The sequence below is a fragment of the Ambystoma mexicanum genome, chromosome 5q (genome assembly GCF_040938575.1).
Source record: "Ambystoma mexicanum isolate Mex_15411 chromosome 5q, UKY_AmexF1_1, whole genome shotgun sequence".
Classification (NCBI taxonomy): Eukaryota; Metazoa; Chordata; class Amphibia; order Caudata; family Ambystomatidae; genus Ambystoma; species Ambystoma mexicanum.
In genome coordinates this window covers 312,361,240-312,649,597 of record NC_090933.1, presented here as the reverse complement: position 1 = coordinate 312,649,597, position 288,358 = coordinate 312,361,240, and positions in this window count along the sequence as shown.

Sequence of the window (288,358 nt, the reverse complement as noted above, 5' to 3'; positions counted from 1 at the left end):
TGCTCATTCCTTTTTTGACATTGGAATCAAACCTGGCAGTAGCGTTACTTTATTGTGGTAACCTATCCCTTCCACCTGAGTACAGCAGCTACGCTGGGATAGTCTGTGAAGGAAGTGAGATAGATGTATATGTGCTTGTGGAAGCTGTGCTTGAAGTACATAGCATATCTATGCTGGGATACAATTCTTCGCCCCTGGAGCACAGTCTTCTCTCCATGCCCTACAGCTACTCTAAAGATCAAGTGACTTGGGCACGTTGAAGAGTAGTTCTAACTTTATTGCACATTTGCCACCTGCAGTAAACAACAGTGCTTGCTATTGGTCAGTAAGTGGAATTTGGAAAGCCAACTTGATATTTCCCAAAATGTATGGATTTATTTATGAGTAGATTTTAAACTCTTTTTACCAATCAGATGGGTTATTAACAAGTGTGTAACTCCAGTGGTGTGCAGGTATGAGTAGGTATGCATAATATTGCATTCTGCTGCCTACCTGAACGCAGAAGGGATAGATAAAAAGGCTCTCATTATTCTTTGAAATTAGCACCAAAATAATGTCCCATTACTGCCACTTGGTTAAGGGAAGTTACTGCCAGATTACACAAGTGGAATGAATCCCCATGGGGATCTTTTGTTTGAATGTACTGTTAGTGGTAATTCCATATGATAAATCCACAGGTTTTTGGTCGTAAGGTGGAGGATTTTGCTGGAGGTAAATTCTTCACTTCAAGATCAAAGTTGGAATTCGGATGTGCAGTAAAAGTGGTGGGGATTTCACTCAAATTTACAAAAAAGGTAGCAGGCGCCCCTCTCTAAAAAGAAAACGGCATGATAACCTGTTCAGTGGTTATTACCCACATTGAGAGTTCACAGCCATCTGCTTTTTGCTCAATGTACCTTTCACAGATGGTAAATAACCATTTGCATATCAGTCTTTGTCCCACCCACAAGTGCAGTCCAGCACCGAAATGCTATGGTGATTCTCTTCTGAACAAGAGTACCAACAGCAACCCCATACACGTGTTTCAGCCTTGTTGGGCATCATCAGTGAGGTGAAGCTGTTCCTCTCTGAGCACAGTGAGCAGGGAGTCCACTTCTGGCTGCCCCCAGGTAATTTAGAGTGACCAACCCCAAGTTCCTTCCAAAATTACGAAAAAGGCAGCAGGCGCCCCTCTCTCGAAAGAACACGGCATGATAACCTGTTCAGTGGTCATTAACCACATTGAGAGTTCGTAGCCATCTGCTTTTTGCTCACTGTACCTTTCACAGATGGGAAACACCCATTTGCATATCAGTCTTTGTCCCACCCACAAGGCAGTCCAGCACCGAAAGGCTATGGCAATTCTGTTCTGAAAAAGAGTACCAACAGCAACCCCATACACATGTTTCAGCCTTGTTGGGCCTCATCAGTGAGGTGAAGCTGTGCCTCTCTGAGCACAGTGAGCAGAGGGACACCAGCTTGTGTGCTTTAATTACAGCTACTGAAACTGAAGTTACTCCATCTTGTCAGCATTTTCCAACGATCCTGTGCAGTTCAGGAGTCATCTGATGTCCTCCCTCTCATCCCCACGACTGAGGCTCAGGAACAGTGAGATCTGCAGGACCTGCCAGGAACTAAACTCTTCAGCTGCATTTTGTTCTTCATATTAAGGTACTCTGCCAACCCGATTGAGAGAACGGCACTCTCGCGGTGAATGTTCGGGTAACTTTCCCAACTTGCATGCCTAATCAGCTTGTGACTTGATATATGATTCTTTGTCACCTAAACTACTTCTGAGAACTTTTGCAAAGACTTTACCGTTTACTACTAGAACTGCTCTTTCCTATCCAAAGACACTGGCCCATTGACTTTGGCCTATGCCTATCAAACTGAATTGTATCCTCTTGTGAACTGAAACTATTTGCACTGCCTAAGAAAGTATTTATGATCTTTTCTACTTAACTTGTGGCTTTTACTACCATTTAAAGTAACTGAAGTGCCATTTTGATCCTACTTCAGGGGAGCCTAACTTGTTCAGAAACTTATTGGATCAGTACTGAAGTGTGTTTGAGTATGATATTAAGTTTCCTCTTTCTAATGAATGTTTTCTAAATGATTGTGTAATAAATTAATAAGTGTTTTACCAAGAAACTTGAGTATAGGTTTCTACTAGAACCACTGTGATTGAAAAAGCTCTGTGTAACCTCTTGTACGGCTCACATTCACTCTTGAGATAAGCCTGGCTGCTCAGCTCACTACCAAAACCTGTGTGATACAGACTTATACCAAAGGTTGGTTTGGCTTACACCTGTAGTCCTAATTGTATGTGGTTGTCCCAGAGGGTACTGCATGCAATTCTGCCTAACAACATTTTCCAGTGCATGATATCCCGTGCCCCGGGTTATCAGGTGCCGCAAAAGTGTTACGAGTCGGCAGCAACCTGCCGGTAGCAACGGTGGGTTACCGCTGGACTCGTAATGAGACCGGAACTTTATTTGGTTTCCATCTTCATGCTCACCAGCATTGTGGAATGCTTTTTTGCAACTGTTGGCAGTTAATTTAACCACATGTGAGGTGGGGGTTATTCTCAGTCTCTCTGTCTATATGATTATACTGGGGGACAATTCACTCCATCACATTTTACATAAGACTGTTAAAAACCTTAGCTCTAAATGATTCTTCCGTGCCCAGGATCTCCTCAGACCAGATTCTAATGTGTTGTCAGTCATTTGATTTGATTTATTGGTCATTTGCAATGCGCTCTTTACAGCACACATTTTATTTCTAGGTGCATCAAGACAAGGGGGTGGAAAAGGGAAGAGGAGAAGGTATAAAACAAAACATTCTGGAAAGGTCTTGAAATAATCGGAATGCGCAAATGCTGTAGTATGTGAGCAGGGGAGACGGGGAGGAGGGGAAGTGCAAGAAGGGGAGGAAGGGATGAAAATAAAAAGCATTCCAACTAGGCTGTGAGACAGTTTGGATCGTGCAAGTGCTGAACATGAAAATAGGTGGAGAGGGGGAGTAAGGAAAGGACAGGAGGGGGAAAAGGAGAGAGGGACATTAATGCAAGCAAAGGTTATAAATGTGCAGGTACATAGTAGGTCAAATGCAACATGGAAAAGCCTCACCCTGTGGTGAGAGAAGGGCTATATCAAAATGCAGGTACAGGTAAAGTCATATGCAACATGGAAAAGTCCCACCCTGTGGTGAGGGGGGCTACATCACTATGCAGGTCCAGGATAGGTCATAGGACATATGTAACATTAGAAAAGCCTTGCTCTATGGTGAGGGGGGCTACATCACAGATGCAGGTATAATGTAGGTCTAAAACTGCAACACAAGTAAACACAGACCAAGTTAAACCATATTATGTGGCAGGTAATATGCAACCCAGCGTAGACTGTAAAAAGTTAGGCCAGTTGATGCAGGCAGATATAATGCAACACAGCATAAACTGTGCAAAGTCAAGTCAGTTGATGCAGGCAGATAAAATGCAACACAGCGTAGGCTGCAAAAAATCAGGCCAGTTGATGCAGGCAGGCCAAATGTGGTACATAGCAAAGGGGTTGACATATCAACCCGGAGGTTAAAGCAGAACTGCCAGGCAGCCCACTATTTAGTGGGTAGAGAGGAGCGAAGAGGTAAGGACAGGAAAAATGGCCAGAGAAGGGAGTGCAAGATCCCCATATGAAACTGCAGGGCAATGCGGGGAAGGAGGGTAACTGGGAGGGGGAACACGGAGCACCAACCTCAACATGAAGGAGCAACAGGCAGAGAAGGGGACACAGCAGAAGTGTTCGAGGCCATAGCAGGATGAAAAAAAGTGTGTCAGAGAGGAATGAAACAGCGGGAAGTAAGTGAAGTGCAACAGTGAGAGTCGTAATGTAAGAGGAAGGAATGAAAGAAAGGGTTAGGTGGAGCAAACAAAGGAAAATGAGGGTGAGGTAATGATGCAAGAACAGTGCAGCACAAATCAGGAACAGGTGAAGAAGTAGGGTAGAGCAGGAAAAACATACAGCAATGGGGAGGCATAACAGCTGGCACCGCAGCCCTGTACATCCCCGGACAGGCCCAGACAGGCTAGCAGGGCCTTCGATGTGGGGCTGCAACCGCTTTGCCTCCAGCTTGAACAACAATGCCCATATAATGCGCTTCCCAGCCAGTGGCCGAGTTATACACGAGCAGGCCGGGGAAGCAAGGTAGGGCTTCAGAGGAAGTGCAGGGGAGGCAGCCATGATGGAATGGAGCTCTGGGTCACACAAACTATTTGTTGTAATTGAGAGCAGTGCCACAGAGAAGGAAAGTATCTACCTGCACTGCTCGATCTGGGTGAGGAAAGAGGGCCTAGATTAGAAAGGCTTTTTATTTGGGGTTCGATGTGGGGCCGCAACGACTTCGCCTCCAGCTCGAACAATGATGCCCATATGATATACTTCCCAGCCAATGTCAGAGCTCTACGGGAGCAGACACGGGAAAGGGGGTAGCACTTCAGATGAGGTGCAGGGGAGGCTTCCATAATGAAATGGAGCTCTGTCTCCCACAAACCGATTGTTGTAATTGCGAGCAGTGCCACAGGAAAGGAAAGTGCCTGCCTGCACTGCTCGATCTGGGTGAGGAATAAAGAAAGAGGGTTCGGACAGGCTAGCAGGACCTATTGTGTGGGCCTTCTATGTGGAACACCTCTAGGACTGTGTATTGGTACACAGTAAGCCCAAATTCACTCCTTGGGGGACCTAGGTCCCAATCAATAATAACTCCTATTTATATACAATTTGGCTATAGAGGCAAGCATGTGAGTAACAAGATTCATTTCACCTTCATTAATTTAAACAAATGTGTTTTTCCGCACCTAATGTCCGAAAAAAGACAATTACTTCAATCAAAGTTCATATGGCACGTATTCATATGTAAATATTTGATTTGTAAAGACCAGCATTGAATTTACATTCTACTAATCAAATTTGAATTCACAAAAATTGCAAAAAACAAGCAAAGTACAGTTTCCAATGTGACTGATGTCTTTAAGTGTAATGTATAACACGCAATTACAAACACTAGAGATCCTTAGTCAGGTAGTGTGGAAAAAGCTGCTATAGTGTTAACAGAATTTCACATCATCAGTCTCTTGAAATTATCATTAGCCTCCAGAGAAGCACTTTCAGGGTTTTAGGACGTAACCAACGCGTTTCGGATCATCGATCCATCTTTAGGGTTGGGGCTTCAGTGTTCCTATTCGGGGTTAAAGCTTCTGAATTTCTATTGCAAATAACATTCTTAATATGACCCTGTGGGGAATGGAAATAAAACTCTATTTTAGAGATTGCCGTTTATTAAATGAAAAAGAAGGGGATGGAATAGAAAGTGGTAAGTGCTACTAACCTCTCCCGGGTTGTAGAAGGGCCCCACAAATAGACCCATTCTTCTGTCAGCAATCTTGCGAGACTGGGCACTGGCAGAGGATGGTCAGAAAGAGTCCTGCAAAGGGCAAGATAACTAGATTGTTGCATAGGTAAGAAGATCACGGGAATTTCCCTAAAAGACTACGTTTAGTCACTATTCAGTAATCACAAGCTCACCAGCAGTGAGACAGATATTGACTGTTGCGAAGTCAGGTCAACCATCCTGACCACAACTAATAGTCAGCATTACGATCACCACTGAACTGCTACTAATGAGCAGTAAGTGAGTTTAGACCAACTATCAAATGCTTGTAATGAACCCGAACGGCTCCAAACTTCGCAATCCACATAATAGAACTTATGTGCTACCAGCGGGCCGAGAGCCCTGCATGGAGCAGTATAAGTGACTCACCCGCTAACTAGAGCTGTATGTTCACTCTGACTGCTGTGAAACGCGTGGTACGAGCGAAAGAAGCATTTAGATGTCACCCGGGCAACCCAGCGCATGCGCACGGGGCACCAGGACGGTGGCCACCTTTGTGTGGGTACGGCGTGGAGCGTCGTCGTCTAGACAACCAGTCCCAGAAACAACAACACGTGTCGCCTGTGATGCACCGCAGCAGATCTGTACATAGATATATACAATAAAGTACAATATCTGGAAGGAGCACTTGACTGCATAAAAGCCGCTGGTGGCTATGGGGATTCTTACAACTATGGGCCTCATTACAATGAAGGCGGTGAGCCATGGCGCTATTAGCGCCATGGCTCATGCCGGTAAAATACCGGCAACGCCTTGGCGGAAAGGGGATTTACCGCCCCATTCCAAGGTTGGTGGGGCGGTAAATCCCCCTTCCGCCATTGCCCTTCCCCATTCCCATTTCTGCCCCATAGGGCTCTATGGGAATGGGGAAGGCACTAATTACGGCACCGCAATTTTGCGGTGCCGTAATTAGCTCCGAGGTCCCTTAGCGGGTTGGTTTTTAACGCCTGCAAAAAGCAGGCGTTAAAGCACCAACCCGCTAAGGGACCTCGTAGTAAGGCGGTAATGGTTAACGGTCACCGTTACCATTAACGGTGGCCGTTAACCATTACCGCCTTCTGTGTAATATCTATGTATTCAACATATTTCGGGAGATATTACTCAAAGATTTCAAGTGGTCATGGCTGAAGGGAAACAGCTAAGGATGCGCATGGGGGTTCAACCGCAGTTCAAACGAATCCGCGGGGTGCCCCCATAGCGGATCATATTATAAGTAGCAAAGTAGTCAGAGGGAGAAATTACCTAAGTGAATCTAGGGTCATAGGTAGAACGACCGCCACTGTGGTGGCAAATAATACAAGCAATGTTCTAGTTGCTGTGCAACGCAGTGATCAATAAGTGCAGCAATACCCTTTTTTGAGACAAGTATAACACTCTACTAAGATACTCGAAGCTTGAATGAAAGAGTGTATGTACACAAGCGGAGCTCAAAGTGCAGTGCCTCTATACCGCCCTCTGACAGTAACCTTCCGGCCTATCCGAGACAAACATCCCCCCTTCCCAATTTTTTGCCACAAGGCATCACAGTACCTTTCCCATGCGGAAAGAGAGGACACAATCCATGGGATGACACAGAGTATAAAATCACATTGTATAACATCACATTAGATACAACCAAAGTGGTCCTGATGCATCAAGACCCACATCCTTATTCTGTCAGTAATATTCTAGGCATGTGCATTTATTAATTTTAACATGCGGACAGTGGGGAAACAATCGACTGGGTGACACAGAGTACAACATCACATAGTCTAGCTTCACCTTAGATATAGACTAAGTGGTCACAATTTATCTGGGCCCCATCATCGTTTGATCAGCAATATTCACACATATGCCCTCCAATGTACAACAGAAATCATTTGTGGTTCGTAAGCCTTCAAGATATAGGTTGAACATGTTACACAAAGCACATCAGGTCAAATTCAGTGTTCATGCCTCGAGGGCTCAATGAGTCCAAAAGTTCAATCCATAGGATCTCTCATTGTAATAATTTACGTTGAACATCCCCCCCTCTGCTGCCCGCCGTGACCTGCTCTAAGACAAAACATTTCAGCTGAGCAATGGTGTGTCGTGCTTCTTCAAAATGGGCTGCAACCGGGGATTTCTTGTTCTTCGTGCGAATATTGGACTTATGTTCAGTCCATCTTGTTTTCACTTTTTCTAGTAGTCATCCCTACATAGTAAAGTCTGCACGACATTTAAGTGCATATACTACATTCTGTGCATCACAAGTGCAGGAGAGCCTTAGCCTGATAGGATTCCCAGAGTGAGGGTGTGCTATGTTGTTGCCTTTGATAATGTTGTCGCAGTGCAGGCAATTATGGCACGGGGTCATGCCCTTGAACTGATCCAGTGTTCTGGGGGATGGAATCTCTGCTTTGACTAGGCTTTTACGTAGAGACCTACTATTTCTATATGCGAATGTGGGGAGTTTATGAAATAGTTGTTGTAGCTGCGGGTCCATTCCTAACACTGTCCAGTTTTTCTGTATTGCTCTTTTAATTTTCATGCTCTGCATCGAATAGGTTGTCACGTATACCAGTGGTTCTCCCGATTTTGGTTGGTTTAGGTACTAGCAGTGTTTCTCGATCAATACTTCTAACCTTCCCAGCGACATTGGTGATCATTGCAGGATTGTAGCCTCTTGATGTAAACTTAGTCTCGAGAAACGAGGATTGACGTTCATATTCTGTGTTTTCTGAAATGTTCCTCCTGTAGCGCAAGAATTGGCTAAGTGGTACGCTATCCACAGTTCGCTATGAATGAAAGCTTGTGGCCAATAATAGACTGTTTCTGTCGGTCTGTTTGGTGTCGACCCTGGTCCCCAGTGTGGCATCACCGACATACACCTCCACATCCAAAATGTGGTTAGTGGTGCTGCTTGTCTCCGTTGTGAACTTAATGCGGGGATGCATCCCACTCATCATCTTGAAGAAATTCTCTAATTCGTCCTGGGGGCCTGTCCATATCCCAAAGATGTCGTCAATGTACCTGACGTAGAGTGAGAGGTGCCTCATCCATCTTGGCGATGTTAGGATGTGCTCATGCTCTAGGTAGTACATATGTGCATTTGCATAGCATGGTGCCATGGCTGCAATAGTAAAAAGATTAATTTCACCTTCATTAATTTAAACAAATGTGTTTTTCCGCACCTAACATCCGAAAAAAGACAATTACTTCAATTTAAAGATCACAGGGCAAGTATTCATACGTAAATATTTGATTTGTAAAGACCAGCATTGAATTTACATTCTAACAATCAAATTTTAATTCACAAAAATCGCAAAAAAACAAGCAAAGTACAGTTTCCAATGTGACTGATGTCTTTAAGTGTAATGTATAACAAGCTATTACAAACAAAAGTGATCCTTAATAGTCAGGTAGTGTGGAAAAAGCTGCTTTAGTGTTAACAGACTTTCACATCATCAGTCTCTTGAAATGATCATTAGCCTCCAGTGAAGCCCTTTCAGGATTTTAGGACGTAACCAACGCGTTTCAGATCATAGATCCATCTTCAGGGTTGTGGCTTCAGTGTTCCTATTCGGGGATGAACCCGGTACGCTGTGTAACATTGGGATCCAAAAAATTAGAGCCTGTCAACAACTTTGAAACCCATAATCCCATTTGGGCATCCTACTAAGAGGCAATCGCCTGACTTCAACATGGCCACCAAGTTAAAACCATTGTGATTTGTCTTTATTGCATGGAACCACTTTTCAGTACAATCTTGTGTGCACTGAAAGAGTTACTGGTACTTACTGAAGAAACTCATCCTCAAAGCTAGGAATATGGCAATGCGCCCAATCGTCACCAGAAGTCGCCATAGGTCTGTCAGTCCTTTTCTATGACTACATTAATACTTCAGAACAGCAGCCTCAATCACTTTGTTACCAGAAGTCTATGGAAAGTCCTATGGATATTAGTACATTGATCCAATCAGCCTATCAAACCAATGGCTTGAGATCTCGCAGCATTCCTGAGGGCAGATAACATCCATCTACCCAGTGCATTGATATGCTGCAATATGGTATTTGTTTTATATGATGATTTGCACTCCTTGGGTCATACTGAATAAATGTTGCAGATATTCACATTTGATTTTGCACAGAATTACCCAAGAGCACAAAACCCATGTTCAGATAATTTTTGCATCAGATCAATGTTTGTCCTAGTTCTAAGAATAATCTGTATTACCAGTAAGTAAACGTTTCCTTGGTGCAAACATTCATTTAAAGAGCAGAGTTGTTACCCTGTGAAGAAACCATTACCCTATTGCTAAGACTGTGCAACATTCTGCTTCCACCAGTACAAAAGCATGAAATATGTGTCCTGTGTCCTGTGATCTGCATCAATCTGTATTAACACTGTAGACAAAATTATCAAAAACAAATGCAAATAAACGATGTGCAGAGAGTGAGCCTGCTTTATTTCCATTACTTTGAGAAAGAGGTGTCCTGTGCATTTAAGGTGGTCTGACCACCCCTCGTGTGGAAAACTGTTTCAAAGGTCCAGGCTCAATGCTGTCAACGCAATTCACAGTGACATTCCTTTGGGTATTTTATATTTCCCATATGCCCCTGAAGCCAGAATCAGAAAAGCACCACAGCTGTTACGGGGAGGTGACGTGGTGGAAGTTATGAACGTGTGTGACTGGCTGGCACACATTAAGAAGCCTGTATAGCTACATTGCTATGATGGTCATTATCTGTAAGGGGTGCTGACATGTCCAGTGACCATCAGACGTCAGCAAAGAAGGCAATGCTTACTTGTCTGAGAACTGGGTTACAAGGGTGCTGGCCTCCTTACTTTGACGTCTCCTGTGAATTTGTTGGGTTAAGAACGATTATGTAAATTGTGATGCACCATTTACTACACTCTGGATGGCATGGTTTGGGATATCACAAATTAAGACAAACATTAAGAAATGTTACATGCAGAGACAGATTAGGTTCGATTGGATTTGTTGTTATCTGGATTGTCCAATTATGGTCACAACTTAAAAATAAAGAGGGTCCTTTTATCAATGCTGTATCAATGCATATTCAGGTTGACACAATGAAGCTGTCTCCATAAAAACCCCAATATCTCGTGATGCCTTAAGCAGAAAAGAGCATATCTAATATTGTCAATGACACAGCAGAAGATTTCTTTTTCCTACCACTAGCATGTGCAAGAAACTGGGCATCAATACATATGTTTTTTGTTTGAAATCTGTGAATGGTGAATGCAGAGGTTTTGCCAACATTTCCTGTAGTCACAAATACAGCAAGAATATTGTGATGTATTCCACCCATAGCAACATTTTTCTGTTGTTGATTTTTCTTCTCTATCCCAATCCATCCAGATAGTTAGTTGTATACATGGACATGCCTACCACATGGGTATCCGAAAAAGTCTGACTTTTTAGTACAGTTAAGTGGCATGCGTGTTCACCTGGACATGTTTTGAATTTTTGTGGTGGTACATAAAACTAATATGGCAGTGATGAGATATTCAAGGGCTGAGACACTAAATGCTATAGTCATTGTTGTATAATGTGTCAGACGAGATTGTGGGCTTGCTCTAGTTTCATTCAAAATGTGGTTGACATACGCGTTGCTTCACTTTCGTTTGTGGCGTGTAAGGGAGACACGTTAGTTCTTTTAGAAGCACTAGCAAAGTGGTATGTAAAGGAAAGGTACACTGATTGGAGCAACACATTTTGGCTTATGCAAGGAGCCTGACAGATACAAGTGTTACAATGTTTTAAAGTAGCCAGAAGCAACAACAATTAGACAAATGACAGGTAAAGGCTACTAAACATGGATAGAGAGTATACATCTATGTTGGGTCCCATGCAAGAAAGGACACATTTACACACACACACACACGAATTTCTGAATTGGGTGGGAGCAGAAGAACATGGATTCATAGACGTGAAATAAGCCCTTCTTAGTGCACTAGCTCTTGGGTTGTGTGATTATAAAATGCACTTTTTTGTGAACTGTCACAAAAAATGGGTTCCCACAAGCAGTATTAAAACAGAAACACAATGTCAAACAGCAACCATGTGTTTATTACAACACTGTGTTGGATCCAGATGCAGCATATCTGACACCTGGCATATTGCCCATTGTAGAGGCTGCTTTAGGAGTGCATTCATCAGATAATGTGGCTTTAGAGTCATCCCTTGTTATTGCGGTGCATCATGGTGCTACTGCATTAAAGTACAAAACAAAGACACTTCATCTATCTGCCTCCCGACTTACGAAAATGTTGTCTAATATGGCTGAATTCAATCATTATAAGACTTACACAGCGCTGATTTCTGAATTCATCCTAGCTACTGCTGAATAATAGTGACAGTGAACCACAATGATTGCATACTAAGAACAACAGCACTTACCAAACCAATGCAAATATTTACCAGAAATGTCAGAGCATGTCCTCATGAACAGTTAGTTTCATGTTGTTGGTTTGTGTTTGAGAAATGATGAAGATGAATTGAAACCAGTGTACCAAACATGCCACATTCTCAGACCATGTTGCACAACTCCTATCATTAACACAAATGTGCATTTAAGCAAATAAATAATGAGTGACAATGTACACTGATTCTCACAATGTGTTTTGCATAGAGCATGATCATGAGATGTTGTGAAAGTAAAGGTTGTTTTTCTCAATTGCTGGTAAACCTATAAAGAAAGATTATTTTGTTAATATGATTCTTGGAAAATGATTGCTACCCAAAGAACTAGCCATAGTTAAATGTGATGCACACCAGGTCCTTAGAGATTAGGTCACCTAGGGAAATCCCTTGCAGACAGAGAGACTGGTAGGACAACCCACGCAATTTCCCTTGCAGAAAATGTGCTACCTCCATTACAAGAGCAAGAAGATAACCCACCCTACTCTACACTTGATTAACTGACAGACATTCATGAACTTGACCCAGATACTGAGATAAATTGGGGGAGCGATGCTGGATTTACTCTTCACACCAATGAGCTGTGGTTTTCACTTGATGGGTATTTAATAGTGCAATCCTAGCTTCTGCATTTGTTATCATGTGTGCTGCATGGAGTTGCACCCATTGGTAAAGGAGAGAGGGTGGCACAGTTGCAGAAGAGAATGTTCCCACTTTTTTGGGGGGTAAACACCCAGTCCTTTGGAAGCCATCTTGTAATAATTGATATGCTCACAACATGATTTGAAGCATACCTGAAATGCTGGGTTGATGATACACAAGCTGTAAACACGCTCTCAAATGACACTATATCCCATGCTTCAGAGTGCCAGTGAGTATCATTGTGACCATGTAATAAACTTGACAGGGAAACTAGGCAAGGAGCTCTGCAAAGTTTACTGAATATTGAGCAAAAGCTTTATCGTCCCTATTATTCACAATAGGTGGGGTAGGGGTGGGTGAAGAGACTGAATGGGGTCCTAAATAATAGGATAGTACACATGTGTGCAGACACTGGTTTGAACATGCCAGATGTGATACACAAGCCCTGATGTGAATGTGAGACTCTTTGAACAAGATAACATTTGGTATTATCAATGCAGACCAATGTGAATAATAGAAGATCCCCCACTAACATTGAGCTGTAGAAATGTGCAGCTTTTTCATGATGTAATTTTGAAATGTTATCATAAACTAGTAACAGTTGTAGGACATGTTTATTTTCAAATCTAGAAGCCTTTAGTTGGAGAACCTGAGGTGCCATGTCATCATTTCAAGCCTGGCCCTTGGGTCTTTATAATGAATCATCACCATAAAATATCCTTATCACTCAGATGATGGGTTCCATTTGAAATTCCTTTTAATTACCAACAGTGAATTAGGTTTCAGGAATGTTGCAGCCGCCGACACATTCCAGTCACTCCTGACAAATGATGGCAAGGGTGGAAACAGTAACTATAGATTATGTTTATGGGTAGTGGGATGAATCATCTACTGTTAAATTTGAACTTGAGTGGTGTAATTTCTTTGAGTATTCTTGCTAGCAAACATAAGTTGTTACCCCAAAGGGAAAGGAGATGAGTGCAGGAGATCACTACCGAGGATGTTAGAAACTGACCCAGTAAAGAAGACAATTGTGGCTGTATGGCAGTGAGACATTATGGGATTGTGTCCTAGGGGTAATGCATAGCCTACTACATGGTGATGTTTCCTGTGGTCAGGAAGTGCAAATGTGGCCAGGTGCTTTCAGACTAAAGGACACTATTAAACTGGGTCCAAAATGCTTTAAAAAAGCAGCCCTTCTGAAAGCAGTACCAACTAAGAGGGGCAAGGATAATGCATCTCCAAAGGTTGAGACAACTCCACTGAAAGAAATATAATTTAACAACCCAAGATGCCAAGACCTAAACAGGAAACTAATTTGACCTTGTATTGTTCCATCAATTTGTATTTTCTAGGGCAAGAAGTTCAATGGATGACTCATGGGAGGTGTATCAGAGAAACATGATTCAGTAATAGGTGAAACATTCTTCCAGGGTCAGTTGTTTTACCAAATTGCTCCATACTGTGTGCCACAGGCAATATGTTGAAGTGCCATAGGGCAGGTGTTGTATGTTCACGCATGAGATCCACACAGAACTTTCAACTGAACCGCAGTGCATGGATAATGAGACTTTCTGCTTAGACAAGTTGCATGTGTCTGACACTATTTGTAATCATAATCAGCACAGATTTATCACCCCCCCAAAGACTAAGTCACTAAAGGAATCAATCTTGATAAATCCACATATGCTTTTGTGTGAAATGCCGGACAGTGTTACTCTTCTGATTCTTGTACAACCATGCCACAACCTTCTAGCCTGGATGTATTACACCTTTGTTTCTTTTAGGTACGATTACCATATGCGATTACCTGGTTCTACTCTGATTCTACATCTAGTACAACCATATCGCAACATTGCCGTGCATCCTGGACCTTCCATCTGGGACCCGAGGTGCCGCCCCTTGGCGACACCCACAGCGCCAAGGCTGCTTTGTATTATTTGACTTAGCCTTGGTATAAGGCACTCTATAAATAAATCAATCAATCAATCAATCAATTACTCCATTGCACATTCATATATTTGAACTTTGATGAATTCATAGTATGTCTTTCATTTCCATTGTTAATGTTTTTTTTCGCGTTTAAATCATGACAATTAGTAACCTCTTCATACCAAGCCAGACAATTGTTTAATTTTATTTACTGAGCCCATTTACCCACAAACAGTGAAGTTTTATGACCGCGCGCCTCATTTAGAGGTGAGGCGGTCACGTGTCTTTAAAAGACACTGTTACCCAGGCAACATTTGTATACGGAGACGGAGACTTCACTCGCCTTTACAGGAGAGATGCCTTTCCACCCGTGAGGTACTCGGTACATTGACTGCCCTTCTGTGGCCATTTAGATGCACTATGCAGATACTCCTAGTCATCACGTTTTTACTCTATTTTATTTTACACTTAGCAGCAGAAGTAACGGTATCTGCCTGTCCTGATTCACATTGGGTACATGTCAAAAACGCCTTAATGGCTTCCCTGACCATTCCAATCTCGTACTACGTATGTTCAAAGCCTGCCACACCACAGGTAATGGACTCTTATATTATAAGTCATGAGTAACGCATTGTTAATTCACTTTTTATTTATCCATTTTTTCCATTTTTTCTTTTCTTTTCCACATATCACTCTCCATTGAAAACATCTACTGAATGGTATGTTTTTGCTTTGTTTTTACGATTTATGGCATCTTTGATATGTGTCTTTCTCTATGTGATGCTTATATTATTGAATTGTGGATTTGACTTAACTGTACATCAGACCAGCCCCGATGAAGGAAATTGCTTTCCGAAATGCATTAGCATATTGAGTCTGACTTTCTAACAAGCTGTGGCAATTGCTTCCTCACTAAGAATGTATTAGTGATCTCTTTATTTTGAGATTGTTTCTTCGATAAATCATTATTTTTGAAAAACAACAGAGGACTCTTTCATTAAAACAAGTATTTTATGTTTGATACATGATCTAACTCATATAACCTTTGAATAATTTCACACCCGTGTTGGGCTTAACGAGAGCGGCTGTGTGACTTGGTATTCTTACTCGGTCTCCTGCTTCATATGTATTTTGAGTCAGGGTGTCTCCAGACTCATCACACCCAGCTCCTGCACAATTTTAGGAAAAAGATTTATCATAATCATTTTGCATTACTTCATTCAGATTTTTACCAAGTGGTTCCCACTCATTCCTGTTTTGCTTTTTAAATGCTGGGCAGTGTGACAAGCCCAGAGAAGAGGAACGCTGTTAGACTGTGCTTGCTTCAATACTGTTGTTTTTACCAAACCTAACTTTCACTTGAAATCTCACTTTCAGTTTGTACTGCAGGATAGGCAATGTTGCTCCTTCAACAGGAGTAAAAGTTGATGATCAGTTGAAAAACACAGAGAGATCTGAAATATTGTATATGGAATTGTGTGAATTCTTACGCTTAAGGAGCAATTCAGGAGAGAAACTCTGTAGGGGTCACAGCTGACCAATATAGATGCAAGCTTGGGAGAGCTTCACGTGTTTGGAGACATGACCAGGACCACACAAACCATGCTAGCTAATGAGGTTTATATTGAATATAGCATTTGCAGGTTGGAGAATCAAATGGGGTATGTGGAGAAGTGCAAGACTACCTGATCAGCCATCTGAGATAAAGCTGATATGACATCAAACATCACTGCTGGCCAGAGGGACTGAGCAAGTCCTGGAATTCCAATCCTGTTCAGCCCCTGGTGGAATATGTGAAACTTTTACAGCTCTCAATGGGGCTAAGCAGTCCACCAAAATGTGTGGGAGATACAAGTTCCAATAGAACCATGTCTCCAAACATTCAATATCCCTGAAGTGAGAGAGTAAGCAGATCACAATTGGAAATTACTGGATGTTGTAGCTGGAAGAACACCCACAGATTCTGTGTATGGGCAGAGGAACATCTGGTTATGTACTGACTACTGTAGTCTGAATATGCTGCAAAGGGGTTTTGAAAGGCACAATGCTGAAAGGATCTCAAATGATTATTGCAAGTGGGAGTTGTGTACATACAAGAGAAAAGCTACTTACTGACAAGAACTTGTTATTGATTGTCAGAACTGAAAACACACATATTATTGTCCTACAGGTTTATAAATTCAAGTACATATACTTTCTTAAAATTTTTTATTTGTTTGGCTGAAGAACAACCTTTCAAATTTTCAATACAAAAACCATAAATGACATTAAAATATTTTTAAAAAAGCATTTCAAATATAAAAGTTTCAGCGAAACAAAGAATCATAATTTCGCATTACCGACAATTTCATTATGTGAAAATAATAGACAAAAATGTAACCAGGGCAATATACATTGAAGAGCGGTCACAGTTAATCAGATATCCCCAAATTTCCTCATCTGAGTGAGAGCAATAAAGCTGTAGTACATTTTTAAAAAACGTTTGTCGTAAACAGTTCAACTTTGGGCAGTTTACCACTAAGTGAGTTAAAGACTCGATTTTCTCATCATTTTTACAGATACGACAACCAATATGTTGCTTTTGTACCATACCATGTCTGATCAAAATTTCATTCATGGGGTAAAGTTTTAATCGTATTCCCAACATCTTTGATTTTACATAACTTGACGGACATTTCTGCCAATATTTTTCCATCTCCCCAATTTTTTTGGGACGGAATATTAAAGGAGAGTTCCGGGACTTTTTTTTTATTGTCCCTACGGGTCGGCCATGTGTTTGTAAGCATAAATCGGTAGATCGTAGGAAACTTTCCTATGGACCTTACCCGACTTTTCGCCCCTTATCGCACTCGAAATCAGCCTCCATTTTGTGATAATCCTATCATTCCGCCGCATCGACCTGGCTCACCTGCCTTTGCGGCACTAAATCAAATCCCCCGCCCCTGAGCCTGACATCAGCAGACGCGTACTGCCCATTTCAAGCACGTCTCGTGTCAACAATCGCTGCGCCTCAGCTATTGACGTGTTGCCATGGAAATGGCAGGACGCCTCTTTCCCCAATAAGTATAAACAGACCGTTTCACAACATACAGCAGCAGATTTTCGATTCCATTCCTCTCTCTGTGTTACTTTGAGTATTCTGTGACTCGTTTCAGTGCTCTGGTCAGCTACCTTCGCCGCTTCTAGGCCTTGTGAACACCTGTACCATCTCTGTAAATTATTTTACTATCTTTACCGCACAATGGCCACAATAATGCCGTATATGTACGAGCCCGAGTACACCGAGGAAGAACTACTGGAAAGGCAAGCACGCGAAAACGATGGGGATTCGGACGGCAGTTGGGAGGACCAGTCAACAGATGAAGAGCCTGGACCATGTCGCATGGACGGCGTCTCCACCTGGTGCACGTGCAATCGGTGCGAGCTAATGCCAACTGAGGAGGAGAACTGCTGCTGCCGTGAAAATTCCGGGTGCTTGGCCTACATTTCGGAAAGCGAGCAAAGTCAGCAGGAAGGCGAGCAAAGTCCGCAATGCATCACCGAGCTGCCAGAGTTCAGGGAAGCCTGCCTCTCACGGACAGTGTTGAGGATGATGATGGTGCTTATGCACGAACTTCGTGGCACTGTTCGTCCGCGTAATCCGAGTAACGAGTAAGTATACTCTGTTTGTGATGTCAGTGATGCCACCACTATTTCATGGTCGTCTCCCACATATAAAATTACATTTACATATCATTGGAACGCATGTAAATTGGTTCCATATAGTGCATTTTCTAGATATAATTTTTTTCTAAGAAAAATGACATGTGTTACCTGAATCGACATTGATAAGAAAGTTTGGTCAGTTTAATACAGTTTGCATCTTTTTTTTTCACAGGTGGTACAGGCTGGTGGCCTATCGTTGCTTCACTTGGTGGCTTCACGGGAGGCTCGGACACCGCGTTCGGAGAGTAATACCTGCCTGTGCGGTACTTGCCATTAGACAACATTTCCCCAGTGACAGTGGACAATACCGCGGATTTTCCCTCGATGTGCTGCAACCTCAACTTTACAATGTGTAATGTTTATTTATGTTTAATTAAAATCTAAAATAAAGCCCAACATATATTTTAACAATGGTTGTTTTGATTTTTTAAATGAATCTAGTGTATATTCTCCTGGGAGGGTGAGGTATTTATAAACTCACCCCCCTGCCTTCCATGTAGTAGATCCTGCAGCCATCCTCTTACATTCAGTTAGATGGCCTCTCCTTGGTGAGGCCCTGCGGCAAACGGGTCTTGTCTGCACGACCACCGCCCCGATCCACCCCCCGCCTTATCAAAGGCAGTTCGCACCGGGGTACTTGAGCTGCTGGCAAGTGGAGCTGTCAGGGAGCGATAAAGGCCAAGAGGTGCCAAAGACCATGTACACTTCAAAGTGGTCTATAGAGCATGGGTTTGTTGTTCCCATGTCTACCTCCAGACCCCGTGTCTCCTGCCAAGCATCCCCCTCACGCTGGACGGCCCCCTGCAATCCACATAAGTGTGTCTCCATTCACGAGTCTTCCTGTGTCTTGTCTGCACGACCACCGCCCCGATCCACCCCCCGCCCTATCAAAGGCAGTTCGCACCGGGGTACTTGAGCTGCTGGCAAGTGGAGCTGTCAGGGAGCGATAAAGGCCAAGAGGTGCCAAAGACCATGTACACTTCAAAGTGGTCTATAGAGCATGGGTTTGTTGTTCCCATGTCTACCTCCAGACCCCGTGTCTCCTGCCAAGCATCCCCCTCACGCTGGACGGCCCCCTGCAATCCACATAATGCCACGACATATACACGTCATTCATTCACAAACACACCCCTGGTTCGAATTCTTTATAACCCACCTCATATTTCTAATGAGAACTTCTTTGCGCTTTGCTAGTCAACCCGTGAAGGTGCTGGTTATCTGCTCTTCGTCTCTGTGAACTTCCGTGACCACTTTGAGCAAACTCGTCAGTTTGCAACCTGTGAACTGCTCCCTGTTCTACGACAAGAAACTACTCTGATCCCTGCATCTAACTGTTTGTTCGTCAAGGTAAGTCCATGTACCATAATCATTTTGCGTCCAATTTTTTAATTTATATCTATTTGCTAGTAGTCATCAAATTGCATCCATGTTTTCTTTTCGTTCACGACAGTACATGCAAGGAACTAGTCACATGTTCTGAGTTTAGTCAAATTACTTTTTCTATTTTTTGAAAGTTATTGAAATACTTATCCGCATGTGAATAACGTGTATAGTTCCAAGAACCAAAACGGACCTTGCATTGAACCTTTTATGTGTCATTTACTGTTTTAACACATTGGTATTCATAGAGAATTGTTGATCTTTACTTTTCAGAACTTTCCATAATGCCTGCCTGTTCCATTGGCGGTTGCCCTTCGAAGACCCATAACAAATCTGAAGGTACTATAATGCATGTTTTCCCTAAGACAATAGATCAGATAAGAGAATGGGTCCGATATTGCGGATATCCAGCCTCTGAGCTAGAAAGTAGAGTCCTAGAAGTCTTTGCGGACAAGAGGGGTGATCGATACCGCATCTGCAGCAGGCACTTTAGCCCAGACATGTACTCCACATCATTGCTAATAAAGAAGAAAACACCGCGAGCGAGGCGAAAATTGCTCTCAACCGCTATTCCCACTCTATTCGTCCACATCCCTCCACTGGTGAGTCAAGTTTACGTATTTATCTCTCGGCCTTGCGGTAGTGTGTAGCATTAGCTAACAATAATTTCCCCATTTATGTATCCACTCAATATGAAGGCTGAAGATTCTCCATCCGTGTCGTTATTGCAGTCATCAGCCACTTCAAGCGCCTATCGGGTAATCTTACTTAGCTATTCTGCCACTGACTTGTTTTAGGCATGTAAATCAATAGTTTTAATTGATCGTGTAATTATTTTACCTAATGGTACACCCTTGTACTCGTCCTCTAGTCTTTGTTTTCAGTTATAATTATTGTTATCCAAAATAATGCAAGTACTGTCTTTCAGGGAGATGCTGAGGAGTCCAACGCATTGACGACAACCGTAGATGTCACTCAGATGCTCGAGGTACGTTTCCGGACAGTTCCATCGATGGAGATCATCAGATCTTGCATTCTTGTAGCGTGATTGTTACACACAATGTTTCTTTCGTTTTTAGCCATTGATATGTCCTTCTGTCGTCGCCCTCCTATTTGTCTTCTTTTTTCAATATTGTGTTCATTACTAATGAAAGTCCTATGTTTCAGGGAGTCGATGGAGCATTAGTCCAAGTAGAAGGGGGAGCATGCAGTTACGGGTCGGCGCAACAGCTTGCAGAAGTGTGCACCGCAGTTACATCGTCCCTTGATGTTCTTATGCATTTCGAGGTATGGATACTGACAGTTCGATCAAGCGAAATCATATGACGTGATTACATCCGCTATACTTCCTTCTTTATTAACGCAAGTACTATGTTTCAGGGAGATGACGGAGCTTCTTCTACAAGAACATCACCCCTAGTAGTTGATGCAGATCTCTGGGTGGTGACACTTCCAACGATCGAGCAAATCGAATCATATTTACATATCCATTATTTATTTTAGACAACTGATCATTTGTGCAGGTCTATTTAGATGAGCCGTTGACGCCTGCTCAAAGTTTATGTTCTTTTTAACAAAATAGAAAAGCATACTAATGCAATTACTGTGTTTCAGGGAGTTGCTGAAGCGTCATCTTCAATAATATCATCAATGGAAGTCTATGCGGAGCCCGAGGTATGGATCTTGACAGTTCAATCTAACTAGATCAACAATGCGTGAACTATTGTCGTTTGAATGTTCTACACAATGCGTTCATTCGTGTTTTGCTATTGAGATGTACGTATGGGTATTGGTCCCCAAGTACATTTTGTGTTTTCAATATTATTATACATACTAATGAAAGTTCTATGTTTCAGGGAGTCGATGGAGCCTCAGTGAGTGATGGATGTGCTTATCATGAAAATATAGTCGTTGCAGCGCGAGAGGAAGTGGAGACATGCACACACGAGTCGGAGCAACAGCGTCCAGATGTTGAAGTTCGAGGCAAGAAAGTTTCAAAGAAAAGAAAGCAAAAGAAGGTTAGTGTCCTGTTCACTATATTATGTTGTCTTTCACTGTCAATAGTTCAATACTGTAAGTTGTGTTTAAACTGAACATCCCTTTTCTAATCTGTCCTCTAGTTGCGAGTGGGTGTAAGAACTAAATCTACACAGACAGTGAAGCGAACGAGAGATGTTGCTTGTCAAACCTTTTGGCAGGGACTTGAGACTGGAGATGCATCGTGCCAATGGGAAGAATATGAAGTGATTGACAACGGAGCTATACCACCACCAGCCATTGATAGTGAATGTCCTCCTGGTAGTTTGGATGCAGTCGGAGATCAATTCACAGAATCCACACCCGCAAAAAATAAGAGCGCGCGAAAGTTGAAGACATTGTTTTTTTCTCCCATCTCCGGACAAGGAACAGATGTTGCAATGGAAGAGAATGACGTGGACGACAATGAAACACCATCAATATCACTCAGCATAGCGGAAGACGATATCAGAGATTGTACCTTTCATGCGAGTGACATGTCCTCAACGTTACAGGCCGAACCAGCTGGGATGCAGAGTGAAAGTATAAGGAAAGAGGCCAAATTCATTGTATTCGATAGCTGTTTGATGGATATTATTATGATGATGAAATGTGGGCATTCGGTTGGTGGGGAAGTATGTGGGGAGCCATTGATTAATGTGACTCGTGCAATTCGAGGCACTAACCTTAAAATACATGCCACCTGTACACAATATCATCCGTTCGCATGGTCTGCACAACCCATGCTGGGGCAACTGCCAGCAGGCAATCTACTTTGTGCAGCGGCCGCACTTTTTAGTGGTTCAAGTTTTAAAAAGTTACAGTATTTCTTTCAGTTTGTGGGAATCCATTTCATTGCGAAAAGTCAGTTCTACAAATACCAAACCGATTATCTATTTCCAGCCATCAGCGAAGCTTGGAGAATGGAAAAAATGTCAATGGAAAGTACATTCGCGGGCAAACGCTTCAGGCTAGCCGGTGATGGACAGTGCGACAGCCCAGGATTTTCAGCCAAGTACTGCACCTACCACTTTCAGGACATGGAAAGTAAGAAAATTGTGAGTTCGGTGGTCGTGCAGGTGTCACAAAGTACATCCTCAGTGGCCATGGAGAAAGTTGGCTTTGTAGCATCATTGCAAGAACTACAATCGCGGGGAATGGTGATCGACCTGATAGCCACGGACAGACACGTTTCAATTGCCAAGACAATGAGAGAACAGTACAAAAATATAAATCACCAATTTGACGTTTGGCATCTTGCAAAATCAATCAATAAAAAATTGTCTGCTGCAGGTAAAAAAAAAGAATTGCAAGGTATTTCACAGTGGTCCAAGTCAATCAGCAACCATCTTTGGTGGAGCTCAAAAACATGTGAAGGGTCGTTGGAAATTCTACTGGAAAAATGGCGGTCAGTAATGTTGCACTGTAGCAACGTACATCGATGGTCGACAAATGAGCATTTCCACAAATGTGAACATGGCCATTTGTCCACAGAGGAGGCACGGAAGAAGAAGTGGTTGATTCCTTCATCACCCACTCACAAAGCCATTGAAAAGATTGTATTTGATAAAACTATAACAAAAGCTTTGAGGGGACTCACGGAATTCTGCCACACAGGAGATTTGGAGGTGTTCCACAATATGTGCCTCAAGTACAGGCCCAAAAGATTGCATTTTGGCATGGAAGGCATGATAAATCGGACTCTTTTAGCGGTCTTGGCACATAACCATAATGTTGGCCGTCAACAAAGTAGGACGACCGGAACTTTAGGGACGCTTCGCTACAATAAGGCCTTCACTAAAAGAAGTAAACAATGGGTGATCAAACCAGTGTTTGAGGATATGCAATATGAGTTTATTGAGAGACTTATCGTAGATGTCCTCGATAGGCACATACATGGAGTGGTGAACGAACCTATGCAGGGGACAACTGCATTGCCACCCAACATTGCCTCTGTTCCATGTCCACCTAAAGCAGAGCTCATTGAGAAATACACATCACGGTTTAAATGATTGTAATTTGATTGTCTGTTCTCTCGAGTCTCCTCATGTTGCAGGCCCATTGCAATTAAACCAAACAGTAATATAAATCATTTTTACAAAAATTATAGAATGTTTCCGTATTGCAAAAACATGGCCGACCCATAGGGACAATAAAAAAAAAGGCACGCAGACAAGATGTCCCTAAAACTAACTGCAGCTAACTAGAAATGTGTGCTCGCTCAAAGTGAAGGTCAGCTGCTTTGATGTTTTGCTCGGGTGGCGGAACGGCCCACGACCCAATATAAGGTTCTATTGTGATTTGACCTTGACAGGCCGGGACCATCCTGAAAGACTAAGAAAAGATAATGAATAAAATTTCAGAAACGAAACGATGAGCCACGTTCATTAGAAGAAGTAACGTCGGCAAAGAAGGAGTGGTGTTTCGGGTCTGCCCTACACAGAGACACAATGGAAAATGCAAATATAATGTAAGTAACTTTTGATGAGTTTATACCGCAATTTCATTACTATACAGTGGCTTTAAAGACGGGTTCAGTTGTACTTGTTCGTTCTATGTGGCATATTGTTTTCTACCGCGCACTATCTTGAGGAGAAACATCTGCTTTTACTGAAGCACCTCAAAACCTTCCTCTTTGCTTCTGCTTTCTCTCTCCCTCTCCCCTGCTACAACTGGTCCACTGTCTGCGACCTCAGTCCTGGGCCCTTCCACTCTCCACCTGCACTCCCCCCCCCCTCCATGCCTCGCCACGCCTTTAAACACTTGTGTACACCCAGTAGCGCTGTCCTCGCTATGAAATGAATAATTTTAATAAGGATCTGATGGTGAGACTAATTTCATTTTTTATGTTTTTAGGTACATCATTCACTACTGTCTGTGTCACGAGTACCAGACACCGGCGGACGGCTTCTACAGCCGCCAGTTGCTTCTCCGCGTGAACAACGTTACCACCCTGACCATTTTATGGGACGATCGCCAAGTACAAGTATGCCCTTACGCGGTACTAACGGTTAGATGCAACATACCTACCATTGTGGTGGCCTAGTGCCTCGTTGTTGGAACAGCCATGCGATTATCAGTGCGACAGAAGAGCTTATTTTTATCGTAAACCAACACCCTGTGTACTGCACACGAACATCGCTTCCCTCAAGACGAACTAATTTGGATCGAGAGCAAAGAAAAATGCAAATCGCTGAATATTCTCTAAACATTTGATGTCCAATAAACGTACTTTGCCAAATGTACAATCTTGCCGTTTGCTTTTAAACCACGGTTTCACATTCCGAATTGTGGTGCTGTATTGTGAGATGCTCTAAGACCCTGTGTACAGCAAAGGACCATCGCGTTCCTCAATACGAACTTTTTGGAACATGAGCAAATAAAAATGCAAATCGCTGAATATTCTCTAAACATTTGATGTCAAATAAATGTACTTTACCACATTTACAATCTTGCGGTTTGATTTCAAAGTACAGTTTCATATTCCGAATTGTGGTGCGCTGTATTGTGAGCTGATCTGTGTTGATTTCCGGGGTCTGTGTGGAGTCGCGTAGAAGACGCCTGGGCGCGTTTGCCTACGCAGCACAGTCACGTCACGGATAGAGGCGGGGAATATGAATGTTTTGATAAAGTCTGTTTCAGGGGCGGGGGATTTGATTTAGTGCCGCAAAGGCAGGTGAGCCAGGTCGATGCGGCGGAATGATAGGATTATCACAAAATGGAGGCTGATTTCGAGTGCGATAAGGGGCGAAAAGTCGGGTAAGGTCCATAGGAAAGTTTCCTACGATCTACCGATTTATGCTTACAAACACATGGCCGACCCGTAGGGACAATAAAAAAAAAGTCCCGGAACTCTCCTTTAATGATGAATAATCCACATATGTTTTACACATGTCTTGAGTGTCAATCCAGTCTTGATAATATAGTGTTGTCTTAGCTTTCATTGGATTAAGAATAAGAACTTGCAGGGAAATATTGGACTCATTTAAAGCCCTTAAGACACATTTGTACCACATATTAGGGAGTTTGTCCGTAGATTTTAGTAGGGAGTGAGCTATGGTATTCAGCACGTTTTTCTCTGAGGAGCCCACTTTGCATTTCCTAAAGAAACAGCACATTTTCCAGATGACGTGACAATATATTGAGGTAACCCCCAGTTCTAAATGCAGCAAGGCGATTGGAATACATTTTGGAAGTTTTAAAACTGATTTCCAAAAGTTACCTTCACATCGATCCCAATATTTTCTTAATTCTTGTTGTTGGGATTCTGCACCATATGTCACTATGGGTATCACCTTTAGTTTATAAAACAATATAGCATGATTAATCGTGAACTTTCCATATTTGCGCATATTTGCGCAATACCGACTCTGCCATGGAGAAAGGGGGAATTACCACCCCATTACAAGGTTGGTGGGGCGGTAATTCCCCCTTCCTCCAAGGCCCTTCCCCATTCCCATTTTTGCCCCATAGGGCTCAATGGGAATGGGGAAGGCGCTAAGTACGGTGCCGCAAATTGCGGCACTGTAATTAGCACCAAGATCCCTTTGCGGGTCCCTACTTTAACGGCTGGTCTACACCGGCCGTTAAGGTCGGGTCCCGCAAAGGGACCTCGTAATTAGGCGCTAATAGGTTAATGGCGCCTGAGCCTTTTACGGCGCCGTTAACCCATTAGCGCCTGGGTCGTAATGAGGCCCATTGTTTCGTTATCTGTCCCTGGGATGATAGGATTATTGGTTACATCAGTAGGTGCAGAGGATGATAGAAAGTTCTAATATCTGTGAGGTTACGTGCAGGGGTTGAGCAAGATGGCGTTGTATTGCTAACTGCATTATTTGTGTTTCCTGTAGTTTGCTCTATATTTTCAGTTGTGTGTGCTGTCCTCCATACATTAAGAAGCAGAGGCATATTAGTTCTCAGGGAATATATGTGGCGCATCTTTTTAGGTGTACCACATGGGCGCTAAGGAAAGAATAACTAGGCGAAGTACAAAAACAACCACTTTTAGAGAAGACTCAAGAAATAACGAGCTAACCTTAGAACCTTGAAACACACAACGCTAGCCTCAACAGTGTTACCTCAGACACCTATGCCCCCGCCGGCCCCGCGCTGCGCACCGCGAACAGCAAACAGTACTTTCGTGGTACTTCCGTGGTGCGTTCGCGAGTGCGCAGGTCTGGGGGTATTTGTAGTACACAACCCGAGGCTCAGGGGGCGGAGCAACAGGTCCAGGCAGCCTGAGGGTGAATAAGAATGTATTCAGATACACGAGCTACTGCTCACAGAAGGCAGAGCGAAAACACAGCAGGGTGGGGAGAGGGGGGAAAGGGAGGTAGTTCCAATAGCACACGGAGGGGAGGAAACGGGAGGGGGAAGGGGAGGGGAAAGGGGAAAAGGAAGGGGGAGAGGAGCGAGGAGGGTCCAATAACACACTGGACCAAAACTCTGAGTCCCAAACAAAGTCACTAATGGAGGTTCTCCTTACTGTCTCTTAAAGTAACAGCTGCCAAATGGTGTAGCTGATAATGAAGTCCTCCCAGCACTGTCACGCCACTCGCACAATAGAGCTGACTTGCAGGGACTTTACAGCAGACAATCCAGAAAGTTTCAGAGTTCCAGAAACAGCAAACAGTACTTTTGTGGTGCTTCCGCGGTGCGCGCGCGAGTGCGCAGGTCCGGAGGTATTTGTAGTACACAACCCAAGGCTCAGGGGGCAGAGCAATGGGTCGAGGCAGCCTGAGGGTGAAAAAGAATGTATTCAGATACACAGACTACTGCTCACAGAAGGCAGAGCGAAAACACAGCAGGGTGGGGAGAGGGGGGAAAGGGAAGTAGTTCCAATAGCACACGGAGTGGAGGGGAGGGGAGGAGAGGGGAGGGGCACGGGGAGGGGAAAGGGGAAAGGGAAGGGGGAGAGGAGCGATGAGGGTCCAATAACACACTGGACCAAAACTCTGATTCCCAAACAAAGTCACTAATGGAGTTTCTCCTTACTTTCTCTTAAAGTAACAGCTGCCAAATGGTGTAGCTGATAATTAAGTCCTCCCAGCACTGTCACACCACTCGCATAATAGGGCTGACTTGCAGGGACTTTACAGCACACAATCCACAAAGTTCCAGAGTTCCAGAAACAGCGAACAGTACTTTGTAGTACTTCCGTGGTAGGTTCGGGGGTATTTGTAGTATACAAACCTGAGGCTCAGGGGGCGGAACAACGGGTCCAGGCAGCCTTCACCTAATGCTGTTTGTTGACCATCTGACTAATTCGGGACGTTTTAGCATTCGGGATCCCAGTTTCCAGCTGGTGTTCCAGTGCTCCCTCAGGAGCCTGAACAATGTCTAGTGAGGCACCGGCTCAGAGCTCTGAACATACACAGCACGGCGGATCTGAGGCAGGCAGCTCAGAGGCAGGATGGCGCAGTCACGCTGACGCTCTGATACTGAGCTGGTGCGCAGGGCAGAGAGTGTCTGTTTCCTATACACATATACAATATGTGGTCAGTTTTGATTGTTTCACCGTAGTGCCATATCTATTTAAAAATCTGTTGGAACGGTTGCCTGAAATAAGATGTTAAACTTGAAAAACGAAGTATATGTTTGAAAGTAGCATATGAATGTGAGAATACTGCCTTTACATTAACACATGTCACCAACACTTTGCTCTACAATGGATGTACTGTCTCATGACACTGTGAGATCTATAAGACAACTATCTATGCACTGTTTTGATTTTACTTGCCTGTTGGTACTGCTGTTGGAAAAGCCTCAAAAGCACTTTCCATGCACATATTGAAAGGATTCTTCTGATACTTGTAAATAGTATAAACATGTTGTTAACAGATGCACCTGATGAAGAAGATGGAATAACAGAAGAGAAAATGCAATAATTAATGAAAAAGTTAATCAGGTCAATGAATTAGCAGCATGCTCACACTAATATGATGGCAATTTTTTGAAAAATAATAAACTAACAGGCAGGGATAGGAAATAAAGGTACACAAGAGAGCCAGGTATTCTCAGCCAGGTATCCTCAGTATGAACAGTGGTCAAATAAATAAAGGAAATCAAATATCCCTACGAGTTCTGCTGAGAGCACTACAGGGAGGCGTGAGGGGGGCAGTGGAAGCTTCTGTATTTTATTTTTCTCATAGGACCCAGGACCAACATGAGCCCTGGGTAGAGACGACCAACAGCCACAAAATGGGAAGACGACTTATTGGAACTGAAGAAAGGTTGTGATTGGGTGGCACACAATATGGGCCACATGATACTGTGTTGACATTGATGATTAGCTTCTGAAAAGGGCATTGACACGCGCAGCGAAACATGAAACATCACCAATGAAGGCAAGATTTCCTTGCATGAGAACTGGTCTGAGGTTCGCGTGGACGCTGACCACCAGAGAGGGTTCGCTTGCGCATGATGGAAAGATCCTCTGCAGGCACAGATTGTGTTGTGTTGGTAGGCAGTGTGGAATTGTACAGGCCTAACATAACGTGGTAAGGCCCTGTTCCTGAAGGTCAGTGGATGTTCTGACAGAAGTTGATTGCTAGTGTAGCTGACTGTATGCATCACACTGACTTTCTTTATGAACTCTATTAGGTGAAACAGAACATGGATACTCTGCCAGTTTCCTTGTCTATTTCTGCTCAGCTCTATACAAATAAATCCGACTCAGCCTTTGCTGCCTAGGTTCCTCATTGGATTTATTGGTAGAACATTCCCATGTTTAACTAGCCTGCCATTGGTAATTGCAAAAAGTGCAAGTGTGACAGCAGTGTTTCAAACCACTGCATATTCTTTTTACAAAAATGCATGAGAAGGTCAGCACATTTTAAAACCGATCCTGTTTGTGAATTTGGGGTGTGCTATACAATGTGGAAAAAGATTCCCTATCTGTGCAAATATACAGAGGGGGGGCTAGCAGATGCTCTGAATGAATGCATCCTTCTGATGCATGTTGTTGATATGCACACCTGTCATCTGATCTCATTTATAGCAAATACAAGGTTTTAGATGTGGTCTTCGTGTATCAACGTTGATTGGAGAGGGCATATTATATCCCATTGAAGGCAGCACTGCTGATGAGTAGCAGGTCACGCCCCTAAATACTATCAAACTTTAATCTGTGTCATGTGACAATGGAATTATTGAACTGACGGTTGCAAAGCATTGAAGTGAAGGCCTAGTTCAAGTGCACCAGCCAAATTAACAAGTTCCCATCCCCAAAACCAATAACGTGCTTGCAGTCTCCCCGCTACACAAATAACTACATATACAGCATGTGTGCGTCTGTAATTCTCATAATCACAGGTAAGTATGCCTGAACACATCTATAATGAAGTGACATGAATTAATGAGGTGAAAAGCTACAGCAAAACAGGAATAATAATTGTGGGTGTTGTAAAAATAGATGGCTTTTGTGCAAGCAGGTGAATAGTCAGTTGGCCAAATGATATTCGACCAACCTTGATGCAGGGAAAGAAAACTTGAAACCCTTTTGAAATGATAACATGGTGGAGAGCTTGGATCATAGAGTAGGTGTCACGAGTGATGGCTCAAAATCGGGCCTCTCAAGTTGCACAGTTAAATAAGAAAGACCTCCAGTCCTCCAGTCCTGTTTTTTTTTCCTTGAAATTCTGGGATGTGTAGACCTACATTTAACATGGAGAAAAAAAATACTAGTCACAGAATTCGAAAAAAAAAAACAGGACTGCAAGGCTTGCTTACTCATGGAACTGGGAACATTGTGAGCTATGTGAAAGCTCTCTTATATACACATCAGCTTTGAATGCATAATATGTGCGCTACAGAAACATGATCGGAGCAATAGTACAGGAAGTTGAAATACACCGTCTGCCTAGAACAGGTAATACAGCCAGTGATCCAAAAAAGGGGCTTCCGCTGAGGGATGCTGTGCGCTACTGTTCACTGCCATAAAGAAACCATAGGACACCTTTCGGATAATGACGGATCATACAGCCGTTGCACCCAATAGAATGATAGCGTTGAGGTACTCAAGGTGTAGAGCAGTCGCAGGAGCAAAGGTTGTTGCATCTGTTTTGGTGTCTTCCACCAGCACTAACACCTTATCCCAACATCGGTTTGTGTTGGATGTCCTACATATGTTCATCCTCATGTGGGTGCTGATCATGAAACATGATCTGCTTCTCTGCGCACGGTAGGGTATGTCGCCATGGCACCTGTTGCACCGGAAATCCTGGGACCTTCCAATGCAAGGGAAGCTCGGGCCCCACTATATCATTACAGGCAAGGCAAAATAGAAGTGCCACACTCAATCATGGGAAGGTTAAACTGTCTTTTGTCAAAAACAGTATTAAATTACCCATAGAAACCTCATGCCATGACAACAGGACACCAATACAATGTGCACCAGAACAAGCGAAAACAATCATTAAAGTACTTAACACAAACGAATCACATGTTGCAATCAAAACAGGGCGAGCAAAACGACCACTATTCTGTCAAGCATGGACATCAGAATGCATTAAATTGTCAGAAGTCAACTAGTTGCAACTAAGGCACGTGTTATGCAGTGATCGAAGTAAGTGGGAACGGTCGGGAGCGGTATTCCACTACTTTCATTTTTTTCTGTTTATCATTCCTCTAATTTTAACGACCATATTCACAATTCTGTACAGAGGATTTGTCCATGCCCCTGTGCAAGTGTGAATTTGTAATAGGAGCCTTAGTTACTAATCACTTTGACAATTGCAATTCCCCGGACGCAACACCATGTCACATGTTGCACTATGCTTCCGGCTACCTTCTTCCCAGCCAAGACCACAGTTCAACTACTTTTTGCGGTACACTTCCACCTCTGGTGTTATGTCCACCTTCCAGCAAGTCCCATTGCCAGAAACATACACAAGGAGGGAGTCTGGACAAATAAACACAGCCAGGTGTGTACGCATACACATATGCCATCTCTACCTCTTGTTTTTGCGGCAAGTAGGAGCCAAAGTCGGCACAGTCTGTCCATCATCACATGGACTATCGCGGGAGCTGCTGGTACCAAAGTCTGCGTTTCCTTTTGCTTCACTCTCTGCATCTCCTCGCCTCGTGCCTGGCACTGCAGATGTGTGCAGGGTTTAACACAAACTTGCTGTCTCAGGCAACGTCAGGTGATAAGGTAACACAAATAATGCAGGATGGGGCGGTTATCTCTTGACTTCCAACATCCTGGTACTCGTAATGCGTTTATGTAAAAGCAGCAGGCCATGATGGCTGTCTCTTCTTTAAAAATAAAAAAAAAAAGCTTGCTGGCGTTGTTCTAAATGTCAGGCACTAAACAAACTGCAGCCAGGTGTGGGATACAGATCCCACGCGTCTGTTAATTTATCTTGTGGAATGCAGCGTAGGAAAACTTGTGTCTGAAGCAACAACAACAAAAAAAGTCGTTCTAACAGCTGCCAGTGTATATAGATACGTGAAGAAAGCAGGGTGCGTGTCCACGTGGGCGAGTGGCATTCACAGGCGGCAGTCTCCCGGTGCAAGGCGTCCATACAGCGCGCACGGTTCACACAAGGGCGAGCAGCGGGTGACAATGCATGAAAGCAGCTGGAGCAATTGCTGACATTTGAGGGAAAAAACATGCATGTGATAAGGCAATCACGAGAATTCAGAGCAGCACATTACCCAAAAAACATCCAATCAAAGATATGGAGAAAATAACATGTTAGCACTGGAGTCTAGGTTCATCTTGGGTCCGGACCAAAAACAGAAATTGCCCTTTAGTCCTAGCTTGTGTTTAATTTTTATTGTATGTAAAATCCGTACACAATATTTGTTTGTAACTCAATAATCCGGACAGAGGCATAATCTAAACCACATCTTTAAAATGGCAGGAATTGTTTATACATTGGTATGTTACTTTGACAGGCAAATAAGCTGTTATGAACCCCAAATCCTCCTTGAGACTGAAATCAATCAATTGAATGCAGAACCAGGGGTCAAGTCCTAAAAATTAAAGTGGGGGGACTCATCAATAAACGCAATGGGATATGACATCGCCAGAAATTACCATAGCAAGGTGAAATATGCACATTTCATTAAATTGGCTTTCCATAACCGCCCGAATTGAACAGGACGAATGGCATTTGCCTTTCATGACATCAACACACTCACAAAACCAAGAGAGGATATTTCCTTCTAATAGTGCTTTTGAAAACTTTACAAGATGTGCATGTTTTAAACTCCAAGAACCAATACAAATATTTCCCTGGGACTTGCAGTACCGAAATAGGACATTTCACCTTTAGTTGTTTGTTATTTGTCATCAAGTTATATAGTTTAGTGGTGGAGTGTCCCGCCTACAAATCTGCCTACTGCAGTTTGACCCCGGAGGTCAGCTTTAATTCAGAAATTCAAAGAGGAAATGCAATGTTTCTCATTTTAGCTGGGGGGGACTGAGTTCCCTCTCTGAATAAAGTGGGTGGACTCGTCCCCCGCGTGTAGCCTCGACTTGAACCCATTCTGATTAAATTGATCAAAATGCAAAATCCTCACCATGCTGAGCCTGTTTCACATCCTGCTAAGGCAAGCCCTGTGATTGACAGTTACAGCAGCGTGGATCCCTCTTTTGGATTGTTCCAGAAAGGCATTTTACCAACAAATGTTGCTTTCATTCTGGTGTCAGTTTATCCCCAATACACGCCTGCCAAAGCCGTCTGAAATGTTGTCCTTCATTTAGCCACAGAGTGTCTCCTTGTCCATCGTAGGGATGAGCCTTCTCCTTGCATACCCTTTTACAACACAAACACAGATGTGACGGATGTGACGTCAACGTCCTTTCAGGCCGATAGGGATTCAGGCACTTGTTGTTCTGCTTAACAATCCGCTCACTTAATGCACCGACAGTGAAATGGAAACCAGCTTTAAAACATGGTGAAACAATCAATAACCCGGGCGCTAAGTTTCAAACCACTCCACCAGTGTTGTCTTGCCTCTGTATGCCATAGACACTACTGACTAAATGAGTACACAGTAATTTGTTTTTGTTTAAGACTTTTTTTTATCCTGTCAATTTAACTGTCATATACATATGAAGTGACGTTAAACCGCATTTCACTTTTTTATTTATTACGACCCAGGCGCTAATGGGTTAACGGCACCCTTAAAGGCTGCGGCGCCGTTACCTATTAGCGCCTAATTACGAGGTCCCTTTGCGGGACCCGACCTTAACGGCTGGTGTAGACCAGCCATTAAAGTAGGGACCTGCAAAGGGACCTTGGTGCTAATTACGGTGCCGCAATTTGCGGCACCGTACTTAGCGCCTTCCCCATTCCCAAAAATGGGAATGGGGAAGGGCCATGGACGAAGGGGGAATTACCGCTCCGCCAACCTTGTAATGGGGTGGTAATTCCCCCTTTCTCCATGGCGGAGTCGGTAACTTACCGGCATGGACCATGGTGCTAATAGCACCATGGTCTTCCGCCAGGGTCGTAATGAGGCCCAATGTCTGAATGTTTTTTTCGCTCATGCTTATATTACTGTGTACCCAACTCCTGCAACCTAAGGTGTCAGAGAATACTGTATAAGCACTGGTTCCTTTACATTAAAGTCGTTCAGTATACATCACCTTAATGATGTGCTTAACAGTTCAGATGTTTCCCTCAGTATGAGGTCAAATCATCCTCAGAATGGCTTATAGGGCAATAGGTTAATGTCTGAACCAAAAACACAAAATGTTAGTGTGGGGCAGTTGCTTTGGGTGAAAGTGGGCCAGTTTGATAATTACTTCACCACGTGGATAGTAGTTTTGACCAGTGTTACTGAATACATATTCTTTATCACATACACTTTGCATCACATTTGATTAACCCCCCCCCCTCCCCCTTGGGTACTACTCGAACAGTCTGTTGAAAAAGCAAAGAATTGCCATTTCAACTGTGGGCCACTGTTTCAGTATGCCAGAGACAATGGTATGCCCCAGTCTGACACAAAAATCTGGGGCAATTTCCAACTGTGGTATAAGTTGAGTGAAAGAAACCCAAAGCTAGTCTGTTTTTCAAAACCAGGTTGGTGGCCTGTTTTTTGGATAAAACCACCGTGGTTGAGGGCAGAGTTATTTTTCAACAAGATGAGATACTACTGTGGGTTATACCGCCCACAGTGACAAGGCTGTGTAGGAGGACAGAAAAGGATAGAATTGAATTCTAATGTATCCCTTGGGAGCTTGTTAATTTCGCATTCTCCTTGTTCATGGCCTGTAAGAATGTCATTGTATTTCCCCTTGTTCGCTCCCTTGCCGCGAAGCGCTTTGAAACACATTGTTTATAGGCGCTATATAAATAAACTATCATATTTTAGCTATCATATCAATATATTCTCTTTGTTGCCATGTAATGCACGTCTGAGCACTGGAAGCTATATTACAAACACACTCCACCCATGCAAGTACGAGAAGGACTAGGGCAAAAATTTCCCTAGTGCAAAAAAAACATAGGGCCTCATTACGACCCAGGCGGTAAGTTACCGCCTGGGCCGTGACTTTACCACCATGGCGTAAACTACGTTTACGCCATGGTGGTTGGCGGACTTACCGCCCCATTCCGAGGTCGGCGGGGCGGTAAGTCCCCAATCCCCATTTACCCTTCCCCATTCCCATTTTTGCCCCATAGGGCATAATGGGAGTGGGGAAGGCGTTAATTACGCCACCGTAAATTACGGTGGCGTAATTAACATCAAGTTCCCTTACCACCATGGTTTTTTACACCCGCTAGAAGCAGGTGTAAAATCCGCCATGGCGGAAAGGGAACTCGTGATTGGCGGTAAGGGGTCGGCGCAGCTAACGCTGGCGCTAACCCCTTACCGCCAGGGTCGTAATGAGGCCCATATTCTTTCCATGTGTGTATTTCTATACCAAAGCAGTCTTTTCCTTCATTCTACTCCCCTGCCCTGGATCAAAAATGCATTGAAAGAATATGTTTTTTTTAAAGAGGGCAATGTTTGCCCTAGAGCTAATTCCCCTTACACCAGTGCAAAGTTTCTGTAAGATTCCGTGAAGACTTACATGTTTGTTCCTGCCTGTGTGTGCTTATTGGGTCTTCATCACCCGTGACATATCCTACAACCTGCCATGGTATATGTCAACCACCCAGAAAGACTTCATAGAAAAGGAAACTGTTTACTATTACTTCAATGGATATAATTAATATACAATATTGTATTTGTTGATTTTGATTAGGCAGAATGGCCCGGGGCCATAATCTTGGAGCGTATATAGGGCCTCATTACAACCTTGGTGCTAAGTGCACCAACCTTACCACCATGGTGTAAACTCCGTTTACACCATGGTGGATGGCGGATTTACCGCCCCATTCCAAGGTGAGTGGGGCTTTAAATCCCCATTTCCCATTTTCCCTTCCCCATTCCCATTTTTGCCCCATAGGGCATAATGGGAGTGGGGAAGGCGCTAATTACGCCGCCGTAAATTACGGCGGCGTAATTAGCACCATGGCAGGTTAGCGCCATGGATTTTAACGCCTGCTAAAAGCAGGCGTTAAAATCAGAATCAGGCGTTAAGGGTTAACGGTGGCGTTAACCCTTAACGCCTGAGTTGTAATGAGGCCCATAGTCAGGTCATACATTATCAGAAGATGTATGTTATATGTGAAACTCAAAACAACTATAAACATATTTATGTTTATCCAAAACAAACACTTGCTATTAAAGTGGTTTAGAGACAAATATTGTGCACAATTGTACTCGATGTTGTCTCTTCTAATTTCTAAAGCATGCTTCTGAGGTTGGCTGACACGACTTACATTGAATATAGGATGGAAAGAAACAACACTTTTTGTTGAAACAACTTGCATTTCTAATGTTCCATTTGCATTTTAATACATGTTCTGGTTTCGGCACCTGAGACTGCCATAAGGTTAAACTCCAAATTGTCTAGCAATTAAGGAAAAGACAGATAATGGACAGTCTATTTGATTGTTTTAGCACACTCACTAATTCCAATCTACAACAAGGCTGAAGGTAAATTGCAATTCGACCATGGCATTGTCACATCTATGGGAATACAATCATTATAATTGCCGTTAATGATGGCAAACATGTCAAAGAAACGGTTACATTGCCATTCCTGCATAAACCATAAAAACAAAACAGATAACTTGAATTTCGGTTTCTAAAACAGTGAAACAAATAATGTTAGCATTTGAGTTGGAAACTCTAAAAAAAGTCTTGAGAAATCCATTTATTTAAAGGTGAATTGCAGCTCAAATTATTTCCCATGCATTTACAATTCCAATGAGCAGAAGGCAAAAACACGGTAAAACGATGATTTATGCTGGTGGTTATTTTTAGTGCTTAGACGTTACTGTACCTTTCTTTCTTGGTAGAATGCCCGGACAGCCTATTAGCATACTTACTTGTCCTATGCCCCCAACACCTGCAACACAATGTGTTTGCCTCTGCAGACCAGTTACCATCTGAAATATGTACCTAATGCGTCTGACATTAACATGTTTTGAAATAACTATTCACGGGCACTGTGGGCGATGTGTGATATAATATACATAAATTAGCATACACACAATTAGAACTGCTCAACAATTGTTTAGCTATCACAATTTCCTATGTGTGCATATCCCAATATTAAATAGCAATACTATTAATATTGTTATAATAATATTAACCTGCTCCCGACCAACGAGATAAGGGCCATCAGGGGCCAATTGCAAACAAATCAATGTCGCTTGTGTGAAACTGAACACGAGCCTGAATCGGTAAAGCACCTCCCGATGCACTGCACTAAAACGAAAAAATGGCGAAGAGTGTTTTTGAGACCACTGATTAACCCTAATCTCCTGTACGAAGAAGACGTCTGGTGGAACGGCCTCCTGAGTGGATCTAGGACTACATGGTCAATAGCAACAGCAAAACTTTTAAAGGCAGCCTTAGAGGCATGTTTCCTTAAACCCAACGAAGAAGAGAGACACGGTTCTGACCAATAAAAGTTGGAACCGGAATCTGAATCCGCTGTGAACATCAGAAGGGAACTTCTAAACTTTTAAACTGTGAGAAGGCTGGTAAGAAGAAGAAAACAAAACTTTGAAAGTCTAACTTCAAGACTTTCCTCTTCCTCTTCTTTGCAAAATCACTGATTTGATAAAAGCAAATAAAAAATAATGATGATAATAATAATAATAATAATAATAATAATAATAATAATAATAATAATAATAATAATAATGTAATCACAATAATAAATATAGCTCAATCAATAATCATCAAGCCATCAATGCATTAGATATTGCATGCCTTAATATGCAATACTAGTAAAGGAACATATTTCAAACATGTAAACAGTGATTTCAAGAAACCACAAGAAGTGTACATGTCATCTGAGTTCTCATTGTCCCAAAAGTCTGTTGTCTATGTTGTCATTCCCACTACTACATGGCACATACTTTTAAACTCATTGAAGTAACAGTATTTCTGTATAGATCATGCATATTGGAATGTGTACTTGCCAATGTTTTACCTAAATTAACATCACTTTGTAAATACGGAAAGAAGCAACTAACTTAACACGTAGAATGAATCTTGTAATACCAATCCCAATAATAACAAGTTATTATATTACTATGTAAAGTATTACGGTTATTACCTATGCACACTAAAGTCGACAGAAGTTGGGGATGCCAATGTCAACGTAGAAACACGAATTCCAAATGAATGCTTCCCTCATACTATCAAAGTTCATCACACCACAAATTTAACCTTAATTGGCACTACACAACCACTTCAGAAAGCTCAATATAACTCTAGTATTTCTTTAAAATCTTCTAATACTTTAAGTGATAGTTGTGAATTAGTTGTGCTGTGAATCGAGATTTAATTCGTAATGTCATATTGGAACTTAACATTGGCATTAACAATGTTTGTAGAATTCAACTATTTTTTATTTTTTATTTTATTGGTTTATACAAACCTTTAAAATCATTTTCGAACAAACAAACAACCATGCATCAAACTTCACAAGTTCCCGTCCCCATTCAGAAGTTCTCCGTCTCCACTCCCTTGTGTGTACAAGCGTGAGGTTTCCCCATGTCCCCTTTAAACACGTTCGGGTACCTGTGTACCAAAGTCCAAGCTCAGCCGGTTTTCAATTATGGCTAAAAATTGCGTCAGTGGGATTAAGAGTTTAAAATCAGTACCATTGAACATATCACCCCACCATTCGTCAGCGCACAAAGACGGGTGGGTTAGGCTCCAATGGCCCAAGTACACCGTTCTCTAATTTCGAAGATTAGTGCAGAAAAGTACTAGATGCTTCAATGATTCTGCTTCTTTTGTGCAGAATCTACACATGGGGTTTAGGTTCTTGTTGCAGCTCCAACTTCTTAGACGTTCCATTGGTTTTAAACAAGTTCAATCAAAATAACATGAAATGTCTACGAGCATTAGGGTCCGGGAATATAGAAATGTAGCATTGGACTTTATTAAAAGCGCAAGCTTCTGCAGGCGCATCTGTCATCAGCGTTGCTGTTGTTCGTTCTGTGCAGGTTTGATCCCAATCAAGGCACCAGATTTTCAGCTTTGTGGCATTAGGGTTTTCGTGAAGCAAGGTTGGTGTGATGTCGAATTCTACCAGCAAGCGTTTGCATCTCTGCATCCACAAAGATACCAATTTCTGCTCTGATACTGGTGTGTTGTAAAGAATTTCAAACTGAGGAAGGTTTTCTCGAGAGCGGGTTTTGTGATACAAGGATAGCAGGTTCCAGCTAATCCTTGCCTGGATAGATATTAGGGCTAGTTCGTATCTTAAGCAAGCGGTCTTTGTCCCTCTTGGCAAGCCCAGAACATTCATCCAAAATTTGTTCTCGAGGGAGGACCATACTTCATAGGAACAGCCCGGCACATTTTCAGCCCTATATATCAACACAGGAATGAATTTCTGTTTGTAGAACAGCCGCAGCGGTTCAAAAGAAAATTTACCAAATTTCCTTTTCATAATGAGGGTTTGACTTGCCAGCTGAACACATTTCCTTTTTGTGTCTGTGATCCATGGTCCGTCGGTGATACAGGCACTTATTCCCATTCCCAGGTATTTTACGCTTGTTGGTGTCGACATTACATCTCCATTTAGGAACCACCTCAGTTTTTTTCGCCTTTCGAGACTCACCCTCTCAAGTTCTTAAATATTAGTATCTCACATTTCCTGGTGTTGATCTGCAGCCGATTTTTTTTTACGGAGCGTAGTACGGTGTCGAATTTCCTTTGTAGACCGACAGCTGTTACGTCCATTACTACAAGGTCATCGGCGTCATGCAGCCAACTTACATGTGATTTGTTCACTTTAGGCGGAAAGGAGTTTACAGCCTCTATTGCAGTGCCTATATCTGATATGAATAGGCTAAATATGGCTGCTGCAAGTGGACATCCCTGTTTTACTCCGTTTTGAGTTTTGATTACAGTTGATAATAACCCAGGTGGATCTAGGCGGATCGTGATGGATGCATTTGTGTGAAGCTCCTTGATAGCTTCTGCCAGATCTTGGGGGCAGCCCCACTGTTGCAATTTGGCCCACAAAAGATCCCTATCAACAGTATCAAAGGCGCTTGAGAAATCGATGAACCCCACGTACACTGTAGTGTTTGATTTCAGGGCCTCCATTTTTATCAAGTTCAGTAACAAGAGGTTTAGAGAACAGCCTACTCGTTTAACGAAACCGGCCTGCCGGGGGTCTATGTGTGATGTTTTTACTGCCCACTCCACTAGTTTTTGCTGCAGGATACTGGCATACATTTTTCCCAATACGTCCAGCAGTGCTATTGGCTGATAGTTTTTGGGAATCGATCTGTCTCCTTTTTTGAAAATCGGCACTATTACTGCTGACTTCCAAGATCTAGGAGACTGACCCAGTTTGTTTATTCTTTGAAATAAGGTGACACAAATCTCAGCCCAGATCTCTGGATGCTGCTTGATGATGTAGTTTGTGAGGCCGTCCGGGCCCGGGGCTCTCGAGTTTTTGGCCTTCGTGATTATCTTCACAATGTCATCTTTACAGAAGGAGAGTGATTGTGGTGAGAATCTAGGTACGTAAGTTCATGCAATCCTCTGCCTTAGATCATTTGTATAACACACCAAAGTGAGAGATCCATTCTATTTCACTCACCAAACAGACTTGGAGGGATCCTTGCAGTGCCTGCATGTTCTTGATTAACCCACAGAACTTGTGTGTGTTTTTGTTTTTTAGTGCGGCTAACATTACCTCAGCGTCGTTTTGGATGGTCACTTGTAGGTGGGACTTTAGCCAGTTCTTATACTTCTGTTTTATGACTGTAGTATTAATCTTTCGAGGCTCTGGTTCAAGGGGTTTAACATGACGAATCTCACATCTCATCTTCCTTATGTGTTTTTGCATCTCCATGTCAAACCAGTGTTTGCGGGCGAAGTTCAGATTTTTCAGCCCTACGTTCTTAGGTTTGTATTGTAGCAGTAGCTGGTCATATTCCATTTGAGTACTTTGCTGCCAGTAAGCAGATGACAACTGAGCGACCTCATGCGTCTCAAGGCCTAATCTGACCCTGTTTGCTTCGGCTAGAAATTTGTGTTCCCACCCCGAGGCACCCTCTTTCAGTGACATTACAATTTCAGTCGTTAGCATGTTGTGGTCACTGCTAGCGCTCCTCGTAATTCTAAATGATTTCATTTGGGCATGTAAGTTGGAAGACACAAACACATAATCAATTGTGGATGTAGAATTATCGCGATGCCAGGTTGTTGATGGTGGTATATCTCCGAATGTGTTACCATTCAGCATCTGCATTTGTCTTGAGTCATCTCTCAGTTCATTCTTTGGCTAACAGTTTTTTTTTCCGCACCCGCATGTTTAAACAAATCAATGTTTAAATCTCCACAGATCATGATGTTCGCGGAATCTTTGGACTCATGCAGGTGATCCACTATTGATAAGATCTCCTCTAAGAATTTGGTTTTGCCAGTCATCCAATGGTTCCAATAGACTTTTAGGAGAGTAGTTTCCTGAGGATCTTCGTCGCCCTTGGATATCCTTCCTATCGTGATTTCCTGAATGAAAGAGGAGTGGTTAACAGACTTTACAATCCTTAGGCCAGAAGCCCTACTGACTAATGTCACCAGACTGGCCATCGGGCGGCCTTTCTCCAGTTTTATAACAGGGTTCAAGGCCACCTCGTAGTCACATGAGATTGGTGCTTCCGTTAACCAGGTTTCCTGCAAACAGACAATATTCAAGCCGCTCAGCCAATTCGAATTAAACAAATGCGTGAAATCACGCGTGTTCCAAGAGGTGACTGTACATACACATGAAGTCGTCCAATCCTGGCGTTATTGGTTGTCGTGCTTGTTGAGTGAGGCTGCTAACCATCCCCATTCTGCATTGTCCCATATTACATTAGTGCGTCGGTTGCTACCGTCCCACAGTGTATCGAGATGTGTCTCTCCACGTATAGTGATTCTAATAGGAAATTTGATGGCGTTGAATGCGCACCCCGCCTCATTTATTGATGGAGTGATGTTATTTCTAGTTACCTGTGTAGGTTCAGCTGAGGTTCTTGCAGACTACCCAGTCTCAACCATCCTTGTCTTGATGACTTGTGGGGGATGTTCCTCGTATTTCTTATGGACGTGTAACACTGTGCTCTGTTGCAGACAGCTTAGTGAGTTATGATTGTCACCATTATTCGTGGTAGGTTGGACCATTTGTGGTGTTTCCATCTTGTATACTTCGAACCTCAATGAGAATAGTGCGACATTGGCGTCAGTGATTATTGTAGCCATCAATGATGGTGACACGTGCAGAATTACTTTGTCGTTGCGCCTTTTGTTTGGAAATTCGACGATCCTTAGGTCATTAGATGTTATAGCACGTAGGCTGGGTATGAGGTGAAATAGTCGGATAATGTTTGCTCGATTCATGATAAGCTTGTCCTTGGGATCGAGACACTCAATCATCACCTTAGTTGCCTGGGTCTTGTCATGATCATTTCTTGTATGACTTCTTTTAGGTGCTTGGCGTTTCTCAAAGTAATCTCGTTGGTCACCCCTTCCAGTCATATTCAAGTTCCTCTAGCTGGAATTACTGTCGATCCTACAAGCATTGTGGGGGATAAGATAGTTGCCATCCCCGTTCCTGCTAGTGTGGATTACGGCAGAATCGCATCCTTCATGATTAGTGCATTTTTGAGGTAAACATTGTTTTGACCTTTTTTCATGCATTGTTATAAATGGTGGGCTAGTAGGGGCGTGTAGTCCGGTCTCCGGACTTGCTAACCCATTAACAACACGACAGATTCTCACACTTTTAGACCCGACAGCCTGATCATGGGCAGTCCTGTCCACTTGACGGGATGAGTTTACATCTGCCACCAAAGGATGTCCCTTAATGTCGTCGCAAGGCTCCGGTGTTAAATGAGCTTGTTCAGTCTTGTTTTTCGCAGGTGCCATTATTAAGGCGTTGTCTGCTACCTCGTCAAGCTCTCTGTCGTCGTATGTTGACATATTTAGTAATTCTGCCGGTATGTCATTGTTTAGCGCTTCAATGTCCACCACATCTTGAGGTGGGGTTGGTTCTTTTGTCAGATCCACTTTATGTAAGGTTCAGTTTGCAGGGTTTTAGCAACTTCCTTAGGTACTATTTGTACTAATTTTATGTTCCTCAGGAACTTTCTTGCTCTTGACTTTCTTTGTAGGCAGGTTTTTCGTTTTTTTGCTGAGGTTCTTAGGTTTGATTTTTGGTTCTGGTAATACCGCAGGGACCTGCATGCTACCTCCAAAGATTGGAATCACACCGGGCTTCTCTGTGCCTTGGTTCGAGCTTGACCCCTGTTTTTCTGCTGTTTCCCGGGGTACCGTGGTGGAGGTTGATGCTCTTTGGTTGTCGTTAATCATTTGCCTCTTGCATGCTCTAGCCTGCTCAAAGGCAGAGTTAAAAGAAATCTCAACAATTTTCTCATGTTCGAATGATATACTGGTGTCCGGACCTTGCATAGATGTAAGAAGAGTTTTAGGCGGTGATTGTACCGTTGAGATGCATTCATCACACTCAAGCACAGTCAAGTCAGAAACTTGGCATTGCGGGGTTATCTTGAACAACACAGCAGCCTGTGAGTCACTCACTGCAGTACTATGATCACCCTCAGGAGCTTTGCAGGAAGGTAATATCATCTCCCCAACCTGTTCAGTTAAGGGCGACTTTAGATCCCTTCTTAAAGGGCCCCTGGCGTTAAGAACATTACATGTAGGTTGTCCTGTGTGGCTGTGGCACTCATGCCGAAATAGAGAGATGGCTTCTCTTGCCACTTTCGCCAGTAGTTTTTTGCCCGCAGAGTCGTTGGTCCTCTGGTCACACAGAGATTTGTATGCGGCATCCAGACCTTTTAGCCCTTCCTCGAAATTAGTAACTGACTGACAGCATGTTTGTTCTACGTGCGACACTTTGGTACTCGTAAGAGCCGTCAGTGTGGTCAGGTCCTTCATTGAATCGTTCAGATTCTCATATAATTTCATAAACGGGGCTAAGGACATCTCCATAGAGGATATTATTGCAGCTTGTAGTGCAGGTAATAACCTAGCCTCGAGTTGCTCAGGGTTACCGGACTGTGTGTCCCTTTTCGGCCCATTCTATTTCCTGTGCGCTCTTCCCCGCCTTATTTTCGGGTAAGGTCTTTCTATAATAGAAGAGTCAGAGAGATCTTGAAAGTCTGAGGCAATTGAGTCCGATGAATGAGGATTGTGGCCCCTCATATTTGTTGGTACCGTCTCCACCTTTTTGGATGGTGGCAGTCTCTTTTGGGAATGCATCTGATTGAACAATAGCTCGGTCCCACCGGAGGGCCCCCCCAGAGGCTTTGTTGGCCGGCTTCCTGCGTTTGTAGTGAACATTATGCCATATGTCACCGTTAGGTTCGTTCAGATCAGCATTATGCCGTTTCAAGGCTATTTTCTGTGTTTGGTCACATTGCAGCGGTACATTCATCCCTATTTTGCTGGCACAAGCCTTGTTCATAGATATTAGACTGTGCAAGATGTTATCAGCCACCCGCAAGGAGTCATGACGCTCTTCATATCCGTGACGCCGTTTCTGATCATGAGGTTGATTTTGCCTATCCTCTTGCATTGTACATAGGATGTTTTCGTTGTGTATTTCAGTTGATTTCCATTCTGACAGCGTGTTGCTTTGGGGAGCAGGCAAGCTTGTGCTCGAAGGATAGCCCAAGTGGGAGTCCACGCCCACTAAATCAGAGAAGACGTTGTCGCCGGCCATACCTCTAACTGCCTCCAGAGGGAAGGGAAGGTGCGCAGGGAGTCCACAGCACCCGTTGCCATCTGATCAAAACTAGCCTCGAGGGAGGGGCTCGCAGCGGGCTGCGCTCCTCCAGCACACTCCTCGCTGCATGCCAACAGGCTGGCTCCCGTCCCAGGATCGGACCCAGCCATGGCCGCGCAGCCACAACAAGAAGTGCTGACACCAGTCCCCTGGAACGCCAGCGGCTGAACACCCCCCAACCCCGGAGGGTAAGTGAGTCGCTGCCCATACATCGGAGTCGACAACATTGAGTGGCTTGTTGGTAATCAAACACAGCTCACAGGTCTGCAGTTCGTGTACAAGTGGTGTAATTGTTTTAACACAGTTTGGGTGTGTGTCACTGAGGTTACTGCCTGTGATACAAGCGGCAGGGGAGCACAGTTTGGCGCGATGCGCCAGTTCCACACACGTCCTAATCAGACCTGTTAAGGGGTCACTGTTGATACAATCCTTACTTCCATGAGCCCTGGCCTCTTCACTCGTAGAATTGCATGAGAAGAAACGACTTACATTCATTATGGTTTGCTTCTTGATCGTGCTACATTCACCATTGTCTCCCTGATGCTCTCGTTTCTTCTGAGCTCGTGTTCAGAGAACAGGGGAGGCCTGACAGGCCTGTGAGAGCATCTTTCAAGAGTGTCTTACACAGCACGGCGCCACTCACCAAACAGCCCAACAGCAGAAGTCCAGCCCTTTCTCCACAGGGCTTACGCCACAAGGGCGCTAGAGGCGGCCTTTTAATGGTCAGCTGGTCTCAGACCTTAAAGGCACACGCACCTTACTCAGGAGCAGCACAGGGAACGGGAGAGTAATGGTGAAGTCAACTCGCCACAGCCCAACAGCAGAAGCCCAGCCCTTTCTCCACAGGGCTTACGTCACAAGGGCGCTAGAGGCGGCCTTTTAAAGGTCAGCTGGTCTCAGGCCTTAAAGGCACACGCACCTTACTCAGGAGCAGCACAGGGAACAGGAGAGTAATGGTGAAGTCCACTCACCACAGCCCAACAGCAGAAGTCCAGCCCTTTCTCCATTTCAACTATTTATATGTAACAAAGCTGAACTCTTTTTGGGAAATGGGTTATTGTCCACTTATTACCTCTTCTTTTATTTTTGTGTTGTTTGACTGTGCGTGGCTGTGCCTGTTGCTGAGTCTGTGTATGTGAGTGTGACTGTTTTTGGTGGGATGAATTACCAAATTCCCGCTCAGGGTATGGATATATGGAAGGAAGGGATGTAGTATCCGTTTCTGTGAGCATGCAACTCTCTTGGCCAATTTGCAGGTCAGAGACATAAGTTGAAGAGAATAACCCAGGGTATGTTCTGGGGATGATGAGTTCTACTCAATCTGAAAGTAGCAAGAGATGGGGTGAGGATACTGAGCAGGGAACTGTCAGGAACTCATGTTGGAGTGGCAGTGCCAGAGTCCTGACTGCAGGGGTTTTGCATTAAGAGACCGATAGGTTGCTATAGAAGCTGATGGACACCATTTTGCGTGGGATGTGAAGTCTGCCACTGAAGAGATCTGCAAATGGTGACCAAGCCAGAACCAGTAGTGAGATGAGCACAGGATTGTGAATGATCTCACAATGGAATCAAGTGCAGAGATGTTGGAGCTATTTGTGGCATGTGGCAGGATTACATCCAGATTCAAATGGCATTCCATGCTTGGAATGTGGACTACTAGGGATTGAGAGGACTTTGGGGGGTGAGAGTGAAGGGAGTGGATGGCCACTGCAGGCTCATGGTAGAGATTGTAATCGAATAAAGATTATTTTGACGTGACCTGCTATTCTCCAATCATTTCTCTGGAGAGAACACCACATACTGGCGATGAGCATGCCCACGGCAACAAACCTATGGATGTCCAAATAGAGACTGAAAAGGAGAGAGTGTTTGAAATCATCATGGGGCCGAGACCATTGGTACGGTTGCTTGCTGAAGGGAGGATGTGTAGCGTAGCAACAGGCACAACAGAAAGCCCATTATAACGGGTAAAACATAAAAATGAAATAAGTGTTACGCAAAGCTAAAGAGAGGACACAGCTGACTCAACTGAGACAAAAAATATACAGGGCCTCATCACGAGATTGGTGGTAGTCATGGAGCTATTTGCGCCATGACTGCTACCAATAACGTGTCCGGCGCCGGTCTCATTCAATGGGGATTTACCGGTGTAGACCGACCTTTGTGGGACCGGTAAGTCCCCATTGAAAAAGCCTAGGGCTCAATGGGAATGGGGAAGGTGCTAATAATGGTACCGCACATTGCGGTACCGTTATTGGCTCTGAATTCCCTTAACGGGGCCTGTCCATAATGCCTGGTCAGACCAGGCGTTAAAGGAGGGACCCGCTAAGGGAACTCGTAGTAGAGCGGTAAGGGATTACCGGCACCGGCCTCCTTAACGGTGCCCGGTAACCCTTACCGCCCCACTCGTAATGAGGACCACAGACTTGCTTATACATCACTTTGCAAAAAGAGAAACAGAAAAACTCAATGAATAAAATAAATGCAGATTCCAAAAAATAAGAAAGAAGTGCAATCCATTAAAGTGTATCCATCGCAAGTGTCCTAACTAATCCTGGACAACCACCCAGCCCGTGGTGTGAATGAAAAGAGTACTGGCAAATGTATATTAAAACAACTGAACATGAAGGCCCAAAAGAAAGGTTCACTTTTGCTACATGCTATAGGCCCTGAAGTGTAACTCAAGTACAGAGAACAAACAGAGCTAACACAGACTGAACTGGGGACATCGGTGACCATGAAAAGACAATCAGAGAACTTGACAAATGCGATATTTCGGACACAAATGTGCCAATAAATCGAACGAATGTCTGTAATCGAACAATATGTATCTGCCTTTAATCCTGTAGCCATAACGTGCAGATTCAGAACTAGAATCACAACGAAATAATTAATCAGAGAGCAAATCATAATTCACACGAATAAATCAATAGTACAAAGAAGACTATGGCTATGTGAGGACCCATCATTACAAGAAAACATTGCTACTCAGAAACAAAAATGAGCACACTCAATTGTGCAATAAGGAAATAAAATTAATAAATTGACACCATCCAAGGGAAAAATGAAACAAGCAAAAGTGACAATATGAAATCACAAGTCAATGTGATAAGGAAGGACAAAAATAACATCAAAGTGATTCCAAGAAAAAGCCATTCAGTAAAAGAGGAGTGGAAAATGACAGTGGCAAAAATAAGTGTTATAGGTGTAGCAGAGTGGGACATCATGCCTCAGTGGTCTTACAATCGCCATAGCTGTACCTTCCTGCTGCATAGGAAGATACACAGGAACTACTACTCTGTTTGGATTGACATAGTAAACAGTATGTATCATGAGTGAGAGACGAATAACAAAGAACATGTATATATATTATGTACCAATATGTACATTTTATACAGAAATAGTGTCTTGCACGTTGCAGTGCTCTCTCGTTGTTTGCGACATTGTTGTTACTATCAATGTTGACCATATTGCCTGTAACTACTTCTAAGGAGGAAACCCCAATTTTTTAATCAGACAATCTCATAAAATCTCCTGGCAACTGTTGAATCTGCTTCACAATCTCCACAAACAGCTGGCTGATTGCAGGAAGATTGACAGGATTCTGAATGAATACAAAAGTGTTATCTTTGTGCCAAACAAGAGAAGGATGAGTTCCAAACAAATAGTAAAAGATCAAAGCCAGCAGATTGAGAATGTCATCACTTGACAGCACCATCTGTACTTTCAACAAGATGTTCAGGCAGCAAGTGGATGTGCTCACACATTTCACTCTTCAGCCAATTTATCACAGACCGATTCCTGAGATCTCTCAGAAACATGCAAGTATTGTTTTGTCGTCCAACAAGATAATGATGCTCTTCAATCAAGAAATAAAAGACAATTTCAAGCATTATGTGCACATCTTTGTCGGATATGACCATTTGTACTTTCTGTAGTATACTCAGGTAACTGGAGAATTCGGTCAATTATAGCTGTGAGCAGCCTCCTTGTGATTGAACCATTTTTAGGATCTTGCAGGAACACGTGACTGTCAACATTTCTCCCAACCAGTGCAGAATATGCACGAAGAATGATGAGTTAAACAGCAGGAATGATCCGATGAATATTGCCATTGGGCATTACAATGGGTGCCTCCATAGAGAAACTCGGTAAGAAAGGAATAGGGGGACTGCTCTCTTTTCCAGTCATCAAAGATGAACTTGAGATTTGGAATTTTTTCTTCTTCTGGATCTCAATGCTTCACAGTCCAATGTTTAGTAAACTCCTGTGCCTCAAGAACAATAGCTTTTTCTCTCTCCTTGCTTAGCAGCTAAAAAGAGTGTCTCGAAAGAACCACCGTCCAATGTACTCTTTATCTGTCTACTGGACAGTCTCTGCATCCTTCTTCCTTGTCATTGATCTAGTCTGCACGTGCATAACTTCTTCTCTATGGCTTGATTCTGTATGGGGTTGGGGTCTCTCCAGCGTAGACTTTCACGTCTCCCAGGTACAACGAAGCCTGTCTCCCTAGGACCTTCACTGCCAATCAAGTTACATCCTCTACTACGAAAGGACCGTTAAATCCGGGTTGGTGCCATTTGCGGGTAAAGTTCCTGATCAAAACTTGATCTCTGGGAAATCATTTTGGCAATAATAGTTCTTTGGTTCCGGTTGCTGTATGATCTTCATCTGTGTTCTACGTAGGCACGTAACTCATCTCCTAAATATTCCACTGTTGTCTGGGCATCACTTCTAGTCCTCGATGGAGGAGTGAGAGGCGTTCTCATTTTCCGCCCCGTTACTAGTTCATGGGGCATGTGGTGATGGTCAGAGCCTGGTTGATTCCTCAGTGCATATAATGCAAGCGGCAGGCAATGCAGCCATCCTTTTTTCAAAGTTAATTTTAGCTTAGCTAACCTTTACTTGAGCAGACCGATCAGTCTCTCACATATCCAATTCGCTTGCAGGTGATAAGCAGAAGAAAACATATGTTTTATGCTGAAAAATAAGCTAATTTGATAGAACACTTAATTCATAAAATGTGGGCCATTATCTGATCTCAACACTTCACATATTCCCCATCTAGGAAATACTTCTCGAACAAAAAACTTTGCTGCTCAAGTGGCATCTGGGTGTGTGCATTTACCAGCCTCGATCCACCTAGAAAAAAGGCACACCACCACTATCATATACCTATATCCATTACAGAACTGCAGCATATCAACATAGTCGATATGTAAATGCTGAAAAGGACCATATGGTCAAGGAATAACTCCTCTGACTGTTTGCAGCATGAGACCATCAGTAACATTTTGATATACAATGCAATTTACTACATAAAAAGAAATGTCTTCTAATAAATTTGGTACAAACCTTTCCCCACAATAGTTGTTGCAAGTCTTTCCCTAGTGACATGTTGAGGGTAGTGTAGCTGCTCCAATGGCACCCTTTACAAGGCTACAGGCATCACTGGTTTATCAGTGCTTTCCTGTCACCATACTGCCATGGAAGGGGATAGAGAACACCCCCTCTATGTCCACAAGTCTTTCTCATCCTGTGGGGCTCCACCTTGAACTTCCATCAATTGTGTCTTCAATACATTATTGAAGCTTTCATTTAATATCATCATCATCATCATCACCATTCTTTCATTCACATCAGGCACATCATAATTCATTATGTCAATTGAATGTCTTTTTCCTTCTTTGTCTGCATCTTCGTTTCCGCGTCAAATAAAGTCTGCTCTCTTAGTGTGCGCTACACACATGACTAATGCAATGGCTACTGGGAGTTGAGTGCCATAACAAGTCTGTCCAATAATGCAGCGTGTTATACTGGAGTTCCATCCGCTCAGAAGTAGACCCTCCTTTTTCCAATGTGCTAGCCCTGTGTGCACTGTTGACGTAACATAGGCAGAGTCAATGTACATGGTTACTTCCTGGTCTGCGTGTTTCTCGAGCGTGACACTCAGCACCACTAATTCTGCAGCCTGTGCTGAAAAGTGAGACGGTAGTCTTGCACTCGTCATTACTTCAAATTCCCCAATTAGCTTTGCGCCTTACAACAGTAGTACCTGAATATCTTTGTCCATCAGTTTGATCGATCTTTGAAGAACTATCAATAAAGAGAATCTCCCCAGCTGCCAAATCATTTTCTTTTGCCCTCAGGATCTCATCATAGAATTCCTCATATTTGGAACAATCAAGTACATGCTCGTCTTCTTCCAGTGGTTCAGCTACAAATGTGGCAGGATTTACTGTTTTACATCTCACTATTTTAATTGCTGGATTCGATATAACTACCACATAAGCAGAAGCTCTTAGAGACACCAGTGTACCCTTAGGTTTTTCCAGAACAGCAAATAATACCTGCTCCACAAACAACGTCATGGAATTCCCCATTACTGTGCTAGCAGATTTCTCAATAGCGAACACGGTGGCTGCCAAAGATTGTTTACAAGGGAAGTGACCCCTCATTACTCGGTCCAGAATCCCACTGTGATATTCTAGAGGCTTGTACCCCAACGTAGTTCTCTACGTGAGTACTGCCATCATAACTGTTCCATTTGTGTGCGAGAATAAAAATAATTCCTCAGAATAATTAGGAATTGCTAAGACTGGAGCCATGCAAATTGCCTTTTTTAACTCATCAAATCCTTCTTCCATTTCCTGAGTCCATACAATCTTTTCCTGGCTTTGCTGTGCCTTTTTCAGGGTCTGCAGTAATGGTCTTGTGTATGAACTACAATCAAATACTGATGTTTGTTACATAATTGTACAGTCCCAGAAATTGCTGCATGTGCTTTATCGTGTGTGGTTTTGGAGTTTTCAAAATCGCTTCAGCCGTTTCAGGTGTGACTTTCTTTCCTTAATGCAAAATTAACTGACCTATGTATAACACCTCTTCTTGGCAATACTGCCATTTTTCATTGTCCACTTTGTAACCTTTCTCAGCTAAAATAATCATTAGCTGAACTTAGTCACATCTGCACACTTCCTCTGATATACTGCAGACCAAAATATATCTACATTTTGCAAATCAACACTCAGCAAATCAATATTGCAGAAGTCCATCTGCAGGACTCTATTGAAATTCGATGGAGACTCACAATACCCTTGAGGTTCTCTTGTGCGTTTCAACTTAGTCTGACGAAACGTAAATGACGTCTGATCCTGAGAATCTTTATGCAATGGTATTGAGAAAAACGCATTTTTCAAGTCAAGCACACTGAAATATCGTACCTCAACAGGGATACTACATAAATCGTCGCTGGATTAGGCACTAGAGGAAACTTGGCCTCTACAATCTGATTAATTGGGCGCATGTCTTGCACTAAACTCCATGACCCCCCTTAGATTCTTTGACCGGCTAAACTGCGGTATTGCATGGTGACTCTGATGTCACTAAAATACATTGATCCATCATGGCGAATATCGTCTTAAAAATGCCCTTGTCTGCCTCTCGAGACATGGGATACTGTCATACTCAAGGTAAAATTGCTCCTGGCTTCAGTTTAATCTCGACTTCTCCAACCCTTTTTAATAGGCCTATGTCATAATGCCCCACAGTCCATAACAAAACCGGTACTTTTGCCATGTCTCATCAAAAAATGTAGCACAGTGTCGCACTATCATCATCCTCTGTGGAATCTCATGTCTTTCTGCCCTAACCCAGTGTGTAATTCTCATCTCGAATACTACCTCGTTGTAACGCTCACCTGATTCTCGCAGAGGCGCCGGTCTTGACTGGGCGACTACCGTATCTCCAAAGGTGATGTGTAGCACCCGGTTGGCTCTTGGGCTGGACCTCTGTGCACTGTATGCCTGACGTGTAGAGTAAGATGTCTGCAGATAGAAAATATGGGGTTAATGAACTGGGGTTATTGGGGTGTCCCTATCTCTTTCCTCTTATCCTCTCCTGTAGACCCCCAAAGGTTAACGCTCTCACCTTAGGTAAGTGAATGCCGAGCTCTCCATCTGCCTCGGGGCAGGGTGCTGTAACCAGTTTCTTCACTGGATAGGTAGCGCAGGCCTCTTGACTTCAGAGGACTGCTGTCCGTCGTTTACTGCACGAACGGTAAGTTTCGAGTCATTCAAATGTCTTTAAAGTCTTTAGTAATGATGTCTCTTGTTTTGCAGGTTTCCGGCGATGGCGGATGATGGGCTGAAGTGAGTTGAAGATGGAGCCCGTGTGATGAATAGAAGCGCCTGGAAGCACGTAAGTAAGCGCTTGTTGCCTGCTTCACGATGCGCTCTAACTGTCTTTTTATTTTGCAGGTACGAGTTCGGAGCGGCTGCAGGGTGCCGGAATACCCACTGGATTAGATGTGGAAAGGAGTAATGGCACGTGAGTATTAAAGTTCCCCAATGTCTTTAAACGCACCTTGTTTTGTCTTTCAGATGCGGGATGCAGCGCCGAAGGCCTCCGGAGCGTGCGAAGAGTTGGTAAGCTTTTGTCTTTCAGATGCCGGAATGCAGTGTGAAGACCTCCGGAGCGCACGAAGAGTAGGTAAGCCTTTGCCTTTCAGATGCCGGAATGCTAACCTGTTCTTTCTTGTCTTTATAGGTGTTGCTGAAGACTGGATTCAGGATGGTAAGCCTTTGCCTTTCAGATGCCGGAATGCTAACCTGTTCTTTCTTGTCTTTATAGGTGTTGCTGAAGACTCGATTCAGGATGGTAAGCCTTTTTCCTTAGGCCCAGGACCGGATGCAGAAGCCACGATGAGCGTTCTGCTGCAGAGGTTGCAGAATAACGCAAAGCAAGATTCATCCACCGGGTGTGGTTTAAATAGCCTCCTGTAGTGCTTCGGTATCTCCTTCCACAGCCACGCCTAGGTAAGAAAAGAGTTCCTGCTTTCCAGAAGAGTTCCAGTGTTCTGAATCTAGGGAGTGGCTCCAGCCCCACCCAACAGGAAAAGTAGTTCCAAACAGAAGGGGATCAGAGGCTCAACTGGCAGGCAAGTAAGCAGCATGGTCTGCTGCAGGTAAGTCCACCCAAGCATTATGAGCCCGGCGCTTCCAGCGCTGGGACTGGGCATATTTATGAGCCTGGTGCCACTGGCGCCAGGACTGGGTCCAAAAGGTCCCAATTGGGACTGGTTGGCACTCGGAACCTGGGTTATGGATCTGCTTCCAAGGGAGTTGGGAAAACCCTGACCTTTTGGAAGCAGAGATCATGACAGTACCCCCCCCTCAAGGCCCCTCCCAAACCGGGCTTCTCCGGGGGTTTTGGCTTGTCAGGAAATGTTCGGTGAAATCTTTTGATTAGGCGAGGAGCGTGGACATATTCAGCAGGTTCCCAGGATCTCTCTTGGGGGCCGTAGCCTTTCCAGTCAATTAGGTAGAATAGTTTAGATTTGGAGATCTTGGAGTCCAGAATGCTTTTAACTTCAAACTCGAGTTCTCCATCAACTAGGATAGGTTTTGGAGATTTGGTTAGTCGGGTTTGAGGTTGCACGGGTTTTAATAGAGAGACGTGGAAGACCGGATGTATCTTCATGTGCGGGGGCAAGTCCAACTTGACCGCTACTGGGTTTACTATGGTAGTGATGGAATAGGGACCAAGGTATCTTGGGTTGAATGTGCGTGGCCCTTTTAGAGATAGATATTTGGTGGATAACCAGACTTGATCCCCTACTTGATAGTGAGGGGCTTCCTTCCGATGTTGATCTGCTCCTTTCTTGTATTGTTCTTTAGCCCTTTGAAGGTGAGAAACAGCTTCCTTAAAGGCTTGGGTGATTGTAGAATGCAGGTAGTCTACTGCTGGTGTTTCAAGATCTTGGAGGGGATCCAACTCCGAGGTTCGAGGGTGACTGCCGTACAAAAGAAAAAACGGGGTTTTCCCAGTTCCCGAATGGACAGAGTTATTGTAGGCATATTCGGCTATCCAAAGGATATCTTTCCAAGTTTTTTCAGTTTGTTGCAGCATGCAGCGTAAATACTGTTCCAGAGTTTGATTGGTCCTCTCGGTTTGTCCGTCGGTCTGATGGTGGTGACTGGTCGATAGTCTCACATCAATTTGAGCCGACCGACAGCAACTTCGCCAAAAATGAGAAATAAATTGACTACCTCGATCCGAAATTAGAACCGAAGGAAAACCGTGCATTCGGACGATGTTTTCGAGAAATTCTCGGGCCAGAGTTGCTGCTGTTGGCAAGCCTTTGAGCGGAATGAAATGCGCCATCTTGGAGAATAAGTCCACGATTACTAGAATCGTATTATATCCGGAGCATGGAGGTAGATCGGTGATGAAGTCCATAGAAAGCGTATGCCAAGGGCGAGGTGGGATGTCAATAGGGCGTAAGAGGCCTGCTGGTCTTTCCTTTTGACTCTTGTTTTGGGCGCATACTCCACAGGACATTATAAAGTCTCTGATATCTTTCTTCCAAGACGGCCACCAGAAGTAGCGCTTGATCTTTTCTGAGGTCTTGGCCATACCGGGATGACCTTCCATTAAAGAGTCGTGATAACAAGATATTACTTTTTTCTGTAAATCTGTGCTGGGTAGGTATAATCGTTCTTGGAAATACAATAAGTTGTCCTTTACTGCAAAGTCCTTTCCCTGCAGATGCCAATTCTGTATGTCTGCTGGAGTTACAAGTTGCCTGGCTTTATCCTTAACTTCCTCTATGGATTCGGTGGCGATAACACCCAGAATTCTTTGTTCGGGAATGATTGGTACAGGTTTGGGGTTGATCAAGTGTTCTTCCACTCCCATCCGAGAAAGGGCATCAGCTTTACCGTTCTTTGTACCAGGTCGATAGGTAATTATGAAGTCAAACTCGGCAAAGAATAATGCCCAACGGAGTTGTCTAGAGGATTGGGCTTTTGCGGTTTTCAAATATTGCAGGTTTCGGTGATCCGTAATCACAGTAACGGTGTGTCGGGCCCCCAGCAGGTAATGCCGCCAAGCCTTAAAGGCAGACTTGATAGCCAGAAGTTCCTTGTCAGTAATCGTGTAATTGATTTCAGGAGGCGAGAATTTGCGGGACCAAAATGCCACGGGATGCAACTGATTGGTTACCGGGTCCTTTTGTGATAGAACTGCCCCCATGGCAAGGCTTGAAGCATCAGTTTCCACGATGTAGGGGAGTTCGGGGCGAGGGTGTTTTAAGATTGGTGCAGAGATAAATTTAGTCTTCAAATCCTGGAAAGCTTGTTCCGCCTCGGTAGACCATTCAAAACGTTTGTTTTTCTTTAACAAGGCAGTGATGGGCTGGACTATTCGAGAGAAATCGGGGATAAACCTGCGGTAAAAGTTAGCGAAGCCTAACATGCTTTGCACACCTTTTACGGAGGATGGTGATGGCCATTTGAGAACTGCATCGACCTTCTTCGAATCCATACGCACTCCGCCAGGTGATAATATGAATCCCAAGAATTCAACTTCAGTCACGTTGAAAACACATTTTTCCAACTTAGCGAAAAGTTTGTGTTGACGCAATCTTTCGAGGACCATTTTCACGTGTTTCCGATGTTCAGATTCCGATGAAGAATAAACGAGGAAGTCGTCAATGTAAACAACAACACATACATCTATGAGCTCTCTGAGGACATCGTTCATAAAATATTGAAAGGCGGCCGGGGCATTGCAAAGTCCGAAGGGCATGACCTGATATTCAAATAGCCCATACTTGGTGCGGAAGGCCGTCTTCCATTCATCGCCCTCTTTTACTCGTACCAAGTGGTAAGCTCCTCTAAGATCCAGCTTTGTATATATGCATGCTTTTCTGACTTGGTCCAGGAGTTCAGGGATCAAAGGTAACGGATATCTATTCTTAACGGTGATCTGGTTCAGGGAGCGATAATCGATACAAGTTCTAAGGTCTCCTTCCTTTTTTGGAACGAAGAACAAAGCTGAAGAAGCAGGGGACTTGGAAGGACGAATAAACCCATTTGCCAGGTATTGATCCAGGTATTGTCGAAGGTGAAGGTTCTCAGGCTCGGTGAGGGCATAAATTCTACTACAAGGAGGAGTAGATCCAGGTATCAGGTCTATCTGGCAGTCATAAGACCTATGAGGAGGTAGAGAGTTAGCCTGATCCTTCCGGAAAACATCTTGGTATTCTAGGTATTCGGGAGGTAACTGGGGAGTCTCTGAAGAAATTGCGGCCAGTGCAACACCAGGTGGAGGGTGACAAGTAGAGACACATTCTGGAAACTGGACCGTTCTTGCTCGCCAATCGATCAGAGGATTGTGTTTCTCTAACCAAGGTATTCCTAGAATAATCTGAAACTGAGGGGCCTTGATCACATCGAACACGATCTTCTCATGGTGTCCATCTTGACTTACTAGCGTCACCTCTTGAGTGGTATGCGTTACTGGCCCGGAGGCTATCTCCGTACCATCCACCGTAGTAATGACGTCCTTTACAGCCTTGGGACAAAGAGTTAGATTCATCCTCAAAACCATTTCATGATCCACATAATTGCCGATGGCACCGCTGTCGACGTAAGCTTCAATTGCATGTAATCGATCCGGATTATCAGGGCTAATGAGGACCATAGGTATCACGAAATGCGAGGTCACGGAACTGGTTTTCACGCTCGGCAAGAGGACCTCTATTCTTGTCGGGCGAGGTCGTTTCCCTGCTCAGAGTTTGTAACTTTGGTAACTGCAGCTCCTACTGCCTTCTTGGCAGGTTTCACCGGACAGTCTCGAAGAAAGTGCCCTGAGTTTCCGCAATATAGGCATAATTGCAACTGTTTCCTCCTTTCCCGCTCCCTTTGTGTTAGAGGACCTTTCAGACCCCTTATTTGCATGGGTTCCCCGGAGTCTACTCCTTTGGAAGGAGTTGGCGGTTTGGAAAATACTCGAGCATCAAACTTGGAACGATCGGCCTTCCTGTTCTGCAGCCTGTGATCTATTTGAACGACCAAGTCTATATAATCCGAACAGTCTTGTGGGGGATTCACTACTTGGGCTAAAACGTCTTTGAGCTCTCCACGTAGACCTCTATAAAACAGCGTAATCCTTTTGTCCTCAGGCCATTGAGTTTCCACTATTAGTCTATTGAAAGATGCAATATAAGCCAAAAGGTCTTGATTACCCTGTCGCAACGAAAGAAGCTCATTGTCCAAGGCCTGCCCCTGTGAATGTCTTGCGAACAGTTTTTCCATACTAAGCTGAAAGGCTTGAAAATCATGGAGAACTGGATCATCTTGATTAACTAGAGGGATCGACCAGTCTGCCGCATTGCCACTAAGGTACGAAAGTACAAAAGCTACTTTTGCTTGATCAGTTGGAAAGGCTGCTGGCCGGCATAAGAAGTGCAACCGGCACTGATTGATAAATACTGCAAACCTCTTTGGGTCACCAGAAAATCGTTCGGGCGGAGCCAGAGGTACATTCCCAGGTAGGTTGATCTGCACTGGATTCATAGAGGATGTTGAAGGAAGATTTGCCCCTGATGCGGGTAACGGGGTCTGTCCGGCTTGTGACTGTAGCACTTGTCTAGCAAGATTGTCTGTTCTCTCCTTGGAAATAATTAGTTCCCTTCTTAGAGCATTCGTTTCCTGACGAGCTGCATGCACTTCTGCCCTTAGTTCCCCAAGTAACCGGGCTAGGGGGTCAGTATCCGAGGTTTCCATAGCGCCTGGGCGAGAGTTTTGCGGTAGGCTTTGCGTTCTGTAACGCTCACCTGATTCTCGCAGAGGCGCCGGTCTTGACTGGGCGACTACCGTATCTCCAAAGGTGATGTGTAGCACCCGGTTGGCTCTTGGGCTGGACCTCTGTGCACTGTATGCCTGACGTGTAGAGTAAGATGTCTGCAGATAGAAAATATGGGGTTAATGAACTGGGGTTATTGGGGTGTCCCTATCTCTTTCCTCTTATCCTCTCCTGTAGACCCCCAAAGGTTAACGCTCTCACCTTAGGTAAGTGAATGCCAAGCTCTCCATCTGCCTCGGGGCAGGGTGCTGTAACCAGTTTCTTCACTGGATAGGTAGCGCAGGCCTCTTGACTTCAGAGGACTGCTGTCCGTCGTTTACTGCACGAACGGTAAGTTTCGAGTCATTCAAATGTCTTTAAAGTCTTTAGTAATGATGTCTCTTGTTTTGCAGGGTTCCGGCGATGGCGGATGATGGGCTGAAGTGAGTTGAAGATGGAGCCCGTGTGATGAATAGAAGCGCCTGGAAGCACGTAAGTAAGCGCTTGTTGCCTGCTTCACGATGCGCTCTAACTGTCTTTTTATTTTGCAGGTACGAGTTCGGAGCGGCTGCAGGGTGCCGGAATACCCACTGGATTAGATGTGGAAAGGAGTAATGGCACGTGAGTATTAAAGTTCCCCAATGTCTTTAAACACACCTTGTTTTGTCTTTCAGATGCGGGATGCAGCGCCGAAGGCCTCCGGAGCGTGCGAAGAGTTGATAAGCTTTTGTCTTTCAGATGCCGGAATGCTAACCTGTTCTTTCTTGTCTTTATAGGTGTTGCTGAAGACTGGATTCAGGATGGTAAGCCTTTGCCTTTCAGATGCCGGAATGCTAACCTGTTCTTTCTTGTCTTTATAGGTGTTGCTGAAGACTGGATTCAGGATGGTAAGCCTTTTTCCTTAGGCCCAGGACCGGATGCAGAAGCCACGATGAGCGTTCTGCTGCAGAGGTTGCAGAATAACGCAAAGCAAGATTCATCCACCGGGTGTGGTTTAAATAGCCTCCTGTAGTGCTTCGGTATCTCCTTCCACAGCCACGCCTAGGTAAGAAAAGAGTTCCTGCTTTCCAGAAGAGTTCCAGTGTTCTGAATCTAGGGAGTGGCTCCAGCCCCACCCAACAGGAAAAGTAGTTCCAAACAGAAGGGGATCAGAGGCTCAACTGGCAGGCAAGTAAGCAGCATGGTCTGCTGCAGGTAAGTCCACCCAAGCATTATGAGCCCGGCGCTTCCAGCGCTGGGACTGGGCATATTTATGAGCCTGGTGACACTGGCGCCAGGACTGGGTCCAAAAGGTCCCAATTGGGACTGGTTGGCACTCGGAACCTGGGTTATGGATCTGCTTCCAAGGGAGTTGGGAAAACCCTGACCTTTTGGAAGCAGAGATCATGACACTCGTCATCAGATGGGTCATCCTTAAATATGTCATCATCAGTGACAACAGTTAGTCTGTAACCCTCTCCAATAGAAATTACTATGCTCCATGATCTGTCATTATCATCAAATCCTATGAGCATGGCCAATAACCCTGCACTACAGCTGCTTGTAACTCCAAGGGAAGAATCCATCCTCCCTCTTCGTCCATGGGAATTTCTTGCCTAAAGAGAAATTCATCAGGTATTCTCATAGCCTTACCCAATAAACCAGGCAGTCAAGTTAACAAAATGCGTACCTCATAATGAAATACTTCGGGTTCGAATGGTACTACTTGTATGGCTATTTGCCCTGTAAATGCCACAATAAATTCATTGATATTTAAATAATGTATTCCTGGCATTGAACACACTATGCTTTCATCAGTAAAAGAAATAATCATGTTTAATTTTGTCATTTAATCTCGTCCCAGTATATGAACTGGTGTCTGTCTTGAATACAAAATGGGACAGACATATCATATTATCCTATAGAGACTGGCAATTTTTCTGTAAAAGGACCTCTACTTGTAGCTTCTGTGAAACCTTGAGCATTCATGGCATTACCCGTTAATAAAAATGTCCCCTCCCGTATACATGAGCAAGTTGCACCTATGTCTAGCAAAAAAGAAAAAGATTTGCATCCTATCATGATGTCAACCCTTGGTTCCTCTTAAGGGTTTGGCATTACTGATAGTACTGAACACATCAAGTCACCCAGTGAGCTGTCCTATTGTGGATACATGCTTATTCTTGTGCCCGTGAAAGGATTCCCACACTCGATAGTGACACCCCCTATCCTAGGAGTTAATCAATGTCCTGTGTTAGCACTCTGTTGTATCTGCATGGGTGCAGGTTGCAACCGCCCTTGTGGCCGATTAAATGGTACTTGCTGTGGTTGCAAAGCCTGTTGTATTCTTGGTGCTTGTGTTTGATACACTGTTTGACCTTGGGCAAACCCGTCCTTACTTTGTGAGCTATATGCAGGCGGATAAGCAGTCCCCCCTCTTGAGAACTGGCCATTCTCCACATACCCTTGGCTCCCACATGTTTGTGCTATATGCCCTGTCATTCCACATGTCCAACAAACAGGAGGGAGTCTTCTGACTTCTCCTCCCCGCTAGCCCTGGTTATCGTTCTGTATAGGCTGAAACCCACCTTGGTTACTCTGTAAGTTTCCCTGTTATTCTGTAAGCGTCCACTCCCACGGAAGTTTCCCCTACCTCGTGGTATAAATCCATTCCCTCCTTTGTCAACCTGCCTTTGGTTATACACCTGCGGCATACCTGTTGCTTGCTGCAATCCTGACCCCTGTCCACTAGTTAACATTGCCCGTTGTATAGCATACTTCGATAACTTTTTCTGTACTAACTTAGCCTCCTCAGTCTTCCTATCATTGTCTCTTTTTGATTTTTCTCCTGCAACAATCGGCAATGATGCACTATGGTCAGCTGTATTTCTGGCCATGGTTTTTCTTCCATACCCACCAGTTTCTTGAGCTGTCTCTGCACCTTGTCTGGTAGCCCTTGATATAATATATGATAGAACACTGGTATAGATTTTCCCCACAGCTCACGCGTTTCCAAGCTCCATTGCTCTTGGAAATTATGAATCTAAACAAGCAAATCTCCCCTTTCTGCATCTTAGGTGCCATTATAGTGCCCATATCTGACGTGTCAGGATATTGTACTCATAGCTCTTTCCAGACTGGCACTCTAAAATTATTAAATGGTGCTCCGTCATGAGCTGTGTTCTGGGTAGTGGCACCTGGGTATCCTGCTCTTGACCAAATGTCATCAACTCTCTCCCCAAGAATAGCTGCTAGAAGACCCCTTATGTCCCCAATAGCTAGCGTATTGCCTCCTGTCATTTTCTCTAATTCAAATGTCTATTTTCTGGCACCTGACATCAGACTCAGGAGTTTACACCTTAGATTATCCTTATCCATTTGGGGCCATGGTATATACTGTGGTCTGGCTCCTCCTTTTTCTAACAACAGGAACTGTGAGATCCCAAAATCACACTTGTCTCCCAATGTCTGCCTATCCATAGCATGGACATTGGTTCCACACCGTCTTCTTCCTAGTAGTGACATTAGCCTGCTCACATAAGTTGGCAATCCCCCCCTTACACTATGGGATCGCCCATTAGGTCGGTCTGGCCATGTCAGAGGCTCTGGAGTCCTCAGTTTAGGTAGGTCCAGATTTGACCATCTAACTTCCCTGTCTATCAGAGAACATCCCTCAGGATCACATGCACTAGCTTTCTCCCCTTCTCAGAAGGTTTCTCTGTCTTCGTCTGACATATCTTGTTCCCAGCTAGTGTTGCTTCTCCCTTTCTCATTTCTATTTAACATTAGTTTGTACAATGACAAGGCTCTGTGCTCGAGGCTGAACAAACCACCCTCTTTACCAAGTGTCTGAGCACCTTCAAATAAATCATGTTTTCCTTTATTTTTTTATTCACTTTTGGTGCTCATTTTATGATAAACCTTATTGATTTTTTCTCCAATGCTTCTTAAATCAAAATTATCCTCTAGATGTGCTGTAGATGGCCCTGGCATTGGTTCATGTGTTGGGAAGAATTCTTCTATGTCCTCCCATGTTACTACTGGATTTGGTTCCATTAACTCTTTCTCAATGCAATCAATGTCGAGTGCCCTTTGCCTTCTCTTAAGTTCCATCTCTTTGTCAAACTCTCTTTGTTTTTTTGCTTCCTCCCTGACCATTTCCTCTTCTTGTCTTTTCATCCCTCTTCTCTCGTTTTCCTATGCACGTCTTCATCTATGCATCATTGCATTCTTTTAACTTTTCTTTTCTGTTCTTCTTCTTCTTCTCTTTTCTTTTCTAGCTTATCTCGTTCTTCGATTGCGCTTTCCTTGTTATCATATTTTCTATGATCTTCTGTTCTTTCCTCTTTTCCTAAATGTTCATCTTGATACAGTTGTTCGCATCTATGTCTACTCTTTCTTTTGGCCTTGTCTTCTTTCAATTGTTTCTCTATTTATCTTTTTTTATCTTGTTCGTCCTGATCTTCCTTTTGCCTTACTTCCTCAATGCTCTTCCCATCAAGTTTGAGCAATATTTGACCACCCATTAATTTGTTCTGTGTGAGCGCTACCTCGTCAGCTTTGTCTTTCTCTCCTGTCCATCTCTTTATTTCTCTCTCTATGTCGACAGACATACCTGGTCAATCATATCTCTTTCTGGAGTCTTTTCTGGACCCTCGTTGCTGCTACATTCAGGCGCTTTATATGTCGGGTTGCTATACCCTGCTGCTGCCTTAAGCTCTCTTAAAGGATATAATCCTTCATCCTTCGGACTATAGCCATTTACTTCAGGCGCAATAGGGGGAGCAGAAGGCTCAACTCCCCCCTCTTTACATTGGTTAAGCATCCAGTCTTCAGGAGGCAGGTCTTCCCATTCTTCCAAAGCAATAAGCTAGCTAACCTTTTTTCTAACTTTTTTCCTGTGTGTGCTGCATGCAAATATGTCATCATATGTTTAAAAACTGCTTTAGACAGTGAACCCCCTTGTGGCTATGGCATGAATATTTTATCTGCTGTGCCCTTAACCCATTCTGCACTGTACTGCTTAAGCTTGGGTATGTGTTTTGGAAACTGTCTGCAAGATAAAGTAATATCCTCCATCATCACTTAGTTACAATTGTCTTTCACTACTTAAAGTTAGTTTGCACTAACACACGCTTTCCAGAAAAACAATACAATATGAGCGTGCACCAATCATCGCAGCACCAAGCTTTTATGTCACGTTTCACTTCAATCTACCTTTTCAATGAACATCATTGGTCAACTAATAAACAAATAATACAATTTCAACTCTCAACATTCTCTACCTTAGTCTATTTCTGCCTTGTTTCTCAATATGTTATTTCTTCACCACATATATCATATACAATATATAAACAGACAGACAAACTGACAGACTGGCCGGCCCACATACATCTCGGTCAACGCTCCTCGTGAATTTATTCCTGCCCCTAATAATGACTCCGATCCTCTTTAATTATCCTTGATCGTTTGTAGCCTAGGTACTTCCACTTGGACTCTAGGACAAGTTCCTTCTAAACGTCCTTGACGTAAGATTTCGGGCTTACCATATAGATTGCTTCTCGTCTAGATACCATAAACTATGATGCTATTCATCTTAAAGCATGATGCTCTTTGTCTTAAACCAAAAACAAAATACCCCAACCAACCCTCCATTACGCTTTCTTCGTTATCACTCTTCCCCACTCAGTCCTCATTCAGTTTGCCATCTCTCTCAGCCTACTCACCATTCGCTTTTTCGACTTTCGACCCTCAGGATCGCCTCATCCTCAACCAGCCTCGTCAGCCTTCAGTCCGCTCAGCTTCCTGTAGAGGTCTGGAGGGGATTTCGCTTGAAAATGAGGGACCCGTTCCACCTTTAATTGCAAGATTTTTAACAAATGGCCGCTATCCACAGGGAGCTTCACATTCCTCCAGCTAAATGGCGGAGGACATCCAATATTTCCTTGACCCCGAAGCTTACTACATCGATGGATTTTTAACCATCATCTTTCTGCTACCACGTGAACTTGTGTAGCTACACAAGACCTTTAAGACGAGGTAACAATACTTTGAGATAGATGGGGATGCAGAATATACTCAAACATCAATAATCAAACTGACTCAGGAAGTTGGCAAAGTGCATCTGTTTTAATATCTATTATCTAAAACAGGGAGTATAACGAACATTAGTGATCTCGCTCGATCTTCTCACTCAATGCATTTCATAAAAATGATCATTCTTATACTAAAAAAACATCATCATTGACGTTAATCTATGTTGCAAACTGCAAAACCTACTTGGGGATGTGATAGGCTAAACAGGAACATCTAGGCATATGTTCCATACTTGCTGTGAAGGTGATTGGGTCTCTATCATCAGGTGGGGCAACTAAGACCTCCTCTGGTGCAGGTCACTACGAATGTCATCAAATACACAACGTCCCATCGGTTACATAAACTATAGGGCTCTCTACTGTGTGGCCCTCTATAATTGGTTTGCACCCTTGTACCCCTCTGTAATATTCCATCTACGCAAGCAGCACACAGACTAACATCCAGATGCTGGTGGGCTGGTCATAACCATAGATTCCCACCAATTAGCCTGTTGTCAATCATCACTCTTGCAGTCTGCCAGTCAATTACGGCTTTGAACTTGGCCTTGGAAATGCTTCCTGCACCTAAGAATAAGAGGGAATACAGGCATTCTCTGTCTCTTGGTTTTGGTACAGCTCAACTCAGTATCTATTTTCATCCATCCACGTGAATGCAGACCATGTTTTAGAGTCTTCCTGTATTTAAAATACTATTAAATGATGCACCTCTGACTTCTTGAATGTTCCCAATCATCATGCAAAGTAAGAGTTTGTTCTTTTCACACATTCTGTAACTACTACATGAACATTCAGGTTCACAGTGGCCTTGACTTCCTGGTGCTGGGCCAACAAAGCCTCTCTTGATTCACCTCTGAATGTCGATTGCTTTTCCAACTGCGACACACTGAAAGCCTTTCTTTTTCCTGGATCTAGCTCTGCTATAATGCATTGTGTTATAATCCATATTCCATACATTCCTATGCATATACGTTTGTGCATCGCCACAATCAATTTTCTACATAGCATACTTTTGTCTATTTGCGTTACTGCATCTGTACATTTGTAAAATGACTTTGTATCTTCTTCATTATTTCTGTAACATGAGCATCTTCATCTCGAGCCCAAAATGTTGCTCATCTTTAATAGTTCCTCCTTTGCTACTGTTGAATGTCTATATTCTTCAGCCTATGCTTCTGAGTGTGTCAGCCTTGCTCTGTATGACATCACCAGGCTTTTCTTCAGCTCAGTTTTCACACTTCTTCTGGGATTTCATTCAAAAGGTCATCACATTGCTATAAATGCTTGTATGGCTTCCTCAATGGGAATCTGACATCCAAGAGCCTTTTCGGTATCAGTATTTTCACTGGTACTGCACGTGTCTCACACTCTGCCTCCCAACATATAGGCAGCATGGGGGAGGAGCTTTGGGTGAGGGTAGTTGGCTCCACCTCTATGCGTCGCACATGCAGACTTTGTATATGATATTCGTGCCACTCATTCCCCTAATTTTATGTGCTTGCTCCCGTCCTTTTGCAAGCACTTCCACAATGCTATCAAATCATCCATCAGGACAGGAATGCGTCTTTATTTATTTTGCATTTTTAAAGCGCTCACACAGCCCGCGGGCATCAAGGCGCTGTTACAATAATTCTTTTTTTGTTGTTGCGTAATTGTTTTTTTTGTCTTAGTTGCATATCTATAACCCGCTTAAATACCCAGAGGTTTCCAAGTGAGCACCCGGAGATCGAAATTGTGTTGCTTCGTGTCGTCTTGCTTCCAATACGAACACGTTGCAGCTGAGCTATCCTCCCAGGATTCCCTGAGGATTCACTGCCCCCACAGGGTTGATATGAAATCCCTGCTTGTTGGGGTGAATGTCTCCCCCACTCTCACTCACATTTTCTGCTCAACTATAGACTTCCGGTTTCCCATGATGGTTTTCTCCAACCTTTTCTTGTACTTGTAGCTGAGCTTTACGTTAAATATCCTTTACTCATTATTTTTGGTGATTTTAATATTAAATTGAATGTTCCCTGTGCCCCAATTTTTAGTCAGTTCTTTTACTCTTTATCAGAACTGGGTCTTTGCCAATCTGTCACTGAGTCTACGCATTCCTTGGGAAATACTTTGGACTTGGTGTTTTTGACTGAATCCCATATTACCTCTTTTCCTGTGGAACCTCTCATTTGGTGTGATCAGTATCTGGTGCCATTCTTTTTCAAATCCCCTCCTTTCAGATTATGCGCTCTATGGATCAGACTGCTCTTTTGACGGTTGTGCTGGAAGAATGCCATAATTGTCGGGCCACTAATCTATAACTTCTGACCAATTGCTTGAAGTAGGCAGCAGATTTAGTCGCCACTCTCAAAACTTCCCAGCTTCATAATCGTCCATCCAACCTTTGGTTTACGGATGAACTTAGAGCAGCCCGCTTCAAGCTTAGATGGGCTGAACACAAATGGCGCCACTCCTATGGTGCTGCTGAGACGACCGTCTATAGACTTCTAGCTAATACCTATCACACATCTATCTTTGCTGCTAAACAGTCCTTTTTCACTCAGAGAGTTACTAATGTTCTTAATCGACCTAAGTAGCTGGTTGCTATTGTGAAATTCTTATCATCTGCTGAAAATCTTTCAATGACTGTGTTTCTTGTGCTGTTTCTTTGTGACTCTCTGGCTCAATTCTTAATTTCTAAAATGTACACCATACAAGCCTATATTCACGGGCGGCATTGATGCTCCACCATTAATAATGTACAGGAGGTTGGAGTTGGTGGCCCTCTGCAAGTATGATCCGAGTTCCTGATATTTTCTGAGGAAGTGGTAGGAAAGGCTGTTCCTCAACTTAAATCTCCCTCTCCTTCTGATCCCATACCCTTGGCATTTTTCAAGCACATTATCCCTGGGCTGACTATCTGGGTTTCCCAGGCAGTCAATCTGTTTTGCCAGTCTGGGCTTATTCCAGTGGAGTTAAAACATGCTACAAGTATCACCCTTCTTAAAAAGCCCTTCTGGATCCTACTACTCTTGCTAACCTCCATATATTTCACTTCTTCCTCTTTCGATGAAACTTTTGGAGTCTCTGGTTTCTCCTCTTCATTCATTTCTTTCTGGAGGACACTGTTTTTTCCCTTTCAGTCAGGTTTTTATTTAGGGTGTAGCACAAAGGGTGTCCTCGTGTCTGTTGTTGATGACCTGGCCAGACTGGTGGATGGCAGTGGAATGGCTGCATTGATATTGTTAGACCTGTCAGCGGCCTTTCACACTGTCGACCACCAGATCTTGCTTTCTTGCTTGGCCTCAGCTGACCAGTCCTGGTCTGTTTTAGCCCAGTTGCCCTACTTCCTGACTGATAGAGTCCAAATCCTCCCACTTTCTTCTTTTTCTTCTTCCTCCCTGTCCCATTTCCTTTTTAAGATCTATATACAGCCCTTGATCTGCCTCATCCGTTCCCTCAATTTCAAATGCTACTAATATGCTGATGACCCCCAGATCCTGGTTTGTTTAGATCTGAACCAGCAAGAGGTGTCGTTGTACCTGAGTCAGTGCTTGGTGTCCGTTAGAGACAGGATGTTTAGGAACTGGCTGAAATTGAATGGGGACAAAACCAAGGTTTTGGTGGTGGGTTACCCCTTAGCCTCCCTGGATTCCATCTTTTAAGTCTTCTGCACTGGGTGATTTCCCTCTCCCTGAGTGGACCGTTAAGAATCTTGGGGTTACTCTATCATCTACTTTGTGTATGGCTGGTCAGGTTGGAGCACTGTGTAAGGCTGTCCATTTTCATCTGAGGATACTGCACAAGGTTTTACCTTTCTTGCCATTCCATCTTAGACCTCTGGTTGTGGCCTCACTGGTGCGGAGCCGTAACACTATTGCAACTCCTTGTTATTGGCTCAGCCAGTGGGGCTTATCCATCGGTTGCAGTTGTTGGAGAATCTGGCAGCTAGGGTTGCCACTAACACTCCTTATGGCACACATATCACTCCATTCCTGCGTTCCCTCTACTTGCTTCCTGTCACCTGGTGCATAGACTTTAAGGCCCACTGCCTTGTTCACCGGGCCTTCTATCATCAGGAGGCCGACTATCTCTTTGATAAATTCCCTCCAAACCGCCTACCTGAACCCTTTGCTCAGGGAGTGCTGGTTTAATCTCTGTCCCTAGGACCTGTCTTTCTTGAGTGGGCAGTCGTGCCTTTTCTGTGACAGCCGCCAAACTCTTTAACACGCTCCCTCCGGCTCTGAGACCTACTCCTAACCATTTCCAATGTAGGTGCCTTTTGAAAATGATTCTCTTGTGAAACATCTCAGACCATATAGCTGTTAATGATTTCTTAGCACCAAGATGCCTTCAGGCCTATGAGCACTTTGTAAAACTATATAATATAACATAAAATTGTTGGAGGTACACCATTTCTGAATCGCGAATAGACAGTCAGGAATGATCAAGATATCAGAGGAGGCTGAGAGGAGCCTGAAGGAGAGCTGAGTTTCATCGCATGACACTGAAAGTCAGAACAGAAGGTAGAGATGAGGTGGGACAGAGGAGCCAAGTAATGGTTCAAGAGCCAGGTTGAGTGGTTAGAACCCTGGGGAACACTGCATGTAACCAGAAAGGTGAGAGAGAGAAAGGACCCAAGTTGGACCTGAGAGGGTCGATCGGATAGAAAGGAGGTCAACCATGCTAGGGCCTGAGCTGTGATGTCCAGGTTGTCACAGAGATGATTGATTAGGATGGCGTGATCAGTGGGTAGATCAAGAAGAATGAGGACAGAAGGAAGGTTAGAGTCAAGATTTGAGATAAGATCTTCACAGGTGTTCCGCTCCTATAAAGCCAGAATGGTGGTCATGGAGACAACCAACAAATTCAGTATGGAGATGGCCAGCTTTTCCAGAAGTCTCCCCAGGAAAGGAGTGATAGATTTCAGGCGGTAGTTTGCCATAGTGGAGGGATCGGCAGAAAGCTTCTTGAAGAGGGGGTGCACAAGGGAGTGCTTTTGGGGGGATGGGAAGGTTGCAGTGACAAAAGAGTGATTGCAGAAATCAGCCAAGGCTGGAGCGAGGTTGTTGATGTGGTCCTTGATGCTTCTGGAGGAGCAGGGGAGCACCTGCTTTGATGAGACCTTCATAGATCAAACTTGTCTAGAAACATAGTCAGGAGTGAACAAGAGGAAAGAGGAGAAGAAGGAGGAGAGACTGCTGAAGAGGGGCCGGAGTGGTAGAGGCAGAGGAAGAGGAGAGAGTGGACAGGATGTCCTGAGTTTAAGTGGTGAAGTGAGAAGCCAGTGCTGTGCAAAAGGCCTGGGAGGGAATACGAGAGGTAGATACTGCAGCAGGATTGGCCAACTCCTTGCAGATTTCAAAGAGTTCAGCTGAGTTGTTTGGGGCCACATAGACGTGGAACGAATGTAGGCTCTTTTCTTGGACAGGACTGAGATTCGATATTGCCTTTCGATCAGGCAGCAGACAAGTTTGTCAGAGGATGTGCCTGATGCCCACCACTTCCCATCACCTATGCAGCAGTCATTGCCAACCTTATCACTACACACAACCTTGACACCATCTTCATCACCAAGAGCTGGCTGACAGTCATCTCCACCCACATCCTAGACATCCTTGTTCCCGACAGTTACAGCATCCAACAAAGAGACCAGACTAACAAAACAGGTGGAGGCCTTGCAGTCATCCACAAAACCTTGTGGCCCTGAACCAAACTTGATGTCGGCAACATTGGCTCTTTCAAAGTCCTCTCCTGACACTTTCTGCTCTGCCCTATGGACACAGTCACCTTCCATTTCATCTACAGACCACTCATACCCAAAACTGCCTTCTTTGCAGACTTCACTGACCTGGTCACTGCGAAGTCCCTCACACATGTCAACAACATCTTCCTAGGTGACTTTAACTTTCCATGCAACAAGGCCACCAAACCAATGAAGGAAGCTCTCCTCTGTCTTCTGGAGACACTCAACACATGAGAAAGGTAACATCCTTGACCTAACCATTACTGCACTGACTTCCCTCCTCTACAGCTCTCCTCTCCCGCTTGACTGCTCTCAGCACTTGGCCGTGCCTTTCAAAATCCTGCACACCACTCCAGTCAAGAGCACCTAGGAGAAACCCATCAACAAACCTTCAGGTCTTTCTAGAACTTCTCTGGGGAAACCCTCACGGAATACTTCACCAACTTCTACCTCACATGGACCGAACACCCCCAACCAAACTATGACTCTCTACTGGAAGCACTCAACACCACCCCCCCCAGCCTCCATTGACCAGAACACACCTCTTAAACAACAGACCTGCAAACTGAAACCCTCAGCACACTGGTATAGGGAATAACTCAACCTCAGCAAAAGAGTCATCAAGAAACAAGAGAAAAGCTGGTGCCGCTCTAGGACCGCATCCAACTTCAGCAATCAGACAGATTTGTCAGCACATAGACACCAGCTCTGCATCTACAGAACCATCACATGTCCCTCCTCGCAAAATCTCCACACCCTGAACAACATTGAAGACACTCTGTACAAAGGACCTAACAGTAAGCCTGGCCACCCCCAAAGCACCATTGTATGCAGACAATATCCTTCCAGCATCCATCCCCAAGACCCTCTCCAGAGAAGCTCTCCTCCCCTAAATGAAGATCATTAACAGCTCCCTAACTCAAGGCACCTTCCGATCGACCCTAAAGAAAGGACAAATGGTCCCTGTACTAAAGAAACACACTCAGTATCATGACAACCTAGGTAACAACAATCTCCTCCACACCTATCAATCCAGGTTCAGACGCAGAGGTATTGGTCATTTTGACTGAATCTAATGGTTCGCATGAACCATTAGATCTAAAAATGCTACCACCAAAAGTTTGAACACCAAAAGTTCGATCCTTTGGTGGTAGCATTGCAAAGAAAAAAATGGGGGCTGTGGTGGTGTCTTCCGCATCGCCCTGCTCACTATAGTTTATAGTATAGTGAGCGGGTGTTGCGGGGGACACCCCCGCAGCCTTCCGTTAAAAAAAAGAAAAAGAAAAGGACCCTGCGGTGCTGGTTCCTGATCACAGAAGTGAAAGGGAACTGGTGCCACAGGGACCCAGCGTGAAGAAGAAGGTAAGTGGGGTTTGCTTATGTTGTGTGTGTGAGTGGGGGTGTGTTGAGGGTGTGGGTGGGGGGATTGTTATGGGTGTGTTGTGGGTGTGGGTGTGAGTATGTATGTGTGTTCGCATGAGAAGGGTGTAAACTTTTGGTAGTTCGCACCTTTCTCATGCAAATGTTCCGGCCGTGGCAAATTCAGCCACGGTCGGATCACTTAGAACCGACACAGATGCAGCATGGACACAGCAAAGATACAGGTGGTCAATGATGCCCTCAAAAACCTTGAAAATGGCCACCCTGCCTCCTGGTTCTGCTCAACCTCCTGGACGCTTTCGACACAGTAGACCACCAGGCGCTCACAAACACCCTACATTGGTGCATGGGCATCAGAAAACCTGTCCTACACTAGTTCACGTCCTACTTCACCAATGGCCACAGTTTGCTCAGTTGGACCACTCTAGATCGCCAATGCTACCCATCACCTGTGGAGTCCTCTCTCCCCAGTGATCTCCAATCTATACACGGAGCCACTGGGAGGCCTTCTAGCTAAGCACAACATCCACATCCACCAATGCGCCCACAACGCACAGCTATACCTCAGAATTAACTCTATCAAGGACATCCACAGGCTCCAAACCTGCCAATCGCTGATCCAGTCTTGAATGTCCAGTGCATACTTGAAGCTCAACCTTCCAAGACTGAATTTTCTACTCCTCACCAACAACACCAAACACCCAGCCATACAGACCTGTCTAACATCCATGAACCCTTAGGACTTAACACCCAAGCTCAACTCCTACACCAAGTCCCTCAGTTTCCACATCGATAAGCACCTCTCTTCAAGGCACCCATAGCTAAGAAATCTCAGACAGCTTGGTATCATCTCTCATGTGGAAAATCAAGCCCTTCCTCCCTCTGGACAGCTTTAAATCCACTGTTCAATCACTGGCTCTATCCCACCTGAATGGGAGCAATGACCTCCTCATAGGTCTCCTGTCATCCTCCCTTGCAACTCTGAGAAGTGTCCTATGAGCGGCTGCACGCCTCATCAGGGGTCTACGCAGATACTACATCACCCCAGCGCTCATCGACCTTCACTGGCTCCCACTGCATGCACAAATCACCTACAAGTCTTACTGCATCATCTATAGGGCAGTCACTCTCAAGTTAGCCAGCTACCTTGTGGAGAAATTCAGCATCTCCGGTGGACAGCACACCACCAGAAGTCAGGACACGTGCAGACTTGAAATCTGCCGCTGCAAAAAGGAAAGGCCCAGAAAACAAGCCTTTTCTCCCTACGCCCAAAGACAATGGAACCTCCTCTACATTAGCATCAGACTTTCCCCCAGAAAATAACTCAAGATCCACCTCCTCAAGGAGTCTTTACTCCTCAACACCTAGCCCATCACATTGCTCCCCATGCCACCTGGCTCGCTAGACGCTGTCTGCTCCTCTGCTCTCCACCACTCTAGTACAACTGAACCCCTACTTGGTGCCCTTCCGTATCTTACCCTCCGTTGTATATATCTGTTTGTTATTAACTCTGTAAAGTCCTCTGTTATGCCTCTGTACTGTTGTATACCTTTGTAAAGTGCACAGTTGTGTATCTGACATGTTGTATACCCCTGTAAAGCACTCTGTTGCATCTCGAAGGTAGGTCCACACATCATAATAATAATAATAATAATAATAATAATAATAATAATAATAATAATCAAAATAATAATAATAATAATACCAGCATATAGGGTTAAATCATTGCTGCACAGATTATTTGTTGAGTAAACAGAAACCCACTTTCCCCTGGGTAACAATGTTAGGTCTCTCTTTGACTTTGAGGTCCGCTCTGCTGACCTTTCTGTTTGGAATCTTACTAGCCGGCGACCTTTTTGATGTAAATGTATACTGAGGATCTGTTTGCTATAATTTTGTGAGGATCTGGACAACCACAATTGGTTGAAATCTGTACTTCCCATTAATACAAACTATTTAATTACAAAAGCTGCAACCAGAAGAGGCTCTGTTACAGTTCTTTTATATTCAGACTAACAATATTTTTGTATATGTCCAGGTGATTGATATAGCTGGGTAGCGCAGATAGTGAAGACCTTCAAGTCCTTTTAGTATCCATGTGTTAAAAATATATTTGGCCATGCACACTGACCATGGCTGAAGACTATGCTTAATGCCAGTTACTGTTGTTATGTAATTAGTTATGCTATCAATGATGTGGTATGTGATGTCATCATTGTGGTCAGAGGATGAGCAACAGGGGGCACAAAGTTAAGGTGGCTTTAATTGAATTTTGGAGGTTTTGTTTCTTAAAGTTCTCACCTTAATGTCCCTGCAACTAAAGTGTTTTCCTTGAATATATCCATAATCATATATCAAGCTTGTACTAATTTAATGTTGCTATATATGTCCTAAATCTAAGCCATTCATTTTCTGTTTTTTTTTTTTTTTTATAAACGAGGACGTTATTTGGGTTATTTCGCTTCAAGCAACGGTGTATGCAATTTCGATTGCCATTTGATCTCAGAGAGTTGTCTCTCACATAAGGTATCCTTAAGCTTGCATAGTCAATGTACAACAGTCACCGATCTGTGGCTATGCGTTATTACAATTAGTGAATGCTTGGTTGACTGATCACCAACAGCTGGGTGATGGGAGACACATTACTGTGAATAGCGGAGTACAGCAGCTGAGTTCTGCAGTCAGCAGTTCAGAAAGCACCAGAGAGCAGTTGGTCTGTTTTCACTGTTGTTCTCTGTTAGCAGTGTGTGGGAGGACTTTCCTTAAAAAGCTCTGCTCAGCCACAGGTTGGCCAGGGAATTCGGCAGCTGAGTTCTGTAGTCTGTGGTTCAGAAAGCACCAGAGAGCCATTGGTATGTTTTCACTGTTATAGCCTAACTGTAGAGACATCTTTATGGGAGGTTCAAAAGGGGCACTTGCCCAGGGCCCCCACCTTGGAGGGGGCCCACACAAGGCTGCCTGATCTAAAGTAAGATTCCATTGTTCACCAGATTTAAATAGCACACGTTAGGAGATTTTATGGCATGCTGCTGAGGCGCTAAACCTATTGTCTGCCTGTTTTGAAAAGTAAATTCTGCCTTGATCAATTAATCATGTAATGCTGTCTGTGTTCACTGTGGAAAACATAGTTTGTGTGTTCCGTACTGCACAACTTCTGTAGCATTCTTTCCTTCTTGTGGGAATTATGTTGTTCATGTGCAATAGCCAAAGTTGAAATCCATATTGATAAATTGAGTGCCACAATGGTTCAAGCAGAGATGTGTGTTCATATGAAAGATTAGAAAGATTAGAAGAGCACATTCCAGCAAGGCTGGCTGAACCTTTCCTATGTCTGAAGTTTATAAACCTACCTGCATAAGTACTTGGTTTTACAACATAAGAGGTGCTATTATCAAAAATGCTCCTGCACCAGATAGGGGTTGCTATAAAAACTAACATGTAATTCGTATGGTGAAGGTCTAGAAATTGGTTTGTTCAGATGGGGCGTTCTAAAACCTAGGCAATCCCCTCCGAAGATGAGCATAAACTATTAGTCCAAAAGGTGAATAAAAAACTGTGGGACCAAAGTGTTCATGCTTGTATCCTGGCTTTGCCAGCAGACGATACAGTTATCCTTGTCAAATCATATATCTCTTGCATTACGTTGCTGTCTTCTGTGAGGTTTGCCTTCTTGCATGCTGGTGGCATCGTTTAGCTCATTACTTGATCTTTCTTCTAATGTAAGCCATTTGAGTGGAAGGGTTGGTATACAGGAGAGAGCGGATCAAATGTTGTGGGCATTGGGCAAACATAATTTAAGGTCTGTTTGTTTCACACAAACAACGTTTTGCTTTTTGTATAAAAGTCAAATGTTTTTCTGCACGTTCATGAATGACAATTTCACAAGCCATTGTTTTGGAAGTATTTAAAGCTTAAATGTACAAAAGACATACCTAGATTAAATCTGTTATATCACATCGATTGGTGTGCTGGTACTTATATACTTTACTTGATGATGGAGAGAATGTAACTAGAATCATTCCCATTTTTGCGTAACACCCTTCCGTGATATTTTGCTTTTAAAAATGGTCAGGTTTGGAATAAAATGAGATTGTTTTAGTACATGGTAAGAGCTGGAAAAGAAGGTGTTCAAATGCAGAAATTGCAGAGTTGGCACAAATCCCAGCTTCACCCCGTAAAGCAATATGTGAGCCTATCCATCTCATTTAATCTTGTATTACCTAACCTCTCAGTGTTGCCAGTCCATAAACCTTTCAAAATTGTCAGCCCCTCAGTGTGATTTCCTTCTCAGGGTATGATCTTCATAAAAGCCTCACTCATGGTTTCACTGGCTATAGGGTTGCTTCCACTATAATAGTGAGCATTGATATACTGCACACCACAGGCACTTGTTCCCCTGATCTCTAATGGCAACACTATTTGAAAACCATGTCCCACTTCTACTCTCAGTCTTTCTGGATATAGGCACTTTCCTGGTAGCTTCTAATCTGCCTCCACTATCCATGCTATCGTATGTGTAGCGTTCTCCTTCCTTACAATTGGTCTACTCTATCCATGCTTGAGCACTTTTGCATTTTTTTCCGAGTCAGCTAATGTGTGTTCTCTGCCTATTCTGGATTACATGTACCTTTTACATACAGTACTGCATTAATACTACAGGCAGCATACCTTCCCAGATGATATTGATACAAAGTATCCTGTTTCTATACCAGAAGAGAAGTAATCTCTTCATAAATTGCTAATGTTGGCCTTCAAAGGCTCCTTGTTTATCAATCTGATTAGAGCAAGAATGAAGAATGAAGTGCGTAAGGGGACTTAAAGGGAGTAAACATGCTTATTTTGAATGCTGCGAGGCAGCATTTCTACTTATGGGTTTTGTTCACAGTGGGGGGAAGGGTTCCACCAGATAAACTTGATCACTAAATTCCTTTGGTTTGATTGAGGGGGGCACCAAAGATGCCCATGCCCAGGGCCCCAGCAAAGCATAAAATGGCCCTGGGTAACAGTGTGTGGGAGGACTTTACTTCAAAAGCTCCGCTCAGCTGTGGAGCAACCGCAGAGTTCGGCAGCTGAGTTCTGCAGTCAGCGCAGTCCGCGCGGGCTGTGGGGGTTTGAAGTGTCTGAAGCATGGATGAGGGTCGCTTCCATCTACGTCTCAGCTGGACTTCCGACTTGAAAGAGGTGCGACGGTGGCAGGTAAGAAAATCAAAAATGTCATAGCAGTGAACATTTCTTTGACTTTAACGCCACCAGCTGTTGCCTCAACACATACGTTGAAACCCTTGACCCTTTTTGGAATGTTGTATTCTCTGGATGACTCCAGTCCACCCCCCCAGCACTCTGAAGGCGTTGGGTTTACCACTGAAAAACTTTAAAAGAGAATTGCAACCTAGGTTGCAATCGGACTCTGCCTGGGAGCCTGTGCATAAGCCTGAGCCTGTGGTCCCACCTACTCTGGATGATGGAGGGTCGGTTGATCTATGTGCAGAGCCCGAGCCCGAGCTTGAGCTTTACTCCCCGGATGTTCCAATCCGGTGGGGTGAAACCATGGAAGTGGTTAGCCCTGACACAGCGGAACGTGCAACTAAACCACATACCGAAACCCAAACACTGCAAAAGTCCAATGAGGAATGTTGCAGTCAAACCACTGAAGAACAGGAGCTCTACTTACTCCCCGATAACAGCTGCGATCTTGGCAACAGCATATGTGTCCCCCCTGTCCCGTCCTCCTCGCCTACGGAAACAATCACCCGTTTCGGGGGTCTTGAGGAAGGTCAGGCAGCACAAATCTACATCAAAGCCCAAGTACACAACAGCAGCAAGCACTTTGAAACCTGCTATGAAGACATGAACCTATAAGATGCTAAGGATATGTTGCCAGCACCGTCAATAGAGGAATGACTGTGGGATAAGAATTGAGACCATCAAAAGTCTCTAACAGATAAAGACTTAAATGAAGAGGTTGATTAGAAATCCAACTGAGCATGCATGAAACAAACTCTTTAAAGCAAATACCAGAAATCACAACTACCGTACCCACAGACAGTCCAAACTCGACCAAGGAGAGAAAAGTATTTGCCTTTAAATCAGTTTGATGTCGATTAATTCTGAAGGATAGACCGAACACACCATATTAGAATGGGAATAAGCCAAACAAAGCACCAAGACCTATGGGGCCCAAATTGACGAAAGCCCCAAGAACTTACAGGAAACATGCGGCTTTCCCCATGAACAGATAAAAGTTCTTTGCTAAAAAGCTAGATATCCTTCATATGGACCAAACCTGCGATATCTCGGATGCAGAGCTTCTGGGAAGTGTTCTAAAGCAAAATGCCCATGCAGAGGACCCAGTGAGCCCTTTTGGAAAATTTAACAATAAAGCACAAAGTAGCAAAAGGCATTTTGGCCCCATCCAACATAAACCAATTGTAAACACTATCCAGAGTGTGGGTGAACCCCGAAAAGACTCAGAAATAGGAATTGACCAGCTAATGTCGAGGAAAGTTATTGACGAAAAGGAAAGATCTGGCAGTGTAGGGCCAGGTACACCTTCTTCGCTGGATGGTCAAAGTACACAGAGGAGCACCTTAAACCATCAAGCAGACAAAGAACAGGACCTTAGACAACTACAAACTGAAAGAAGAACGAGGGACATCTTACTTCCACCACAAGACATTACAGACTTCCTAGATCAGCAATGAAAATTATCGACATCCATCAATGAAGTCAAAAATGTCCAGCCCCGACAGGGGACTAAAGATCCCTAACAACAAATAAGGCAGGATCATGTTGAAGACGTGGAGAATCCAGGATGGGTGAACCATACGCAAAGTAACGACTCGCTATTGGAACCCCACTCACATTTTGTTTCTGTCTCAAAGCACGAAAAGTGATGAATCGAATGAAAAACAAATCCAAAATAAAAAATAAGACATATTGGCAAGCATGTCGACATTGACAATTGCCTCAGCCCCATTCACCAAACTCTATGAGGCTTTAAATGACTCAGTAAAAGATCATACAACATTGTTGGCTATGATTCACACTAAATTAATATTCCTAGAGTGATATGTCACAGCAACAAAGAAGCAGGATATTGGTGACAAATTAGCCTCACTTGACAACCAGAGTCCTCTGCCATCTGGACCCTGAGTAGCCTTGCACCAGTGATTAGAACTAAAACAAAACAACACAAACAGATTCCAAAAACAAAATCTTGGATAGGAGGTTGAAATCCCTCCCATTTACGGAGAAAACTCGGGTCAACAATGGATGAGTGATGAATAATGACAGCGCCTTTGACCAGGAATTGAGGAAAGACAAGCAGCAAAAAGCAAGACCTCTGGATCAAACCACGATCAACGTAGAAGTTCAAATTCCTTCTGAACGTGCGAAAGTGCGAACAGAATGGCGGTGTGTCTTATAAAAACACCCTTCTAAACTAGGAATTGAGGAAGGAAAAACTGCAAAAGGCAAAGCCTTTCACAAAGACACCGGAAGAAAAAAATCAAGATTTCTCAATCTTTTTGCCGTTAAATAAAAAGCTACAAGAGGGCTGAGAGATGCAGGCACACACTAAAGAGAAAATAAATACCTTGTGTGCCTCTCAATCTAAAGAACCTGAGAAAACAAGTGTAAAACCACCTCAGCCACCTGCCAGAAAGAGGACAAAAAACAACTACTCTCCAAGAGAAGGCCCCAGAGAATAAAAGTAAGAGCACTAGAAATATCAGAACAGTCCTTGCGATAACAAAGGACGACTCACCAAATTCCCAAGATTTGATGGACTTGACGATTTACCCAGTCAAACAATCAGAGTAAGAGTTGACAATGATACCTTGTGATCTATTGATCAATCAGAACCAATTCTGTGGAAAAAGTAAATTCAGAGAGCCTCTGGGGTCTGTCCCAGAAGAGGCATATTTTACAATATTTAAAACCTTGGCAGAGAAGAGATTAAGAGCAGAAGAGAAATTAAACCAGGACAAATGTTCAAATAACATGTCAACATCACCTGACTTAACTGCCACCAGTAAATGGAGAGCCCTTGACAATCAACAGAACGGAAGGAGAAGCGAAAGGAACAATCGGGCACATTCTCCGATGGTAGGGAGGCTAAGGCATAGAGTGCAAACTCCTCCAAATTGGCAATAGGATAAGAAAATCAAGTTTAAGTCCTTCAAACAAATGAGACTTCAACTAATCTAGAAACGGAGGAATGATGCAATGACATACAAGCAAACCATCTGTAAATGGAAAATGCAGTAGTGAGCGTTCACTTAAATTGGAAAGAATTTTGGATAAGGGTGATGACCTAATATTAAACAGATCAACGGTTGTATCACTACTAAACTGATTGCCAAATTCGAGACATATCCTTTCTAACAATCTAAGGATTATCGAATTTGAAGAATATTATCAAACAGATCTACCTTTATATACCATCACCAGTGGTGAAAGGCATGTTGTTGGAAGCATCCGAAAGTTTGCTGATGCTGGGTTTTGACCTAGCAACAGTGAGGCAAACGGGAGACCCTTCGGAACCTCGGGGGAGAAAAGATGATCTTAAAAATTATGTCTTGAACCCCTTGAAGGGAGGCAGCGAGGAGTCCCCATCTAAATTGGTGCAGATGATTAAAACAGCAGACACCAAATAATGTAGACACCCTTTGCACATTGGACACTTCCCAAAACGCCTGAGAGCAAACCTAAATGTAACATTTAAACCAAATAGCCATTTGGAAGACCCAAAGAAGCCAGGAACTACCGGATTCAGGCACAATGAAGACTCAGAATTGGAAAAATGGTCTTGGATACCGGAAGCCTTGGCTCGACGAGCGCGCACATAGCAATTGAAGAAGAACAAATTGGGTGTGCCCCCATTGGAGATCTCCACAAATGCATCCTCTGTGCAGACTTTGATCAAAATGTCCTCATGGAACATGAGGGGCTTTAAACATCTGTTAGCCCCAAGTGACGTAAACTTGGGGGATTTTGTTCTCCAAGAAACTTGACTACGGGAAAGCCCCTACCTTCCTGGATATGACATTATCCTAAGAAAGAAGTGAAAGGATACCCTACATCAGGACTGTTGTCCGCCGTAAGATCGAGTAGTGGACTAACTTTGACAACATCAAGTTTTTCATATCTGTTTGCACAAGAACTCTTTATGACCTGGAATCACCAACTTAATCTATCCAAACAATTAGAGGCCGCCTCCTTGGTGGTGATACATTTATACTGGAACCCACAGGTTGTCACAGGCAAGGTCTTTCTGAACATGACCTCCAATCTCATTCAAGATGCATATACCACCCAGAGAGCAAATTACATCATAGTGTGTGGAGACTTGAATTTGAGCTGCTCCCTAATACCCTACGGCACAACAAGCGAGAGAGGTACCCTATGGGAGTCTCTCATGAGCTCTTTGGATATGCACAATTTAACAGCTTTGGCCGAGGGGGTGGAAAAATTGGTGCCTACTTGGGAAAGGGGTGGCCAATGTGCAGACTTTGCATCAAGAGACCTCTTTCTTCTAATAACATCATTCAAGGTGATTTACACAGAAAACAGTGACCATAACCTGGTACGTGCAACTTGGCCAGTGGTGACAGTGGGAAACACACATCAAATGACACTGCCAGTTGAAGAATGCCATGGGGCACAAGATTAGGATTAAGGAAACTCGCTGTGGAACAATTTACGAAAGCGTATGACATTAATACAAGAACTAACAGTAAAGCATCTAAGTACCCCTCACTTGATTACATTCCCCTCTTGGAATGTCACTGAATACAAAAAAGGACCAAATAAGTACCAGGTTCAGAGAATTCAGACTTTTGATGCACTGTTGGTAAAAAAAGGAAGGTAAATGAGACTAAAACAAAGTCCTTTGAGGATGTGGGAAACGCAAAGATCGCAGCAAAGAAATATAAATCTTGGTTTACCAGTTATCGACTGAATTATATCAGAATGATTCTGGAGAAATACTGCGAGCTATGTGTGGTAAATAATCTACAGATTTTTAATCTTTGGTCAAAAAAACAGGATAAAATAAAAGTGACGCCGAAAAAAATTATGTCTCAGAAGAGAGCTGGATAGAGCATTTTTCATCTCGGTACCAAAAAATCTATTCCTTAAAATGCCAAACAACTGTGCTTATCAACACTCCATGGGATATACCCCACAAAATTGATTATATCTGCCAAAAACTACAAACATGGAGTACATCAAGAACTCTAGGCACTGATGGGCTAACTAGTGCAATCCTGAAGGAACACCAGGATGAATGGGCTCTCTTTATACACAAAGCGATTGAAAACATTACCAAACGTAATGAAATCCCAAGGTCTTGGAAAACAGCAACAGTCGTTACTATCTTTAAATAAGGTAGGAAGGAAAATCAGAGAAACCATAGACCGATCGCACTTCTCAATGTGATCGGGGAGGTCTGTGGCTCTTTACTTCTGCAACATCATGGTCCTTGTAGACCTTGTTCAAGTGTTTGACCAGATTGAATGAGAAAATCTATGGGAAAAGCTGTGTCATCAAGATTGCCCAAGGCCAATCCTGGACCCTGTAATCGCTCTTCACTCAGGAACATCGGTTCAAGTGCGTTTGAACCGTGCAGGAACAATGTCATCTGAAATACACACAGCAAGAGGTGTTAAGGAAGGATGCCGTCTTGCACCTGCTCTGTTTGACTTCTACCTTACAGATCTCAAGAAATCTGAGTCCCCAGTTAGATCTTTCCCTCCAAGTATAAGAGGAGTACGGTTGCCACATCTTTTGTACGCAGAAGAGGTAATCCTAATAGGACAAACTGTGGTGTATGTCCAGCATCAACTTGAAGCACTCCAGAGATGCATCCAAAAAAACGTGGAAATAAATAAGGAAAAAACTAAAATTCTGTGCCTCGAGAAAGTGAAAAAACAAAAAGAAGACTGGTGGACAGCTTTGTTGAATTGCGAAAGGATATCAATGTTTATAGCTGTGGTCTCTTTCTTACATAAGATTCCCCCACGTGAAGGGATACAATTTATATGATAAATGAGGACAAAACAAGAAAATCCAATGGAGTTCAGGTATTGGGAAACAGAATGAAAAACTATTCTTGGACTCCTAGATTCCATCCCATTCCAACAAACCCAGAACAATAATTGGAACATTAAATTGGAATTGGAAAATGTTTGTAAAATTGTAATTCAATTAAATAAAAATTTTTTAAAAAAAAGCAATCCCCTGTGGAGATATCACGTTTCTCTGACAGTTGGAGATGCATTATGAAGAAGCATTTGGACACCAGTATCACAGCGGCCCAGTGCCTCGGAGGATTGATGGGTGGGCGTAGGTCATGGACATCGCACCAGCCCCTACTGTGATACTATGGGACACCAGTATCATGGAGGCCCATCGCCTCTAGGGGTGGCAGGCATTGACCTACCACCTCATGCAGACCCCAGCTGCCTTCCTGGCTGGGGGGTCCCCATGGCAACCTGGGCTGCAGGCCCTGATTTCACAGAGAGGGCCTGCAGGCCATAATGAGAGGCAGACTCAGTTTCTTCCCGTTACAGAGTCTGCAGCCATTCTGTTTCACGTGCCTGCAGGGCTTCCTTTAATTAGCTTGGGCTATTTAGTCATGGCCCATCTTAAAAGGGCAATAAACTTGGGAGGGATACATCTCCTTAAAGGGGCAAAACACTCTGTACCATCCCTCCTTTTTCATAAGGAACAAACAAGTGTGATTACAACATAACTAATTCCCCCTGTTACAGAACGACATTACTTAAGAGTCGTGGGACCAACTTCAAACAGGAGGTGCTACTAACACACATATGGTCTCACATTCTTATATACATATCACCTACCGACCAATCACCCTCAGGTGACGGTCACAGAGGCACGCCCCCGGTGGATGGTTGGCAGTTGAACTGCAAGTTACAAACCCTTTATTAAATTGGGGTACGGACTTGCCACAATTGCATGCCGCTCACGTAGAGCCACTGGTACTATATAGAGCACCTCTAACAACTGCGGGAGCACAGCTTCACATCACTGTCCTTTACTGAGACCACTTTAAACATGTACATACTATTCAGGTTCACTGCATCAAAAAGCATGTTTACTGAGTCCTCTTAAAGCAATGGCAGGACAGCAGGAGACCAGGTCACCCTCCATTAGCGTCCGTTCAGGAGTCACTTCTCCGGGTCTAGGTCCATGGATAGTACAGTTCAAAATCAGCAAAGCCATACCTGGCAGGTGCCAAGGGCCACTTCGGCCTAGTCCCCCTTGTTAAGGGCAGCCCGTGCAGGAGTCACTTTCCAGGGTCCAAGTACATTGATGGTACAGTTCAAAACCAGCAAAGCCACACCTGGCAAGTGCCAGGGGTCACATCGGCATAGTCCCTTGATTTTGAGGGCAGTGCAGCGAGACACAGCCCGCTGGGTGTCGAGGATGCTCCATGGGCTGCTTACTGGTACAGGGTGACGGGACCTCACTCACCCCCTTTTTCCCTCATGTTCCTCCAGTCCAAAAAGTGATGCTCTCCAGTGGCACATGAGGACACACAAGCAATCCTGAGGAGCTGCAACCCTTACCTTGCCCAGTGTACTGCTTCCTCACGGTGGGTGTCAGGGCCACCTGTGTTCGTTGGTCATCCCTCAGCTGTTTGTTGAACTCAGGGAGCCAGTAGGTATCTCCGCCAAGCCCATGTTGCCCTGGTCTTTTCGACAGGATAGCATGCCGGGTGACTTTAGTGGCAGGCAGTTAGGACTCCCTGGTCCTCAGACAGTACAGTAGGGGACATTAGTTGCATGGTGTTGAGGCCACTTGTAGGACAGGCAAGGTGGCTTCTGTGGCAGGGTGACTTTCATGGCAGGGTGTCCTGTTTTCCTGATGGCACCGTGCCGGGAGATGATTGATTACAGTCTTGTTGGCCTTGCCTTTGGACTGCTGGTACACTGCACTGGTTCTTATCCGGATGGCAGTGCGGGACTGGAGTGGCATCCCAGGTGCATGGCGTGCCTCAGTCTCTCGGTCTTGTACGGTCCGTTGCGTGCAGCATCTTGGGCATGGCACTGTTAGTGAGGTATACAGTGCGCAGAGTGCAGTGTGCTCACATACCCTCAGCTTGGAGTTCTGATGGGTATAAAGGAGACAGCTGAAATTAGAAGCAGTGAGGCTACTGTTGATGCTGGTGCAGTAGCTCTGCACTGTGGCCTGTGTTGACATGGAATATTTTATTATTCACTTTCCCCTTGATGGATCGGGCTCATCACAATATGCTTTCCTTGTTGGTGCATGTGGAGCAAGCATGCCTCTTCATTTCTGCTCTGGTTTGAAGCACTTTATTACTCTAACAGGGTGGCTGCCATTGGAATGACAGCAGTTGCTCCTCTCCCTTCCACACCTTCTGGAGTGCAGGTGTAAGCTGTCCTTACTGCACTGCGCCAGACTGGAGCATGTCATCATTTCCTTTGCAAGGCCAGGATCTTGAAAGGACCCTTTCCTCTGAAAGAGCTCAGACGCCGGAACTTTTCTGACATTCATCGCCTCAGCGCCCGGGATCATGCTGGGGCTTTAGAGCACTTTGTTGTCGCTACAACCGCTAAGCGTCCGTGGCTTTCAGAAGGCCATCTGCTTTAATTTGTTTCAGCCCCGGCAGGAAGCATGCATTTGTTTCACCTACGGGAGCAGAGTGGGGCTCCCACTCCTGACTGGAGCTCTTCCACCATTTCACCACCTGGACCGAGGCACATGCTAGGGCTCTGGCGGTACGGCAACATGGGATAGTGTTGCCACCTGAATGCCACCTCTTGTTGTTTGCTGCAGGCTGAGGCACTCTACTAAATTCACAGCTGGCCCCAAATGCCAGTGGAGCCCCACCGGGTATTCTTTCTTCTGCTCCTGACTGGAGCACTTCACTTTTTACCGCCGGCGCCTGGATCAACGTAGGGCTCAGGCGGCGGCACAACACACGGCAGTGCTTCCGCCCCATGGGAGATCTTCCTCCTGTCCTTCGCTCTCGATTGCAGCGCTTCAATTCCCTCCCCGCTGGATTACTTCATTACTTTCACTGCCGGGCCCGGGATCATGATAAAGGCTGTGGCAAGTGTTCATTCTGCTTTTTCCTGAGAACCATCATAATGCTCTGTATCGGAGCATTTCATCTGGTTCACCGCCGGGCCCGGGATCACAGTGGTGCCCTGGCAGGTCTTCCCGACAACTCTGGGCAATGCTGCATCGGCATCCCACAAGTGAGGCAGGGTAACTGCTGTTACCATCGGCAGCTGGGAGAGGGGCAGACCCAAACTTCTCTGTGCCTGCTCCTCCCCTCCCCCCAGCTACGGAGACACAGAGTCTCGGCAGCACACAGCCACGTAAGGGTAGGTGCGAACAGTCATCTCGCCCTTCCTCCAAACAGCAAGGAAAACAACCGTCAGGCAGGGCCCAGGTTCAAAAGATCTGCCCCGACCAGGGGGTCAGAAAGTCGGCTATCCGGCCGGGGGCTGCGACAACAGCAGCCCCAACCACATACACAACAAAGACCCAGGGCCTCCCTGGGTCCTATAAATATGAGCAGCATGCTCAAAGTAAACACAATCTGTTTGTTAACCCTGAATGGGGATCCAAGCAAACAGGAGGTTCACTGTTTACTCAGTGTCTTCCAAATCTTCTTGCTTCTTTACCACAGAACCCGCCCACCCTACAAAAAGGGGAGAAGAACAAAAAGAAGTACCAGGCACTGTACGGTGCCCACACAAGAAGGCGGCACGGGTCAGAGGGGGTAACCTCAGCCTTTTATTGCCAAAACTTGACACAAGTTGTGAGCCTATCATTACGGGAGAGGGTTTGGGGTTCGGCCAATGCAAATGAATGCATATGGGTTCAGCAGTTATGGCGGATAACCTGGGGGCCGCAGGCACAACATGGGCGCTTCCCGCTGTTGGGGTGGATGCTGCCGGGGGATGTTGGCTGGATCTTCCCCCGGCCACACGAGCACCCTTTTCACAGAGGGCCATGGCCGGGGAGGAACCAAAGCAAAGGGTGCCTCTTTTCTTTCTCTGTCTCCTGCTTGCGGGTGGGGCAGCACCACTTTCCCCCCGCCGGGAGGTTGTTATATGCCGCAGCTGCGGCCATACCAATGTTGCTTCCTCCTACGACGGCGGATGCCTTAAGGTGTTTCAGGCTGTCTCCCGCCTCGCAGCATGGCGGGAGTGCTGCTGCCTCACCTCTACCTTCTCTGGTGGCCCATATTCCTCATTGGATTGAAGTCTGTCATCCCCGTGGCCCTTGGCTCATGTGCGTCAGTGGACATGGGGTTGGCAGAGTCCAGGGATTGGAAGAGATGAAGACCTCTGGTACTAGGGTTCTTGAGGTTATGCTCAGGTGTTTCCCTTTCCCAGCGGACCTCATCCCTCTCAGCCCCTGCTCCCTGTTGCCATGCAAGAACCTGAGCTTTCTGTTCCTCTATCAAGGCCTTGCTAGTTTCTATCAATTGCTCTTTTATAGATACCTGTCTGTGGAGCCTGTCATTTTTTCTCACAGAGAGCTTCATTGTCTCTCTGTGCTTCCTGTGTCGTTTTAGAGTACTGGACCAGTTTAGCTGCAGGAGGGTTACCTCCTGAGTCCTGTCCAGACTGGCCTGGTGCTTCCTTGCTAGAGTGTCTTCCACCCTCCTGGTGTGCTCTAACAATTTCCCATGGTCTTTTTGAAGGTCAACCAGTCCTTGAAGGGCCAGGTGATTTTCTTCTATCTTCTCTTTTAAATAACAGACTTCCTGGCCTAAAGTGTCCCTTTCCTGAACAAGAGACTGCCTCTGTGCAGCCAGGTCATCCATCTCTCTTTGGAGCGCACCAGCTTTCTGGTGCTCTTCATCAAATTCTGCCTGGGTGTCCAGGTCTTTGACAATTAGTTCATTATTCTCTTCCTTTTCTTGCCCTAAGCGGTTTGTCAGGTTGACTACCGACTCTGTGCATGCTTTGTTGAAATGTATTTGCTGTTCGAGTTTGTCTGGCTCTGCAGTAGAAAGTCCAAGCTTTCTTGGTACTCCTTCTGCAAGGCCAGCATTCTGGTATCCTGTTCTACCTTCTCCTGTTGCAGGATACCCACGTCTTCTTTTATTTTGGTCAGGTACTGCCTACTTTCATTTTCTGATTCATGGCTCCTCTGTAGCCTTTGCTCTACAGAGTCCCGATCAGTTTTGGCCTTTTCTAATGCCTGCAGTTGCTTGTTTGCCAGATCTTGGCCCTCGGCATATTTGACCCGTATTGCTCCAATATGGATGTACAAATATGCCACTATTTTGGCAATCTTGCTTTTCTCTTCCTTTGCCTTAGGGGCCATATACAGTTCAATCAGGGCCACATGTAATGGACCCTGATCTTGCCATGTGCCTAACCCTGTTGCAGTGGTCTGTATTGTGATTGCCTGCAACCGCACATTCTGATCCTGCTCTGTCCATTCACCCTTTACAAATAATTTATGCATTAGGTATTCTTTAGCCATATTGATCTCTACCAAGGTCGCCATTCTGGAAATATTAATTTCCTTTCTGACTTACAGGAGTTTATTTTATTTTTTGCAAAACAGACCAAGTTCCTTAGAGTGTTCCTATTGAGGGGTGCTTTTCACAGTGTAACACAGCCTGGGATCCCAACAGGGATTATGTACCCCGTTAGTTAGCACACTGTATTAGACTGTCACAAGTGGAATGTCTAATTCAGAAATCTGATGACGAGCCCCCAATCTTGTAAGTGATTTCAACCTAGCACTCCACCTAAGTCAATGCCTAGCGTGTGGTGCACAGCTGGAACCCTTAATTATTTATTTATGTCTATAAGTTATTTTATTTCTGAATGATATACCCTTATACCAAGCCCCTATCTTTGAATCCCCCCTGGTCACACTGAACCAGGAAGCAGGCTGTTTGGACTTATTTTATGTATTTCACAATATATATATCACACTATTTAATATTTGTACAATGATCACCAATGGGGTGATGTCACAATAAATCTCTTTAATCTCACAGAGTATTGGTAGGAAAAATAATGCAGCATAGAATTAATACTTTTGTGTGGGTTCAATCAAAATGCAGTGTGATCACTCTTTCCCTCTGCACACTACTCAATTCCCCCAATATGCAGTATAAAGAGATGGAAGGAGAGAAAACAAGTTTCAGGAATACACACTCAACAAATACAGTATCAATCCCAATTTCTTCCAGCAAACTTAGTGAAAAATAGGAATGATTGCAACTTGTCAAAATGGTTTTGAATGTGGCTTTGAATGGAACGGTAAAAACACTGAAAATGGATTTAATTCACTAAAATGGATTCAATAGTAGTGGGAGCAGCTTTGTATAGTTTCAGATAAACACTAGCAATGATTATTGAGTAACTAGCAGATTGAAAACTTAATCCTGAGGTCGGATGCAATGTACAGCTGTTTCCCACGTAATAGATTTGAGCCAAACGAAAAATGTGTGGCAAACCTTTCCGTGCACGTTAGGCGCGATTGCGTAAAATCTGCAAAGAGTTGGAATGCAGATTTGGATTTGTTGGAAATTTGAGGATGTTAGCTTCAAGTAGACACTTAATCTCGTTTTTAGCATTCACAGGGCCTCATCACGACTTTGGCGGTAACCCTTAAATCCGGCCGTAGCGCTATTACCACCGGATTTAAGGGTCCGCCGAAGCAGGACTTCGGCGGATTTCTCCCTAGCACTGAGCTGGGGGGAAATTAGCCGAAAATTCACGCTATTACCGCCGGTGGGAAATCCGCTGGCGGTATTAGCGTGAAATTTCCCCATCGAGTCCAATGGGGAATGGGGCATTCCCGAATGGGCTCAATGGGGAATGGGGATTGACATTACCGCCGAACTTGTGATCTGGCGCTATTAGCGCCGGGGAGTTCGGCGGTAGGGCTAATACCACCCACGCTAATAGCGTTACCGTTACCGCCCAAGTCGTGATGAGGCCCACAGTGAGGAAGTTATGAAGGTTTTTGTGGAGGCTGTATTTTTCAGAAAGAGTCAAAATTTTTAAAACAAGGTTGCGCTTTTTAAAATTACAAACAAGGTTTCTTATACTATGGAGACTATGAAGCCACAAACTACAAGACAGCACAGCCACCAGTCCAGCGACGCCCCTGGTTGTTTTTTGCCCGCCAAGACGCTTGTCTTTCTTCAGCAAATATATTAGTGCAAAGATGATTTTCACAATACTATTACCAAAGGACTATAGGGATGAGAGAATAATTCAGGTAAAACAAAACATGTTCTACAATGCAGTTCTGGAAATAATAAAATGGGTTTGGATAGGGATGACTTATGGATAATACATATGCTAGAGACAATCCTAGACTATGGATACTCACTGCCACTGTTTGGAATGGACCCATCAGAGATCTTGTCAGGGATACTCTCTGGACTGGAATTCAGCTAGCACACCGGACTGGACTTAAGGCGCTCTGGTTCTGAACTCAGCATGGCACTCTGGACACTGCACGGTAGAATTGGACTGGATCTGATGGGTTGATTCTGGTTTACAGCTATCTGGTCACAGCTCTGCTCTACTGGGTCGGATCTCTGGATTCTGGCAAGAATTCTTAGCAAGAACTCAGCACAGTTCTGGAGTCCGGAATATGGATTTCTCTTGCAAAGTGCTTCGCCAGCAATCGGATGTGAGTGGATGTGTGTCCTTCTAGGTCCTAAGCTGTCTATATTTATGTATTTTCTGAAAGGGTGAGTATGCTGACTTCTACTAGGCACACCTCTAGGGATTCTAATGGTTAGGGTCTTTCCTCTCCCCTGATTTAAGAAGAAAACCTGGTGTCATGATGATGCTGTATTTTGCAATCCAGGGAGTACCTCCCCTTTGTTTCTGCACATAAAATTCTATTTTTCATACAAGACATATATAAAATTTTACAACCTTAATACCAATAGAATATTTTATCAGATATTTGTTGGAGCAAGCATTCATCCGAGCCCAGTCTTGGTGAGAGCTTGGGTCTAGATTTGGCAATTTTTCGCACTTTTGTTCTGGTACCCAATGTCAGATTTGTCCACATTTTTACACATATGTGCGCATGACATCTGGGCATAATCATGTGAAGTTTCATGTTTCTGGCATCACCACAATTGCTACAAAACCACAAATTCTGTAGTCTTGTCCCAGGTCATAGCACAGAGTTCTGAGTAGTTTTACAATGTGACCAGAATTTTCATATTAACAATACTGTTATTTTTCAAATTTTTACAATTTTGCACAGAGCTCTGTCAGTCCTTTTGAAAAATATACTTTCTTGTACTTTAAGAATACACATAACTGTCTGACCCGCCTCCAAAGTTTAGGTAGGTCAAGAACAATCCCTGCCTCTTCCCTCCAGCAGGAGTGTCTGTTGATAGTTGCATCTGCATATCTTTTCAATCAAGGGAGTCTTTTGTCTCTCCCCAGAGCAGCAGAGCAAAATCTCCTCCCCTCTTCATTAACACCTGACTGGGAGTTCCTGTGGCAGAGAGCAGGAGGAAGGTTCCATTTGTTTGGGGCACGTTGTGGAATTTTACTTTGAATTTCTGTGACTGGCATCAGGCGTTGACTTTAAAAATCCACTTTGTTTAAATTTTTCTTTGATGAAAATAAACTTATATTTTAAAAACAGGAAAACATATCTCCAATTCCAGTCTTTTTAAACATAGAAATTAAATAGTGGCAACCTATATTGTTTTTGATATCAAGTCACTTAATTTTAACCATTTGATTTGAACTGCACAAGTTTAAGCTTCCAGTGTAATTAAATGACAGCTTTCATACAGGCGGCCAGCGGTACTGCGCCCATATCTGACAGATTTTCCCAGGAAAGCACCTTTTATAATGTGGATATTCTTGTGATGAAATCTGCTTCTCCTGATATTGTGTGCTTATGTGGATTCTTTAAATAAAGAGACGGGTAACACTCAGCAAGGATGTTGGATCTTTTCTGATGTCTGGGAACCATTATTTTGTGATTTCAGCAACCAAGGAAAAACGGATTTCAGAGCACTTCTGGGTTTCCTTGCAATGAAGCACTGCCTTTCATGTAGTTTCTATTTTCACTCTGTGGGCAGCCCAATGACAGATTTCAGTAGTGTGATCTCCTGTTCCACTACTGACACAGGCAAAGTAGATTGGCAGCCAACTTTGTGGTTTCACTGCACAGTTCTCAGAGGTTTAGTGCGCATAGGGCTTTTTGTGGCCATTTTGTTGTTTCTGGTGCCACCAGCACACAGTGATGTTGCAGGGTAGGGTCTAGTGGGTCAATGCATCCCACAAGCCCCCCTCGCGATTTGGCTTTGACCGCCAATCAATGGGAGGTCACGAGATTGGGATGATCAGTTTCTTTTCTTTCTGGTCCAAATGTCAAAATTAAATCAGATTCTCCCATCAGTGGTGGATGGACCGGTTCTCCTCGCCGATTCCTGATGAGAGTATTGAGCGATACCCCGGGCCCCTTGTATCTTTGATTCTGGTCCCTAGGTGGTCCTCCTTGGTTTCAATCTCCATGGTTTCCAATTCTAGGGTGACAAAGCAAAAGCATAGTTGTAGACATTTCCCCTCCACTATTTATGTAGTGGGGCGGACACATATATTTTGACAAATCAGGACAATTTTTTTCTATCAGCAAATTATTGATTATATAGATGGAATATTAATGGTTGGGATTCTAGGGAGCTGGAGTGACACCCCCTCTGAAGTCCCAGAGGAATCCGCTAGTTGCTGCAGAGTGTGCCTAGGATGGCAACACTTCAGTTGGTTGATATGGACCCACTTATCTTCCCCCTCTGCACACTGCCTTTGGGGATGAGGATTTTGTAGGCGACTGTTGAGATTTTGTCTACAATTTCAAAAGGAGCCCTCCAGCTAGGCAAAAATGTGCACTGTTTCACCTGGTTCCTCTGGAAATTGAATAAGTAGACCAGGTCTCCTACATGGTATTCTTTTCTAGTAGTCTTTAAGTCATAGTGGGTCTTCATGTTGTATGCAGATCTCTCTAGATTTCACTGGCATAGGAAACAGCATGTTGAAGGTGTTTTCTCAGATTTTCAACATACTCATGAGTTGTGGAGGCATTGATCAATGTCTGCTCTTGCGTTCTGTAGAGCAGATACTAGGGAAGCACCATCCTCGGTCCAGTCATCAGCTCAAATGGTGACATTTTAGTTGCAGATGAAGGGGTAGATCTGATGGCCATCAGGACAAGGGGTAATTGAATATCCCAACTTGGCCCAGAATCTGCCACAAACTTGTTTAATATGCTCACAATTGTCTTGTTGTATCTCTCTCACTACATCACTAGAGGCCAGCTGGTAGGCAATGTGTAATTTCCATTTGACCCCAAGTATCTCCCATATCTTTGTCATTACTTCGCTAGTGAAGTGCCTACATCGGTCTAACTCGGTCCATTGAGGTAGTTCAAAATTCGAGAAGATGTGGTTGATCTTCAGGGCAGCTGCTGTTTCTGCCTTGCAATTTGGGGCCGGGAGACATTCCACCCTTTTAGTAAACAAATATGTCACGGTCAACATGTACTTGTACCCCCTAGAGGAGTAAATCACGGGCCTAATAAAATCGACTTGCAAATCTGACTATGGCAGTGTCATCCCCCTCTTTTGGAGAGGCGCACGGTGTGTGAGGGATGTTGGCTGAAATTGTGCACACACAAGACACCCCTTCAAGTATTGGTCAAGGTCCTGCCCCATGTGTGGCCAGTATGCAACCTGTTTCAAGATTTCAAGTGAAACCCCCTATGACCGGCTGTGGCCGCATCATGGGCATGACTTAACATCAGGCTTCGGAATGAGGTAGGGACCACCGACTGATCAGGGACAGTTAGGGATCTCCTTACCAACAAACCGTCTTGGATTCAGAACGTTTTTGGACATTTCATCAAGACTCTGAGGTCCTCTTTCGCAATGTAATTGGTATCCGTAAGGGGAAAGTCTCAGTGTCTTCAATGTGTTGATAAAACTTACCAATTATTGGATCCCCTTTTTGAGCCGTAGTCAAATCAGCATATGGGGTCTGCTTACTCCATTGTGCAGTTGAGAGTTCATTGTGAGCATTTGTCGGGACCTAGTGATAGCAATGACCTGGATTCCCCCAACAGGGACTCGATCTCTAGTAGATCCCCTTGGATGGCTTTGGTTTTGGCCAGCTGATCAGCTAGGCCATTTCCAGTTTTGTCTGGTCTCTCTACTTTAGAATGACCCTTGATCTTTTTCCAGTAGATGGTCATCCCATTCGAGGTGACCAGATCATCAATATTTTGAATTAATATTCCATGTTTCAATGGTTTGTTGTTAGCACATAGCATGCCTCTGGTTTTCCAGTTAACCAGTTGCTCCATGAGCCCGTTCCATACATAATCCGAGTCTATGATTATGACCAGTTTGCGGAGTTGGTGCTGGACAGCAGTGAGGATGGCTTGATGCACAGCCATCAACTCTGCCACTTGACTACTTCGGGGACCAATCTTGTACCCAGCAGAGGGTTCTGGGGCATTGTTCACCCATGTATTCCCTACGCCGGCCACAAGTTCTTTTTCCCCGTTGTCAACATGGTAGGAGCATCCATCAACATAGACAGTGGGCATTCCCTCACACTGGTCTTCTTCATAGACTTTGTGTGGGGAATTAAGGTATGCCTCTATGTTGTCCTTGATTTTAAGACTTTCTTCCTTGTTAGGCAGAAAGCTGTGAAGTTCCCTCTGGGACCACTGCAAAATATTGAAGACTACAGGTGTTTGGCAGTAAACCCACTTGGTAGCAGTCTGTACTACACAGATTCACTTGGTAGCTGTGGCTGAGCAGTCAGACTTCCCTCACCAAGAGTTAGGCAGTATACAGAGTATTCACAATAGGTCAGAAGAACACAGTAGAACAAGTAAACACTGACCAGAGCTTGGTGTAAAAGAGATATAATTATTTATTTAAAACCACATCTAGAAAAACACACAGACACTAATAGTGTTTTTGAAGCAATTCAAAAACACGGTCACTAAAAGAGATACACTCCCTTAGAAGAATATTAGACACGTCTTAAGTAAAGCCCCACTTATTTTCAGACAGTGGTGAGCGCTTAACACAGATGGCACTCTAATAATTTGTTTTAAAAGGGAGAGAAAAGCAGGGAATAAATTGAAACTGGTACCAACACTTTTACAAGAACACAACAAGAGAGGAAGGCAAAGTAAAACCGTGAAGTTAGAGTTCAATAGGCTGGATCAACTTTAAGAGGATCAAACGGAAATGTGTCCAAGGTCACACGGTTGCAGTGCACAAGAGTCTTGAAAAGGTTCAAAAAGGATTTGTACCAAAGAAAGGAACCAGTTAGAAGGTCAGGGTGGCCAGCCCAGTCCAGAAGGTTAAGGGATTATTATTACCTTGTAGCAATCTTTAGAAAGGGAGGCCTGGCGGACACGGTACCTTAAAGTGGTGAGAATACTCCAGCGGGGGCAGTTATTCCTAGAAGCGGATGCAAGTCAGTGCTTTGTCCGGGGGAAGAGAGCATCTCATCGGGGAGGAAGACAGGAGTCTGTTGCACTACCAGGGAAGAAACCAGCCACAGAGTTTCTCAGGTAAAAGGAGCACTCCTTTGATTCGCGGTCCAGTGGTAAGTGGCTATCCGGTTGCCGGGGTGCTTGGCACAGGAAATTCGACCACAAGCTGGTCTGGGGTGCAAAGAGAAGGAGGTAAACTGGTTGTGCCCACCAGTCAGGGGAAGAAGCCTCTCCAGCCGGAGATCTTCTCTGTCGTTGGGAAGTGGTGAGTCGGTTCCGCAGGGCTCCACTGGTGGTGTTGTATTGGTAGGTCGGCTCAGCTTCTCCCTCGTTGGATTCTCAGGTCCTGTGGTGACTTCTGAAGATCCAGTCCCCAAAGCCCTGCTTTTATACAGCACACCCCCATTCACTCAGCCTAGCTGTCAATCAAACATGCTAAGTGGTGAGCCGGCCGGCTCACCACTTGGGCCAATCACATAAGAGTGCAATTTGAGTTACCAAGGTAACTCAGTCCAGGGTGCCTAAACCCCCTCCCACAACCCCTGTGGTACCCAGACAGAGTGGCACCACTTTTGGAGGCTTCTGTGGCGAAGCCCGCCAAAAAGTGGAACAAAGGGCTCGACTGGGGTTGGAGTCACAGAAGGGAACACAAACGCCATTTTAGAATCGAGTCCTGGCAAAAAATATCCACCGGTGAATTAATATTATTAAATAAACCGCCGGTATGTTCGAGGCTATGAGAATTAAATAATTAAAGTTGGTAGCCTCGAACAATGGGAAAATCCCATAGGGATATATTTGCGGTCGAATATAAAAAGTAGTATCCACTGCCACCAGCCAAAACTCGATCAGGGGGGATGGAGACATGCCCCCTCGACTAATAGACTCCGGGGCAATCGAATTGCCCCGACCAGTACGTCCACAATATGATGGTTTGTACTGGTTTCTGTTAATAATTTGGGACTAGTAAAGCCAATGGTGACTTTACATGCCCTGGGAGACAGTAGTCAGTCCCAGGGTATGGAGTCTATGGTGGGGTGTCACTATGACACCCCTGTGTCACTGCACGGAGGGTGCTGTGTAACACACATAGTAAAAACAGATGAGACCCTATGGAGTAAAGGACCCCATAGCCCATAAAACACATTAACAGTCAAAGGAACATCATAAATCATGTCCAAGAGTGGGAGAAAAAGAGTGTCACTCTTGGCAGGAGAAAAAAACAAACTCCAGAAATCCAGCAAAGCTGCTGGGGGACTCAGTAGGTTAGGAAATTCAGCCTAAAGAGAGAATTCTCCCTAACAGTCCTTGAGACAGTTTTCTCTGGCGCAATCATGCATGCCAGCCAGACCTTGCGCAAGGGGACTCTTCTTGTTTTGTCCATATCTGACCTCCACAGGAAAGCCTTGCATTGACAGAATCCATGAAGTAATTCGGGAATTACTCACATTTCCGGCCCGGATTGTGTCACTTTGGAGATATTGCAGAGGCTGGTGTGGAGCCCCCACTATGTGTTCCCCTTGGATAAACGGGTGGTAATTCTTCAATGCCCACACCGTTGCAAGAAGTGCCTTCTCACAATCGTTGAATTTTTCCTCCATAGAGGATAAAGTTTTACTCGCATAGGAGATTACTTTATTGACCTTGTCATGCTTTTGGTATAATACTGCAGTCAAGGAGAACTTCTTGTTTTTGACAGGGTAAGCTAGGCATGGTGCTTGTAAGAGGCTTCTTTTGAGTTGTCTTACTACCTCGGCTTATTCTGGACCCCACTCCCACTTGACCCCCCCTTCAACAGATGAATCAGGGGTCTTGTGATCTCTACATAGTCCTCAATGAACTTTCTACTGTAATTGGTTAGTCGAAGGAGGCTCCTTATTTACCACAGAGTTGTGGGTTATTTTAATTTCTGGAGTTCTTCCACTTTCTTTTTCTGGGGACAGAGACCCTGAGGACGAATCTCATGCCCCAAGAAATTGACACGGGTTCTGCACCACTGTGCCTTTTGAAGGGAGAGTTTTGCTCCGGCAGCCCTCAACTGTGTCAGAACATAACGGATCTCCGCTATGTGTTCCTCCACAGTTGAGCTTTTGACTAGAACATCATCTACAACATCATCTACATAAGCCAGGTTACCCCTTTCACCCAGGTCGGGAATGGCCTTATGTAGAAAAATGTTCAACAATTGCCGGAGTTGATGTATCCAAAGGGAGTCCTGGTCCATGTGTACTGCTGCCCCCCAACGGTGAAGGCCAGCTTGTATTCGTCCTCCCTACTGACAGGTACAGTCCAGTACCCATTGGTCAGGTCTATTGCAGTGAATACCTGTGACCCCTGGATCTGGGCCAACCCTTGGTCTATGTAGGGAAGAGGCCATCGGGAAGTATGGACCCGTGTGTTGAGCTCCCTAAGGTCAGCGCAGAGTCTCCACTGGCCGTTTGGCTTCAAAATCTCCAGCACTGGATTATTGAAGGTGCTGTGGATTGGACGGATTATCCCATGGGACTCAATGTTCTTAATTATTTCAGTAAGGGACTCCATTGAAGGGAGAGGCAAGCAATATTGCTTCACAGACACTGGAGTCATGCCATGGTCTGTGGGAATTGTTCTTGTGTGGATGTCGGTGCAACCACAGTCATATGAGTCCACCGCAAAGAGATCTTGAAAATGTAAGAAAACGTGTTTCAATTTCTGCTTCTGCTCCAGAGTCTCTCAGGAATCAGCTAGGTTGACTCTCTATTCAACCATCTCCATGAAGCCTGGAAAGACTTCTGGTTTTGCTATCTCAGCGGCCTCCTCCAGCTGGGTGGAGAAGTCCCTGGTCAGAGTGCTGATTTGGACTGGAGGCTTTAGGGCAGGGAGGCAGCCCTCATGGACCTGGAAAATCACCTCATCCCACCTGAAGTCACAGGTCACATCTTCCTTACCATAAGGGCAGGAAGTGTACACCAGGAAATTCCCCCCATGCCGGGTAAAGATCCTGTCTGGTGTTGTGTTGTCACTATCACTGTCAAAAGAGTCCTTGGGGATTGGTCCTAACAGTTCATTGACTAAATCTATGGAAAAATGTCGATCATCAACCGCCATTCCAATAATGGTGCCTGTGGCTAGAGTGATACTCTTTAAGTCGCTGTTATCCACCTCTACTGGAATGGTGTCATGTTCTATGTTAACTCGTGGTGTTGGGTTTACCCCCAACCCTTGCTGTTGGAAATAGGCATTAACATTAATATAGGTATCAGGGTTTTTCAATTTCTGTCCTCTTTTAACTTTCACTTCCACGGAGAATTGTCATGTCCTTTCTGGGATGGTGACTTCCTCTCGAATCTGAATTTTATCTGCATAAAACAGCAGTTGAGCTGACCCAAATGCTTTCTCTGGGTCATCAAAGCCCATGGGATTATCCGCTAATCGGGACCAAGCTTTGAAGTTTATTAGGTCCAAACTAATGGCAAAGCGATTTAGAATGTCACTGCCTAACTAAAAGGCAGCAGTGACGTCTTGCATAAACCAACAATTATGGACTATGCTCTTGTTGCCTATAGAGATTTTGAGCATACACCTGCTTGGCACAAGATGTTTGGAATTGGGTGTTTCCAGATCCATTTCCTTTTGTATATCAGTTTAAATGTGGGAATGGCTGGATCTTTTGGGGGTTTGCGGAACATGGCCTCGTTGATGAAGCTCTTACCATTGTTCACACACACTCAGGCGACAACAGAGTCCTTCCCTTCATTGAACTGAACAGGGATGAACAACTGCTCTCCAATTTGCTGAATATCAGCCAGGCTTTGAGCTGATTTTGCATCTTTCTGTACTATAGGAGTGGGAATTTCTGATTGTGAAGTTGTAAAGAATTTCAGAGTATTTCCTTCGAGTGTGGAATGCCACCTTAGACTAGAAGGAAGGTTGATTTTCAGAAATAGAGAGGACCCCCCCATCACCAGTTTGTTGTCCTACTGCTATTACTGTCACATCTGGGATTTGGTTGTTCTGGAAGTGAAATTCTACTTGGTCAGATTTTTGTTCAACCGTGTGCATGTGCCATTTAACTAACATGGTTGACACTATGTTTTAATTTTATTGGTCGCCAAGTCTGGGTCCAGAGGACCTTGTTTACACAGTCTATGAGGGTGGACAAGCTACGCAGGAGGTCATACCCTATTAAATAAGGGGTACCCTCTCGAGTTACAACTATGACCGGGTGCTTCACCTTGTGTCGCCCAATGTTAATGTCCAAATCCGCAGTCCCCTCAACGGGAATTTCCTTCCCGTTGAAGTTCTGAAGTTGTCCAGGTAGAGGGGTGAGAGGAATTTGGTATTCCTCCCCCCTTCCTGAATTCAGTTTATCAATGGCCCTTTTTGACAGAAGGGTAGCTTGGGAACCGGTGTCCACCAGTGCCAAAATTGTACACTGCCCCTGTATTTGGACCTGGGCGTAGAATCTTCCCCCCTTCTCCTCAAGGGGGAACAAATAATGTACATTTTTGGACAACTGGTGGGTTAGTTTTTTGGTTTTGTATACGGATAGAGAGGTGATTTAGGCAGAATCCTGTGTGGAGTCTTGGGAATCTGAAAAGAAAAGGTGACAGCTAGATATGGGAGAAGTTTTGGGTTCCCCTGGTTCTGGTTTTTGGCTGCCCTCCCACCCCCTTTTGGAGGCAGTTACCAGGATGGATTTGAACCAGGTTTCAACCAAGTCTCGCCTTGAAACACTTGTATATAGGCGCGTTACAAATGCCATATCATATCATATCATATAATTTTCATGCTGTTGTTTCTGGGGTTGGATGATGGGCGGCGCTAGCTCAGTCCCCACATCCACCCAGTTTGGATTTGGATCATTTGGGACCCACTTTTCTTTGGGAGGGGTTTCCCCATCTCTGAAGGAGAAGATCCTTTTCCCAGAATCCTCTGAGGACACCTCTCCTTCAAATTGGCAGATTTGTTCCTCCTCCTCAAAATTGGTCTTTTTGGGCTCTTTATTTCTCCTACCCCCCCTCTGCTCCTTGTTTTGTTGGGTTGCAGACTTTCAGGGGCAGGAGATTTTAGTTCCGGTTCCTGGGTTTCCAGGGGCTTTTGACAAGTGAGGAAGGAAGCTTCCTCCAAGTCTTTACAACCCCTTCCCCTTGTGCCTCCTCCCTGGGAACCTGTGGGTTGTCGGGGTTCTTCCCCCGTCGTTGCTCTGGAGCACCTGGTCCTGAGTTTGAGGCATTCTAGGCCACCATGCTCATCTGAGGGCCCAGTTTCTGTGCCATGTTTTGGACCTGGCACTCTAGTGACACCCGCTCAGGCTGATACGGGGTTCTCATTTCTCCCCTGGGCTGATTCCGGGAAGGGTAGCTTGCCCTTCTTTCCAAATAACCCGGGTTTGGAAAATGTGGGTACCCCTCCACCCTTGGCCTACCCTCTCCTGGATTGGGTTGTCTGGGCTCAGGAAGATGGGGAAAGAAGGATGGATAGTTCTGGGGTTGAAGGTTTTGTGGGTATCTGGGGAAGAAGTTCTGTCCAGGATTTGGAGAATTACTGCCCTCCTGGGGGAAGTGCAGTGGGAATGTTCCTGGGTTAGCTGCTCTTTGGTTGGAACCCCACCCTTGGGCTGGAGGAGTCCACACATAACCTAGGATGGGTCTATTCCCCTGGCAGCAAGGACTGATGTAGTCAGTGGAGTTAGGGGTCCCATTTGTGGGATTGCCTCCCTGGCTCCCTGTTTGTGACTGGCCCGAGGGCCTTCTGTGCTTGGGATTATTCTGATTATTTGCAGGCAGGTTTTTAGGCCCACCCATCTCTAAATCTAAAATGGGGGCAACATTCACATTTGCAACCATAGTAGCAGCAGGGTTGTTGGTTGGTTTGGGTTTTTTTGTTTTCTATGGGCTTTTGCACCTCATAAATTCGTGTGGCCTGTTCAATGACCCAGTATAGTGATCTTTTCTCGTGAAAGTCTTTCACTAGCTGGGTCATGATGTACTTGGGGAGAGCATGGAAAAAAGTATTCACAAACATTTTGCTGTCAGTGCGCACCCTTCTGGTGGTCTGCGCAAAGGCACGCTTTAATTCCTGAACAAATTCTTGTGGGGCCTGATCTTCCTCACATTGCAAATTGTAGGCTGCCTTGTGAGCCTCCTGATGATTTCTGTGCACAGAAAAATGTTTCAAGATTGCCGTCCTATAGGTGGACCATCTAGAAAGATTTTGGTCCTACAGCCCCGCAAAGAAGCCGGAGTATTCTGGAAAGAAGGTCCATTTCACATACTGAATACAGCTTTTGCTGTCCTTCAAATGGAAAGTTTCCATCATCTGTTCAAAGAGCTCTAGGTGCTCCCAAACAGAATATTTTGCGTTCTTATGATAGGGTGTTATGACGCTCCTTATCGCTTTGATTTGTTTTAGGGGATCCTTGAGCAAGGCCATTTTTACCTTATTGGCCTTTTTGGTTCGGGTAACCCTGGTCCACGCTCCTCTGATTCAGAGGCACTGCTCCCAGAGGTGCCCGTCTGGTCTTCTAGGCTCTGCCGGATTCTGCAAGCCTGGGAATGGCTGGCAGAATGTGGGGACCTAGTCTCCTGTGTCCTGGGGGGCTCAGAGGAGTCTTCTGATTCCTCCTTTCTCTCAGGATTTGATGAGTACCCCCCCACTGTCCTAGCTGGGCAGAGTTTTTCAGGATGCCCTTAGTGGGCCTTCTCTCATGGAGTTCCCCACTAAACTTGACAGTACTTGGGAACCCATAACCAGATGCCCGTCCATCAATTCCTGGGAGGTGCTGTTCTATGAGTCCCATATTCCTCATTGGATTGAAGTCTGCCATCCCCGTGGCCCTTGGCTCATGTGCGTCAGTGGACATGGGGTTGGCAGAGTCCAGGGATTAGAAGAGATGAAGACCTCTGGTACTAGGGTTCTTGAGGTTATGCTCAGGTGTTTCTCTTTCCCAGCGGACCTCATCCCTCTCAGCCCCTGCTCCCTGTTGCCATGCAAGAACCTGAGCTTTCTGTTCCTCTATCAAGGCCTTGCTAGTTTCTATCAATTGCTCTTTTATAGCTACCTGTCTGTGGAGCCTGGCATTTTTTCTCACAGAGAGCTTCATTGTCCCTCTGTGCTTCCTGTGTCGTTTTAGAGTACTGGACCAGTTTAGCTGCAGGAGGGTTACCTCCTGAGTCCTGTCCAGACTGGCCTGGTCCTTCCTTGCTAAAGCGTCTTCCACCCTCCTGGTGTGCTTTAACAATTTCCCATGGTCTTTTTGAAGGTCACCCAGTCCTTGAAGGGCCAGGTGATTTTCTTCTATCTTCTCTTTTAAATAACAGACTTCCTGGCCTAAAGTGTCCCTTTCCTGAACAAGAGACTGCCTCTGTGCAGCCAGGTCATCCATCTCTCTTTGGAGCGCACCAGCTTTCTGGTGCTCTTCATCAAATTCTGCCTGGGTGTCCAGGTCTTTGACAATTAGTTCATTATTCTCTTCCTTTTCTTGGCCTAAGCGGTTTGTCAGGTTGACTACCGACTCTGCGCATGCTTTGTTGAAATGTATTTGCTGTTCGAGTTTGTCTGGCTCTGCAGTAGAAAGTCCAAACTTTCTTGGTACTCCTTCTGCAAGGCCAGCATTCTGGTATCCTGTTCTACCTTCTCCTGCTGCAGGATACCCACGTCTTCTTTTATTTTGGTCAGGTACTGCCTACTTTCATTTTCTGATTCATGGCTCCTCTGTAGCCTTTGCTCTACAGAGTCCCGATCAGTTTTGGCCTTTTCTAATGCCTGCAGTTGCTTGTTTGCCAAATCTTGGCCCTCGGCATATTTGACCCGTATTGCTCCAATATGGATGTACAAATATGCCACTATTTTGGCAATCTTGCTTTTCTCGTCCTTTGCCTTAGGGGCCATATACAGTTCAATCAGGGCCACATGTAATGGACCCTGATCTTGCCATGTGTCTAACGCTGTTGCAGTGGTCTGTTCTGTGATTGCCTGCAACCACACATTCTGATCCTGCTCTGTCCATTCACCCTTTACAAATAAGTTATGCATTAGGTATTCTTTAGCCATATTGATCCCTACCAAGGTCGCCATTCTGGAAATATTAATTTCCTTTCTGACTTACAGGAGTTTATTTTATTTTTGCAAAACAGACCAAGTTCCTTAGAGCGTTCCTATTGAGGGGTGCTTTTCACAGTGTAACACAGCGTGGTATCCCAACAGGGATTATGTACCCCATTAGTTAGCACACTGTATTAGACTGTCACAAGTGGAATGTCTAATTCAGAAATCTGATGACGAGCCCCCAATCTTGTAAGTGATTTCAACCTAGCACTCCACCTAAGTCAATACCTAGCGTGTGGTGCACAGCTGGAGCCCTTAATTATTTATTTATGTCTATAAGTTATTTTATTTCTGAATGATATACCCTTATACCAAGCCCCTATCTTTGAATCCCCCCCGGTCACACTGAACCAGGAAGTAGGCTGTTTGGATTTATTTTATGTATTTCACAATATGTATATCACACTATTTAATATTTGTACAATGATCACCAATGGGGTGATGTCACAATAAATCTCTTTAATCACACAGAGTATTGGTAGGAAAAATAATGCAGCATAGAATTAATACTTTTGTGTGGGTTCAATCAAAATGCAGTGTGATCACTCTTTCCCTCTGCACACTACTCAATTCCCCCGATATGCAGTATAAAGAGATGGAAGGAGAGAAAACAGATTTCAGGAATACACACTCAACAAATACAGTATGAATCCCAGTTTCCCCAGCAAACTCAGAGAAAAAAAGGAATAATTGTAACTTGTCAAAATGGTTTTGAATGTGGCTTTGAATGGAACGGTAAAAACATTGAAAATGGATTTAATTCACTAAAATGGATTCAATACTAGTGGGAGCCGCTTTGTATAATTTCAAGTAAACACTAGCAATGATTATTGAGTAACTAGCAGATTGAAAACTTAATCCTGAGGTCGGATGCAATGTACAACGATTGCAGAAAAACTGCAAGGAGTTGAATTGCGATTTTGGATTCGATGGAAATTTGAGGATGTTAGCTTCAAGTAGACACTTAAATCTCGTTTCTAGCATACACTGTGAGGAAGTGATGAAGGTTTTTGTGGAGGTCGTTTTTTTCAGAAAGAGTCAAAATTTGTAAAACAAGGTTGCGCTTTTTAAAATTACAAACAAGGTTTCTTATACTATGGAGACTATGAAGCCACAAACTACATGACAGCACAGCCAACAGTCCAGCGACGCCTCAGGCTGGTTTTTGCCCGCCGAGACGCTTGTCTTTCTTCAGCAAATATATTAGCGCAAAGATGATTTTAACACTACTATTACCAAAGGACTATAGGGATGAGAGAAAAATTCAGGTAAAACAAAAGATTCTCTACAATGCAGTTCTGGAAATAATAGAATGGGTTTGGATAGGGATGACTTATGGATAATACTTATGCTAGAGACAATCCTAGACTATTTATACTCACTACCACTGTTTGGAATGGACCCATCAGAGATCTGGTCATGGATACTCTCTGGACTGGAATTTAGCTAGCACACCGGACTGGACTCAAGGCTCTCTGGTTCTGTACTCAGCACGGCACTCTGGACACTGCACGGTGGAATTGGACTGGATCTGACGGGTTGGTTCTGGTTTACAGCTATCTGAGCTCTGCTCTACTGGGTTAGATCTCTGGATTCTGGCAAGAATTCTTAGCAAGAAAGCAGCACAGCTCAGCCAGGCTGTTCTTTTTCTTGTTCGTCTTGGAGGTCTGGGGTAAAATCTGGTTTCAGTATTATAAAAGGCCAAGCTGAGAAGGGTTCAGCTTTGGAAATGGGCCTTTCTACTTTCAAAGTTCTGGAGTCTGGAATATGGATTTCTCTCGTAAAGTGCTTCACCAGCAATTGGATGGCGAGTGGATGTGTGTCCTTCTAGGACCTAAGCTGTCTTTATTTATGTATTTTCTGAAAGGGTGGGCATGCTGACTTCTACTAGGCACACCCCTTGGGTTTCTATTGGTTAGGGTCTTTCCTGTCCCCTGATTTGAGAAGAAAACCTGGTGTCATGATGACGCTGTATTTTGCAATCCAGGGGATACCTCCCCTTTGTTTCTGCACATAAAATCAATTTTTCATACAAGACATATTTACAATTTTACAAACTTAATATCAATAGCATATTTGTATCAGATATTTGTTGGAGAAAGTATTCATCAGAGCCCCGTCTTGGTGAGAGCTCAGGTCTAGATTTGGCAATTTTTCGCACTTTTGGTCCGGTACCCAATGTCGGATTTGTCCACATTTTTACACATATGTGCGCATGACATCTGGGCATAATCATGTGAAGTTTCATGTTTCTGGCATCATCACAATTGCTACAAAACCACAAATTCTGTAGTCTTGTCCCAGAACATAGCACAGAGTTCTGAGTAGTTTTACAACGTGACCCAAATTTTCATATTAACAATACTATTATTTTACACATTTTTACAATTTTGCACAACCCTCTGTCAGTGGTTTTCAAAAATATACTTTCTGCTGCTTTAAGAATACACATAACTGTCTGTCCCGCCTTCAAAGTTTTGGTAGGTCAAGAGAAATCCCCGTCTCTTCCCTCCAGCAGGAGTGTCTGTTGACATTTGCATCTGCATATCTTTTCAATCAAGGGAGTCTTTTGTCTCTCCCCAGAGCAGCAGAGAAAAATCTCCTCCCCTCTTCATTAACATCTAACTGGGAGTTCCTGTGGCAGAGAGCAGGAGGAAGGTGCCTTTTGTTAGGGGCACGCTGTGGAATTTGCTTTGAAGTTCTGTGACTGGCATCAGGGGTTGACTTTAAAAATCCACTTTGTTTAAATTTTTCTTTGATGAAAATAAACTTACATTTTCAAAACAGGCAAACATATCTCCAATTCTAGTCATTTTAAACATAGAAATTAAATAGTGGCAACCTATATTGTTTTTTATAGCAAGTCACTTAATTTCAACCATTTGATTTGAACTGCACAAGTTTAAGATTCCAGTGTAATTAAATGACAGCTTTCATTCAGGCGGCCGACGGTACTGCGCCCATATCTGACAGATTTTCCCAGAAAAGCACCTTTTTTAATGTGGATATTCTTATGATGAAATCTGTTTCTCCTGATATTGTGCGCTTATATGGATTATTTAAATAAAGTGATGGGTAACACCCAGCAAGGATGTTGTATCTTTTCTGATGTTTGGGGACCATTATTTTGTGATTTCAGCAACCAAGGAAAAATGGATTTCAGAGCACTCCTGGGTTTCGTTGCAAAGAAGGACTGCCTTTCATGTAGTTTCAATTTTCACTCTGTGGCCAGCCCAAAGACAGATTTCAGTAGTGTGGTCTCCTGTTCCGCTACTGACAGAGGCAAAGTAGATTGGCAGCTAACTTTCTGGTTTCACTGCGCAATTCTCAGAGGTTTAGCACGCATAGGGCTTTTTGCAGCCATTTTGTTGTTTCTGGTGCTACCAGCACACAGTGATGTCGCAGGGCAGGGCCTAGTGGGTCAACGCATCCCACATTGCAATACACTGGGCAGCAATTATGCCACAAGAATGCAGCTGGTAAAGGATTAACTAATGGTACTGTTCCTTGCACAGAACATTTTATAAGGCAGTGATCAGACCAAAGTACCTGCTTCACCAGGTAGACATGCATGCCAGAGTTAGCTGAGAGAATAAGGTTGAGAACACTGCCCAGCACATAAATTGGCTCAAGGACAGATTGAATCAGACCTAGATCCATCAGTGACTCAAAGAGCTGGGCCAACACAGGGCCTGCAGAGAATTGTACATAATATTAAAGTCCCCCAGAAGCGTCAAGTTTTAAAACTTCATTAGAAGGGATGCTACAAAGTCTAAAATGGATTCAGAAAGTCAGAATACGCACCATGGGGTGATATACAATCAAGAAGTGCCATAGAAATGAATCAGATACAGTGAGGCACACTAATAGTGCTTCCGTTTTCAAGCCATGTGTTAAGGGAATCACAAAAAAACAATGAATAGATTTAAACATAATTGCTACCCCCACCACCAGGGTTGAGGGATGCCTGATCAAGATGAATAATCCTATATTCATCTTGAAGTGCCTGTGACAGGGTAGGAGCATAAGTGTCTGCAAGCCATGTCTCTGTTAGGCAGACAACACCGGGTGAGTGCTCAACTAGAAACTCAAAGATGAATACTACATGCCCCCTGTGGGTGATGTATGAACATTGGTGCTGATGCTCTATTCCTACATGGCTGTTGGAATCTGCAGTGATACTCATGAATTCATTGCGTTATGCTGCCGGAACAAAATATCAATACAAACATGTAATTTCTCTCACAACTCAATGCTCCAGTTTCTCATAAGTGGACATGCGCCTCTTCTCTGTGAGTTACCTCTTCCTTGTATGCTGGTCTCTTTTTCCCTTTTTCCTTCCTTCATTTTTGCCTCAACAATTCCTTGTTTCTTCCTAACTGTATTCAACTTGCTGTCCTTTCCTTGTCCTGTTACAGTGTGCATTTTCACCGGGGAAGGGCACTCAGGTGGCTGGAACAGCATGTGAGAATACATTGTGTACCCCTTGCAGTTTCCAGCCACCCAAGGCCCTTCCCTGGGTGGAGCCAGCTAGATTGTGGGGAGGTAACAGGAAGACTCTCCCTGTTGACTCCCCACATCCCCACCCTTAATCCTACTCCACAAAAACAAACCTTACTCTTTCCCAACCCCCTTCCTCCCTCCCCACTTACCTTCTGGACCAGAGCTTTGTGCTCTGATCCCATCGCTCCTCCCACCGCAGACACTGCCATAGAAATGGAAAGGGACAAAGTCCCTTTTCCTATGGTGGTGGCCATCTTTTTTTTTTCCTTTGGGAGAATGGGCCAACACAATATGGGAAAGAATTCAACCTTTCCCACCCTGGCGACAAACTAATTTTTTCTTATTTCGAGAACGAGGTGGAGCTTGCTACAAGTGCAACCCTGCAAACTATATATATCTTCATTGTACGGAGTGGGAGACAAGTGTTCTTCTGTGGCAAGAGCGGCAAGAAAGTATTTTCTTCTTGTTTCTGGAAGGAGGTGGAGTATGCTACCAGTGCTACACTGCAAACCCTATATAACTTCATTGTATGCGTGGAGCATGGCGCAGTGGGCAGATGAGTGGTATTCTGTGGTGAGAGGGGAAAGAAAGTCTTTTTTCCCTTGTTTCTGAAAGGAGATGGCGATTGCTACCAGTGCTACCCTGCAAACTGTGTATATCTTTATTGTTCAGAGTGGGGATATGAGTGGTATTCTGTGATCCTCTGTGGAACTCATACCAACAAGAGGATACCCATAGAACGGCAAACAAGTCACTCACTACAAGTAAGCTACCACCATCTCTCCTCACTCCCTCTTTGATCTTTCTCATCCCCTATTGTAACTGTAATGTATGCGGTCTGCAGTATCTCAAAACACTCATGTCAAAACTGTCCACTAGCAAATTCTTGAAATGGCCCAGGACCCCACTCTGCCAGAATCCCCTTTCTCTGAATCACAGACAGAGGGAATAACTTTTTCCTTGAAATCCAAGGATTTGTCAATTTAATATCTGCTAAAATTCCCTGGGGCCTTGCAGGATCGGACAACACTCAGAGATCGGGCCCCTTAGTCAAATGTTGCTGAGGGGACAGTTCCTCTGACACAGCAAGCAGGAAATCATGGTGATCATGAGTCCTTGATGGACTCAATAATGGCTGGTGTACTCTTCCTCCTTTTATACAGATGAAGAGAGGGAACAAATGGACAATTCAATCACAGCTTGTGAAACAACTCCAATGCCTCAATCTAAGTTGCGGCGGCCCACTACTTCCATAGACATCAGTACATCCAATAATACTGCTCAAACTGCTTTACTCTCTTTAAATCAATTGATTACTACCTTTACATCCCTTTACCAGGATATCAAAATCGAGGTCAGGATGCACACATTAGCACTAACCTCGATACAAAAGGCATTCTTATGCTTTCAACTGTTGCCCCTGACTTACAGTCATTGAACTTACTGAAGAGGTGGGCGGTGGTCAGGAACTTAGTATGGAATTCAATCTGGTAACAACACATTTTTGTGGGGACACAGAAATAATACTTGTGTATATTATGTTTAAACCAGTTGGAAAAAATGCTCTTCAGAAAACAAAACAAAAAAACACATGAAATTAATTATCTCAAAAAATCAAAGAATATCAAAACAAAAGCCAAATCTGGGTCGTTCTCACAAAACTTCTTCACAAACCTTACTATACCTGAAATATTAGCAAGAAAGAAAGCATCCACAATGGAGGGGTGGCAGGATGTGTCAAACCACAAACATGTGTTTATTGACAACTTCTCCAAAAAGGATGAGGTTCATCAAGCAGATTTAGGCAATACAGCCAGCAGAGCAGAAAACATCAATGAACAGGCACAACAACCACAGGTTATGTCAAACCTTGTACAACCATCCACAGAGTGAGAACGTTCACTGCATCCTAAGACACACACCGCCCATATGCAATATGAAATGCCCAAAGGGACCACAGAGGTAATGCAGGCTGTTTTGTATGTAATCAACCCAGTGCAAAGGCAAAAGAAAAAGTCTTAAAAACAGTATTGTCGGAGAATGTAGAAGAAAGGCCTCCATTCTAACTTGTCCAGAGTAGCTGTTGCATACGGTTAACAATGGACGTGCTGGCGTACACTCAGAGATAATTTCATCACTCCAAATGGAAAACCAACTATACAAAACTCTGCCGACTACCTCGAGCAAAACACCCAATGGAAAACTACATATTTTCCAAAACAGGATTGAGTGCATTGAGCCTGGCCATGACCGTTTACCAAACAATCAGTTTGTGTTCAGGCCAATCAGAAACATCATCACATCAACCCGATAATGTTCCTAACAAAAGAAATCTTGTATGTAGTTTGGGTAAATTACTTGCGGGTTCAAGCAATTTTTCTAGGAGCATGGAGAAGCCAAAATGAAGTTATCAATGAATCATTTCCCTAAGGAATCAGTCGGGTACATGCCTGCATACACAACAGACATGAATTCTCTTGAGTACTTGTATGAAAAGCTGTGTCCCGTGGAAAAAATATCATGGGTACACTCTAATTTTGAAGACCATGAAAAAAAACCAGTCAACTATATAAACCAGAACTCATGCTTGTGCAAAAATAAAACTCTTGAATACATCAAATATTGTGGAGATAATAAATTCCATTGTTTGAAATTAACCCTCAAAACGAGGTCAGACAAAACAAAATCTAGAAACAATGGGAAAGTCTTAGAAAATCGCTGTGAGCAGAGGTTGTATTTGGATTACCCTGATTATAATATCTTGATTGAATGCACTTACTCCAGAATGGACAGAACACCACTGTTAAATAGATCCGATCTCGTGTGCTCATCCTATTCTCAGAGATGGTTAATCTTAATGCTTTTTCAATGAAGGACATTACTAGGGTGCCCTTTGCAGAGTGTGGGGGAACCGACAAGGTGATCATTTTCGTTAAAACCAGGGCATTGTATCAAATGATAATGAAGGTGGCTAACACTCATGCACAAGCAGGTTTCACTGTTACAGCTTATAAAGTTTCTGATAATGACCCGGTCATGCCTAATTTAAAGACAAATGCCTTGGTTAAGGAAGAGCTTAAATCACGAGTTAGACCAGAGTGTTCAAATACAGTTTATAGAGGTAAAATATTGGTGGTAAAAGACTCCTCAGCTAGTGACTGAGCATGGTTGGTGGCATGCTTAATAAGCCAGGTAACAGCAGAGAGGAGGAAAACTGTCTCTAACAAATTATTAGTTGAAACTTTTATCTTGGAATTCAAGAAGGAACACTCAACTATTCAATCATTTGGATATGGTGACCATGCTATGACTATACACTAGCGTGTGTCTCCAAGAAACATGGCATATTAATAAACCTACATGGGATGGGTGAAATATGATTAGTTTAAAATACATAACAATACTTGGAGTGATCACTACATGCTGGCAAGTATATTTAAAATGGAATACCACCAATGTAAAGAGAGATTACTTCCCAAATTAGACCCGATTTCAGGATCAAATGGGATAACCTTGAGTAATCAGAATTTTGAAGATCTAAATTGTGGGCTGGTAAGAGTCTGCTCTTAATCCTCATTTGAGAGGAAGCTAAATACATTTACCTATGACAACTTTGATGTGTTATTTGAGGAGGTAATTAATCATCCAGTTAAAGGGAAGAGAGCTTGAGGGTTTTCTGGGGGAATGAATACAAAACATCATAAGTACAACCAGAATCTCGTTGACCGGAAAAGACTGATGAGGTCAACCATTAGGCATATAAAACATTCTTATCTTGAAAGTATGGAACAAAACGCAAAAATCTGTAAAACAAAATTGCAATATAAAATTAGTTGAACAACCACAAAGCTAAACTTCTTCAGGCGGATGCTGTAGAAATTTTGATCTTTCTGGGGGCATACAATGTGCAATCCTTTTGGTCTCTGGTTAATGCGTCAACAAGGGGTCAAACTGAAAAAAGATAAAAAGCTGTTTCAGGGCCACAATGTGTCTCAGACATAACCAATCTCTGCACAACTGACCTGGATCAGAGCTTGAAACGTGTGCGTCCTCTCGACTCAAAACACAAGTGGGAAGTCTTACTGCATTTTGAACCTGAAGATATATACCTGTGTATTACGTCAGCCTTTACTTCTAGAGGCCCCGGCCCAAATCATCTGTTGAACAGATTGTTTAAGGGGAACCACACATTGTGGGTGGTTATTTTGAAGTAACCTTTTGACTCAATTTTACAGGCAAGTCATCTACCAGTTACATGGCACACGTCTTATATTTTTCCAATATTTAATGAAGGGCTCAGGTCGGATCATAAAAACTACCGCCCCATCGTCCTACTCAATGCAGATCGCAAAATGTTTGCATCTATGGCATTAAAGCAGCTTGAGGTATGGTCAATAGGGACCGGTATACTTAAGAAAATTGAAACAGGATTCCGAAGACTTCACAGAACTAACTTAAACGGGTTCACCATCTGGTGCTTCAAGGTTTAGTTTATTCTGGAACTTATGAACGCATTCACCTTGCAGCAATCAAATTAACATTAGCATTCTACTTGGTTATCCACAACAGACTCTGGCAAAAATTACACTTGTGGGGAATCCCAGATGTACTATTGGATGTACTTATCTGGTTGTATTCGGACACACATGTACAAATATTCTTGAACCAAGAAAGAGGGCTCTCTCGAAAAATTAACACAGTGAATGGCTTAAGACAGGGGTGCATTTTTGCTCCATGACTTTTCAATGTATATGTCTCAGACATAGATGGGAACCTCGAAGCAGAATCTTTTGTGTCCCCCAAACTTGGTGGTCTTGCTGTTACTTGGCTCGCTTACCCAGATGATTTTATCTTGGTTTACTGCATGCGAGTAGGCATATAGAGGCAACTTGACGTGTTTGCTAGATACGCAGATGAAAACTAAACATTAATTCCTGTAAATCTAAAACCCTCACAATTACAAAGGGCTGGGCGATTAAGAGGGTGGTACTGGAAGATGCCTCTTCCTAGAGGATCAACTCATTAATTTATATGGGTTTTCAGGTTACAAATCACTTGAATAAACTTGTAAAAAAAAAATTCTGAGAGAAAAAAAATGTAAAACGTATCTCACCAATGTCATACATAAAGACAAGATACTGAAAATGTTCCACTGTCAAGGTATTACTCCGGGAAAGTGGTCCCGAAACTTCTATGCAGAGCTAAACTACTGGGAGAATGAGCACTAGAATTTTTGAAACAGCTTGAGGGTTATATATGGCATAGAGTTTTGGATAGTCCAAATGCAGTCCCAACGGTAGCTATTAGGGTTAGCGCTACAAATTACATCCCTTAAACCAAGGCTGCTTGGCGGGTTCTCACACTGTGTTGCATATGTTTGATCCCCATAGAAAACACCCTTTATTAGGACATACAATATCAGATGAAGAAAGTGAACAACACTGTGAGGCAATTCTAAAATCTTGTGGCCACCCTCAATATGTTTTAGTGGAAATCCCTGAGCTTTAAAAAAAAATAATTGAATGGAAATGACTGCTGTAATACTACAAATCTACTGGCCAACTTATCCAGTACAAAACGACTTGTTAATGAGCATAAGTAACCGGGTACAGCAGCCAGTCATTTAAAGATCTTTCCCTGTCCAAGAGTAAGAAAGGACTTCCAAATATTCAGATGGAACATGTACCCCACAAGAGAGTCCTTGCATAGATGGAAGAAGCTCTCAGGAGATTGCTTACAATGGAGATTGTGTAATGTGAAAGGCACCATGGAAACCTTTGAACATCTTGCGGTACGTTGTCTAATTTTGAGAAGCAGGACAGCATTTCATTTTAAAAACGTTTTTTTAACACTATGGAATAATAGAGTGTGATAACATTTGGAATGCTTGTTTGCAAGGGAGCCCTACTTTTATTGCAATAGCAGGGGTCAGTTTTCTGAATACGCTGGACCTTGCTGGAATCAATCCAGTCGTGAGATGCTAAAATTATTAATGCTTTTATTAATATGAAACTGCATAACCTTTAACTAGTGAAATGTTTTTTTTTCATTTCTTTTTCTCAATTGATGGCATTTATTTTTGTCTTTTTTCTTTCTTATTTTATATTTTTTTGTTTTATCAAGGTTGAATACTTTTTAATCAATAAACCGGTCATGTTCACTGGACGGAAGAGGCTCAGTTCACCCTGTTTCAAAGAGGTTTGTCTGACAAAATGAACGATGAACTAGCAAGGGTTCAGTGGTCAGCCTCTTTCGCTGACCTAGTCAGAATGGTGTTGCAATTGGATTATAAGATCCATGAACACAGAACAGAGAACTGTTGAAGGAGATCATGACAGACCTCTTCTTCCATTCCCGGATCATAAGGGATGTAGCCCTGTGGTGTTATACATATGTCTAACATACCAGAACCCATGCAGATAAGAGTAGCATGACCCCCCACACTGTTAGAAGAAGAAACCAGTCATCTCACACAGTCAGGTTTGTGTGTGTATTGTGCTTTGAAACAACATCAGGTGCAGGGATCTGCAGTAGCCCCCTCTCGGAGATTGGAGAACACTTCCTATTGTTTCAGAGAACACCAGATAAGTAGGATCCCTTCAAAAGGCCTGCACAAACACCCTTAAACCTGATGGGGAAGAATTCTTAATGCTGCTTGCAGAACCAACCTCAAAGTTGGGGGAAAGCTGAAAGGTACCATCATTGGTGGACTACAGAGCAACTGGGTTCTTTTTGGATTCCAAGTGTGCTCACAAACACTAGATATTGAAAATGTGTAAAGACATGACTGTTCCCATAGAAGGAGTAGATGGATGACCCCTGTCATCAGGATGCATCATCAAGCAGTTTGCACCATTTTCTATGATAGTTGCCAACCAAAAGGAAATAGATACCTTTCAAAACTACCCATGTTTCAGTCATCTTGGTTATACCCTGGCTTTGACTCTACAACAACTGCATCAACTGGGCTGCTAACACAATGTTTCTGGACTCAGCGCACTGTACAATGAATTGCATGAAGGGCTCACATCTTAAAGAAAAACAGAGTCCCTTAAATGATTTTTCAATTCCTGCTGTAATGCCTTCCCCTCTTTTGCCCCCAAAGTACCAGTAAATTCATCACACATTTTCAGACTGAGCCGAGAAGACACAACTGTCTCATTGACCATAGGATTGCACTATAGACCATCAGTCAGATTTCTCAATACTGTGTGTGCCCACTCAGACCCTGAGAAGAAGGCCTTAAAAACCTTGTGGGTGTCAATTTGCATATTGGACTAATTACATAGATCAAGTCCCCAGGCGGGTCCTCCTTGATCTTTCATACAAAAATGATACTTCAGAGCTACACCCTTGTCTGGACTTTAGGGGGCTGAATATGATCACTAAGACAATTGTCATCTGCAACAGTGTTGAAGCCCTGGCTTTTTTTATTTTAATAAAATGATGTGGGAAATTCTATCTCTGAAAGGGTAATCTACAAGTCAGATTTCCCTGTCATAAGCTCCATGCCAAAATCATAGCATACAGCCATGACCTATTGCATCAGTAGCCTTATCTGCAGTTCCTGCTCATGTCACAGAGCAGGTTTAGAGGACACATGTGCTTGTTTGACAGCTGCAATGCCAGCCAATTCTGTGCAGCACTGGAGCTGCATTTATTTTGGTTAATTTCTTCTGTGTTGGTATGAACATAAAACCTTAACACAGAAACAAAAATATAAATCTACATTTACATTGTTAAAAAGAGAAATCATTCCATTAGCATTTCTACCATAATACATTGATACTTCGTTATAGAGGTCTAAAATATATACATAAAATACTCTTTCATTAGAGAAGATAAAATCCAGCAATTATGTAAACGCAATTGCCATAATAACATTATAATACAAACTTAAAATTCCTATTCCCCTATAAGGACCTCATCTAAAAATCTAAGTGCCAGATCTGTTTGAGAGCCATTTAAAAGCCACGGGTGTCTCCTTTTCTGAAATGCATAGGGTTCCCTGTTTTCCTTAGTGGCTTCAACACCCTAGGCCCAAATCTGTAGGTTGTCTCCCCAAACCCTTTGGGGGTTACCAGTGGTTTAGCTTTTTCCCTTTGCACCCAGGTAGGTGCACCAACACATGTGATGTACTGTTTTCGTGGGGACACCTGTGAGAACGCGGGATGGTAGGCCATGTGGTGTTGGCAGAATGTTTTGGTGGGTGAGCAGAGTGCAATGTGCGAAAATTGCGTTTTCTTTGCCACATTCTGGACTTTGCCAGGGGTTCTGGGTAATAAATTCTGGGCGGATTCGCGCAAGTCAGACCTCTGTGGATTCCCACAGGTGTCCTCTTTTTGGAAATGCATGGAGTTCCCTGTTTTCCTCGGTGGCTTTGACACCCTAGACCCAAATCTGTAGGTTGTCCACATGAGCAAAATTCCTGAAACTCTGCTGTGCCAAAAGGCTTGGTGTTACCCGTGTTTTTGGCTTTTCCCTTTGGGCCCAGGTAGGTACACCCACACATGTGAGGTACCGTTTTTGTCGGGACACCTGTGGAAACAAGGGAAGGTAGGCCATATGGTGCTGGCAGCGTGTTTCGGTGGGTGAGCAAAGTGCAATGTGTGAAAATTGGGGGTTTTCGCCACATTTCAGACTTTGCTGGGCATTCTGGGTAATACATTCTGGCCCGATTTGTGCAAGTCAGACCTCTGTGGATTCTCACGGGTCTGTCCTCTTTTCTGAATTGCATGAGGTTCCCTGTTTTCCTTGGTGGCTTCGACACCCTAGGCCCAAATCTGTAGGTTGTCCTCATGAGCAAAATTCCTGAAAATCTGCTCTATCGAAAGACTTGGGGTTACCCGTGTTTTAGGCTTTTCCCTTTGCGCCCAGATAGGTGCACCCACACATGTGAGGTACCGTTTTTGTCGGAACACCTGTGGGAACGCGGGAATGTAGGCCATGTGATGTTGGCAGCGTGTTTTGGTGGGTGAGCAGAGTGCAATATCCGAAAATGTGGGTTTTTTTGCCACATTTTGGATTTTGCCAGGGGTTCTAGGTAATACATTCTGGGTCAATTCACGCAAGTCAGACCTCTATGGATTCCCACGGGTGTCCTCTTTTCGGAAATGCATGGGGTTCCATGTTTTCCTTGGTGGCTCTGTCACCCTAGGCCCAAATCTGTTGGTTGAGCGCATGAGCAAAATTCCTGAAAATCTGCTGTGATCAAAGGCTTGGGGTTACCCGTGTTTTATGTTTTTCCCTTTGCGCCCAGGTAGGTTCAACCACACATGTGATTTACCGTTTCCGTCTGGACATCTGTGGAAACGCGAGAAGGTACAACATGTGTTGTGTTAGCGTGGTTTTCATATTGTTTCGACCCATTTGCTGCTGCACTTTGTCACACAACCCTTTCATTTTCCAAATGTGACCTACATTTAGTCACTGCTTTAGGCACCATACACTTTTGTAACCTGCACAAGTCACCTACCCTTCAAAAGGTCTGCCTGTGGTATTTCAAAAAATGTATGCTTGCCCTTCCTCACCAGATTTGTTTTCCTTATTTACACATGCTAAGTATGTCTGTTTAGGCCGTATGGATACACCTCCTGTCAACCATGGCTCTGTTTATTGGCTTGTGGTAATGCTTGATTTGTGAAACATTACAAAAAATGTATGATTTCCTAAGTGGAAGAGTAGGGGGAATGTAGCGGGGTATTTTTTTTCTCAAAATTCACAGAAGCCATTGCCATACTGGGCCAACCATATCCACCACATACCTTTTTTCAGTCATTTTTCTGATTTTTCCCTAAACTATGGACATTTTCCCTGCATAGTTGTTGCCTGACCTGTGCAAATCACCCCTTCCTAAACTTGTAATCTTGTCTACGTTTCAGAAATGTATGTCTTTCTGTCCTCTCATTCAGCTTTCCTACCCTTTTCTTCCATTCCGTCCATGCATGTCCTATTGGAAAAAAAGGCCAAAATCGCCTACCTCTCACAAAACGGTGATAAGCATATCAAAATAAGTTTTTTTCATTTCCACTCAACCTGTTCTTGAAAGCCAGGAAAATGGAGAATTCAGCACAGCAAACTGTTTGTTGCTAGTTCTTACAAGGTAAAAAAAAACACAGGCTTCATTATTCATCATTTTATTGGCATTTTCTGAAAAAACATTACATTTTCTCACTTTTTAGTCATTTTCTCTTACCCACCCTACAGCAAACTAGAATTCCTGAGTGGCTGGGTGGTGTTATGACCACCTACAATGGGGAAAAAGGGTCCAAATTTGGCAGAGATCTCTCATGCAACAAAAAATGCACAAGGCATTGAATGGCGATATGCCAAAATCACCAAAAAAAGGTCTTGGCACTGGGAGGGAATACCCAGGGCAGTTAAGGGGTTAACAGACCTGTAGATGGTCTCCCTCTATGATTTCTCATTGCAGGATTCCAAAGTAGTTGGGGACCATGAAGCAGAGGACATGCTGATAACCAAGTTTCTTTACAAACAAAAAATGTCAAATTGATCAAATTTAAAATTTAAGTTTCCTGTCTGAAAAAGATGAGAGAACCCATGCATGTTGCACAAGCCAATAACTAAGTTCCTGGAATCACATTTTATATTATCCTATTGTTTAGTTACATTCACGGTCCCACTAACCATGACCAGTTCAAAACTGAGTCTATCCGCATGAAAATGTGTTTATCTTCTTGGACCTGCCAATCGTTCTCCTAAACAGGTAGTTAATAGAGGAGGAAAGCAAGCCATAATGGTCATCTGTATAATTTTTGGTTGCAATTGATTCTGACATCTGTGCAGGAATTCATGATAGTCAACCTCAGTTAGGTCATAAACACATGAGAGTAAATGTGGAACTGCATCGAGAAGAACTTTTCTAACAAGTCTGGAATTAACATGTATAAACACATGATCTAATGACTGGTCATCAATAAATTCTATTATTTATATCTTTACGTAATATGGCTCTCAAACTTGGTATTGAATGTAATAAAGCTATAACAGTGGATATATTCAGAATTATGCACGCCTGCGATTCTACTAGAAACATCTAAAATGTTGGCACTCAAGCTCATCACCATCATTCCTCGCACTTTACCCATTACCAATTCTCTCAGACCAATTATATTATAGTTGTGCATGAAAATCAGTCTTATAAGATGACTCTCTCCTCACTGTAGTTTAGTTTTACACTTTTTTTATTGTTAGAGCTTGGCATTCAAAGTACTTAACAAAATACTTATTGAGCTTAGTCAGGCCAGATGGGGTACGGGAGATTGGTACTACAACATCTGCACACATTAATCAACAGAGCCTTTCATTCCTCAATAATTGGGCATCTGATGTTTGAGATGGTAATTCATCCAATACCCCATCAAAGCACAAATTAAAAAGGGTAGGGGCCAGGGTGCATCCCTTTTTGTGTCACTTCCCCACTGGAAATGTTTTTGTGCTTTCCCCTCCCATTCCATATCTCACAGCTGCCCTGGTATTATTATATAATTCCATAACTGCTTTTAAAAAGGAGGGTGGTACTTTCTTATTCATGATTGCATGCCAGAGTTTGGTTTGTGTAGTCCTGTGAAAAATGTCTTTTAAGCCGATAACTCCAAGTAAATGGCCACCTTTGACTTGTATATATTTGTTTAAATATGTGTGAGCATAATACCTTGATCTATTCTGTTCACCCACTTTCAAAATCCTTCCTGGAGGTTGCCTTAGCTCACCAGATTCATTGATCCATCCTCTAATCTTGTTGACAGAATTTTCCCATAGATTTTGCTGCATGGTTCAAGGAGGGAGTTGGCCAATACATACTTGAGGAATCATGGCCCCATTTTTTTGAAATATATTGGAACAATCTCTGTGATTGTGCATGATGCTGGCATTGTTCATGTTTTGATTATGTAGTAAAGAGCAAGAACATGTATCGAGCCCCACCGTGGGTTCATTATTACAAATATGCAATCCACTAGAATTCTATCAGGCCCCATTGCCTTTCCACTAGACTGACTGTAAATTGCATTCTACACTTCTGAGAGTTTCATTTTCAGGTGAACTTGCAAGAGATATTCCCTTAACAAAGTTGATACTATGCAATAAGCGCTCTATCTCATTGGTCATGCATTTAACCTCTATTATAGGGGACTGCAAATGAGCAACTCTCTTAGAACCACTATCAGGGGAATTATGAGTAGTAGCTTTGAGTTTATGAAATGTGTCCTGAATAGTCTAAACATCTAGTATTGACTAGTAGGTGAGCTTGCGTTCAGTTTTGGAGCAGTGGGGAATGCCTGACTGGTTTAAAGGTCTGCTTTAGTCCCTCCCACACCCTCTCCTAGATGAGACAACAAAAGCTCAAGATAGGACACTGGCCCTCATCACAAGGTGGGCGATAATACAGCATTAATTCGGCCTCTGCCTCAGCAGAATTATAGTTAGAGCTGTGATGTCTAGCAGAATTACTGCCATATTAAAAAACTTGCCGGGATTGCAATCAATTAAATTATATGTGAGACAGAGCTCAAAGAACAGGTTGCACGATCAAGATCGGTTTACAAAGAAACCTATATACACATTTTTATTTCATACATATTGAAAGTTAGTAAGACACACAATTAATAAAAATCATTACACAAATGCTCAACAAATCCAATAAGTATCTTACTAGATCATTACATAAAAACATAGGATTTCGTCATTAACAATCAAATGGTTGATTAACAAAAAGTGAGAGATACATTCAAATTATAACTGGTACTGTATCATTTTCTAATCACTATTAGATAACTAGAGTTGTTCTTTCCCTGTACCTTTCCAGGAAAATGTCTTGATATGTTTCAGTTCTTAGGGAGTTACTCATAGAACATTCATCAGGAAGGTTGTCATAATCATGAAAATCCCAATTAAAAGTCAATTGCTTCGTAAGAGGAAAAGTGTAGTGTGCATGTGCAACCTGTGAATTAAAAGAAAAAGGGACAAATAAGGAGCTAGAACTATAGCTAAGTGAGTTTGTCAATTTCCTAAAGAATGGAAAAGAGGACCACTATTTGGTTTATAATTACCTTACATGGTGCTCGTGGGGGTTCACAACGTAGGTTACTCAAGTTGAAGAAGGCTGACAACTAGCTCTTCACCTGTAACTAATACATGAAAAACCTCACTGAGTGTTTTTCACGTGAGCTAAAAAACCTGCTCAGTAGTTCAAAGGTTACATTAGGACAGAACTCCTGCATATTCGAATCTAAGTTTAACATATATAATAATAAGCCTATGGCTCACCTGTATGTCTGGTGTTAAGATGCAGACATTGACAAAAGGGTGGCGGCTCTCTTGAAGTTGCTCCACTCTGGCAAGGAGGGCTATTATTAATGCTAAATAAAGATTTTCACCTCCAGATTGGGCAGGAACCGCCAATCCCTAGAAAGAAAAAGGACATTACTAAGTATCATCCGTTTGGAAAAGATTACACGCTTATCTCGAAACGTGTGTCAGTACAGCTCGAGTTAAATTAATATAGAGCTGGCACCAGTCAGTTATAATTCGCAAACTATGTTGGCAATGTGTGGAAAGATAGAGTTGACCCATGAAAAATAGAGCCAAACCCAAAATTGGAAGCCAAGGAGACCATCAGTGTGGTTGTTTCAATCAATGACCATGCTGTGATCCATAGACAAAGAAGGACCCAATATGGAACCATACGCATACAAATTACGGTCAGACTCAAAAAGGACAGATTTGTTGTAGCGTATGACTGGCCCAGAAAACACCCAAGTGTTTGAAATAATCTTGCAGGGCTGTATCTTACCTCCATAGACTCGACAGGTCTCTAATGTTTGTGGTGCTAGATGCACCAGTTGCTGACACAGTACAGCTTGTCACTCATCGAGTATCAGTCTACGGTGAATAGAGCATGTCGGGTGTAAATGCCAGGTACACACGTAAATGCGTGCCTAAGAACTTTCTAAAAGCGGATTCATTCCGATGTTATTAACATACCTCGGGGATAAGTACGGGGTACGCGAATGTCAGGGACTCGGCAAAAGGGTGCTGTGCGTCTGTGTAGAGAGTGCGTGGCAACAAGACTGTGTTTATATGTTTCTATGGAAACAGAGCACGGGCCCGTCCTGAAGCAGGAAGTAATACCTACCTTCAAAAAGGGGTCGGCCATTTTTAGATGGAGTCGGAACTAACAGTACTGAGCAAAGTATGCTAACAAAGTGGTCACGGGCATGAAACCGCTGAACAGGACCTTCATTAGTCATGTTTTAAGAATGTGAGAAACTAGACCCACTGCAAAATCCTACGAGAGCAGTATGAAAAAGTCAATAGCCCTTTTATTAACAGTAGCAAGTTGTTGTATGCTGCAGTTTTTTTTGTGTCGAGTGACTATAGACATAAATTCAGTCACGCAATGTAGAAAATAAAGTCTAGCTAGATACATTTTACCAATATAACATTATGTTACACTTTAAATGAACCCAGCAACAGAATTTAAGTGGTCGTAATAATTAACTGCTATGTAAACAATAATGCAATATAATTCAAACGTGATCACCGGGTCATGCCATAAAGTTACGTACGTATGAACATGGCATCAGTATACACAGAAACCAAGGATGTCACAAACAACTCAGGAAGTATATCTCATCCAATTGTATAAAGGTCACAAAATCATATCAGTCTGCCCTTAGGATTAACATAGAGCGTTATAGTTTATGGGGATAGAGCATATTTAGTCCAACTCAGTCACCATGTATCAGGGGGTAATGTTAATTTCACAGTCTACAACTCACACAATTATCTCAGTGTACTCTTAGGATTAACATCCAATTTGCATATATTACAGATGCTCTAGTGCTCTCAATTAGGGTTAGAATGACGTTTTCTTATTGTCGGATTTTGTGCCATTCAACAGAGTCATTCATGCCTGTAATGTCACTTTGTAATCTATAGATAATTTCTTGCTCTTTCCTCAGGAGTCTATTTCCTAGTGGTTGTAAATTTCCTCATTTCAGTGCCAAAAGTACGGTCCATGTGAAGTCTTCATGTCCGTGGTTTTCCTGGATGAAATGTTTAACCATAGGGGCGTTGTCAGTTTTGTTTTTAAGACAGCTATGGTGCTACATGATACGTGTTTTAAATATGTGGATCGTTTTCCCCACATAGGGGAGTCCACATCCACATTTAATTAAATATACCACATACTCAGTATTACAATTAGTCAGATTTTTTTGTATCCATGGCCGAGTTAAACCTACGTCAATCGCTTTTCTTTTACTAGTAAGTTTACAAACTCAACATGCTCCACATGGATAATTCCCATGGCTGGTAGTAAACCCCAGAGCGTAGTCAAATTAGGCATATTACTGGTTAGTGGTTTTAAACGGCTTTCACTTATTCTGTTGCAATAGTGGTGCTTCTTTTATAGGCAAAAAGAGGCATCGGGAGAGGGGTTTTGGAGGTCTCAAAGACTTTCCAATGTTTAGCAATCACATTCTTGATTTTTAAACTTTGGTCTGTGAAGGTATTAACACAACAATTCTCTCATCCTTTGGTTTCTTGGGTAGACACCAAGCAACCAACTCTCTTAGCACCACAGGGGAATTCTGAGTAGTAGCTTTGTGTTTCATCATTTTTACTGAATGGTGGACACATCTAGTAGTAGCTTGAGTTCAGTAGTGGAGCAGTAAGACACACCTGACTGGCTTGCCATTCCCCCCACATGTACTGCTTGATGAGACAGCAAAAGATGAAGGTAAGATACGTTGGCCCTCATCACAAGTTGGTCAGTAAGAATGTGGTAATTCCACCTCCACCTCAGCAGCAAAATTACTGTTACTACCACAGTGTCTGGAATTACCGTCATATTACAATTTTCTGGGAATATGTACACATCATTGTCAGTAACTGCAATTCCATCTGGTGGGATTACCACCATAAATACATTTTGGCTGGTAATTCCCCTCAGAGTTGGTAGAGTTACCATTACCGTTGCCACATTCAGTATTAGGTCCGGCAGTCAAAGGTGCCAGATGTGATGATTGGCAAGTAACATTTCAGCTAGGCAGAGCTGCAGGTCCTCACCATTGGGGTAATGGCTCATGCTGAAGGACTTTTCAGCTCTAGGAACAGGAAAACATATGGACAGAAAAAGGCTGCCATCTGGGCCAGCATCCAAGATAAGGTCCTAGAAGTGGGCACAGTTCTACGTAACAGTGAAGACTGCCATACGAAGTGGAATGACCTCAAGGCCAGGGTCTGCAGCCTACTGTCAAAGCACTGGTGAGAGACATTGGCCACAGGAGGCAGCACTGTGGACCCCCTTGTCCTGTCACCATGGGAGGAGAAGCAGCATCATCCATTAGGAGGGGACAGAAGGTTTTTGGAGTGCAGAGGTTGGAGCCAGCAGCCAAGCCAAAGCTGGTGAATATGAATGTTCCCCCTCCCATGACAATGCAGTGGCCAAATTACCATATCATGCATGGGTCCCCCACCATGGATGGTCCCATCGGACAATGGAATATGCAATCACATGACAATGCACCCTAAGGAAATGTGACACATGTGGGTGGATGTGCACATACCCATGAACTGAATTATGAATTGGCATGTGATCCAGTCCATGCATGCATGAGTAGCACCCATGTGTGCATGTGGGCTTGGAAAGGCCAAGTGGAAAAATTAACCCCCATCACAACCACATGTGCAGGCTGCATTGTCAGCCAAACACCCAAGCATATGGGTTTTATACCCTCAGAAGACACTTCTCCCACCTTGCATTAGCCATATGCAAATATCTGCAATTGATGCTGCCCATCAGACCACATGTGCATATAATGACCTTTCATCATGTGGCATGAGTGATTGGCAACCCCACATACAGGTATGCATGATAATTTACAGCCTATCATTGTCCACCCAACAGTTTCATAGTCGACTCAGAAGGAGGATGCAGGCCGATCTATGTCCAATGATAGGGCCACTGGTGCCACCAGAACAACTGCCACCACCCCTGCACATCCCACCAATGGGTAAAGCAAGAGAAAGGGCAAGAGTGAGACACCAGTGCCTAGCAGTGACATGCCAACTGCAAGAAATGAAGCCACAGTCCACACCAATGAGTCAAGTGGTTCATGCAGCAGCATTGCACATGCCACTGCCAGCACTGTACCTGATGGCATCACTACTCACACAACTGCAGGTGCTGCACCGCTGGCAGCTTCAACTGCCACTCTACCAACTGGCACCTGTGGTTGTGTCAGAGGAGCCAGATGCTGCCACTGCCGCACATCAATCTGCACCAACACTCGCCCATCTGCCACATGACACCGCCTCATCACCTGAGCAAAACGACCTGGCACATGTGCACCATGAACTGCAATCAGTGGGGGACACTGATGGTAGTAGAACTCATGGGATTTCAGATACCACTGCTTCAGCTCCAGCTTTCCCCATAGCCCACCGCCCATTGCGCAGAAATCAACCTGGAGACAATTGCGGATACCCAAGTGCAGCATCTATAAGTAATCAGTGACTCTGCAAAAGGCGCCTGATGGGGAACTGCAAAGTCCTTGGACGGGGAGCAATGATAATCGTCGGTGTCAACTGCTGCCCTAACTGTTGTGGGACAGAGGGTGAAAGAGCTGATGGAGGGCATATCAGTATTTGCTGAGTCAATGCAGGCCAGCATGCTCCTGACCCTCCAACAAATCCGGGACCAGAGAGGGATTTCAGCTGGCAGCCCATGGATTCGCTGCATGGGAAATGAGACCCACGCACAGCCAGAACTGCCTGGAAAGTGAAAGAAGCCAAGGAAATGATTGTCACCACATTAAAACGTTTTCACTGGGGACAGGAGTGGTGTTGGGGATGGGGAAGGTTAGTGTGTATGGGTGTTGTGGATGGAGGACAATGAGTGTGGGTGGGTGTTGGGGTTGGAGGAGTTAGTTGGGTATGGGTGTTGCGATTGGGGAGGTGGGTGAGTATGGGTTTTGGGATCATGGAGGTATTTTGGTATGGTTTTTGGGGTTGGAGCTAGGTTGGTGGGTATATGCATTGGGGATGGGTAGGTGGGTGAGTATTGGTCTTGTGGATGGATGGATGTTTTTGACACTGCACTAATACATACTTGTTCACTTAAAGCAATGCTAGGACAATCCTTTTTGTGTGAATGTGATGTATTCAAGATGTGTCTATATACAAAGGTGAGCTGCAGGTGATTATCAATGTTCACAATTAATTGTCAATCAATTCTTGCTGCACCAGATGACCACCACCTCCCTCCTACCGCTCACTGTGTAGCAGCACTGCAGCTGCAGGTATTGAGTACTTTTCTTCTGGGAGAAGCATGTCCTCATGAAGGGAGAGGGGACATTTTGCCTGAGGCAAGCTGTTCACCATGGCACAGGACAGAATTATTTGTGTATTTAGGCCCCTCCGGTCCTGTGTGGACAATGTACAATTGCACTTCAGCCTGGTCCTGATGTGTGCCTCATTGTATGCCACCTCCTGTGGCGTAAATAGGTTGTGCACAGGTGTCACTAGCAATTGTAGCTGGGGGTGTCCAGAGTTATCTGAAAGGGCAAAGTTCACAGGTTTCAATCATAGCACATTGCTGATGTTTTGCCTTTTATAAAGGTATATTTATGGACACTCTGTAGAGGAGGAGCTAAGTACACCTACTACAACCGCCCCGCCAATATTGCATGTCTCTTGGAAACCAGAGTATGAGTTATACACGGGGCAGCTGAACAGATAAAGAGCAGAGGTTGGACTCTGCTCAGTACCAGTGAAAGTACCAAAACCTAAGAAGATCTGGGAGCAAGGTACCCATTGAGAAAACCGCATCTGCATACAAGGAAATTTGATGGCCATTTGAATGAGATTCCCGAAGAAGCATAGCAAATGATGGACAAAGATGAATGGCGACATCACACAGAATCGAGCTGACATCTGTAGAAGAGATTCAGAGACCAGATAATGCAGACATTCTATAAGGCATCAAGAAAGTATCAAGAATAAGTGACATCTTGGGATCAAGGTGAAGAAGCTTATGCCATAGAAATAGATGAAGATATTAAGCTACTTTATATGTGTACACATGCAAAAGAAACACATGCAAACAGAGTGATCTTAAGGCTGGCTTTATAGTAAATAGATTGCGGCAAGCGCCAATATATATCACACATCCCGCGGTAGCGGCTTTGTAGTTATGGTTAAGTTGCTAAACCCATAGGAAGAGCACTTTTTGGGTGGCTTATAACTTTGCTCCCCCTGGACAAATCCTCACCAAACTTTGCAAAAATAGTATATGGCCCAATCTGAATTGCAAAAGTTTGGTGAGGTTTGGTGTAGGGGGGGCAAGGTATAGGGGAGTCCCAAAATTTCTTTTTTTTCCCAGACATAAAAAATGTCTGTCACACCTGCAGCCTAAACCGCTTTTCGGATTGTCACCAAATCTGCGGCAGGAGCGGCGGCTTGGTCCCAAAAGTGTGCTTTCGTCAATTTGGTGTAAATCCATCCAGTAGTTTTTCTTTAAAAGACCAAAACATAAGGCAAAACAATTAGTGATATTTATGTCCGCTCTGTGGACACACTTCCCTTTTCATTCTGCTGGACAGATACCGATTGGATGATCGGCTTGCGTCATGTCCGCGGACACTCGACATGTTCTCTGATTGGCTCGGATGAGGCGTGAGGTGCGTCAAATTGTTTCGATGCACCTGCCATATTGGATGCGCGGATATGCACTGGAAGTGAGCATAAATCCAATTTTGGGGAGTGTGTTGGTGTGTATGAGTGCTTGGAGAGGGTGGGGGAGTAAGGGATGGGTCAAATGCTGTATTTGTTTAGGTGGGAGAAGGCTGTGATGTGTTTGCGATGACCGCGGACATAATGAACAGTGGGCGCAATACTGGCTATTTTAGTTTACTATGAAGTTGGTTTTGGGTCATTAGAAGAGCATTGGGTGAAGAGGGTATGTATTGGAGAGTTTCTACATTGGTTGTAATTATTTTTTAGAATGTTAATTGAAGTTTATGTTTTTGGGTTGTGGTCATTTGGTAGGTGTTTGTTTCTATGGGTGTGTTATGCTTCAGTGGTTGTGGCCATGGCCTAGTGTCTTGGGTGCATGGCCGAAGGGCCATAGTCCTTCATCCATGCACCCAAAACTCTAGGCCCTGGTAAAACCACTGCAGCATAACACATCAATGCTACAAAAGATTTTGAGTGTGGTGTGTGGGCTGCTTAGGGGATATGTTTTTAAAAATGTGTGTACTGATTGGTAGTAGAGTAACACTGTTTACAGGACAGTGAGATGAGGTGTCTTAGTTTGTTTGTTGCATTGTGTTTAGAATGTTGGTATTGAAGACTCTAGGCATTTCAGGTTTTATTTATTGGTGAGGTGTTTGTTTGCATGTGGTGGTGGTGAATTTCATTATTATATACCTAGTGTTTCTTTTGGTGAGGGTGTATGAAAAGTTTTGGCCAGGCCATGCAGTCAAGATTGTAGTGTTTGGCAACAAGCACTGCAGCATAAGATACCCGTGGCAGCAAACATTTTGGATTGCAGTGTATGGTCAGGTGTTTTCTTGAATGGGTGTGTTATGCTGTAGTGTTTGTGAGTCCTATTTTCCTCTGAAGAAGAGTACCAATAGCAATTCCAGGACATCCCTTGTTTTTTGCATATTTAAGTAACGTTGGGTCTCACTGTAAGTTAATAGGGAAACCCAGACGTTGACCCCTTTGTCACTATTATTAGAGAGGCACAGCTCCACCCTACTGATGAGGTGCAACCAGACAGAAACACGTGTCTGGGGTTGCTGTTGGTACTCTTGTTCAGAGTACAATTGCCTAGCTTTTCGGTGCTGGAGTGCCCCTGGGCAGGGCAAAGCGTGATATGATTGGGATATTTCTCCTCTGTGAAAGATAGTGAGCTAAAGAATCTGGGTAAGGCACTCGCACCTAGGACTACTGTCTGGCAGAGAGACTCCCAGGATCCCCCTTGTGTTTTGCATATTTACGTAAGTTTGGGTCCTACCCTAAATTAGTAGGGGAATGCAGACATTATTATTATGTATTTGCTATGTGTCTGTATTTGTAAGGTGGCAAGACCCCTCCACTGTTCTCCTCGCTAGTGACACAAAGTGGATAGTACAAACACGCGTGTGCACATTGCAGGACATTCTCGTACTAACACATTTTGTCAGGGCTCTAGATTTGCTGCTTGCAAATCTGGAGCCCTGTATTTTTGCTGCTTGCAAAAAATGTTCACATGATCAGGCGTGTGGAGAGCAGATGGTCTCAGGTGACAGGTGGTCTGGACTGCCTTTGGGAGTTTCTGGGAGATGTGAAGTAAATCCATAGAAAAGTCGGCTGCATTGGTGAATGGTATGAAAAAAATTGTAAATTAAAAAAAAAAAATTCTAATGCACTATGTTGTAAAGGGCTATTTGCTGCCATTGTGAGTGAAGGTCAGCACCGTTGAATTTTTGCTTCCGAGCTGAGGAAACCCATGCATCATACACAGTATAAGGTTCAATTGTTTTTTGACCTTGAACCAAAGCTAACATTCGAAAAGGAATGCATGAAGGGAGGGATGTAACAATGTCAAGTGAGATAAGGTCCACCACTCCAAAACTAGACAAAGGAACATGTAATTTCATTTTATAAAAATGTGTTGCCCTGAACAGAGTGTCAGCTTTACGTCGAGAGAATGGAAAGGCCAAATATAATGTAAGTTTTACTTTTGACGATTTTATAGAGCAACAAGTCAATTTATCATCCGCTGACCGTTATTGCTGCCTTACATTGTACTCAGTTTTTGTTTGTGTCATATTGCAACAACACGCAAATACAGCGTGTGTAGTGTCCTTTGTCTCGCCCACATGGGCAGTTCCGCATCGAGATGCGTGTAGTCCACTAGTGGGTTCCCCCACGTTCCAAAAACATGTAATTGAACGCTAATATTTAATAAAAATTTCGTCTATGTGTTCTTCTTGCACTTAGCTTACTCTCTGACTGTAGCATTAGCCTTCGCACCCCATTTTGCGCTACACATATTTCATAGCACTAACCTCTGGAGCAAATTGTTTCACTTGTGTGTTCATCCTTGGCTTTAACATGGGGTCAAATTAATGGGTAAAATGTTTAATTGTATTAAAGATCGGCTACTGAGACACATTTCTGTTGTGTTTTTCAAACAGCTACATCCTGCCTTTCTGCGATTGTCATTGATTCCAGATACCAACTGACGGGTTCTTTAATTGGCACCTGCAGATACATGTGAATGTCAATGGTGGCCAAGCGCCAAGCTGATGCCCAAGCCTTGAGATTCACGGTGCGCCCGATGCGCTTCCTATACTCAAAAGGAACACTGCGCGACTCACGATAAACATTTGTGGATCGCGAACAAAGAAAATAATTACCCATTTGCTTGAATATGGCAATCGCATATTGGTCACAAGGATGTTCCTTGTGACCATTTTAAGGGGAGGGTTTAGTTGCCCCTCCTAATGTTAAGTACCCTATCACTTTCCGTCACTATTCTATACTGATATGGAACTTATATTTGGATACTCACTTAGAGCCTATCACTTCCCTCAATGGGTTTTTTTTATAGTTTTCCGCAGAGGATGACGTTGGTAATGACACAGGTCAACACGTCACTGATGATGATTTTGCTTAATATAATCTCAGTTATTTGTAAGATTCATTGAGTGAGAGGAAGCAAGTGCTGATGTTCGTTGTACTAGATAATTGATATTAAAACAGATTTCCTTTTGCCAAATTACCTGAGTTGTTTCCATTATTGATGTATGAATACAATCTGCATCTGCATCCTTCTCAAGGGTAATTGCTACTGAAATCAAGTGTCCCCAAAAGGCAGTACCCTCCCCGCAATGAGAGGCATTAAAGGACACACCCCAGGAGGGAATGAGACCAAGACCAAGTGAGGGTGAATGTAGAGGGTTTTTATCTAATCAAAATAGGGTATGCAAAGGACTCTGCAAGCTCCGAGAGCGCTCTGTCTGACAATAGCAAAGACAGTCATATTTATTACAAAACCACGTCATAAATCCTACACGCTATCGGGGGCACCTAGTCTCAGGGATTGGTTGGCGTAGACTCAGCTATAGACGATGCAGTGATGAGCCACTCCAGGATTGGCGGACATCCGCGAGGTGCCAACGTGGGGTGGATGGGTCAGCTGGGCTAATCGCGGTGGAGCTGCCAGGCCAGGCACGGTCAGTGTCGTTGATTGATGGCTCCACTAACATTTTGCCCTTGTGGCCACACACACACAGACACTCATCTTTTAGACAATTCCAGTTGTCCTGTAAATTCTACAATATGTTACTCTAAGAAAGAATGGGAAACCGTAAAAACAACATGCAATGTGAAGCTTCACCAATACATCAGTGCACTGTTACTTTTGACCTGTTGACCGGGTGTCATAAGCCTGGGTGTCTGGTCTGAGGGCACAAGGTGAGCTGCCTTGTCGTTCTGTTCTGTTAGATGTGGTGAGGGATTACTTTATGATATGTTAGTACAGGGTTGAATACCTATCTCCAAGGCCCATTAACTTGGGGTGAACAGGAGTACTACTGGATCAGCGAGGGTGCACCTCGGGCCCCTTGAGGCGGTGGGGTTTAGGACCAGGTTGTAAATAATTCATTTTGCCGACCATGGTGGCCTCGGACATGGGGGAGATGAATACTTGAAGCGGGTCCAGCAGAGTGAGGGGAGGTGAGGCTGTGCTGCCCACGTACCAGCAAACCCTGGCGGGCCTTGGCGGGAGGAGGGGAAAGATGGCCTTGTGGCTCTGCGCGATTCTCGGTGCCTGGGCTGCACAGTATCCCATACGAGGGGACAATTAATAAAGTTAGTAATATTAGGATGATTACACATTTCTATTGCTCATACATTCATGTACTACTTCATATGCGACTATGAGAGTCTGGCAGTGTCACATATATCACATAACATTATTTGAATACTTTTTGATAATTACATAAGGCAACAGATAGATAACACATCAGGTAGCTTCAGGTTGGGTTGTGTACTCAGGAGCATAGAAGCAATACGTTCATATGTGATTGTACATTTGCATTCTTGTTCATAACACTTAAACGTCTCCCACTGTATGACACACAAGTACTCTCAGTAATGATTTTTCCGCCTTCCTTTGTACATTAGCAGCAATTTTTAGTAAGCATTAGGTGGGCTCTATTAAGCCCTCACATTGAATCTTCAAGGCCCCTGGTATCTTAAAACGGGCAGAGGTCATTTTTGCTTTAACAGTACTGTAAGCTTTTATCCCTTTGCCAACACCTGTGGTATAATATACACAACAACTCTGTAAATCATTAGGCTTTGGTATACAGTTAACACTTAATTTGGGGGACGTGGGCAGGGGTTCATACTGGAAGTTTAGTGACACCATATATTTTAAATGTTAGGGGTTAGATGCCAGGTCGAGGTCTGTTCAATTGGGATGATTCCTGTTATTTTCCAGACTTGAACCATGAGTCAGGTCACTTCGGGGATGGTGATCTACTGTGGAAGGTAAATGTTACAGTTTTTGTTCTGATACTCATTCGCGTCTGGTTGCTCATGAGAACGGGCCTTCAGCGGATCTGCCATGGGGTAGAGGCGCAGGGGGAGTGCATGCCTCCCTGCGTGCACTGAGCGGGGGCCAAGCTGCAGCATTTGCAGGCAGGCTGTTTCATTGAGGTTTTGGTTGCTTGTATCTAAAATCCAGTCTTGAAGCATTTAAAATGGTGTCCAATCCGATTGGCCCTGTGTGTCGATCAGCAGCCACCCTGCCACCTGAGCACAGGTGCATGGGGGGCCTCTGACAAGCGTTGAACCTCCCGGAGGTGGGGCATGTCGGGGAGGGGGTCCTATAGACCTATCCTCAGATACACTACTCATCAAAGGGGCTGGTATATCCAGTTCACTTGGTAGCAAAGAGAGTATGGGTTACTAAAAAATCCATTGACATAAGTAAACACACGACTCTTGCCATTCGGGTGACAAGACGTGAAGCTCCTGTAGATAGTGGTTAGTGTAATTGTGAAGAGGTTACAAGGTGGGTGTGATGGGTCCCCTAGTTCCCATAGAAACCCCTCCCACTTCTACTTGAAGCTAATCGGACGACAGTTTGAAGAGGCGGTTAAAAAGGCGTGCAATTCTGAGAGTCAGAAGACAAATATGCAAATGGTGAGTAGAAACTGAGGAGAGTGGCAAATGTATGCATGCGTAGTAAATAAAGGGAAGTGATGAGGGAAAAAGAGAGTAAAGGAGGGAGGCGGGATAAACATAACATGAGAATAAGTGTGTTGAAGTATTGAATAGATATTGACTTGAGTGCGACTGAGCAATTTGAATTGTGAGAGAGGCCACGATAAAGAGGATACGCCCTATACCTAAGTTTTAAAGAACCTTAGAAGACATTTGAACCCAGAGTCCCATAGCGGAAAACATAAAAAACAAATTCGATTAAAGCTGAATCTAAAGGAGTAATTTACACTTTGTATGAAGCATTTTAGAGGGCAAGACGAGTCTAAGAGAAAAGATTGTAGAAGATTTATGTGACCGGTTGAGTTTGTCTGTTTGTTTTATTTGGTTTTGAAAAACAATTACGTCATCAACGGAAAAATTGATGGTTTAAAAAATTGAACTTGATGATTGTTTTTTAGCAAGATTAAAGTAAAAATGGTGGTTAACAGGATTGGAGCTTGCAACGGTTGGTGCTTGCTCATATTCTATTATTTTTCTGAAACGTACCTTTTAAACCTGTGAATAAAAACAAACAAGTGAAAAACAGGTTAAGAGTAGACGAGTTGAGAATGGAGGATATTACGCCACTTGTGCATCTCTGCAAACAGTTGCCAAAACAGCACCCAAACAGTATAGTGCAGAATGGGTTAAACGAACCACGGATAAAATGTTTATGCCATGGCCGCAAGGAGGGTCACTATCGAAGGCAGTCCTGCAGCATATGACGACATATTTGCATGCAGCATATACTGGGAAGAAGCTAGACAAGTGTCTAGCAAGCTTAGAGCTCTGGAAAATGTACCAGGAGGACCGATCCTAAAGTCTGGATACTTAATGTATGCGAAGAGCGTGTGAAGAGCCCTCTGCTCCACATGCCCCGTCTGAAATAAAAGATGAGAATAAGAAATATGATGGGTTATACCCATGGAGGGAGCTTAAAGCAGCGGCAGGGTATAGCAACCCGGCATATGTGTCACCTACGCAAAGTAGTGATGAGGGCCCAGAGAAAAATACTGAGAAAGATGTGATCTCTAAGGTCCAGAGCGACAAGGAGGGACGTGATAAAGAAAGAAGCAATCAAGCAATTACGTCTCTAGATATAGGAAGAGAAATAAAGAGATGGAAAGGAGAAAGAGATAAAGCTGATGCAATGGCGTTCTTACAGAATGACTGGATGGGTGGTCATATTTTGCTTAAACTCGATGGTAAAAGCATTGATGATGTAAGACAAAGAGAAGATCAAGACAAGCAAAATAAAAAAGATAAAGAAAGGGAGGAACGATTGAAAGATGAAGGGGCAAAAAGGAAAGACAGACAGAAATGAGAGCGGTTATATCAAGATGAGCAAGCAAAAAAAGAGAGAGCAGAGGAGCAAAGGAAATGTAACAATAGACAAAGAGCAACTGATGAGCAGCAAAGACTAGAAAGAAAACGAACAGACGAGGAAGAACAAAAGATACGAGAAAAAAGAATACAGAGATGAAGGGATGAGGAGATACGAAGGGCAAATGAGAGAAGGCATATGAAGAATAAAGAGGAAGACAGAGTGAGAGAGGAAGCAATAACGTGAAGAGAATTTGACGATGATATGGAACGCAAAAGAAGCCAGAGAGCATGCGATCTTGATGTAAGAGATCCTAATCCACAAGTAGCGTGGGAGGGTATAGAGGATTTTTTTCCAGAATACGAGTCATTACCAGGTAAATCTAGAGCCAATCTAGAAGACAAATATGATTCTAGGAGCATTGGGGAAGCGATCGATAAAGTATACCATAAAATGAAAGCCTAGAAAGAGTCAAAGGGGAAGGGAAAAATGATCGACTTGAGAGCACTTAGTTGTATGACACAGAGGAAGCCTCATGTAGTATGAAGCATAAAGAGCTCTCTTTAGATAGACAGACTCTGAATAGAGATGACAAAGAAAGAAGTTGCACGAGTTGGGCACAATAAATTTCAGACGAAGACAGGGAAACATTGCATGGGGAAGAGAGAGATGATGCATGTTGTCCTGAGGGATGCTTTCCTATGGATAAGGAAGTAAGATGGTCGGATTTAAATGCACCTATGCCTAGGGCATTAGAACCATTGACACAGTCCAACAGACCTAAAGGGCACCGCCTTATGTAAACAGATTAAAATAATTTCCAGGTCGAAGGCGATGCAGTAATATCATCCCTGTGGTGGAGAGACAATGATGAGAGATCAGAATGAGTTTGAGTCTTCGCATTTTCCCTTGCTAGAGAAAGGAGGAACGAGAACACAGTATATACCATGGCCTCAGATGGATAGAGATATTCTAAGGTGTAAACTCCTGAGTTTAACTTCTGGTGCTGGGAAATGGATACATGATGGGAGGAAAACATTGGCTATAGGGGACATTAAGGGTCTCCCAATCGCCATATTTGGTGAGAGAGCTGATGACGTGTGGACAAGGGCCGGGTACCCTGGTGTGACTACAATCAACACAGCTCACGATGGAGCACAATTCAATAATTGTAGAATGGCAGTCTGGAAAGCGCTTGAAGTAATGTATCCGGACATGTCCAATAAAGGAGCTATAATGATGAAAAAAATGAAGAACAGTGATAGTTTACATTCAAATTTTCAGGAGACATGGAGCTAGGAAACATGAAAATCTTGGGGAAAATCTATACCAGTATTCCATCATATATTTTGCCATGGGCTGCCTGTCCCTGTACAAAAGCAGCTCAAGACATTAGTGGGTTTAGAAGCAAATCTGTGGTCAGAAATTCAGCTGACCATTGCGCATTACTGCAGACTCCTGTAGGAAAAGAATTGTAAAAATGATGATATTAGGAAGGGCGAAGAGGCAAATCTAGCGAAGACATTTTATTCCAAGTATGCCATTGAAGGGGCAATGTTGACGAGTGTAGATGAATCGAAATCACAGAAAACAGTGAACATGCCGCAGGTGAATAATCAAAGGCAGTTCGATCAAAACAATAGTGGATTTACTCCATGAGGAAGAGGATTCCGAGGATGAGGTTGCCAAGGTAATCAAGGGAATTGGCAGAATAACCAAGGTGGGTTTCAGAATATGCAGGATGCTAATCAGAATATGCAAAATGGGCAGGTTGGGAGACCACCACCTATATGTTGGACTTGTGAATGACAGGGCACTTTGCTTGAATGTATAGAAGTCAAGAGTTAGTGCAAAATGGCCAGGGGGATGTCAAATCCGCCTGCATATTCGCAGCAGAATGGAGATGGATTTGCTGAGAATCAAATGATGCAGCAGCAAGTGCAGAGAGTGCAGCAAGGCTTGCGACCACAGCAGGTAACTGTTAACCCAACACCAGGGCAGTCGGAGAAGTCACCTATGCAGCTTCAGCAAAACAAAAGCACAGGACAGTTAATGACTCCTAGGATAGGGAGTGTTACTGACGATAGAGGGAATCCTTTTATGAATGATGGAATGAGGCTGTACCCACAACAGGAAAGCTCACTAGTAGACCTGATGTGTTCAACACTATCTGTGAAGCCGAATCCTCACAAGGAACCAAGTGTAGATGTCAGTATAGGAGGCAAATGTTTTTCGTTTTTAATAGACATGGGTGCAACACACTCATGTATATGATAGGGAACATTTTCAATGTCTGGCAGTGCCATGAATACTCAGGGATTCACAGGATCTACAAGCAGAGTTCCTTTCACTGAAGAAATACCATTCTCCAAAAGAGAATGTGACATGAAGGTGCCATTGCTATATTTGAGGCAAACACCTGTTAATATATTGGGACGAGATTTAATGACAAAGTTGACCATTTCATTTTTTTATTTATTTATTTATTTATTTTATATATTTGTGACAAGCCCAGACCCTCGGGTGTCACGGCGTGGTTATAAGACAGCTTAGAAATTAGTAAAATTCAAAACATTACATTACATAAAAAGAATTACAGAGTATTCACAATTACAGAGTATTCACAGCAATATACGACAACTTAGAAATTAGTAAAATTCAAAACATTACATTACATGATATAAATTACAGCGTATTCACAATTACAGGGTATACACAGCAATATACAATGGACTAAATATTCACAACCGTATACGATGGACGGGGTCCTATCTTTTGGTGCTAATATCGGTTGAATAACCATGTTTTTAACTGTTTCTTGAAGACCGTGAATGAGGGTGCTTTTTTATGTTAATGGGTAGGGAGTTCCAGTGTTTGGGGGCTAAAGTGGTGAAGCTGCTCCCCCCTGCTCTTGTGGTTTTGAATCGGGGGGGTCCAGGAGGAATTTGTCATTGGATCTAAGTAATATCATGTCGGTTTTGGGATGCAGAGTATTATTGAGGTAGATAGGTCCTTTTTTGGTGAGGCATTTGTGGGGGATGCATAATGTTTTAAAGATAATTTGGGCTTTGATAGGGAGCCAGTGGGCATCTTTCCTGGTCTTGGATATATGGTCAGATTTACGGATGAAGGCATAGTGTGTTGAACACCAGGAATGCATTATTTAAACTTATGTGAAATTACTATGGCTTTTTCAGGACAGATAGCTGTGAGAGCAATACCGTTCGAACCAGAGGTTTTTCATTATGGAGTACGCCTTCTGTTACCAGGCCTAGCAGACAGAGCAATCAGAAAACCTGATGAATTTCTGTTCAGACCGAGAATACCTATGCTTGAAGAGGAGGGACAAGTCTTTCCCTTAAAGCTACAAGCAGCCATAGTACAAGGAGAAATGGTTTTGCTTGATGGAAATGATGATGAAGGTAGACAATGGTGTGCAGTAATCGCCATTGGGGAGGGTTACAAATTCACAGACATCACAGATGAAGATCTGTTTGAAGATAATCCATCTGAAAACAAAGTAATATATAACATAGACATCACTTACTGGGTGAGAACGATTAAAAGAGAATTTCCTCAAAAGATGATGTTAGCACAAAGCATCCTGAGTATTTTGATGAAGACATGGCAAAAGTACCAGTTTCATTATGGACCAACAGCCACTATGATGTAGGCCTACTGAAGGGGGTTGGAGAAGTGAAGATTAAATTGAAACCAGGAGAAATTTTACCTCGAGCATGCCAGTATCTCATGTCTTGAGAGGCAGACAAAGGTATTTTTAAGACAATTTCCATCATGATGGATCAGGATATTCTAGTGATGTCAGAGTCACCATGTAATACTGAGGTGTACCCTATACCAGGGGTCTTGGTGTTTAATTCAAGATCTTAGGCCGATAAATCAGAATGAAGAAGCCGAGTTCCCTCTAGTTCCTAAAATGTCTACAATGTTATGTAATATACCTGTTGGAGTATGATATTTCACTGATTCAAAAGATTTGAAAAATGTGTTTTTCTCAATCCTGTTGCACAGACTCATGGGATCTGACACCATTTACATTCAGACAAACATACCTGAAAAGAACTTGTTTACCCCTGTGGTACTGTGAGTCAGTATCGATTTTCAATAGAGTCCTGCAGATGGACTTGAGCAATATTGCTTTAGAAAGTGTTGTGTTGCAATACGTAGATGACTTTCTAGTTTGCAGAACCTCAGAGGAAGAGTGCAGACGAGATTCTGTTCAGCTGATGATTATACTAACTGACAAAGGATATAAAGTTGAACAAGAAAAGTTACAATATTTTCAACAAGAAGTGCTATACATAGGCCATTGATTTCGCATGAAGGAAAGAAGGTTACCCCTGAAAGAGCTGAGGCTATTTTGAAAACTGCAAAGCCACACATGATAAAACACATGAAGAGATTTTTGGGATTATGTGATTACGTGAGGGCATGGGTCTTTGACTACAGCTCGTATATAAGGCCTTTGTTGCAGGCCTTAAAGAAAGCACAGGCAACACAGGAAAAAACTGTGTGGACTAGGGAAGTGGAAGAAGGGTTTCATGAATTAAAAAAGCAATTAGCACACCTCCAGTTTTAGGGATTCCTAATTATACTGAGGAATTCTTTTTGTTCTTACTTACAGATGTCACTGTTATGACAGCAGTACTCATACAGAGAACCATGCTGGGGTACAAGCCCCTTGCATGTTACAATATTTACTGGGAATCTTAGACCCAGTAATGAGAGGTCATTTTCTGTGCAAACAAAGTTTAGCAGCCACCATGTTCGCCATAGAGAAAGCTGCGAGCATAGTGATGGGATATTCCATGATGTTTTTCGTTGAGCACGCACTATTTGCTATTTTAGAGAAATCAATGAGCACATTGACATCTCACAGGGCTTCTGCTTATGAGGTAGTCATATCGAATCCAGAGATTAAAATAGTCTGATGTAAGATAGTGAATCCTGCCATGTTTATAGCTGAGACAATGACAGAAGGAGATCCTGAACACGACTGCACAAACTATGAAGAGTTCTATGATGAAATCCCTAGAATAAAAGGGAACACATTAGCAGGACGAGAGATTGTTTTCATTGATGGTTCTTCAAGGATCGATCAAAATGATGGACAGAGATATACAGGTGCCACTGTGATAAAGCACACAGTTTATGGGGAATTTCAGGTGCTTAAAAGGACTTGATTGCCGTCTCATTATTCAGCACAGGCTGGAGAATTATTGGCACTGATACTCACGTGCAAGGATCACGCAGACCAGGAAGTAACAGTGTACAGTGACTCTGCATATGTGACGTCGACGGTGCACGCAGGGTTAGCACCTTGGAAAAGGAGGGGCTACCTCCGAGTGGATGGCAGGCCAGTACAGCACGCTGCCTTATTGAACAGGTTTATAAAAGCACTAAAACTGCCAGTAAGCATCACAGTCGTCAAGTACGCAGCACACACTAAAAGGGCAGATTTTTTCTCACATGCAAATCAAGCAGCAGACGTTGAGGCCAAGAGCGTAGCAAAAACAGATAAAAAATGATGAATGTTGAAACTCCTAATGTAAATTAAAAAATGGTTGTTATGATGACTGTATCTGAAAGTTATAATAACCTGTCAAACATGCAGTTTGTAGAGGTCCAAGAGGAAAAGAATTTGTGGACACGAAGAGGGTGTTCTTTAAACCCCTCTGAAGCATTGTGGTGACAAGATAGCACTTGTAAACTGGTAGCTTTATTAAGGGTGGCAATGGAACAGCTACACCACCCTGCGCAAACAACAAGGGAGAATCTCGCTGCAACTATTGCTGAGGATTGGTTTGTAGCAAATCTATTAGACATGTTGCATTCTATGTAGTGAATTGTCTTGTGTGCCAAAAATTCACGGCTGGGCATACACTGCGCACAGTTAGGGGAGTTATTCTGAGACCTAATGGCCCATTTGAGCATTTGCATATCGACTATGTCGACATGATACAAGTATGTAATGGATATAGATACCTGATTGTTGTAGTTTGTCCCTTTTCATAATGGATTGAGACTGGACTGTGTACACACCCAGACTCTACCTGTCCAGCTAAATTCTTAGTGCAGGAAGTATTCCCTAGATGGGGAGTATGTGAGGTAATGAGGTCAGTCAATGGCCCACATTTTGTGAATCAAATATTGGAACAGATCAGGCTGTTGCTCGGTATAAATTACACGTTTCCTTTGGCTTATCATACACAAGGAAAAAGGATCTGTGACAGGCTCAACAGCTTGCTCAAGGAAAGAATAGCTAAATTGAAACATACCTGTTAGGGAGAATTCTCCAAATGTGCTAATCCCCCTTACCTTTTGAGACCCCCAGCAACTTTTCTGGATTTCTAGGATTTGATTTTTTTCCCACTCTTCCATGTATTTTATGGGTGTTTTACTTTTGTGTTCTTTGGTAATGGAGTTTTTATAACAACCTCCATGGCATCATCTTTTTCTGTGTGTCGCTCAGCACCTTCAGTGCAGTGGCACAGGGGTGTCTTTCAGACTCCCCAAGGTTTAAATACCTTTCATGGGAATTACTATTGTCTCCCAGGGCATGTAAAGTTAACTTGACTTTACTAGTCTCTTTAAATTTAGTGACCCAGCACACCCTATCTTACTATAGAGTGCTGGAAGAGTTGCTTAGCTTCCCCTGAGTCAAAATAGTCATGTAACAGTAAAATGTCACCTTTTCCTATTTTAAATGGCTGGTGGCAGTGGTTTAGATCAACTACCGTAGTTTCAACGGTAGCTCAAAATCAGGGGTAGCCATGTTTTTCAATATGGCATCCTAGACCTATCTGTAAAAACAGACTCCGGTCATCTTTTTTCACCATTTCTTTTAGGAAAGGTCCTTCTTGTGTTTGTTTCTGCACACCAAAACAGGTTTGCTCCCTTTGTTCATGCCCTTTGGTGGGCTTCTTTGCTGAAGCCCTCCTCTGGTGCCAGAGTGTCTGGTGTGGACAGGATGTGAGGGAGAAGCCGGAACTCCCTGTGCTTCGGTTCCTAGGAGACCTGAATGCACTCTGGTGTGATTGGCTGGCTGAATGTCCGGCAAGGACAGCCTCCCTGCTGGGTGAGTGACAGCCAGGCTGAATGAATGGGGGAAAACTGTTTAAAAGCAGGTCTCTGGGAATGGAAAGCAGAGTCAACCACTGGAATGAAAGAACCGTAGAGGAGAGGAAGGAAGAGGACTTCTGCAACTCCTGGACAACTGGTGAAGCCCTGCTGCAGGTCCGAATTGCCTGAAACTCCAACGACAGGGAAGCCCTTCAAGGTTAACTTCTTCCCTTGAGTTTGGTGGTAACAACCAACTTGCAAGCCACATGGACACCATCCTATTCTGGTCGAATTTGGATAGCCAGATGGAAGGAAACCAGGGGGACATAAAGGCACTCACAACTTCAACCGACGTCTTGCTACAGCTTTTGGCCTCTATCCGGGGCAGTGCAGGAACCTTGCAACACCCTCCTTCTTGTCCCCACGACTGAAGCTCAAGAACAGCAAGATCTGCTCGAACTGACAGGAACAACTACCTCAGCTACAGATTTCTTCATTTAAAAGGTAATGTGTAAACGCGGTCTGGAATTCTTTTCGGCCATCGAGAAAGTGCCTGAAACTTTCCTCACCTACGAAGACTTGTCCTTCTCTAAACATTCGTCAAACTTTTCACCTAGACAAATCCTTTAAAAATCCATGGCAAAGACTTATCTGCCAGAACTGTGCTCTCCTATACAAAAGACTCTGAACCACTGACTTTGGCTTTGCTGGTTGTGTTTAACTGAAACCCTTTTGCCCTGCCCATAAATGTATATGGGCTGTCTATTCTTATTACCTTGTCTTTTCCTCCCTTTTCTAAGTATATGAAGTGCCATTTTGCTCCTACATTTTTTTGCTAAACTTGTTCAGTTACTTACCGGTTGGATTTTTGTGGTGTATTAGTTGTGATATTGAGCTGCTTGTGCTATTGTAATGTTTTACAAATGATTGAGTAAATAAATGTATATTCTTTTAGTAAGAAACATTGAGTAAGTGTTTACTTGAATCACTGTATTGGTTGGTCCTTTGTGTAATTTGTTCTACTGCTCACTTAAACTCTTGAGATAAGTCTGGCTGCTCAGCCATCGCTACCACTTTACTGTGTAGTACAGGCTTGTACCAAAGGTGAAATTGTGCTTACACTTGTAGTTGTAATTGCCTGTAGTGTTCCCAAAGGGTACTGTAGGTGATTCTGCCTAACAGTACCTTGAAGAAAGGGTGCTTGCATTGCCTGCACTGCCATCATATGCTTTAAGGAACCAACAGGGTTCTGACCACCATCTCATGCCCACTAGATAGTGACAGGGAGATGAATGAGGACACCCCTAATACCTCCACCCAGAGTTAGAACTGATGCCCAGCCAACTACAGATTTGTTAGGAATGGAATTGCATGACTATTTGAATTGTATGACTTCAAGTATCTCTGCCATTTCGGGACAGCTGTAGCAACCAGGGTGTAGGGCAGTACAGAACACAGAAGGATATGCTTCAACAAGTGAATCTCAAGAATTACATGTTCCCCAGCTTTTCCCCGGAGATGCAGTCCTTATCCGCAATCATACAAGAAAGAAGTAGGACGAATCCCGTTTCAACAGTCCGTTCATCGTGGAAAACGGCATGCCATCTGCTATCAAAGTGCAGGGCAGGCATGCTTGGACATTCCTAGATGATGTAAAAATCTTTGCTGGAGAAACCCATCTGCCCACACCCCTACAGGAAGCAAGTACAAGCATCGGGGAAGAACCACAGCACGTGCAGACAAGATCTATGATGAGGAAGAAGGATGCAGAAGCTGTCAACTAAATAAAAAGAGTCCATTGGACTGTGGATTGTTTTGAATACTCTGTGCAATCATCACAGGGTTGAGGAAAAATGCTTTGCTCTTAAGCCACAGAGAAGCTTGTTAAAAAACTTTGGACTGAGGCATGCTTAAGCCTTGATAAAAACAGGATTATGCCAGATTCTGATCATGGTTACAGCAATTGGATGAGGGTATAGTACCCTAATTAATGTCACTCTGAGTTCCTTTTTGGATACAGCTATGGTGTTACCCAGTGATGACCGTTCTCAGCTTGTTCTTCCTTATTTTGAGTTGGTTTTGTGGTCTTTCTCGTCGCTGGTGGGGAGAACTAATTGCATTCCTGCTTTCTTACAAGGTCCCAATAATGGGCAAGTTATAAAAAGATCGCTTATTGTTAACACTGAACAAATTTAGCAATTGCCTTATTACAGTGAGGAGAGCACAAATGCCCCTATCAACTGATGCATCTTATTGACTAGTCAGTGTGGTCTTCATTCGCCTGATTAATAAATATCCACATCTTATTGGAAGGCAAACAGATGGGCTCACCTTTCTAAGGGATTCTAGAAACGCTGCACACTTGAATGTGATCTTAGAAGGCATTATAATTCAAGTGAGCATATATTCCGAGCGAAATCACAGATCAGTATGAAACTTTCCTTCGAGGGACAGATCGAGAGGTTGATGATAAAGAAAGACTCTTGTTTCATGCTGAAAGAAATTCAACATGTTGTCTGGGCTGAAGCTGATTTGAGGCATCGATTGGGAACTGATATATCTAGTTGAGCTTATTTAAACTTACTAAGGTTGTTTTTCAATACTGGAGAGGCATCTACATTTCGGCTGGTGAAAGACTGATTCCAGAAATACAGTAAAAGAATTTGTTCTGATCATCCAGTAAGCGGATAGCTGATTATGAATGAATGGCTGACAGCAGCTTTCAGGGGCAGTTCACAATGTTGATGTATTAAAGTATTGAGATGTTCCTTCCCTAGGCAATAAAGATCGGCAATATCAATAGTAGCATCATCATGCCTAACACAGAGAGACGCCCATGGTGTCCTTGAAGAAGATGCTATAAAGTAACTTACCTTTATATAATTTACACTTGCATTGTGTTCATAATCATACTGCTTTCATTGACTGTACGCACAGCATTCTATGAGCAGAAGGAAAATGTAAAAGTGCCAACTACTAGGCAGCCCAGACATTCCTGTCCCAAAAAAAAAAATGACAAATTGCCTAAGCCTGAGATAAGTACTATTACTAATCATTCATGTACAAAAGGTGTCATAGAAATTCTTTTTGGACACCAGAGACAGGCTTGGCAAGACAGACAAGACAGGGGGTTGTTAGAGGGTGGGCCTACACCAGTAATGCATGCAAATATACCTGGTCCTGTTTAAATGAATGAGCAACAGATAATCCCCAAAAGACAGTCACATATGGAGATTTGGTGAGGCATTTGTATGCTTAAAAGGTGTGTTGAGAGAATGAAACTTGCTGAAACTTCTCCTATACAGGGAGCACTTATGGATGTTCCTGTAAGAAGGCCAGCTAGAAGAGGGTATGCTGGTCACTTCTTGATATGATTATGGAAGCTCGCAAGAAAAGAATGAGGCCTAAAAAAGCACCCAGGAAGATAATTATGAATTCAATGATTATCTGGACAGCACAGCACACTTAGAAATAACATATGGTATCAACATATGAAGGAAGTTGGGAGAGGAACTTCAAAGGAGGAATGCTTTGTCTGTTCACTCCTGCCATACAGCATGGGGATGTCAAAAATCGTCATGGCTGTTGAAATAGATGTCCTAACTGCACACTGCATGGTGCATTTAGCATTCTGTAGTACAAGAGGCCAGTTCATGGGTCGAACAGCCTTTCTCAATGGGCAACTGAGTGGACATATCCAGATGAAGATGACTATATTCAAGAAATAAAGACTAAAAACAAAGCCCAGACTAGGAATCGTGATCAGATATGAGAAGCCTGGAGTAAAAGGAACTGGAGTCAGACGAGAAGTGAATAAAGAATGAATGTTCCAGGAAAATCTGCAGAAGACATTTGTAGATGGAAGAACAGAAGCCAGGTGCAGATTTTGGGAACTATCCTATACCCAGATGGCTGGGAAGGAGGTGTGGTGATCTGCTCAGACTGGGTAATAATAGATCAATAAAAGCAAACAATTGAACATGCACAAATGTTGTTTAAACCTTTATGGCTGAAACTTACAAGGCTACTGACAGATAGTGCATTTAGAGAGTGCAAAGCTGTGTTTCAGAAATAACAAGCAACAGGAATGAACATTGGGAAAGCAGTATTTATAGATCACTATTGGGCTGTGGATCCAAGGCATACATGAAGTTACCTAAAGACTGGGGAGGAATATGCTCATTGGTGAATGTCCATGTTCCAACATTAGTGATTCCAAAGAGTGATCTGAACCTCGACAGTCTTCCAAAAGCAGATGCTCACCTCAGAAAGAAGAGATCTGTGGAGCTGATAAAGAGGATGAAGAGAGAGAACTATTTCTCAGCCAAATCAATTGAAGCTTTTGACTTATCCAGTATGAGAATAGACTGTTTAGCCAGACTTCTTCAGTGTTCACATTGCCGAGAATCCAGGTTGGAGCAAACAAAAAGTGGTTACAGATAACCAGGTGGGAATTGCTGCAGACAATTAACACTACAAAAAAGGGATTAAATGCAATCATAGAAGAGATGAGAGCCATAAGACTGATGACTCTCCAGAACAGATACGTCTTGGACATGATCAGAGCTATGCATGGATGTGTTTGTGCAAAAATCAGAGAATCATGTTGCACATGTATACCTTCTCGTGATGACGAGAATGTAACCTTGACAGAGGCCATAGACATGCTGACGAAACTCCATGGCCAGATGGTAGACGAAGTGGAAGACATTGCTGATGACAGCTGGTTTGGATCGCTATTTTCCTGAGTTTCACAATGGATGGCAGACATGTTCAAGTTTCTTGGAGCCCTGATAGTGTTGGTGTTGCTTGGATTCTGTGTGATCAAGATAATAATCTCACAGTGTAAAAACACAGCAAAGAAAGCTATAGGGATGAAGATCATGAACAATGTTGAGCAAGGATGGAAAGCCAGAGACCTGACAGATGAATAAATCAAAGACTTTGTGAAGGCCCGTATTCTTGCACCTGAGGGAATGAAGTTCCTCTATCTAAAGAACCATAAGAAATATGTGGGAAGATGGATCTATTTGCAGTCCAAGTGGACAATGCATGCTCATGACATGGAGTAAGGTTGAGCATGAGCATGTAAAATCAGCAGGATGACTGAAAGGAGTCATACAGATATGGGTCCCTAAAAGCTCTTTTTCAGAAGAGGGTGCCTGGATAAGGAGGATGATGAGAAAGTGGTCGATGAATTGGCTGCTCCTCTACACTCAGAGGGGGAGTGTAGAGGTGCAGCCAAATACCCCTACTCCAACCGCCCCACCCATATTACCTGTCTGTTGGAAACCAGAGTAGGAGGTATAGACAGAGCAGTTGAACAAAGTGCAGAGTATGGACTCTGCACAGTACCAGTGAAAGTACCAATACCTAAAAAGATCTGGGAGGCAAGGTACCCATTGAGAAAACCGTACCTGCATACAAGAAAATATGATAGCCATTTGGATGAGATTCCCGAAGAAGCAGAGCAAATGAAGGGCAAAGATGAATGGTGACGTCACACAAAATTGAGCTGACGTCTATAGAAGATATGCAGAGACCAGAGAATGCAGATATTCTAAAAGGCATCTAGAAAGTATCAAGGATAAGTGACATCTTGGGATCAAGGTGAGAAGCTTATGCCATAGAAACAGATGAAGACATTAAGCTAGTTTATACGCGTACAGATGCAAAAGAAACGCAAGCAAATAAAGTAATCCTGAGGCTGGCATTATAGTAAATAGATTGCGGCAAGCGCCAATATATATATGTATATGCGTATGGACGAGTAAAGGATGGATGTTTCCACTAGGCATTATAAGCAGTTCTGGACAGTAGCAACAAGGCCCCATTTTAGTATGTGGCAGTTAAAAGCAAATTGAATTACAAAATTAATCTCAGCAGAAGGAGCTGGATGAGCCAAAGAAGACAAGTTCTTATCAAACTGGAGTGAACTGACATTAAATACAATTCATGTGAAAGAACAGAAACTCCTCTCCAGAAGGCTTGATCAAAACAAAAGATGTCAGATGACTATTCGAAAATAATATGTTAATACACTAAAAGGCTCGATTCCATGGTCTCCAGTCACATGGAAGAATTCAGTTTGAAGAATGAGGTAGTCACACCTACGCACGAGGACAGAGTGGGCCCACACTCTTTAACATTTCTCAGAGCACAATACAAACTCAAGGCCAGGCTTCAAAGCCATAATTGACACTGTACCATTGAAGTAAAGATAGATTGATTTGCTAATTGGTGGGAAGCTAGTGTTAAGACAAGGTTATCTGCACCTGGATGTTCAGCCTGCCTGCTGCTAGGCGTAGGTGGAAAAGTACTGACAGGGGTTAGAAGCCAACCAAGTGTAGAGGACAGTGTAATTAAGGGTCCTATAGTTTGTGTAGCCAATGGGATGTTGTGCATTTATTGACGTTCATAGTGACCATTTTAAGGGGAGGGCTAAATTGCCCACCTGATGTTAAGTACCCTATTACTTTCCTTCACTGTTCTATTTTGATATGGAACTTATACTTAGATACTCACTTAGAGCCTATCACTTCCCTAAATAGGTTTATGTAGTTTGCTATGGAGGATGATGTTGGTAATGACGCAGGTCAACATGTCACTGTTGACGATTTTGCTTAATATAACCTCCGTTTTTTTGTAAGATTCGTTGAGCAAGAGGTTCAAGCAAGGGCTGATGTTCATTGTACTCCTTGTTTTAGATAATTGATAGTAAAACAGATTTCCTTTTGCCAAACTACCTGAGTCATTTTGATTATAGATTTATGAATAACATCTACATCACCATCCATCTCAAGGGTAATTGCTACTCATCAAAGGGGCTGGGATATCCAGTTCACACTCTGTCTACACATGTTCTATGTATTATCCTACACCATGGTTGTCCATCCCAATTATTGAATGCAGAGCCATTCACTATGGGTGAACATATCCATTGTTGTGTTACACCATGAACATAGCTCACAACCAGCAGTCATTGCTCTCATGGTCTGTGATTGGCATGACAGAGAACATGTAGCCTCTGTTGGGCCTGTATGTTGCTATCATTCATGTGCCCTTTTGGGTGATTTGTTGTTCTTGTGCATGTGTGTGGTGTCTACGTTCCTTGCATTATGGCTTCATATACATGGTTAACATATTACGTGGCTTCCGTTTCTGCCAGTGTCGCATTGTCTATGTGCAGTGTTGAGCTGTGACATTCAATCTGTAGGTATTTGTCCCATTGCATTATGGTTCCTGCTGTCCCTTGTGTGTGTATTGCTTGCTTGTTGGGGAAATATGCATCACCAACATACTATTGCATTGTCCTGCATCTCCTAGTCCTGTGGATTGGTGGCTGTCATGTGTGTGGTTGAGAGGGTAGGCCTTGCACATACAGGACCTTGACAGAGTATGCATTGATCAGGTGTGGGAATGTTACTCACCCTTTCACATAGCATTTCACTAGTGCTGCACTTCTACTCACCCAGTATCCATGTCTGTTTGCCTCTGTGGCTCTTAATGCATGCAATCAGTGTGCTGTTCCGCAGGACTGTACCATCATGTGTGGAGCGTGCACAGAAGTATGTGATCACGAGGTCAGCATCACAGTGACCAGGACATTCATGGAGTGATACTGCTTCCTGTTGTGGTATATCTCTTTGGATACTTGAGGGGGGTGACCAACTCCACATGGGTGCAGTCCAGACTGGCAATTAGATTGGGCATTTATCTGTGCCAGGGTGGTGGGCAGAGAGATGTGCCAGGATGTCTGGGGCAAGAGTGTTTCAAGCATCTGCACATAGGCAAATGTTGGCTGGGATCTGCCATGGGGCATGCCCACATTCTGCTGCTAGGTGCCAGATGCAAGGAAATTAAGGGCTGACACAGGATTCAGCAGTGGGGGTTAGGCAGTTCTTACGTTCAGCTGGTACAGGGTAATCAACTGGATATCAGTTAATGTCAAGGGCGAGGACCTGACCCAGGGAATGTACCTTGCCTTGCATTTAATGTCCTCCTCCTCTCGTCTGCACCCTGTGCCCTAGGCTGCTGTTTCTGCCTCTGCAGCTCAATGTGGAGCAGGTGGAACTGCATGTCCCTGTTAGCAACAGCTAGTGGCAGCATGGTGTTGGAATGTGTGTTTGAGTCAGGTACATGCCTTTTGGAGTTTTTCAGATTGGATTATGTGCACATGTGACTTATAACCTGTATGCATTTACCTATACCTATCAGGATAAGTAAATATGCTGTCTTTTCAGCAAAATCACTCGCCATTTTCGATGGTAGTTCTGCAGTATTTTACTAATATTTAAATACCATGTTCACTCTTTATTGTAATTCTGCCGTTGGATTTTGCGCTGGGGTATTCCTGCCAGATGTTGGCAGTAATTCTGCCGGCGGTCAGTCCATCAGGCTAATTCCAATGGCGGTATTGGCACCAACTTCTTATATGGCACTGTGGTAAAAGTGACAGTAATTCCATTACTTTTACTGTATACCGCCGAATGCACAAGGAACACCTTTGTCTCTTGTTGCATGTGCAAAGAGCCAGCAAAATAAATATATTAAAAAGGTCACATTTATTAATGCGAATTAGTACCGGGTGAGGGCCAAATCAATTTGTTTGTAATATTCTGATTGGCCATACCCCACTCAGAATCCCTCAAAGCTTTTGCTTCTTTCAGTTCCCTGGTGGGAGAGGGGTGTGTGGCAGCCTCTTAGCCAATGAGGAGGCTCGGAAACAAGGTAAACCCTGTTCCCAGTCTCTGCAGGGCTGGAGGCTGCCATCCTCCCCCGCCGGGGATTCAGGTAATTGTTTTCCACACCAATGCCCCCATCTCCCAAACAATCCCCTCCCCCTCCCAACCCCACTTACATTCTTTTTCTTCCGTTTTTGAGAGCAAACATCCCCAGCGCATTAGCTCCCGATAGCCGAATTCGAAAGGGAAAACAGACTAAGTTTTCCCTTCCCCAGAGGCCTCGCTCAGGCCTGTAAGAATGGGACACGGGGCATTAACCGACTTGCTAATGGCACCACAGCTCGGGGCTTATTGCTTAAATCGAAACAATTACTGATAGAATCAAGCAACTTACAAATGTCTGTCACTGAACGGTGACCATGTCACCTGCCTTACAGTATAAAAGATACTTTACAAAATCTTCAGCCCTTTGGAAGTTTGTTCTTACCATTTTATCATCACCACTTCCACCAGCTGCCACTCTTCACCATCACCCTTTGCTTTTTGCAACTGGTGGCTTTTGGCCCCAGGGAATTGGCAGAATTATGTTTCAAAGACACGAGAACACCAGAGAATCAGATGGTAGCCAACCTGTTTGCTCCCAAAACTCCCCAAACTCGTTGTGCCCTTGGCAGTGCAGGCTTCACCATAAGGGTTATGCAGCAGCTGTATTATCGGTCCAGAAGACATGGCATACCAGAGAACCGCCAATGACTCCCAACATTCTTAGTGCCCTTAAGAATGCAGGCTTCACCATGAGGACTGCGTGTAAACTGTATTATGCTTCCAGGTTGAGGAGATCTGCTGATACTCGCAAAACTATGTTCCCCAATGGCAGCGTCTGCTTTGCCGCAAGGGCTGTGCAGTACTGTATTATGCATCCAGGGTGCATTGCATAGCGGTGCTGTGGAGTGCTGCCAGTGGATATGAACACTCTTTGTGCCCTTGAAAATGTAGAATTCTCTGTGAGGGCTATGCAGCAGCTGTATTGTGCATTCAGCGGGTGTGGCAAAGTAGAAACTAGATCAGTGCCCAAGTGGCCTCTTTTCACTTTTGTTTCTTCATTAATCCTATGATCTGTCCCTACTGGCTGCTCAGAAGCACTACTTATCTGATCTGATGCTTTCCCTTTCCCAACACCAAGTTGCCTTTCCCAACTCCTAAAAAACATCCTTTCTGCCTGCCCTCCTGACCTGACCATCTTCTCTTCTCTCCTGATCTGACTTTGCTGAATATTTTACTTGCAAGGTCGCTTCTCTCTGCTCTCCGTTTCCATCTGTTCCCCACTTATGCTGAGCTCTGATGTTTCTTATTTACTGTCATGTTTCACTCTCCTTATTGACTTAGACACTGCAGCCATTTTAATTCATGTGCATTCTTCTGCCACTCTTCTCAAGCCTCTTCCATCCTCCCTTATTCCTTTAGCCTCCCCTCATCTCATCCCCTCCCTTAGCTCCCTTCTTAATAATGCTCTCTCCAACGTGTTTCCCATCTTGATTCAAGCGTGCAGTGGTTATTCTCATACGGAATAAACCTGCTCTCAGTATGAGTCTTCCCGTTAACACCCACCTCTTTCTCTTATCCCATCTCTCTCTAAGCTACCTGAGCATGCAGTCTATTCTCAGGTTTCATTTTATTTAAACCTACATTTTCTCCTTATTCACCCTAGTTTTTGTTCGTCCAACTCTAAAGATATTGCCCTTCTTCATGTATCCAACGCTCTTCTATCTGCTAACACTGTGCCTATCCATCACCAACCCTCCTACATCTCTCTTGTTTCCTCCTTTGTCCATCCGATTCTCCACCTCTGCTCATAATCTAGGAACTATATTTGATTCTTCCCTACATACACTAACACTGCCCACTCTTAACTCTTGCATCTGTATAGTATTTTCCATGCCTTCCCTTTTCTATCATTTCATGCCACCAAGCTTCCTAATGCATCTCTTTTTGTTCTCAGATTGATTCTTGTTCGGCTCTTCTTCTCAGCCTTCCTGCTTCCCACCTTCCTCTTCTTCATTCTCTATATGAGTCTGCCACTACTGTTACCACTTACTCCATGCATTTGTTTCACTCCTCTTCTCTCATTTCTACCTTTTGCATCCATGGTCTTGCACTACTCCATCGCCCATCTCTTATTACTTTTTATACTTCCGCTCACTCGCTTTAGTGTGAAAACCAATTCTTACTCTCTTGTTGCAGGATGCAGAGGAGAATAAAATGTCAAAGAGTGCCAATACGATGCTTGAAGATAAGTCTTGAGAAAATAACAAAAAAGGGAAAAAAGTGTGCCCTCTCCAGAAAAGGGAGCAGGAACATAATAAGCCAACCTGAGCAGGGAAGCTAGCACAGAAACACATTTAGTTGAAGGGGGGTGGCTGGCATGAGGAAAGTCCCCAAGTGAAGCAGAAACTGGATTAAAACCAACTATGTGACAAGGGTAGATGCAGAAGAGATGGCAAGGTGGCTTTAGAGAAGAGGTTGACATGTGTATAACGATCAACAAAGTAACATGTTTGATGCAAAGACAAATGAAGAAACCGGCACATAAGGAGAAGGACCACCAAAAGATTGAGTGGGTGAAAGGAATGGAGGGGCCTGAAGTCAATTAATTTGAAAGTTTCATGAAATGTCAGAAAACAAGGCAAGATTTGTGTGACCTGTCAAGATGTTTAATAAACCATATACAACATAGATGTCTCCATGTGGTGTATGAAAAGGTCTCTAAACATAGTGTGTGGCGAGGATAATTTAAAGATAGCTTTGATTCAGCTGTTGTTCTCAGACTGTGCTTGCTTCTCTACCCCTGATTAGGATACTGACTCTGTGAGGAAATGGAAGCAACTTAGCTAAAGTCAAATCCAGTAAAATCCCAAATATCAAAGGTATCCCAACTGAGGCTATATTGTCCCTGAGTTGACCCCCTTCCTGATCCTATACCCAAGGTTACATAGACAAAAATCAAGCTTCTTGAACAAATGTCTTTTGTCAGCTCTCATCTGACCCCTGTTGAAGGTCACCCAAGACACCTGGTTCTTATTTTCATTTTGTGGGATTTGTACAAAGGGTCCTAGACCCACTAAAGCGCGATGACACTCTTGGAGACTGAAATGGGAATATTGAAATTACATTAAAACCCTCTCTCTGGTGTATCAGCAAACAAACCCTACCTTTAAGAGCATCTTGGATCCACAGAATAATAATTCAACCTCCTAGGTACTTCTATTTACTAAACTGGCTAGAATAATTTCTCTCCTCCAGACACCAAAGCAAAGCAGGTGTGATAAGGATTTTAGGAGGAAAATAATAGAACTATTGAATGCCCTGAGATTTAGAAATAAAGGGAATGACAAGGAGGTTAAACAATTGAGAAAATAGTATTAGATCATGATAAAGGAAACATATTCATGAAACCATCAGGGACCTGGGAGTCCAGCAAAAACGAAGATTCAAGGGTAAGTTATAAAGGCACTTGACTAGCCCCTACAAATGGCAAAAACTGAAGACAATTGGTTTAATTACTTTTCACTGCTTCATTTTGCTTTTGAAAACAGATGACATTCTTAGGGAACTCTGACGAAGTATTAATTTATGCTACTGCTCATCTGCAGTTTATTCCCCTGAAAACTACACTCTCGGAGTGTACAATGAAATCTACCTCCCTTGAGGTTGATTATGTGTGTCTTCAGTAGTGATCATTCTCCTTTGGACATCTGGGCAGTTGGTGATGATCATCTGGCTTTTTACTCCCTGTTCTTGGGTCTTGGTCTAGGGGGCACCCACACTGTGGAGGGCCTAGCAAATGCTTCCTGACCCTCATTGATGTTGCATTGCCTTGTTCCTCCATCGATGTTAGGTTTTTTCCCTGGATAGACATAGCTCTCCATCCAACCTCCCGATTATTTACTCGTTTGGGGTAGCCTAGTCTCCACCTTCAGTCTATTTGAAGCTATTAACCTGTCTAGTTTGTTTTTATTGTGCACAGCTACCTTCAATTGGCTGCTTATGGCACATGATCGTATGTTAGGGGATAATCCTCCAACCAATTTGTCTCTCAGTCGGTCTCTTTAGATTGATGGCAACTTGAGAAATGTATCTCTTGCCCAGCAACAACTCCACTCTGTGGGTAAACTCCCTCCTATCAAATAATCTCTGCTTCTGTAAGAACATTCCATACCCTGTCTCCAAATGTCTCGAACATACTCCTCTCTCCTTAATACTCCTTTTGCCACCACTTTTCTCAAAACTCTTCTTTCCAGCTCCTCCTCAAAATTCCCATGGATAGCATATGGTTAGAATTGTGTTTATATGTTGGTTCCTGTTTCCCTGGACTTGAGTCTGAAGAGCATTGATGCATCTATGAAACTTGGCCTGGCTTGCTTTCTGGCTGTACCATGAGCCTGGGGTCATGTGTTCTATGTTTGTCTGTCACTGATGTTATTTTAGGGTCAGCCATCATTTTGGATTTCATACTATGGTTAACAATGGGAAGGTCGTTCTTCTTTCCTTGTAGGTATTGTGATGTGGCGTTTTGCTTGTGTTTTTCTCCGCATTGCTTCATAGCATGGGTCAACCTAGTCCATGATCACTTTGTGAAGCCTTTGTTCTCATGGAAACATTTGGCCTAGGAAGCTTGGTACATTTTATCTCTAGCAGCCGTCCTTTGGCTAGAGGTGTAAGGAGAGTGATCCGTTTTTGCCATGAGTCCCCCATGGCCAGCGCAGAAAACATTTCTTTTTGTTGATGGCATTGAAACTCTCCATAATGGCTAGTCTGCTTGAGAGATTTGTCCGGCAGTGTATCAGAAGAAACAAAGGTGATAGGAAACCTGTTTACGAGGGTTCTCTTTCCCCAGCAATGCTACCAGACAAACACACTTGTCTAACTCAGTATCCAGTCTCCAGCCTAAGCTTTTCACTGAGTTTGGGAGCATGCTTCGAGCATTACCAGCTCCAAGCATCTCCAAGCACTGTACAATGAAACCTTTAACAAGACAGGCCTCATTCTGAACCCCATGAAGCTGGTTCTCATAAATAATGAGGGCTATGCTCTTTATGGATAGGTCCGCTAGACTGCATCACGTTCTATGTCCTGCCTTTGGAGCTAGGGCCCATAAAAGTCTTAATGCATTCAGCATGCAGGCCCATGTGATGAACCCAGGAAGGGTGGTCTGGCGATCACCCATATGTCTCCTCCATATCCAGCAACAAGAACCTCAGTGTGGCATCTCGCCCCAAACACCACCTCCTGGGCAACAACGAGGGTCACACAGGGAACATCATCAGAAAAAGAATCCAGGCAATCAGATGGTCCAAATGGTTCGAATTCCAAAAAGAGAAAACCTTAGTAGTCACTCCATTGGCACATGCAGGAGGGAAAATGCGGTGAGGTCCCTGGAAGACCAGACTGATCTAGGACCAGGGCATAAAATGCAGACTGCACCTGCAACAATTCATTGTTTGTTTAATAAAGATTAAACAGAAGAAAGAAACAGAGGAGTGGGGGAAAGATACGAGAGCTTGGAGTCCTGGACCAGAGATGTGATCAGAAACAGAAGCACTGACATTTCAGACCATCTGATTGTTGGCTGAAACACCCCACATTGGACCACATGCAGGATAGGATTGGGGAGGACTTTTGGCCATCAGATACATGATCTTTACAGCATATAAAAACACAGATCTAATGGACACAACACATGGCATGCCCCAGAGTTATTACCCATGCAACCCTAAGGACTTTGCACTTCATCTGCCAGCAATTGAATACTGGTATTATCTTAGAAAATGGGTAAGTCTGTTGTACTAGTTTATGGAATCAAAGGACAAAGAATAAACTTGGGTGGAACAGTTTGTGCAAACCCCTAACCCCTGATTTGCTAGAGGTTTAATGAAGTTGAAATGTTTGGGCCTTTCTGCGCTTTTGGATCTAAGGTTCAACTGGGTTTAATGCATTGTCTCCAAATAGGCAAGCAACTAGAAACTATGGACAGTTGATTAGTGTGTGAATGAGCAGACTTGTCTCAGACTTGTTTGGCAAATGAATTGTGGCACTGAAAGCGACTGTTAGAGAAGGGTGACAAGCAATGTTCCCGCTAATTATTTTTCCCTAAGTGCGGAAATGATTATCTTTCTTGTGCAGATAATTTTCCAAGTGTGCAAATGAATAATGAGGTAAGCTACTTCATAAGCATGTATTTAGTGAGCCACAATCTCTGAAGAGTTTGGAAGGGAATGGTCTCTTCCCAAACACTGCAATTAATTACAAATCTATTTAAAAGATTAATCATACAACACTTTTTCCAGATAGATATGCTAAAAAAACTAATATTTTATATGTTATATATGAGAAGAGCTTATCAACCAGACCAAGACTTCAAGATATGCTATAATACTTACCAAAATACTGCTGTGCAGAGAAAAAAACATGTATGCATAAAAAACTGTGTATGCTAAGGAAAAACAATAGGTTTATCTGTGGCCATTCATTTGTTGACACTGCTCAGAGACCATGCAGAAAGTGTTTAATGCCATTAGAAAAAACACACCTGTTTATTACAAAAACTCATACTGCTCATCACTGATGTGTCTGTCACAAAATTCAGATAGGATACAAGGAACGTGCCAGAAAACATGCCAATAGGACTTCATTTGCCACTTTAATGAAGTAATTTAAGGTCCACGAGGACATGCCTCTCAATTTGTGCATGGACGATAATTACATCAGAATAAATGCACCACAGAATTTGATGATGAGAATGAGAATTCCTGGGCCTCTGCTTACTAATCACATTACATTGTCCTGTGAGTTGTGCCAAAAGTTATTCAAAACGAGTCTTACAGTTTAGAGGCATATACACTATCCATGTTTACTAGGAACATGTGCCCAACAAAACTGGGAAACCATGAACATATAGGAGCCTACCCCCTGCTTCTATCTACAAAGTTCCACTGCTATGTTTTCGCATCAGTGACCAGCAGAAAAGTGTCATGGGTAGGAACTCTTAATAGTATTACTGCCTGAACTGGGGAAAGAACAGGTTTCTTCTGGAGTCCCATTGAAGAAAATCACATATATTTGCTTTTTAAGTCAATAGAAGCAATGATCACAGGTAAAACATATTAAGTGCTGTCTTCTATAACTAGGGACCCCTCTTCTGAAATTCACTGGTATCTGTTCAGCAATATGCATGGGGATGCTTCACTGTACTGTACTGCCAAAACATTTGATTTGTTTTTTGAAAGTTGCTGATTTGTTATTCAACCCATAGAGTCTTCTCTTATGCCCTTTCACCCCTGTACTCCTCCCCAACTCCTGTGTTAGCCTCCTGAAAAGGGATGGGGAAGTCTACCCCTACATGCCCTCCCACATAATTCATGACCTGGAAGAAGGCCAGGAAACACCACAATCACCTATTCTATTTGAGACAAATTTCTAACGGACCAATGGTTGACAAGTATGTTGAGAGGTACCCCCTCAGCCAGCGCTACTGACCAGGTGTGGTACACATTTACCCCAGAGTGGACGAGGAGCCGCAGGCTGCAATTAAGGACACCTCAATTGACAGTCTCCATTAAAGAACCAAGAAGCCATGTTGCTGACTTTGTTAGAGAAACCATGAGTTAGCAGCACTAGACCTGAAGCACACGTGCCATCTGTACTCCGGGATATAAACACTCACTCGAATACATGAAGAACACGAGCGTACAGTTCTATGGTTAGAAGACAGACACATATACATACTGCATTGCCTTTATCATTTTTGACATTAGCCAGAGACAGTAAAGCAGAAACCGCAAGAAGCGAGAGGTCCTGAGCAAAGCTTGTAGATGCTTAAATACAAATAACCATATGAAACTGCAGGAGCACCTATGTGACCTGACAGGGCCAAGTGTGACAAAGCTATGGAGAATGTTATATAGCATGAATACTGTAATAACCACATTGTAATGGTTTAGGAAAATGACAGCAGGCCACAGGCCTCTCAGCAAGAGCCGAGCGGAACTGATTTCAGGCCAGACAAAGAGCAAAATGTGTGAGACAGTATCCACTGCCAAGTCCACAATATACAGATGACATTCCATTCCCCAAATGAGAAAAGCACCAGCTGCAGTAAATACCAATAATTCTTCATAATTCAGAGCGGCAAAGCTCAAAATCAAGGTCTCCGAACATGTGACCCGGCCGACGTAGACAATGGACAGTGACCAGCGCTGGGAAAGGGATCTGATCTCAGGCTATCAGACCAAAGACTGCAACAAAGATGCTACAATGTGAGACATGTGTTGCACCAAGCAAAAGAGCACTCTCATAGACTAAGGTGGTATACACAAGTTACAATGCAGACACATGGGGCCTCATTACACGGACGGCGGTAAGGGTTTACCGGTACCGGTAAGGGTACCAGTGCCGGTAAACCCTTACCGCCTTACTACGAGGTCACTTTGTGGGACCCTACCTTAACGGCTGGTTTTACCAGCCATTAAGGAGGGACCCGCAAAGGGACCTTGTAGGTAATTACGGTACCACAATTTGTGGTACCGTAATTACCGCCTTCCCCATTCCCATTGAGCCCTATAGGGGCAAAAATGGGAATAGGGAAGGGCCATGGTGAATGGGGAATTGCCACCCCCACACACCTTGGAATAGGGTGGTAATTCTGCCATTCACCATGGCGGACTCAGTAAAATACCAGCGGCAACCATGGCGCTAATAGCTCCATGGTTACTGCCGTCCATGTAATGAGGCCCATAGTCTTTCTTATTACCTTGAAAAAGAACACTGAGAGCTGAGAACCTTTGCAGATCCCAGGCCTTGGGATGCCGGCTAAAGCCAACCACAGCTCGGTATCCTAGGGGTGGGTAGCAACAACAAGAACCAATGTGAAGATCCTCACACTGCAACATTGTTATAGATAGTGACTCAGGGATGGACCAGGCCAACCACCTGACATGCTCCCGGCAGCAAATCCCACACATCGATAGGTTTTTGGAGGGAGACCTAAGTAGTGACAGAGCGGCGGCATCATTTCACATCAAAACTAGCCTGGGAGCCAGGAGAAGTTGAGTTGCGCATTCATTCGTCCTATTCCTGTGCTGATCCTTGTTGGTTTTATTTGTAATAAATGCAGTTTGAACTTGCCGTTGACTGAGTCCTCCGTCTATCCTGTGGAAGGTGTTGGGCCTTCTGAGAGTCCGCAAACTCCTTGTGGCCCTCTGGCATACCTGGGAGTTTGTCCCAACACTCCAAAACTAGTTTACAGGGGTCTATAAAAACTAAGGGATTGCAGCAGTAAACACTCATTGGGATTTGAGCATACACACAATATTTTGCAAGCAAAACATATTTAAAGCCTCACCATATTATGTGCAGTTTTGGAAAATGTCATGAATCTGCATATGGACAATTCTTATGAAGTGCATACGAGATTGTTTGCAACATACACCACACCTTTACATTGCTGCGTAGGATTATGTCAGTACTCAGTCAACCAGTTTTTGTATAGCAGCATTACCATATCATTTGTTAAGGTCTATGTTAGGCTGAAGTATATGCAGTACCCTTTCAACACCACTTACAATTAAGACTACAAGTGACAGCACACATTCACGTTTGGTACCATCCTGTACTACACAGTTAAAGTGGTAGCGATGGCTGAGCAGCCAGACTTATCTCAAGAGTAAGTGAGCAGTATCAAATAGTTAAACAAGGGATAGCAATTACTATGATTCAAGCAAACACTAACTGAAGGTTTTCAAGTAAAAGAATATACATTTATTTCACTCTTCAGTTGTATAACATTACACCATTATAAGCAATTTAAAAATCACACTCTTAATACACCACACCACTTCCCTTAAATCCCAGACAAGTTAAGTTCACAAAATGAAGTGGGAGCAAAATGGCACTCCAGCAATTTAAAAAGGAGGGAAAGACAAAGTTAAACAGAAATAGGACAGAAGTCTTTTGCTCAAGATCACACGATTCAGGGTAGTTCGCGGTAAAGTTCATGCCACGGATTTCGGACGAGTTTGGGTGGTAGAAAAGTTAGTTCAAAGAGAAGAGAAGGACAAGCCCTCGGATTGGTGAAAGATTTCACACACTTTCCCTGCGGCTGAACGAAACGCGCAACTGGTTTTGCACAGTGCCTTAAAAGGGAAAGGAAGCCGGCCGTTCCTGGTAGTTCCTGCAGGCTCATGGTTCCTGAAGCGACTGTCGGACTGACACAAAGTAGGAAGACTGGAGGGTCCTGCACTACCCAGGGAAGAAACCAGCAGCAGAGGAAAGCAACAAATAAAAGGTGCGCTCCTTAAAACCCAAGCAGGGTCTGACCTTCTTGGCTATCCAGCCCACTGTAGCTCTGTACAGCAAATTCGACCAGAGGAGGGGTCTTGGCTTGCAGTTTGGGCGAACTGGTTGGTCCCACCAGTTCAAGGGAAGAAGTTTCCTGGAGGATATTCTCTGTCAGCGGATTCTGACGATTCGGACGTGGAGCAGTGCTTAACTGGGCAGGTCAGTCGATGAAGGGGTCCTCTTCCATCAGCTCCTCATTGGTTCTTTCGTTCCAGTGGCGACTCTGCCCACTGGAACGAGTCCCAGAGACATGCTTTTTATGCAGTTTTCCCCCATTCATTCAGCCTGTCTGTCAATCACACAGCAGGGTGGCTGTCCTGGCAAGGACAGTCACCCAGCCAATCAAACAGGAGTGTGACTTGGCTTACCAAGGGAACCCATGGCAGGGGTCCTCAGACCCCTCCCTCACATCCTGCCTACCCAGACTTTCAGGCGCCTTAAGCAGGGCTTCTGTGCAGAAGCCCACGAAAAGACGGCAAACAAATGAATCAACCCTGGTGTGGCGCACAGAGATAAACACGAGAAAGACTTTAACAAAAAGAAATGGCAAATAAACCCAGCCGGAGCCAAAATATAATGTATTTGGTCTAGCGGGTCTATGTTTGAGGCTAATATGATTGCCTAAAACAATACCATGGTTATATAAGATACCCACGGTAGAAAAATGAGGGTAGTTACCACTACCACCAGCCAAGTCTTGATGTAAAGGGAGCAAAACAGTGATCCAAGAGACACAGACAAAAAGGGATAGGAAGTAACACTTTCCAAAACTCCATGTAAGATGGGGTGTACTGGGTCTGTAGTTTAAAGAGACTACAAGTCAGAGGGAAGGCTAAAAGACAGCCCTGTGTTACTGCACTGAAGGTGCTGTGTAACAAACACAAACATGATGCTCTTGGAGTAGGTGAGGCTCCAGAGCCCAAGATCACACAAATGGTAAAAGCACACACAGCAAAACACATATAAGAGTGGGAAAAAAGGCTCTCGCTCTTACCAGGTGAAAAAAGAAATCCTAGAAATCCAGCAAAGCTGCTGAGGGACTCAATAGGTAAGGGAAATTGGCCATTTATGAGAATTCTCCCTAACGGTCTATGCTCCATGGAACTCTGAAAACTTGGAACAGTTCCAGATTGTGCGTAAAGTTCTGGTTATCTGAATATCCTTTGCCCTAATAGTATACACGAATAATGCCAGGCATATCCCATTCCCATTATCACTTCCAGCCCAAGTAAATAATGTTACAATGCTGCTCTCCAGTTATAGGGTAATGTTAGCAATGCTGAAGTAGGAGATGCTGAGCCTGACATTTGCCTACTCAAAAGCCTTAGAGGGCAAATTAATGTTTGAGTTTTACATAGAACTATATATAGAATCGGAAGCATGGGATGAGGTTCCAAGTAGCCTTACTTACAATCAGTATCCAATATTTGAGCTGCCAGTTGAGTTACATAGACTGGGTGACTCTTTTGCTAAAGCTCCATGAGTAACAGAAATTCTTGTGCTTGAATGTCATTCATACTATAACAAACATAAAATAGGTGAATGTAGGTACATCTCTGGAAACCTTTCATAGAACCAATCAAGGCAGAGTCAATGTTGTATGACAATATCTGAATGTGGCTTAGGGCGGAGGTTCGAGTCATAAGGTATAGTGACTCGAACCTATACTAAGGTATAGTGTGGAAGAGTCCAGTATAGGAGTCAACGGTGGGGAGGTTAGATAATTTGGTTAATGTATGCAGGCATATCTTAGTTATATTTTCTATTCATGGTGCCACTTTTTCATATTTGTTTTTAACCTAGTGTGTGTATTCTATTTTTAGGTTTTTTGGGTCAAACTTGCATAGTAGGGCAATGTAAATAGGCTAGACCAATATATCAAGACTAGTTAGTATAATTTAGACTAATTTTCAGAGAAAGCAAACTCCTTTAGAAAGAGCACAGACTATCCACAATATCAAGAAGCAGCACTCTGGGTGATGAGAAAGGGGGAAATAGAAAACAACATGTTCAAAAAGAATATGAGCTACAAAAAGGGATTAATATGACACAGCCGGTGTTTAGGGCCCAAAATAGACGGGGTAGTTATCAGGCAATAATATGTTTTGCTATGTCTTGGTGGTTCGACAACAGTGAACCAGTCTTCTCAACACTGCCTGTGAGTTTGGGTTTATTTGAGATGTTGCAGTCACAGTTGCCTAGTGGCAAGCAGGCTTTAAGGCAGTGGCAATTTGAAGAATGCTACGTTTCAAAGCATCACCAAAGCAGTGAGTATCATATTGTTCACCAGGTACAGTTTGGTGGCCAAGGTTTGATGGTGGCCGAGCTGGAGACGGGATGTGCTGTTGAGTTGGTTCGATGAGAGGGCTCTAAGGATGAAGTGCAGAGAGAAACCCAGGTTCCATTTGGTCATTTCTTGAGCAGCCATATAATTATAATTGTTCTTTTATAATGCGCTTAATACTGTGGACCAGTTTCTAAGTGCAAGCCCGGGATTCAAACCTGTGTTGTAATGCGTTATTTTGCTTCCAAGACAAATGCATTGCCCTTGAGCAATCCTCCCAGCTAGAGAAGACTCCTGATGAAGAGACTGTGGTTAAAATGCCGGCTTCGAGTTTGAAGTGGCATTGATTCTCTTCAGCTAGCATGGCCACAAACTGATTCAAACAGGTGGAACTCTGGTTTGAATGTCATAGAGTGCCAAAGGCAACTCTGGAGGTCCTCTCATTTGAACTGGGTCAAACACGCTCTGATCACGATGCGCAGCTCTTCAACAGTGAGATTGCAGGACTTCTGGCTATCCTGGCCCTCAGGAGCTGTGAGACCCAATCCAGAGTCTCACGGACAAGAGGGGTCAATTTCTCGGCCTCCAAACCCAGGGAAGGCTGGCACACACCTTCTGAGGTCATTCAGGCCAGTGAGGTGCTGGACAGTGTGACTGGAATAGAAACAGGTCTTGTTTCAGCAGCAGTTTACCCCCAATGGGCCCATTGGATTGTTATAAGACAGAACTGTCCTCTTACTTGGAACATCGCCATAACCTAACACATGGAGGACGTTGGAAAGGACTACTCTCCCAACAGGGACCAAAGACACCATCTTGAATGTTTGAAATCCAGAGATTATTAAAAGTAGTCATGGGAGACCCCTTCTTTTAAAGGCAAAGGATCTAATCCTTGTCCTTAGAACAAGTGGGCTGTGTCTTCTGACATCACACCCAAAGTGCTTTGTGCTGCAGGAAGTAGAGGGGATAGCAAGGAAAGATAGAGCTAGAGAGAAACATGATAGTGTAACCTTCCTCCATCTATCAGGAGCTTGTTCTTTCTATGCTACCCCTTCTCTCTTCCACTTCTCAATAGAATAAAAGGCCTTTTGATATTTAGAACCCTTTTGCAGCTGAACAAAAGGCTACTTCTATTGTAAATGAGTGTTGTCTGTTATTCCTCTTTCATGGACAGCTTCCAGTGGAGTGATTGTCTTCCTGCAGAGAGCATTACCTGCCCTCATGTAGGAATAAAGAGAGGCAACCCCCCAAGTCTACAGTCTTGCTGACAGAAGGCGGTCAGACTGACTGGAGAAATAGCCAAAATGCATCCCATCTGAAATGGGCTCAGAGGGATAACACATGCCTAACATCAAATTAATGTGGCTTGGACATTTATGAGAGATCCTCACCAGCATACCATTAACTTGGCTGTGGCTTACATTTACAGTTTAGTGTGTCACCAGGAGTAACATTGTAATGGTTATGTAGGTTTTGGAACACAGATGTATATCTTAAATGCAGCTCCTTTGATGTGTATGTCACTGCAGCTGTCAGATGGGCACCTGTGACTTCTGAACCTGCTCTGTACCATTGGAGAGCAGGCACTGCATCAGATCAGGCTACTGATGCAGTGGGGCACAAGTGTAGACTATGCCTTTGGCATGGAGCTAATGAAAGGGGAATTTGATTATAAGATTACTCCCTCAGTGATGGAATTGCCTGCATCATTCATATTGGATGGATGGAGCGGATGGAACGCATGGAGTGGATGGAACAGATAGAGTCGATGGAACGGATAGTGTGGGTGGAACGGATAGAGTGAATGGAACGGATGGAACGGATGGAATGGATGGAACGGATAGCGGGAATGGAACAGATAGATTGGATGGAATGAACAGATTGGAAAGAACGGATAGAATGGATGGAACTGATGGTGTGAATGGAAAGGTTGGAGTGGATGAAACTGATGAAGTGCATGGAACAGATGGAGTCCATGGAATGGATAGAATGGATGGAGTGCATAGAATGGAGGGAGTACATGGAAAGGATGGAGTGCATGGAATGGATGGAGTACATGGAATGGATGGAGCGGATTGAACTGATGGAACGGATGGAGTGGATTGAACGGATGGAGTAGATGGAACGGATAGAACGGATGTAGTGCATAGAACGTAGGGAGTGCATGGAATGGATAGAGTGCATGGAATGGATGGAGTGGATGGAACAGATGGAGTGGATGGAACGGATGGAGTAGATGGAACAAATGGAGTGGATGGAACAGATGGAGTGGATCGAACAGATGGAGTGGATGGAATGGATGGAGTCGATAGAACGGATGCAGCAGATGGAACTGATGAAGTGAGTAAAACACATGGAACAGATCGATGGAATAAAAAGGATGAAACAGACAGAACACACTAAACAGATGGCAAGGATGAAATGGATCAACAGATTGGATGGAGTAGTTTATGTGGATAAAGGATCAAATGATGGAATGAATGGAAAGGCAAGTAAACTTAATGATGAACCAGACGAAATGTATGAACAGCCGAAACTGAATGAATGGACAGAGTAAATAAAACAGGTAGAATAGATGGTACAGACAAGCACTCGATCTAAGGCACCTTACTGAAAACCACCATATCACACCATCACACTTACTCTCACCTATACACCACCACTCAACTAGAATACAGCGATACAATTACAAATTTAGTATAGCTGTTCTCATACTAACACCCGCCTCATACTTCTCATCATCTTAATTAAACACAGCTAGCTGAACGCTCACCACTGGCCTAAGCGTCTCCTCAGGCCTTACACAGCCAGAAATCAGTCTGGGTATCTACCCACCAGAATGAACACATATTCCTGACCTCCCAACCACCACACCTACCGCTAAGAAGCATACAAGTGCCACACCAGCAGCACACATATCTGGTGCACCCGTGCACCTTATGACTCTCTCTCTCTCTATTGACTTGAACTACGGTTCCCGAGAGCATTGAACCTACCAGCGCTTTGAGCTCCTACCAATGATACATAAGGCACTGTATAAATGCAAAGTAACATAACATAACATAAAATATTAATACCAATAAAACAAATCCAGGGGGAAATTCCTCACAGATGCGCTGGTGGGCAGTCCATGGTCTGTAGAGCCAAAGAGAGACCACAAACCTCAAGAGAATGAATTGTAGGATCGAGTTGAATACCACCTTGCCTTTCAATCCCTGTGGTCACAAATTACTTTTTACTCAAACAGCTAAAACAAAGAGCAAATCAGATATATTCTTGGAAATACCTCCCAAATCCTGAGAGTATAAAAGAGCTGGAGAAAGATGAGGAGAAAGAAGAATCCTGGTACAAGTAGGTGTTCCAAGCACCATTCCCTTAATACAAAGGAACACCATAGAACTGATAGAGATTGTTCTCACTTGGGAAAAGGAGGAGACCTAAAGACATTTCTGACCTGCAATAAGGTGCTACAGACAAGTGGTAAATACTGAACACAATATCCAAAAGGGATGTGCTGTAAACTGGAAGCTAAGCACCTATCATGAAGACATTTGAGAGATATGATAAAAAATGGGTCTTGTAGTATGATTTAGCGTGTTTTGCTCTGTTCACGGTCTTTGCAGGAAGCAAAATTCGAATAGCAGGAAATCAGTTAGATACAGTTGCTTACTGTAAAAGTGAGCCATTGTTGAGGAAGGAGGGTAGACTATTGTGTATTTTGATTGGTGACACATCACCTTAGGGGTTGTAACAGATGTTTATTGAAGCATATCGGGGAGAAGGAGGGGGAGAAGACATTTTGAGGAGTTGCAGTGAGGTCGCCTTCGTTCTGCTGCTGTGAGGAGCTGGACCACTGACCTTCAGAGACTGGGGTTTCCTAATCACTTGGCACCGGCTTGAGAACTGCAGATTGCAGATTGCAGATTGAACAGCATGTTCTCGCTGGGTGCTTTAAAGAAAGAAAAAAAAAGAGCCCTGGGTCACTGCTCAAAGACGACAAGCCAGGAGACCTTGCATGCTGAAAAGCTACAAATAGCTGCTAAATATACAAATGGAGTGAGATTGCTGTGACTGCCGGACGAATGATCTACTATTAGACAGGCAGTGTAGCGATAGGGAATTCTCCTGTGTTTAAATGCCACTTTACAATGTTGCCATCTAAATGACTGTTCATTTTATTGTTGCAAAGGTAAAATGAACTGCCTTGTATTTTTGCACTTGTTTCGCTTCTGTTTATTCTAGAAAAGACTGCCTCGCAAAGCTGGTAATGTATTATTTTGAAATTAAACTGTTAAAAATCACAGCCTGTGTAAAGTTTTTTTTTTGCTTCTGTCTTTCTCTGGTGCATTTAGCGCATATCACATAATAAAAGGGGAGGTTATTAGGTAATATATGCGCCAAACTTCCTATGCAGATGAAGTAATTTTATGAGCAATTATAAATATATAACTAGCTGTGTGCGTGGTTCCACTCAGGGTATGTATGTGTGTGTGGCTTCTGAGTGGAATATAATGCAATAGTCTGCTGAGCGTATATGAATCAGCAGAGAGAGGCCTATGGAAACATAGTGTCACTAATGTAAATAAATTAGTGATAATACCACATGTTATTGTGAATACTCCATGGAAACATAGTCTCACTAATGTAAATAAATTAGTGATAATACCACATGTTATTGTGAATACTCCATGGAAACATAGTCTCACTAATGTAAATAAATTAGTGATAACAGCCATAGGCGGCATTCTATGTGAAAATTGCGGTATCCATAAAATGTAGGCCCAAGGTCTCTCTATTGATCACACAAACAGACCAAGCAAGAAGAAGGGGGTTTTGTATATTGGGGACCACAAGTAGAACAGAAAATCATACTCATCACTATACCACAACGTAATGTATACCAACCAAATGTATCTGTGTACTGAAATTATGCATAGCCAATATACCATTATAATACCAAACCCAATCTAAATGCAAGGAGTGATAATTGCTAAATTATTTTAGTTTTTGGCGGTAAGAAAATACCGCTGGGCCCTAAATCTACACAAAATACCCTACATATTTATGGTGCGTTGCAGGCCGGGAAAGTAACCTACTGGGCATGGCAAGTGTGTCTCACACTGCCATCTGAACATTAAAAGGAACCCATTTCATAATAACAGTGTGTCACTAAAAACGAATTTCAGAATGTCTCAAATGGAAGCCACATTCCCAGAGTTAGTGCAATATTTAGAGGCAAAATTATTTGCACATGGGACCTGGTCATCGAATAGTACCTCAGAATGGCATGACCGCATTCATGGTGAGGTGCAGAAAGAAAAACTAGACAATATTTCTGCAGAAAGCAGCATAATTCAGGTCTGCCTTCTAAGGTTATTAAATGCAGCTGATAAACTTGCAGAGAATGATTGTTTGATACGGCTATGCGCCAAGATCTGGTTTATTTTGAATAGGTCACTGCGAATGCAGGAAAATGATACCCAACTAATTAACAGGTTAAAGACTGACTTAGATGGGGCAAGTAAGAAAGAGGAAATGTTAAGAGCAGAATTAGAAGGATGTCAGAAAGATGTGCAGTTAAAGTGCAGAGATTTTGATTTTCAATTGTACAAAAGCAAGAAACAGTTTGAAGACAGTGAACAAGAATTGGTACACTTAAAAGCATTGGTGGACCACATTAGACAAGATAAAGATGAGATGGTTTCAGAAATGCAAGTTTTACAAAAAGAACATTTTGAAAAAGAAAGTGATCTCCAAAATGCAGAACAAGAAATGATTAAAATGCTTCAAGAAAGGGACAAGAGAAATACAGAATTTAATGAATGCCAAATGCAAATGTGCGACATGCAGGAGGTAATTCATAAAATGAGTGATGAAAACAACTATTTGCAAAATGAAGCAGACAGGCTCCTTAAAAGGTGTAAGGACTTGGAAAAGCAAATGTGCATTCCCAGGTCCCAGGAGAGGCAGCAGGGCATCACATTCAATGGAGTTGAGATGAATTCTATTTCTACCCAAAGAGCTAGTTCCCCAGTACTGGGCCAGTGACTGAACTTGTTTGCAGCGCCCTTGGGGGATTTGATACTCCCATTGGGGGCTGCCACCAATCCCATACACCTGGAACCTGGGTTGAGTCACCAAGTAGTGCAATTCCATGCATTGCAACAAGTAGCCCCATAAAGATAATGAAATCCATTAAAGCCTTGATCAAACCATTTAAAAAGGGAGGGGAATGCTGCATAGAGGATCACTTAGAAGTGGTTCATCACATTTTTAAAACCCTCCAGATACCTAAGGAACAGTACAGGCAGTATTTTCATTTAACTTTAGATGCTCTGACGGCCAGTATCATAAGAGGATTGAATGAACAGCAGAATATGACATGGGCAGAGTTTGAAAAAGAGATTAGGCATCATTTTTCTCCTTTCCAGTCATTGCAGGAGGCAAAGAAAGTCACTTACACAATCACTGCGGGGCCTAATACATCCCCTCGCCAGTTTTTACAAGACTTAAAAAGAGCATTTTCTCGCTTTGATGTATCTTTTGACCCCAATTCCAATGAGTTTAAAACTGCCTACTTCTATGGGCTAGAGAAAGACATCATATCCCAATTGTTCCGTTAATTTGATTGTGACAAGTCCCTTGAATGGATTGTACACCAAAGCACAAAACTGTATGAGGTACTCTATTGTCAGGGTAGAGAAAGTAATAAAATGAAAGATACTAGACCGAAATATAAAGAACCCTCAGCAACAGTGATGGAAATCAGGTCAGCCAAAATGTCCCTTGAGTCTGCTCAAAGTCCAAGTAAAAATAATTTGGCACCTGAACAAAGGGGTAATCAACAAAAGTCATCACACCCTGCACCAATGTTTCAATCACATGATCCTAGTAATAGGGAGAGATACGTCAGCCCCAGGTGCTTAGGAGATAGGCCCCGGGCAGGCTATCGACCTAATATGTCAGGTATGAACAATAACCAGAGACAAAATCAGTATCAAAGAAATGATGGTCCTTATCAGACATTGGGGACACAAAGCAGATTTGATCTCAATACCATGATATATGATAAACAGGCTAGACCCCGATATGTGGATCGATTTGCTGATAATGGGAATCAACATAGAGGCCAGTACCCACAACACGAGAGACAGGACATGAGGCAGAGCATAAACTACACTCCACGTCAGTACAATGATTCCCCACCAGGGGACTACAACCAAAGGATGGGTGCACCCCGCTCCCCTCCACAAATGAATCAAGATTTCAGGAACCATCCCAATAGAAACCATTCCCCTGAGAGGTATCAGAATAGATCCAATCAGGGAGAAAACAACCAACATCGATCTAGGCCTCAGAGAGAGGATTCTAGAGAGATGGAAAGATTCCAGTGCCTCGAAGCCCAAGTGAAAATGTTAGCTGAGCAAATAGGAAAGCTCTGTACAGCACAAAAACAGTCATCAAAGGAGGGGGCAGAAGGCCATAGCAATTACCGGGGGCCTTCTGAAAAGTGACTAAGTACTTATGATACCTGCAGTGCCAAAAAGACAGATCGCTCTGATGTAATTTTGCATAATGACTCTGAGATGCCTAATGATTTAAAAGTGAAAATACCAGTAAATGAACATTTAACAGAAAATGCAAATACTTCTAAAAGAGAGGTACGGATTAACCGAGAACTAAATCAAACATTGGAGATTTGTACAAATGAAATAGGAAAACCTGAATATCCAAAAGAACAAAGAGACAGATTTAAGAAAAATGACTCATGCATGGGGAATACCAGTGAACAGGGAGTAAGTGGTGATGCTATATCTCCTTCCCTGGGCAATCAAAACAATGACCAAACACAGGCAGAAAAAAAGAAATGCTCAAAAGGAGGGTACAGATCGATCACCTGAAGAATTCTTTGAGCCACATATTTTTGAAGGAGTTAAAAGGGCTGATACCATACTGAATAATCACAAATGCAAAGACTTAGACAATGACAAATTGCCAAGTGATGTTGTTACACATGTTCAGTTGGAGGGTTGTAGTGTGACCTCTGATGATACCTGGATGGCTGGGCGAACAGTGGCCACACTCCAAAAAACCTCTGAACATGGGGAAATGAATAAAGTCTCTCACACAGAAATGGGCAAAAAGGAGGGAACAATGTCTTTCCATTTACCAATGTGCTTAGCCAAAAGTGAAAAAGGCCTGAGAAAGGTGAGCCCCGAAATCAGTAAGAATTTGCACTTCTTATGTGTGTTAGAGGAAGTTGAAGACAGGTATTATGCTCCCATCACTGTAGAAGAAAAATGCAATACATTTGCAATGTTTGACACTGGCGCACAGGACGCAATTATGGCTAACAAATTGGTAAAGAGTATCAATGAAGGGAGATCCCCGCAGAATCAGATCACAGTGAAGGAAAGTCAAGGTCCAGTGCATAATTTTAATGGGGAGGAGGTGCCTATTATAGGCATCACAGAGGTTGACATAAAGATAGGTAAACACAGAATGAAACAGGAGGTGTTGGTCACATCCATTTGTGAAATTCCATTTTTGATGGGAACAGATTGCCTGAAAAGATTATCTCCTCTCATAGATGGGGTGAATGGAGTACTGTGGTCCTTAACCAAAAAACCATTGAGACCTAAAAAACTAAACTCATAAAACAGCAATATAAATGAATGTCACACTGTTGCCAAGACAAATGATGCAGTGGAGGTATATCTCCAGAATAGTTGCATACCTAGCGTCACTGTTATATTAATGTGTCAAGATAAAATGCAGAGTGAAGATGAGAAACAATCTGAACAGATATACTTGGACCCAAGGGAAAGATGGCAAACTGCCATAGATGAGCACACATTACGCTTTTATTTAAAAGAGAAACATGCAAACAGAATAAAGCAGATTCAGAAAAACACATCACCACTCTTGCTGAAATACACATGGAAGATGAGCAACCATGGGTTCACATTGGTATCAATGACTATTCTAAAACAATAAAAGCCACTTTAGCACTTGAACAGGAAAGGAGTTTCATTAATGAGAAATTGTTGCAAAAAATAATGGAGAAGGAGGAGATCCCGAAATTTAGAATTAAAAACCAATATGTCTCTGGTTTGGACAGTACAGATTTTGAAAACCGAATTGCAGGAAGATGCATGCTAAAAATTAGCATTAGGCAGAAAACAATTTACCATAATGTATGGATAGTGAGTGGAACACAGAATGATTTTTACATGGGCAATGATATAATGCACAGAATGTGTATGGTGTTAGATTTCCTTAATCGAAAGATATGGTCATGCCTAGGTGAGCCGGCCCCTGAAATTGAAGACAAAAGAAGGGCTTATCATTGCGCACAGCTGGTCCCATATGCAATTGAATTACAACTGAGGAAGGATACTATTATCCCTGCATTCACGAAAAGGTTGCAATAACACTGAAATGCAAAAATGGTCAGCAGTTGAAAGATTCTGATGCATTTGTCTGCTTGAATGAATCCATAAAACAGCAAGGCCTGGATTATGAATACATTTCATTGGTAGATATTGGTGAAGGGTCTGTAAACATTATGGTGAATAATAAAGGTTGTCAAGATACTCATTTAGAGGAAAACTCCCCATTAGGAATGGCCATACAAAAATCACATTACACAGCAGATCTAAATAACATAGTGATTGGAAATATCCCTGAAAAGTATGTGGATGCCAAGGGTGAATTGCCAGAATACCTGCATTCTCAGCCCAAAGGAATATTTAGAATTCATTCTGTGTACCCTTATGATTCAAGTGAGACAGTGTGCTGTCATCAAGAGGATTGCATAACATTTAACTTAAATGAAAATGAAACAGAAAATCAGCCAATTGAAGTGGAAGCTGATACACCAAAACATTTAAAAGTGGCGGCTTTACAGAGAGACACAGCCACACAGTTAGAGGAAAGCGCTGAGATTCCCCTACCAGAACGTTTTCCATAATTCTCCAAAATGGTAGAGGAGCAGATTTTATCAGAGGATGCATGTGACAACGATGAGGATAGAAATGAACTGAGGAAGATATTTATGGAGTTTAAAGATGTATTTGCAAAAGATGCTTATGATTGCGGTCTAACTGATTTGCATGTGGCCACGCTACCGGAAGGGTGTAGCAGAAGCCCAGTATTTGTGTGCCAGTATAGATTACCATTGGCATGTTTAGAGTCATTGGCAGAGATTGTTAAAAATTTGGAGTCCCGGGGAATCATCAGGCCCATTCATAGCACATCCAACACACCTATTTTAGGTGTGTTGAAGCCAAATGGTCAATGGCGGCTATGTGCAGATTTGAGGGAGTTAAATAAAAGAGTGCCAGTATCCAGATGGCCACTGCCATTCATTGATCAGGGCCTAGCTCAGGTACATGGTTCAAAAGTGTTTACCACGTTAGATCTCACCTCTGGATATTGGTGCGTTCCATTGGCAGAGGAGATACAGAATTTATTTTCATTTTCATTTGATAAGACTCAATACGCATGGGTTAGAGTTCCATCTGGGTATGTCAATAGTGGGAGTGAATTTGGAATATTTTTTGAGAAAGGCCATGCCTGATGCAGCGGAAAGAGGTACCATAGTTTTTGGGGATGATGTACTGATAAAAAATTAAAGCTTGAAAAACCATGTTGAGGAAATAAGACATGTTCTTGGCCAATTGCAGAAAGCAGGTGCCAAAGTATCTTTACAAAAGGCACAATGGTGCAAGAAAAAGGTGAATTTTCTAGGCCATGAAGTGACCAAACATGAATTAAACCCACACAAGAAGAAAGTGGAGGCTACACAAAAACTAAAAGACCCTAACATTGTGAAAGGGGTAAAAGGTTTATTAGGAATCACGGGCTATAACAGGAAGTTCTTTGAACATTATGCTGAAATTACTCAACCATTAACTAAGCTGTGAAAGCTGACTACACCCTGGAAATGGGAAACAGAGCAGTTTGAGGCAGTGGCTAAATTAAAGGAATGTCTTATAAAGTCACCATGTTTGGCATACCCCATAAAGGATAGAGATTTCTTTATAGAAATAGGTTTCTCTGAACTGTGTATGTCAGCAGTGCTATCACAAAAACATGATTTGAATCACAAAACAATTACCTATGCAAGTAAGGCGTTTTCCCAAGTTGAAATTAAATTCAGTGAATGTGAAAAGGCCTTTTTGACCACTGTGTGGGCGCTACAGCATTTCCGCCCCATTGTTCAGGGAGAACAGGTAATTATTGATACCAATCATCAACCATTGCAGTTTTTAGAGAGTAACAGGATGAGGTCAGGTAACCTAGCACAGTCCAGAATCACTTCATGGACGCTAGCATTACAAGGTTTTCCTGTAGAAGTGAGATATGGCCAAAATAAAAAAAAAGCCCAGTTGCTCAGAGTTTAGCAGATCTACATGACTGTGCAGCTGAACATGTATCAAACGAAGTAGAAGTGGAATCTAGTTTACAGGATTTTGGGCAATCACCACACAAAGCTTTTGATGAAAAGACATGCAAGGATTTGCCAACTGTATATGTTGATGGTTGTGCTTTTCACATTGAAAAGGAAAGTAATAAACAATTAGTGTCAGGAATAGGAAATGCCTGGTTGAAATGTGAAGGCGTCCCTAGTATAGGGATGAGAATTGGAGCTAGGAGCAGTCAAGTAGTGGAATTGGCAGCCATTTATAAAGCAATTGCTACGGCGGTTGATAATAAATTCAGTGAAATTGTCCTGGTGACTGATTCTGACTATGCACGAAATAGCTTTGTGGAATATTTACCTGGCTGGAAAGCGAGAGGCATGATTACATACAACAAAAAGCCACTTAAACATGGAAACATGATACAAGCCATAGACAAATTGGTGTCAGAGAATGATTTAACAATATACTGGAGGAAAATTCGTGGGCATTTAAAAACTCCAGGAGAGGATAAGGAGGGGAATGATAATGCAGATCACCTGGCTAAAATTGGGGCTGTGATGGGAGAATTGCTTCCTATTGAACATTTACTTGGTGAAATACAAATTGATGCAGTAACACGTTCTAAAGCATCAAAGGAGGTAGATCAACCAGTAGTACAATGAAGTTATGAAACACCAGATCAAGATATGATTGAGGCACAAAAGGATGATCGGATTTTGGGAATCTATTATAATTATTTAATAGATCCTGAACAAAACCCTTTAACAGAAAATGATTGTATAAGAAAAGAAGAGTTGAGGGTGCTATTAAAGAATAAAAAACGAATTAGACTACAGGATGTACTCATGATCAGAGAGTCCATAACAGGACAGATACAGTGGGTGGTGCCCCTTTCATTCAGAGGGTTAATGCTACACCAGGCACATGATGCAATAACTGCAGGCCACTGAGGTTCACAAAAAACATTGGAAATACTAAAAGATTATGCTTACTGGCCACATATGTCCCAAGATGTGGAATTATATACTAGAGGATGTCTAGTATGTGCCCAATTTAAACCTGCTTCACCAATGCATAGAGCTCCATTAATGAAAAGAGGCTTAACTCTTCCATGGTCAGATTTGCAAATAGACTATGTAGGGCCTGCAAAGAGGTCGAGCAGGAGAAACCGTGATATTTTGAGTGTGGTGTGTTTGATGTCGAAATGGATTGAGTGTATTCCTGCACCAGATTGTAGTGGACAAAAAGCAGCTACATTACCGGTGAATCATGTGTTTTCAAGGTTTGGATTGCCACAAAGAATAGAATCAGACAGAGGAAGTAATTTCACAAGTGCTCTAATGAGTAAGGTATGGCAAATACTGGGTGTGAAAAGGAAATTACATATTGCATATCGAGCTGCTTCTTCTGGTGGAGTTGAACGCTGCAATAGGTCTGTTGTGGACATATTAAAGACATGTGTGGCAGAAGCAGGTTCCAGATGGGATTTAGGTCTACCTTTGGTTTTAATGGCAATCAGATCAACTCCTGCCAAAGCAACAGGTGTTAGCCCCCATGAGGTTTTGACAGGTAGTTAAATGGTGTTACCACAACACCTGCTATACAGAACACATGAGCAGACACTTGTGAGGGCATCCACAGTTCATGAATACATTGATGAACTGAGGAGGCATTTACAACATGCATTTGCTTTTGTACAGCGAAATCTAGAAAGAGCTGCTGACAGTGCAAAGTCATATTATGATAAAAAGACATCAGTGAAAGAATATTGTGTGGACGTTCAGGTGTATAAATTTCATTTTGGAAAAGGTAAACAGAAAAATTCCAAATTTCTAGCAGCTTGGCAGGGGCCATTTTGAATTATAGATAAGGTCTCTCCTGTGGTTTATAAAATTTTGAAAACTGAAGGTGAAACAGCAACAGAACAGTTTGTTCATGTAAACCAAATTAAACCCTGGCACCCCAGATACAAAATTAAAAGACTTGAGCGTGTAGAAAAAGATAAATCCCTTGAATACATAAAAGAAGGTAAGGTAAATGGGTTTAGTCAGAGAGCAACAGCAGAGAAATAAAATAGAGGTGATTGATTATTACATATGTATATAGGTAAAAAAAGTTGGTTTGCAAATTGAAAATGTATTAAATGTTGAATGCTATTTTATGTATGTTTGTTTTCTCTTTAACATGTGCTTAATTTCAGAAAGCGAGAGGAAAAGGGCGAAATGTTTTGCAAAGCATGTTTTATTTTTGGCAAAAGGGTGAAGTTAGTATTATGCTATGTACTTAATTTGTTTCTTTTCTATTTGATTTAGACTATTGATTAACACATTTTCGGTTGGAGGTCACGGGATCGGAGGACACGGGCGACGATGGAGTCCTTGAGTCCCCTGGATGAAGATCAAATGATGCCTGCCTCCGGGTGGAGGTGAAGACAAAGTAACCGGGATGCCAAGAGAGATGACTCCTATGGAAAAAGCATCTAAGAGTGCCAGGATGAAACAGTACCCAAATGACCAAATGATGTGACATCGCTGGTCGGGACATATCAGAGGCAGACAAATGTCCTGGAGTATCGAGTTCCACGTATTTATTATTTTAATTAATTATTTTAATCTGTTAATTCTTTATTTTAACCATTTGTTTTATTTTATTGTTTTGTGATTGACTTCAAGTATAAAAGTAAGACACTGGATTATGGACACTTCCATTGGGAAGAAATATGTAAAATATTTAAAAAGAACTGATGGACTCAGAGATGAATTTTGATATTATGATGATTGAACAATGATTTTTCAATTTTCATTTTCCACACGTGAATATTCATTTCGTTGGATTGATACATTTTAAAAGAAGAAAGGGAGCAAGTTGGGTTTCTTCCAATTGTGGCTTGGACCATGGCCAAATTCTCAGAAAAAGGAGGGTATGTAGTATAATTTAGCGTGTTTTGGAGTGCAGCGCCACTGCATGGGATCACAGTATTGCTGTAATGTGGTACAGGATATTTATGTTAAAGCACGCCATTTTTCTCAATACTTAGTTTAAAAGCACACCATTTTTGTTCTCACCTGAAATGCCTCAATTACAGGTGAAACATTAGATAATTAATTAACTTGATTAACAAATACTAACGCAATTTTAACTCCTTAACATTATAATGTGTTCTCCATGTGCAAAATGAGGCAGGCTGAGATTCATTTTAAACGTGTGTTCAGATTATTTTTTCCTCTCTCTCTCTTTGCTTTGTTCACGGTCTTTGCAGGAATCAAAATTTGAATAGCAGGAAATCAGTTAGATACAGTTGCTTACTGTAAAAGTGAGCCATTGTTGAGGAAGGAGGGTAGACTATTGTGTATTTTGATTGGTGACACGTAACCTTAGGGGTTGTAACAGATGTTTATTGAAGCAGCTCGGGGAAAAGGAGGGGGAGAAGATATTTTGCAGAGTTGCAGTGAGGTCGCCTTCGTTCTGCTGCTGTGAGGAGCTGGACCACTGACCTTCAGAGACTTGGGTTTCCTAATCACTTGGCACCGGCTTGAGAACTGCAGATTGCAGATTGCAGATTGAACAGCATGTTCTCGCTGGGTGCTTTAAAGAAAGAAAAAAAAGAGCCCTGGGTCACTGCTCAAAGACGACAAGCCAGGAGACCTTGCGTTCTGAAAAGCTACAAATAGCTGCTAACTATACAAATGGAGTGAGATTGCTGTGACTGCCGGACGAATGATCTACTATTAGACAGGCAGTGTAGCGATAGGGAATTCTCCTGTGTTTAAATGCCACTTTACAATGTTGCCATCTAAATGGCTGTTCTTTTTATTGTTGCAAAGGTAAAATGAAATGCCTTGTATTTTTGCACTTGTTTCGCTTCTGTTTATTCTAGAAAAGACTGCCTCGCAAAGCTGGTAATGTATTATTTTGAAATTAAACTGTTATAAATCACAGCCTGTGTAAAGGTTTTTATTTGCTTCTGTCTTTCTCTGTTGCATTTAGCCCATATCACATAATGAAAGGGGAGGTTATTAGGTAATATGTGTGCCAATCTTCCTATGCAGATGAAGTAATGTTATGAGCAATTATAAATAGCTGTGTGCGTGGTTCCACTCAGAGTATGTATGTGTGTGTGGCTTCTGAGTGGAATATAATGCAATAGTCTGCTGAGCGTATATGAATCAGCAGAGAGAGGCCTATGGAAACATATTCTCACTAATGTAAATAAATTAGTGATAATACCACATGTTATTGTGAATACTCCATGGAAACATAGTCTCACTAATGTAAATAAATTAGTGATAATACCACATGTTATTGTGAATACTCCATGGAAACATAGTCTCACTAATGTAAATAAATTAGTGATAACAGCCATAGGCGGCACTCTATGTGAAAATTGTGGTATCCATAAAATGTAGCCCAAGGTCTCTCTAGTGATCACACGAACAGACTAAGCAAGAAGAAAGGGGTTTTGTATATTGGGGACCACAAGTAGAACAGAAACATCATGCTCATCACTATACCACAATGAAATGTATACCAACCAAATGTATCTGTGTACTGAAATAATGCACAGCCACTATACCATTATAATACCAAACCCAATCTAAATGCAAGGAGTGATTATTGCTAAATTATTTTTGTTTTTGGCGGTAAGAAAATACCACTGGGCCCTAAATCTACACAAAATACCCTACAGTCTCAAGACCAAGTACATTGCTGAAGTGATCAGTACTATGAGTGTGGACCTGGCAAGCCCCGGTGGAAGGACAGTGAGTATTAAAGACTGCTAAGCTTGTAACACAACTCAAAGCAACCTGTGAGAACCAACTATCCTGCGATAAGTGCTGAAACCCGGAGGTGGAAGCAGAAAGGGCAACTGGGATCTCCAGATTGTAAGTAACTTCCGAGGGAACCATCCAAGGAACTATTTGGTGTTTTATTCTGTTAGATTAGCCATGGAATGGATTCTTAAAAATAGGTTGGAGTGTTGGTGTTATTAGCATAGAGTAGAATGGGGCAAAGGACTTATAAAGAATTGGTTGATCGTTTGTACATTATTTGTAGAGTAGGATGTGCCCAGAGGGCATGATTAGGTGGGTGATTTAGTATATCATTATCATAAGGCTTTTATTTGACGGTTAAATCATTTGCCACATAACACATACAAATCTCGCATTTATATTGATCAAATAAAACATCAATTAATAGTGTGTATAACATTGTATGACACAGTTAAACCATCATCGTTATGTCAGGGGGTGTTCATTCTTCAGTTGGAGTCCATTCAGTTTATGATTCGCCAATACAAATATCGATAGGTCCATAATTCTCTGCGTATGTGCAAACAATACAGTAAAAGTGTGCTTATGCATTTAAGAGCAAAAACATTTTTCTTAATCCATAGGGATGAGTAAAGAAGGATAAGACACTTGTGTAGACTGGATGCAACATCCAAGGGAGAATTACATTATGTGATGCAGTCATGCCAACATTGCAATATCAGAACTATCTAATCTCTGGTTAGGGTCTGTTCACTTCATGATTCATCAATACAAATATCAATTATTTAATAAACCTTCTCGTATGTGCAACAAGCAATAAAGTGCAATAAAGTGCACTTGTGTGTCTAGCAGCAGAACATTGCCCTTCCTTGCCCCAAATAAAATGACAAGGAACAGTAAAGTGCATGGAAACTGGAATCATCATTAGAAATAAAATTGCATTGCATTGGCACCATATTGCAATGCAAGATTATACATTCACCCAATTCCTTCCCAACTTCTTCCCAAACCGTCAATATTATTGGGGAGATCAGAAGACAAGATAGTGTTATAGATTTGATGAGACACTTGCCCTAGCCCATACAATTGCCCTAGCCAATAAAATTGTACAAAGGGCAATTGATACATTTTGGGTTGACAGTAGCATAAGGTATATTTACATGTCTATGGTTAAGTCACATTAAAATGTGGGGTAAAAGATCTTCAATTTAAGCACTGCTCTAGCTAATTTCCCGCTGATTTTCAGGATTCTCGCTCTTATACACCATGCATGATAAATATAGGTTGCCACAAAATAGATTGTGTGTATGTCATTAGACCGTCAAAATAAGAATAGGGCTTCACTTATCTGATGTATACCATATACATTAGATATATTCCCATATACAGGGGAAGCCAGTGAAGCCAGCAGTTAACAGACCCCAACAAAAACTGTAAGTGTGGCATGGGTGCGGAGTAGAGCAATTACTCTACTCCAGAAAGCCCCTGCCACTCTACCTTACCTTCCCATAACGTACACTGCCATAGACTTAGCCCATGCATACTTAGAATGCCTTGTGACCACCAGCTGGATTTTATCCATGACAGTATTTGAAATGTTGCCTTGCACTGCATCATAACATACTAGTCAATGTTAACAAGTGGCAAACCGGGAGGGAATTTTGGACGCTGGCCTGCGTCGCATCTAGATGGGTTTGTGAGTGTCGGCATCTGCCTCACCTGGATGGAATCAGGAAGGTTAGCATACACCACACTTTATAGAACCCTGATAGAAATGTGAATGTTGCCATGCGCCACACCTGCTTAGAATTCTAAGCTCTGGCCTGCGCCGCATCTAGATAGAATTGTTTTTTTTAAACTTTATTTATTATTGCACACAGATGATTCATACACACATTTGCTGAAAATACCAAACATTACAACATATGTAAAGACGTTTACTAATAGTCCGAGTTTTCAAGTCCTGCTTGATCTGACAGGTATTGTTTGAATCTAGCCCATATGTTTGTGGGCCTGGAAGTGGATCGCACTGAGTTTATGTACATCTCCTCAGTATCATTTGCCCATATCATGGCGCACTATTCTTCCTTTTCAACAGTATAGCCCTTCTGGCTATCAGCAGGCTTAGATTTAGGAGTTTCCGCCACGTCTGATTCATCTTTCCTATGGCTCCAAAGAGACATAGTTGTGGAGTCTAATTGAGAGGCTGGTCTGCCATTGCAAATCTTTGACCAGTATTCTTTTAGTTTTAGACAGGACCACAGCATATGGTAAATGCCCGCATCCTCGGAGTGGCATCTCGGGCATGTCATTTCCGTTGTGGGGAAGATGCTCTTGAGCTTAGCTGGAGTATAGTGTGTCCTGTGAATTATCTTGTAGTGTATAAGTTTGTATCTGGCAATGCAGGATATATTTTTGGTCAGAGTGCATATTCGTAGCCATTGATGATCTTCGATTCTCTCCCCAAAATCTTGCTCCTACTTGGCTTTGGCTTTGTGTGCAGACGTAGGGCGAGTTTGATCAATAGTTTTGTATAATGTTGATGCCGTAATTTTCCCTATTCTTCCAGTGAAAATGTAGCCCAATCCCAAGTTTATCTCTGGCTCTTCTGGGACAGTGGGCCATACCCTCCGAATTGATGCACTTATGCGCACATATTGCAGTTTATATTTGGCTGTGTCCCCCACTATGGCCTTTAGAGTTTCTCAAGATACACAATGTTTATCCGGGAACAATTGACCCCACTGAACAACTCCCTTGCCTCTTTGTCTAGGGTGGGGGGTATATGTGGGTCAACCCAAATCGGCATGCTAGGGTGGTACAATTATCTAGATAGGATTGTGAATGTCAGCATGTGCCACATATAGATGGAACTTGAATGTTAGCATGTGTCACACTTAGAATTTAGAACATTAGCCTGCGCCGCATTTAGATAGGACTGTGAACGTTAGCATGCGTCATACTTAGATGAAACTTGAATGTTAGCATGCGCCTCACTTAGACGGAATTCCTAACTTTGGCCTGCATCGCCTCTAGATAGGATTGTAAATGTCAACATATGCCACACCTGTATGGAACTTGAATGTTAGCATGTGCCACATTTAGAATTGAGAACATTAGCCTGCGCCGCATTCAGATAGGACTGTGAATGTTGGCATGCGCCAATGCTAGATGGAACTTAAATGTTAGCATGTGCCACACTTAGACTTGAGAACATTAGCCTGCGCCACATTTAGACGGAATTCCTAAGTTTGGCCCGCATCACATCTAAATAGGATTGTAAATGTCAGCATATGCCACACCTGGATGGAACTTGAATGTTAGCATGTGGCACATTTGGAATTGAGAACATTAGACCTGCACCGCATTTAGATAGGACTGTGAATGTTAGCATGTGCCTCACTTAGACAGAATTCCTAACTTTGGCCTGCATCTCGTCTAGATAGGATTGTAAATGTCAACATATGCCACACCTGGATGGAACTTGAATGTTAGCATGTGCCACACTTAGATTTGAGAACATCAGCCTGTCCCATATATAGATAATTATTGTGAAGGTTAGCAAGTGCCACACTTAGACGGAATTATGTAGATCAAAAGTACTACACTTAGACAAAACTATGAATGTTAACATGTTAAATGTCATATACCCCACTAACCAATATAAGCTCAAACTCTCTGCATACTTACCTCACTCAAAAAACTCACACAACCATCTCTCGCACAACAAGCTGCACGCACCTCATCACATGGCAATAACACATAAGCCGCACAAGCAGCACACGCGGACTGACACCGATCCAATACTCGCACCAAAGCTCAGCACCTGGTGTCCACCGAGTTGAAGCTGCCAACAGTACACCAATCCTCTCACTATCCTATTCCCTCTTCACCTTACTAACCCATCCCACCTTCTCGTTTACAGATCCGCCAGAGCGTCTAGGGACCAATTCCGTTGATGGCGGTGCGCTATATAAGTACATATAACATAACATAACATACATTGCAAATTGTTTTAAGGTACTGATACCTTACCAAACGGTAACCCTGGCAAAAGAAAAATAAGTTATTTAGGGATTTCCAGGCTGAGCCCAGTAATCGAAGTGAGCGGGAACTGTCGAGAGCAGCTTTCCACTACTTTTCTTTTTTTTTCTGTTTACCATTCCTATACTTTTTACAACCATATCCACCATTCTATACAGAGGATTTGTCCTTTCCTGTCCTTGTGCAAGTGTAAAGTTGTAATAGGAGCCTTAGTGACTACTCACAAAGACTATTGGAATGCACTGGCCGAAACACTTGTCACATGGTGCACTATTTTTCCGTCTACCCTCTACCCTGACGAGACCACAGTTCCACTTCTTTTTAGTACACTTCTACCACCGGCTGAACCGCAGACCACGCATGTATCACTGCCAGTTGGATCCCATTTGCTTGTGCGATATGCTAGATTCAGTTGCCCTAACCTGAATTTCATGTACAGATTGCATGCGTGAGAAGGGTTAACCAAATCCAGGTTTTTTTCACAGCCCAAAAACAGTTTATTAGCCAGATAGAAATGCTGCGATGTCAGCCTACTACATACATGTATCAGGTCCACTTCAGCCGCCTCCCGTGATACCTGCTTTACATTTTCTGCGAGTCCTTCTGTAATGCTCAGGGGGTTATGCCAGTGTTCGTCTAAATTTAATTCAGATTTAGTATATCAGACTCATCTGGTACACAAACTTGAAGGCAATTTTTCTTTGAAATATCCTTGACACTTTTTTCAATAAAATACCCTATTTCATTTCTAGAGAACCATTTAAAGTCCCCATGGCATTAAGCGAGGTGCACCTTGTGATGAAACATAACAATACAGACGATCTTTGTAACAACTATAATTTGGTATCAATCTTACCTGCTCAGTCTGCTACAATCCACAGAATGACTCACTACTTCCTGTTCACAATATTTAGAATGTGAACACTTGCGTGACGGGGCCCCCCCACACACCCTGCGGTGTGGGAGGGCCCCACCAGAACATGTCCTGGAAGGGGGCCCCACTTGAAGAAAAAAAAAAGAAAATTATTTTTTTATTCAAAAAAGAAATCTTTTTTCTTTTTGATTTCACTCTGCATTCATAAAGAAATCATTTCTGTAACAGAAATCATTTCTTTATGAAGGCAGAGTGACTACAAAAAGAAACTTTCTTTTTGAAGTCTGAGCGATCCCCACCCCATGCCATGGAAGACCCTAGGCTGGAGGACCCATTGTCATAAGGTCAGGGGGAGCCCTTTAAGTTCAAAAAGAAATTTTATGCATTCATAAAGGAATTATTTCCGTTATGGTTTGGTCCTTAACAAAAATAATTTCTTTATGAAGTCAGAGTGACTTCAAAAAGAAACAATTTATTTTTGAAGTAATTGGGCTCCCCTCACCCCCATGACGTGTGCGTGTTTGAATGTCTGGTGAAAGGGTGCACACTTAAATGTACGGATGGCTGGGTGTGCATGTGTGTATATGGTGAATGGTGTGTGTGCTTGCGTTCATGGGTGCAACAAAACCTACATTTCGGGCATTAACCCTTCAAATGTTGGGAGAGGGGCTAAACTTATTTGTGTGGGGGCATCTAATTTCTTTACTTATTTTAATGAGACTATTCTAGTGCAGCTTCAATGTTACAAGAAGTTAACTCCCTCCTTTAAGGTTGAAAGCTCCCCCTTACGGACTGCTGCGAGAATGAGTGATCTCCTGTTCCCACTCTAGCCTGTTCTCCTGTTCCTGTTCTCCTGTTCCCACTCTAGCCTTCCAATCACTCCCCTGGCATGCAAGTACTAAACCCGTGATTTCATTTGCCTAAAAAATGTGGAATTTGAATTCAGATATTAACAGTGAATGCTTTATGTTAGTGATTGCTGGGCTCTTTTTAACAGTCTGGCAACTGCTCTGAAGGTCAGCCAGGTCGAGTCAACATAGCCCAACGTATCAGGGTGGGAGGAGTGCTGAATCCCAGTAAACTCAATGGTATTGCACACCTACTTGTGTTTAATGCCTTGATTACTTATTGGTAATCTTCATTACTCCTAGCCCTATTCTTCCTCATCCCAGTATGTATGTCCTAGGCACTTTGCCTCATACACAAGTACTGGAATGAGGTAGAAGTACATGGAGGGAATCCCACTCTTCCTCATACCAGTACTTACCTATGAGCCAAGGAGCCTCATACGTAAGTTCTGGGACAAGGAAGAGGGACGTAGAGGTAATTCTGGGCCAATGAGCTGATTTTGGAGGTTGCTGTAGGGGTGGAACGAGAGGGGATGTTTGTGGGGGGGAGGGATTGTGCAATAAATCATAATTGTTGTCCATGTCCAGGCTAAGCAGGAATGATATGTGGTATTAGTGGCTAGAGAGGCATTTTGGTGCAGCAAGTCTAGTCATTCCTCAGTTTGGTATGATTTTTTATATAACTGGGCATTTCTGATAATGCAGTCCTGCTAAGTATACTTATCTGGCTAGACTGGCATTTGGGTGCTGCCAGACTAGACATTTCTTACTGTGGCACTATGTATTTTTCTGGGCATTTGTGATAAAATGTTATGATACAAGTCATTTATAATGTGCCTGTACACAAGTGTTTCTAGGTGCGACAAGGGAAGGACGATAGAGGGAGGAGAAGACAAACAATCTTACTAGGCTGTGTGTCATTGTGCAGGTGCGAGAACGAGTAGTGCAAGGGGAAAGGGAGGGGGAAGCGCAAGGGAGAGGGAAGGGATAAACAGGCCAGCAATGCTCTGAGTGAGTGCAGCCAGGGCAGCACAGCTCTGGGTAGTGCAAGGAGAATAAGGCACTTTAGAGTTACAGTTACAGCCCCTAAGAGTGTGGTAGGCCCAGAGGCAGTACAGGGGCGACTGATCAAGAAAGAGTCTGGACTCAGTGAGACTCTGAGGGTAGGCAAGCAACCAGTTGGTACAGCAGACAGGTAGGCCAGCAGGGAGGGAGAGAGAGAAAGCAGAGGAGAAGAGGAAAGTTTTGAGCTGCTTCCGGATCTTCAGTTGTTCTGGCTCAAGTTTGAAAGGAGCAGGGAGGCCTTTGCAGAGGGAGCCACCTGCAGAGGAGAGAGATCCTACCCCCACCCCCCACTCTCTGCCTGGAAAAACGTCTATCCCTTAGAGAGTTGGAGGTAGTTGAGCGAAAGTCTTGAGAAGGAAGGCATTTTGGAAGAGAGTGTTGGATGTAGTATGGGCCCTGGCCCAGAAAGCTTTGTGGACAATGCAAAGGGTCTTGAACTTGATTCTTGCAGCAACTGGGAGCCAGTGGAGAGATTTCAGGGCTGGAGAGAAACGATCCCTGCGCTTGAGGCCAAGGATATGATATGATATGGAATTTATAATGTGCCTACATACAAGTGTTTCAAGGCGTGCAAGGCAAGGGAGGGGGAACAGAGAGAAGACAGACAACGATCCTACTAGGCCAGGTGTCATTCAGATCGTGCAAGTGCATGGGAAGGGGAAGGAGGAAAGTGCAGGCGGTAACGGGGAGGGGACAGTGCAGTACATGGGATGATAAAATAAGTAACACAAGTAAAAGTACGACCAGCAGGTGGCAAGTGCAATGGTAAGTGCAGACATCCGGTTTCAAGTGCTGGTAGTGGGACTGTAGGGATACAGAACAAAGTCCCCAAGTGCAGGCATTGCCAGGAAGGCAGTGTAGGAGTGCGACTGGTGGGGGAGGAGACTTGGGCTTGAGATCAGAGGATGGCCAGGTAACCAGTGCAGTTTCAGTATCAGCCAGAGAGTCAGCAGGGGAGAGGATTGGTGCGCCTCCAAAAATCTCTCCCTTAATGCCAGGAAGATGGAGATCTATCACATTAGGATAAGTCTCACAGACCTGTTCTGGATTAGTAGTAGAGAGCGGAGAGTAGAGGAAGTCAGGTTGAGAAAGAGGCTGTTGCAGGAGTCCAGCCTAGAGAGAACCAGGGATATGGAGACAGTGAGCTTCTGAGGGAATGTGGGAAAGGAAAGAGTCCTTTTGAGGAGGAGCAGCTGGCAATGGGACTTCTTGGCGACGTTCGAGATGTGAGGAGAGAAAGAGAGAGTGGAGTCAAAGATGACAACATTTTTTGCCTCGCAGTTAGGCAAAGCAAGGGGGCCAAGGCAGGCGGACAGAGTGCGAGAGGGAAAGCAGAGGCAGGGATCCCAATAAGGAGGATCTCCATTTTACTGGCATCAAGGGAGAGAGTGTTGGAGGCACACAAATCCTGAATCGCAGATAGACATTCAGGAATGAGAGAGAGGGAGGAGAGGACTCTGAGGGGAGCCTGAAGGAAAGCTGAGTGTCATCCGCATCAGAGGAGAAGGTAGAGATCAGGTGGGCCAAAGGGGCCAAAGAGAGGTTGAAAAACTAGGGTGAGAGGATCGAGCCCTGGGGAATGCCACAGGTATAGAGAGATGTGGCGGAGAGAAAGGGACCAAGATTCACCTGGGAAGGGCAGTCCAAGAGGAAGGAGGTCAGCCACTCAAGGGCCTGATGCATGATGCCAAGGTTCTCATGGAGTCGATTGATCAGGATGGTGTGGTTGACCATGTCGAAAGCCGAGGCAATATCAAGGAGGATTAGGACTGAAGGAATGCTGTAATCAAGGTTAGAGAGCAGATATTCACAGGTGTTCAGGAGAGCAGTTTCGGTGCCTCTGGCAGCTCTGAAGCCAGACTGATGATCATGGAGACAATCAACAGATTCAGTGTGGAGAGTAAGCTGGGAGATGGACAGTTTTTTCTAACAGTTTGCCCAGGAAATGGGTGATGGAGATTGGGCGTTAGTTTGCAGGGCAGGCAGGAAAGGCAAACAGTTTCTTGAGGAGTGGGTGCACAAGGGAGTGCTTAAAGGGAGAGGGGAAAATTCCAGTCGTGAAAAAGTGATTACAGAAATCGCCCAAGGCTTGAGTGAGGGTGCCAATATGGTCCTTGATGGTTCTAGAGGAGCTGGGGCGCAACTGTTTGGACAACACTTTCTTAGATCGAACTTGTCTAGAAACCTCATCAGGTATTGTCAGAGAGAAAGAGGAGAAAAGAGGGAGAGAGGTAGAGGTGGCCAAAGGCGCGGGGGGAAGAGGGAGAGGAAGAGGAAGAGGAGAAGGAGGGCAGGATGTCTTGAATTTTAGCAGAGAAGAGAGAGAACAGAGCTATATAGAGGGCCCGGGAGGGAACAGGAGAGGTAAACACAGCAACAGGATTGAACAGTTACTTGCACATTTTAAAGAGTTTGGCTGTGTTGTTAGAGGCCACAGAGACGCAGGATTGAATGTGTGTTCTCTTCTTGATGAGTGTTATTGCTTTGACTGGCATTTTGGTGCAACCAGTCTAGGTATGTCTAAATGTGGCCTGGCATGCTTTACTGTAATATTATTACGTGTGTACACTGGTCTACATAGTGCAGCCAGTTGGACATGTTTTCATTGTGGCATGGCATTTTTAATAGCAAATCATTAATGTTCCTGTGCACTGATGGTGACTTGCATGTATTGGATTGGTGTTACCCTACAAAACAATAGCAAACACTCTGGCTTTTTAGCCACTTTTTCTCAGAAAGTGTGCTGTGCATTGCCATAAAACACATATTTATATCTTTCTCCTAGTGCAATGTGCGGCATACCCCTTCAACAGCACATCCGTGCGTATTGCGAAAGCGTGACAATCTAGGCTGGCTGAGAGTGTGGCGCGACATGTGATTTGTTGCTGAGTTGGTGAGGGGGCCCTCAGCATGGCTCGCAGGAGGGCCCACACATTTTGTGTTACGCCACTGTGAATAAATTAGTAGTCACGTGGTTAATGTGTGGGTGCTATTCGAAACAGAGGGGTTTGACGTTAAGGTTAAACATGTTATATTCAGAAATACTGCATGTTTTAACACCACCACTACCAACCTCATATTGTCCATCTGTTTAATGGTAACAGTAAAACATGCAACATTCCTCAATGCTGCATTCCTTTTTGCTTTGCCAATTTCTAAGCTTCTTTTCCAAAACGTTTAAATTGTGTCTACTTTTGTGTGGAGTCTCAATATTCTGAAAATAATAATAACACATGTATTTAAAAAACATACTCTCCTGAATGACCCTCCATCAAGGCTGCAGGTGCACTTCTAAATTGACAAACATAACTTTGGCTTTTGGGCTTGTCATGACATCTGAATTCCTTTGTCTGGACATGTGGCTATTTTGCTTTTATTCATTGCTCTTCCTCATTTCTGCTGCACTTGCCAACTCTCAAACTCCTTTGTTTTACACTTACCGCCTTGCCCCTTTTCTCTTTGCTCTTTCACTTATAAGAATAGTGCAGGGCCTAGGAATGACAAGGTTCTTTTGTCCCCTCCTTGTCTTGTCCCTGTACCCATAAGCCCTCACTATTGGGGTGCTGAAGAGTACTCCTCTTTTCATTTTGGCATTATATAAATCATCAATAAACAAATGAAAAAATAAATACAATGATCCAGTGATACTATTCTTTGAATAGTAATGTGCAATTATTGTAAAGAATACATCCTGGTGTTCCCACCACATCAACCACTATGTTGTGCTGCCACTCTAAAACCCTATGCCCTCCTCTCACCACCAGTCCCAGCTCTGATGCCCTCCGAACACCCTAAACCCATGCCCTAGCTCCAACCTCATCTCACATTTCAATATTTTAAATAGGTCCATTGTTTATTTCCAGGAGTGCTTTCCTGGCCTAGCTAGCCCACGTGGATAGCACATCACAGAGTGCTGAGAGAACCTACATGGACATCTTGCAACAGGCCCCTCCATGGTGTTGTCTGAGGTGGAGCTTGCAGAGTCCAGCCACAATACTAAAGAAAGACTCAGGGAAGTTAATGGCTCAAGGGTTCACCCCCTAAAAAAGGTTTAAGTGTGAGCTAAAAAACTAAAGAACCCAACTGCCTTTGTGCTGACTCTTCTAGACTTGAACAATGAACACACTTCATTCAACAAATATTAGATGTGTCACCCACAGCAACGGCAGAAATACAATTAAACAATTATTACATTTTATTCTTAAGCTTTCACAAAGAGATAAAAACCGTATAAAAAGCATGTAAACATCATACACAACAAATCTGAATCCAGCTAGCTACCTAAAGCCAGTCTGTTGTGCTTCACTAGAACATCGATGGACAACAGTAGAAAGACAATACAAATGGAGGCTGTTCTAACTTATTAAACACATACAAATGTCAAAATCACTAGAACTTCATCAGGGGACCCAACGTAGTGCACTTAAATCAGCACAGTCTTCCGATACAATCAACAGCTTCAACAAGCAGACTTGTGTGACAGATTTGCCAATGTTCTGTTCAGTATTAAAAGAGCCAATATAAAACAAGCAGATATCATTGATGCTGTTAATACTCAAATGTAAAACTCTATGAGAAAATAAATACCCCATATGAGGCTCACCGTGACAGTAATGCATTACTGTAATGTAGACTGCAATCTGTAGGAGTAATAAAAAAAGGGTTGGATCAGGATAAACCGTTCTGCCCAACTCATGTAGTCGCTGAACATTAAAACATACGTACATTTATGTCTAGATTCAGTAAAAAAACTTTGTTAAAGGGATGTTATGGTTAAATTGCGCTACTAAAACCTATGAAATTCAGTGAAAAAACGTTGTTAAAGGGACGTTATGGTTCCAAGTAAAACCGAAAAACCCTTGAAATTCGCCAGTTATGGTAAGCTAAGCAACCATAACTCGCGCCACCACCGTGCACTGCTAAGCCTAACACCCAGGACATCAAAGATGACATCACAAATGCCATTGAGTGGGGGGTGGGGTGGGAAGAAGGGAGACACAGGGCATGAGCGGGGAGTGGGGTGGGAAGAAGGGAGACACGGGGCATGAGTGGGGGGTGGGGGGAAAGAAGGGAGACATGGGGAATGAGCGGGGGTGGGGGGAAGAAGGGAGACACGGGGCATGAGCGGGGGGTGGGGGTAAGAAGGGAGACACAGGGCATGAGCGGGGAGTGGCGGGAAAGAAGTGAGACGAGGGACATGAGCGGAGGGGAAAGAAGGGAGACACGGGGCATGAGCGGGGGTGGGGGGAAGAAGGGAGACACGGGGCATGAGCGGGGGTGGAGGGGAGAAGGGAGACACGGAGCATGAGCAGGGGGTGGGGGGAAATAGGAAGACATGGGGCATGGGCAGGGGGTGGGGGTGGAAAGATGGGAGACACAGGGCATGAGCAGGGGGTGGGGGGGTAAGAAGGGAGACACAGGGCATGAGCGGGGGGTGGGGGGGGAGAAGGGAGACACGGGGCATGAGCAGGGGAAAGAAGGAAGACACGGGGCATGAGCGGGGGGTGGGGGGTACAGGAGGGAGACACGGGACATGAGCGGGGGTGGGGGAACAGGGCAGACACGGGGCATGAGCGGGGGGTGGGGGAGGAAGAAGGGAGACACGGGACATGAGCGGGGGGTGGGGGGAAGAGGGAGACACGGGGCATGAGCAGGGGGTCGGGGGGAAGAAGGGAGACACGGGGCATGAGCAGGGGTGGGGGGGAAGAAGGGAGACATGGAGCATGAGCGAGGGGTGGGGGGTGGAAAGAAGGGAGACACGGGGCATGAGCGGGGAGTGTGGGGGGAGAAGGGAGACACAGGGCATGAGCGGGGCGTGGGGGGAAAAGAAGGGAGAAATGGGGCATGAGCGGGGGGTGGGGGGGCAGAAGGGAGACACGGGGCATGAGCGGGGGGTGGGGGAGATGGAAGACACAGGGCATGAGCGGGGGTGGGGGAGGAAAGAAGGGAGACACGGGGCATGACCGGGGGGTGGGGGGGAGAAGGGAGACATGGGGCATGAGCGGGGGGGGGGGGTAAGAAGGTAGACACAGTGCATGAGCGGGGGGTGGGGGGAAGAAGGAAGACACGGGGCATGAGCGGGGGGTGGGGGAAGAAGGGAGACACGGGGCATGAGCGGGGGTGGGGGGTACAGGAGGGAGACACGGGGCAAGAGTGGGGGGTGGGGGGGTAAAGGAGGGAGACAGGGGCCATGAGCGGGGGTGGGGGAGGAAGAAGGGATACATGGGGCATGAGCAGGGGGTGGGGGAGAAGAAGGGAGACACGAGGCATGAGCGGGGGGTGGGGGGGAAGAAGGGAGACACGGGGAATGAGCGGGGGTGGGGGAGGAAGAAGGGAGACATGGGGCATGAGCGGGGGGTGGGGGAGAAGAAGGGAGACACGGGACATGAGCGGGGGTGGGGTGGAAGAAGGGAGACACGGGGCATGAGTGGGGGGGAAAGAAGGAAGACACGGGGCATGAGCGGGGGGTGGGGGGAAGGGGAGAGACACGGGGCATGAGCGGGCGGTGGGGGGAAGGGGAGAGACACACGGGGCATGAGCGGGGGCTGGGGGGGAGGGGAGAGACACACAGGGCATGAGCGGGGGATGGGGGGCGGGGAGAGACACACGGGCATGAGCGGGGGGTGGGGGGAGGGGACAGACACACGGGGCATGAGCGGGGGTGGGGGAAGGGGAGAGACACACAGGGCATGAGCGGGGGGTGGGGGGGAGGGGAGAGACACACAGGGCATGAGCGGGGGATGGGGGGAGGGGAGAGACACACGGGCATGAGCGGGGGGGTGGCGGGGAAGGGGAGCCACACGGGCATGAGCGGGTGGTGGGGGTAAGGGGAGAGACGCACGGGGCATGAGCGGGGGCTGGGGGGACAGGGGAGACACGGGGCATGAACGGGGGTGGGGGGGATCATGAGGGAGACACGGGGATGAGCGGAGGGTGGGGGGAACAGGGGAGAAACGGGTTTGAGCGGAGACATGAGCAGGGGGTGGGGGGAACAGGGGAGACACATGGGATCAGCTAACTGTGCAGGCGGCAGATCTCGCTCCTCGGCCCTCCGCAGGCCACTGTGTGCCGATGGCATGAGCGGGGGCTGGAGGAACAGGGGAGACACGTGGTGGACGGACATGAGCAGGGGGTGGGGGAAACGGGAGGAAGACACGGGCATGAGCAGGGGTGGGGGGAACGGAAGGAAGACACTTACTAGCCGGGCTCTCACCGCAAACCACAAACAGATGGCGGGCGTCTTGAAAATACGACTCACTGCACGCTGCAGTGCGGCCAATGGGAAAGCACCTAACATGTCCGCGGACATGACGCAACCCGCTTGCCCAATCCCTGTCCTGTCCGCGGAGCGAACAGGGAAGTGTGTGCGCGAAGCGAACACAGATATCACTAATTTTTTTTTACCTACTTTTTGGTCATTTTTTAAAAAACTACTGGACGGATTTTCACCAAATTTGCAAAAGCACGCTTTCAGGACCAAGCTGCTGCTCCTGGTCCAAATTTGGCGAAAATCCGTCCAGCGGTTTGGGCTGTAGGCACGAGCACATTTTTTTCCCATTCAGTCTATGGGAAAAAAAGACATTTTGGGACCCCCCCTATAACTTTTCCCCCCCTGGACAAATCCTCACCAATCTTTGCAAAATCAGAGTGGGTCAGAGTGGGTCATATACTTTTTTGCAAAGTTTGGTGAGGATTCGTCCAGGGGGAGCGAAATTATAAGCCGCCCAAAAAGTGCTCTTCCTATGGAAACAGCAATGTATCCATAACTACATGGCCACTACTGTGGCCAAGTAATATATCACTCTGGCTAACATTCTCCAAGGGTGACTAAGGGTGACTACTTACTTAATCTTTAAATGCACCTTGTGCTTGACCCATAGTCCCCAATTTCAACGATATGTGTATTGTATATCTTATATTGGTTACTGAGCGTAAGCAGATGAAAATATTCTATATCAACTCGTGAAGATACACCATATTGATATCTGGTATCTGGAAATGCGATTGTGGTACCTGGCCACTCAAAAGCTGACCTCTTACAACAACAGTTCTATTATTGTGCATGATAAAAAAACTGATTTCGAGCACATTCGTCAGAGCCGCTCACCTGCACATATCTAAAATCTCGCCGCTCGTATTTAAACCGATACACGTGAAGTTGTATCCCATTTAGGCGCGTTACAACCATCGTGTTTACCTCGCTTGGTTAAACTCTGGAGATCTTCACCGTCAGCATCAAAACTCGCACGGAAGGAACATGACTGTAATGTTACCTGCCGTCTCAAAAACAGTGTTTAAATGCAGTGAACACCCTGGTAGCATCATAACACTATCCTTTTCTATTTCACTTCCAAAGCAAGGCTATCATGTATATCCCGAGCTGAATTGTGAGAACTGTGACTTGCTGCATATTCCCCTTCCCTGATGATATTGCTTCTGACAATTCCCTCACCCTCTGGCCAACCACAGTGATTGCAGCCTTGGTCAAGTACATCTGCTTAAACTTGCTGGCCATTACATGATATTTCCTCTGTGGATTAATTAAGAACGCACTAACCGCTGCTCTGCTACCTTCTCTAGCCAATCTTGCTCCCAATATATGCTGGTTAATCTCTGCCATACGCCTTCTAGGGTGTATTTCGGGATGGGTTTGGAGCATTGCAGATTTCCCTCATCTGTGTGCCACCTGCCTCAGCTTCTACAGTGTGATCTGAATCTTCACAAATAGCTCCATATTCCTGCTGTTGCTGCCACTGTAGTGCCCCAGCAGAAGAAAAGGGGGAAGGAGTGGTAGCAAGTTTGCAATAGATAGGAAGGAAGTAAAATCCATTATGGCAATTTCTTAGATTGGAGTAAAGTAAAAGGTGGTGGTAGTGGTGGTGGTAGTATGGCAGAGTATGTGGTGAAAGGAATTCTGGTAATGGTGGTAGCAGTGTCAGGTTTGTCGTAGCAGGCAGAATGGTAGGTTGGTATCCATGCCTAATGGGGTGGCCACTGGTGTATATGTTGGTGTGGTATGGCAGCTGCCTGCTCTGCATTGTCCAGTACATAATGTTTGGTGCCCGATGTAGGGGTGGTAGCTTCAGAACTTGATGGTCAGCAGCACTGGTGCGTCCGCCTCTATCTGGGTGCTGCTACAAACATTAAAAAAGTTGCTGTCCTATGAGATACATTCCTCACATTCTTCAATATGGATGCCCAAGCTATCTAATTAGTGGAGGCAGCATAACTCTACATAACACGCAACTATTCAAAACAATTATTACAAATAAATATGTATTTTATTAACATTATATGAAAAAATCATCAAAGTGCTCAGTGCTTATTGACAAGTTCAAAATGTATGCACTTTCAAAATGAAAGTATCACAGTTGAAATGAATAATCAGCAAACTACACCAAATAGAAAAACCCATTCTTAACAATTCTCTGATCTAAAATATGGATCATCTAATGAGTTTGTTTGTAAATCCACATTGTAAGCAAGTATTATCTGGTGAAACATAAATGGTCAACTAGATGAGACAGTACACAGACCGTCTTCCTCTTAAATGTGTAGAAGCTAGTCCACGCTGTATGTGTCCAATCATTTCTAGTTTTGAAATGTCTCATCTGCATGCTATGTACACCACATATAAATGTTACATAAAATACATTCATGAATACCACCATGAAAATACTAACTCTGACTTCGGACATGGATTGTCAAGAATATTATTTCCAGCATCGTAGTTCTGTAGTCAGAAATCCATGTTAACAATCACATCACTGGCTATAAAACTAATTTGATGAACACTACATACCATTCACAAAGGTATCCTCCGATTACTTTAAAGAATGGGGCAGGACAAGTTCCTCAGGTAAAACGCTTTAATCCCACGTGTATTCTGCGAACAAAAAACAATCTCAATATTAATGTTTTCCTGTCAAGAATTGTTTTGAGAAACATACATAGTTACAACTAATGTGACAGCTTTTACTCGTACCATTTTTGTTTAAAAGGGAAGTTTGTTGCAGCTTCTTTCAATTTAATGCACACCATCTGTTGGAGCTATTTTCCTACTCATGAACATATTTAACTAAAATGTATTCCTATGGTCATGATACATTACACAAAAAGGGGATGCAGCATTGATGTATCATTGTCCCTTTTTGTCTGACTCCATGAATAGATACATTTTTTAAAAGTTCATATGACAGGAACATAATCACTTGATTGCATCACATTGGCTAGAGGGCCTAAAATGCTTGTTTTACTCATGTCAGGGTGATATCCCAGGGGCCGGCAGAGCTGTCCACGGACCTCTGGGTCTGGGGAGGCCCCAACTCCTCCCGCGTCCCAAAAGGAGTATGAGACACACACAAGGAGCAAGGTAATTACTGCTGTTTATTAGAGTAACGGCAGGGATACGCTCAGACCGTATGCATCCGGAGAGGCTCGCCTGGGAAAATCATCACAAAACCTATCACCACTTCGGGTTGGTTCCCCGAGTGGTAGGGTTAGTATGGATACCCTATGGGAAGGAATGTTAGTGGATGAGGACAGGTCAGGTGGTACACTTGGGCTGTCCCTAACAGTTGTTACATTGGAATTGTTACATGCGAACCCTTGATGATTGGCTAAGAGTAATGGCGTCAGTGATGAGCCCCCTGTATTCTGATTGGTTCCCCCGCGAGCCCCCAAACCTGGGACTATTGTCGTTCCCAGCTCGCAGTGTACCTGACATTAGCAACAATGTGCAACTATGTGTTTGTGCAGACAATGGACAGGTCTGTTTATGGGCTGGTGAGCAGGTCTTTCCCATCGCTGTAGGTGTCCGACTTGTCGCTTCGTTGTTGCAGATTGTGTCCCACACGTGGAACCCTGGTGGTTCTCTGTCTTGTAAGCTTGGCACCTTGTCAGTTCAGCTTGGTCACGCGTGGGGAGACCGTAGCTGGAGTAGAATTATGAGCATTATATTTTGCATTCTGTCTCTGAGAGCTTGGCACCTGCAGGTATAACCTTGGGTGCTGGGTGCGCGGCATGCGGGCTGCAACATCGTCGCCTTGGCTGTGGGCTCTTGTTGGGGGCTCGTTCTGCATGGTCAGCACTTGCTTTTTCATTCTGGGAGGATTTTCGTTTGCGAGGCTCATGCCTGGGGACTCTCGCTTGCGGCCTACTTGGACCTATTTCGTGGGTTTCGGTACATAATCCATACCATGGAGGTCGCGGGGTGACAGAGTGTCATACGCAGCATTAGATATACATGGTGGAATCTTCATAGGGATAAGTAGCGAGAAAGCATCAGGAAGCATATACATGAGCTCTTCAGGCGTCTTACGTTTCTGCGGTGCTGTAGAAGGCCTATGTGAAAAATAACAACGATGAATGTATGTCAGTCCGCTACGTCATACACTGAGTATATTCTTCGTGTTGGTTGGTGTGTGAGTGAGCAGTGTGCATGGTGGCACGTGTGTTCTTGTCTGTTGGCTATGTCATCATGGCATCTCTAACGATGTGAATACTTGTGGCTGTTGTTCTAGTCGAGCTGATCCATGTCGCAGGTGTCGGTTTGACCCGGGCGTGCTAGTGAGCATACTCTTCGTATATGCATGTTTTTGAAGCAGGATACTTTGTCATCTGGTAAGTAAGCGAACTCCTCTCGTGGGGGGTGCCTGGGCCGTGATCCCCTAGGCTATGGTCTGGATGAGATTGGGGGGAGGGTGTTATCCCATTCTCCCACTTCAGCCCCCCCTCTGGTCGACTTGTCGACCACAAAATTATCCTTTTCCTTATCTCCTTTTACTCTCCATACTTCCATTATTCCAGCCAGGTGTCCATAGTGGTTGACATGATCTTCAAATGAACAGTACATATAAACGCATCCGCCGCCAGGTTTACAGTATACCCATCTTCCAACATAGCTCCTCGTGTTTCTTGGGTTTTCCACCTTCACAGATGGTGGGTCTAGATGATTTTCAAGTATCTGTTTGCGCAACCTTTCTCTTTCTTGTATAATCATGTCTGTGTGCTTATCGTCTTTGGCTGGTAGCAGGGCGTGCATGCCGACCATTTCCATCATCTCATCTGTTGTACATACTTTTCTTGCTTTCCAAAACCTCATTGCTATTAACACCGCCATTCCTACTATTAAACAGCCAACTATCAATTTTAGTCCATCTGACTGCCATGAGGGCATGCCTGACCATAAAAAGGAAAACCAGCTGCCATCTTTCTTTAGTCCTTTAATTTCTTCAACCATTTTCGAGTGCATCAGGGCAAGTTGTGATACTGCTCCTTTACGTGTTCCATTGTCTGCGTCATTAGCAGGGATGAATGTGCAACATGATTGTCCAATTTTTGCACAAAATCTTCCTTCCATTGCCGTGAGTAGGCCCAGCACATATCTGTTTTGTAGTGCTACCATACGTACCGCCCTCAGTTCCTCTTTTAGTGCATTGAATCCATTGACGGTAGAATTAATTGTCATCATTAGCTCCCATCGGGTTATCTGGAGCCATTTTGCATTTGCATATGCCTGCAGTCCTGGATGTATTATTGATGAGAAGAACATTGCTGCTCTGCTAAATAGTCTGTGTTCTGGTGGAATGGCAGTGAGAGCTGTTTCCGAACTTCCCCACAGGTAGTTTCCCGTCAGTGGTTCTCCCTGTCTTTTCACTCTCGACAGAATGTTTGTGTCGTTGTTCTCGTCACCTTCTTCAAACATCACAGATCTTTTCCTCCTTTTGTCACCTTCGTCCATCTTGGGGAAGTTGGCCATGTTGACATGTTTCTGAGGCACAACCAGAGATGGTACGTTGATGTGTACCATAGTGCATATTCCATTCCATGATGGAGGTAATGAGTGGTGTGCCTTATCGCCGCAGGCCCAATAGTGGTCTATTAGAACTGCCGTGTCGGCACCCCCCTCAGGTATCAATATTGTACTTTTACAGTTGTTGTTATTTCCAACATCAACATCACTGTTGTGTCGATATCACAGTGTGGGTGCAGTTAGTGGTAGTGTAGTTATTAGGTCTTCGTCTTTCTCCAGCCATGTTAACAGTGGTACACTTTTTACCCACTCCATCCAACATTTGTGGTTTGTTTTGTTTATTGAGTTCACATTTTCGTCTGTTACCATATTGTTCCCGACCACTCCCTCTGTCATTTGTGTATATCTTCCCATATATTACAATGAGAGCTCTTTTCCAACAACCTTGTTCACCAGCAATTTCACTTGCATACCAATCACACGGCATGTATTCTAACGTTACTTTCTTCGTTTCGCCTTTTTCAGGCCCATCCGTTACGTATCTGAACCCTTGAGTGTGTAGGTGGTAGCTGTTGTACATCCTAAGAGTTTTGATGAAGTTATTTTCATATGGGTATGAGTCTCTTGTCTTCCGTTGCAATGATACCACTGTCCCTTTAAATCATCCTTTTGTTTGGAACAGTGCCATATATATCAGTCATTCTACTGTCCTTGGTGGCACTTCAGTAGCTACAAACATCCTTGATGTGCTCATGGCGTATGGGATCAAAGAGCACACATAGCAGTTGTCCTTAGTTGTCTGCTTACCAATTTTGGACATGTGCTGAATCTGTGAGATATGTGTCAATACCATTATTATCTCCATATGTGCTACGTTTAACCCTATTCCCATTACCTCTTGTGTTACTTGTACCACCTGAAACCATACCTGTTGCAGCTGTGGGAGGGGGTACATTAATTTCAGGTGTAGCCATAATTCAAGAAGCAAAGTGTGTCTGCATGACAGAGGCAGCAAGTTGACCAGTGATGACCAACACTCCTACAATCTTTATTACAATAGCTAATATCACCGGCATTTTGCTCTTACCTTTGCTGCGGTCCTGCAGCTTATTCTTTGTGATGTTAAAGATGCCCGCCTAAACATTTCTGAAAATATGCGTTAATTTGTTAGTTTTCTTTAATCAAGCTCTCCCTGTCAGGTAGTCGTTTAATGCCCAGGTGAAAAACTGTTCCCACGCTAATCTTAGTGACCTATCTCTCAGAGCTCGTAAGTGCTCGTGGAGGTGCTGAATGATTGTTCTATGGCCAAAATGAACGTGTTGTAATATTCACGTATCTGTCTCTTCTTTAGATATTTTGGTCTTTTTAGAGTGTATACAAATTGCTGTGACAGAGCTTCAGGGGTCTTATCGTCTGTGTGTGGCATTTACCCCTGGGCAAAACACAATGTTAGTTTCTTCACTTTTCCTTATACAGAAACAGTTGTTCGCAATACCTCCATGTGCAAGACAAAAAGAAAAAGAGAACATGTAGGTATCTACAAGTGTGGTGCAATGTAACAATTTTGGCAATGTCTTTTATTTGGGTAGTGGCAGGGGTGGCAGGCCGGGGCAGGGTTTTGTTTGACCTGGGATCTCATGACCATGGAGTGGGCTGTGGGAAAATGTCCAAAGTTTTTAGAGTTTGTGGTTGGGGAGGGGTCAGGGGCAGTGTCACTATTATCTTTTGTTGCAGATTCTGCTGTGTTGTCTTTTGTTATTGTTGTTTCTGTGGTGGCCCTGTTGTCAATGCAAGGGTGGGTCTGGTCTTTGTAGGGCTTGATGTCATGTAAGTGGTTCCACACTTTCTTATCACAGAGCTTTACAGCTCGAGGAGCTACTTCTTCCACCTGGTGGGGCCCAGTGAACCTGTGGGTGTTACACCGGCGGTTGAAGTTGCAGAGGAGAATGTGGTCCCCTTCTGCAACAGTCCAGTTTGTTTGTGGTCCTTGTTCCTCATTTGTTTCTTCTTGTCCAGTGGTTTTCGACCCGCCCCGCGTGCGCTCAAGCTGTTGAGAGATAAAGGCGACACTAGTAATCAAAGAAGACACATATTGATACATTTCAACACCAAAAACATTTGCAGAGCTGTCATAGTCGGTCAAGGCCCTTGATGAAGGCTTTAGTGCAAGGCGCATCTGACGTCCAGTCACCACCTTGTGGGGTGTGAGGTGGTGATCTGACCCTGGCCTATTCCTTAACTCAAACAGGGCCATGGGGAGGCAGTACAACCAGCTCTTCTTAGTTGTCTGCTGTATCTTTGCAATTTCCTCTTTCAGGAGGCCGTTGAGGCATTCACAAAAACCGTTAGCCTGTGGGTGATATGCGCATGCAAACTTGTGTTTGATGCCAAGTAGTGCAGTTATGTGTTCAAACATTTTGTTTGCAAAGTGCAGGCCATTGTCTGACCGCAGCACTTTGCAAATTCCCCACCTCAGGAAGACTGCCCTCACTAGAAATCTTGCTGCTCTGAAAGCGTCTGCATGAGAGCAGGTCCCAGCCTCTATTCACCTCAAAAATGGGCATACCACTACAATCATGTATCTGTGTCCTTGACATATATTGATCATGTCAACGTGGTCAATGTGCAGGTGCAGGAAGGGTCCTTCCTTCTGGTCGGTGTATTGTACCTTTTATCACTTGCAGCGTGTGACCGGCTGTGAACTGTTAACATGTTAGGCATTTGCTGATAAAGTTTGCAACATGTGAATTTAACTCGGGACAGAACCAGGCCTCCTTTATTCGTGCTGCAATCACTTCCCTTCCTGTGTGTGTTGGATGATGTAGCTGAGCCAGGGCTGTTTTCAATAGGGCTAGGGGCATCACCACCTTCCCTGTATTATTCTGACGCCATAATGCATCTGTGGGGGACATTGTGCACCCTCTTTTGACCCATAGTTCCTTTTCCACCATGGGTGCTGCTGCCTGTAATTCCAGTATCTGTGTTTCAGGGATGTGAGTGTATCCCTCCTTCAATATCTTCTGTCTTGCTCCCGCCCTCCCTTTATCTTCTTGTTTTTCTGGGAGGTCCACATCTCACCAAAGTATGCAGCATGTTTGGCATGTGCGTCTGCTGTTTCATTTCCTTTTGAGATAGGGTCATCCCGTTAGTGTGTGCCTGACACTTCACCAGGGCTATTTCTCTAGGGTCATTAATTACTTCAATCAGTTCAGCAAGTAGGGGGGGCGTGTGGTACCGGGGTACCATCAGCTCTTCTGAACCCCCTTCGTTGCCATTTTATTAATCCTGAGTGTACCGTTGGTGTGACATATGCACTGTCTGAATATATTGTTACCCTCTTGTCAATTCTCTATTTTAGTGCCAAAATTAGGGCCACTAGTTCTGCCGCTTGGGCTGAGGAATGTTGTGGCAGCTGTACACATTTTACTGGTACATAAATCCAAACCTCTGTTAGCCTAACCACTGCTGCTCCTGTCCTTCCGACCCCGTCACTCTGGTCAATTGTTGAGGACCCATCAATGTACATTTTCTCCCCCCACTAGGGCATTTTCCTCAGCCTTTCTTGTGCTGGAGTAAATTGCGATGGCCTGTGTGCAATCATGAGCTTAGTCACCATCTTCAACCCGCTCCGCTATAAATCTCGCGAGGTTTACATTACTTCACCTTACAATTGTTAATTCTGCTCTGGATAGAATTATTTCACAGCCTGATGCTCTCTGTGTGGTCAATGTTGATTTGGGCTTGTTCAGAATAGCAAAGAGGGCGTATTCCACAAATAGTGTGGTAGGGCACCCCATTTTTATTGATGAGGATTTTTCCACTGCAAAAGCTGCGGCGGCTAAACTCTGTTCACAAGGGAAATGACCTAACATTACATTGTTTTTTGTGTCAGTACTGTCTTCATTACTGCTGAGTCGCAATGTGAGAAGATACAAAATTGGTGTTCATAGTTTGGAGTGGCCAGCACTGGTGCTGTTGAGATGGCATGTTTCAATTCTTCAAATGCCTCTTTCATTTCTCTTGTCCATCCCAACCTTCTGTCCCCCTTCTGTGCTTCTCTGAGGGCCTCGAGCAGGGGTCCTATGTATGAGCTGTAGTCGAAAACCCACGCCCTGCAGTAATTGCATAGGCCCAAAAATTGTTGGAGTTCTCTCACTGTCTGTGGTTGCGATGTGTTTGTTATAACTTGTGCCCTTTGTGGTGCAATGTTCCTTCCATGCTGTGAAATGAGCTGACCAATGTAGAGCACCTGTTCCTGGCAATACTGTAACTTTTCCTTGTCCACCTGGTACCCCTTCTCAGCTAACACTGTGAGCATTTTCAATGAGTCCTTCCTACACCTTCATTCTGTGGTGCTGCAAATGATGATGTCATCTACGTATTGCAGCACCGTGCTCTCCATCTCAATGTTTCCCAAATCCATTTTTATCATTCTGTTGAAGATGGATGGTGACTCACAGTACCCCTGGGCAACCTTGTGTGTTTCCATTTTGTGTTGCGGTATGTGAAGCTTGTCAGGTTCTGTGAGTCTGGGTGCAGCGGTATCGAGAAAAAAGCATTTTTGAAGTCAATCATGGTAAACCGTGATGCTTCTGCTGGTATCCCACATATTATGGTAGCCGGGTTAGCTGCTATGGGGTACTCTACAATGTGGTTCCAGGGCCTTAGGTCCTGGATAAAATGCCAAGACCCTCCTTTTGCTTTGCGTACAGGGTACACAGCAGTGTTGCAAGGTGATTCTGATGGTACTAGTATACCATTGTTTATTAGGGCGGTTATTGTTTCATATATGCCCTCATCGGCCTCTTTTGATAGTGGGTATTGTTTCACTCTTGGTAGCATTGCTCCTTTTTTCAATTTTATTTTTACTCCACCAATGCTCTTGATGCAGCCAACGTCATATGGACTGGTGGTCCACAGTGATGTGGGTACAGGTGCCATGTTTTCCTCGTAAAATGGCACTGGTGTAGGTGCAGGTGCCTCTAGTGCCATTGCCATTTTTTGAGCCACTTGTTTGTATGTTACCTTCAACCAAATGTTAATGCTCATCCCAAACACCATCTCTCCCTCTCCATTGTCGTCTGAGAAGAGCTCCTCATTAGATACCTGTGTAAGCCTGCATCCATCTGCCAGTGCTATTACAGCTCTCCAGGCCCTCCCCTCCCTGTCTTGGGCATGTACTGCGATGTAGTCTGCAGTTGTCATAATGCTCTCGATGCTTACTGAAATCATTTCCCCCTCCTTTTCACTTGCTGGTGTTTCAGGTTTGAATAGGTAAGCTGTTGAAATCCTCCAAATGTTGCCCTCAATTCCAGGCAACCATGCAATTGCCATGCCTGTCCCATATTGGAAGATATCTGCATCTACAGGCTCAGCCCGGGCCACTGTTTGGCCACAGTAAGCCTGCAGTATTTGTCGTGCTGTGAGCATGTTAATTCCTGGTGTAGAGCAAATTATGCCCTTCTCTGGGAAGGAGATGGTCATATTCAATCTGCTAATTATGTCCCTCCCAAGTATGTTTACTGGTGACTGATTCGAGTACAGAAGTGGGAGAGACATGTTGTGATCTCCCATAGATAAAGAGATGTTGTCAGTGAAGGGAACCATCCCTCGAGCCTCAGAGAATCCTTGAGTGTGCATGGCTTTGCCTGACATTTAAAATTTACCCTCCCTTATGCAGGACCTAGTGGCCCCGGTGTCAACTAGGAAGGAATTTTTTTTGTCACCTATTGCTAACTGTACGCGTGGTTCCTCCGCAGTATTAGGTGTTACTGATAGGATGGGACACATCAAAGACATCTGTGGGCTGTTCTATTGTGGATATAGTGACTGACCGCTTCCTGTGTAAGGGTTGTGACCCAATATTGTCACCTTCCCCAGCTGTGTCTGCACTAGTGGTTCATCAGTTGTAGATACTGCATTGTCCTCTATTTGTATAAGCTACTGTACCAGTTGTACTTGATGTTGTCGCGTTAATATCGCCTGTTGCTGTGGTGGTGTGTATGTTTGTACCTGCTGCTGTGGTGGTATGTATGTTTGTACCTGTTGCTGTGGTTGTTGCAGTGGTGCTTGTTGTTGTGGTAGGCATTGTTGTATTCATTGTTGTTGTTGGTAAACTTGTTGTTCCCCATAGGCCCTTGCTGCCCTTGTTGCCCCCAGGCTGTTTGGGTGGGCCTCATCCTGCAAGTGCGTGACATGTGTCCCACCATCCCGCAAACCAAACATATTGGTGGTTCTCTGGCCTGCCATGGGAAACTCCCCGTGTTGTTGTGCAGGCGGGCCATAGCCCGTCCCTCTCATCATGCCGCCCCTCCCCCTGTAGTTGTTTGAGTACCCATTTCCAATCTGTATATATCCTCCTCCTGCGTATGCCGTGTATGGTGGGGGCGGGGGCATCTGTTGTGTTATTATTTGTGTTGGCTGTTGTAATTGTGCTACCTGTTGTTGTGTTGTGTCTTGTGCAACTGTTACTTGTGCGGGGGTCGGTGTTGCTACGACAGGCGTTGTTATTAGTGCTCCTTCCATGGCATATTTAGATAGCTTTTTCTGCACCAATTTTGCCTCCTCTGCCTTTCTATCCTCCTCCTTTTGTTTAATCTTTTCAGCCATGCCTCAGCTTCCATCCCCACTATTTTCTTCAGCTGTCTTTGTACTTGCTCCGGGAGCCCTTGTACTAATATATGGTAGAAAATTGCTAGTGTTTCAACCCACTGCTCCCGAGTTTCCAATCGCCACTTCTCCGGAATCTCCTGGATGTAATCAACAGGATCTTCATTCTCACGCATCTTGCTTGATGTAATAGCTCCTATGTCTGACGTGTCTGGGTACTGGACCCTTAGAGCCTGCCACAGCGCATGTCTGCAGTTGGAAAATGGCGCTCCATCATGTGATGTGTCAGTTATTGTGACCCCTGGGCAGGGGAGTTGCTAGGTCTGGAAAAGACCCGGGGCTACGCTGATGTCGGAACTGTTGGGACTGGGGGTTAGCCAGTCTTTTGGCTGTAGCTTCTGAGATTCTATCCGGGGCTACAACCAAAAGATCAGGGGCTATAGCCCCCTTAGCCCCCCTAGCAACACCCCTACCCCTGGGAAGCCCGCCCTTTTCCCTATGTCATCTGCAGCATCCCCCAATATTGAAATTAGGAGTTCCTTCACGTCCCCCACCGCAAATGTTTGCCCCGCAGTGTGTTTTTCCATCTCATATATCCACTTTCCTGCTCCTCCACTTAGTGATGGGAGTCTGCATTTTATATTCTCTTTATCGGCATGCTTCCAGGGGACATATTGTGGTCTGGCCCCTCCCCTTTCCAGAAGTGGCATTAAATTGTACCCCCTCATTTCCCCCCGTGCCCGTGGCGTTATGTCAGTGTATTCATCCTCTTCCTCTGTGTCGGGTAATTCTTCAATCACATCAATATTACAGTTAATTGCTCTATCGTCCCCTTCATTCTGCCTCACTCTCCTTTTACCATCTTCTCTCACTGTGGGCGTGCTTGCCCATTCTTCCTGTCTGCGTCCTGGGAGATCCCTAAGTCTGTCGACATATGGGGTGTGCGCATGGGTTGGTGTCAGTGGGAGTGGTGCTAGAGGTCGTGTTGTTAGAGGGCATGGTGTTTGTACTTGTGTCAGTGTTAATGTTTGTGACGTTCTCCTTGCTACCTCTCTTACCTGCACTTCACCTTTCTTATCTTCTTCCCTTCTTCCGCATGACCATGGTGACTCGAAGTTGGTGCGTGTAAAGTACAGTTTGTCTAAACTCTCCCCATTACCATCTCCTCCACTTTTTCCTAAACATTCTTCCTCCTCGCTGCAAAATCCATCAGTAAAAGACAATCCCCACTCTGTGCGTTTTCCACCCACTGTCACCGTCCTTAAATTTATTAAGTCCTCTTCCTTGTGCTCTCCTCTTTTAACAGCTGCCCCTTGTGTTGACATCGTAGCCACCTCTGGGTCCTGGCGTGTGTATGTTCTTACTCCGTGCTCCACCCTCCGATCTCCACTCTCCTCATCCTTTTTCCCTATTATTTCACCACCTATTTCTGCTCTCTTCCTGTTTAGTTCTTCCAACACCTCCGCACTTACCTTCGCTAATATCCTCTCTTCCTCTTCCTTCCTTTCACATTTTGCCCTTTCCCTTTTTAATATGCTCTCTATTACTTTACCTTCTTCATATTTCCGGGCGCTTTCAGATAGTATTTTCTTTTTCCACAGTTCCATTTCCCTTTCTTTATCTTCCCTCTTCCGTTTCATTTCTCGTTGCTCAGCATGTGACACCCTCTCTGCTATTGCCTTCATCCGCTCCGCTTCATTCTTCCTCTCTTCCATTTGTTCCTTCATCCTCTCCTGCTCGTCCCTATTCTCCTTTCTCTCCTTCTTCCTTCCTTGTGTTTCTTGCTCGAACTGTCTGATCAGTGCACTTTGTGCGTCTCTTAATTCAGCCAACCTTTCCTCCAGCATTTCTTCCTCTACCTGTGACAGTTGGCCTTCTCTTGTTTTACTCACCTCGTCCCTGCCTGTGTGTTACCCATTTCTTCCTTGGTCATCCTCCTTACTGCGTCCTCTTCTTCCCCTGTTAGTGTCGCCTGGAGCTTTAGGAGCACCTATGCTGCTATCCATTCATCTGGTCCTATGTTTGCGATGTGTTCCCCACTTTTCTTCCCTCTCTTCGTGCGTGCCTGTGTGGAGTTTAAGTCTATCGTGCTCGTCACCTCCTCCTCCCTCTGGTAGCTATCTGTAGGGTCATATGGTGGAGGGCTGTATGCAGGGTTTGAGTACCCCTCAGTGGCAGTCAGTTGTTGTCTGGCAGCTTCTCTTAATTCCGTTACTGGGTACAACCCGCCTTCTTCCTTTTTCACTACCTTCGCCAGAGGCATATCTTCTATCCCTTCCTTTTTCACCTTCTTTCTGATACTGCACCCAATCCTTGTTTCTCCTTCTTGCCCTCTTCTGCGCACAGTGCATTGCTGCTCGCCATGCCCATGACCCCTCCGTTCTCCTTCTCCTTTTTGCCTCCCTTCTTTTCTTTGTTCCCTTTCTCCTCTGCTGCCCCTTCCATAGTAAACATCCCCATTGCCCCTGGCCTGGCTCCCTGAAACATCTTCCATAAGTTAAACATCTCTATATGGTGAGCTAATTTCTTTCCCTTGTACGTGTTGTCATGATTCCTGCCCTCATGTCCTCAGCCCTCCAAGATGTCAGGCTGGAGCCAGTCCACGATCACCTACATGGCCCTCAAGGGCCTCTCCATCCCTCCAAAGACCCACTTGGAGTCAGACTTGGCGCTTGTGGCACCGGACTCACTCACTCCCATAGGATAACATTGGGGATTGGGCTTGTAGTGCATTGATGGGGACAAGATGGATGCCCCCACATATTTTGGTTCCCAGAACTGCATGTGCGGTCTAGTATTTTGGGTGTGGTTCAGTCCAGAGACACCTGGGATACCCAGAGACTATTTAAGCCACACCCAGGCTGGGAAACATGCTTTGCGTTTTATGCACCTGCAGCGTGACACTCACCGTGTTTGGATCGGTCTCCAGTAGGCCTGTATCTTTCTTCTGCGCTCAGCTCCTGCAAGAACAAGAACACCATTAGGAACAGCCTTACCTTGTGGCGCTTCTGCCCATCATTCATCACTCCTTCTGTTCTGCGGGCATCTTTGGCGGTGTCACTCCCATCCCGGCATGCCGCTTCCTAAGGAAAAGGGAAAAGAACAGAAAAAAGGCATTAGTAAGCATTTTTCAAATCTTCGCTTATTTTTAAATACTGTACGAGCTTCAAACGGTTACCTGAATCCCAGCCGCTCTGGGGGAACTCTGTCTCTGGAACTTCTCATCTATCTGCAAGAGGGAAAATACACTCCAGGTTAGCTTGGAAACATCTAGAGATGCCGCATACCGGGATTACCCACCGCACTTGTTCTTCATAACCGGCATGTACTCTGAAAATGTCGCGGCACCTAAAAGACACAGAAAAAGAACTCAGGTCAATGCAAATACGAAACGGGTGCATCGTGCATCGCTCTCTCACTCACCTTCAGCGCTACTCATCTCAGCAGCATGCCGCCATCCCTGGACGCCGGCCATCATCAAAGGAAGGAAAGGAACAAAGGTAGAGAACTGTTCAAAAGACTCATTATACTTACCTGTCGGACTCTTGCCAGTGAAGTAACTAGGCAGCAACGAGCCCACATCAATCAACGCGCCCCTGCGCTGAAAGCAGGATGGAGAGCACACTATCCAAGAAAACAAGGTGAGCTGTGGATCAAAGGGAAGGGTTGGACCCCGGGGAAGAAGGGGTTCAAGCACACAGAGACAATAGGGAGTTCAACTCTACCAATCCTCGTTTCAGGCCCAGTCTCCAGTCGAATAGCCTCCAGGGAAGGGTTCGAGGTCGTAAGAGGTCAGAACAGGCTGAGTGACGTCCCCGTGGATACCAGGTGAGCGTTACAGAATACAAAGCCTCACAACAAAATCCACCTGGGAATCATGGAAACGTCAGAAACCGACCAGTTAGCCCACATGTTGGGGCAGCTACGTTCCGAAGTACATGCAGCCAGGCAGGAGACCAACACCCTCAGGAGAGAGCTGATAGTAGCCAAAGAACGCACTGATGATTTAAGCCGGCAACGTCTCCAGTCATAAGCAGGGCATGCACCTTTGCCGGAAAGTGTGCCCTCGATGCCAGCGCCATCCGCCAATCCCGTTCAGATAACCCTTCCTGGGGCAGTTCCCTTGGCCCCGCCCAAACGATTTACGGGGCATCACAAGAGGTTTGCAACATTCATGACCCAGTGCCGCCTGCACTTCCTTTGTGGGCCAGGGGCCTTTCCGAATGACCAATCACAGGTAGCTTTTGTGCTTTCCTACCTGAGTGGTAGCGCCGCGGACTGGTCTGTACCCTTTGTGGCCCAAGACGATCCTTTGCTGCATGACTTCAGGGGCTTTCAGCAGGAGATGGAAAAGCTGTTCGCCCGTCGTACTCATGGGCAGGCATTAGACAATGAACTTCTGTCCCTGCACCAAGGGAATCAAGACCTATTAACATACATAGCCACGTTCTATAGACTCGTAGTTGAAACAGAATGGCCAGTGGAGAAGAGAACCACGTTATTTCATCGGGGGTTGCGGGGAAGCTCAAGGATGTTCTCGCACAAGTAGTGAACCCCCCGAAAGACTGCTCAGAATTCATTGACCTTGTTGTTCAACTGGATCATAGGTTGCAGGACCGAAGAGCAGATCGAACCAGACCGGACCCTCACCCTATGTATGTGCGCTCAAAGGACAATACTGCCCGAAAAACGGAAGGTTCAGGAGAACCAATGCACATCGGAGGGTCAGATCCCCCTTGACTAAAGCGGAAAGGTATAAAAGGAGACAGCAGCAGTTATGTCTGTACTGTGGAAGGTCAGGTCATTTCCTTAAAGAATGCCCTGTGAAGCCACTGAGGAGGACGGTAGGGGCCACAGACAATGAAGATACCATCAAGGAATCGGAAAACTCCCCACCACGGCAAGTGTAGGGGTCCACTTGTCGAGCAAAGAAAGTGAACTGCAGACCTCCCATTCTGCACTATCTGTGGTTTTGATCAATCACCAACAACCATCTCAGATGCACGTAGTAAGAGCGTACATAGACAGTGGAGCCACTGGTAATTACATCGACCAGGATCTTGCGGCAAAGATGGGGCTTCCGTTACGCCCTAAATCAACCACCGACACTGTTACCACTGTCAATGGCACGGAAATAGCTTCTGGTCTAGTATCCCAATGCACTGCAGCTTTAACCCTTCTGTGCCAGGATGGACACCAAGAATCTATCGTGTTCGACCTCAATAAGGCACCACAGTTCCGGTTGATTTTGGGAATGCCATGGTTGGTAGCTCACAATCCTCGAATCGATTGTTAAGCAAAAGAATTGGCCTTTCCCGAGACTTGAGCCCACACATGTTATTGCCAATAGACACCAGAACCTCCACCCTTGCGACTGTGGCAATCAGCACCCTACCAAGTGAATACCAAGACTTTCAAGATGTCTTTCAGAAAGAACAGGCTAATACCCTGCCACCGCATAGACCATACGATTGCCAAATCAACCTGATACCCGGCACACAAATCCTTTGTGGGAGAATTTACGCACTCACGGAACCAGAAAACCAGCACCTGAAGGCCTATCTTGACCAATACCTGGCCAACGGTTCATCCGTCCCTCGAAGTCTCCAGCAGCCAGTCCTCTATTCTTCGTACCAAAAAAAGAGGGGGACTTGAGAACGTGCATCGACTATCACGCACTGAACCAGATTACCGTAAAAAATCGCTACCCCCTGCCACTGATCCCTGAATTGCTTGATCAAGTCAAAGATGCCCAAATCTACACAAAACTAGACCTGAGGGGGGCATATCACCTTCTTCGTGTAAAACAGGGGGACGAATGGAAAACCGCTTTTGCGCACCAAATACAGCTTGTACGAATATCAAGTAATGCCCTTTGGCCTTTGCAACGCGCGTGCTGCATTTCAATACTTCATGAACGATGTCCTACTGGAATTGATTGATGTCTGTGCTCTAGTGTACATCGACGATATCCTAGTATATTCCATATCCAGGCAAGGACCACGTTAAACACGTCCGATCCGTATTGGAGAAACCCTGTTAAAACCAGCTCTACGCCAAGCGCGAAAAGTGCTAATTCCACGTCTCTGAGGTGGAATTCCTAGGCTTTATTCTCAGCCCAAATGGAATCCGAATGGATGTACACAAGGTAGATGCTATCCTGATCTGGCCATCCCCAAATTCATTCAAGCGGGTTCAAAGTATGCTGGGTTTTGCAAACTTCTACCGCCGGTTCATCCCAGGATTTTCGCAAATCGTGCATCCCATCATGTCATTACTAAGGAAAAGCAACAAAAAGTTCCAGTGGACAACAGAAGCTGAGGAGGTTTTCCAGAAACTTAAAGCAAGATTCACATCTGCCCCAATCTTACGCCACCCTCACCCTGATCTCCAATACCTTGTGGAAACGGACGCCTCAAGCTTGGCTAAGGGAGCCGTCCTCTCACAAAAGGACCCCCAAATGGGCCAGTTACACCCTGTTGCCTTCTGGTCGCGTAAATCCACACCCCCTGAACTCAATTACGCTATCACAGACAAAGAACTCCTGGCCATTAAGTCAGCCTTTAAGGCATGGCGGCACTACCTTGTGGGCGCCAGACACACAATCACTGTAATAACTGACCACTGGAACCTCCAGTACCTAAAAACGGCAAAGGCCCAATCCTCACGACAACTACGTTGGGCTCTTTTTTTTGCTGAATACGACTACGTGATTACATTTCGACCAGGGGTGAAAAACGAAAAGGCCGATGCCCATTCCCGTATGGGGGTGGAAGAGCAAGGGTATCAGACCCCTGACCCAATAGCAATCATCCCGAGTGACAAGCTCCTAGGAATCACAGCAACCATAACTCAGAAAGAATTACATGAAGAAATCCAAAATCTGATGAGTCCGGAGCAATTACAAGCCTGGAGTGCACAAGGAGAACATTACATGATAAAAGATCAGTTGCCCTACTTAGGAATCATTTATTCTTACCAAACCATGAACTACGAGAACAAGTCATGTCCGGTTATCATGATTCCTTGATCAAGGGCCACCCCGGAATCGCTAAAACCCTAGCCAAGGTAAAACAAAATTATTGGTGGCCCACGTGGCGTAGACATTTTCCAATTCATCCTATCTTGTGGAATGTGTGCTCAAAACAAGTCATCTAAGCAGAAACCGGCTGGGCTATTACAACCATCCCACCAGCACCCTAATACACGTTGTCCCTCGATTGTATCACTGACTTACCACCCAGTCAAGCGTTTAACACTATTCTTGTGGTTGTGGACCTATTTTCAAAAATGGCACATTTCATTCCTCTTAAGGGGCTCCCAAATGCTTCCACTCTGGCAAAGGTATTTCTTGAAGGCATCGTACGGCTCCATGTGTTTCCTTCAGTTTTGGTCTCAGACCGAGGTACTCAATTCATATCTAACTTCTGGAGAAAATGCTGCTCTATGGCCCAGATCGACATCCGGCTATCCACCAGTCACCATCCCCAAACGGATGGTCAAACTGAGAGGACAAATCAGACGCTCAAGCAGTTCTGCGTTGCATATTACACCACGCTGAAGGAAGCTGGTTCGACCTAATATGGATAGCTGAATATGCTTATAATAATTCCCTACACACCAGCACTGGGCAGACACCCTTTTATACCATGTATGGGAGGCACCCACGTACTTCTGAATTGGATGTTCCTACAACCCTGGAAATGCCAGCAGTCAAAACCTTGCACCCGATCATTTCTCAAACCTTTAAAAGGGCAGCTGAACACCTACTTCAAGCTAAGAATCGTCAAAAGAAGTTTGCTGATCAACACCGAGCAAAGGCCCCCAACTACCAAGTGGGAGACAAAGTCTGGCTGGCGTCTAAACACGTGTCCATTAAAGGAGCCCAAACTTTCCATCCAAGATACCTCGGTCTATTCACCGTCACCTCCGTGATAAATCCTGTGGCGGTCAGACTAGCTTTGCCGTCAAACATGCAGATTCATCCTGAGTTCCATGTGTCTCTCCTTAAACCTGTTCAACCTGGGACCCGGGTAGCAATGCCACCGCAGCCAGTAGTAGTCTCCGGGGAGCCATAATTCGAAGTCAAGGACATCCTAGATTCAAAGTGCGTCAGATTCAAATTATACTACTTAGTAGACTGGAAGGGGTATGGTCCACAAGACAGGACATGGGAGCCTTGTGAGTACATCCATGCACCTCGCATGCTTAGATGATTTCATCAAAACCATCCAACCAAACCAGGACCAGACAGAAGAGCCACCTTGAGAGGGGCCTAGGGGGGGAGTGTTGCCATGATTCCTGCACCTCATGTCCCCAGCCCTCCAAGATGTCAGGCTGGAGCCAGGCCATGATCACCTACATGGCCCTCAAGGGCCTCTTCATTCCTCTAAAGACCCACTTGGAGTCAGACTTGGCGCTTGTGGCACCAGACTCACTCACTCCCATAGGATAACATTGGGGATTGGACTTGTAGTGCATTGATGTGGACAAGATGGATGCCCCCACATATTTTGGCTCCCAGAGCTGCATGTGCGGTCCAGTCTTTTGGGTGTGGTTCAGCCCAGAGACACCTGGGATACCCAGAGACTATTTAAGCCACACCCAGGCTGAGAAACATGCTTTTCATTTTCTGCACCTGCAGCGTGACATTCACCGTGTTCGGATCGGTCTCCAGTAGGACAGCATCTATTTTCTGCGCTCAGCTCCTGCAAGAACAAGAACACCATTAGGAACAGCCTTACTTTGCAGCGCTTCTGCCCATCATTCAACGTTCCTTCTGTTCTGCGGGCATCTTCGGCGATGTCATTCCCATCCTGGCACGCCGCTTCCTAAGGAAAAGGGAAAAGAACAGAAAAAAGGCATTAGTAAGCATTCTGCAAATATTCGCTTATTTTTAAATACTGTACGAGCTTCAAACGCTTACCTGAATTCCAGCCGCTCTGGGGGAACTCTGTCTCCGGAACTTCTCATCCATCTGCAAGAGGGAAAAGACACTCCAGAGTAGCGTGGAAACATATAGAGGCGCCGCATACCGCGCTTACCCACCGCATTTGTTCTTCATAACCAGCATCCACGCTGAAAATTTCGTGCACCTAAAAGACACAGAAAAATAACTCAGTTCAATGCAAATACGAAAGGGGTGCATCACGCCTCGTGCTCTCACTCACCTTCAGCACTACTCATCTCAGCAGCACAATGCCATCCCCGGATGCCAGCCATCATCTAAGGAAGGAAAGTAACAAAGTAAGAGAACTGTTCAAAAGAGTCATTATACTTAGCTGTCGGACTCTTGCCAGTGAAGTAAATAGACAGCAACGAGCCTGCATCAATCAATGTGCCCCTGTGCTGAAAGCAGGATGGAAAGCAGACTATCCAAGAAAACAAGGTGAGCTGTGGATCAAAGGGAAGGGTTGGACCCCGGGGAAGAAGGGGTTCAAGTACACAGAGACAATAGGGAGTTAAACTCTATCAATCCTGTGTTTCAGGCCCAGTCTCCAGTCGAATAGCCTTCAGGGAAGGGTTTGAGGTCGTAAGAGGTCAGAGCAGGCTGAGTGACGTCCCCGTGGATACCAGGTGAGCGTTACAGTTGTGTATGTATGTCAATAGCAAGTGTTGGGTGTATGAATCAAAGCTGCTGTTAGGTGGCCATAGTGTTAGTATTTTGTTGTCTGTTCCTTGTGTCCAGTCGATACTGTATTTTATAATTTTCTCCTTGTGTGGTGATAATGATGTGCAGATGTGCTGGAGCGGTGTAGTTAAAGCGTTTCCCCTTATTCCAGACCCCGACCCGTAGTATATAGCCATTGTACAGTTTTCTTTTTCCCAATATCAACCTTCTTTACCTGGGCCTGTAAACTGGGGACTTCCAACCGTCCACTGAAAAGTAATATAATTGAAAATATACATTTTTTGTTCCTTTATTATTTGTCCCCCTTGATGTCACCAGTATGGCCCCCAACGGCTGTGGCGCACGAAGCCCCGTGGGCTGCGTGCCCTGTGTGGCATGCTTTTACAGCCACCCCACCTTTCCTTCTTCTTCAAACCTCTCCCTCCCCTTTTCCAACCCCCTTGCTGAGCGTGACCGGCGTTCTCTGTGTGCGGCCACCTCTCCCCTTTTCGCCCCTCCCTTATCGAGAGTTGCCGGTGTTCTCCGTGCGTGGCCTCCTCACCTCTTTTATCCCACCCTTTCCCACTTCCTATCCCCCGGCCGCCCCTTGATCAACACAAGATGTTCGTTGTTTCCTATACAAGCCCTACAGGTGACGTCATCAACTTCTACAAACTGTTACCGGTAAGAAACCTTTATAAGATGAAAGGGCACGCAATATGTTTTAACCCTTTTGTCCCCCGTAAACCTCACAGCTGTCTTCTCGCTTCAACCAGAGCAAGGTAACCCACAATAAACTCTTACAATCGGACTGCACATGCTGCGTCGCCTCGCGTGTGATACGCCCCCCTCTCTTGGGGAGCTTAACCAGCCAATCGTCTTCCGCACGGAACAAACTAGCTACCTCCTGCGGGGAAACTTCATCTACCTAACAAGCTTCAACACTCAATTAGTAGGGATCCTCATCTACTCATTGATCTATAATGCCAATTCATAGGAAAGCCACACCCCTTCCCTATAGGTGCCCGCGATATGGACAAATCAGTGCCTTCTGACAACCACACGTGGTACCTTTTGGCTCCACCCAATTTGCCCTGTGACGTGGTAGAAGACGGCCCTCGTGCCTGTCCAGCCACCACTCATTCGTTTATCGTCACTTATTGATCAAATCTTCTGCAACACGCTGTAAACACCTCCCGCCACCCGTTTCACAATTCCTCCCCCCTCCCGCATAACATTACGTTGCTTTTTGGGTGTGTCATACTCACCAAGTCCTCTTGAGGCGGGGCCGCCAGACTGTGTCCACCCCTCCAAAGCAGCTCGCATCCGGAGAGGCTCTCGTCGTTAGTGGGGCTCGCAGGCCCTTTTTACAGAAGTATGACGCACTACTTGCGTCACCTGGGAAAATCATCACAAAACATTTCGCCACTTCAGGTTGGTTCCCCGAGTGGTAGGGTTAGTATTGATACCCTATGGAAGAAATGTTTAGTGGATGAGGACGGGTCAGGTGGTACACTTGGGCTGTCCCTAACAGTTGGTACATTGGAATTGTTACAAGGGGACCTTTGGTGATTGGCTAAGAGTAATGGCGTCAGTGATGAGCCCCCTGTATTCTGATTGGTTCCCCCACGAGCCCCCAAGCCTGGGACCATCGCCGTTCCCAACTCGCGGTGTACCTGACATTAGCAACAATGTGCAACTATGTGTTTGTGCGGACAATGGACAGTTCTGCTTATGGGCTGGTGAGCAGGTCTTTCCCATCGCTGTAGGTGTCCAACTTGTCACTTTGTTGCTGCAAATTGTGTTCCAGACGTGGGACCCTGGCGGTTCTCTGTCTCGTAAGCTTGGCACCTTGTCAGTTAGGCTTGGTCACGTGTGGGGAGACCGTAGCTGGAGTAGAATTATGAGCATTATATTTTGTATTCTGTCTCTGAGAGCTTGGCACCTGCAGGTATAACCTAGGCGCTGGGTATGCGGCATGCAGGATGCAACATCGGGGCCTTGACTGCGGGCTCTCGTTGTGGGCTCGTTCTGCATGGTCAGCAATTGCTTTTTCGTTCTGGGAGGATTTCTGTTTGCAAGGCTCCTGCCTGGGGACTCTTGCTTGTGGCCTAATTGGGCCTAGTTCATGGGTGGCGGTACATAATCCATACTATGGAGGTCACAGGGTTACAGAGTGTCATACGCAGCATTAGATATACATGGTGGCATCTTCATAAGGATAGGTAGCGAGAAAGCATCAGCAAGCATATACACAAGCTCTTCAGGCATCTTGCGTTTCTGCGGTGCTGTAGAAGGCCTACGTGAAAAATAACAACGATGCATGTCCGTGAGTACGTCAGTCCGCTACGTCATAGCACTGAGTATATTCTTCGTGTTGGTTGGTGTGTGAGTGACCAGTGTGCATGGTGGCACGTGTGTTCTTGTCTGTTGGCTATGTCGTCATGGCATCTCTAACGATGTGATACTTGTAGCTGTTGTTCTAGTCGAGCTGATCCATGTCGCAGGCGTCGGCTTGACCCAGGCGTGCTAGCAGGCATACTCTTCGTATATGCATGTTTTTGAAGCAGGATACTTTGTCATCTGGCAAGTAAGCAAACTCCTCTCGTGGGGGGTGCCTGGGCCGTGATCCCTTAGGCCATGGTCTGGAAGAAATTGGGGGGAGGGTGTTATCTCATTCTCCCACTTCACTCAGTTTGCCAAAAGCCATCTTCTACATCATATTGCAAGTAGTCCAAATGATGAGATTAAAATGAAATTGCAAAATCCCATTACTCAATACTTTTAGCAGGTTAGAAAAATGCTATATTTTAGTGTGTTCTATATTTTACGTACAAAAATCCTGTTTAAACAAAACTGATTTTGAAAATCAATAATGATAAATCTCTGATGATAATTATAAACACAGAAGATGTGTTACTTAACTCAGAATTCAGAGCAATGGCAAGGCACCATCATATATGATTGGGAAGAAGTCATAAAGTGTATTTGTATTTTGTATTTTTTTTATTATTTGTATCGCACACCTAACCCTAAGGTAGCTGGGCACTGGATAACTTAGCATGTTACAGGGAAAAAACATAGGTACATACATATTTACATTCAGGATAAGCACAGTAATGTCGGAATGGTCGACCTGGGTTACAATTTACATATTGGTCGGAACTTCAAGATAGGTAGAGCTATACACAATGACGGTGAGAAGGTCGACTTAGGATACAGAATAGTCTGACCATTTAGACAGGTAAAAGGTGAAATGAGGAGCAACAGGATATCAGGCAAACAATGGACTGTGTTGCAAGATCATTGTGATGCAAGATCATTAAGGCTCAATGATTGGTAGGCTTATCAGTAAGCCAGAGTTTGACACTAGTTTTGAAGGCATTGAAGGATGGATCCAGTCTGATAGAGCGTGTAGCGAGTTACAGAGGTTGGCCGCTTGAACAGGGAAGCTTGCTACTCCTGCGGTTTTGAGGTTGAATCTGGGGACTGTGAGGCAGTGGGTGTGGGATGATCTGGTAGGATGGGTGGCATGATGTAGGGAGAACTTGTCTGAGAGGTATTTTGAAGCGGTGTGTGAGATCCATTTGTAGGTGATTGCTAAGGTGCGGAGTGAGATTCTGTCACACACTGGGAGCCAGTTAGAGTTTTGTCTGTGGCTGGAGATGTGGCTGGATCTTGGGATGTTTAGGGCTGAATTTAAGGAATTGTTTTGTAAGACCTGGAGTCTATTGAGGTTCGTTTCAGAGGTGCCTATCAAGAGTGTGTTGCAATAATATATTTTGGATAGAGCTAGGGCTCTAGCTAATGTCAAGCAACTGGTAGACGAAAGGTAAGACTTACAGGCGTTGATTATTTTATTAGTGTAGGCTGTTGAGGAGGCGATGACACTCACTTGTTTTTTTAGCGATAAGGTGGAGTCGAGGTAGACGCTGAGCGTCTTTATTTCTTTCGCAACTTTGATTGTATTACCATTAATGATGAAGGACAAGTATTGTGGGTCAAGTTTGTTGAGCTAAGCTTTAGCGCCTACCATCAGAAGCTCTGTTTTTTCTTCATTAAGGCATAGGCTGCGTGTTGCCATCCACGCCTGGATTTCCAAATAAATGTTGTTAATTAGTTTGGTGTTGTTGGCATAGTGACCTGACAAAGTGATCACCATTAAAGGCTCAATTTCATCAAATTTGATGTGGATAATTTGTCAAAGGGCATATGATTGCAAGTGACAGTTCAGAAATAGAAACATCAAAGTGAAGCCAGCCCAATTATTGTCATTTATTATGGTCATTAAGGCAGTCAAAGAAGCTGTTGGTTTGTTATAACTAAAATAGTTTTCTTCCATTCTGTTTGCGTGTTCACATACTGCTTTCTCCACTGCCCATCATCTTAATTCATCCCGGCTTTCGTTCATCATGATAAAGTGTTGAACTAAGGGGAGAGTATTGTTGTTTGTTCGAATCCTTGACCTGTACCCAATTATCCATGTTCTAACACATCTCAATGTCTATCCTACATACATCTTGTGGCACAAACATTGTATGATATATACCACATTGCAACTATTGCACATGGTAAATCTGCAGACACAGCATCCGCCACATGGAACATGGCCTTTAACAGGTTACAGTACATACCCCATTGAGTTTGAAGTGTCTTGGGCCATCATTTTAAACTTCGATCTGTGCAGACCAATGATTACTTTAAGTGTTGTCCTTTTCAAAATGCAAACAAGGGATCGCATTCACTTGAAGAATATTGAAGAATGTGCCAATTTATTAGTATTCGTTTTTTTATGGAATTGCTTAAGCTGTTAAAAGTGGTCAAACAGACCAAGTTTGCATTCTCTTTCTGTTTAAATGAGGATTCGAGTAATAAAGATCGCTCTTGATATTTTGCTCTTTTGTTTGATTTCCCTAATACATTTTGTTGGATAGCCTCTGTGACTAAGCCTTTCAGTTATACCTTTGGCCTCAACACTAAAATTACATATTGTTGTGCAGTTACACCTTGACCATAGGGAATGTCTTCTGATGGTTGTGGATGAAAACTGTCATTATATACAATAGTATTATGGTCTGTCAGTATTTTACAGATAATAGAAACTAGATGACCATCAAGTTAAGGTGATATTTCGTTAGTTAGCCAAGTAAATCTTACATTGCTATTCAGGTTATTTAAGTGTAGAACATCTTACACGTTTCCATTTTGTGTGTCCCATGTAATAAAAATATCTTCAATGTTTCCCTTGAATAGTCGAATGTCTAAAGAAAAAGGATTGTTTGTGAGAAAGTATGTGATTTCTCAAATGTGGCCATGTGTTAGAATAGAAAGAAATTAGGACAAATGCTGCCACCATCACTGTACTTTTTTTGTCTTTGAATATGAAATAATGTTGACAGTGCTATTTCCAGTAGTTCTGAATAAACCCAGAGGGGATATAATATGGGGGATCTCTGCTGTCTAAGAAATTTCTCAAAATTCCAAGTGCTTCCCCCTGAGGGATATTTGAATATGGTGCTTCTATATCAATGGTAGCCAACCATTCCTTAGCTGGATTAAAGTCTACTCCCTCATTCTGATTAATCACATCCCTGCAAAATGCTAAATATGTGACAATACATTTCCCTAATGATTCTAGGATAGTGTCACACAACGAGATAATTAGGCAGCCTTGGGAGTTGCAAATATCCTTGTGAAATTTAGGGAGGATGTAGAAAATGGGGGTCTTTGGATTTGTTTTTCAAAAATTCAAATTCCTTGGAAGCCTCTTAATAGACCTAACTGTGTTACCTGAAATATAATTTTTTAATGGAATTAATTGGATCAACATTGAGTTCCCTGTAATGTTCTTTGTTGTGAAGGAGTTTCCACATTTTTTATTCATTGTGCCTCATCGTGTATCCCCTTGGTATTTTCATACCCTTTGTACAATGAGGTTTTCATCTAGAGAAAAATCTTCATGTCTTCCAACCACGGGGACACACGTATCTCCCCATGTCCCTCCTACTCATCTTTACAAAAGGTACTGCACCCAGTTTCAGGACCAGGGATTTCCTGTGTGCTGTTATAATCTGCCTAAACACCAGGTCCGATGTTAATATCCTGGACAATGCTAGCTGTAGTTTCTCCTTAATTAACATTTTGATCCTACCTTTAGCCCGTTGGCACAGGGGATGTTCAACACCGTCCTCAAATTATTTATCCCACAGGCTTCCAAAAAACTCATCATCTCTGCTGACACAAACTGCAATCCATAATCACTCACTATGATATGATATGATATGATATGATATGATATGATAATATAGTTTATTTATATAACACCTAAACACAATGTGTTTCAAAGTGCTTCAAGGCAAAGGAGGGAATAAGGGAAAATACAATGACATTCTTACAGGCCATGAACAGTAAAGATGTGAAATTAACTATCCTACTCGGCCTGATGACATTTCAGATAGTGCAAGAGCTAAGACATAGATAAGGAAAGGAGGGGGAGAGTGCAGTGGAAATGGAAACAGACAGGTGACTAGGCCTGATGACATTTCTGGTATAGCTGGAGAAAAACAAAAGGTGAGAGAGATGGGTGCAGAAAGGGAGGAGAGGAACAAAACAAGCGACTATCGTACTAAGCCTGACGACATTTCAGATAGTGCTGGGGGCAAGGGGGAAAACAAGGAAGGGGAGGGGGAGGAGACAGATGGGTTTGCTATCATACCAAGTCAAGGAACAATTCTGATAGAGTAAGTGCATAGAAGAAAGTAAGGGGAGGAGGGGAGGAGATAGAAAAAGTGAGAAAGGGAGAGGAGGAGAGAACAGAGAGTAAGCAGTCAAAAAGAGTTGAGAAGCAAGAGGGGAGAGAGTATACAATTGCAGAAGTCAGTAGTAACACATAATGTTTCAAGCCAGGATTCAAGATGAAGATGGGAACAGTATGATTAAGGGCCACCATGAGTACAGGAAGTCCAGCATGAGAGTTGGAATGGGTGACACATCCTGGATTCAGGAAACACTCCCCTTGTACAGATGTCTAAATAAAATCAATAACCACATGGATCATAATCAAATGCACAGACTTAATCTTGATCCAATGTGATTTGCAGTCCTTGAGTTCTCTAGAATCTCATGGTTTCCATCACATCTATAGACAGTTTCTGCCCCAACCCCAACAGAATACCCATGTGGTGCAGAGGCAGCCGATTGAGCGTCTTCATCATTTCACCTTCCATACATGCAGAACATCTTTTTACCACAGCATCCATTCTAGGCCACCAGTACCATTCTTAGAATCTCTTCTTAGTCAAGCTACAGCCTACATGTCCCTCAAAAGCTTCAGCAGCTATGTTGGGTCTTATGTCTTAAGATGCATTGCCCTCTGACTCCTCCCCAAATCCCACACGCACAGAGTAAACTCTTCTTTAGTCATTTCATATGATGACTCACATTCAGGCTCTGCCACACTGCCTGCAAGCAACCAATGACACAATTCAATTCATCAACCTGCTTTAATGGCGTTCTCCTCATTTTTTACACATTCAACCCTTGTATCTAATCTTTCCGTTTCATTAAACTTCCTACCAATGGATGATAGCTGGGGCAGGCAATCCTCCATCAAGTTGTCTTTACCTGATCTGTGCTCAATGGGAGCATTACATTCTTGCACATTAGATCACAATTGGGCTATTCTTTTTCAATGGTTTATGAAAACTACAGATTGTAAAAGGCATTGCCAACAAAAAGGTTCTAATGTATCGAGCTGTGCAGTAGCAGACAAAGCTAGCCTCTCAATGACTGTGAATTTAATCTCACATTCACTGGGTTCTTGGATGCAAACTCTGTACACTCTTAATACTTCACTTGATGTTGACTCTGCAAAGCCCCATGTCTCACTCACTTGCATCCACTGTCAAATATGTCCATGCTCCCTCAACAAATCTATACAGGGTATATATCATCCACACAGTGTTTGAACTTCTAACGTCAACTTGCCTCTCACACTTATCGCCACTTGGCTCATTTTGTGTACAACTCGCTTTGCACCTTGCTTGAAATTAATGTGGTGTGTAAGGTCTTTTAGTTTGCCTATTATTTCACTAAAGACATTCACTAACCCTTCTCCAATGTGCTAATTTGTGAAATCACTGGCACTTGTACTTCCTGCCCAGGCTTAAGTTCCATTTCTAGCCATCCTTTGTGTTGCTACCCTAATAACCTGTCTCCTTTATTGATCACATAAACCTTCTCCCTAATTGCTCAGCTCTGCATAACTATTTTGCAGCATGTGCAAGACAAAATATATTTGGGGCTCTGCCATATGTGGTGAGATCACTATCAGTTTGCAGTAAAGTATTTCCCCTTTCTTGTATTAGTGCTTCATGTGTTGCTTTGGACACAGTTGATTATTGTGATCCTGAGAACAACATCATCTCTAGCTGTTTTTCTTTTATCATTATGAGAATTGTAGGAGATCTATATAGTCCATCCACATCTTCTTCTCCTGCATTTAAGGGCTAGATATGGACTGTCATCTGAGGAAAGTTACTCCTCTCGTCAGTAGCAATGACATTCCCTTTTGTGTAAATCGGCTCAAGATGGGTGCTACTCCCTTTTCATAGCTGGGTAAAGTTCCCTCTCTGATTGCACTTGAAACCCTGGGATATCTTTGTGAGATATTCTTTATCTGATGTAAAATCGCCCACCTTCCCTCAATAGAAACATGTGCCTCTAGCGTTATTATTATTTGTAGGCGAGTCAGACCCAAAATTCAAGTGATTTTTCTGGCTACACCTTATTTCTTTTCCAATCCACCACACTCAGACCCTTCCTCAAATGACACTATCACTGTGACTACTACCTCATTCAACCTTACATACTTCTTGCTCATACTGCCTAATTGTATGCTTCAATTTATTGCTAATGTTTCTTGTAGAGTAAGATGTAAAGCTTGCCACAGCGTCTCGTGAGTCTTTAGGTTGGAATTGTATACCACCTGATGATCCCACCACCTGATGATCCCAGATAATCCCATCATCAGCCTCCTCCTCAGATCTGCTCTACACATTCTCTGATGGAGCTTACATGTGAAAGACGATTTTGTAGCACGCCATGATTACATTGATGCAGTGGCCATATTGCTTTCCATCTTTCAAATGGATTTTCCATATGTGGCTGCTTAGGATGTTCCATCACCTTCCACTACTTCCTTTGTCCCAAGGTCATGGTATATGATTAATAATGGGCTCAGGTTCTATACTGATGCCATTGATGATTGAGGCACGAATATCTAATACATCAAATGTGAACAATCCTTCCTTTCTTGTGACGAATTGGATTCTGCTCCACAGGAGTACAGGCATGGGTAAAATGGCCCACTGAGCCCCTACACGTCTATAAAATACAATGCAATCATAAAGGTGAACCAGTAGTGACCTAAACAACACAGTATCAGAGTACAAAAAAAGGCAAAGCCGTATCAAGGTTCTATAAAAATATATATACTTGATTCAAACACACCATCTGTATGTAGAATAAATAGAAAATGCTGTCCAAAAACCCAATTCAGAGAAAGAACAGAGTGGAGAAGGAAGCACTCTGAGAATTCTTCCAGGGATGGTAGGTAATTCACAAGCTACTAAAAAGATATCTTGACTGAAAACAGGAGCGGTCATGACCTAACCATTCTCTAGGGTCCAAGTGGACCAAGGGTGCAGTCCGGAGTCAACAATACCTGGATTCAGCACTTGGTGGACTGATGCAGTCAGACCTGGTGTCAAATGTAGATGCGAGCAGATAAAGCTCAGCTTTTGCCCGCTGGTTAATGTAGGCCCAAACAGAAAGCTGACATTAAGTAGGGGCAAAAGCGGGTGCTTTTTGCAATAAAAGGGCAGCATTCAAGGATGCAGTTCGGGTGGTCCCAGGAACGCTTCACAATTGGTGAGGCCTAGTTGGGCTTTAGCTTCTCGAGGGGTCGATAAATCTTGCTCCAGTAGTTTGTGTCTGCAGACGACAGTCAACTAAGTGGTCATCTTGGGTGCATCGATGTGCGATCGATGATGAGGCACAGTTCAAGAGCTAGCTGGGTCAAGCTGTTGTTTTCACTCCCGGTTATAGTCGGTGTGTGAGTCTCCAGTGATTCAGTTCAGGTCCCGGCATTGGGCATTCGCTTCAGACTTAGCAGATGACATTCCTTAGCTAGGACATGATGCAGTGTGAAGCAGATTCAAAGTGCCAGGAAGTTCGATGAGGTGGAGGAGCACAGCAACCAGCGCTGGTGACTTCCCTCTTGTTCCAGGTGCAATGAACACAGAGTGATGGGTTCATTGTGGTAGAACAGGGAGCTTCGGCTGGTCTCGTCCTCCGGTTTCTGTGAGGCACACTCAGGGGGACTCGAGGATAGGATGGTTCTGTTCAGGTTCTGCTCTCCCAGCTCGGGAGATTCTGGTGCAGAGGGGTAGGTCCTAATCCACAGCATAGGTTACTCCTGATGTGCCCTGAAAGTGGTAGAAAACACATCTTTGGAGGCTTCCTCCTTCACCTCCTTCACCTCAGGCTGAGAACTTTGGAGAATGCAAGTATCCCAAAGGTAGTCCAGTGAGATCTTCAGAACACATCTGTGGCCTTAACAGATCTTAGAGGACCTGAGTGAATCTTCTGAAGTGGTGGAAGGCCCCTTCGTTTAATGGAAAAAGGCCTCCGATGGTTGGAATAAATCTAACCGCCTTAGTGGTCCAATCCCTGCTCTTGAACAGAGTGGACTTTTCGCCTCATTCTGTTTTTGCTGGTATTGCGGCATTAGAGCTACCAGGATACTGGCAAATGTAGATACCAATTCTGGCACTGGGTCCTACAGTACTGCCGCCAGATTCTGAGTGACAGTGTAAATCCCCATTCTTGGAGTCCCATCGGACTCATATGGTAATGAGGGCTTTTTTTGCCAGTAGGGCACCTGCCTTACCACCACTTGCTGGAGGTAACACAGGTGTCCCAATGGCAAACGCATAGTATCCGCGCATACCAATACTTTTTTACTAGACCGGCCGACTTCGATAGAGACTGTTTGTCCTTCTGATGTCACACCCAAAGTGCTTTGCTCCAGAGAAAGTGGAAAGGACAGTAAAGAACGAGAGGGACAGTGAACATAAAGATGGTGGAAATCTTCCAATTTCGAAAGCCCTCCTGCCTACCATTATCCTGCCCCTTACCCTCTCAATGGGATCAAAAAACCTTTAGAGATGCAGCAGCCCGGTGTGAGGCTATTCCTTTTGAATGGGAGTGCTCCTTTGATGCCCAGACCCAGGAACTATTCCTTCTGTGTGGTTGCCTCAAGCAGTGAATGTTACCTGCCCTCACAAAGAGATCAAAGAAGAGGCCTGGCCCTGCAGTTTCCTGCCCTGCCATCTGACAGGCTATTCCCGGCTGACCAGAATACACATCACCTTTCACCACAGAGCTGAATCACAAGAGCTGACATGTGCAATATCAATTTTAATGTGGTATCCGTGATCATAAGTAGTAACATGCACTGTACCTAAACTCAAGCACAGCTTTAATTTCAAGATTATTCTGCCATGCTCTTGGGCTACCTATGAAAATCATTGTTCGGGTACAGATCTTAACTGTGGCACCTGTGCCACAGAGATGTTTCTGTCACTGCTGCTGTCACATGTGACCTCTGGTCCTGCTCAGTGCCACGGGTAGAGCAGGTGCTCCTACTCAACATACTGATGCAGCATGCCACAGATACATACTATGCTTTTGCCACAGAGCTTGCAAAAGGGGAACCTGATTATTTCTACTACCCACATCATTTTATTATTCAATCAAAATTAAATTTAAAAAAAGCCAGGGATCTGCTCCCTTGCCAGATGGCAATTCATCACAATTCTTTCCACAATTCTTCCCAGTGTGTAGTTGGCTTCTGAGAAGTCTATAGAAACTGTACATGTGATGGCATACTGGCCCAATGTCTCTGTGTTGGCTTGAGTGCTGTGCTTTCTGGCATATGCTGTTGTGTGCTTGTCTTTTACCAAGTTAGTTACCGCTGCACAATGTGAAGGGCACTGGGAATTGGCTGCTCCGGCCATCTGAAAGATCACCTAGAACTGGATGTGGCCCTCAGTTCTATGTGGCTGAAAGCAGACTGGCTGATTCCTTACTATTCACCTATTCATGCATCTACATCCAGTGTCAAGGGTTTCTCTGATAACCCCTCACTCTTGCTTCTTGTGCCCAAGTTGTTCGAGGACACAGTCTCAAGTGGCTAACTGTGCCCACAACTCCTTGGTGCTGGCACTCTCCACCCACACTTTGTCATCACTTACTTCACTGGGCAGGCGATGGGCACACCGCATGTGGCCTGGAGCTGTTGTTGCACTGCTGCATGATCCCCCCTGCAGGTCCCACAGCTGTCCACTTCCTGATGTCCCTCGTCTCCACTGTTAAGTTGTGGTGAGTGTGTGGTGGTGGTTTCAAGTAAGTGTAATGAAGGTTAAAAAAAAGAGAATCGAGGCTTATGCAATGTGTCCACACATGACACCTTCCCTCGCTCCAACCGCCACACATTACAAACCTTTGGTTTGCTCATTGCCTTGACTCTGGTATAGGCCTTGTTGGCTTTCAACAATCCTTCAGTAGTTAAACAGCATCATTAGCATAAGCAGGTATATTGACCTCTGACAATGCTTTAGACACACACTTGATGTATTGCATTAAGTAAATGGAGACCAACAATAGAATGACAACCTGATTTATCAGAAGAAGGGATGGGGACAAGAGTGCTGTATCCCTGCTGTCAGCTTGAATTTTTCAGTTTGCTTTAGTGGACACCTGTGCCCCTGATCCCGATAATAGGACCCTACAAAGAGAAATAAATCATTGACCGAAACCAAACCTATGCAACACTCTAAAATAACGTTTAGTAATGAGGTTAGATATTACGATCATGTTATATATGACATCAAGCATAATGCTAAATTACATGTTTAGGTTTAATATTCAACATATTATTATATGCGTTTTAAATATTTATTTGGTATTTTATAGTGTGTTGTACATATGTTGAACACTGAAGAAAGAAGAGGAAAAATCATGACTGTGAGAGATAGAAAAGGGTCCATTTTGGAGGAGAAGGGTGAAGTAGGGAAGGTAGAGGGCTGAACTTTAAAGATGGGTGGGTGAGAAGCAAGAACCGAAAGCACAGGTCAAGCAAGTTTGTAAACAGCAAAAGTGCTCTTTTGGGCTTAGTATTTTAGCCTTCAATTCTAAAAAAAAGTATATTGTATCAGCAGCATATTAAAATAGTGAAGTTTAAGGTAAGTGGAATATTGTAGAAAAACGAGTCAGGCTATTGTGTGGAGAAATAACTCCTGTCAGTGCTTATAATTTGTTAATTCTAGGGGGAACACTTCTGGAATCTCTTTCATCTCAGCCTCATCGTCAGTATCACACTCTGAATCATATTGTGTCACCTCCTCCTACTGATCCTGCTACTCTCTATTCTCTTATCTGATTTTGCAAAATACTTTTCTGAAGAAATGCCCATTCTTCATTCCTCTGTCACTTCCTCCTTCAATCCTCTTTTATTCTGCTTGTCTTCCACCCCTCTTTTTTCTAATGTCCTCTTTCTTCCTCTTACTGATTTGTACATTTATTCTCTCCTTGCTAAGGCTAACGTGACTTTGGTTTCCACTGATCCTCTCACCCCTTCTCTGATCCCTTATGTCTACCTTCTTCTTATCCCTTTTCTTATGGCTCTTTAGCTCCTCTCTTTCTAGTGCAGGTTTTTCCCACATCCTTTAAACATGTTTTCATTCTACCAATTCTGAAGAAACCTTCCCTTGCCCCTTCTCTTCCTGCAAATGTTCACCCTATCTCACTGTTTCCTTTCCTTTCTAAACTCTTGGAGTGCATAGTCTATACAGATTCCCCCACATGTCAATAGTAAAGCTCTTCTGCGCCCTAATCAATATGACTTCCTCCCACATTACTCTACTGAGACTGCTCACTATTCTAACATTTCCTCTCATCTCATACTCTTGGATTTTTATGCTGATTCTTATACTGTCGATCACACTATGCTCCTTTCCTCTCTTTATGGTCTTGATTTCCGTGGTTCTTTCTTAAAATGGTTTCACTCTCATCTTTCTGCTCAGACTTTCTTGGTCTCTTGGTTTAGTCACTCCTCTCCTATTTATGCTCTAACTTATGGTGTACCCCAAGGCTCTGTCTTTCGTCCCTTACTCTTTTTTCTTTATACTATCGTACTTGCTTCAATAATTTCTTTCATTGGAGTTTATTATCCCCTTTTTGCGGTGGAATCCAAGATTGTTATGTACTTTTCTTCTTTTACCCCTCCACTGAAATATACTCTTTCTGCCTGTCTCCTTGCTATCCAAGCTTGGATTGCTGCACATTATCTTCATCTGAACCCTTCACAAATTGAGGCAATCTTTTTTCCTGTCTCTTATATTCCCCCCTCGTCTTCCTCTTTTCATCCCCTTCGCTCTGTCCTCAATTGCATCTTCTTCTGCTGCCCATAATTTGGCATTATTTTGTACTCTTCGTTATCCTTTTTTGCAGACATCTCTATTACATTTTGGTCATTGTCAGCCTTACAATATCCACAAGTCTCACCAATTTCTTACCACTCAGCCCACCAAGTCTTTACTTTCCTCTCTTGTATTCTCCCATCTCTTATATTATTGCATTTATAGCCACGTCTATAGCCAATGTGGTGAATCAGTGGACTAAGGCATCCACTAGAGGGGCCTGTGCTTGACCACAAAGTCACAGGTTTGAATCCCAGCAGGTTTACTCAGCCCTTCATCCTGCTGGGGTCCATAAAATGAGTACCAAGAGCATTAAGAAACCCCTCTGGGGTGAACATGCGCTCTTCAAATACACATGTTATGTTGCACTATTCCTCCAGGTCTTCTTTCCTACAGATTCATCTCACTGATTAATATTAATTCTTCCGTCTGTGTACTTCTCCATTCATGACCTGAATCTTTTTCTCTCAATTAGCTTTCTTTTCGACTCTTGTTTACTGTTTAATTTTCTCTAGATTGTTTTCAAATGTCTTTATTTTCTTGCTCTGCTCTATCATTCTTCTCTTGTTTCCATCTATTACCCATATTGTTTTCTCAGGTCAAAGTTTCAATTTCTCTAGTCCACTCTCTGTCCCCTCTGTGTGTAATCTCGCTTTCACTCATTATTTATGCTAGCCCCAAATACTGGAATGCCCTCCGTATAGCTCTCAGTTCCATCTTTTCTTTTTTTAAAAACTTGCCTGATTGAGATGTACTCTGGCAATACTATAATGACAAATCTATACAATTCTAAGCGGTACCACACTTAAACGTTAGATTAATATAAAATGCATCAACTGCTGGCAGTTATAATAGTGCATACAAAAAATTCAGTAAGGTGTATCAGCATAGATAAAAAATAACAGAAGTCAGGTTAAGGTTAAGCAATGGCAGAATGCTTTCTTTGGATACAGATAAACAATTCTGAATGAGGATCCCCCCAACCTGGGCAAACTGTAATAAAAGTATTAACAAGCCAAGTCCATTAATGTTTACTCAGTCTTGTTTCTGGACAAAAGGTTCAACCACCCCAATGTACCTGAGATAGAACAGTTTCTTCAATGTTTCATTGACATATCCCTCGGGGGTGGCCTCCCTTTAAAGTAGGAGCCACAGGGCATCGAGATTGCAAGGCAAGAAATGTGGAACACTGCAAGTACCTCGGAATAGCTTCAGCAATTGGGACTCGACGACAGGCTGGACTTCAGATCTTCACTCTGTCAATGTCCTCGGGATGTCTTTGTCGGCTTCGGGTGGTGGGAAACCCAACGGCTGACCTTCCTTTGTAGCCAATGACCTGACAAAGCGGTCAATGGTGATGGTAAGGAAGTCCTTTGTTTAAATGTTCTTACAGTAAAGTGGAGCATTGCAGCTCCGATCGTTGAGTAGCAAGGCGTCAAGGTATCCGGACTTCTGGGTGGCAAGCTTCGACTGGCTTGCAGTGGTTACGGATATCCTCCGAACCCCGGTCAACGGCAATGGAATTCGATGGCCTCAATGTCCTGGTGCTTTACTTCAAGATTCTCTGCAGATCCCTTCTCAGGTCAACAGCCTTTCGAGACTGGCTTCCAAGGTACCTTGATGAAGGTTGGCTTTTGCACAATGGTCCTATGTAGCTCGAGGAGAGGTCTCCTAACCAGGTCCTCTCGCGGATCAGTCCTCTACAGGGTAGACAGCTTTTAGATTTCATTGAAGGAAATGCAGCAGCAATTCTTCATCGTCAAGCTGGGCTTCAAGGATGAGCTTGAAGTTTCAACTTCAGCTTCTGAACACATTGGGAAGTGAGAGGTCCACAGATATACACATCTGTCCCTCATTCACTTTGTCTGAGCCAGCCAATCACACAGAAGGACATTCATGCAGGCTGACAGCCAATCAGGCTCACATTCATGCAGGCTATTCACTTCCACCCAGACACCCATAGCAAGGAATGCGGATTGGGGCAAGCAACCAGCCTTCCAGCACACCACACTGCATTCATGTCAGTTTCAGGAAGAGCTGTCTCATTCATTGTGTCAAACACACAGAAACCAGACACCCATAACACATATTGGTCACACACTCTATTCACACAGGTCCCACCCCAAGGGTGTACCCACAACACACAGTCACAGGGAAGGCTCCAGCCAGTCTGGCCTGGACTTCCCCATAATGCCACATAAAGTTCTTCCACCCAAAAGCCAGTCAGGGGAAGGGACAGAACCAGGGCTTTGCGGGACTTTGGGAAAACAAAGTAACAGGGGCCATTGTGCCTTCTATCAGGAATCCACTGATTCCTATGGCAGGAAAAGGGTATCCAAAATGGAGGCTACTCAGAGCACCTTTCAAATTCAGCATGGAGCTGCCACCAGCCCATACCCTGTTCTGTGGGCAACACATAGATGCCAAAAACATACAATACGGGTACATGGTTGTACCCCCACTCAAGGGTGCCATAAGGTTTTCCCAAGGGTCTCTGTTCACCACAACCAAAAAGAGGGAGAGCTGCACTGCCAGGAGTCTAAACTGGATTCCTGTGCAGAAAACAACACAGAACACACATTATAAGGGAGTACAGGACAAGGACATGGAGGCCCTGCCCCTGCAATGCATTTCCAGCATCACAGCAATAAGCATGCAATAGCATACAAGTACAAATACCTTCCTAAAGGTTAGGTTTTTCAAATAATTTCTAACCTTCATGTAGTCAGGTTCTTGTCTTAACTCTAGGGGTAGAGAGTTCCAAAGCTCTGATAGGAGAAGATCAATCTGTTTCTGTGCAGTTTTTTCCATCTAGATAATGGCAGTGTGACACCAGGTTTAAGCTGGACCATTGGGACCACAGGGCTGTGACATTATTGGCAAGCATTTGTGATGTGTAGAGGGCCCATATACCATAAGGCTTGTCTTTGGAGGATAGCTCAGGAGCAAAGTGCTTGCCTGGGAAGCAAGACAACACGGAGAACCACAGGTTTGATCCCCGGGTCCGCACATAGAAACCTCTGGGTATTAAGCGCATTATAAATAACCTTTCATATCATATCATATCTCATGATGCAAACGACCTTGAAGTAGGTAGGATGTGCCAATGCAGCCACATTTACCTTGCAGAGGGAGATGCATTGGTCAAGAAGAATAGCCAAATGTCATACTTAAATCACTTTAACAGTGTCGCCCATGATTGGGACCACAGTCTGCGGAAGACTGATGTTCAGGCAAGGCAGCAGGGGAGTATTTATGTTTTGTAAATGTAAAGGAAAAAAAATCCAGTGCTGAATAAAGTAAAGGTAAGTTGATATTGTGACAATTGAGGAAGGATTGTATTCAGGGTAAAAGAGCAGTTGTCAATCATTGAATTCAAGGAGTTGATGTACATGTTAAACAACAAGGGCAAAGTTGAGGAGGCCTGACGTTTCACAAAATGTTAGGTCATGCTTTTGGAAAGCAAAGCACACTACTAAACGTTGGCTGTTTGGTATTCAAGGAAGAAGGTGACTCAAAACAGGACCATGTCTTCTATGCCCTTTGATGAATTTAGGTGGGCAAGACGGTAGAGCGGTCTTCTGTGTCACAAGCTGCTGGAAATTATTACTTAATGACTGTGGCTAGAATTGTTGTTCAATCTTTTGCAAGATTTGAAAGACTGTTTGTCATGTCAAGGATTTTGCATTCTTTGCATGTTTTTCTTCTACCAAAGTGAGAATTATACCATTGTTTTTTGGTACGTCTTTCCTTTTCCATCTTTTGTCTGTTTTTCATTTGTACAGAGTTTCCTTTGGAACTGTTTTACTGTCTGCAATAAAAACAGCTGCCCATGTGATGTCACAATAAGCAATTAACAATAAAGGATTTTAAAGGGACAAAGGGCATGTTAGTGCAATTGTGTTGACAAATCGCACCTAACGCTCCCAAGAACACCAATAGCACATCAACACACCTTACTATCTTCAGATTGTGTCAAAGGGTAGTTGCCAGTGTTCAATGTATCCTGCATAAGGTCATGATCTGCAATGCTCAAAGTTCTCCATCTTTTCCCTCCAATGTGAGAACATGGTGGATCCATTGCAATTCCCCTTTTCCACCGCTTGGGGAATTTATAATATTTTCATCAATTAGGCCATATTACAGACTTGGTGCAAGTGCAGTTCAGTTTTCCTAATGCAAAAACGTATTCTTTCAGTGCGTTTTTTTCATCAGGGCAAATGATTAAACATTGCACCGCTTTGAAGGAATATGGTTGTTGCGCAAGTTTTAATGACATTTACACGTGCGCAAATCAACAATGCAGAATCAGTGCAAAGAGAAATCCAGGGAAAAACAAAGTGAGATAGTTCTCAAGCAACCCCATGCTATTTACTCTTTGAAACTGTTATAAATCCGTGTTCAATTCTGTGAAATGTTTGCATTTCGCATTATAGCTTCTCAATTAATTTTAAAATGATGTCATACGTGTTTAAATGCATACCATCTTCGTGGGAAAGCTGCAGAATTACCTATGTTCATATTTACCCATTAAACGTATAACGTATTTATTAGAAGAATCGGAAGTCCCCTTCTCTTTCACAAAGATCAGTGTGCCGAACTTAAGCATTGCTTTTTTCGTTCACTGCAAACATATTTTTCGACGACTATTTTTCATTGCGCACTGCAACCAATAAAGGCTTTTTTTAAAGACCCTTTATGGACAGAAGTCGTGGTTAAAGGAAAGATAATTGGCGGGCTGTGATGTATAGATGAAATATGCCGTGGATGGCTGTACCTTAATGTTTCTGCAATGGATAGATAAAAGGTATTTTTGTATGACAGCAATTCATTGTTCAGACTGTCATCTCCTAAGACAGCAATTTTATCACTTCACTGCTCTCTTCTTATAAGAAGGCAGACAATGTTAGTAAAATTGCGAAAATCTGAATGAATGAACATATTTTGTTCAAAAGAAGGGATCTTTAATCAAACATTCAGAGATTGTATTTATTTTTTCTTCATTCCTTATAAACCACTTTAAATAACTACTTTGATTATGGCGTGATTCACGTTCTGAAATGTCTTCCTTTTTATTTCATGGCCACTATTACGCACATTACGTTGTAAAGCAAATGAAACCACAATAAATAGTATTTACATAAAGAGTATATCTGAGGTTGAAGAATTTTCGTTTAGATAGCTGAATTTTTTATCATATCTCTGGCAAACCTCTCCCTCTCATACTATTCTCCTCAGCTACCACCCACCTGGATCCTCCAAACTTTTAATCTCAGAACTATACCTACCCATAGTCAATCCTGATGGATTTCACCATTGTCGTACTTTTATCTCCATCATCTCCAAAAGGGCAGTCAAATTCAATTCAAATCAATTCACTCTTCAACACTGTGTCAGATGGCACATGAAAACACTGTCTTTCAGACTGTTCAAGGGTTTTAATTTCATTTGTGGGGCCTAGCGCTGTTGCGCACTTTCTCTCATATGCCCACACACTTCCTCCCTTACACGGGTATCCATAGTCCCCATGATATCTCTACAAATTGTTAACCCTTAATGTCAAAAATCTTTTACCAGAGATGGTTCCCCTAAATGTAGGCTCCGGGAGCATTTAATTATCCACCACTAAGCTAAGGTTAGAGTTCTACTAGGAGGTTGGATAGTGTCTTGCATTTGCTCTGTTTTATAGGAGCAAGGGCCCAATCTGAGTGCCCTCCCATTCCCTGCACACCAAAATGCCAAACACGTGGCTAAATGTATCAGTATGAATAACAATACAAATTGATATGGAATCTTATTTTTTAAATAAAAAAAAAAAATCCTTCAGTAAAAAAGTTCAAAACAATGCATATTTTAAACTTTCTAAGGAATTCAAACAATAGCCTATGGTCCAGTTGTAGTGAGTGCTTAACGTGTTCTGAGAGGGATCCCCTTCTTCAGGATCTAAATATAATCAATCAAAATACATTAATATGTATTACACTATTAAACAAAGCTTCAATAAACCTTCACCACCAATTGTGCCTGGAAAGTTCAACATGCCAAGAGTTCACAGCCTAATTGGACTTCACCTGAGTCACCCATGTGGTCAGAAAATTCAAAGAGAAGCCCCTCTCTACCAGTGTGATGACTGTATCAAAATCTGTCACCAGTGCTCTTTAATGCTCAATGAATCCTGACAAACAGATACATTATCATGGTCTACAAAGTGCCATGCTTAAAGGTTTTCTGGGGTGCAATCGCAGGCACCACCCATGCTGACACATAATGAAGGCATGTCCCTGTACGATCACGCCAGAAAAATTACAACCCGCTAGAGAAAAAAAGAACTCTGCTGCTTGAGTATTGTCTGACGGAAAATGGTACAAGCAGAAGGTTATAAGGCAGCACATCATCATCACATACAGTAAAAAAAACCTGCATGGATGGTTGGTGAGACCCTATACATGGGCCTGCTCCATAGGGGATGCCAGGCTGTGATTGGCCCCAGCCTCGTACGTCCGTCTTCCATCACGTGGGATCAGCTGGGCTCATCTCTCCAGGGACTGAATGTTGCGTTGTGTTCCTCAAAAATTACTATTGATTGATTGATTGATACACAATGTGTTTCAAAGCGCTTCATGGCAATGGAGGGAGCAAGGGAAAATACAGTAATATTCCTACACGGCTTTGGGACATTAAGAATGTGAAATTACTGTTGTACTAGACCTGGTGATATTTCAAAAAGTGCAAGAGCTATGACAAAGATAAGGAGGAGGGGGGTTAGGAGATGGTACAGACAAACTAGAATCTTACTAGACCTGACAACATTTCTGGTATAGCTGGAAAGTTGACACAAGGTGCAGGGGGGGAGGAGGAGAAGGGGAACAAAACACGCGACTATTGTACTAGGCCTGACGACTGACTTTTCAGGTAGTGCTAGAAGGGGAGGAAACAAACGAGGGAGGGGGAGACAAACTGCTACTATCATACTAGGTCAGATGACAATTTCGGATAGAGTAAGAGTTATGACAGGGATAAGGAGGGGAGAGGGTAGGAGATGGGACAGACAAACAAGTATCGTACTAGGCCTGACAACATTTCTGGTATAGCTGGAAAGTTGACACAAGGTGCAGGGGAGGGGGGAGAGGAACAAAACAAGCAACTATCGTACTAGGTCTGATGACATTTCAGGTAGTGCTGGAAGGGGAGAAAACAAACAAGGAGCGAGGGGGAGGAAGACAAACAGCTACTATTGTACTAGGTCAGATGACAATTTCAGATAGATTAAGAGCTATGACAGGGATAAGGAGGGGGATAGCAGATGGGACAAACAAGCAACTATCATACTAGGCATGATGACATTTCTGGTAGAGCCGGAGAGTTGACACAAGGTGCAGGGATGGGGGAGAAGAGGAACAAAATAAGCGACTATCATACTAGGCCTGATGACATTTCAGGTAGTAGGAAGACAAACAGCTACTATCGTACTAGGTCAGATGACATTTTGGATAGAGTAAGTGTAAAGAGTATAGACAGGATGAGGTTCCAATACATCTGAACTTCAAAATTGCAATATTCAGCCAGTGGGTCTTCATCACTGTTCACATCTGCGAATGCTACTCTATCATTATGGTGTGGACCTGGGAAGCTCTTGGACTGGCACAGGGGGAGGATCACAGTCATGCTGGCCCACACATTCTTTGCTCAGTTCACATCACGCTCTCTGCACCCAAGGTTTCCACCCTTGTTTTAGACTATAATCATCAGGCTCAGAAATCCTAAAAGGACCCTTACCTTGCCAGTAGAGGCTGCAGCCGGTAGGTATCCCATTGAATATCAAAGTCAAGAATGTTCTGACAATGTCAGTGCAGTCTGCTGCCAATGGATAAACTAGTGAGAACTTGCGTGAAAAACACGTGACTCACTAGTCTGCAGCAGGAACTGCTTTGCAGCGAAAAATCGTGTGGCCATGTTAGGAAGTCCAGAACTGAATAAATGTTTATCTATTTCCTCTAATGATAAGATGTGGGGGATATAAAACTCTCACTTCCATCTATTCCGATGATCCTGATCTAGCAGAATATATGGAAACCTATATGACAAACAAAAACAATGAATGAATCTACACAAATCTGAGTAGTCTTGACAAACAAAACATATCGGTCCCCTTCTCCAGAGTGGATCATGCACCTAGTGAGTAATTGTTTGTCAAGATTACTTGGATATGTGTAGATTTAGTAATTTTTTGTGTTTGTCATATAGGTTTCCCTATATTCCGCTAGATCGGGTCATCAGAATAGATGGAAGTGAGAGTTGTATATGAACCACAGTTTATCATTAGAGGAAATCGGTACATATTTATTCAATTCTGGACTTCCTAACATGGCCTTCCCTTCTCACAGTGGCCTTTGTACTTAGTGAGACGGGAAGGGGTGGGCACAGAGCAAACAGGTGTATTCTGAACAGTGGAGGAATGCTTCCACCATTGTGTTTCTCTCTCTCTCCTCTCCTTCATGTGCCCTTAAACTTCCTCTGGAGCTAATCACTTTGGATGTGATGTCATAAGGGCACACACTGGCCATGCTGTAACCCCAGTCACATTGAGTCCATGTGTAGTCCCACAGAACTATGAATCTACCAATTGTATGTGAAACTATGGGGAGAATGTTTGAATTCCTTTGGTCCCCATACCTGATTATCAGTACCTTTGTTCCAACTGGTAAACTGGGTACACTTGTTGACAATGTCTGCTACACCCTGTGCACACAGGGTGTTGGGGGGCACACTGGTGGACTCAACCCTCAGTGCGCACCCGTTTTTGCACCAAGCAGACCAACCGGCATGTTTGACTTTGACACATGACTCAACGTTGTGGACTTCCACTCATATACATATGTGGGGGCCCACACACCGTGGCGCCTGGCTCGCGGCCCGCGGCGCCTGGCCACGTGATGGCCGCATCCTCCCGCATGGGGGCGGCCATCTTGGAGTCAGGCCCAAGTGACTGCGCTACCCAGGGCGCCATGGTAACAATAACAGTAGGATGGCGCGGGCCGCGGCGAAGCAACACTACTCGCGCGGCCCGCAGGACCACCCGAGACTCTTGCTCCAGGTAAGCGGCCCCACCGGGCGCTCCCGTGGATAGCCACTACCCCACATGTGGAGTCGAGAGGCAGGCACGCAGACCCTCGCACCTCTGAGGGGATATTTCCATGTTGTAAATGTACTTTCTAGAACCAAGCAGCAACGCGCTATGCGTGCACCTTGACAGTGTTATTAACACAATTTGGTTATCAATAGTTATAATTGCATTAAGAGCGTTGTCGCTTTCAAGATGCACGCTGGCATCGATACATGACAGTAATTACTGTTATTTGGCCCCCAGGTTCCGGGCTGCCTCACCCCCCCCCGTGGAGAGCATTTACACCACACGGAGAGGGTAAGCCTCTGGTTCATTGTTTATTACTTTTACTATGCAGTGTTCTGGTAACTAGCTACAGTTGAGGTGTAGAATTGGATATTTATCCGTGCTCTATCTCTCTCCCCTCCCTCCTGTCATCCCTACAGGGAGAGATCTACAAGTATTACAGACTACGCTGCTGTAGACAAATTACAGTGGGCACACATATAGCTGCCCCCTACCTAGCCCTGATGAATGTGGCACACCCGCAGTGCTCCACAGAAACCGGTCGGCTACAGAACGACTAGACCTAGTGCATAGCACCATCTGCACAGGTCCAACTCGTTCCGATAAAGGACCCCCAGACCACATACCTAGGGGTCCCTTTCATCCTTTAGGTGAGCAACCTCCAGAGAGAAACCCATTGAAGAAAGCTCTTTCTTGTTTTTAAACCTGCACCTGCCAATACAGAGAAGACCAATTAAAATTAGATATACCCTTCATCTGCACGGCAGTTAACACATGCACTGACCAAGGTGGTCTAGCACGTGTTTTTTAGCACTACACAGTGCACCAGAGACGATTTTGAAGCGCAGTGAGAGCAACTGGCTCTTTGAAATCCGTCCTAGTCGAAAGAACTGTGTTTCTTTAGTGTGACTACGAGTTTGGGCAACACACAGTTCGATACCCCTGAAACAGTCCTCTTTGTTTTGCTTAGGCAGGAAACTTTGACACACCCTCAGGACTCCAGGCTGAAGAACTGGTGCAGGCACATATAGTTATTGTCCTTTGAACAAAAGGCCATCTCGACTACACATATTGGGATTAGCAAGGATAGTGTCCAAAATTCCAGGTTCCAGTTTTTTAAACACATGCTGTGTTTCCTGAAGAAAAGTTGTAAATGTAAAATTGAATCTGGCACATGGAAAAAGAATCTCATACGAGTCAGGCATTTTGGGGTGATCAGTCTTTCATGACAAAAAGTCAGCACCACGTTCTTAGGCCAGGTATGTAAATAAAATAAATTGTGTACTGGGTGAAGAAATACAACCATTTCACATGCCGACTGTTTTCAAATTCATAGTTCGTTAGCACCTGTAGGTTATAGTGGTCCGTGTATATTTCCACTGGACACTGAGCCCCTGTAGCAGATGTCACCATTCGATAAAGGCCTGCTTCATGGCTAGCAACTCCTTTTCTAGAACCGAGTAGTTGAACTTGTTAGACATCAAAGTCCTAGACAGGGTAGTGACTGGATGTGCTTGGTTGTCGTATTGAACCTGTTTGAAGACTGCAACAATGGTTGGCTTCAGAGACATCTGGTTGCACGATAAAAGGCTTGGTATTATCCGATTGCTATGGTAAGCAACACCTTCAAATCACAAAAGGCGTTATCCACAGTTGTGCCCCAACAAAAAATAATGCCTTTCTTGAGTAACCTTGTGATGTGTAGCACAATGCAATATAATCCTGGAATGAACTTTCTTTAAAAGTTCATCAACCCCAGGAATCATTGAATTTCCTTGCCATAATGTGGGGCTACCCATTGAAGGATTGCGTGAACCTTTTTGAGGAACCATATCAACTCCTGATGGTGAAAGAATGCAATCAAGGTACTTAATCAAGTTTGTTCAAAAGCACATTTCTGAGGCTTGATGAGGAGATGGTTTTCTCGTAGTCATGAAGGACTTGTTTGACATGTATGTGATGGTTGGCCAAGTTTTTAGCGAAAACTAAAATATAATCTAAATACTGACTACAGAGTGTGGGAGTTGGTTGGAGAAGATCTTATAGAAAAACCTCTGGAAGACGGATGTGGCATTAGCAAGGGCAAAGGGCATTACACAGTAGTAGGGATTCTAAAAGCTGTCTTCCATTCGTCTCTTTGCTTTATGTGAATCAGATGATAAGCACCCCATAAATCGGATTTAGTGAAAATTGTAGCCCCTTGAACATCCTCAATGATGTCAAATTGTAGGGGTAAATGGAATCTATCCTTGATGGTTACTTGGTTAAGACCCTTATGAACCAGGCCGTGTCTCAATTACAAAGTGTCCTTTTTGGGAACTAAAAATAAGGAAGCACCATCCAGAGATCTGGATTCTGTCATTAATACATTCTTCAGATTAGACTGAAGATATTGATGAAGAGTCTCCTTTTCGAGTAGAGATGGGGAGTACATTTTCCCAAATGGATCCTCAGAATCCAGGATTAAGTCTATGGCGCAATCACCATATATGTGAAGGTAGTTCCTTTTGCATTTTGTCAGAATATACATCCTTATAGTCCATGTAAGTTCTTGGTTTGATGCCCAGAGAACAGACATAGGTGGATTCCCAAACTTCTGGCGATCCTTGAGAGGCCTGAAGATGCAGTACCTGCCTTGTGGGTATAAAATGTGACATGCAATATTTCAAACTCAGCGCTCCAGTTAACGTAGGGGTTATGGAGGTGTAGTTATCTCTAGTCCACTGGTCAGCCATAAAATGGCCGGCAGCATCACAATCCCACAGGGCTGTGGTATGAAGAATAAACAATGAGACAATTTTAAGGGCAACATGAAGAACAACTAGTCTTCTACTGTACTCTGTAGCATAGGCAAGCAATGCAGGGGAAATGGTCTTCTCATGGTCAGATACACCTCTTAGGACTGTGAGAGAATGTTTCCTGATCATCAAGGTCTAAATGATTGTTGGATGCACAGTACATGAATAGGCCTTTAACACAGCAGTGCCTTCTTTTATCATTGTTTAAGGGCACTAAGGATGCCAAATCTGCATTGGTTCGGTAGCCTCAGGTTTCTCTACGGACGTATATGACCTTTCTCCGGTTTCAGGCAACTGTTGTTTTCTGTGTTTCAGTTTCTCTTGTCTCTGTTCTGCAAGACGGAAATCCAACAGCAACACCATTGTAAATCAGTTCAGTTAAGGAAGTAGGGCAAGGGACGGGAGCAAGTACATTTTTTAGTTCTTAATTTAATCCATAATGGAACAACGGGAGCTCACCTTCTTCCAGCCATATGGTCTCTGTGGGGATCTGCTTAAACTTGGTCATGTAAATTGGAATGTCCTGATCCCATTGGTTGTAATATATTAAGGTTTCTTGTCTGCTATAGCATGTCCCTGTCTTCCGAACATGCCTCTTTGCTAGTGATGAACTCAGTATAATTGAAAATCAAAGGGCTATTGGATGTCACTAACGGGGTAGCCCATGCTAAGGCACTGCAAGCCAAGCTGGAAATAATACACCCAACCTTTGCCTTTGCCTTATCAGTAGAAAATGATTGTATGTAAAATATAAACTCCACAGTACAAGCACTCAGGGATTCTTGGAGTTTTTTGAAAGACCTATCATATTTAACACAAGATAAACTGGTCAACATTGCAGTCTCTAAAGAGCAAAATGCTGTAGGATGAATGCCGTCTCACATGGTAAAACTCAAAGTAGGTGCTGCATTAATGCTACTATGCAATCTTATGCCATCAAGAGGACTCTGCAGTGGATTAAGCATCTATAAAGACACATCATAGTGGCCTGTGTAATCAGAGGAACTTAGATAGTGTCCTTATACCGTGCATAACTCTCATTCCATCTCATCCAAATATGCCTTCCAAATTCCAAAGAAGGCCGTTACCTATACGTTTAGCATTTTCAATTACCAATAATAAGTACCCCCCTTTCCTGGAAGCGATCAGTGGTAATTCCAATATTTAACAATGGGGACAGAAGTGACCCTATGAATTACTGACCGATATTGACCTTTAAGATCTGCTAGAACGGCCTATGATATGCAAGAAATGGCTGATGTACCTAGATTTCACCAGGAATTAGTGAACTGAACTGAAAACAACCATACAAATCGACTTGGCCAATGTAAAGATATTAACATTTTAAGATGTATCTATATTTGGTGCATGCCCAGAATGTATGTGTACCTTTCATACAAACTATCCTAAGAGGCTCATGAGTTTCACTTTATTCAATTGCATCTCCTGAAATCCCCCATGAAATTCAGGGTTGGCTTTGATGTCCGTTTTCAGGAGATGTACATTACATAGAAGTATGAACTGTAAAAGTTGTATACCACTCGTGTACGTACTCAAAATGCACATCAAAATTAGATTTGACTTTAATGTGAGCTTTCATAAGTATAGGGGTCATATAATGCATGAGCAGAATGAAGGTACATTTCATATTAAAATCCTACACGAACGTGCTTGAGTTGACCATTTTACATGTCAACACTAATAACCCAGAGTTTCACTATGCATACAGTTCTCAGAATGCACACTGTTTCACCACACTCTTACAAAATGAGTTCCTACTATGAATACTAATACGACACATGCTCCTAGGACGCACACTCCTATGATACCTACGATACAAATGCTTACAGCACATGCATCTATGAAACGTGCACCTATGACACACACACTTTTGACACACGGTCTTATGATACATGCTCCTATCACATGCGCTTCTACCACACATGCTCCTGTGACATACGATCCTACAACACACCCTCTTATGAAATACTCCATTGATAAGTGCTCCTATGATACACACAATTTTATGGAAACAAGCTCTTACAGCACAAGCTTTTATCACACAAGCTTCTACCACATACATCTATAACATGCACATCAACGACCCGACACACACTCCTATGATAAGCATTGAAACAATTCTATGACACACATTCTTATGATGCAAACTGTTACTAGACAAGCAGAACAAGCTCCTAAAATGCATACTCCTACTGCATACACAGCTATGGCATTATCCTACGACTTGCACATCTGTGACACATGTTCCTACGACACACACTCTTATGCACTTCTACATGTGTTCTTATGATGCACGCTCCTATGACACATGCTTTTATGACACATGCTCTTAGAAAACACTCTCTTACGTTTTGTGTACCTGCGACATGTGCACCTTTGACACGCACAACTATGATAGGCACAACTATGAAACATGCATCTATGACAAAGGCACCTATAACATGTGCACCTATGAATTGTAATCCTTTGAAACACTCTTAGAGCACAGATAGTTAAAACAAACACTCTTAAGACACATGCTCTAAAGAAACACGCTGTTGCTATGGACACTCTTACAACACATGGTCCTACAGCACTTGCTCCTGCAGCACATCATCCTATGGCACAGGCTCCTTTGGCACATGCTCTTAAAGCGCTCACTTTTCTGACACCACTCCTATGACACATGCCCCTATAACATTCCTATCACACAAACTGCTATGGCACACCACACACACACACACACACACACACACACACACACACACACACACACACACACACACACTCTAAACACACACTTGTGAGACACACCACATGCTGTTATACTATTACGACACATGCTCAGAATTAAGATGCAATTTCAATACAAGCTCCTATTATTTTGTTACCTTAACATATTTTTTTTAACAAGCAAAGGCACAAGAGGCAGTGATAAACATGAAAAACATGAAAAAGTAACACCTTTAAATCCATAGGAAGGAAAAGAATGAGTTATTACACAAAGCTGCAAGTAAAACCATTTATTTAGAAACAAAATAATAAGTTGTGATTGAAAACATTGAGAAAGGACCAACATGTTAAAGGGTATTGATAGTTCTAATTTTATTTATTTATTTCAATTTCTATAAAGCACCACATGCCCATAGGCCTCAGGGTGTACAAAAAACAAATAACAGAGACAACAAAACAAAAAGGTGAGTAGCAGGGAAGGGCAGCAGCAGGGAGATAAGTCTAGGTTCAGCCTGGGTTAAGATTGAACAGGAACATTTTTATTTCTTTTTTGAAGAGTGCCAGATTTTCGGCTATATGTATATGTCCTGGGAGTGTATTCCATAGCAGCGGTGCTTGAGTACAAAACGTGCCAGTTTGTGTCTAGGCTGGATGAAGGTAGGGTAGGGGAGGAGCGCAGCTCCCTTCCGCCTACTTGAGATTTTACTCTGTCAATAAGATAAAAAGATAAACAGGACAGGCATTTGTTCGACATTTGAAAGACAAGATCAAAATCTTATGAGAGATCCTGTGTTTTACAGGCCACCAGTGAAGGCCAAGAGACTGTTTGCCCTTTGCCTCCGAATCATGGGCAAATTTGGACAGTTCCTGGATGGCACAAACCACGTTTTTCTGTGCAATTTGCAAGGCTTGAATGTTAGACTGCTAGGTGCCGGCAAAGAGACTGTTATAATAGTCAAGTCTAGAGTTGACTAATGCAGTGGCAAGCAGGGCGCAGTTATTGGTGGAGAGGAAGGGGTGAATATATTTAATTTGCTTAGTGATGAGGCTACATGATGAACAGATAAAAGAGAAGTGTGGTTGCATGGATAGTTCCTCATCAAGAATGACCCCCAGTGTCTTGACCATTTTTAATACTGGGATAATGTTATCCGCAATGGTAAAGTGTGCATAGACAGAATCTAGTTTGCTGAGATGGACTTTCGAAGCCACAATCAGAAGCTCTGTCTTTTTACAGTTTAAGGTGAGTGAATTATCTGGCATCCAGGACTGAATGGCTTTATAGATGGAATTTATGGCAACCGAGTCCTGCTCATACTCCCCACTGAGCTGGAAGATGACTTGTTTATCATCATCATAGTTTGTATACCGGACCCCCAATTTGTCTAGCATATCTAGAAGTGGTTCAATATAGATATTGAACAGGATCGTCTATAGGCATGAACCTTGTGGGACACCACATGTTCGGAGAATGGGGATGAAACTCTCCTCACCAACAGCCAATCGAACAGTGAGAGGAATGAGGTCTAATAGATGTAGTCAACATAGTACCATTTGAATTAATACAATGACAGTGAATAAAGAAGCATAAAGTACTGAATGTTGCATACAATAAATGCTTGATTGAACATCAAGTAAAATGAGAAAACAATTGAATTGCTAAATTCATTAAGCAAATTGTGGACTGAGGGATATTTTCCTACATATTATTTCAAATTGTGAAAGAGGACACAATGATGATTGTTCAGATGTATAATAATGAAACAACTGCATATTAAAATGCTAAATTACACATACAGTGATAATGAATAATTCACCCAAAAACCTTTCAAAAACAAAATCAAATTATGAAAACAAATAATCCAAAACTGTGTATACATACAAACACAGTCCTTATTCAACAACAAATTTCAGTCCAGACTGAAAGTTCATGAAAAATCATGAATACATACTATTTGAGAAACCCTCCATACCAAGACCAACAAAGTTCACTGGGAAGTGCATCATAAGTATGGTGGACTTTATTTAAAAAAAAAAAAAACATTGAGAATACATTGAAATTGAAAAAAAAAATCCTTCTAAGTCAGGAAAAGGCGAAATAAATACAAAAGAAACAGGATTTTTAAATTTCAAAAGAAAGATTGTTAAAGAAAGACATGATAGCTTTCTGTTGTATACATTTGAAACTGTGCCAGGTGTCCTGATAATGAATGTGTTGACAGGTATCTACTTACAATCTTTAAAAATGTGTCCTCAATGGAGAACACCATTCTTTTACCTATGAGATAGCAGGGGAGGTGTGGAGCATATCATAACATCGGATCTCTATTCTGCAAGAGAATATCCAAACCTTGACGGGTTTATATTGTGGACCTGCATGACCCCACTCTGACTATTGTCACAGGTATGTCAGCAGCACTTGAAAGGACACCAGAAAGGATTCCATATCCTGACTTAATACATGAGCAATTATCAAAAGCCGGGGGTGCTGACAAGCATGCTAGAAGCAGACATACATGCCCAACATCCTCTCCTTAGCAACTCTGCTTCTTAAATTACAGCTTTGATGCCGAATATGGAAAGGTATGAATGGGAGCTGGGGCTAGAGTTTGGTAAACCAGATCGTTCCGCTTGTATGCTCTACCCCTACAATTTGAACAGTCACACTCATGATTGCTGTATGTTGCCCTTCATAGGCCCACCTCAGCCTCTCCTTTCCTTTCTATCGGTCCATTCTTGTATTGTACTTTTATTGTAATTGCTACCGTTCAGCAGCCAAAAGCAGGAGTACTTCTGAGTATCAGATGGTGAGTGTGGAAAAAGGAGGCTCTGGGCACATTTTTCACTGGTCTCACAACGTTACTGCTTCACCTCATGACCTGCAACATTGTTGTTTTGGTGGGAGAGCAAGATGGGAGGGAATATGGAATAGCAAAGAAAACAGAGGCAGTATACAACTAATGTATGATTCCAATTATACATTCAATTATGATACTTTCAAAGATAATTTGAAATAATGAATGTTACCCTGAATCAACTAATGACAAAAAGTGTTATGTCAGAAATTATTCTGTTAATCCATATTCTTATTATAAAAAAGTGGGAGAAAAACCGATTGTGCACTTTTTATTTCTGTGTGAGCCATTGAAACGGGTGACAACACAGCTTTTAAAACCAGTATTACAAAGCAAATGTGTTAGCTCAGTAGTGGATGCTTTACAAATTTGTAAAAAAATGTTGCCGCTGTTTTTCTTGCTACTCTGTTTCCCCATACACTCTGTGGGGGTCATTACAAGTTTGGAGGTAGCCATGGCGTGTCCAGGTCTGGGTAGTCGGAATGGGGACTTAACGGGTCATTCCAACCTTGGAGGACCCGGTAAATCCCTATTAGGCGGAAACCTGTGCAGTTCCCTCTGGGACCACTGCAAAAGATTTAGGACTACAGGTGTTTGGCAGTAAACCCACTTGGTAGCAGTCTGTACCACACAGATTCACTTGCAGCTGTGGCTGAGCAGTTAGACTTCCCTCAAGAAGAGTTAGGCAGTATGTGGAGTATACAAACTAGGGCAATCTACACAGTAGAACAAGCAAACACGGAACAAGGCTTTGGTGTAAAGATATAAAGGTATTTATTTATAACAACACATCTATGGAAAACACTCTGGCACTAATTTGCAAACAACTTCAATCACAATACTATACGAAGAAAAAGATCAATCCCCCTAACAATAGTTCGACAAGTCTAGGTTCACCGGCATCACTTATTTGCAGACAGAGGTGTATGCTTTAACCTAGATGGCACTCTAGTATTCGTTAGGACGGGAGAGAAAAATAAGGCAGGTTATGAAATCAACTCATTACCAATACTTTACGGACAAATGCAAGGCAAGTAAGGCAGGGTCTACTGCAGATCACAAAGTTCAGAGGCCAGGCCCACTCGGAGAGAGGCAAGGCGATATGTCCCAAAAGTGTCTCAGTGGTAATGCGCTTCGAGTCTTTATCGCAAATTGTTATGGAAAGGTTGGACCAGTTCAGAACAGAAAGTTAAAGAATGCTTAGAGGCGACCCAATGGAAAGGCGAGGATTAAGACACCACACTCTATCCAGCAGAAAGGGAAGCCAGGCGGACTCAGTACCTTGTTTGTGGAGAGACAGCTCCGGCGGGGCAGTTGTTCCTGGTGGTGGATGTACGTCAGCTCTTTGCCAAGAGAAGAGATGATCTTGTCGTCAAAGGAAAGTTGAAGATCGTTGCACCACCAGGGAAGAGACCAGCCGCGGAGTGCTCCGTCACAAGGCACCACCTTTTGGTCACGGAACAGGGGTAGTGGCTATCTGGTTGCCGAGGTGCTCTGCACGGGCAATTCAACCACTGCGTCCTGGAGCGAAGAAAAAGCAAAGGTGACTGGTTGTTCCCACCAAGTCAGGGGAAGAGAATCTCCGGCAGGGAGATCTCCTCTGTCGTCGGGAAGTGGTGAGTCGGTTCAGCAGGGCTCCACCAGAGGTGTCGTCGTTGCAGGTTGGCTCAGCTTTACCCTCGTCGGATTCTCAGGTCCTGTGGCGACTTCTAAAGATCCAGTCCCAAAAGCTCTGCTTTTATGCAGAAAACCCCCATTCATTCAGCCTAGCTGTCAATCAAAACACGCTAAGTGGTGAGCGGGGAGGTTCACCACTTGGGCCAATCACACCAGAGTACGACCGGAGTTGGCAAGGCAACTCAGTCCAGGGTGCCTAAACCCCCTCCCACACCCCTGTGGTAACCCAGACAGAATGGCACCACTTTGGAGGGTCTCTGTACAGAAGCCCTCCAAAAGTTGAACAAAGGGCTCAACCTTTGGTTTAGGAGTCACAGAGATGAACACAAACGCCATTTTAAAAACCGAGTTCTGGCAGAAAATACCATCCGATACACTTATTTAAGATAAGTAAACCGGTGGTATGTTAGATATTAACGGGAAAAAGGTATTAATCTCAGACAATGGGAAGAATCCTATAGGGTTATATTCGGGGTCGAATATAACAAGTAGTTTCCACTGCCATCAGCCAAAACTCGACGAGGGGGGACGGGACAGTGCCCCCTCGAATAACAGACCCAGGAGTAATCGAATTACCCCTACTAGCACGTCCACAATAGGGTGGTTTGTACTAGTTCTGTTAGTAAATTTAGGTCTAGTAAAGCCAATGGTGACTTTACATGCCCGGGGAGACAGTAGTCAGTCCCCGGGTATGGAGTCTATGATGGAGGTCCGCTAGGATGCCCCAGTGTTACGGCACGTAGGGTGCGGTGTAACACACATAGAAAAACATATGAGACCCTATTGAGTAAAAGACCCCATAGCCCATAGAACACATTGACATTCAAAGGAATTACACACATTCATGTCCAAGAGTGGGAGAAAAAGAGTCTCACTCTTGGCAGGATGGAAAAAACAAACTCCAGAAATCCAGCAAAGCTGCTGGGGAACTCACTAGATTAGGAAATTCAGCCTAAACAGAGAATTCTCCCTAACAATCCCCATTCAAAATACCCATCCCCATTCCCGTTCGAGCCCCCACAGGGCTCAATGAGAATGGGGAAGAAGCTAATAGCGGCCCGTTATTAGTTCACTGGTCCCTTAGCGGGTCCCGCTAAGGGCGGCTGGTAAAACCTTACCGGTGCCGTTAACCCCCTAGCGCAGTACTCGTAATGAGGCCCTGTATCTGCTATACCTGCTGCTTCTTTTAAAAATAATTACTTTTAATTCTAAGCCGTGTTGATAGTTCTTTCTCCAGTGGTTTTAGTATCCTTGCATTTATTGTTCTTTTACATTTCTGTTTCAAACTAGGTTGCTATTTTAGTCATTCTGATAGTCATTGTAGCTTAGCTGTACCCCTAGAACTACAAGTTGCATCTATCTTGTAGTTCTTGCCACAAGCCGGTTTGTGCCAGTATTTAACAGTTGATTTCCCTTTGTTTCCTCTTTTTGACGTTTTCCTTGCTACTCTGTTTCCCCATACACTCTGTATCTGATATACCTGATGCTTCTTTTAACAATAATTACTTTAAAATCTAAGCCGTGTTAATCGGTCTTTCTCCAGTGGTTTTAGTAACCTTTCATTTATTGTTCTTATACATTTCTTTTTAAAATGTGATTGCTATTTTAGTCATTCTGCTCTTCATTGTAGCTTAGCTGTGCCTCTAGAACTACAAGTTCCATCTATATTCTAGTTCTTGCTGCTTTTCCCTAGTCCCCAGGCGCGTTAAGGGCAAGCCGGTTAGTGCCAGTCTGTTTCGTTGATGTATGATGTTCCTTTTTCCTGTCTTGCTGCAAAATGCAGCCCCCGCTTCTGGATACTTTTTGCTTGCCCCGAAATATGCTCGAGAGGCCAGTATTCACAGATTCATTGGGCCTCATTACGACCCAGGCGGTAAGTTACCGCCTGGGCCGTGACTTTACCACCATGGCGTAAACTACGTTTACGCCATGGTGGTTGGCGGACTTACCGCCCCATTCCGAGGTCGGCGGGGCGGTAAGTCCCCAATCCCCATTTACCCTTCCCCATTCCCATTTTTGCCCCATAGGGCATAATGGGAGTGGGGAAGGCGTTAATTACGCCACCGTAAATTACGGTGGCGTAATTAACTCCATGGTCCCTTAGCGCCATGGATTTTAACACCTGCTAAAAGCAGCTGTTAAAAGCGCCATGGCGCTAAGGGACCTCGTAGTTGGCGGTAAGGGGTCGGCGCAGCTAACGCTGGCGTTAACCCCTTACCGCCAGGGTCGTAATGAGGCCCATTGACTCCAAATTTGAAAATAAAGTGTGTCTTCTAACACTCGCACCCTTGATTTCTTAATGGATCCAACACCCTCGGAACTAGCAAGTCAAGCCCATGCTTTTCAAGTTGAGCCCAACCTGCTAAAACAGCCACAGATCGACCAAGAAGGCGCAGATACTATGCCACCTATCAATGCTGGCCCTTCTGTCACTACTGTTACTGAGGACTCTTCCATCTATGGTTCCTTTGATGTTTGTTTATTTCCACAAACAATCGTTGTTTCCTTACTCAACACCTGCTCTGTTAGCTGGCAGGCAATTGACATCCACGATTACATAATAGATAATAACCTTGATTTGATGTGTCTTTTATTTATTTGGACAAAATTGTGCTACCAGTAATGGTGGTGATGTTGCTTTTATTGCCAGGAAGAGCGTATTCTTTTCACATCTCCAGTTTATTGCAAAGAGTGTGGAGCACTGCATTTAAAAATCACCCCTACTGTTAACACCATTGCTGATATTATCCTAATCTATCGTCCAACTAATGACAGGACTGATTTTACTGAAACCTTAAAGAATATTCTAGCGTCTTCAAAGAAACCAAATCATTCTACTCTTGTCTTAGGCAACTTCAATAGATGGTGGAACAACTCTGCCGACAGTGAGACTATTGCTTTAGAACAACACCTCCTCAATAACGACATGACCATTCACAATAGTGCCCCCACACACATTCTAGGTAATACTCTCGATTGAGTAGTTTCCAAAAACCTAAATTTAAACACCTGGAATATTGCTCTTGTATATGTTCCAACCATTTATTGGTTAACTTCAAGGTCAAACTTCCTGACAAACTCCTCCCAATGCCTAAGGCCCCTAGGCATATTTTAACTTGCAATTCAAAGAGAATCGACCCTGATGAGATCTCTAGCCGACTAGACAAGCTAATGGCTGATACTTCTGACTGACTCCCCCATCCAGTTATCTGACTCTTCCTACAATTATTTGAGCAGTTTTCTGGAGCAGTATGCACCAGTGAAATCTATGGTCATTGAGAACTCCAATTCCCATACCTTGTACTCCGCTCTTCTGGCTGACCAAAAGTAGGAAAAGTGACGTGCCGAAAGGGTTTGGATAAAGAACAAAACAGAGAAAAATCTGCATGTCTGTAAAAAACTAGAAATGTCTTATGGATATAATGATGCAAAAAAATATGTTCTAATAGTGAAATTGCAAAAGCTATGACTTAGAGGACCATACACACTCACAGACATGCATCGCTATTATTTTTCACATAGGCTAACTACCGCATTTCAGAAACGCAAGATGCCAGAAGAGAATGTGTACATGCTTGCAGACGCTTCATGATACTAACACCCTAACGATAAGACCCTGTGGATGGTCTGATGTATAAGGAACCAATCCGCACCCTCCCAACCCTCGCCTCATAAACCTTATACCGCCACATATAACCAAGCCAATGCTAGGCCGCAAACCAGAGGCCCAGAGCCGAAGCAGCTCAGACGAAGCTACAAGGTGCTGATCATGCAGCGCAACCCTGACTGGAGCCCCACAGCCAAGGTCGCAAAGTTGCAATCAACATGCCATGATTTCGACGCCAAGGTTACACCTGCCCTGCTAAAGACTCCCGGGAGCAGAAATACAAATCATATCCCCATAATTCTGCCTCAGCCACGGTCTCGCAACACGTGACCAGGCCGATCTGATAAGATGCCAAGCTCCAAGGACTGAAGAAGCACTGGGGTCTCACGGCTAGGACCCAGCCTGCAACATAGAAGTAACAAGTTGGACACCGGCAGCAATGGGAAAGGAGTGCTCTAACAGCAAGTAGCAAGACCTGTCCATTGTCCACCACTGACACATAGTCACACATGGTTGCCAGCACCAGATACATTGCAAGCTGGGAAAAATGATGGTCCCAGGCTTGGTGGAACACGGATGGACCAATCAGGACACGGGGGGCTAACCACTGACGGCACCACAACATAACCAATCACTAACCCTCTTCATGTAACTATTTTCATGTAGCAATTCTTAGGGAAAACCCAAGCGTATCACCTGGTCTCTTCTCTACCAATAACTGTAGAAACTGCAGGGGGGTGTCTGTACTTCTGCTCTCTTTTTGGTAGAGGAGAGGCACAGAGGACCCCAGCCAAGATTCTCTATTATTGGTACGTGGTCGAGCAATCAAGGCCTAGCTTCTAAGGAGGTGATGCAGGCTGGTTCGTAAGTATAGTGTAGTCCCCAAGCCTTCACAAAGGAATGTCCACACACTGTATTAGTTAAAACACAGTCTTTATATAATTAATGTTCAAGATTATGTACAATATCACGATAACTCACTTTGTCCTCGGTTATCTACAATGGCAAATATACAGTTCTATGCGGTACCACAATTACTATTAGATCTCTTTAAAGTGCATCAACTGTACGGTTAAATGCACACAAATTAGTTTGTAAAGGAAACCAACAATAGATATAAGTGGAAAGCAGTTGGTTAGAACAATTGGCAGAATACTGGCCCTGCTACCTAGGCACAGTTCTGTGTGGAGATCCCCCACCTGGGCACCCTGTAGAATAAAGATATTTCACAAGCCCAGTCCATATATTGTTCACAAGAGACTTTACAATAGTTCTGCAACCCCAAAGTACCTGGCGTTGTAGCGTTCCTCATCGGGGAATCAACGGCCCTTCTTGCGTGCAGTCCCTTTAAGGCTGGAGCCATGGGTCGTCGAACGTCCGTCGATGAACAGGTGAACTACGGCGGTGAAGTGGCAGCTTCGTTCCTAGCGGTGCTTGTCGGCAACGGAGTGTAGACGTCCTGCAAGGATGAAGCATGAGTACATCTCAATGTCGATAGTTCAGGACTGGAAAGAGTTTGAACAACTGTGGCCCAGCAAGGGCGTTGAGTCATCAGTGTCTCTGTGGTCTTTGGGTGGTGGGAAACCCACCGGCGGATGCTCCTCGGCACGTCGCCAGCCTGGCCTTCTCTGGCGGGATCAGGCGGGCGGCGGTGTGAACGAGCGCGTCTGTGAATCGAAAGTTCTTAGGCAAAGGGAGCAGGGCAGCTCCGGTCGGCAACGGCGGTCAGCGACGGTGGCGGACAACAGTGTCCGGCGCTTTCTCCTTGTGATTCTGTGTCTGTCCCCGTCTCCGGTCAGCAGCCTGTTGTAGGTCTGTCTACCAGGGAGCTTTGGCATGGATCAGCTGGTGCACGATGGTCCCTCGTAGATCAGGAAGAGGGTGCCTTACCAGGTCCTCTCTGGGTCAGTCCTTGGAGACACAGCAGCTTTCAGATTGATGAAGGAGAGTAACAGCAATTCTTCTCTTCCAGCGGGGCTTCAAGGTCAAGTATCAATTTCACTCCGGTTACTCTTCGTAGTTTGGACTTCAGCTTCTGAACAATTTCCAGTGGTGAGAGGTCCCTAGATATACTATTCTGTCTCTCATCCACACTGCTGGGTCACACTCAGCAGCCAATCACACAGAAGGGCATTCATGCAGTCAGTCAGCTAATAAGGCATACAGTGCATTCAGGCCATTCTCCTCCATCTCAGACACTCACCACAAGTAATGTGTATTGGGACAAGTACCCAGCCATTCAACACTCCACACTGCATTCATACCAGTTTCGGGCAGGGCTGTCTCAGTCATTGTGTCAAACACCAGATCTTAGACATCCACAACACAGAATGCATATTCGTCGCACACTCCATTCACCCAGGTCCCACCCACAGGAGGTACCCACAACATACAGTCACTGGGAAGGCTCCAGCCAGTCTGTCCTGGACTTCACAACAACGCCATATATGGAACTTCCACCCAACAGTCAGTCAAGGGGAAGGGACAGAGTCAGGGCTTCCCAAGACTTTGGAAAAACAAGGTAACAGGCAATATAAAGCAAGAGGCCACAGGGGCCATCTTGTTTCATATCAGGTATACACTGATTCCAATGGCAGGGCCTGGGTATACCAAATTGAGGATACTCAAGCACCTGTCAAATTCAGCATGCAGCTGCCACTAGCCCATACCGTGCTCTGTGGGCCACACACAGGTGCCCAAAAGCATACACTAGGGGCACAGGGTTGTACCCCCACCCATGGCCATAAGGGTATCCCATGGGTCTGCACACCAAACCAAAAGAGAGAGCTGCACCGCCAGGAGTGCCATATGAACTCCTGCGCAGAAAAAAATGACAGAACATACAATAAAAAGCAGTAAAGGGCAAGGATACGGATGCATTTGCAGCATCACAGTCGACGCCGCCCGACTGAGATTAAGGTGCCTAATCTCCCATGGGATAGACACCCTCATCCAGACGGTCAACATACCTTTTGGAAAGGCCATCTGCTTTATCGTGACTCTTCCCTGGTCTATGCTCTATGGTGAAGTCTAGCCCTTGAAGGCTAATGGACGACATGCGCAATTTCGGGTTTTCAAGCTTCATCTGCATAAGCCGCTTCAGGGGCTTATGATCTGTTTGGACATTGAAGGTGGCGCCAGTAAGGTAGGGCCTAAAATGCCTAAGGCTCAAAACTATGCTAAAACATTCCTTTTCAACAGTAGCCGCCATAAGTTCTCTACCGTTGAGTTGTCTACTGATGAATGCGATGGGATGTTCCCTCCCTTTGTCATATAACTGGGACAAGGCAGCTCCAATTCCGGTGTCGCAGGCATCCATCTGGACGATAAAGGGTGAGCTGTAGTCAGGCACACACAACACAGGTGCCCTACACAGACTTTCTTTCACGCCATCAAAGGCCCTCTGACAGTCTTCAGTCAAATTAACCTTCCTAGGTTGTTTGGGTAAAGTCAGAGCTGTCAGAGGGGCAGCTATGGTTCCATAGTCCACCATGAAATTGTGATAATACCCAGTGAGGCCCAAAAAGGATCTCACCTGGGTTTGAGTAGTGGGAGTCTCCCAGTCATGTACATCCTGTACTTTACTGGGGAGAGGTAGGATTTGACCCTCTCCTATCTCATGACCAAGATACGTGACTTTCCCCTGAGCTATCTGGCACTTGGTGGCCTTGATAGTGAGGCTAGCCCTTTTCAAGGCCTGCAAAACCTTATCCAGATGTGTCAAATGCTATTCCCAGGTGGAACTATAGATGGAAATGTCGTCTAAGTAGGCCACACAAAAGGCCTCCAGCCCACTGAGTGCATGATTGACCAATCTCTGGAAGGTGGCAGGGGCATTCTTCAACCCAAAAGGCATGACCCTAAACTGGTAGAGTCCCTCTGGTGTTGAGAATGTCGTCTTTTCCTTGGCATGGTCCGTTAGAGTTATTTGCCAATAGCCTGAAGTAAGGTCAAATGTGCTCACAAATTTGGCAGCACCTATGGTGTCCACAAGCTCATCAGCCCTGGGCAATGGGTGTGCAGCAGTTTTGGTGACGGCATTGACTCCTCGGTAGTCCACACAGAACCTCCAATCCTTGGTACCTGCCTGGGAACTTGCCTTGGGGACAAGGACCACGGGATTGGACCAGGGACTGGTTGAGGGTTCAATAACACCCAGATCCAACATCTTGGCGACCTCAGCCTGGATGTGGTTCTCATACGGTAGCACATGCTTTTGACAGGCTCACTGTCATTAGTGTCAATTTCGTGCCTACACTACGGTGTAAGGCCTGGTGTCAGTGAAAACAGAGAGGCATACTGCTGGAGCAAAGCCCTGCAGGCCTTCTGCTGCTCTGTCGTCAGATCTGGAGAGAGATGAACTCCCTCCACACACCCATCCTGAGGGTTGCTGTGCAGCAAATCAGGAAGGGTCTCGCTCTCATCCTCTTCTTGCTCTGAAGCTAGCAAGAGACATGAGACTTCTGCTCACCTGTGGAAAGGCTTGAGCCTGTTAACATGGAATACCTGAGGGTCTACCCCCGGGACTCCCATGTCAAACAGATAATTGACATCACCCATCTTGGAGATGATCCTGAAGGGTCCAGTCCACTTGTCTGCCAAAGCTCTAGGCTTGATAGGCTCCATCACAAGGATTTTCTGTCCCAGAGTGCAATGCACTTGCAAGGCTTTAAGGTCATGCCAGTACTTATTTAATTCCTGGCTGGCCTTGAGATTTGCTGTTGCCTGACCCATCATCTGTGTCACCCTGAGTCTGAGGCCTAACACATAGTCCCCCACTTCTTTGGTGGGACATGAAGGGGTGGCCTCCAAACCCATCTCTGATCAAGGTAAGGGGCCCCCTCACGGGATGTCCAAAGAGTAACTCAAAGGGGCTGAAACCAACACCCTCTTGAGGTACCTCTCTGTAAGTGAACAGCAGGCATGGCAGGAGGAGATCCCATTTCCTCCTTAGGGGCTCTTCCAAGGCACCTAGCATGCCCTTGAGCGTTTTGTTAAATCCCTCAACCAGACCATTGGTCTGGGGATGTGCCGAGGTGGAGAACTTGTAGGTTACCCTGCACTCTTTCAACATGATTTTCATGTAACTAGACATGAAGTTGGATCCTCTGTCAGAGACAACCTCCTTAGGGACTCCAACCCGGGTAAAAATGCCCAGGAGAGCCCTGGCAACCATCTTGGCAGTAACAGTCCGAAGGGGTGTAGACTCAGAGTACCTGGTGGCATGATCAACCAAGACCAGGATGAATTGATGTCCACCTGAATTGGGAGGGTCAAGGGGACCGACAATGTCGATGCCCACCCTCTCAAATAGGGTGCCAACCACTGGCAATGGCTGCAGTGGGGAAATGACACTGCCTCCAGTCTTGCCCAACAACTGACTTGGGCACATCTGCAGTGGGACTCCACTTCTACTCCCATCCGAGGCCAGTAGAAATGGGCAGAGAATATCTGCTTAGTCTTCTTGGTACCAAGATGACCAGCTAAGGGCACCTCACTCATGCACCAACTGCAGCAGGAAGGGCCTGTAAACCTAGGGTACTACCAACCTCTTGAGGGTACCAGGTTCATGCATAGTGGGCTCACTAAAAAGGAGCTCACCCTCCCAATAGATCCAGAATGTCCTAGGCACTTCTCCATGTGCCTGAGACAGGGCCTGTTTCCTCAGGCCCTCAAGAGAGTGGCACTCTCTCTATCCCTTACAGAGGTCTGCCTGGGAGGGACACCCTTCAGCCAGCAGTCATTGAAGATCAAGGTGGTCCTCCGGGTTGAGAACCTCTCCCACAGGAGAGTCTTCTGTCTCTTCTCCCTCAGGAATTTTCTTTGTCTTTTCCACTGGACCCAGCCCGTCCGGAGCATGGATCCAAATGGATGCTGTCGGAACAGCAGGAAGAGAAGGAGCCCCCTTCACAGAGGTGGCCTTCTTGATCTTCCGTCTTCTTACCTTAGGCCTCGCCTTTGTCTCGGGTACCTGACTCACAGCCAGACCCTCTGTCATCTGTGACCTAGTGACTGCAGCAGCAGTCAGGGGGAGACCATCCAAGATCAACCCCAACTCCACTAGATCATTACCTAACAGAATGTGAGCAAGGACATTGGGGGTCATTACGAGGTTGGAGTTAAGTAACAGTTCTTACGGCATGGAGCAAATACCGTGTCAGTGTAGTAAAGAGCCAGCTAATAAAGGGCAATTACGAGTTTGCGTGCACGAGCTTTGCGCCATGCCGGTAACGACATTACCGACACGCCGCTAATGTTCCAAAAATGGCCCTTAGCAGCATCATGTAAAGCGCAGACAGCACTATAGGTATCAATGGATACAGCATTAGCGGTGCCTGCTAATAAAAAGAACCGGAAGTAACGTCATCGCGCCGGAACGGGAAAGCGCACGTCCGCCATTTTGAAAATCACAATCCATTGCAATACATTGCAATCCTATGGCTACAGGCACTGAAATCCAAAACCGTGATCCCGGCCTGTCAGAAAATGATATAGTCCACCCTCAAAGGCACACCTCGTCTGCGCAAACAACGTTTCTGCGACGAGGAGCTAAACATGCTGGCTGACACCCTGGCCCAGCATGCAGATGTGGGGTTCAGCACAGACCTGTGCCGTGCCTCACAAATAAAGAAGAAACAGATCTGGGAGGAGGTGGCCCAGAAGGTGTCCGCAGTAGAGACAACCACACGCAATTCAAAAGAATGCCGGAAAAGGTGGGACGACCTGCGGCTGCGTGTCGCAACATACCGACTACCAACCGTCAGCAGGCCCAGGCAACAGGAAGCGAACCATCCACACCCATCAAGCTAGTACAGTGGGAGGAAACGTGCTGCTCCCTGATACACATGGAGGGCATTGAAGGGGTGAGGCGTGCTGAGACAGGAGTAACGTCATCGGCTGACGAAGGTGAGTGAGCATTGGCACTACACAGAAGTGAACACACACAACCAACCCAATTCCAATGGCTGAGCCCAAATGGCAAGTTGATGACAGTAAGTACATTGCCCATCACCACCCACCTAATGACTATCCAACAGAAATGCCACACCCCTGTAACGGACACATGCAACCAATCCCACTGACACAAACCACCAGTGTCCAACCCAAGTACCAACAGCATGCAGACACACACATGCAGCGCTGCAGAGAAGCAGGCCCCACCAGTGTCACATCCCACTGCATGGTGCAGACATCTCCACCACCAAATGTACACCAGAGCCCTAGAGACACATCACATGGCACGCAGACCCTGAGGCATGTACACCACACGCAATCCACGACACACCCGTAATCCACCAAGCAAACTGCATGCACAACATGGATGCGCTAGAAGGACGCACAGTCACTGCACCACAGACCCAACACCTGTAAGCACCATGTCTGCCCCTCCAACATGCAGACGGCAATGCACAGGACCCAAAATGTACTTACATCAATATATGTTGGATGTTCCTGCACCCATGACTCATGCCTTGCCTCTCCATCCCACACAGACACAGTATCAGACAGCGATGAAAGGCGAACCGCAGAAACAAAGACAACAGCACCAGGCAGAAGCAGCGGGGAAGATGATGGCACCAGGCCATCCACGTCAAGGGGAGTGCTGAGGAAAACCACCACCCCCATGCCACAGCGGTCTGGTAAACGTGGGTCACAGGACATAGGACCCGAGGAGCAACCACCCCTGACACATGGGATTGTGCACCGGCCTGGGAAATTGGGTGCCATCACTGCACACCTACCACAAGGCACACAGGCTCCCAAGCCCACAGACCAAACAACCCCTGCACCACTGCAGCCAGCTCATGTGGACCAGGAGGGTAAACCAACGGCCAGCAATGGTGATGCTCCTCAGTCACCGGCCACTAGTGACCCAGGGGAGGTGGCCCAGTCCGCAACAAATAGTGCAGAGGATGATGTCCAACAGGACGAGGCTGACAAGGCAGAGCAATGCATGTCGGAGGACACTGAGGGAACACCATCCATGGGGCACACACCACAGCACTCCCTGGGACTTGGGTCATGTGGTGGTAGCTCCAGGGAGGAGACGGCTGGACCCGTATTCAGCCCTCAAATCAGTCCAACTCCAGCTCCCATGCAACCACCAGCAGTCAAGGACATACGTGAATTAGAGGCCCGCATCACCTGCATGGAGGAGCGTCAGCACTCCATGGACGAGATGTTGCAACAATTCATCACAGTAGGGGAAGCCAAACGACAGGCCCACTGTGACCACACACAGGCACTCACCCATGATGTGAACCGCGTTGCTAGGCGGGTGCGCCAGGGCATGGAATCAGTCACCCAGGCATCACACATTTGGCTGCCACCATGGCACAATGCCCTGCAGCACCTGCCGAGTCACAACCCCTTCCATCCATGAGCAGTACCCCCGTAAGCTCAGCTCAGACAAGCTCAGTGCGTAGGTCGCTACACAGCTACACAGCAGTGTGGTAAACAGGGGTCACAGGACATAGGACCTGAGGAGCAGCCACCCCTGACACATGGGATTGTGCACCGGCCTGGGAAATTTGGTGCCATCACTGCACACCTACCACAAGGCACACCGGTTCCCAAGCCCACAAACCAAACAACCCCTGCACCACTGTAGCCAGCTCATGTGGACCAGGAGGGTACACCAACGGCCAGCAATGGTGATGCTCCTCAGTCACCGGCAACTAGTGACCCAGGGGAGGTGGCCCAGTCTGCAACAAATAGTGCAGAGGATGATGTCCAACAGGACGAGGCTGACAAGGCAGAGCAATGCATGTCAGAGGACACTGAGGGAACACCATCCATGGGGCACACACCACAGCACTCCCAGGGACATGGGTCGTGTGGTGGTAGCTCCGGGGAGGAGAAGTCTGGACCCAGCAGTTGAGCAGTACAGCCCTCAAATCAGTCCAACTCCAGCTCCCATGCGACCACCAGCAGTCAAGGACATACGTGAATTAGAGGCCCGCATCACCTGCATGGAGGAGCGTCAGCACTCCATGGACGAGATGTTGCAACAATTCATCACAGTAGGGGAAGCCAAACGACAGGCCCACTGTGACCACACACAGGCACTCACCCATGATGTGAACCGCGTTGCTAGGCGGGTGCGCCAGGGCATGGAATCAGTCACCCAGGCATCACACATTTGGCTGCCACCATGGCACAATGCCCTGCAGCACCTGCCGAGTCACAACCCCTTCCATCCATGAGCAGTACCCCCGTAAGCTCAGCTCAGACAAGCTCAGTGCGTAGGTCGCTACACAGCTACACAGCAGTGTGGTAAACAGGGGTCACAGGACATAGGACCTGAGGAGCAGCCACCCCTGACACATGGGATTGTGCACCGGCCTGGGAAATTTGGTGCCATCACTGCACACCTACCACAAGGCACACCGGTTCCCAAGCCCACAAACCAAACAACCCCTGCACCACTGTAGCCAGCTCATGTGGACCAGGAGGGTACACCAACGGCCAGCAATGGTGATGCTCCTCAGTCACCGGCAACTAGTGACCCAGGGGAGGTGGCCCAGTCTGCAACAAATAGTGCAGAGGATGATGTCCAACAGGACGAGGCTGACAAGGCAGAGCAATGCATGTCAGAGGACACTGAGGGAACACCATCCATGGGGCACACACCACAGCACTCCCAGGGACATGGGTCGTGTGGTGGTAGCTCCGGGGAGGAGAAGTCTGGACCCAGCAGTTGAGCAGTACAGCCCTCAAATCAGTCCAACTCCAGCTCCCATGCGACCACCAGCAGTCAAGGACATACGTGAATTAGAGGCCCACATCACCTGCATGGAGGAGCGGCAGCACTCCATGGACGAGATGTTGCAACAATTCATCACAGTAGGGGAAGCCAAACGACAGGCCCACTGTGACCACACACAGGCACTCACCTATGCTGTGAACCGCGTTGCTAGGCGGGTGCGCCAGGGCATGGAATCAGTCACCCAGGCATCACACATTTGGCTGCCACCATGGCACAATGCCCTGCAGCACCTGCCGAGTCACAACCCCTGCCATCCACGAGCAGTACCCCTGTAAGCTCAGCTCAGACAAGCCCAGTGCGTAGGTTGCTAGGCACAATGCACCGGCCAGGGGAGCCACAGCCGCCATGCAAAAGGGGCCAACTGTAGCCGGACAGACATGCCGGATGGAGGCTGTTAGAACTCATAATGTGTGCCAGGACGTGGGTGTGTGGAGGAGTTGAGGGATCGGGGGTTTTTGGGGGGTGTGGTGGGGGAGTTAGAGGGATGAGTGGTGGAGGGTGGTAGGAGGGGACGGGGTGGGTGGGTAGACTCAGTTGCATCGTGGGTAGGCTGTTCATCTATGTAAATAGTTTTATTGATAATTACATCTCATTTGGAAACATATAACATGGTTGAACATTGCTTATTTAGTGTGTCAGACTATTATTCCAAACAGTGTACACTGCCCAGAGTCCCCCGAACCCAGTGTACAGCGAGTGTGTATTGATGCACCCTCTTCATCACAATGCATCTAACATAAATATCCATCACTGATTGGCACACAGCACTTCCCTCATGGGCATTGGCACATGGCTGATGTACTACTCTTACCCTTCATCATCCCCATCTTCACCCGGTGGTTGCTGGTCAATATCAGGTGGCAGGGGTAAGTTGTACCGGATGCACATGTTGAGCAGTATAGCACAGACCATGGTGATCTTGTCCACCTTCTCAGGCCCGTAAAGGAGTGCTCCATCAGACCTGCTGAGGCAGCGGAAACAAGCCTTCAACAGGCCAAAGGTCTGCTCGATCACAACACGGGTACGGATATGAACCCGATTGTTCTCCTTTTTGTGCCTGGTCTGCGGGATTTGAACAGGGGTGAGGAGCCACTGATTCAAGGTATAGCCACCATTACCTGCATAGGGGTACAATGAGGTAAGTGTGACTAGATTTGTGGCATTACACCTACAGTAATCACTGTCATGGCTGCAGCTAGTTGGTGTTCACATGCACATGTCCCTGGATGTATGCATACAGGTACATTTGTCGCAATGTGTGCTCGACAATGGTCTGCAGGTGTGGATTGCATAGTCCAGATGTTGCAGGGTGTTCACTTGCATGCTCTTGCAGATGTCCTGTATTGTGATTTGCTGCATTCATGTGAGTTAGGCATACTCACTGCATGTTGCTGGATTGTGTTGCAGAGGGTATACTCAGTTGATGTGCAGTGGACGCGTTGAGGGATGTGTCCTGCTTCTACGTATGGCATATCATCATTGGTGTTAACCATTGCTCTAATGTAAGGCATTGTTGGGTCTTGTTCGGTCGGAAAATGTAGGGCCACAGTGTTATGCTGTATGTGCTGTCTCCACACAACCCCCAATCACACCCAGGTGAAGTATTCATCCCCCCCCAACTGCACTGCCATGGGCCTGTCAGGCGACTTAACGAGCAGCCAGGCACGTTGTTCAGCATGTCTCTCCATGTATTGGGGTAGCAAGGAATTCCGCAGCACCATGGCATCATGTGTGGATCTGGGATATCGGGCACAACAATGTGTGGTGATCTTGCTGGAGTCACATACCATCTGCACATTAATGGAGTGGTATTGCTTATGATTTCGGTACACAACCTCTATGGCACGTGGGAGCACCAATTCAGCATGGGTGCAGTAGAGGACACTGAGGCAATTGGCCATGCCTGCCACTGCACGTAAGCCAACTTTAGTTTCAGCAAGCTCATGGCTAGTCCATGGTAGGGCTATGTGGTTGTGTGCGTGCTTCAGGAGGGCAGCCAGCACTTGGGTCAGCATGCATGGAAGGAGAGGTTGTGATATGCCATGCAGCTGGCACACTGTGTGCTGGTAGGTACCTGTGCCCAGGAAGTCGTGCACAGACACTACCTTCAGTAGAGAGGGATGGCAGTGCGGATTTCAATCAGGCTGACACTGTCAACATTTAGCATGTCCACTATGGTGGTGATGGTGTCCCGCTCCAGCCAGTAAAGGGTGTGGATCTGCTTGGGGGTTAGGTTGTATGGAATGGCTCTGATGTGAGGGATTGGTGGGTGCCTATGTGGTGCCTCTGTCTGCACTGGTGGGACTTGCTGGGCCTGTCTCACCCTCCTTCTCCTCCTGCATCTCCTCTGTGGTGCCTGCCGTTGTTGTTGTTGTTAGTGGTGTAGCAATTGTAGGGGAGGAATGGCCGCGAGGCCCTCCTCACCTACAGCTTCCTCCCCAGGTGAGGACCATGACTCGGTGGGCGCCCCCTCGTGCCACCCGGGCCCAGGTGGAGGAGGGTTCACCCGCCGACGACATTGCCCACCCGTACCCTGTCCTTGCATTTACCAAAAATTAAGTTAGGCCTAGACGCCATCTTGCCTAGCAAACATGGTGTGAGTTCAGCACACTGTAACGAGGCCCCCACCTTTGGAGAGCCTTTCATGCATCTCTGCCGCCTCAGCAGCCCTGGCAGATCCGCTGCAAGCGCGTTCCCATGAGAAAATCGGAGATGAGCTAAACCCGAGATGCCAACACGGCAACATTATATTAGTCACAATGTAATAGTGCACCCCGTATGACCCAGACCGCAAGGCCGGGGTAACGGGGAAAAAAGCTGAAGCATCACTATCTGAAGAAGGTAGAAAACAATTCAAGTATTGGTATTAATGAACTACCTCTGTTTAAAATGTGAATAAACTATAAAAATGTAACGTTATATGATATCCCTCCAGGTCTGGACTAATGCTGCTATAACCACGGAGAAAGATGTTGACCAAACATGTAACCTCTATCTGTAAAAGTGTTTTTCAATAGTATGTAGAAATTTGAACTCATATATGTTTTCTGAATCACCCAAAGCGGCGAGCATCAATCTCTGTAGGCCATAACCTAGATATCCCTCGTATAACGTTTAATGTACATACAATACGCACACAATGTAGTAAACATAATGTTAGGTAATGAAAAGGTACCGGAACCGACTGTATTAAAGAAATGTGTAACGAAATTGAAATATATATATATATGTGTCTAAATAACGTCAAAATAAGGCAGAACAGTATAAAACTTCTGCATTCACTGATCAGCAACGCACGAGGAAAATACCTTTGTGAGTATATGCAAGGCCATTCCCTCTCCCACCCCACCAAGCCTGCCAGATAAAAAAGCTAAGACTTGTGCCGCGCTCCCTCACCTCCCCCAACCAAGCTGGCGTTACTTCAGAGAGTCAGAGGCCCCGGCGCCGCAACCAAGGCCACAGCCCGCCACCTGTGTTATTTACAGCACGGTAATAAACCCACGGCTGAACCCACTGATCTACCAGCACCCTCTCATAAATCCCACGAACCCCCCAAGAATCCTGACCCCGCGCAAGGACGACCCCCATCATTGGGACAAGACACAGAGACCCATCTATATAATAACTTCTAACGCAGCAGACAGACATGTATCATTCGGCCCAGGCCCCAGAGCCCCGTCCCGCGACCTAAAATACCGGTCAATAGGACACAGGTAAATCTCACCCCAACCGACAACCACCAGACCTCTCTCGAGGTGCATTCCTCATGTGTTGTGTTTATTTTATAAGATAAGCTATTGAAGCGATTTATTAATGAACTTAAATGTCGTTTTCTGAATAACTACAGTGTGCATGGCCTAGGGCAAATGAGACAGGAAAGGTATTCGTCATTGTCACAGGCTGCCCCAGCACATCAACACCGCGCAGATGACCTCAAGCCGGCCTGCCAGGCCCAACCCAACCCACGAGGCTGACCAGTGACGTCGTCACGCCAAGACCAACCCCGCTGCAGCAACACCTATAGTTAGTCGACGCCACCCAATCCCAATTAACTTGTGCCCCCTATAGTGTTTAGGTGTTGATGACGTTTTTTGTATTAGAAATACGCCTGTCTTTGCGATTGTCAGGCAGAGCGCTCTCGTAGGTTGCAGAGTTCTTTGCATGCCTTATTTTTGGATAAACTCCCACTTACACTCACCCGCACTCTGTCTTGGCCTTATTCCCACTACGGGAGAGTCCCTTATTGTCTCTCATTGCGGGGAGGATCGTGCTGATTTGGGGGCGCTTCCTTTCAGTGGTGACCCCGATAGCGTGATATCTCCAAATTATTTTTCCTAACTCCTTCTTAACGACCCCCTTGTGGCACGAGAATCTCCGGTCGAGAAGGGATACGCACGGTTAGCCGTCTCCGGGAGGCCGCCCGCCAACGGCGACCGGCACAATAAGAAGTGCGCACTCAATGAGAAAGGGTACGGGATCCCGATTGGAAAAAAATCCCCTTTGAGTGCCGCTCGCCGGAGCCAGGGGCTGACCGTTGAGTTACCGGTGACGCCGCCTGGACGGACCCAGTTTCGGAGAGTATCGGTTCAAGACGGGCACGTGAGTACCGAGTGCGAGTGATCGTCAAGGGGAAAAGAAGGGGAATTGGGAATAAAAGAACGGGGAAAGGTAGAGGGGGAGAATTGCGGAGGTCTACTAAAGACGGGTCTTGAAACTTTCTTTATTCTTTCTTTGCATATGGCCATTAGGAGTAAGAAATAAGTGACGTGGTAGAAGTGACGGAAACCTAGCTCCGAAAGGGGGTGGAAGGCGGCGCCGCATAGTGCTATCTAGACTAGTACTGGGAATATATGAAGAAGTGAGAAATAAGTTATTGGTGTCTAGCAAAAGGAGACACCGGGAATATTTTTTAGTGATTGTGCTTTCTCTCTATTTCTTTTTTTCCATTTCCACGGGGTAGGGGGTGAAAATGAGAAGGGTATAAAGTAGTTAGAACATCTTAAAAAGTGGGGACTCAGTAGTGGCACGTACAGACGTGAACACAGTAACCTTAGCAGGAAAAAAGGGACAGCTGGCTAGGGAGGAAAGGGAGGAAAAAGACAAAAGTGTGAGTGGAAAGCATTGTGAAGGGTGCGCGCACCGTACGAGTGTTGGAGACGAACGGGTGGCCGCGAGGTGGTGCCAGAGAGTGTGGCCATAACCATTACTTGATCAATTGCAAGTGAGATTACATAAGAGTGCCTGGGAATGGGAAGGAGATGAGATATGGTGAGTGAGAAGAGATTTGCACAGTGAATAACAGTGGGTGATAATTTTGAGAGGTCCGCTCTTGTCTGTGCCATAAAGGTATACATACGCATATCTACACCTAATCAAAAGTAACGAAGGCGAACGCGGTAGCGCTAGCGATTTAGAGGATGGGGGCTGAAACTCCCTTGTCACACATTTGTAAGAGCTTGCCGGGATATGCTGAACGCATAAATAAATATCATGATCAATGGTTAACAGAATTGAAAGGGGAGGGGTTGCCCCAGATTTGGCCAGAAGGAGGGTCTTTTGACAAAAGCGTTCTTGATATGGTATGTACATGTATTCGCCTCAAGTATAAGGGGAAACAATGGCAGAATAGGAAGGAGATATTAGACCTCTGGAGATTGTTTGAGGAAGTACCCCCACCCAAAGCTCCAACACCAAATATTGATTTACCTTCCACCACAGATAATCCACTAATGATCCCGCGAGAGGAAAAGGAACAGCTAAGTACAGAACAACCGGCGGAGGTGATTAAGTTGTACCCAATATTACCTAAACCAGCCCCTGCAGCAGGATATAGTGACCCGATTTATGTGCCTCCCCCTTCGACCAGCACGCCACAAAGACCAACTGCACCCCCACCATACGAAAACACCAGAGAGCGCGCCCAGGGAGGCACACAGAGGGTGGATATAGAGAAGTTAACGAGTGACTTAGAGTCGAGGCTTACAGTGGCAAGAGATGAACTCTCAAGAATAAAAGACATATGTGAACGCACAGCATGCGCCCCCACGCAATCTGGACGCACGTCTAGAGCGTCGAGCGAAAATAGACAAATTGAGGAGGGATGGAAAAAGGGGGAAATACTGTTCAGAATTGAGGAAGAACCGACCAGAATAATAGAAGTGGGGACAGCAGAAGGAAGTATTGGTGACGTCTCACGAGAGAGAGGGATCAGAGAGGATTTGTTATGTGATGTCAGAGGAGGGGGGGATGAGAGTGATAGATTGAGCATGGCAGGAGGAGGAGAAGGCGAGGAGCTAGATGGTGCATGTTCACTGGGGACTATAGAAGATGAATGGATGGGACGACTAAGAAATAGGGTGGGGAAGATGGCGTCATTGGAGTCAGCAGTGACTAAGGAAAAGGAAGCTGCAACGGCAAAAGGGAAATTACAACTCCCATTACTCCACAGGGGGGGCGGGAGGCCAAACTATATACCGTGGGCTCAGATGGACAAGGCTAATTTAATGAAATTACTACCACAGCTGTCAGGAGGGGCAAGCAAGTGGATATATGCATTTGAGAAACATACCGCTGGTATACCGCTGGCAGTAGGCGATGTGAAGAGCCTACTAGTGTCCGCAGTAGGGGACCAGGCAGACAGAGTATGGGCTAAAGCGGGTTTTCCAGCTGTAACTTTAGAGTGTGATCGCCATGATGGGGCTTCTTTTAACACCGTGCGAGCAAGGGTGTGGGACGCACTGCGGGAAACCTTCCCAGATACCCCTGATTTGCAGTCAGTAATGCAATGTACCATGAATGACGGGGAGGACGCTATGGATTACATTCTCCGGGTGCAGGAGCTGTGGAGAGCGGAAACGGGTACGCCCTGGCACCAATCCACATCTCTATTTTATTTCATCATTAAGAGAGGGCTCCCAAAGGAAGTGCAAAAGGCACTAGATAAAATAGCAGGCGTTGAGGCAAAAGGCTGGCCGGAGATCCAAAGCATAATAGTACACCATTGTAAACGGATCAAAGAAAGAGAGAGGGAAGTAGCACAGAAAAGGTTGGCGGACGAGGCGAAGTTGGTGCAATCAAAATTGGTGAAGGTCGCAGCAGCGGTAGCGGGACTCCCACTCATACGGGAGGGAGAGGAAGGAGAGGAGGGGCAAATAGCAATACAAGGAAGAATAGCAGCGAATTGGGCAGGACAAGGGCAACGACAGTGGACAGAGCAGGAGCAGAACGGAGGTCCAACGTGGCAAGAGTGGGCCCCAAGAGGGGGAAGAGGTGGGTACAGGGGTCGAAGAGGAGGACAAGGGTATGGAGGAATGGGAGGAAATGGGTGGCAGGGTCCCAGAGGTCCACAGGGGAGCTGTTGGAATTGTGGGAGATGGGGGCATTACTCAAGAGAATGCAGGAGCAGACAAAACAACGGTTTCCAAGAGATAGAACAGTACGGACACCCCCATCCAGGAAGCCCCTACGGCCTCCCCATGGGACAATACCAGCAACCAGACAATGTAGTACAAAGAAGTAACGCACAACTACACGGACATCAGTACCGAACACAAACCAGCCCACAGAATAATGACAATGTGCACTACACGCCTGGTAACACTTTCGCCACAGTAGCTAATGGGGCACCCGCCCCCGCACCTTACAGTGGAGTGTCAGTTGTTTCGGGGAACATTTTCGATCAGGGGGGGGCAATGAGACACCCCGCATAGGACAGCCCACAGAGAGCACTTGCGTGTCCAGTACTGTCTACGACCCACAATGCATCAGAGGAACCATTGATAGGAGCGCAGATAGGAGACAAGCAATTCATATTCATGGTGGATTCGGGAGCGGAGAAATCATGCATTAGAGAGGGCCGGTTCCCGTTATCTAATAGAACGTTAGAGACGCAGGGGTTCTCTGGGGCTGTAATTGAAGTTCCTTACACAGAGGTATTGGATGTGACAGTAGGGGGTAAAACAGTGAAAGCACCCTTACTGTACTATGAAAACTCTCCCATCAACTTACTGGGGAGAGATCTCTTAAGCAAACTAAATATGACAATATCATTCACAGGGAGCGGCATCGTATGTTCAACGCCAGGCATATGCCCCCTCCGTATATTAGCAGTAATACACGGCCACACAACCATGAAAGAGATCAGAGGGGTACCAAGAAATGAGGAGATGTTTGTTGAAGGTATGAGAACATTGGCTCTCATAGTACCAGAACTAAAAAGGGTGGAGTGGAGGATCCCAGCAGAATTCCTTTTTCGTCCCATAGCAAGCCCTGACACTGCTCTTGGGGCAGTACTATCGTTGGATTTGCATGCAATACATGTATCAACAAACAGAATATGTGTGATTGGTATTGACATGGAAGGATGCGAGTGGCGGACAGTATTGTGTACAAATGCAAATATCCCGCTGAGAGAGCTCTCGGACGAGGAGCTATTTTCTGACACTGAGGGAGATGGTGAAATAGTGATGGAACTAGCAATGCCCTGCGACATTGTAGTTACAGCCAGAAAAACTAAGGTTGAATTAATGGCGGTAGTAGGAGCACCGCACACATTTTTTGATGAGGACATGAGTTCAGTACCCACTAACTTATGGACTAATGGCCCCCACGATGTAGGGTTGCTGCATGAAGTTCAGCCTGTGGTGATAAAATTAAAACAGGGAGCAATACTACCCCGGGTGAAACAATATCCACTGTCGCGGGAAGCAGAAGAAGGGATCAGAGAGACAATAGATGCACTGCTAGCACAGGGTATAATAGTGCCCTCAAACTCCCCATGCAACACATGCATTTACCCAATCAAAAAGGCGAAGGGGGGTTCATGGAGGATGATACAAGATTTACGCCCACTGAACGATGTGGTAATGAAGGAGTTCCCTTTAGTCCCGAACCCGGCGACAATACTGTGCAACATTCCAAAAGTAGCATCACACTTCACAGTAATTGACTTAAAAAATGCATTTTTCTCGATTCCCTTAGCGGAAGAGAGCAGGTACTTGACAGCATTTACATTGGGAGGAAGGAGGTTCGAACACTGCAGACTACCACAAGGATATTGCGAGAGCCCAAGCATATTTAACAGGGTACTACATGAAGATCTGGGGAATTTGTCTGTAGAAAGCACAGTGATTCAGTACGTTGATGATTTATTGGTTTGTGCACAGGCTGAGGAAGAGTGCCGACAGGACTCGATAACACTCTTGACATTATTGGCCAATAAAGGGTACAAGGTGGACAAGGGGAAGTTACAGTACTGTCTGACAGAGGTCCTATACTTGGGTCAGCTGATATCAAAGGATGGCAAGCGAATTATACCAGACAGGGCACAGGCGATTAGAACAATTGGAGAGCCCAAAACAGTAAAAGAGATGCAGAAATTTCTGGGTATGTGTAACTATTGCCGAGCATGGATATTGGACTATGCGGCATACACAAGGCCCTTGTTACAGGCACTGAAAGAAGCACAACAAGAACACAAACACATAGAATGGACAGAGGAGATGAACACAGCATTTAACTCACTAAAAGAGCTGATATCAAGCGCTCCAGTACTAGCAAATCCAGATTATGGGCGCGAATTCTTCTTATTTTCACACTGCAAAGGAACACTGATGACAGCAGTATTGACACAGAAAACATCTTTAGGGCACAAACCACTTGCTTACTATAGCGGCACCCTAGACGCAGTAATGCAAGGTCATTTCGCGTGCGAGCAATCTCTAGCTGCAGCCGCGTTCGCAATTGAAAAAAGTGCCACGATAGTGATGGGCTGCCCGGTGACACTGTTTGTGGAACACTCACTTTTTGCAATATTAGAGCGAACAAAGAGCACATTGACAACACAACGCGCCACAGCATATGAGATAATACTGTCCAGCGCTAACATCCATATAGTAAGATGTAAAACAGTGAACCCAGCCACATTCATCACAGAGGCATGCACCGTAGAAGACATGCAAAACCACAACTGCGCCACGTACACAGGTGACGAAAGTAAGGATCAAGTGATTTTTGAAAATGCCCTGACCGAGGGTGAGGTGTATTTTGTGGACGGGTCAGCATCAATAGACATGGAGACAGGAGAAAAGCATGTGGGTATGGCAGTGGTACGATTAGAGGAAGATGAATATGAGATATTAGTACAACACCGCCTCCCATCACACTATTCAGCGCAAGCAGCAGAACTAATAGCGCTAATAGAAGCATTGCGTGCCGCCAAGGGGTGCGCAGTGACCATATATACAGACTCAGCATACATGACAACAACAGTTCACGGTGGGTTGGCCCGGTGGGGGCGGAGAGGGTTTCGGCGAGCAGACGGAACGCCAGTCCAGCATGCAGAATTATTGAAAGAACTGATTGAGGCCCTGCAAGACCCCATGGCAGTGGCCATCGTAAAATGTCAAGCTCATACCACAAATACAGATTTTATATCTTTGGGGAACGCGGCAGCAGACGCCGCTGCCAAAGCAGCTTCATATTTACAAAAAGGTGAAATAGGAGAGTACATGTTGCACCACACAGCAAGCCAAGAGGTCCCCACAGGATACAACATGATGTCCACACAGGAGATAATAGAGCTGCAAGAGGGAGCTAGTGCAGAGGAAAAATTGCTGTGGACTAAGAGAGGATGCAGCAAATCACCGACTGATTTATTATGGCGACAAGAGAGTTCAGGAAAAGTGGTAATGCCAATTACGCTGCTAGAAATAGCATTTCAACAACTACACTTTCCCGCACACAACACAAAGAAACACATAATGGCAGAGATACAAGAAGATTGGTTTGCACCTTGCCTCCAGGAACACGTCACAAGGTTAGCTCTAGAATGCACGACATGTCAAATTTACAACTCAGGTATGACATTGCGTACACTAAGGGGTACGATACCAAAACCAAGTGGCCCATTCAGAGAGCTCCACATTGATTATGTAGACATGGGAGAAAGGTGTAACGGGGCTCGGTACATGATTGTGGTTGTATGTCCATTTTCGAGGTGGGTGGAGGCAGGCCCATGTGCCCGCCCTGACGCGAAGGGCGCCGCGAAGTTCCTAGTGCGGGAAGTGTTTCCGCGCTGGGGAATTTGCGACGTTATTCGCTCAGATAACGGGACGCATTTTGTTAATGAATTATTTAAAGAAGTGACTACATTATTGGGAATAAAGCACAAATTATGTTCGATTTATCATCCTCAAAGTAATGGCGTCGTGGAAAAGATAAATGGCCTGTTAAAAAGCAGATTATCAAAACTTTGTTTTTCCCTTAAAAAGACTTGGATGTACTGCCTGCCTTTGGCCTTGTTTGAACTACGAAACCAGCCAAGTAAGGACCACCATTTGTCCCCGCACGAGATCGTCACGGGAAGAAGAATGCACACAGCGCATTCGCCTCTCCGTGAGCGTTCTGATGCACACAGAAGCGCAGCTATATTGGGGGAGGAGTTCACAGAATACCTGCAAAAACTGACGCGGGCAGCGCGCGTAATTGCAAAGCAACTAGCCCCCCCCTCGACAAGAGAGGAGGGGAACGCGACTGAACCAAACAGGTTGCCTGAAAAACCACTACAGCTAATGCCTGGTGACCTTATATATGTCAGAAGTTTTGTGCGGAGGTGGAATGCACCACGTTTCCATGGCCCCTATGAGGTAGTGTTTTGCACGCCCACAGCAGTAAAGGTGAAGGGCCTGCGATATTGGGTGCATTTGACAGACGTACGTAAAGCTTACAGCGCTGCGGAGAGTGAGGTACAGGACGAGGCACAGGCAACAGCGGACGATGAAGTTGTGCAGAATGAATGATTGAAATTTTGTGTGCATTATGAGATGAACAGTGAACACAATTAGCGCGCAACAAATGTCCTGGACTAAAACATGTACATATGTATATGCAAATTTTCTTTTTATTACAATTTTTGAAAGTTTTGCGTGAGGTTCTTTTTTCCTCTCCTGTGCTCTTTAAGATGTTTTTTTTTTGTTGTTGTTGTTGTTTTTAAACTGTCATGTTTTTATTATATATATACATATATATATATATATTAAGTAAGGTACGAATAATGATGATTGAAAGGCTACCTTGTCTGTCAACACACCCCCTCCCTCACCCAATTCTATATTTTATCAACGAGACGTTACAACGTGGAAATGTTTACATGTTTGTACTTAATGAACTCTTGTGTCTCAAACAGGATTTATCATGGCATCGAATGGGCAGCCTGCAACTAATAGATATGTTAGATTTAGAGAAATGTTAGTGGCTAGATTGACATATTCATTTGAATGTGGTTTATCAATGTGTGCTATTGTGTTCTTCATCTCAATGTTTTGTCTAGTATTACACTGGGTTATAGCGTTCATCTCTACCGAGATGAACGAGGGGGGAGGGGGGAACAACACCACCCTTGCCCCTGGAACGAAAACAATTCCGACTGTAGGTACCAAAGAAGGTGATTTCTTGATCTGGGATGGATCACACTTTGTGTGGGGATACTATACTACACCACCCACTGCTGTCCTGTCACAATCAAGAACCAAAAATGTAAATAATGACACAATGTCCCAACCTGGAACATACAACAACCGCACGATCCCTCCCGCCCCAATTTCAAACAACGATCTCTTGTTTATTAAGGAGGATGGAAAAGTGATTATGATGACAGAACACAAGTTCCTATATGAAGAATTAGAAAAGGGGGGTGGGAAGGAGGAAGGGGGGCCTGGTTCTTCACCTACTATAACGAAAGAGTACAGAAGAAGGGAGAAAAATAGGCGGAGAAGAGAGACTGGTGGACAGGGGTATGATGAGTATTATGGGCTAGGGTTAGACAAAATGGAAGACCCACGACACCCTCACCAAGCAAATAAATGGTATGCAGATATGAGCACAACAGCCAAACAGACAACCAATGAGAGCTGCTATGTCTGCTCGCTTATCCCCCATGCATCAGGCACACCTAAAGTATTGTTGCCACGAGAATTGCCCATTGTGGATGCCCAATGTCTCCTTCATCTCACGCTGTGTAGAATAAAGAACACTTTTCAAGCACACGATGTCTCTTTCAGAATGCTACAGAACAACAAAACGTGCTATTCGCAAGCGTCTGGAGTAATCTGTCTTAAGGAACCTTTCTTTGCAATACAAGGGACACTGTTTTCTGAAAACAAATGGAAAGACGAAGAAGTGCTGTGCAAGGCAGAAGCACTGAAAGGTGTCCAACCGGACAAGTTGCGGTGGATGGAAAGAACGTGCTTGCCAATATGGAAAGAACACATCCCTAAACTAACATGGGTAACAGCGATGGAGAAACCCTTCAAGCTACAAAGTGAAATACAAAACGAACTATGTTTCAAGGGAGAAGGAAAAATGGCAATGGGAACGAACAAGAACTGTAACAAAACTCTCACCATCCCAGATATGAAAAGAGGAACAGCAGCACTAATGGACACATACTGGGTATGCGGAAACAAGGCGTACTTGCACCTTCCCCAATCATGGAGTGGTAGCTGCTCAATGGCCACTTTGCATTCAACACTAATGGTGATTCCAGAAAGCCACATTGACAGAAGTAACATGATGAAAGGAGGCTTGAACCAGGATGCAGCTTCTCCAACTACACAAGCGCACCTTTATGTCCTGTCCTCCGGAGGGAAAGGAGAAGAGCTCTCAAGGAACAAGCGAGCCTCGAACTACATATCACAAGCATCATCTGATTTATTGGCACAGATCCCAGACAGGTATCGCCTGTTCAGCTCCGTGGAAACATTCTTTGCCTCGCTAGTATCAAGTGTCCAAGCAAGAGCAAATGCAAAATGGCTCCAGATCACACGGTGGGAACTGATCCAGTTGGCCAATGACACTGAAGAAGGGTTCAACATAATAAAGGTGGAACTACGAGCTCTGCGACTAATGACCATGCAGAACAGGTATGTTCTAGACATGTTAACAGCGATCGATGGAGGTGTTTGCCGAAAAATAGGAAGTGCGTGCTGCACGTTCGTACCTTCCGAAGACGAAGAAAATGGGTCCCTGTCCCACGTTATTGAAGCAGTACATAACCTGGGCGAGAAGATGAAAATGGAAGGTGGAGCTGAGGATAGCTCGTGGTTCGACAATATCTTCTCTTGGGTTCCCTCATGGCTTGGAGTGACAATGAAGTTCCTGATACCAATAGTGGTGATCATCCTTGTGATGTTCTGCCTGTGCCAGGTGGGCCTCCGATGTTGTGCTAACGCAGTTCCTAACGGCGCAATGATGATGGTGACAATGGGCAACTCTGGTGGTACAATTAAGGCAACACAAGAAGTACATGTGCAGACAGGAGCAGATAACACCCCCAGGTACCAGTTAGTGCCTATGTGCCGTGACAAGTTCATAGTAGATAAACTATGGCACACCACTATCAAAGAACCGCGAGACGTAGAACTGGAATGGTATGAGGAGGTCTGGGTAGATCTGGAAGAAACTGGCGACTGTATATATTTAACATGTACACCAGACGAGTATGCTAGGAGAGGTGAGAGTTTAAGGGGGGTGTGCAGAGCATGGATGCCTATAAAAGGAACCCCTGCATGGGATGACGCAGTGATAGAGGAACAAGAATGTAGAAGATTGGAAGAGCTAAAGAATTCGTTACTTTAGTAACGAAAGGGGGGAAATGTAGGGGAGGAATGGCCGCGAGGCCCTCCTCACCTACAGCTTCCTCCCCAGGTGAGGACCATGACTCGGTGGGCGCCCCCTCGTGCCACCCGGGCCCAGGTGGAGGAGGGTTCACCCGCCGACGACATTGCCCACCCGTACCCTGTCCTTGCATTTACCAAAAATTAAGTTAGGCCTAGACGCCATCTTGCCTAGCAAACATGGTGTGAGTTCAGCACACTGTAACGAGGCCCCCACCTTTGGAGAGCCTTTCATGCATCTCTGCCGCCTCAGCAGCCCTGGCAGATCCGCTGCAAGCGCGTTCCCATGAGAAAGTCGGAGATGAGCTAAACCCGAGATGCCAACACGGCAACATTATATTAGTCACAATGTAATAGTGCACCCCGTATGACCCAGACCGCAAGGCCGGGGTAACGGGGAAAAAAGCTGAAGCATCACTATCTGAAGAAGGTAGAAAACAATTCAAGTATTGGTATTAATGAACTACCTCTGTTTAAAATGTGAATAAACTATAAAAATGTAACGTTATATGATATCCCTCCAGGTCTGGACTAATGCTGCTATAACCACGGAGAAAGATGTTGACCAAACATGTAACCTCTATCTGTAAAAGTGTTTTTCAATAGTATGTAGAAATTTGAACTCATATATGTTTTCTGAATCACCCAAAGCGGCGAGCATCAATCTCTGTAGGCCATAACCTAGATATCCCTCGTATAACGTTTAATGTACATACAATACGCACACAATGTAGTAAACATAATGTTAGGTAATGAAAAGGTACCGGAACCGACTGTATTAAAGAAATGTGTAACGAAATTGAAATATATATATATATGTGTCTAAATAACGTCAAAATAAGGCAGAACAGTATAAAACTTCTGCATTCACTGATCAGCAACGCACGAGGAAAATACCTTTGTGAGTATATGCAAGGCCATTCCCTCTCCCACCCCACCAAGCCTGCCAGATAAAAAAGCTAAGACTTGTGCCGCGCTCCCTCACCTCCCCCAACCAAGCTGGCGTTACTTCAGAGAGTCAGAGGCCCCGGCGCCGCAACCAAGGCCACAGCCCGCCACCTGTGTTATTTACAGCACGGTAATAAACCCACGGCTGAACCCACTGATCTACCAGCACCCTCTCATAAATCCCACGAACCCCCCAAGAATCCTGACCCCGCGCAAGGACGACCCCCATCATTGGGACAAGACACAGAGACCCATCTATATAATAACTTCTAACGCAGCAGACAGACATGTATCATTCGGCCCAGGCCCCAGAGCCCCGTCCCGCGACCTAAAATACCGGTCAATAGGACACAGGTAAATCTCACCCCAACCGACAACCACCAGACCTCTCTCGAGGTGCATTCCTCATGTGTTGTGTTTATTTTATAAGATAAGCTATTGAAGCGATTTATTAATGAACTTAAATGTCGTTTTCTGAATAACTACAGTGTGCATGGCCTAGGGCAAATGAGACAGGAAAGGTATTCGTCATTGTCACAGGCTGCCCCAGCACATCAACACCGCGCAGATGACCTCAAGCCGGCCTGCCAGGCCCAACCCAACCCACGAGGCTGACCAGTGACGTCGTCACGCCAAGACCAACCCCGCTGCAGCAACACCTATAGTTAGTCGACGCCACCCAATCCCAATTAACTTGTGCCCCCTATAGTGTTTAGGTGTTGATGACGTTTTTTGTATTAGAAATACGCCTGTCTTTGCGATTGTCAGGCAGAGCGCTCTCGTAGGTTGCAGAGTTCTTTGCATGCCTTATTTTTGGATAAACTCCCACTTACACTCACCCGCACTCTGTCTTGGCCTTATTCCCACTACGGGAGAGTCCCTTATTGTCTCTCATTGCGGGGAGGATCGTGCTGATTTGGGGGCGCTTCCTTTCACAATGCAAGTATGTCCTCCATCCCCAGTATTGCTACTACTCTTGGTATCATTTTGGTGTGGGGGAAGGGGTGTGGGTGTGTTCCTTTTGTGCTGGACCAGACTCCATTGCCTCCACCTGTGCTGATTGTGTGCACCTTTGGCAGTTGGGAACACTGCACATAGCAGTTTACGGGTGCTTTGCAATGCTGGTATTGCCGGCATGCCGGTATCCCGTATTAGCGCCTGCATGATGCTGGTATTTGCATGTGCGCCTGACTTGTGATGTCCTCCTGTTAGCGGCATCCTGGTATTGCCGGCCTGAAGAGCCGCATGCCCGCACCTTTGCCGCTATTAGCGGCACCGTTATTAGCAGTACCTCTAATACTGGGTTCTTAGGTCGGAAAATCCCGGAGCGATATGTGATGCCAGTAATCATTTATGGGGATCGTTTTACCATTACCTCCAACCTCGTAATGACCCATATTGTCCAGAACCAGGACAGGAAGCTTTGCTGTCTTGTCTCCAATCATGAGTGTGACTAAGGCTACAGGCGATAATTTGGGAGGCCCACCAGCTAACCTGGTGGTTCTCAGAGGAGCACCTACATAGTCCTCTGGCTTGAGCACTGCCCTGTCCACCACTGTCATGCTTGCCCCAGTGTCTCTCAAAGCAGTAGAAGGCTGTCCATTCAAGAGAACACTTCTCAAAAACCTATGGGTGTTCTGTGGGATAGTCGCCAGTACTTCTGCATACTGGTCCCAGGCCCCAAGGGTCACTAAGGAAATCTCTACAGGGGCACCAAATGTGATCCCTGTACAGGAGGGGAGGACAGTGGCCTCCAATTCAGACATGGGGTAAGGGTAGGTCAGGCTGACAGCCTGGACTCCAAGTGCCTTACCTTTACACTTGGGGTCACCCCTCTTGTGATCCAGAGTCCCACATTCCCAACAAGTGCCAGGAATGCGGGGAATGGTACTGGAACCACTGGGAGCCAGTTTTGCAGCAGGTGGACCACTACTCTTATTCCCACCCACAGATGACTTATCCACACTAGATTTTTGGGTCTTAGGAGAGGAAGTTTTGGTTTACTCGACTGTGATTGCTTCTGCGACTCCTCAGCTTTCTGAGAGCTCCCCTTTTCTTGGTCCTTGTCCTTCCCACTGGAGTCCTTAGGGGACACCCGGTGGGAGACCCACTTGTCAGCCAACCTAGCCAGCTTAAAGGGATCCAAAATGTTCTGGTCAGCAACATACTGACGCAGCTCTGGTGAACAGGCTTCTGAAAAATGCTCAAAAAACAAAAGGTGGGACAATTCAACAAACCTTTCCACTTTGTAACCATCAATCCACCCCATCATGTACATTTGTGCAGCACTCACCCACTCAGCCTAAGACACATTCTCTCATTTCTTAAAATCCCTGAACCTTTTAAGGTATTGGGTAGGTGTCTTGCCAAACTTGGCAACCAAAGCAGACTTCATGCACTTACACTGACTTCTTTTTTTCCATACTCAATTTCAGAATAGAGTCATATCCAGTCTGAGGCACTCTGCTTAACAAACACTTAGCCCAATCTCACTTATCAACATCATGAATTGCACAAGCCATCTCAAATGTTTCAATCCACTGGAGGATAGCAGAACCCTTCACAAACACACCATCCAAATATTTTATAAACTTGGTGGCTGGGGACCTGCCACTCTCAACTAATTTAGCTGAAGTCTCCACTCTAGCTTTCTCTAGCTGGATTCTTTGGTGCTCAGTGTACCTGTCTTGGATTATCACTTGTTGTGCCAACTCCTCTTCCCTCAACTCAGCTTCTGTTGTGAAACTTTTTGTATTGAAAGGCTAACTGTTCCCGCTGTAGCTCCAATTTTAAAAGTTAATTCTTCAGGGCTTCCCCCTGAAGAGCAGTGCTGGGGTTTGGAACAGAGGCAGCAGGAATGGTGGCATTCCCAGAATCAGATTCAGCAAAAACCCCAAGGGCAGAGTCCTCATTGGTTGCATCCCTCCCTTAAAAAGTTTCACCATCAGTTTGGTAGTCCACCAGGGCAGCTATAAACGAAGCCCTAGACTTATCCACAAAGTCTGGCTCCCTGGCTTCACAAGCACTCTGGTGAGCCTCTAAGCTCATCCTAGTCAATTTACCATTTGCAATAGACTCCATTGCTTGTAATGCAGTTATCTTGTACACAACTAAACCTCAATTTAACAAAGTGCAGATATTTTGTAAGTGGCACGGTTATGAACTGATTATTAAAACCATAAGAATCCCACCGCTGCCATCAGTGTAAAGACTGGAGGGGGGTGTTTGTACTTCTGCTCTCTATATGGTACAGCAGAGGCACAGAGGACCCAGGCCAAGATTCTCTATTATTGGTACGTGGTCGAGCAATCAAGGCCTAGCTTCTCGGGAGGAGATGCAGGCTAGTTCTTAAGTACAGTGTAGTCCCCAAGCCCCCACAAAGGAATGTCCACACAATGTATTAGTTAAAATACAGTCTTTATATAATTAATGTTCAAGGTTATGTACAATATCACGATAACTCACTTTATACTCGGTTATTTACAATGGCAAATATACAGTTCTACGTGGTACCAAAATTACTATTAGATCTCTTTAAAGTGCATCAACTGTACGGTTAAGTGCCACACAAATCAGTTCATAAAGTAAACCAACAATAGATATAAGAGGAAAGCAGTTGGTTAGAACAATTGGCAGAATACTGGCCCTGCTACCTAGACACAGTTCTGTGTGGAGACCCAGCCACCTGGGCAACCTGTAGAATAAAGATATTTCACAAGCCCAGTCCTTATATTGTTCACAAGAGACTTTCCAATTGTTCTGCAACCCCAAAGTACCTGGCGTTGGAGCGCTCCTCGTCTGGGAATTGGCAGCCCTTCTTGAGTGCACTCCCTTTATGGCAGCAGCCACGGACCGTCGGACATCCGTCGATGAACAGGGTGAACTACGGCGGTGAAGTGGCAGCTTCGTTCCTAGCGGTGCTCGCCGGCGATGGAGCATAGACTTCCTGCAAGTATGAGGCGTGCAGGGCACCTCGATGTCGATAGTTCAGGACCGCAAAGAGTTTGATGAGCTGTGGCCCAGCAAGGGCGTCGATACGTCGGCATCTCTGTGGTCTTTGCGTGGCGGGAAACCCACCGGCGGATGCTCCTTGGCGCATCGACGACCTGCCCTTCTCTGGTGGGATAAGGCGGGCGGCAGTGCGGACGAGCGCATCCGTGAATTGAAAGTTCTTAGGCAACGGGATCATGGCGGCTCCGGTCGGTGACGGCGGTTATCGATGCTGGTGGACAACAGTGTCTGGGCGCTTTCTCCTTGTGATTCCGCTTCGGTCCCCATCTCCGGTCGGCAGCCTGTCGTAGGTCTGTCTACCAGGGAGCTTTGGCAAAGATCGGCTGGTGCACGGTGGTCCCTCGTAGCTCGGGAAGAAGGTGCCTTACCAGGTCCTCTCTGGGTCAGTCCTTGGAGACACAGCAGCTTTCAGATTGATGAAGGAGAGCAACAGCAATTCTTCTCTTTCAGTGGGGCTTCAGGTCAAGCTTCAGTTTCACTCCAGTTACTCTTCATAGTTTGGACTTCAGCTTCTGAACAATTTCTAGCGGTGAGAGGTCCTTAGATATACTATTCTGTCTCTCATCCACACTGCTGGGTCACACTCAGCAGCTGACCATACAGAAGGGCATTCATGCAGTCAGTCAGCCAATCAGGCATACAGTGCATTCAGGCCATTCTCCTCCCTCTCAGACACTCACAACAAGGAATGTGTATTGGGACAAGTACCCAGCCATTCAACACTCCACACTGCATTCATACCAGTTTCGAGCAGGGCTGTCCCAGTCATTGTGTCAAACACCAGACACTAGACATCCACAACACAGAATGCATATCCGTCACACACTCCATTCACCCAGGTCCCACCCACAGGGTATACCCACAACATATAGTCACTGGGAAGGCTCCAGTCAGTCTGGCCTGGACTTCACAACAACACCATATATGGAACTTCCACCCAACAGCCAGTCAGGGGGAAGGGACAGAGTCAGAGCTTCCCAAGACTTTTGGGAAAACAAGGTAACAGGCAATAGAAAGCAAGAGGCCACAGGGGCCATCTTGCTTCCTATCAGGAATCAACTGATTCCAATGGCACGGCCTGGGTATACCAAAATGGAGAATACTCAGAGCACCTGTCAAATTCAGCATGGAGCTGCCACCAGCCCATACCTTGCTCTGTGGGCCACACACAGGTGCCCAAAAACATACACTAGGGGCACAGGGTTGTACCCCCACCCATGGGTGCCATAAGGCTATCCCATGTGTCTGCACACCAAACCAAAAGAGAGAGCTGTACCGCCAGGAGTCCCACATGAACTCCTGTGCGGAAAACACGACAGAACTCACGATAAAAAGCAGTAAAGGACAAGGATACAGAGGCCCTGTCCCTCCGATGCATTTACAGCATCAAAATAAACTTTTCTTCTATACTGTCCTATACTGACCCTACCACTCGGGGATCCAACCCGGGGTATCGTTAGATTTGGGGGTGAGATTTCACAGATGATGCACTTTGTTGCGTCATCCAGATAGAAAAAGGGTCTGCAAGCCCATTTCGAAAGAGAAGTTCCTGGGTAACTACGCCCCATGAACCTGTCCCTGTCTGTTTCTATAAAATAAACAGCAGTAACCTGTTGCTCTTGTGTGTGCCTCATACTCCTTTGGGACACAGAAGGTGTTGGGGCCTTTCCACCGCTGGGGGTCCGTGGACGGCTCTGCCGACCTCCAGGAATTTACCCCAACAGTGTCGGCAGCTGCAGCCATTGTGGTCACCGAGCCTGGCCTTCTTTTCAATTTTAAACTTATCTATGTTGGTGAGATGGAGCTCGATTAGATGCCCAAATGATGTAATTTTGCCAAGGTTCATTCAGAAAAATCACTGCACTGCCATGGGCCTGTCAGGCGACTTAACGAGCAGCCAGGCAAATCAGAAAATGTTTTCCCCTTTTTCACACATTTTATTAATGCTTCTTTTAATCACAAAAACGTATAATACAAAAATAAAATGTCATAGTTACATCCCTGCAAAAAAATCAGTCCTTGACCCTTCCAATTCTAGTAACCTGAGATCAATCACCAATGTTACATTCTTGCTTAAAATTGTTGATAAAGTGGCTACCAGCCAACTCCAAAGCCACCTCGAATCATCAAATATTTTACACCCCAGACAGTCTGGTTTACGTTCCAATTTTAGCACAGAAAGTGCCTTGGTTGATCTTCAGACACAAATGCTCGATATAGTCGACAGGGTTAATTCTGGCCTGCTCATGCTCTTGATTTTATCATCAGCATTTGACTTGGTGGAACACGAAAGACTACTATCAACCCTACTGATGACTGGTGCATGCTCAAGGGAAGCCATTGATTGGCTCATGTCTTTTCTTGGTAACCGCATGTAAATGGTAGCTTTTGACCAAGCATCCTCCCCACAGTTAGACATTACTTGTGGTATGCCCCAGGGCACCTGCTTGTCCCCAGCTCTTTTAATGTTTGTATTCATCCGTTATGCAATTTGCCTGATGATTCGGGTGTTCTATTCACTAATTACGCTGATGAGACCCAGCTTTTGATCGAAATTACAGGCCACTAAATTGATGACACGATGATGGTACAGCATATATACAATTTAGTAAAGGGTTGGATGACAGCAAACTGGTTATGCATGAATAGTTCTAAGACAGAACATTTAATCTTTGGTTCACCTCTCGGGAGAGTGAAGCTGGTTTCTTCTTTCTATAATTTTAATATTGAGCGGCATGCTTTTCCTGTTCAGAAAAAGGTAAAGACCCTTGGAGTGATCCTCAACGCATCTCTGCAAGCTGACAGCCAGATGGACAGTATTGTTAAACAAATCCCAGTACCATCCTAGGTTACTGAGGCTAGTGAAGCCTTATGTGTCCATAACTCTCAAAACTAATGCAAGAGCCACTATAGGAATGATCACTTTAATATTTTAGTAGATGCACTCTGGACATGAACATGTTTGGCTGAGTATTAGTCAGTTATAGATTTCCTTAAAATATGCTTAAAATGTGTGGCTGTTGTCTGCCATATTGATTTATTAACTGACTCTAGATATGAGTGCTTGTGCTATAAATGGACCCTGCATGTATGATGATTTTTCTTAATATTGTCATATAGTTATATGACCAGTTCAAAATAAATAGTTTGACTTGGATGGTGAAATAAACAGGAACAGAATAATGTTGTTGTTTTCAATAATGAACTGATACCTGATGGTCTTTTTCTTTTTCTATTTGATTAGTGACTTAAGGTATTAAGATACAGGCCTGTTTTACATGTTTCAGATAGGCTGGTGTGCTGATGATTATATTTACATGTGTCTATTATTCATTAGTTTAAAGAAATGTATTTCTATCTATGGAAAATTCACAAACGAAGATAGAGAAAAAGATAGAACTCTATCACTATTTTGTAAAAGGAGGACAAGTTGAGCACAAAGGTTCAAGGTTATTGGTAAACAAAAAAAAAGAATTGGAAAAGTGGTTGAACAAACAATTGCAAAAGAATTGTCATTATAGAAGTTTAATTAACCATTAGCCATTATCTCCTCCCAACATATGTCATAAGTCCCAGTCGTTGCCACCATGTTCACCCCTCTGTGCAGATTACCCTTCGCCCCAAATACTGCGAATACACTTTCCCCGCAATCCTGTGACAGAGGCGGATCAACATACGAGAGACATCATTGAGCACTTCTGAAAGGACTCCAGCCATCTTATTTAGAATGAGCTTCCCCCATCTCCTGTTCTGTTTCATATTTATTTTTAGTAACCATATTCCAGAACAGTTAGAGAAGAACAGAAGGTCACTAGCTCATAGCCAGATCATAATAAATGTACCAGAGACACCAGAACAGTTTACCAAGAAGATGACTAGACCATTACCAGAGAAGAATAAATATACCAATCACTGATACACAAATGGTGTTTTCTATCGAGATATGTGTGATGTTAGCACCTTGCAATGGTTTAAAATAAACATATTTAAAAAAAAAGATATGTGGAGGAGGAAAAAAGAATAACATTGCATCATGCTAAAGGTGGGGAGGGAGATAGAGGATACCAAGTGAAATTGGAGAGTTGGGGGTGGTCTGCAGAGCTAGTTACAGTTTGAACATGTGGATTATCAGGGGACTCTCACGAGATTCTAGCAGCTACAACGCAAGACGGCTCGGAAAAGAAAATGGGTCACACAAACAAAAGGGTAAAGGTGGGTAAAGGGAGAGATCTAGGAAGGGAAAAAACAGCTGAAGGGAGTTGGGGGACCATGGAAAAAGAAGGGGGCAATTGGTGAGTGCTTCAGAGAACTGAGAAGAGTTTTTGATCTTCTAATGTTTTCGTATTATCAAGAGAATACCAGAGGTTTACTGAGGGCATGGGTAGTTCATTGCCACTGTATGTGCAGTTCATTGCCATTATCAGGGGAATATCAGAGGACTCCCTCAGAAATTATGAGAGAGAGAAAAAAAAGGACATTTACACCAAGGGGGATCACATCTAGTAGGCGGGGGGTAATAGGTTGATGTGCCTTTGGCCATGACTAGTGGGCCCCAAAGAAGACAGATGGTGCAAAATGTACAGTGGCTGGCTGAAGGCCATGGATAGTGGGCCCCAAAGAAACATGTTGGTGCCAGGCAAGATGTACAGTGGCCACTGGTCAAGGCAGAAGGCCATGGCTAGTGGACCCCAAAGAAACCTATTGTTGCAACAAGTACACTGGCCAAGCGTATGACCATCATGATGGCATCGGAGATGACATCAATGATGAAGACCTTGGCTAGTGGGCCCCGTAGAAACTTATCAGTGCAACATATACAGTGGCCATGGTCAAAGTCCATGGCTATTGGGCCCCAAAGAAAGTGATTAGTGCAACATGTACAGTGGCCTAGGCTGAAGGCAATGGCTAGTGGGCCTGAAAGAAACTATAGCATAACAAAACCCTTGAGGTTCTTTGATGCCATCATTGTGGTCGTTGTGGTCATACACTGTGCAACAATGGGTACAAAGTTAAAATGGTTTTGTTGTGTTAAGTCTGATCACCTTAACTCTTTCTTAAGAAATGTTTTCACTGAATGTCAAAGGTTTTGTTGCTATGTTTCATTCAATTTAAATATGGTCAACCTAATTTTCTCTATATATTCACTGAAAAAGCCCTTTAATAATGATTTTTCAGTGAATTTCAAGGGTTTCATTATACCATATTTTTTTACAAGCTACTAGACATGGCCTTTGGCCATGACAACTGTACATGTTCCCAACAATGTTTCTTTTGTACCCACTAGACAGTCACAGCCTTTAGCCCTGGCCACTATACATGTCTTTTGGGCCCACTAGTGAGGTACTTCGACCCTGGCCAGTGAGCACAGCCTTCATCCGTGCCCACTGTATATTTTAAAACATTACCAAGCCACTAGCCATGGTCTTCGGCCATGTTCAGTGGACACAGCCTTTAACCATGTCTACTGCACATGTTTCCCAATATGTTTCTGTACCTGTCTTCTGGGCCCACTAGCCAGGGCTGAAAACCCCGGCCAGTGAGCACGACCTTTGTGTTTAATGGCCAGGGCCATATCCCACACCCTGACATCTTGCCCCAATATGTTATCCCACACCTCAATGTAAAATTCAATTTTTTTATTAATCTCATTTTTTTAACTCTTCCTTTAAAAAACGTTTTTTCTGATTACCCGGCTTATATCAGTAATGAACTAAAAATAATCCTGAATATATATTTTACATGTGATGTACTTTCAGAAATACCCAGACTATGGAAAAAAAAAAGAAAAAAAACTCAAAGAAGCAACAACTTTCAAGCTCTGAGCTTGGGGCCCAGCCCCTCCAGCCCAACTCCCCAATTTGACATGATATCCTCCCCCCCACCTCTTGCCTGATGCCATTTCATAATTTTTCTTCCTCCAAATGGCATTTTTTCAAATGTACGTTTTCGGATGACTGTGATTATTGCCCCAAATATTAACAAATATCTCTTGCATTGAGCAAAACAAATGGAAGTTTTTTTCAATTTTGAAAAGCATTTCTGCTGAAATGCACAATGGGAGATATACCTATACCTTTTCTCTATCAAATATTTTCAAAACTCCTGGGCACAAAAACTCCAGTCCCCCACACCCCCAGAAATCGAGTTAATAATTTGTGCCCAAATTGTTTCATACCTGGTCCAATTCAGTCCAGATTTTTTCTCTGTCCGCTCAAGCAAAATGTGCCTGTTTTGTCTATTGGAAAATTAATGGGGACACGGTATGAAACTGTGTTTTTTGTTGTTTTCTTAATAATTTCATTATGTTTTAACAGATCCTTCCCAAATGTCCAGTTGGTTGAGGGAGGGGGGCGTTAGTACAATTTTGTCTGCAAAACATCATGTAAATCCATCATACGAGTCAAAGATTATTAGCAATTCATTTTTCGATTTCCTATGTATCTCAATACTCAATTTATGGTGAATGACAAACTATAATATATTGAGCTTTTCACCTTACACATCCGTCTGTGGAATACAGGTAGAGATCGTTATTCTCCTGGTATTCATAAAGACAGTTTCAAATAATTATTGCTCATCACAGCATTTGATACCAAAACTTGTGGAATGGATATTGATAACTGTTTCCAGGCATATGCTTGTTTAGCAGTCAATTCCTTACATATCGACTTTTACACGTCAAAACATAATCTCAGAACATTAAATAACACATACAGTAGAGCAGGAACCATGCAAAGCTGCAATTGGCTGTCATCAGTATTAGG